The 206,681-nt window shown below is 50.9% G+C and overlaps 2 protein-coding genes and 1 long non-coding RNA gene across 7 annotated transcripts; all 3 read left to right on the top strand.

Moving 5' to 3' along the window:
- Positions 1-10,589: 10,589 nt before the first annotated feature.
- RNF4 (ring finger protein 4) lies at positions 10,590-33,972 on the top strand. Its single transcript, XM_070791914.1, has 8 exons — positions 10,590-14,135; positions 14,427-14,572; positions 17,830-17,944; positions 21,989-22,068; positions 30,241-30,250; positions 30,480-30,627; positions 31,180-31,228; positions 31,802-33,972. Exons 2-8 carry the CDS (start codon positions 14,564-14,566, stop codon positions 31,949-31,951), a joined length of 561 nt encoding a protein of 186 aa, XP_070648015.1. The 5' UTR covers positions 10,590-14,135; positions 14,427-14,563; the 3' UTR covers positions 31,952-33,972.
- Positions 33,973-54,720: 20,748 nt separating this feature from the next.
- Positions 54,721-206,300, top strand: FAM193A (family with sequence similarity 193 member A). 5 transcript variants are annotated; one of them, XM_070791906.1, is made up of 21 exons: positions 54,721-55,164; positions 121,331-121,576; positions 144,477-144,619; positions 144,841-145,008; positions 148,548-148,782; positions 152,427-152,551; positions 155,867-156,014; positions 163,029-163,106; positions 164,466-164,578; positions 164,650-164,892; positions 166,936-167,089; positions 167,218-167,397; positions 173,217-173,468; positions 182,494-182,692; positions 183,599-183,871; positions 185,204-185,483; positions 186,016-186,199; positions 187,239-187,469; positions 189,359-190,208; positions 197,024-197,105; positions 205,726-206,300. In XM_070791906.1, the coding sequence occupies exons 1-21, from the start codon at positions 54,925-54,927 to the stop codon at positions 205,817-205,819; spliced, it is 4,518 nt and encodes a 1,505-aa protein (XP_070648007.1). In that variant the 5' UTR covers positions 54,721-54,924; the 3' UTR covers positions 205,820-206,300. The 5 variants fall into 5 exon arrangements, with proteins under 5 accessions (XP_070648007.1, XP_070648006.1, XP_070648010.1 ...); XM_070791905.1 differs by having other exon boundaries at positions 144,474-144,619; XM_070791909.1 differs by lacking the exon at positions 54,721-55,164 and having other exon boundaries at positions 121,334-121,576.
- On the top strand, positions 156,106-161,176 carry LOC139183698 (uncharacterized). Its single transcript, XR_011567317.1, has 2 exons — positions 156,106-158,485; positions 161,018-161,176. It is a non-coding gene; the product is annotated as an uncharacterized lncRNA (long non-coding RNA).
- Positions 206,301-206,681: the final 381 nt, after the last annotated feature.

Genomic DNA, 206,681 nt, shown 5'->3' with positions numbered 1-206,681 from the left:
CAGGCAGGGCTCGACTTCGCGGGAGGCGCGGGCGGCAAGGCAGCGCCGGGCGGGTTCGGGGGGTTCTTGTGGCCTCGCGCGGCCTGAGGAGGCCTTGGCGCCGCGTCCCGAGGAACCGCCGGGGCGCGGCCGACCCCTCTGGGGCCCCGACCCACGGCCGAGAGCCTCTCCCCGGGCCCCGAGCGGGGCCCGCACGAGCCTGGCGCGGGCGCGGAAGTGGGGAGGCCTCGCCGCGGGTGTCGGTCGCCCCGGGCGTGCCGCAGCCTGGGCGCCTCCGTTTTAGCGTCGCCGGGGAAACTGAGGCGGCGGGGCGGGGAGGGGCGCGTCCAAGGTCACCGGGAAGGCCGGGAGGTGCGCCGCTCGCGGGCCGGCGCGGGCGTGCGGGGGGGGCCGGGCGAGGGTTTCGTCCCCGCCGAAGCCGCCGCCTTTGTGTGCTCGGGCCGCCGCGGGCTGGCGAGTCGGCCGGGCGGAGCCACCTCCAGGCTGGGCCGGGGCTGGCACGCTCGAGGCGGGGGGGTGGGCAGAGCTCAGCGGGTCTCAGGCTCCGCGCGCTGGCCGGACGCGTAGCCGCCGAAGCCTGCGGCCCAGCCCGCAGCGGGCATCTGGAGACGGATACCTGAAGCCCAGGACTCGGCGCAGGCCGTTTTCCACGTCTTGACCCGTCGAGGGGAAAGGGGAGAGTTCAGAGCCTTGGTAGGCGTTTTCGGGGGGTGTTGGCTTTTGTGTAACTCCAGCCCCTGCCCGTCGACTGTCACGGCCATACCTTCCTCCTCCTGCGCCACTTTTCTTGGAACCAGACCTGGGGTCTCCAGCTCTGTGGTCCTGCACTCTGTGCTCCAGTTTAGGCTGCCTTAGTGGCCGGGAAGGCTGAAGCGGTCTGCCCAAGGTCACAGCCTGGGTTCCCTGACTGCAGAACTAGACCTTTGAACTCAGTGACCAGGAGCCTGGGGGCCCGCTGGTTATGAAAGAAGAGTTGAAGGGAATCGCTTGGCTTTGTTTTCCTGGTGGTTTCCCCTGTGAGTTTGAGAACATTCAAATAATGCTGCCATCTGTATGGCCTGAACTTGAGCTTCCACCTTGGACTCAAATCTTGCCTTAGTGCAGTGTTTGTAAACCTTTTACAGTCATGAGTCCCCTCCATCGCCAGCCTTTTTTACACATTGTTTTCCTAATTGCTCTCACCCAACAATTGTTCTCTTCCCAATGTTAATGCTGCCTTGCTAGTGTATGCTCTTTTTATGAGCTATATGCATGTTTATGCTTTGTAAAGAAAAAGAACGGGCTTCCCTCTCCCCTTTAAGAATTTATACATTAATATTTTAAGTCATCATATTTTGAGGTCTTCTGTGTGCCAAGCTTTTGCTTGGACAAAAACAGACGTGGTACAGGCCCTGGTGGAGCTGAGGAGCCAGAGTGGAGAGAATGAGGGGTATTCCCCAAGGTTGAAACATAAGATGGGGCTGGAGAGGTATCAGGAACTAGAATACAGAAGGTCTGTGGTGTGCCTCCACAGTGAGGAATTCAGTATTTATCTGAAGGCCAAGTGGGAAATCACTAAATTGAGTTCTAAGGAGGGAACTTAACAGGGTTAGATTTGCATTTTAGAAAAATCACTGTTCTATGTATGAGAAGGATGGTCAGGACCAGTTAGGAAGAGAGAGGGGTAGCTTGGGCCAGGGCAGTGAGTGACTAGGAACTTCCCAGGCGGTGCAAGTGATCGAGAATCCATCTGCCAGTGCTAGAGACACAACACACAAGGGTTCAATTCTTAGGTCGGGAAGATGCCCTGGAGAAGGAAATGGAATCCCACTTCACTATTCTTGCCTGGAACATTCCATGGATGGAGGAACCTGGCGGGCTATAGTCTGTGGGGTTGCAAAGAGTCAGACACGGCTGAGCGTGCGCACACACAGGGACTAGTCACTGAACTTGGTGATTGCCAGTCATGGAAGTTCTTTAGTGACTTTTTACTTAAAAGCTTTCAGCAGAGTTTGTGTCTGGGAGTTTATACCCTTGCCAATTTCTGGGAAAGACTTCGGGTGCTACTCGATGAAAATACGTGCACAAGTTGGTTTGTTTGTATGTGTTGTGTGTTCCTGTGTATATGTTAGTTAAGTCGCTCAGTCGTGTCCGACTGCGGCCTCATGAACTGTAGCCTACCAGACTTCTCAGTCCATGGAATTTTCCAGGCAAGAGTACTGGAGTGGGTTGCCATTTCCTTCTCCAGGGGATCTTCCCAACCCAGGGATCAAACCCGGGTCTCCTGCACTGCAGGCAGACGCTTTACCGTCTGAGCCACCAGCCAAGGGCGTGTATGTGTTACCCATGTCTTATTTTGGAATGATTATATACATTTTTCACTATCCCCGAATTAGGGATTTTTGAGGGATAAGGTGGCTCATGTAGAATATTACAAGGTTGACTCTGTTATTGAGTGAGATATGAATCATATGTGCTCTTCTGACTTATCTTTCCTAAATAGCTTGTTTCTTAGAAGAATTTTGGGAATTTTTAGAGCAAGGCATTTTGAGATTTCCTCTCTAAGGAGGACGGCCCAGAGCACAGATTCCGCCTCACCCCAGGGTTATAGGTCAAGTGTGAGTAAATGTGGGGCTAAGATAGGGTACCGGATAGTTTTCTTTGGAAGGGTTTTGTTTTGTTTTTCTCCCCCAGGCATAAGTAAGTCTTGAATTGAATACCTCATTTAGAAGAGAAGGAAAGGCTTGGAAACGTTTCAGAATGAGTATTATCAGTAACCTGTTTGTGCAGAAGAGAAGTTGTGACCATCAGGCTTTCCTGTGCTCCAGAAACCACATGGTCTCCAGACACGCCCAGTGGGCGCCTTAATGGCAGAACGTGCCTCCAGATCGCTGAGGAGACTGGCTTGCTGTGTAGATCTTCTTGACATACACAAATTTAAAATGAGTATCTCCTGAATGGCCTTATTACCTGTTAATGCCATTTTGTTTGGGAATTATAATTTTTTTCTTTTTGGTATTTGTTGACTACACCAGATCTTAGTTGTGGCCCGAGGGATCTTCAGTCTTCCTTGCTGCATGTGAACTCTTTTAGTCGGGGCATGTGGGATCTAATTCCCTGATCAAGGATAGAATCCGGGTCCCCTGCATTGGGAGCTCAGAAACTTAGCCACTGGACCTCAGTGAAGTCCTTGGAGTCATAATTTCTAGTTGTAGGAGTGTGACTCAGATGTCTCTAAGGGTTACTCTAGGTTTGTGATGCAACAATCATGTCTACTAAATTTAGGCGTCTCTACCACTTAAAAATCCATCCTTCCCAGTAGTTTTGCTTAGCTCCATCTTAGGTATCCTGAAGCACAGGAGGGACAGAGTTACTACCCAAGGTCATGCAATTAGTAAGCAGACCTAGCACCAGAAGCTCAGATCCCAATGTCTGTGTTCCTTTTGCTGGACTTTGTTAGTGTTTATTGTTATATTTCTTTTTCAAGGACGGTTCACCCAGAAAGGGTCTAATTATAAATATTCTCGAGAAACTTAATTTTCAGTAATTGCATTGTACTCTTGAGTCTAGTTTCTGTTCCTGAGCGACCCCCTCCCCCAAGAAAGTGGTCTCAGTACCTGGGCATTTTCCTGTCTGCTGCACCTCACTTCTCATTTTAACCAAACCGTTGCCGAATTCTGCTGCTTGCTATAGCAGACCAATATAAAGTTTGCTTCTTTTCTGAACACCTTCTTGATATTTTTAAATTCTTAACTAATATTTAAAAACTTGAGGTTGTGGCCCCTTTTTTTCAAGTTGAAAATGCTTCAGATAGAGATGTTCTGTCCTGTTCTCCCGTGATGATTTTCCGGTTTTAAATGTCCCTCTGTTTCCTGGTGGTGATTGTATTTTTATTTGCAGTGTAATGAGGCTCCACTTTCCCCATCTTTTTCCCACCTCAGGACACTGTGCCACCCTGAAGAATCTGCCATCTTTTTCAAGTATCTCATGAGGTTGGTAATTTAATTTTAATGGAAAATAATTGTTTAGCTACCATGTTTGTGCCAAGTGCTGTTCAAAGAAGAGGGCATACCCTGATGGGTTTTGACATAGAGTTACGTTTAGCAGATGGAGTGCAACAGAAAAAACGGAGGACGAGGAGTGACAGAAAGGCAGTAGCATTCCTTTGAGGTGGACCTAGAAGAATGAGCAGTTCTCCACAGTGGGATGGGGTAGGAGACCCCTGAGGCGGGGTAACAGCATGTATCGAATCACCGTGCTGCGGCTGGCGTCCATGGCACCTGAAGGGAGGCACGGTCAGTTCTCTGTTGGTTTGTTTTAAATACATGCGTCCAAGTGTAGTTGATTTTATCAATTCTGCTCTCAACAGTTGTTTGGAAGCAAGGATTAATTCCAGCAGGATTGATATTTTACGAAACAGGTTGACTATAATGTGGCTGTTGAGTTGAGTGTGCATAATTTCATCTACAGATAACAGTAGGTAAACACGGAAAATTGAACTCAGCTGAACCAAGCCACAAAGACCATCTCCACCTCAGACACCTATCAGCTGTGTCAGTTCACTGCGTGTCTACACTGCCGCTGTGGGTAGGTTCTTACCGTGTATGTGTGTGCAGTTGTCCAAGTTTTGGAGTGTTGTACCCCTAATTCCACTTGTACCCAAAAACTCTATGCACTTTTTGTATTGTATGGCGATTTTTAGGAAGACCTGTGTCTGTCACTGCAAGTGAGGCCAGACCACTTAATGGTTGGCTTTACACATGAAGGCAATGGGTGCAGTCTTCTGGGAACATTTGTGATGTCCTTGGGTCCCTTGGAGTCTGGCAGATGTTTTTGAGCTCCCATTTAAAGTTTTGACTTCCTCTGGCCCACTGAACGTTCTTCCTCCTGCTTTGCTGTTTTGTCCTTAGAACGGTCCCAATATTTCCCTTGTAATAGGTGCTTGCTGTCCTGGGAGCCAAGGACCATTGACTACTTCCGAGGAAGAGAGTTGGAGAGGATCTGGATTCCACCACCAAGACGAATGTCTTTAGAGAGTTGGGTTTGGCTTGCCACTTGGTGATGGCATGTATGCACCCGTTAGCCAGCCCACTTGTGTATCTGCTTGAATAGAAGGCCATTGGCTGAGGGCCCCTGAGGCAGAGCTATTTGAGACCAGCTCCCCTCTTATGGCTTTCCTGGTGACTCAGACGGTAAAGCGTCTGCCTGCGATGTGGGAGACCTGGGTTTGATCCCTGGGTCAGGAAGATCCCCTTGAGAAGAAAATGGCTACCCACTCCAGTATTCTTGCCTGGAAAATCCCATGGACAGAGGAGCCTGGCAGGCTACAGTCCATGGGGTTGCAAAGAGTCAGACACAACTGAGAGACTTTCTTTCTTTCTTGTTTCTTTCCCCTCTCATGCAAATGAAGGCATTCTCTCTGGGGGGCGCTACTGGGTAGCTGTCTGTTGTGGGTAAAGGTCAAAGAGCCACATTTATAAGCTGCTGACTCCCCCCTGCCACCACCACAGTCTGCACCTTGGCCATCCTGGTTTAGTCCACACACGTACCCCACCCCCAGCCCCTCCCAGGTTCCTGGTTCAGCAGAAGCAGCAGAGAGTCCTAGCTTTGTGCTTCGGTGCTGTCGGCACAGGCCTAGCATGCCTGCTTCCTGGGAGTTTTAGAGTGTCTTTTTGGCCTCTGGTATGTTTTCAGCCTCTGGAGGAAATGGATCCTGAGGTTTCCTTCATTATATTTCTCTTGCTCCTGACCCCCTGAAATACCCTAGTTTGTATTGGTATCACCAGCCCTCCCCCCGCTGCACCGTCCCCGCACCCCCCCCAGCCCAGGCCATGGTGACTGAAAAAAAATGAGAGTTAGGAGGGTCGGGTGGAGCAGCCACCGAGCTGAGCTTCTGTGTGTCCCAGAGAAGCCGCCTTGGTCCCAGGACCAAGCAGGGAACTTCCTCCTTCCAAGATGAATTGGTTGAACTTGGTGTCTGTTGATATCCCTCCCACTTGTGAAAACCATCCAAACCTATTACCGGTGCAACCTCGGGAGATAATGGCTGTGGAGAATTGAGGTGCCCCTCCCTGCCAGGCTCCAGGGCTTTCACTGACAAAGGGTCAGCCTAATGTTTGGGGGAATTTGTCTCAACCCTGCATGTGAAGCTGTGGAGAAATTCCTGAGAAGAGCTTCATCTAGAAGAGGGTGAGCCAGCACTCTGGTGATATTAGAGTCATAGGTATGTCTTGGAGGTCCCAGAGCTTGGAGGAGACTGAGGGTCCCCCCAGAGGTGCATTCCTTACAGATGTTTCTCAGCTGTACCCACTGCAGAGCATTTCTGAATACTTGATTAAATCCTATTAAAAGTATCCAGGAGAGAAAATAAGTTTATTTTTTAATTCTTGTGTTGTGGTAAAATATACATAATGTAAAATAGACCATCTGAACCACTTTCAGGTGTTCAGTGGCATTAAGTAAATCCAGCTTGTTGTGCCGCCCTCACCATCTGTCTCCAGAACCTTTTGCATCCTCCCAGGCAGGAACTCTATTCATTAAAGTAAAACTCCTTGTCCCCCACCACCCCCAGCCTCTGCAATTTCCATTCTGCTTTCTGTCTTTGGATCTGACGTCTTGGGACCTCATGTTGTGTCTTATTTCACTGAGCATAGTATCTTCAGGGTTCTTTTTCTTAAGGCTGAATAATACTCTTTTTACTTTATTTTTCTTTTTTTAACTCATTTTCAGAAAACTGAAGTTCATACTTAATTCTGGGCACTTGAACCTCAAGGCTGAATTGTAAACAAAAGTAGAATATCTCTATACCCAAAGAGTTGTTCTTTTTCTCTAGTAGAAGCAAAAAACAATCCTCATTGGGTCCTTTGGAGAAAAGGGGAGAATTTCCTTGAGTGACGAATCCCTGAGCAGGAATGCAGTCCCCTGGCACCCCCTCAGGCCTCTGAGGCTGACTGGCTTGGTCAGGGTCGCACGGTGAGTGCGCAGCAGGCCCAGTTGTCTGTCTCCAGGCACTGTCAACGGCACCCCACACCAGTGCTCTTGCCTGGAAAATCCCATGGACGGAGGAGCCTGGTGGGCTGCAGTCCACAGGGTTGCTAAGAGTCGGACACGACTGAGCGACTTCACTTTCACTTCTCACTTTCATGCGTGGGAGAAGGAAATGGCAACCCACTCCAGTGTTCTTGCTTGGAGAATCCCAGGGTCGGGGGAGCCTGGTGGGCTGCCATCTATGGGGTCAACACAAGAGTCGGACACGACTGAAGTGACTTAGCATAGGCACCGTCAGATGCTCTCTGTCTCTGCCAGGTCTAGTCCCTGTGGCTCCTGGGGGAGATCAGTGGGTGGGCTTCTGGGCCTCCTTTAGGGATCAGTAACTGGGAGGGGGCCGCCCCACACTGCGTGCTGGCTCTCCAGCTTCCTGTCCGCCTGGGCAGGGGTGATCAGCCATGTCCTGCCAAGTCTCTTCTGGAAGTGAATTGAGCTTGCTGAGAGCGGAAACGTTTGTTCCAGTTCCTTCTGGGGTTGAAAGTTTAGTCTGCTCTCATCTCATAGCAGTCACACTTGTAAGAAAAGCTGTGATTACTAGCTTTTCTGATGTAATATCTATTTATTACTTAATTTATTGATTGTCTTTCCACTTAAGAGTGTATGCTCCGTGAGTGTCCGTTTTGTTCACCATTGTATTTCCAATCCCTGAAGCAGTGCCTGATTCAGAGTAAGCCCATGTACAGAATTGTTGAATTACTCAGCTGGTAGGGTTCCGTCCAGAGTGCTGGAACCTACTGGGCACTTTGATTCAGTGTCACAGCTGCAGGGTAGGGGTTATTTTTCCCCCATGGAAGATGGTAAAACTGAGGCATGGAGGTCAAGTGTGTGTGCAGAGCTCTGGGGCTCATTTGGCCAGTCTCACGATTGCTGTCCATACAGTGCACCCTCCTTTGTATAAGCAGGAGGCTCTTAATATTTCTTAAGTTCTGAGGCCTGGTCATTGATGCTACGGTGCCAGCAGTGTTCATTTAAGAAGCTTTGGCGGGGACTCACCTGCCCTCCCATGGTTAGGACTCCGTGCTCTCACTGCGGAGTGCCCGGCTTTGGTCCCTGACGGGGAACTAAGATCTCACAAGCTGTAAGGTGTGACCAAAAAGAAATTTTAAAAACACGTGACCTAGACTGTCGGTACTAGCCAGGGCCTCGGTGCCTGATCAGTTGCTGATAAATCGGCCTTGCCTTGATGAGACTCTTTAGGTTGAGGCTTTTCTCTGCTTTTACCATGCTGGCATTGAGTCAGACTCACTCTGCTCCTGTCTCAGAAAAGCTTCTTGAGTTGACAGAGATCTGCTCTGTAACTGCCACACAGAGGGCGTGCATGACCCGACGTGGCTGCCTCTCATCTCCTGGTCGGACACACACAAGTAGCCACCTGAGCGCCCAGATGGCAGCAGCCTCACCTGCCCTGGTGGCTGAGGGTGCTGTGGGCCGCCGTGGGCCTGGGCTGGACAGAGCTCCTCACCCAGACAGCTCCCTAGACTCCTGCAGCTCCCTTGTTTGCTGGCGCACCCCTTCCCCGCCCCTTTTCTGCTGATCCCTCCTTTCTTGGCTTGTGGGACCATAAGGCCACAGAACCCAGCTGCAGTCAACACTGCCCAGCAGTTTCTAGCCGTGATGCATGTAGACATTCGCATGTAGTCAAACGCACAGAGGCGTCACATGTGATTGTGTGCCACCCCACCTAACGTTGGGGGGTCGTCTTTCGTGTCCATAGTAGCCTCCTGGGAAAAAATCAACTTCTGGCAATAACGCCGTGATTGAGTAGACCGTTAAACCTGTGAGAAGGCTGAACTCCCCGCTGCCATCCAGTCGGGTGGCCTCACTTCTCTGCACGCTTGCCACTGTCTCCAAGCCACACAGCTCACTTCTGCCTGGATTACTCCACGCCTCCACACGGGTCTGCGTGCTGAGCCGTCCAAGCGCTCGCGGGCCTCCTCGTGCAGGTGGTGCCGTCTCTGTATGAAGCCCTGCCTGCCCCGGGAGGCGTGTGGGCGGCTCCCGCCCAGCACACGGCCCGTCCTGGGCAGACCCTCTCCTCCCCTTGGATGGCCCTGCCCACCGGTGTGTGTGTTGAATAGCTGCGTCACTTGGGGCCTCATCTTCAGTGTCACTACCTCCAGGCAGCCCAGTTTGGCCCTCCGTACCAGCTTGGGCCTCCAGTTGCTTGGTTATCAGTGCTCAGCTCCCTGTGGCCAGCTTTCTGTCCTCATTCTAGGTCTTCTGTTTACTGTTGTCTTCTCCTTGAAATGCCAGCTTTTGTCTAACTGATATCCAAGTTCTCCAAGCTTGCTTTCTGCCTTTTGATTCTCTCTTCAGGGTTTCCACCCCCCACCTGACTTCCCAGATTGTAACACAGATTCTAAAACCTCTCCCTCCACCCTAGTTCTCCTGAGATTTTCAGCTGCCTTTGGACCTTTCTCCTTGGATACCCACGTGCAGCGTTTCTAAAATTAAGGTGTCTGCCTTGTTTATCCCTTCCCTAGCCCAGTTCCGTGGCGTCCCTCCCATGGAATACCCAGATAGATGATCTCGCGAGAGCTGGTCTTCCCTCACCTTCCTGTCAGAGTGTTAAGGGGTCCTGGCATCTGGCCTTGACCATTCCCAGTGCCACCCTCTACTCCTGGTCTTTTCTTAGTGGCAGGGACATTAACCACCCTCTCTCACTTCTGAGCCACTCGCCGCTTCTGTAAACAGGAACATCTCCTTTGGGCAAAGGACTAGCTAGGTGCAGAGTGGACAGAGTCCTGACCTCTGGCACTTCTTCAGGTGAGGCATGCTGAGGAACTGCACGGTTTGCCTTGGAAACCACGGGGTGGCTGGTGGGGGTGTTGCTGAGATGGAGTACTGGCATGTTGGAAGGAGTTCCTGGACACTAAGTTTGAGAAACCTGGAAAACACCAGTGTTCCATATTGTTTCTAGAATTAATACATCTGATTCTGGCTTGTATTTGTGCTTTTAAGACTCGGTGTTCTGGTGTCAAACTGCCCTGGTTCAAATCCAGACTTGGTGTTTACTAGGAGTGGACTGTGGGCAAGTTACTTCAGCCCTGATCATCCGTAGCTCCCTTGTATGTGAAATGGTCACCATAATAGTGTCTGCCTCCTTGTTGGGCTAGAGGAGGATTATACAAGATGGTGTGTGGAAAGCGCTGTAGTGTCTTGCACACAAAAGTGACCTCTAAGTTTGAGCTGTTGTTGGTTTTACTGTTCTAGTGGCTTCTATTAGTGCATGACCCAGAACGCTTTGTAGTTGGTGAGGGCCATCTTTCCCACAACCTCTGGCCTCTCTGTCCACCTAGCGCACTTCCATGTCCGCAAACTGGTCTGCTGGGGAGGCCCCCCGACCCTGGTCTTCCCACCTCCATTCTCTGGTGAAATCCAGCCCCTTGGCAGATTTCCGTGAGGCTGGCCTTCCAACCTTTTATGTCCTCTGACCGCTGACCTTTATTATCCCCTGAGGGAGAACCAGGCGGGGGGTGCAGCAGAGCCTGGGGCTGCAGGTGGGCGGCGGGGAGCAGGGAGGGTGTGCACGCGGAGGAGCGCGGAGCCCTCTGGCGCAGCTGCTGGACGCGCCTGGAGCAACAGTGTTTGAAAACCTAAAGCTTAAAACAAGTAGGAGGCAAGAGGCTTTGGAGTAACCAAGGTCTGTACGTTAAATTATTTCCTTGTGCTCAGCAGACAGATCACTGTCAGTGACATTTGTATCAGATTCTTCTCAATTCTGAGAGAGATTGCTGGAATCGGTGAGTTCTGGGTTAGGATCCAGGAAGCCCGGTGGCTCTGGAACCACGTGTGATCTGGTCTTGTGAGTCCCTAGGGGCCGTGGGGGTGCCGCCGCCTCCCGTGCCCACCAGGTGGACTGTCTTCATGTCTGCTTAAGGAGGCTCTCGTGCCAGTCTTAGTGAGGGCACCCCTGGGCTGGCCTGAGGGTGTCAGGCGAGGTCATGCAGTAGGCCAGCTGCGAGCCTCCCTGGAGAGAGTGAGGCAGCGGAGAGACTGGCTAAGGCACCCGTGGCCCCGGGGCAGGCTCGAGGGAGGGCGGTGTGTATGCGTATGGCTGATGCTGACGTACGACAGAATCCAACACAGCACTGTAAAGCAGCTACCTGCTGATGAAAAAAAAATAAACTACTCGGTGTCCGAGTGGATAATGTGGTCAGGGGCGCACCCGGATGCAGACTGCCAGGTGCTGGAGAAAGGCTCGGCTGGCTGGACACTCCCTCGGTGGGGCTGCTCCTGGAGAACCTCTGGCCTCTCCCTGTCCTCTTGGTTTCCCTTGCATGGGGCTTATATGCCCCAATTATTGCAACACCTGAGCTGTCTGCTGGCACCCACCCCAGACAGGAGCTTGTGGCTGGATGTATTCACTGCTGTATTCCCAGGGCAGGAGCCATGCATGGGGAGGTGTGCAGCCCGTGGGTACGTGTTGAAGCTGGGTCGGGTGCAGCGGTCCACAGCCTCTTAGGGCTGGGCGGAGGGCTGGGGTTGCGCAATGGGCGGTGTAAGGCTGTGCTGGCAGAACAGGTCCGTGAGCCTTTGAAGTGCCGGTACCGGTCCAAGTGCTCTCTGTATTAGCTCCTGTAATCCTCACACACCATTGAGGTCGGTGCTGTCTTGTTTTCAGTTCAGTTCAGTCGCTCAGTCGTGTCCAACTCTTTGCGACCCCATGAATCGCAGCACGCCAGGCCTCCCTGTCCATCACCAACTCTTGGAGTTCACTCAAACTCAGGTCCATCGAGTCAGTGATGCCATCCAACCATCTCATCCTCTGTCATCCCCTTCTCCTCCTGCCCCCAATCCCTCCCAGCATCAGAGTCTTTTCCAGTGAGTCAGCTCTTCCCATGAGGTGGCCAAAGTACTGGAGTTTCAGCTTCAGCATTATTCCCTCCAAAGAAATCCCAGGGCTGATCTCCTTCAGAATGGACTGGTTGGATCTCCTTGCGGTCCAAGGGACTCTCAAAGAATGTTCTCCAACACCACAGTTCAAAAGCATCAATTCTTCGTGCTCAGCCTTCTTCACAGTCCAACTCTCACATCCATACATGACCACAAGAAAAACCATAGCCTTGACTAGACGGACCTTTGTTGGCAAAGTAATGTCTCTGCTTTTGAATATGCTGTCTAGGTTGGTCATAACTTTTCTTCCAAGGAGTAAGTGTCTTTTAATTTCATGGCTGTAGTCACCATCTGCAGTGATTTTGGAGCCCCCCAAAATAAAGTCTGACACTGTTTCCCATCTATTTCCCATGAAGTGATGGGACCAAATGCCATGATCTTCGTTTTCTGAATGTTGAGCTTTAAGCCAACTTTTTCACTTAATAAGGCCTGGGCTTCCCTGATGGCTTAGCAGTAAAGAACTCACCTACTGATGCAGGAGACATGGGTTTGATCCCTGGTTTGGGAAGATCCCCTGGAGAATGAAATGGCAATGCTCTCCAGTATTCTTGCCTGGAGAATCCCATGGATGTAGGAGCCTGGCGGGCTGCAGTCCACGGGGTGTCAGAGTCGGACACGACTGAGCGACTAAACAACAGATAAGGCACAGAGGCGTTCAGAGTCTCGCCCAAGGCCACGAGTAGGGTTTGGAGCTGTGACCCCCGTCCCTGCTGTCTGGCCTTGGAGGCGTGCTCTAACTGAAAGGCCAGCTGGCCTCCACAGGCCAGGCTTAGGGGTCGGGACTTGATGGGGACCCAGGGGAAGGCTGTGGGGTCAGCTGCTGCTCAGAGCCGTGTTGGCAGCAGGGCAGGAGGGTTCCAGGCTGGGGAGGCTGCGTGGAGGAGGCGGCAGCACCGGGGACGGGAAGGGCGGTTGGCAGAGGCCCCGTGTTCTTGTCTCTCACACGTGTATGACCAGTCCTCTCCAGCTCCCAGGCGGTGTCCTAGACAGGCCTTCCTGTTGCGTGGCCTGCAGTGGCCCCATCAGCCGTGCCTCGGGACTTGTGAGCCCCATCCTAGACTTACTGAATCCAAATGTAGTTTAACAAACCCTCCAGGTAAGTGAGCCTGGTGCGGGCTCCACTTTGAGAACGCCTGTCCTTGTGCAGACCCCTGACATCCCGGACGGGCCGACCCAGAACCACAGTCTCCCCTGCTCTCCTCCGGTCCCTCGGCCTTGCCCTGTGCTCGGGCCTCTCCCACTAGAAGCCCGTCTGCACCACTGCACCCTGACTCCTGCCTGCACATTTTGGCTTCTCCTTCACTGCTTTCGCCACTGTGTTCCTGAAGTCAGATCTGCAGGGTTAGTCCCCACCTTCGGCCTGAGCGAGCCACGGGCTTCCCGTTCCCCAGGAGCCTCCGCACCTGCTGTGCTCTCTGCCCTTCCCGGAGCCTGCCTGGCTTCCCAACCCACAATTTCTTGGTTCTTCGCCCATCTACTGCCAGTGGCAGAGTCTCAGCTGGGCATGCAGGGTGGGTCAGGATCGGTGGCCCTTGTCGCTCCCCCTGAATTACGGGCATCTGCAGCAGGCCCCAGTTCCCAGTCTTGGGGAGAGGCGGAGGCTCTTTGCTTTCTGGGGTTGTGCAGTCACATGGAGCAGTTCTGATTCTCATCTTGCCAGAAGCTGCACAGGACTCTGCAGGGGTTTCTTGTCTTTGTGTGTGTGTCTGGTGGCTGGGGGGCGGGTCCCTTTGTTTATTGATCTCCTCTTGATTACTCTAGAGAGGATTCAAGTTGGGAGGGGGCTTCAGCGTCACCCACCCTCCCTGTTGGCAGGAGCCTCAGCGTGTGGAATGAGGCAGGGTCACTGCATCCAAGGAAGCTGTGAACCAGAGGCCGTGAGCCCAGGGTCCCCAGCCTCTCGCAGTCAGAGTCATGGGGCAACAGCTGCTTTCCCAAGCTTGAGTGAGGCAAGCCGCGTCCTCACAGATTGTGCAAGAGGGTTCAGGATTTCTCCTTTCGTAACAGAAACCTGGGCTTTGTCCCCTCTGCCTACTCCCCCAGTGGGTCACAGGTCATCACCATTCGGCTGCCTGGAACGGCCTAACTAGAGTAGGTCACTCAGTGACCAGCAGCTGGCTGGCACCCTCCCGTTTGCATTTTGTCTCCTGGCACAGCCTGGGGGAGGTGGGCACCACTTCGACAAGGCCAGAGCCCGTCTTAGCCCCACGGGGGTGAGTCTAGACAGGCAGGGAGCGGACCGTGGGCCAAAGAGCACCTGTGTGTGTTCAGCAGCCAGGAGGGCAAGAGGTGGCATAATGGTCCTGCTTGCAGGCTGGGGGATTGCGTTGTCCTGTATCCTACAAGGGTGTGTGTCTCCCACGGAGGGTGTGGATTAGGACATGATTGCATAAAGTGCTCGGCAAAGTGCGCAGCTGACAAAAGGACCAGCAGACGATTGAGCTGAGCTCTCTTATTGATGAAACAGGTGCAGCATTTGTCAACTGGATACCTTTATTTTCCAGGGCTTGGAGATTCCGGAAATCTGCTGGCGTGCAGGTCCCTGCGCTAGTCAGAAGATGAGCAGCCAGCAGGCATGAGAGGCTGAGGCAGGCCCGGTCTAGACTGTGGGTTTCTCTGTAGGTTGGCGCCAAGGAGCACCATGAGCACGGTGAGTTCTACAAGTTCGTGGATTCTATTTTAAGACTAAACAACTACTTCATTCCTTGCGTACCTAAATTATGAGAGCGCCATAGAGCTGCTTCTGAGTGACCCTCATTCTTGAAAGAGTGTATATGGGGCCTTGTGGTGGTGTCGTCAACCTGCTTTCCTTTGGTCAGAGTTCCCAGTGTTTTGGTTGGTGCCCTAAAGAGAGAAAGCTGAGAAGAATGGCTGAGGGTTTGAAATTTTACGCCTCCAGAGCAGCTGCTGGCATCCTGGAAATATTAGGGCTCTGGTTTGTTTAATTATTTACAGCCCAGTTCTCCGTTTTTCTTTCTGTTCCTTTTCCCTGTGTAGTCCTTGGTCTGAGGCCAGCACTGGTAGTGATAATAACCCTTGGTGAGTTTTCTCACGCTCGGTGGCCAGAGTTGGTAAGTCATTGTAACTGGTGTTTTAGACAGCAGAGGCAGCTCTGGTTTGTTGTAACCCAAATGTCACCGGGAGCCCCTTGAGTCCAGAGGTTGCCTGACGGTCCCCCTCACCGCTTTACTGCCTACTAACGATGCTGCGCATGTGATCTAAACTCAGAACAGCTGTTCTCTGAAACAGCATTCCCAGCCGGTGGACCAGCTGTGACACTCACCCTCTCTCCAGGTTCTAGAAGTGTTGGGGTGGCGGCGGGGAGGATAAGGCTGGCCAGTCCGCTCCCAGGGTGAAGAGCGGTAGAAATGCTATAGATGTTGTTCTGGTCCACCCCCCTCCCCTTGGTCCATCCCTTCTGACCGCTGCAGTCCCCACTGTGTTCCAGGCCCCTGGACCTGCCCTTTAAAGGCCAGGTGACCTCCCACCTCAGTCCCTTATCTGCAGGGAAGCCTCCTAAGCCTGGGCACCTCCCCTCGGAAGCCGCACTCTGAACAGACAGAGCGGTGTGGCCTCCTGTGAGAGGCTGGTTAAACTCTCCTCAGGGCAGTGTGAATAAGGTGTGGCAGTGATCAGGTGGTAAGTTTTAACACCAGGCTGCGGCCCTCTGGGGGCTCTGCTGGTAAACGGCTGGAGAGCATGACGAAAACAATGGGCGGGGCGGGGGCAGAGCCTTCCTCAGATTCTAGGCTGTCTGAGCCTGGCCTCTAGGGCATGCGGATGGAAGAGAAGTGTAGGGGCTTCCTGTGGGGAAGGGGGAGGAGGACGGGGGTGCGAGGTGGTCAGCAGGAGGGCTTGAGGATGGCCTCATGGTGGAGCTGCCAGTCGAGGAGGTCCCTCAAAGCTGTGCAAGAGCTGGTCCAGCGAAGAGGGCAGGGCTGGGGGGCCCCGGCGGGGGCAGCTGAAAGGGGAGAGGGCTGCTGTTCGCTTGTGGTGAGGGTTAGCAGGACACATCGCTGTGGTGGCCGGGCCGGGGTTTTTAGGGCTCCGCACTCAGACTGTGGCCAGGACCCATGACTGCTGCTTCCTCCCTCAGAGAATCTGCACAGTAGGGACGTGAAGGGCTCTGTTCAGCAGTGTCTGCTGAGAAAGACGTGGTCCTTTTCCAAGGAAGGAAGCTATCAGGACAACTTCAAAGAGAGTGGGGCAGAGCCCTAGGTAATCTGGTAGCTGCTGGGGAAACTTGGAAACCCCCGGTGGTAGCCTCACCTCTGGCCTGAGGGATGGAGTGGCTCCCTGCTGCGGAGTTCAGCGCAGCTGCTGCCACTGGCCTCCAGGCCCCCCTGGGCTGGGAGGCGGCTCCTCGGGCGGCCATGAAATGAGAGCGGCGGTTAGAACACGGAGAGAAGCCGGCTTCTCCGCTGCCAGTGAGGACTGGGCTGGGTGAGGGGTACTCCTCAGTCTTGAGTAGATCCCAAGGATGCTTCCCTGTCCCGCCAGCGTGTCCAAGGTGAGGATGCCTGGCCAGGCACGACAGTGCAGTGATGGTGTCTTCGGCCAGTGCTCAGCACCGCATATGCCTCGTCCTTAGGAGAGCTCTGTGAGGCTGCCAGTGGCGAGGAAGTTCAGGCTCACCAGGTGGTGACTGCCCCATGTTGCCCATTGTGAGCAGAGTGGGCCCAGTGCCACTGAGGGCAGGGCAGGGAGGAGCGCGGAAACGGAGCCAGGGTTGCGTGGGGCCGCACAGGGCGTGGTAATAAAGCTGCATGGCAGGTGGAGGCCCCGTCTCTTGAGAAAGATGCAGGGGACAGGCCAGCTGTGCTGGAGCGCGTTGGCACCCGGCGCGAGGGCACAGAAGCCTGACTTGGGGTCTGAGGTGCAGACATGCTGATTAATGGTTCTGACCTTCCAGAAGGCGTGTCTCTCTGGAAGCCCCTGGGAACTGAAACTGATTCTTGCAGGACCTACTGCATAGCGTAAAGAACTCTGCTCAGTGCTTTGCAGTGGTCTGTCTGGGAAAAGAGTCTTAAAGAAAAGGGTATATGTATAAGTGATTCACTTTGCTCACTGTAAGTCAACCATCTGCTAAGTCACTTCAGTCGTGTCTGACTGTGCGACTCCATAGACGGGAGCCCACCAGGCTCCCCTGTCCCTGGGATTCTCCAGGCAATAACACTGGAGTGGGTTGCCATTTCCTTCTCCAATGCATGAAAGTGAAAAGTGAAAGTGAAGTCACTCAGTCGTGTCTGACCCTCAGCGACCCCATGGACTGCAGCCTTCCAGGCTCCTCCATCCATGGGATTTTCCAGGCAAGACTAAGTCAACCATACTCCAGTAAAAACTTTTTTAAAGTTCTCATCGCAAGAAAAAATAAATAAAAACTTTGGTTCTTGGAGCCGTGGGGAGTGGTTATTAGGGTGTAAACTACAACTTGATAGTATTCTAAGAATTTAGAGGCCAGAACCCTTTCCCAAAAAGAGACCTGCTTTTCACGGGAATAGGGACTTGGGAAACTGGAAGTCTTGGGCTGAAAGACAGAAGGTGCTCAGTGGGGTCAGATACAAACCCAAGGGAAATGGGCTGTAACTTTTGGTTGAAAGAAGGGATTTCTGGTCTAATTCCAGCCTGGACCAGAGGCCTCCATAGAGTTGTATGTCACATACTTTTGACGGACTAACAGTCTGTGTAAAAGAAGTTCTACTTGATAGAATTTGTATTCACCATATATTTTGGATGATTTCTCGCTAAGCAGTCAGTGTTCTAGAATCTCGAGTTTTGAAAGGACCCCAGCCTCAGGGCTGTTCATTGTGGTCTTTTTCTCAATGAGTTGACCTTTTTTATTTTTCTAGCTGAAATCTTACTGGTCAGAAGCTATGTAACTGTTTCTTTTTCCCTGGAAACCCTCAGAGAAAGCGTCGTGGTGGGACAGTAAATTCTCGACAAGCCCAGAAGCGAACTCGGGAAACCACCTCCCCACCTGAGATGGCCTTGGAGGCAGAACCTATAGAGCTCGTGGAAAGCGGTAAGATTGCCAGCGACCCTGAGCATCAGTGGGGAGCCACCGGCCTGGTGCAGGCCACACAACCTGTGGGCCTCAGTTTCCTCATCTGAAACAGGGCATAATGGGGGGGGGGGCGGTGTATGAGGATTAAGGCATGGTGCTTGCAGATAATGGCGTGTGTGTGTATGAGGATAATGTTGTGTGTGTATTCATATGAGGATAGTGGCTTATGTGTGTATGAGGCTAATGGCATTTAGGTATGTGTGTATGAGGATAATTGTGTGTGTGTGCCTGCAGACGATGGTGTGTGTGTGTGTGAGGATAATTGAGTGTGTGTTCAGTTCAGTTGCTCAGTCATGTCTGACTTTTGCGACACCATGAACTGCAGCATGCCAGGCCTCCCTGGCATCACCAACTCCCAGAGTCCACCCAAATTTATGTCCATTGAGTCGGTGATGTCATCCAACCATCTCATCCTCTGTCGTCCCCTTCTCCTCCTGCCCTCAATCTTTCCAGCATCAGGGTTTTTTCCAATGAGTCAGTTCTTCACATCAGGTGGCCAGAGTATTAGAGTTTCAGCTTCAGCATCAGTCCTTCCAGTGAACACCCAGGACTGATCTCCTTTAGGATGGACTGGTTGGATCTCCTTGCAGTGCAAGAGACTATCAAGAGTCTTCTCCAACACCACTGTTCAAAAGCATCAATTCTTCAGTGCTCAGCCGCCTTCGCAGTCCAACTCTCACATCCATACATGACCACTGGAAAACCATAGCCTTGACTAGATGGACCTTTGTTGGCAAAGTAATATCTCTGCTTTTCAATATGCTGTCTAGGTTGATCATAGCTCTTCTTCCAAGGAGCAAGCGTCTTTTAATTTCATGGCTGCAATCACCATCTGCAGTGATTTTGGAGCCCAGAAAAATTCCACTGTTACCCCATCTATTTGCCATGAAGTGATGGGACCAGATGCCATGATCTTCGTTTTCTGAATGTTGAGCTTTAAGCCAACTTTTTCACTCTCCTCTTTCACTTTCATCAAGAGGCTCTTTAGTTCTTCACTTTTTGCCATAAGGGTGGTGTCATCTGCATATCTGAGGTTATTGATATTTCTCCTGGCAATCTTGATTCCAGCTTGTGCTTCCTCCAGCCCAGCATTTCTCACGATATGCTCTGCATATAAGTTAAATAAGCAGTGTGACAATATACAGCTTTGACGTACTCCTTTTGCTACTTGGAACCAGTCTGTTGTTCCATGTCCAGTTGTAACTGTTGCTTCCTGACCTGCATACAGGTTTCTCAAGAGGCAGGTCTGGTGGTCTGGTATTCCCATCTCTTTCAGAATTTTCCACAGTTTATTGTGATCCACACAGTCAAAGGCTTTGGCATAGTCAGTAAAGCAGAAGTAGATGTTTTTCTGGAACTCTCTTGCTTTTTCAATGGTCCAGTGAATGTTGGCAATTTGGTCTCTGGTTCCTCTGCCTTTTCTAAAATCAGCTTGAACATATGGGAGTTCACGGTGCATGTATTGCTGAAGCCTGGCTTGGAGAATTTTAAGCATCACTTTACTAGTGTATGAGATGAGCGCAATTGTGCAGTAGTTTGAGCATTCTTTGGCATTGCCTTTCTTTGGGATTGGAATGAAAACTGACCTTTTTTCAGTCCTGTGGCCACTGAGTTTTCCAAATTTGCTGGTATATTGGGTGCAGCACTTTAACAGCATCGTCTTTCAGGATTTGAAATAGTTCAAGTGGGATTCCATCACCTCGACTAGCTTTGTTCATAGTGATGCTTCCTAAGGCCCTCTTGACTTCACATTCCAGGATGTCTGGCTCAAGGTGAGTGATCACACCATCGTGATTATCTGGGTCTTGAAGATCTTTTTTGTACAGTTCTGTGTGTTCTTATGTATGAGGATAATGGCGTGTATAGGAGGATAATGGCATGTGTGTGTGCGTGGATAATGTTGTGTGTTTAAGAGAATAATGGCTTGTGTGTGTATGAGCATCATGGCGTGTGTGTGTGAGGATAATATGTGTGTGCATGGATGATGGTGTGTGTGCATGTGGATAATGAGTGGCGTGTGTGTCTGTATGAGGATAATGGCCTGTTTGTATGTGAGGATCATGCATGTGTGTGTGTGTGTATGAGGATAATGGCGTATGTGCGCACACAGATAAATGGTGTGTATGTGTGAGGATAATGGCGTGTGTGCAGATCATGGCATGTGTGAACACCTGAATAATGAATGGAGCTGTGTGTGTGTGTATCATGGCATGTGTGCGTGCGAGGATCATGGCATGTGTGCGTGTGAGGATCGTGGCATGCGTGCGTGCGTGGATCATGGCGTGTGTATAAGCAGTAGCTCTGTGTAGAGCTGTTCTAGCCCTGGAATGAGTAGGTGACTTGAAACACTTAGAACTGTGCTTGGCAGATAGCACTATACAAGGTTCAGCGTAGTCACTGTATTTATGAGACCTACAGTCTCAGACTCACCATTCACAACTCAAAGCTGAAGTGAGCCAGAGCTGCCCCCTGGGCCTAACCAGCCATCCAAGGAGGCTACGCATCCTTGGGTCCACCTTTTCTCTTTGAAATTGTGTCTCACCTTAAACTTGGCCTCAGGAAGTACTCAGGTTTCTTCTCTCCTTCATTAAGACAAACAATTGCCCCAGAAGGCAGACCTGTGTACAGACCTTCCTGGGTTGGCGGGCATTTGGTGCGGGCAGAGGCAGATTGGCTCTTTCCCCTCTGCTGGCCTGCTCAGGGGAGTGGCAGATGGCCCGTGTCATCCCTCCGCTCTGCATACAGTAGGTTGCTTTTATAATTATGAGGCATGAGAACTGAGACTTGGAGAGAAGCGGCTTGCCTGAGGTCATGTCGTGGCCCTTCAGGGAGTAAGGCCCTCCACCTTGCCTCTGGTCTCTGACCTCACTTCTGACAGACTCATGCAGCCTTGGGCGCGCCCCTTCCCCCGCGCCCCTAGCACGTGCAGGAGTCTGCTCCCGTGGAACACTTGAGTCCGTGTGTGCCTCTCAAGGGCTCAGGGGCTCCAGCCTGCCTGTGGCCCACTGCTCTCCACGTGGCGTTTTCCGTCCTCGGTGAGCCTCACACCCACGTGCAGGACTCCATGCACACGCTGCCCGTTGGCATGTATTTTATTGTAAGAACCCAAAATTGTGTTCACCAGAAAGAGAAGCAGTTCTGTAAGTTAGGATAGATCCATTATGGACTGTTCTTTAAAAGAAATAAAATCATTTTGTATAAATTACGTTGGAATCTTTGATATATGGTTTTTATTCCTGTGAACTTTCTAATCCAGGAAAACAAAAATTTGAATATGGTAAATTATTACAAGTCACTTTCCCCAAATATTGACCATTATTTTTAGAAGTTCTTCCTGCTTCCTTTTTAATGTTACGAATAATGGAAGCAAAGGTGGTTGTGAGCCTTGTTTCCGTTTGTAGCAATGGAGGCTGTGCACTGCCCGACCTCAGCGCTGTGGCCCACGTGTCCCGTGCGTGGATAGACGTGCAGTGTGCTTTCGGGCTCACAGCAAGTGGCAGGACAGGCTCAACCTCTCCTGGCAAGTTGGGGTTTTGGGGGACCAGTGAGTAAACCGTTGTGGCCCAACCAAGTTGGGAAGTGCTGGCGGGCTAAATGGAGAGCAGAATGTAACTGAGGACGAGTACAGCCTGTGCGGTGCCGAGTATAGCCTGACCTGAGATTGGGGGAGTGGAGCTTTCAGACAGACCCGCCGCAAAGCCCGAGGCCAGTGTGCTTGGTCGCTCCCCGGCTGTGCACCCCCACCCACAGCAGGTGACCGCTGCCTCTCTGCTGTCAATGAGTGGGGGTGGGCTGTGAAGCCACGGGGAGGGGTGGGGTGCTGGGTAAAACCGCACAGTGTTGTTCAGAGCAGAACTCGAGGAGTGCTCACTGCTTGCCCCTTTACTACTGTACTTCAGGGATGTTTGGTATAAGCCGTGTTCTGTTAGTTGTCATATTAATGAAACTGGGCAATATGCCTTTACTTTCCCTCCAAAGCTTTTAAAATGCTTTATTTTGAAGCTGGAGACGAAATAGTGGACCTCACCTGTGAATCTTTAGAGCCTGTGGTCGTCGACCTGACTCACAATGACTCCGTTGTGGTAAGTGGGGGAGCCTGAGCATTGGCGCTCTCGGTGGTGAGCCCCTGGCTGGCACATCCAAAGGCCTTGGTCACAGGTTATGGCACTCAAGGTGGAAAATGTTTGAGGAAAATCATGTATTGTAACTTTATTGCTTTAATTAATCATTAGTGAGTCTCCTTTGCATAGTTGTGGAGAACTCTAAGGCTCCGTCTCTCTTTAGTCCCTGATTCCACCCTTAACAACAGCTGCGTGACCTGGGGAAAGTTACTTAGCCTCCTTGGCTTGTCCATAAAATGAGGATAATGCCATCCGTGTCAGTAGGGTACTGTGAGGATTAGAAGAATCCTTTATTTGAGTGCCTGGCACCCAGCACGGTGCCCAGTAAACATGAGTTTCCACCTTCTTGGCTGGTGGGAATGGGGACATTCGCTGAGCACTGCCAGGGGTGGGTCTCGAGGCCTGGAAGCTGCTGCTATGGAGCAGGCAGGCCCCCCACACTGCCCGCTGGTGCCCGATGGTGCCATGGCTCCCAGAGGGTGGAGCCTGGGAGCTGCTGCCCCACCACCCCCGCCCTGGGGTACCGCCTGCCCCTGCGTGGCCTCCAGGAAGGAGACCTGCTCGGGGATGGGGAAGCCAGTCCCACAGCCCAGCTCCACCAAGCAGGGTGCCGCCTCGGGTTGGGCTGGGAGTCTGCTCAGCCTGCCTGCTTCCTGAGGGTGTGCTTGTGTCTCAGGATGCTGCTGATAGAGGGCACAGGTGTGCAGAGCGGAGGGGGACCCGTGTGAGGGGGGCGGTGGGGGGCAGTGCTGCTGAGGACTGGTTTGCTGGGGCCAGCGGAGGTTGCTGGGAGCTGAGTCTCCCCTCGGCCTAGGAGCCCATGGCCTTGGGGCTCTCCTGGCTGTGCTTAGAACCTCAGGGTTACACCGAGAAGCTTCGAGCCTTCAAAAGAAGCAAGTGTGTGAGGACAGGGAACTGACCTGACAAGTGAAGAGGTTTAGACTCTGGGCCCATTCTGAAACTGCTGGGCTGTCCGGCTGTGTGTCCGTCCGTCGCATCTGTTCCCCTGCCACAAAGGCCGGGCAGCTGCTCCTGCTGAGCCTGTCAGCTGTCCCAGCGGATTACGTGTGAGTGCTCGGGGACACCGCTTCTGAGTGAGAGACAGTCACTTCCCTGGAGATGAGTCTCGGTGCCTCAGCTATCGGCGGTCCCCGCTGGGCCTGTGAGTGTTTTCTAAAGCGCATACATCCAGCTTTGCTGCTGTTCCTGGCGAGCTCCCTGAGGTTCTGAGAAGACAGCTGAGCCTGGCACCTGGGCTGAAGCTTGCAGCTCAGTTGCTGATTAACACTTCACAGTGCCGCCAGTCCTTGTTGGCCCAGCACTTGGTGTCCACCTGTGGTGTGCCAGGCCCTGGGGAGATGGCCAGGATTCTGCCCTCATGGGGACGCCAATGGCTGCTACTGAGTGACAAGCCAGCGTCGTCACATCCCCTTTTACGCCCTGGTTTTGTTTTGATGGTTCATCTGCCTTCCTTGCGTGGGCTGCTTTTCTGAGCTCTCTAGCCTCCTGCTGTGTCCCTGACTGTGGAGAGTCACTGGGAGACTCTGGGACAGGAATGCTGGCACTGGGGGCTGTCCTGGGAGCAGGTGGAGAGCCTGGCCGGGCGGGTAGGTGGATGGGAGCCAAGCTTGAGAAGCAGGGGTCCCGGGTTCTGGTGGAGGAGTCCCCTTCCTGTGGCCTCAGTGTTCCCAGACATAGAATAATTGGGATTTGGTAGCATCCCTTTTAGTCTAATCGTTCTTCATTTTTTATTGATAATTATTTTAACAAATCCAAATGCCACTTGTAAAATTTACAGTGTGAAGTATACCCAGACTGAAATTTTCACGAAATATCCACTTGGAATACCTAGTAATGTTACTAACTCAAGATGAGGGGCCTCTATTAGAGGGGTTACAAGTTTAGGGTTACATCAGACGCCGTGTTCAGGAGAGTGAAACGATTGTGTTGTTTCCTAGATTGGGGTAATCTTAACAGCCGCCCGGAATCCAGGGGGTAGGCTAAGTGTGCCACTTGGACCCCATCTGGGAGTACCTCGGCATCTGTACACCCCAGGGCCACGGTAGAACTTTGGTTAGCCCTCTGAAGACTGAAGGAGAAGCTGTGCGGACTCTGTCCGGGTGCGTGCCCTCAGCAGGCGCTGGGCAGTGACCCCCCATCTTCCAGAGAGGCCGTCCCCACCCAGGCTCCTGCCACGGCACTTGTAGCCCGTCTGGTATTGCATGGAGTCTCCCGCGTGCTTTCAGGGTGTTTCTCCCCGTTCCTGTTGGGGTCAGATACCTTTACGTGCTTGGTGGCTCGTTGTCCTCTTTGGTGTGTTGCCTGTTGGGATCTTTTTTTTTTAAACTGAATCATTGCTCATTTTTCCTTGTGACTGCCTGCCTTGTCTCATTTCTTTTAATAACTTCTAAATACAAGCCTGCCATTAGTTGTGTATTGAATCTTCTATTCAGACGCTTTTCTTTTTCTCTTTTTGATTTATATACAAAGGATCTTAATTTTGATATAGTTGAATTTATCAATTTTGTTGATGAAAATCCTGTACCATAAAAATTTGTTCCTATATTTGAAAAGTATTACTGTTTCACGTTTCACATTTAGGTCTATAATCCATTTGAATTGAGTTTTGTGTATGGTTTGAGATAAGATGGATGGTTGGATGGCATCACCAACTCAATGGGTGTGAGTTTGAGCAAGCTCCGGGAAATGGTGAAGGACAGGGAAGCCTGGCGTGCTGCTCGCCGTGGGGTCGCAAAGAGTTGGACACGACTAAGCAACTGAACACCAAGATTAGATACTTCACAGTAAAGTTTATACCCTGGAGTGATTTTGCATGTCTTGTTAGGAGATTTATTCCTAGGTATGTACTATTTTAGGATGCTATAAATGGTATTTCAAATTTTCATTTCTTTTTAATTTTGATTTGTTAATATAAAGAAATGCAATTGATTTTTCTCTTTTTAGTCTAACAATTCTTAATCTGTAAATCTTTTGAATTTTTGTGTAAATAAGTTTTGGTTCTTGGGGTTTTTTTTTTTTTTCTTGGCCTTAACACACTGGCTAAAAAATTCATTATTGGCTGAGTAAAAATGTGACAGTCATGGGCATTCTTGTTTCATTCAAAATCTGAGAGAGTCCTTTCAGTTCTACCATTAAATAAGGCCTCTGCTGTAAGGTTTTGGGGTTTGTCGATACCCTTACCAGAGTGGAGAAGTTTCTCTTTTTCATGTTTGGCTATAAGTTTCATCCTGAAATCAGTGTTGAAATTTAAGTCTAATCTAGTGATGGTTTTTTTCCCCTTTCATATGTTGAAGACATTGGTTTCTAGTGTTAAACTACTTAAGCTTTGTGGTTGTAACATAATTTTTTTTTTCTATGTGGCTACACTCAGTTTGCTAATATCTTATATGTAATCTTTGCCTCGTTTTTTGTGAGTAAGATTGGTGGTTGGTAATTTTTCTTTACAAAGTTTTGGCATCAGAGTTTTGGTATCTTTATAAAGTGATTTGGGCACCTTTTTTTCTATTCTCCAGAAGGTTTTGTAAGATTGGGGCTGCTACTCCCTTGGGTAGTTGGTAGAACTCTACACATAAAGTGCTTCGGCTCAGTCGCTCAGTCACGCCCAGCGCTTTACGACCCCGTGGACTGCAGCACGGCAGGCCTCCCTGTCCTTCACCAACTCCCGGAGCTTCTTCAACTACGTCCATCGAGTTGGTGATGCCATCGACCATCTCATCCTCTGTCGTCCCCTTCTCCAAATCCCGCCTTCAATCTAAAAGACCCAGCATCAGAGTCTATTCCTGTGAGTCAGTTCTTCACATCAGCTGGCCAAAGTATTGGAGTTTCAGCTTCAGCATCAGTCCTTCCAATGAATTTTCAGGACTGATCTCCTTTAGGATGGACTGGTTGGATCTCTTTGCAGTCCAAGGGACTCTCAAGAGTCTTCTCCAATGCCACAGTTCAAAAGCATCAATTCTTTGGTGCTCACTCAGCTTTCTTCACAGTCCAATTCTCACATCCATACATGACCACTGGAAAAACCATAGCTTTGACTAGATGGACCTTTGTCAGCAAAGTAATGTCTCTGCTTTTTAATATGCTGTCTAGGTTTGTCATAGCTTTTCTTCTAAGGAGTAAGCGTCTTTTAATTTCATGGCAGCAGTCACCATCTTGCAGTGATTTTGGAGTCCAAAAAAATAAAGTCTGTCAATGTTTGCCATGAAGTGATGGGACCGGATGCCATGATCTTAGTTTTCTGAATGTTGAACTTTAAGCCAGCTTTTTCACTCTCCTCTTTCACTTTCATCAAGAAGCTCTTTAGTTCCTCTTCACTTTCTGCCATAAGGGTGGTGTCATCTGTGTATCTGAGGTTATTGATATTTCTCCCAGCAATCTTGATTCCAGCTTGTGCTTCATCCAGCCTGGCATTTCGCATGATGCACTCTGCATATAAGTTGAATAAGCGCTGTGACAGTATACAGCCTTGACGTACTCCTTTCCCAATTTGGAACCAGTCTATTGTTCCATGCCAGTTCTAACTGTTGCTTCTTGACCTGCATACAGATTTCTCAGGAGGCAGGTAAGGTGGTCTGATATTCCCATCTCTTTCAGAATTTTCCACAGTTTATTGTGATCTACACAGTCAAAGGCTTTGGCGTGATCAATAAAGCAGAAGTAGAGTTTTAGCAGCAGCAGAGTTTTAGTAGGTTTGGATAATTATTGGGGCTTTTCTGGTGGCTGAGACGGTAAAGACTCTGCCTGCAATGCAGGAGGTCCAGTTTTGATTCCTGAGTCAGGAAGATCCCCTGGAGGAGGGCATGGCACCCCTCTCCAGTATCCTAGCCTGGAAAATCCATGGACAGAGGAACCTGGTGGGCTATAGTCCATGTGGTTGAAAAGAGTCGGATATGACTGAGCAACTACATGTTCATGCTTTGGTAATTATCGGGCTTCCCTGGTGGCTCAGATGGTAGAGAATCTGCCTGTTATGGGTTCAATCCCTGGGTCAGGAAGATTCCCCTGGAGAAGGAAATGGCAACCCACTCCAGTGTTCTTTTCTGAAGAATCCCATTGACAGGGGGAGCCTGTTGGGATATGGTTCATGGGGTCACAAAGAGTTGGACACAACTGAGCAGCTTTCACTTTTCACTTCACTTTGTTAATTATACGTTGTAGGAATTTGTTGATTTTATCCAAAATTTTCACTTTTATTGGCATAAATTTGTAATGTCTTCAGTTCTGTGGAATCTGTAGTGTAGTGATGTCTCATTTCTGATACTGGCTATTTGTGTTTTCTGTTTTTTTTAGATTAGTATCACCAGAGTTTTATTTGATCTTTCAAAGAACCAACTTCTAGCTTTGTGTATCCTTTTTCTTATAAGTTTGTTTTCATTCATTGATTTTTCCTTTGAGTTATTTTGCTAATTTTAATCATATTTTTTCTAATATATGAATTAAAGATTATATTATCTTTAGCTGTATCCTACAAATTATGTTATTGTCCATCAGCTAGGAGGTGACTCAAGGTCACAGGAAGGGCGTGGAGCTGGGAGGCTGGGCTGTGTGGGTCCTTTTTGTCCTTTGGGCAAGAAGTCTTATCTCCGAGCTCTTCTTCCATTGAACGTGGAGACACAGTCATCACCAGTGAAGGGAGCTCTCTGGCCACCGTGTATCATTTGTTCTTCAGTCACTGAGTCTTGTCTGACTCTGTGGCCCCATGGACTGCAGCACACCAGGCTGCTCTGTCCTCCACTGTCTCTCTGAGTTTGCTCAAACTCAGGTCCATTGAGTCGCTGATGCCATCCAACCTCCATCTTCTATCGTCCTCTTCTCCTCTTGCCCTCAATCTTTCCCAGCATGAGGGTCTTTTCCAATGAGTCAGCTCTTTGCATTAAGTGGCCAAAGTATTGGAGCTTCAGCATCAGTCCTTCCAATGAATATTCAGGACTGTTTTCCTTTAGGATGGACTGGTTTGATCTTGCAGTCCAAGAGAGTTTTAAGAGTCTTCTCCAACACCACAGTTCAAAAGCATCATATTCTTTGGCGCTCAGCCTTCTTTATGGTTCAACTCTCACATCCATACATGACTACTGGAAAAACCATGGCTTTGATTATACAGACCTTTGTTGGCAAAGTGATATCTCTGCTTTCCAGATGGTTTTTGGTTTACTTTGCTCAGATCCATCAAAGAAAGTACTATTTATGGCAGCTGTAGGCTTAGAGATATATTTCTTAAATTACAAGACTTGGAAGTTGAAACGCCTCCTTGATCCAGGGCTGCAGGATGTTGTGTTACTCGGCAAGAAGACAGCATTCGTCTCGTTGTCCATCTCCATCAGAGGTTTTGGGTGATCAGGTACATTGTCAGAGAGAGGGGATGTTCTGCACGGAATCTTTTCTGAGCAGCATGAGTCAGCAGTCTAAGGTACTCAGTAAACGGTGTTGTAAGCAGATGCGCTGTCACTCAGGCTTTGTTCCATCCATGCAGCACAGGCAGAGGGGCTTGATTTAGCACCACTCTTAGGGGTGCAGAGTTTTTGGAATGGTGAGTGAGCATTGACTTCAGTCAGCTATTTAAGCCTCTAACGAGGGAGTCAGTCTGAGCTTTGAAGCCAGGCATTGACTTCTCTAGCCACGAAGGTCCTGGATGGCGTCTCCTTCTACAGGAGGCTTTGTCTGCACTGAAAACCTGCTGTTTAGTGTAGCCACCCACGTTAGTGATCTTGGCTGCTCTTTCGGGTAACTTGTTGCAGCTTCTACATCAGCACTTGGGGCTTTGCCTTTGCACCCTGATGTGCCAGAGACGGCATCTTTCCTTTGACCTTGGGAACCAACCCCTGCCAGCTTCACACTTTGTGCAGCTTCCTTGCCCCTCTAAGTTCTCACAGAATTGAAGAGAGTTGGGGCCTTGCTCTGGCTTGGGCTTTGGTTTATGGAAATACTGTGGCTGGTTGGATCTTCCATCCAGGCCACTCTGACTTTCTCCGCAGAAGCAGTGAGCCTGTTCACTTTCTTATCATTGTGCGTTCACTGGAGGAGCACGTCTAGTTGCCCTGAGGAACTTTTCCTTTGCATTCACAAGCTAGCTAACTGGTGCAGGAGGCCTAGCTTTTGGCCTGTCCTAACCTTCGAAGTGCCTTCCTCACTAAGCTTTGTCATTTCTAGGGTGGGATGTAAAGTGAGATATGCAGCTCTTCCTTGCACTTGGACACTGTGAGGCCGCTGTGAGGTGACTGATTGGCCTAATTTCAGTCTTGTTGTGTCTAGGGTGTAGGGAGGCTCAAGAAGAGGGAGGGATTCATGGAATAGTTGGTCTGTGGAACAGTCAGAACACGTATTTATCACTTAAGCTCATCATCTTATATTGGTGAGGCTCGTGGTGCCCCAAAACAATTAGGGTAGTTGCATCAGAAATCACTGATCAGATAGAGCCATAATGAATATGACAACAATGAAAAAGTTTGAAATATTGTGAGAATTACTAGACGGTGACAGAGACACAAAGTGAGCAAATGCTGTTGGGAACAACAGGAGTGGCAGGGCAGCCGGGGACATCAGCGTGTAAGAACTGCAGTGTGTGCGAAGCGTGGCGAGACCGCTGGGCCTGGAGCCCGGCCCTGCACTGGTAGGTCCTCCCTGCCAGTCTCTGCCCGCCTCCAGCACAGGGCTGGGTTGGTCTCAGTGCATGGCATGTGCTGTTCTCAGGGTCCCTGCCTGACCTCCTCCGGTTGGTAAGGCATGAACCCTGCAAAGCCTTCTCCCAGTAAAGCCCCATCTCTGGCAGTAGCCTGTGGGGTGTGAGGATAGGCGGGGTGGGTGGTGGGCTGTGGTCCCCTGGTGCCCTTGGCATCGTGTAGTCTCGCCTGGTCCTCGCAGTGGTGTGGCGCTGTGGGCACTGGAGCCTCTGTTTCAGAAGAGGCCATGGGCAGCTCCGGGAGGGTGAGTGACGTGCCAGCTCCCGGGACTCCTCAGCACCAGGCGCCAGGCTCGGCCACTTGAGGCCTGGCTGCTCCCTGAGGACCCCACGTGGGACCCAAGTGTGTCAGCCTGATTGTTGAAGAGTTTTAAAGAGTACAGAATATCATACGTCAAGTTAACTGTGTCTTTCTCTTTTGTTTTTCTCCTGTTTCCAAGATTGTTGAAGGTGAGTGGTCTCCCTCCTTCCTTGGGTTTGGGCGAGGGCAGCGCTGCAGGCCCGCCTGCTCTGTGGGCAGGAACACCCCCTGAGGCAGCTCTGCCTGCTGCGGGGACTCACCCCTGGCCTGCTTGCAGCAGGGTTGGGGGCTCCTCCTGGGAAGACGGCTGGGAAGGCAGCTGGTCCCGAAAGGGATGGGGCTGAGAGGCCCTTCCCTGAACGAGGACTCGCACCTTAGAGAGGAGGCGGCCGAGGAGGAACGGCCGGCGGCTGCGCCAGGACCACGCGGATAGCTGTGTGGTGAGCAGTGATGAGGAGGAGCTGGCCCGGGACAAGGACGTGTACGTGACCACCCACTCCCCCAGGAGCGCAGCCACAGGCTTCAGGTACCAGGGGCCTTGCTGGGGGCAGGCCGTCTGCCAGGAAGCCTCTGCACACATGGGTGCTTGTCCCCGGAATGAGGATCCCTTCTTCCTCCAGTTTCCAGTGAAGAGGTTGGGCGGAGGCAGGGTGTTACAAATACTGGGCCCTCAGCAAATGCTTCAACCCCTGGGCTCAGGAAGGGCTTACTGAAGCATCTGGGTAGCAGGCGGATCCCAGGCTGGGCTCCGCTGTTACCCCTGTGACTGACCAGGTGCACCAGGCACCGCCAGGTCGTGTGTGAGCAGCTGGGGGTGAGGAAGGGGCTGCTCGGCCAGCCCCTGCCCCAGACACGGAGACTGCAAGGGGGACTCCCATTGTCTGCACTCTTGCCCTCTCTGCCCCCTTTCTCTGAGGACCCCTGCACCATGGGACTGCCAGCCTCCCAAGTGCCTGGGCTGTGGCAGGGCCGCAGGAGGCTGTTGTGAGGAAGGGGCATGGGCGGCTTAGATGGAGCCACGTAGCGTTAGAAGCTGACCGTCCAGCTTGCTTTCCTGATGTGAGCTCTGTGCTTCTAGGCCCTCGGGCACCGTCAGCTGCCCCATCTGCATGGACGGGTACTCGGAGGTAAGCAGGCTCGGCTGCGTCTCCCCTGGTCCTGGTCTCTGGCTGCTCCAGGCAGGGAGTGAGATGAATGCTTCCGTGGGTGGGCTCTGACACCTGTCTTGCAGGCATGCCGGGGCCGGCACGTGGCTTGGCGCACGTCTGTGAGGGGAGGGCGTGCTGTCTCTCTGGGCCGCACAGTCGTGAACTCTGGCTCCTTCGTTCCCTGCACTGCCCTGTGCAAGAGCCAGTCCTGCGCGTCCCGCCCGGCCTCAGAGGAGCTGCTAGTGCTTTCCGTGGCCCTGGGCCCTCTGGCTCTGCCCCACTGAGTGCCTGGGGTTCCTTGAGCCCCAGGGCTTCAACTTGGGCTCTCGCTGCCCGAGATTGGCTCCTGCCTGTTCCTCAGCTTCAGAGACACCGCCCATACGCCTGAACCTCAGAGGAGCATCCTCAGTACTCCAGACCCCCTCCCTGCTTCCCTGCTGCAGCCCTCGGCCCTTCCCTGCTCATTCGTCATCTTAGGAACAGGCGGGAGTGGACGCTGGGGCTCCGGCTGCTCCGGTACAAGATGTGACGTGAAGGCTGTTTGTTTTCCAGATTGTGCAGAACGGGCGTCTCATTGTTTCTACAGAATGTGGCCACATCTTCTGTAGCCAGTGCCTCCGTGATTCCCTGAAGAATGCTAACACTTGCCCGACTTGCAGGAAAAAGATGAGCCACAAACGCTACCACCCCATTTACATATGAAGTGCTGAGTGTCGCTCGGGAGAGACGAGGGCCGCACAGAGCCTGGCTGGGCTCTCTGTGCAGCCTTACGCGGCTCATCTGCCTCCAGTGTCTTGAGCTCAGAAAGACTATTTCAGAACCCACGTCCGCCATGTACACTGCTCTCTCGTTTCCAGCCCCATCTTAGACCCTCTTGTTGCCTCTAGTTGGACGCCGTGGAGCTGGAGCCAGGCCCCTCCCAGCTGGTCGACATCTCCTGGGTAGTCTGGTTCCAGGGTAGGAGAGAGGGAGTCAGGCACATTGGAGATAAGAGTCATGGTCCTAGCCTCTTTCAGAAGCTGCACGTTTGCCAAGAAGTTTTCCCTGTTTGGAGAGTTTGCCCCACCTTCCTCCTGGCGGTGTCCTGGAGCACCAGCCCTGGTCAGAGAGCACGCAGGTCCGCCCAGCTCTCCTGGGCACGCTACCTCGTCCCAGGCGTCTGCCCACCGCAGTGACAAGCCACACAGGGTCCATCCAGTCTGAGGATCCCAGATGCAAGCGTGGCCCCGGAAAGACCAACCACTGGACTTGTTTTCCATCTCCTGTGATTCAGAGGCCACCCATGATTCCGCCTACATCGATGTCAGAGGTTCCTGCAGATCACCAAGGCCTCGGCAGGGCAATCCCTAGTTTTCTAAGAACGAAATGTGCAATAAAGCCCGTTCTTTGCCTCCTTTTCAGCAGCCCAGGAGATGTAGCGCTCTCAGTGTCCCTGGGAGGCCTCGTGCCGCCTGCGGAGCAGTGCCTGTGTCGCCCCGTCCTGCTCACCACCTGTTCTCAGGAACTGGACCCGCGCCTGAGCTCACTGGCGCAGCAGTCACGGTGGGGCAGGCACATGGTCGGGTGTCCTCTTCTCTGATAAAATCATCCTGTGTTTACCATAGGCCCTCTGGTCCTCAGTTCCCACTGCCTAACGTCTACTCAAGCATAGACCCGGGCGGCGGTGGCAGTAATTGTGGCCTTATCAGCTGCCCACGTCCATCCTGTTGCCCAAGTCACAGCCACCTGTGATTCAAAGCTCGGCTCTCCAGATTCAAGCTGGGTACCATCACCCCTGCAACTGACATTTATTTCAGAAGCTGCTCTTCTGGTCTTCAGGCCTTGATCCTTTGGGCTTCGATTGCTCCTTAGATTTTGGTGGCGAAGTACTGTGGCCCCTCCTCCCCAGGGGCCCAGATAACACCCTTCTGCTCAACTCCAGGTGTGAGAGCCTCTAGTCCTCAAGGAGGTGGCATGGTGGCCCAGGGGTGGCTCCTGGGAGAGACCTGCAGAGCCTGCCTCCTCCACCTCCACACCCTCCTTCCTCAGAGGGCTTCAAGCCAAACCCACAGCCTTCCGTGTGAAACAGCTTCAAGGTGGAAGGGGGCCTCCTCTGGCGTTGCTAGCAATAACTGACCTTCAGTTTTTCCTTCTGGAGGAGCAGGGACTCAGCACAGAATTCACTTTAAACAGGGCCGAAGGAGTGTCCCTTCTCTGTGAAAGGAAAATTCATGCTTCATTCTGACTTGATAACTGTTTGGCTCACTTCCAGTTGGTTTGATAAAAGTACTATTTTCTCCTTACAGTCGAGGAAGGCAGGACATCAGTTCTCGTCACCGTGACGGGCACTGTCTGCCCTTTGAGTAGACATAGGTGTCCCCATGAAGTTCCTTCTGGGCTTCATGGAACACTCCTTTTTTTTTTTTTTTTTTTTAATGTTCTAACAATACCCAGACTTCAGGAGCCAGGACAACCGTACAGCCAAAATCTCTTATGCTTTATGCTTAAGGACAGATGGTTGATCATAAAAGTTGTGTTCCTTCATATTAAACTGGGGGAAAATGTTTAGTTTCTCCTATTCAGAAATTGCAAAATAGGAAAAGATATGGAAAAACCCCTTTCCCTCCCTCAGTGTACATAGTTCAGATCTTTCTTTGTTCCGTTTATAAACTTTATCCATGTTCGTCAGTCTGTTTTTGACTTCTCTGCTAGTGTTACAGGTGAAAATAAATCATTAACTTGAACCAGGTACTTTTTTCGTGTGTTCATTTACTCATCGGGATCCATTTCACCTCTCACCCTGCACCCTTGACCAAGGTACTTGATTGCTGTCTGCCTCCAGCTTTGTGTATCTTGGGGCACACGTGTGGGAAGGTGGCTTGGTCATGTACCAACTTAGAAGCCAGCAGGTAAGAGGGTTACTCTTGGGCAGGGCTGCGAGTCCAGGCCCTGGAAATCCCTAATAAAGCAGAATTTTAACTTCAGCCCCTAAGAAGTGAGGTTGACTGCGGGCTGTCTGGTCCGTCTTGCCAGGGTCAGCTCAGCTCTGAGCAGTGTGGACTTAGTGCACCACCCACCACACACGGCTTGTCCTCCATGTGGGAAAGGGGCCCAGGAGGGCATGGCGTGCCTGTTAGTGCTTTGGGAAAGATGAAGCGGATGGGCCTGAGGTCTCCAGAGAGGAAGTGATGGCAGAGCCGGCCTTCTGTGCCTTTTCTCCATTCCTGTCTGGTGGTCCCGAGATGGAGCAGGCTCACGTGCTGGAGGCCTGGGGCTCAGGGGCACATGACTGGTGAACTTCAGAGGCCTGCCTTTCACAGGAGACCACCAGAGAAAAACTCAGTCGCATAGTCTAGGTAGGGTGAAGAGGAACAGCTCCTGAGTGCAGAGCTCAGGCCCAGCGCCCTCCTGAGGTACCGGCCTCCCAAGACCTGGGGCTGTGACTGACCCTACACTTCCTGGGTGGCCACGGCAACCCAGCAGTGGTCCTGAAGCCAGGATCCAGGAGGCCTCTGTCCTCGTCAGGCCCCAGACGGAGATGAGCGTCTCGTGAGAGGGTTAACAGCAGCGGGGCCCGCAAAGCTGGCTACTGAAGGGGCTTGTTTCTAGGTTTCTTACTTTTGAAACTCAAGTTGTGTTTTAACTACATTTTTCTGTTGTTAGCACATAGTGGTTTTTGTATATTGTGTAAGCATCCTTGCCAAAGCTTTATTCTGTTAAGACTCTGGGTACTATTGAATCCTCTACATTCACAGCCATATCATCTTCGGTTTGGTTCAGTTCAGTTCAGTCACTCAGTCGTGTCCGACTCTTTGCGACCCCATGAATCACAGCACGCCAGGCCTCCCTGTCCATCACCAACTGCCGGAGTTCACTGAGACTCACGTCCATCGAGTCAGAGATGCCATCCAGCCATCTCCTCCTCTGTCGTCCCCTTCTCCTCCTGCCCCCAATCCCTCCCAGCAATGAGTCAGCTCTTCGTGTCAGGTGGCCAAAGTATTGGAGTTTCAGCTTCAGCATCAGTTCCTCCAAAGAACACCCAGGACTGATCTTGAGAATGGACTGGTTGGATCTCCTTGCAGTCCAAGGGACTTCAGGAGTCTTCAACACCACAGTTCAAAAGCATCAATTCTTCGGCGCTCAGCTTTCTTCACAGTCCAACTTGACTTGTTCTAATTCTTGGAACATTCTTTTTCTTGCTGGACTTGTAAGATAATTAGCAGGAAAAGGAAGATTCCTTTTCTAACCATGAGGTAAGAGTTTGTCTTTCTGTTTTATTTTGTCCACAATGGACGTATGTCCTTACTGATTCTTTCTCTCTGCTGGGGTATACGACTTTTCCCCCTTGAGATCAGTTAATACCGTGTTTCACATTGATTTTTCTTTTAGTGTATACCAGCTTTGCGTTTCTTTGGTAAATCCACTTTGTTCATGATTTATTGACTTACATGTTTCTTTGTTTTGCCACTATTTGGTTTTGTTCAGTTGCTCAGTCCTGTCTGACTCCTTGCGACCCCACGGACTGCAGCACGCCGGGCCTCCCTGTCCATCACCAACTCCGGGAGCTTGCTCAAACTCATGTCCATTGAGTCAGTGATGCCATCCAACCACCTCATCCTTTGTCCCCTTTTCCTCCTGCCTTCAACCTTTGTCAGCATCAGGGTCTTTTCCAATGAGTCAGTTCTTTGCATCAAGTGGCCAGAGTATTGGAGCTTCAGCTTCAGCATCAGTCCTTCTAATGAATATTCAGGACTGATTTCCTTTAGAATGGACCAGTATAATCTTGCAGTCCAAGGGACTCTCAAGAGTCTTCTCCAACACCACTGTTCAAAAGCATCAATTCTTCAATGCTCAGCCTTCTTTATGGTTCAATTCTCTCATCCCACATCCATACATGACTACTGGAAAAACCATAGCCTTGACTAAATGGACCTCTGTTCGCAATGTGATGTCTCTGCTTTTTAATAAGCTATCTAGGTTGGTCATAGCTTTTCTTTGAAGGAGCAAGCGTCTTTTAATTTCATGGCTGCAGTCACCATCTGTAGTGATTTTGGAGCCCAAGAAAATAAAGTCTCACTGTTTCCATTGTTTCCTCATCTATTTGCCATGAAGTGATGGGACTGGATTCCGTGATCTTTGTTTTCTGAATGTTGAGCTTTAAGCCAACTTTTTCACTCCTCTTTCACTTTCATCAAAAGGCTCTTTAGTCCTTCACTTTCTGCCATGAGGGTGGTGTCATCTGCATATCTGAAGTTTTTGATATTTGTCCCAGCAATCTTGATTCCAGCTTGTGCTTCATCCAGCCTGGCATTTTGCATGATGTATTCTGCATATAAGTTAAATAAGCAGGGTGACAATATACAGTCTTGACATACTCCTTTCCCAATTTGGAAGCAGTCTGTTGTTCCATGTCCAGTTCTAACTTGCTTTTTGACTTGCATACAGATTCCGCAGGAGGCAGGTAAGGTGGTCTGGTATTCCTATCTCTTTGAGAATTTTCCACAACTTGTTGTGATCCACTTAGTCAAAAGGCTTTAGTGTAGTCAGTGAAGCAGAAAGAAAGTGTAGCTGCTCAGTTGTGTCTGACTCTTTGCAACCCTATGGACTATGGCCTGCCAGGCTCCATCCATGGGATTTTCCAGGCAAGAATACTGCAGTGGGTTGCCATTTCCTTCTCCAGGGGATCTTCTGGACCTAGGAATCAAATTCAGGTCTTCTGCATTGCAGGCAGACTCTACTGGCTTCCCTGGTGGCTCAGCTGGTAAAGAATCTGCCTGCAGTTTGTGAGACCTGGGTTTGATCCCTGGGTTGGGAAGATCCCCTGGAGAAGGGCATGGCAACCTCCTCCAGTATTCCGGCCTGGAGAATCCCATGGACTGTGTGGTCCGTGGGGTCACAAAGAGTCAGACACGACTGAGTGACTTTCACATCACTTCAGAAGCAGAAGTAGATGTTTTTCTGGGAATTCTCTTGCTTTTTCTATGATACAAATGTTTGGTTTAGGGTTTTTAAAAATACATGTCACAAGTTACATTGACCTATCAAAGATTTAAAAATGCAGATTTCTTTTCTTTCTACATGTGCTGTTTCTTAACTGTGGCATGCGGGCTCTCGTTCCCTAACCAGCTATTAAACCTGCATTGGGAGCATGGAGTCTTAACCACTGGACCACGAGTGAAGACCCGATTTTTTTTTTTAATGTTTCAGAATTATTCATATTTAAAATCAGTTACAGGTTTCTACGAATTGTGTATTTCATCTTTTTGTAAGATTTTGGTATAAAGTTCAAAATATTCTCTTGTAAGCTAATCAGTGTATGCAGCACCTTTTTGTCATTAATACTAATTTATGCTTTCCGTTTATTTTTATTACGTTTTCTTAGAGAGTTGTCAGTTTCACATCTGTGTTAATCCCAGTACCCACAGTTTTTGTGGATCTAACCTGAGGCCTTTTGTTCCTGCTGGCTCTAATAGTGACATCCTTCTCTATGTTTTGTGAGCTTTTTTCTCCCTTAGATTGAACCCATTTAACTTGGTGTCCTGTCAGAAAATTCTTTGAGTTCTGGATTGAAGGTGGATTCTTCCAGAAAGTATTAATCCTTGCTTTTTTTTTTTTTTTTTTTTTTAACCCCTTTTTATTTTTGTATTGAAGGATAATTGCTTTACAGAATTTTGTTGTTTTCTGTCAAACCTCAACATGAATCAGCCATAGGTGTGTGTGTGTGTATGTATGTGTGTGTATATATATATTTATATCCCCTTCCCTTTGAACCTCCCTCCCTGTTTTTAAGCCTTGCTTTTCTGAAATGTTTAAGGTTGTTAAACTCAAGGCTGCTGTGTTTCTTTGCCTTTTAAACTGTGAAATACGGACTTCCTAGGTGGCACTAGTGGTCAAAAAAAAACAGCCTGCCAATGCAGAACTCATAAGAGACGCGGGTTTGATTGCTGGGTCTGGAAGATCCCCTGGAGAAAGCCATGGCAACCCACTCCAGTATTCTTTCCTGGAGAATCCGTGGACAGTGGACTGGCAGGCTACAGTCCATGGGGTTGCACAGAGTTGGACACGACTGAAACAACTGAGCATGCACTGTGAGATAGAGAATGCAGAAAGCATACCTTGGGCTTCCCTGGTAGTCCAGTGGTTAAGAATCCGCCTGCCAATGGAGGGGACCCAGGTTCAGTCACTGGTTGGGGAAGATTCCACATGCTGGGGAGCAGCAAAGCCCGTGGGCCTCAACTCTGAGCCTGCTCTCCACGAGAGAAACCACTGCAATGAGAAGCCCCGCACTGCAGCCAGAGACGGCTGTTTGCCACAACTAGAGAAAGTCCACACACAGCAACGAAGACGCAGTGCAGCCAAAATTAAATTTTAAAAGTTTCAAAAGCATATTTCATGGAATTACTTCAAAAGTACAGTTTAGTGAATTACCATAAAGCAAATGTTCATGAAACAACCAACTTCAACAAGAAACTATTAATCAACACCTTAAGAAGCCCCTTCCTGTCCTCTCTCCCAGTCAGTTTTTGTAATGTGGAGTTTCAAGCCAGCCTTTTCACTTTTTCACCCTCATCAAGAGACTCTTCAGTTCCTCTTTGATTTCTGCCGTTAGAGTGGTATCATAGGCATATCTGAGGTTGTTGATATTTCTCCCAGCGATCTTGATTTCAGATTGTGATTCATCCAGTTTGGCATTTTGCATGACGTACTCTGCGTATGTTGTAAATAAACAGAGTGACAATATGCAGCCTTGACATACTCCTTTCCCAATTTTGAACCAGTTCTTTGTTCCATGTTTGGTTCTAACTGTTGCTTTTTTATCTGCTCAGAGGGATATTCATAGCTATAAATTTCTACATTGCAAGATCAATAATCTAATTGGATGCCTTAAGGAACTAGAAGAAGAACAAGCTAAACGTAAAGCTAGCAGATGGAAAGCAATAGAAGAGAATGAAGCAGAGATAGGATATTGAGACTAGAAAACAATAGAGGAAAGAACAGACACTAAAAGTTGGGCAAGGCCCTGCCCACCGGAGCAAGAGCCAGTTTTTCCCACAGCCAGTCCCTCCCATCAGGAAGCCTCTAAAAGCCTCTTAGCCTCATCTGTCAGAGGGCAGACAGAAGAAACAAGAAGCACAATCCCACAGTGACTAAAACAAAAACCATTTTACAGAACATTAATCAAGATGAAAAGAAAGTTATGTCCCAGATGAAGGCACAAGATAAAATCCCAGGAAAACAACTAAATGAGGTGGAGACAGGCAATGTTCTGGAAAACGAATTCAGAATAATGATAGTGAGGACGATCCAGGATCTTGGGAAAACTGGAGAAGATGCAAGAAATGTTTACCAAAGACCTAGAAGAGCTGAAGAACAAACAACCAGAGATGAATAATACACTGGAAGGAATCAATAGAATAACTGAGGTATAAGAACTGATAAATGACCTGGAGGACAGAATGGTGGAAATCACGGCCACAGAACAGAGTATAGAAAAAAGAACGAAAAGAAAATGAAGACAGCCTGAGAGACCTCTGAGGCAACAGTGAACACACCAACATGTGCATCACAGGGGTCCCAGGAGCAGAAGAAAGAGATCCGGAGAAGTTATCTGAAGAGATAATTGCTGAAAACTTCCCAAACACGGGAAAGGAAATAATCAACCAAGTCCAGGAAGCACAGAGTCCCAGGCAAGATAAACCCAAGGAGGAACACACCAACACATAGTAATCAAAAGTGAGGAAAGGGAAGAACCTAAAGCCAAGAATACTCTACCAGCAAGACTCCTTCCAATTTGATGGAGAAATCAAAAGCTTTCCAGAGAAGCAAAAGGTAAGAGAATTCAGCACCACCAAACCAACTTTACAACAAATGGCTAAAAGAACTTTTCTAGGCAGGAAGCACGTGAGAAGGAATAGACCTACAGAAAATAACCCCCAAACAATTGAGAAAACGGTAATAGGATCATACATATTGATAATTACCTTAAATGCAAATGGATTAAAGGCACCAACCAAAAGACAGACTGGCCATGTGGATGAAAGCATGTGCGTGTATGCACTTCCACTTCCCACACCACTCTGCCTGACCCCCCAAATTGTGTGCAGCTATTTTATATTGTTAGGTTAATCTTGTTCCCATTATGGCTTGCGGTTGTAATTATCTTTTATTTTTTGTCTGGCTATTGATTATGAAAACTGATAAACATCTTTACATCTTTTACTCTTGTGATTATGTAACTATTACTCAATACCATTGTATCATGATTGGTCAACAGAAAATAACAGAATTCAGTATCACGGAAACTACCATTTAATAGGAAAACTTGTAACCACTTTTTAAAATCCCGATGGGTATCAGAATTGTCTTGCAGTTTTAGGAAAATACAAATGCTCAAGTATTGCTTTTTTCTCCAGAGCTCCAGATGTTTCTAATGAGCTGCTGCTGCTGCTGCATCTCTTTAATCATGTCTGACTCTGTGCGACCCCATAGACAGCAGCCCACCAGGCTTCCTGTCCCTGGGATTCTCCAGGCAAGAACACTGGAGCAGTCATGTTTAAAGCAACTGGACTATATGATGATCTTTGACCTAGTTTCACTTTTTCATAGTCAGTGCTCCCATTTCATTTAGTTTATGTTTTCTAATTTCTCCATCTCTTTTTTTTGATGTTTTTTCTCAAGTCTTTATCAAGTGTAGTAGAAAAGCTTTTGTATACATCTATAAAAATAGTATGTATAATATATATGTTTTAGAAAACTTACCATTTTTTGCCTAACTAAAAAATTTATGACATTTTGATTCCACTTGTTTGACTTAGTATAAATAGAATCCTAGATTTCTAGTTAAGAAAAATAGATATGCAACAAAACTTTTACTATATTATACAGGGAACTATAGTCAATTATCTTGTAATAACCTGTAATATATTTTCTATTACCTGAAAAATAATGTGTGTATATGTACAAGTGAATCACCTTTCTGTGCACCTGAAGCGTTAAGTCAACTATACTTCAATAAAATATATGTTAGGCAAAAATAATAATACAAGTGAAAAAACCTTCAGCTAGGTTGATGCAAAAGTAATTGCAGTTTTGCATTGTTGGACTTTGCTGTTTGATATTGGAATACATTCTTAAATGTGGTTATGTCATACATCATTTTAATGCACGTTTGTCGCTTTATGTTTTTTTGCTAATGACATCACTTTTTATTTTATATTTTATATTTATCTTAGACTAGGAAATGATATTAGACAAAAAGCAAATTCGAGTGATTTTCTTCTTCAAGTTCAAAGCAGCGGAGACAATTTGTGACATCAACAGTGCACTTGGCCTTGGGACTGCTAACAAACCTGCAGTGCAGCGGTGTTTCAGGTTTTGCAAAGAAGAGCCTTAAAGACACGGCACGTGGTTGTCGGCCATCAGAAGTTGACAATGAACTATCGAGAGGATTATGGAAGCTGATCCTCTTACAACTACATGAGAAGTTGCCAAAGAACTCAACACCAACCACTGTATGGTGATTGGGCATTTGAAGCAAATTGGAAGGTGAAAAAGCTTGGTAAGTGGGTGCCTCATGAGGTACCGAAAATAAAAATCATCGTTTTGAAGTGTTGTCTTCTCTTATTCTGCACAATAACGATGAACCATTTCTTGATTGGATTGTGACGTGAGATGAAAAGAAGTGGAGTGTATATGACAACCGCCGATGACCAGCTCAGTGGTTTGACCGAGAAGCAGCTCCAAAGCACGCTCTCTGAAGCCAAACTTGCACCCAAAAAAGGTGATCAGTATTTGGTGGTCTGCTGCCCGACTGATCCACTACAGCTTTCTGAATCCTGGCAAAACCATTACATCTGAGAGGTACAGATGTAATGTACCTCAGCAAGTAATGCAATCTCGGCAAATCTATGAGATGCACCGAAACTGCAACACTTGTAGCCAGCAGTGATCAACAGAAGGGCCCAGTTCTCCTCCACAACAGTGCCCGACTGCACGCCACATCACCACTGCTTCAGACATTGAACGAAGTGGGCCATGAGGTTCCGTCGCATCCGCCGTATTCGCCTGATCTTTGTCCCACGTACTACCACCACTTCCAGCGCCTTGGCAACTTCCTGCGCTGAAAACGCTTTCACAGCCAGCAGGAGGCAGAAGGTGCTTTCCGAGAGTTCTCTGAATCCCAAAGCGTGGGCTTTTATGCTACAGGGATAAACACACTGATTTCTTGTCGGCAAAAATATGTGGATTGTAATGGTGCCTATTTATGATGATTTAAAATTCATGGTCTGAAACCACAGTTAATTTTTCACCAACCTATAGATTGACTTAAGAGCAAGAGAGAAGACTCAAACTGCTTAAAACAATGAAAGAGAGGATACTACTGAACTTTACAGTAATACAGAGGATTATAAGACTATGAACACCTTCATGCCAACAAATTGGATAATGTTGATGAGATGGGCAAACTCCTAGGAACACAAAGTGACATGTAGAGTTTCCTAAATAATACACAATACGTACAATTACAGTATGAATTTAGCAAAGTTGTGGGATACAAATTCACAAATCAATTGTATTTCTATACCCTATCAGTTAATAATCTGAAAGGGAAATCAAGTTTCCCAAAGCATCAAAAAAGAATAAAACACTTAATAAATTTAACCAAGTAGGTATAAAATTTGTACACTGAGACTTTACTATAACAACACCACAGAACATTGCTGAAAGAAACATTTAAATAAAGAGACATTGCATGCTGGTGGGTTGCAAGACAGTATTGTTAAGTTGGCAGTACTGCCCAAAACAATAGAATACAGAATCAGTGCAATCCTTACCAAACCCAATGGCAGTCTTTATAGAAATCTATGGTATTTTAAAGGACTGAGGACAGATAAAATAATCTTGAAATAGAAAAATTTGGAAGACTCACTTCCCAATTTGAAAACATTATAAAAGTACACGAATCAAAACCATGTGGTGCTGGCTTTGGGACAGACATAGAGACCAACGGAGTGAGGGTGAGCCCAGAAAGAAATCCGCATTTCAATGGCCAAGTGATTTTCATAAGGGCTTCAAGATCATGCAGTGGAGGAGAAAGGTCTCTCTGATAAATGGTGCTTGGAAAGTTGTATATTCTCATGCATAAGAATTGGAGTAGGAAATGGCCACTCACTCCAGTGTTCTTGCCTGGAAAGTTCCATGAACAGAGGAGCCTGGTGGGCTACAGTCCATGGGATTGCAAAGAGTTGGACATGACTGAAGGACTGAACATGTGCAAACAATGAAATTGGGTCTTTAAACCATAAGTAAAAATTAATTTAAAAATGGATCAAATACCTAGATTGAAGAACTAAAACTATAAAAACTCTTAGAAAACATAAATGCAAATATTCATGAGTTTGGATTTGGCAAAGCTTTCTCATATATAACATCAAAAAGAAGCAACTAAAGGAAAAATAAATTAGATTTCATTAAAATTTAAAACTTTTGTGCATCAAAGGATACTATTAGGAGATTGAAAAGACAACCCACAGAACAAGAGGAAATATTGGGAATTCATCTATCTGATTGGGGTCAAATAATCAGAATATATAAAGTGTTCCTACAACTCAATAAGAACAAAAAAATCAGCCTAATTCAAAAATTGGTAAAGGACTAAAATAGATATTTCTCCAAAGAAGACATACGAATAACCAATAAGCCCATGAGCTCAACATCATTAGTCATGAGTAAAATGTTCATCAAAACTACAGATACCACTTCACACCCATTACAGGGCTATTTTCAAAAATACAGAAAACAAGTGTGGTGAGGATATGCAGAATTGCAACCCTCGTGCATAGCTGCTAGAAATATAAAGTTATAAAGCTGATCAAGAAAACAGTTTCCTGGGTCCTGAAAAAGTTACATATAGAATTACTGTATGATACAAAATTTTCACTTCTAGATTAATACCCAAAAGAATTGAAAACAGACTAAGGTATTTGTATATCAGTGTTCACAGCAACATTATTCACAGCCAAAAGGTAGAAAGAACCCAAATGTCCATCCACATATGAATGGATAAAGTGTGGTATATCCACGCAATGGAATAGTATTCAGCTTGAAGAAAGAATGAAATTCGGATGCAGACTTTCAACATGGACTAATGATAACATCATGCTAAATGAAATAAGTTACACGTAAAACTACTACGATCCCACTTACATGATGTACTTAGAATAGACAAATTCATAGATACAGAAAGTAGAGTAGAGGTTAACATGGCCTTGGGATATTCACTGGGTACAGTTTATGTTTGAGATGGTGAAACATTCTGGAAAAGGATAATGGTGATGGCTGTACAGCATTGTTCAGTTCAGTCACTCAGTCATCTCGGACTATTTGTGACCCCAGGAACCGCAGCACGCCAGGCCTCCCTGTCCATCACCAACTCCCGGAGTCCACCCAAACCCATGTCCATTGAGTTGGTGATGCCATCCAACCATCTCATCCTCTGTCGTCCCCTTCTCCTCCTGCCCTCAATCTTTCCCAGCATCAGGGTATTTTCCAATGAGTCAGCTCTTATTAGGTGGCCAAAGTATTGGAGTCTCAGCTTCAACATCAGTCCTACCCAGGACTGATCTCCTTTAGGATGGACTGGTTGGATCTCCTTGCAGTCCAAGGGACTCTCAAGAGTCTTCACCAACACCACAGTTCAAAAGCATCAATTCTTCGGTGCCCAGAAGGCAATGGCACCCCACTCCAGTACTCTTGCCTGGAAAATCCCATGGATGGAGGAGCCTCGTAGGCTGCAGTCCATGGGGTCACTGAGGGTCGGACATGACTGAGCGACTTCACTTTCACTTTTCACTTTCATGCATTGGAGAAGGAAATGGTAACCCACTCCAGTGTTCTTGCCTGGAGAATCCCAGGGACGGGGGAGCCTGGTGGGCTGCCGTCTATGGGGTCGCACAGAGTCGGACACGACTGGAGCGACTCAGCAGCAGCAGCAGCAGCTTTCTTTACAGTCCAACTCTCACGTCCATACATGACCACTGGAAAAACAATAGCCTTGACTAGATGGACCTTTGTTGGCAAAGTAATGTCTCTGCTTTTCAATATGCTGTCTAGGTTGGTCATAACTTTCCTTCCAAGGAGTAAGCGTCTTTTAATTTCATGGCTGCAGTCACCATCTGCGGTGATTTTGGAGTCCGGGAATATACAGTCAGCCACTGCTTCCACTGTTTCCCCATCTATTTGCCATGAAGTGATGGGACCAGATGCCATGATCTTCGTTTTCTGAATGTTGAGCTTTAAGCCAACTTTTTCACTCTCCTCTTTCACTTTCATCAAGAGGCTTTTTAGTTCTTCACTTTCTGCCATAACGGTGGTGTCGTCCGCATATCTGAGGTTATTGATATTTCTCTCAGCAATCTTGATTCTAGCTTCTGCTTCGTCCAGCCCAGCATTTCTCATGATGTACTCTGCATATAAATTAAATGAGCCAGGTGACAATATACAGCCTTTACGTACTCCTTTTCCTACTTGGAACCAGTCTGTTGTTCCATGTCCAGTTCTAACTGTTGCTTCCTGACCTGCATACAGGTTTCTCAGGAGGCAGGTCAGGTGGTCTTGTATTCCCATCTCTTCCAGAATTTTCCATAGTTTGTTGTGATCCACACAGTCAAAGGCTTTGTCATAGTCAATAAAGCAGAAGTAGATGTTTTTCTGGAACTCTCTTGCTTTTTTGATGATCCAGCAGATGGCAATTTGATCTCTTGTTCCTCTGCCTTTTCTAAAACCAGCTTGAATATCTGGAAGTTCACGGTGCACGTATTGCTGAAGCCTGACTTGGAGAATTTTAAGCATCACTTTACTAGCGTGTGAGATGAGTGCAATTGTGCAGTAGTTTGAGCATTCTTTGGCATTGCCTTTCTTTGGAATGAAAACTGACCTTTTCCAGTCCTGTGGCCACTGCTGAGTTTTCCAAATTTGCTGGCATATTGAGTGCAGCACTTTCACAGCATCATCTTTCAGGATTTGAAATAGCTCGACTGGAATTCCATCACCTCCACTAGCTTTGTTTGTAGTGATGCTTCCTAAGGCCCACTTGACTTCACATTCCAGGATTTCTGGCTCTAGGTGAGTGATCACACCATCATGTGTACAGCATTGTAAATGTAGGTAATGCCACAGAGTCACACACTTGAAAAGGGTTCAGTTCAATCGCTCAGTCATGTCCAACTCTTTGCGACCCATGGACTGCAGCACCCCAGGCTTCCCTGGCCATCACCAACTCCCAGAACTTGCTCAAAGTCATGTCCATCAAGTTGGTGATGCCAACCAACCATCTCATCTTCTGTTGTCCTCTTCTCATCCTGCCTTCAATCTTTCGCAGCATTGGGGTCTTTTCCAATGAGTCAGTTCTTTTCATCAGGTGGCCAAAGGATTGGAGTTTCAGCTTCAACATCAGCCCTTCCAGTGAATATTCAGAACTGATTTCCTTTATGATAGACTGGTTGGATCTCCTTGCAGTCCAAGACTCACAAGAGTCTTCAGCACTACAGTTCAAAAGCATCAATTCTTCAGCACTTAGCTTTCTTTATGGTCCAACTCTCACATCCATACACGACTATTGGAAAAACCATAGCTTTGACTGGACCGAACCTTTGTTGGCAAAGTAATGTCTCTGCTTTTTAAAGTGCTGTCTAGGTTGGTCATTGATTTTCTTCCCAGGAGCAAACGTCTTTTAATTCCATGGCTGCAGTCACCATCTGCAGTGATTTTGGAGCCCAGAAAAATAAAGTCAGTCACTGTTTCCACTGTTTCCCCATCTATTTGCCATGAAGTGATGGGACCAGATGCCATGATCTTAGTTTTCTGAATGTTGAGTTTTAAGCCAACTTTTTCACTCTCCTCTTTCACTTTCATCAAGAGGCTCTTTAGCTCTTCTTTGCTTTCTGCCATAAGTGTAATGTCATCTGTGTTTCTACTGTTACTGGTATTTCTCCCAGCAATCTTGATTCCAGCTTGTGCTTCATCCAGCCCGCATTTCACATGATGTGCTCTGCATGTAAGTTAAATTAAGCAGGGTGACAGTATGCAGCCTTGACATACTCCTTTCCCCATTTGGAACAAATCTGTTGTTCCAAGTCCACTTCTAACTGTTGCTTCTTGACCTGCATACAGATTTCTCAGAAGGCAGGTAAGGTGGTCTGGTATTACTTTCTCTTTAAGAATTTTCCAGAGTTTGCTGTGATTCACACAGTCAAAGCCTTTGGCGTAGTCAATAAAGCAGATGGTTTTTTGAACTCTCTTGCTTTTTTGATGATCCAATGGATGATGGCAATTTTATTTCTGGTTCTTCTGCCTTTTTAAATCCAGCTTGAACATCTGGAAGTTCATGGTTCACGATGGAGGAGAGATACTTCACAGCCTCAGGCCATAAGTGAGAAATAGACCTACTGGTATTTTAGGATTTGTTACTATGTCTGCTTACCTGAAAAATATAGTTTGAATGTCCACAGTTTAAAAAAAAATTTTTATTGGGGGTATAGCTGACTAGGGGTGACAGAGATGAGATGGTTGGATGGTGTCACCAGTTCAAGGGACATGAGTTTGAGCAAACTCGGGGAGAGAGTAAAGGACAGGGAAGCCTGGCATGCTAGAGTCCATGGGATCTTAGAAAGTTGGACGTGACAGCAACTGAACAACAACACAGCCAATTAATAAACAATGATAGTTTCAGGTGAGCAGCAGAAGAGTCTGAGCCATCCATGCATCTATTTTCTCCCAAACTCCCCCTCATTCAGGCTGGCAGATAACATTGAGCAAAATGTCATGTGCTGTACAGTAGATCCTTGTTGGCTGTCTGCTTTAATTAGAACAGTGTGTACATGTCCATCCCAAACTCCCTAAGTATCGCTCACCCCATCCTCCCCCACCCCTGTAACTATGGGCTTGTTCTCTTGAAGCCAGGTCTGTGTTTTGTGAGTAAGCTCACTGGGATGTCATACGATACCTCTCCTTCTCTGTCTGACTTACTTCACTCAGTACGACGCTCTTGAGGTCCATCCGTGTTGCTGCGAATGGCATCATTTCACTGTTTTTGATGGCTGAGTAATATCCCATCGTATACGTGTAGCACATCTTCTGTAGTCTTTCCCCTGTAGATGGACATTTAGGTTGCTTCCATGCCTTGGCTATTGTGAACAGTGCTGCAGTGAACATTGGGTTCACGCGTCGATTCGGGCCGTGTTTCTCTCTGGATATATGCCCAGTAGTGGGATTGCAGGGTCATATGGTAGCTCTATTTTTAGTTTTTTAAGGAACGTCCACACTGTTCTCCATAGTGGCTGGCCCGATGTACATTCCCCCCAACAGTGTATGTAGGAGGGTTCCCTCTTCTCCACACCCTGTCCAGCACTTATTGTCAGTGGATTTTTGATGATGCCATTCTGGCTGGTGTGCGGTGACATCACGTTGTGGTTTTGATTTGTGTTTCCCTGATAATTAGCGATGTTGAACATCTTTCCATGTGCTTATTGGCCATCTGTAAGTCTGCTTTGGAGAAATGTCTAATTAGGTCTTCTCTTCATTTTTTGAGTGGGTTGTTTTGATGCTGTTAATCGTCATGAGCTGTTTGTAAATTTTGGAGACTATCCCTATTGGTCACATCATTTGGAAATATCGTCTCCCAATATGTATGTCCACAATTGTTTTTTGTCTCCATACATGATTGACAGTTTGGCTGGCTATACAATTCTACTTAAATGTGATTTTTTTTTCAGAATTTTGAAGGCCCTGCATCAGTTTAGCATTGAATGTTACTAATTAAGAGGTTTAGTGAGGTTCTTTTTTCCTATCTTTTTTTAGATGAAGTTGATTTTCCTTCTCAATGTTTTTAAGTTCTTTTTTTTTAAATCTCTGGTTTACTACAGTTAACCATCTTCCTTGGTGGGCTCTTTCAATGTGAACCTTCACGTTGGTGGTGTACTGAGGAGCATAGCTGTCTTCCAGTCTGTATGTTCAAGTCTTCATTTCTGGTAAATTACTATTATTTTTTAAAAGTACTTGTTCGGGCGCACCTGTCTGTTGCAGCAAGTTGGATGTTTAGTTGCGGCGTGCAGGATCTAGTTCCCTGACCAGGGGTCAAAACTGGGCCCCTACATTGGGAATGCAGAGTCTGAGTCACTGGCCCACCAGAGAAGTCCCACACTCTTTCTTTGAAAAGCTATTTCCCTCCATTGTTCCCCCTCAAGTTGTTTTCACTCTGGCTGTGTTTATTGGGTCTTCACTGCAGGTGTGAGGGCTTTCTCTATTTGCAGTGCAGACTCTAGCGAGCAGGCGAGCTCAGGAACTGCAGCCGGGGGTGGGGTGGGGCTCAGCTGCCCTGCAGCATGTAGGATCCAGTTCCCCGACCAAGACTTGAACCATGTTCCCTGAATTGGAAAGTGGGTCCTTAACCACTGGAGCAGAAGAGAAGTCCTCCCCCAGAATTCTTAGGAGAAAGTTGTTAAGACTCCTGGAGTGAGATTTCAAGTCATTTCTAATCTTCTGTGTCTTTTTGTTCTACTTCCTGTATAATTTCCTTACCTTTATCTTGTAGCCCTTCTATTGAATTTCTTTTACAATTTTGGCTATAATTTAAATTTTCAAGACTCTTTTCTTAAACATCTCTGAGGCTATTAGCAGTTTTTTTTTTTTAATTTTATTTTTAAACTTTACATAATTGTATTAGTTTTGCCAAATATCAAAATGAATCCGCCACAGGTATACATGTGTTCCCCATCCTGAACCCTCCTCCCTCCTCCCTCCCCATACCATCCCTCTGGGTCTTCCCAGTGCACTAGTCCCAAGCATCCAGTATCGTGCATCGAACCTGGACTGGCATCTCGTTACATACATGATATTTTACATGTTTCAATGCCATTCTCCCAAATCTTCCCACCCTCTCCGTCTCCCATAGAGTCCATAAGACTGTTCTATACATCAGTGTCTCTTTTGCTGTCTCGTACACTGGGTTATTGTTACCATCTTTCTAAATTCCATATATATGTGTTATTATACTGTATTGGTGTTTTTCCTTCTGGCTTACATCACTCTGTGTAATAGGCTCCAGTTTCATCCACCTCATTAGAAGTTTTTGAAAACATTTTTTGATTCCCTCCATTAACAGTTTCTTTGCCTGCCCACCCTGCCCACACATTTTTTCACATTCACACTTGAGCCATTTCTTAAATGACTGGTGATCCTTCACTGTTCCTTCATGTTTACAAGCAATGTGATTAAAAGCTGATTAGAAGCTCCATGTCGGCAGAGCTTATGACTGGTGGCTTCAATTCTGGGTGATCCTCAAGAACTGCCTGATTCTTTGGGATCGCCAAACGTTAACATGCCCATGGCTGCTCTTACATTGTGTAGCTTCTGCAGAGCATTTCCTGTGCTCTGCCTAGGGTGGGAGCTCACTGCGACTAGTTCTACTTGGGGCAAGGAAATGGCTTGAGCAGGGTGCTCAGCTTCTCTTTCTGCAGACTTAACAAAGCCACAAATTAGAAAAGGCTTTCGAGGTAATGATTCATTATTGTGTAATGCTCCCGAATTATGAATTGTGAGAATGAACTCATCTAACTTTTCTTACAAAATCGTCTTGTGCTATTAGTACATACTCATATCTTCATTAATAGTACACATGAAAATAATAAAACTTGACTTTTACAAAAATATCCAACATATGCCATCTTTTCCTGCAAGTGGTTCTAAGAGATTTCCAAATCAGGAGGGTGTGTTGAGTGGCCATGTCCATGCCTGAAGCCTCTCCACGGTCACTGTCCATGTGTCCCTGTGACCACTTGTGCTCCTGCCAGACCAAGCTGCTTCTACTTTTAAGAGTATACAAAGACCCTCCTGACCCTATGTCCTGAATTCTCCCTTGTGACGGTTATTTCAGGTCAGCATGAGTGGGTCCTAGGACGCCCAGATATTTGGTTAAACATAATTCTGGAGGTGTCTGTTGAGAGTGATTGGGGATGAGATTAACACCTGCATTGGTCGACTGAGTAAAGCAGATTGTCCTCCTCAGTGTGGGTGGGCCTCATCCATTCTGAAGATCAGCCCTGGGATTTCTTTGGAAGGAATGATGCTAAAGCTGAAACTCCAGTACTTTGGCCACCTCATGCGAAGAGTTGACTCATTGGAAAAGACTCTGATGCTGGGAGGGATTGGGGGCAGGAGGAGAAGGGGATGGCAGAGGATGAGATGGCTGGATGGCATCACTGACTCGATGGACGTCTCAGTGAACTCTGGGAGTTGGTGATGGACAGGGAGGCCTGGCATGCTGCGATTCATGGGGTGGCAAAGAGTCGGACACGACTGAGCGACTGATCTGATCTGATAGAAGAAAAAGACAGCCCCTGTTGCCTGAGCGCCTCTGAACTGGATCATTTGTTTTTTTCCTACCTTTTGGATCACACTGAAACATCAGCTCTTCCTGGGTCTCACACCTGGTTGGCTTTCAGACTAGAATACCTCCATTGGCCCTCCTGGCCCTCAGGCTTTTGGACTTGGACTGTACCATTGGCTCTCCAGTTTGCTGACGGAAGGTCTCAGGACTTGTCAGCCTCCATCATCTTATGAGCCAATTCCTTACAATAAATCTATCTGTTTTGTATTGGTTCTGTTTCTCTGGAAAACACTCACTAACCCATCTCTCAAGGGGTGAAAACTTATTCTTAAGGGAAGAAAGAAATCTTAGATATTACAATGGTTTGTGGCCCTCCCAAAGTTCAATTCTACCACACAAAATTTTGTTCCTTAGTATTATCTCCTTAATATCTTAATTTTTCCTTAGGAGTAGATAATGGAAAATGAAAGCTGAGAACCACTTCTTTATGCCTTTTGTTTGTAAATTCTATTTGCCAGGAGCACCCTCTCCATCTGCTGGGTGCCCTTCAGGGGTGTCCCAGCCTCTAATCTTGCTCCCCTGACATCCATTCTCAATATAATAGCCAGAGTTTTCTCAAAAACATGCATCCAACATGACAGTCCTTGCTCACAACCCTCCATGACTCTCAGTTCCATTTAGAATAAAACCTGACCTTGATTTTGTTAGGTCCCAGGGAATGCTGGGCTTTCCCCTGCTTGAGTCTTGACGGCTGAAAGACCTTTGCTCTGACAGTTACTAGCTCTGGTCCAGCTCTCCTCCTCAGAGAGGCTTCTGTCCCCAGGCACCAGAGAACTCTTGATTGTATCACCCTGTGCTCTGCTGTACCTGAGCCACATCTGAGCTGGAACCTGGGCCTTGCCTCTATCTGGGTGACTTTGGGCAAACCCCGCACCATCTGTGAACTTTTGTTTCTCATCCACAGTAGCAGGCTAATGGTGCCTATCCGGAGAAAGGTTGTACTGATTGCATGAGAGCATGCAGCAGCAGAGTGGCTGGTGCGAAACTGCTTGACAAATGGCCATTATTATGTCACTCATTCATCCAGCAAATACTAGATTGACGTGTGTCCAGTCCTTGCCTGGCAGGAGCTAAGGTTCAGAGATGCAGGAGGCAGACATTCCTATACCCGTCCTAGGCTTCTCTGGGGATACTGGTGAACACCAAGAATCCCAGTCCAGTGCGACGTGCTCTGAGCAAAAGCACAGGGTCTGTGGGAGTGGGGAGCCTGACCCAGGCTTGTGGGGAGAGTGAGTGGGGAGCCTGACCCAGGCTTGTGGGGAGAGTGAAAGTCCCTCGATCGTGTCCAACTCTTTGCGACCCCATATACAGTCCATGGGAATTCTCCAGGCCAGAGTACTGGAGTGGGCAGCCTTTCCCTTCTCCAGCAGATCTTCCTGACCCAGGAATTGAGCCGGGGTCTCCTGAATTGCTGGCGGATTCTTTGCCAACTGAGCTATCAGGGAAGCTGTGGGGAGGGGGGCAGCCCCAAACATTGCCCATCCAGTGGAGTGCTAAGACAAACATCCCCAGCCTGTCCAACTCTACCTTCAGCAGCAAGACCATTCAAGACCCACCAAGAGGAGTGAGGGGTCTTATTCTGCCTACATAATTGATCATATTAGCTCATTCTGGTGGTGGCACTAATCGGTCAGAGGATTAAAAGGCCGCGGGTGCAGCTGGGGTAAGAGGGAAGGTGAGGCGGTGGGTCCTGACAGCAGAGATGAAGGTTGTGGGGCCCAGGAAGAAATGCAAATGAAGGCCCTTGTACCATACACTCTAGCGCCAAGGTCCTCTGCATCTCGGCCCTGTAACCAGCCATGGAGCCAAGTAAGGTAAAACCCGTCTCTTGTGTCTCGGTGTTTGTGAAGGGTGGAGCCCTCCTGAACACGGGGCCCGACGAGGGATCTCTGTGGTACGGGGCTGAGGGCAGACTTGTACCTGGGGCTTCCCGATGACGGGCAAGCGGCCCAGGTAGGAGGGTCCCGGCGGAGTGGCCCCACTGCAGGGCCGGGGAGGGCCTGACGGGGTTCGTGGCCTGTTCGGCGGGTGCATCCGAGGTCGTGAGGAGCGGCTGGACCGCCCTGCGACAGCGCAGGGTCGCAAGGTACCGGGTCCCCGGGCGGTGGCTGCAAAGGGGCAGCAGGAAGACGACGAGGTGGGAAGGGCGCCTCCAGCCCAGCGATTCTAAGCGAGCGGCCAGGTCTGAAGGCTCGCGGCGGCCCCATCGCCCGGGGCGGGAGGCCCCTGACCAGCCGGCAGCCAGACCCAGCGCTCTCCGTCCGGAAACGCGCGCCCAGCCCCCGAGACGGGTCCTTCGACTCCCACTGAGTCACCTGGACTCAGGCGAGGGCCCCGGCCCAAGGTCACAGGGCCAACGGTGGAGGAAGCGGATTCGAATCGGGCCAAGGTCACAGAGCCGTTCCCGGCGGGTCAGAACGCGGGCTCGCCTACCCGACGCCATCCCGGGGGCCGAACCCGGCTGCGGACCGGCGGCGGGGGCGTGGGCGCGGGGGCGTCTGGGAGCCTGTCAAAGAGGCGGAACTCTCCTCACCGCTGGCTCGTAGTTCGCTCACCCGGCCCCGCGCTGGGCCGGGACCCTCCGCTCGACTACAAGTCCCAGAAGGCCGCGCGGCGCGGGCGGGGAGGGGGCCGCGCGGCTCGGGCCCGGGGTGACGTCACCTCCGCATCTCGCTCCCCTTGCCGCAGCCCCTCGCGGCGTCCCGGCGCTTGAGCGCGCGCGGCCTGACGGGAATCGTAGTCCTCACACCGGGCGGCCCGAGCGGCGGGTGCGGGAGCGCGGACTCCAGCTCCCGGCGTGCCCCACGTGCCGGAGGCGTGTTAACGGCGGGCAGGGAGGGCGCGGCCGGAGGGGGAGCGGAGCTCGAGAGGGCGGAGTGAGGCGGGGGGGGGGCGGTGAGGGGGGGGAGGAGAGCGCCCACACCCCTCCCCCTCCCCGCCGCTCCTTCCCCCTCCCCCGACGTAAACTGGGATCCCTTTCCCCTTGTGTCCGCCATATTGGACTCTAACTCTGGTCAGCGGCGGCGCCGGGCCCGGTGGACTCGCCGTCGCTCCCGCCCAGCCGCCGCCCCGCAGCTGCCGCCCGCCCGCCCGCCCGGAGGCGACCCCGGGCAGCGCCCTGCCCCCCCCGCCCCCCGCCCGCGGCCGGCCAGAGCGTGTCCCGCCGCCGCCTCAGCCTCCCCGCCTTCCCCGCCCTCCGCCGCCGCCCGCGGCCCCGCGCCCACTCCGCGCCCTCCCCGCCTGCCCGCCCGCCATGAGCCCGGCCGACGCCAAGCGCGGGGCCAAGCGCCGGAAGAACAAGCGGGGCGGCGGCGGCGGCGGCGGCTCGGGCGGGGGCAACGGCGGCGCGGGCGGCGGCAAGGCCGGCCCGGCGGCGGCGCTGCGCGGCTCCCAGGCCGCGGGCCTGGCGGCCCCGGGCGGCGCGGCGGCGGCCAACGGGCCCCTCGGCGCGGGCGCGGGCGCGGGCGGCGCCGCCCCCGGAGGCTACTTTGAGGTAAGCGGCGGGGGGGCGGGGGCGGTAACGGTGCGGGGCCGGGGCCGGGCGGCTCGCGCGCTGACAGCCTCCCGCGGGGCCGGCGCGGGGGACCGCGGCCCCGGGCTGTGGGAGGCGCCCGGGGCCCGGCCGCCGCCAGGTGCCGCATCTCCCGGGAGCGCGCGGCGCCCACCTGCGCGGCGCTGTCACGGGCCGGGCCGGGGCCGCCTCGGCCCGCGGCGGGCCCGTCCTTGAGGTTTACTCGGGTGCGATTCCGGAGCCGCTGGGCGTCAGGTGGACGCGAGCGAGGCTCGCCGCGCGTGCCCACCTCCTTCCTCCGCGCCCGGCGCACGGTCATCGCCGAGCGCCGCCTCCAAGTTTTCTTGTGCTCCTCCGAAACGGTCATTTGAAAAAAGAGACTGGCAGTCCTCGCAAGTGGCGGCCCTGGCGCTTCACCCCCTGCTCTTTGGAAGTGTTTATAGAGGTAATGAGTGGTATGGTTACTCAGGTATATATTTGAATCGTCATTTTTTTTTTTTTCTTTCTTTCTTCTGTCTTTGAAGACAGCAGCACACACCGCCGCTGCTAGCTGTGGATGGCTGCCACTTTTATTTCGCTCTTGGTCACAACACTTTGCAAGACCCAGGACTGGTACGCGGGTGTGCAGTTGGCAGTCATTTCCACTCGTTCAGTCGGCTGCTGAAAGATAATGGATTTTTTTTTTTTTCCAGGAGTTTGTGTTGTTAGGACTGTTTTAAGTTGCTTTGAAGACATTTGCAGCAGTGAAAACAACCGAAAGCCTCGTAAGGAGTATTTATTTGTGTGCCCGCTTCTGAGACAGAAATTGTTTTATGCGGGATTGTAAATGTTGTGTTGGAACGATAGGTAGTGAGAACAGATAAGAAATCATTGCACGTGGCATGGTTCTCTGGTCCTGATATTATTATCTGAATACATGGTAATGTGTGTGGGCTTTAGTTGTAGCTTATAGGGTTTTGGGTGTTCTCTGCAGTTGTTGGAACTTTCTTTATATTGTCCGCTTTGTTTTGGGTCACAGCCCTGCATTTCACAGTCTTAAGAGCTTGCCATCTTCCAGTACACTGGAGAGCGAAACTGGTGTCCTTCTTAGGATACAGGATGAGGCTTATGCATTTCATGGATGGAGTGCAAATTAAGGGCCGTGTTTGCTGCTTCTGGGGAGGGGAGGCAGGGAGGTCTGCTTTAGTAAATTCTTTGCAAAAATGTTGATAATATTGGCTGCAGCTGGATGTAAAATACATCCATTTTTATTGATTTAATAAAAACAAATTGGCACAATAAAAATTCTTACAGTAGCCTTTCACACCATTATTCTAGGTTTTAATAATTCTCACTTATTTTGCATTATTTAGCTAAAATAACCGTTTAGTTATTATTCGAATGACACTTTTCAAACTTGAATAACTGTCTGCCTAGTATTAATTATCTTGACAGGACTTTTTTTTTTTCTGTTAAATTTATGAGTTCAGAGTTTGGACCGTGTCCCACTATAAGAACTGAATACCTTGAGACTTAATACTGCTCTGCACATACCCTGCACTCACACATGTACACACACACTCACACTGCAGGGTTTACAAAACGATACTCTGATACTTTCTGGTATCTTCAGTTTCGCTCAGTTTCATTAACAATAATGATGGTTGTAATGCACGGATTATTATGTACTGTTAAGTTGTGACCTGCACCTTTGAAAACATTCTTTTCTACTATACTTTGAAGTTTTCAAGCTATGTCTTTAGTTTTAAAAGTACTTCACAAGTGTTTTATTAATAACGTATCAAAGATACTGTTTATGGTAACAGGTGACACCAGTCACAAAAATTCTTTGTGTAATTCTGGAACCTCTGAATTGTTTCCCCTCAGATGGTGAGCTTTTGGGGACACCTCATCTGGGGCAGAAGAGGCACCCCAAACAGTGTTGGTCAACGAGTAACGGTAAATGGGTGCTGGCCCTGCGTTTCCCAGGCAGGCTTACGGTTCTCGGGGCGCCTCGTTTCCATCTCTGGGTTTGCCAGGGCAGAAGGTGCCTGAGAGGAGTGAGAGTAGGCGGGCTGTCTGGATTCTCAGGAGGGGTCTTTGCTCCCCTGTCAGCGTGCTGCGTGGGCCCCACGCGTGGACCCAGGACCACGGCCGTCGGAGGCGGCCTTGAGGCAGAGAGGCCGCTTCCATGTGCAGTTGGCTTCTACGGGGAAATGAGGACTGTGGGATGAATAGGAAACAGCTTAGCTTCTAGAGTCTTCGGCCCATAGCACAGCTCTGTACACAAAATACGCAAAGCCGGGGGACACAGACTTGCTAGGCTCTGTGCCCTGAGGCATAGCCTCACACTGCCCGGCTTTGTAGGCTCCTGGCTTCTCATGTTGTTGGGAGAATTAAACGGTTGGAGGCTGGCAAGTGGGCACACAGGGTTGTGTGTGAACCGGACCCTTGCTGTCAGGAAGCCGGCCTGGCTGGCTCTGCAGGCGCCCTGCTGCAGGACGCCATCGATGAAGCTTTCTCACTCGTGACATGAGGATGTAAAGATGATGACAGACATCTTGGCCCGTCCTGTTCTAACAGCCACGTGTGCTGGTCTGCTCTAACGTGATGATAAAGAGTTAGCCCTGCGTGAAAAGTTGGTAGGTGAAGGATATTATGAAAATATCTTGCTGTTTTGCATCCCTATTTTAAAATATAATTTTCATAACATTCATGATGCATTAAGTGAAGAGAGAAGCTTACAAAATAAAAAAGTGTGTGTGGGAATGTCCAGTGGTGAGGACTCCACACTGCTGAGGACACGGTCTCAATCCCTGGTCAGGGAGCTGAATCCCACAAGCCACACAGCGTGGCTGAAGAAGCAAAACGTTGAAGAGAACAGTGTTTGTAGTAAGGATCCAGTTTTGTAAAGTATCTGTGTGTATATATGTATCTGCATAGGAGAGTATGCAGATTTTTGTATTGTGGAAATCTAGCCATGAAATTAGCTGTTGGGGTATCAATTTACATAACATGTACACGTATGGAGGGCTCAGATGGGCATTTAGGACTCTTTTGTAATGCTGTTAGAGGTTTATGACAGGAAGCTGTTTGGGGTACAGATCAAGGTACATTTTCAAACAGTGATACTACAGTTTGAAAATGAGAGAACATGGTGCATAGGGAGCATTTGTGTTGATAATAATGTAAATCCTTTTTTGTTGCTAAAAAAGTGGCAAGAAGAATTTATTAATGTTTCAGTTTTGTTTAGTCGCTCAGTCATGTCTGACTCTTTGTGACTCCATGGACTGCAGCATGCCAGGCTTCTTCACCAACTCACGGGGTTTACTCAAACTCATGTCCATTGAGTTGGTGATGCCATCCAGCCATCTCATCCTCTGTCCTCCTCCTGCCTTCGATCTTTCCCAGAATCAGGGTCTTTTCCAATGAGTTAGTTCTTCGAATTAGGTGGCCAAAGGATTGGAGGTTCAGCTTCAGCATCAGTCCTTCTAGTGAATATTCAGGACTGATCTCCTTCAGAATGGACTGGTTGGATCTCCTTGTAGTCCAAGGGAGTCTCAAGAGTCTTCTCCAACACCACAGTTCAAAAGCATCAATTCTTTGGCTCTCAGCTTTCTTCATAGTCCAACTCTCAGATCCATACATGACCACTGGAAAAACCATAGCCTTGACTAGACGGACCTCTGTCGGTGAGGTTAACATCTCTGCTTTTCAATATGCTGTCTAAGTTGGTCGTAACTTTCCTTTCAAGGAGAAGGTGTCTTTTAATTTCATGGCTGTAGTCACCATCTGCAGTGATTTGGAAACCCGAGAAATTAATAATTGAAATGTTAATGTTTAAGGGCCATCATACAGTATATCCTCCTAGAGAAGGACATGGCAACCCACTCCAGTATTCTTGCCTGGAGAATCCTATGGACAGAAGAGCCTGGCGAGCCCCAGTCCGTGGCATCGCAGAGGCCTGGACATGACTGCAACTAAGACACAACCCGCGCAGTGTGTCGCCCGGTCAGACGGTGCCATGGTGGACCTTGGGGCACGCTGGGGTCTGTAGCGCCTTCCCCGTGCCGCAGGAAGAGTTGCCACGATGCGATGATGCTCACTCATCACTCTCGGGTTCATGTTTTTTTGGAGGGGTGCTGGGCTGGTCTTCATTGCTTTCTGTAATTGCAGTGAGCAGGGTGCTCTCTAGTTGAAGGCCATGGGCTTCTCACTGCGGAGGCCTCGTTGTTGAGCACTGGCTCTGGGGCGCGGGGGCGCCAGTAGCTGCAGCTCCCAGGCGCTGGACACAGGCTCGGGCGTTGTGGCGCTATGGATTCTTACTCCGAGCCGCGTGGGGTCTTCTTGGGTCAGGGATCAAACCTGTACTACCTGCATTGGCAGCCGGATTCTTCACCAGTGAGTCACCAGGGAAGGCCCTGGTTTGCATTTGCTTCAGTGACCTGAGGAAGTAGGTCCGGTAAAGATCTAGAACCTTGTGTGATTCAGAAAGGTTTGCAGTGGGTAAAGCCACAGGGAGTGTCTCTGTGTGCAGTATTCTTTGTGTGTGTGCACACCCATGGGACCAGTATTTGGACATAGGCAACATGGATAAAAAGTATTCCCAGTACCCTAGAATGTGCCCATGTTCCCCTCCTCGTCATCCCCACTGTTCTTGCGTGTGTTGCCTGTGTCTGATTTTCGCATTACAGTGCTCTGCGGTAGGCAGGGCTCTCCGGCTCAACAGTGTATTTGAGTCCATTCCTGTTGTTGATGCAGCAGCTCACCATTCCTTTTCATGGCATGCAGTTTCCATTGTGCGACTGTCCCGAAACTTAACCATTCTAATATTGACGGACATTGGGCTCATTTTATTTCATGACTGATACAAATCCGGCTGGTATGCACATTCCTGTACATGTCTTTTGGTGGATAGAGGACTCCTTTTGGTCGAGTGTAAACCCAAAGTGGAATTGCTCAGTATACATCTGGCTTGACTTTAAAGATACCGTTAGAATTTTTCCAAGTGGTTTTATTATGTGCTAATTTAAAAAATTAACATGTAATTATATCTATCTATTTATCTATCTATATATTGTCAGTACAGCTCAGTCGCTCAGTCGTGTCCGACTCTTTGTGACCCCATGGACTGCAGCACGCCAGGCCTCCCTGTCCATCACCAACTCCCAGAGCTTGCTCAAACTCATGTCCATCAAATCGGTGATGCCATCCAACCATCTCATCCTCTGTCGTCCCCTTCTCCTCCAGCCTTCAATCTTTCCCAGCATCAGGTCTTTTCTAGTGAGTCAGTTCTTCGCATCAGGTGGACAAAGTATTGGGGTTTCAGCTTCAGCATCAGTCCTTCCAATGAATATCAGGACTGATTTCCTTTAGGATGGACTGGTTGGATCTCCTTGCAGTCCAAGGGACTCGGAAGGGTCTTCTCTAGCACCACAGTTCAACAGCATTAACTCTTCGGTGCTCAGCTTTGTTTATGGTGACTATTGGAAAAACCATAGCTTTGACTAGAGGAACCTTTGTCAGCAAAGTAATGTCTCTGCTTTTTAACAGGCTGTCTAGCTTGATCATAGCTTTTTTCCAAGGAGCAAACGTCTTTTAATTTCATGGCTGCAGTCACCATCTGCAGTGATTTTGGAGTCCAAGAAAATAAAGTCTGTCATTGTTTCCATTGTTTGCCCAGCTATTTGCCATGAAATGATGGGACCAGTTGCCAATATCTTAGTTTTCCGAATGTTGAGTTTTAAGCCAACTTTTTCACTCTCTTCTTCCAGTTGCATCAAGAGGCTCTTGAGTTCTTCTTCACCTTCTGCCATAAGGGTGGTGTCATCTGTGTATCTGAGGTTACTGGTATTTCTCCCGGCAATCTTGATTCCAGCTTGTGCTTCATCCAGCCCGGCATTTCTCAAGATGTACTCTGCATCTAAGTTAAATAAGTAGGGTGACAATATGCAGTCTTGATATACTTTCCCGATTTGGAACCAGTCTGTTGTTCCACGTCCAGTTGTAACTGATGCTTTTTTGACCTGCATACAGATTTCTCAAGAGGCAGGTAAGGTGGTCTGGTATTCCCATCTCTTGAAGAATTTTCCACAGTTTGTTGTGATCCACAGAGTCAAAGACTTTGTCGTAATCAATAGAGCAGAAATAGATGTTTTTCTGGAATTCTCTTGCTTTTTTCTATGATTCAACGGATGTTGGCAGTTTGGTTCCTCTGCCTTTTCTAAAATCCAACTTTAACATCTGGAAGTTCTCGGTTCATGTACTGTTGAAGCCTAGCTTGGAGGATTTTGAGCATTACTTTGCTAGCGTGTGAAATGAGTGCAGTTGTGTGGTAGTTTGAACATTCTTTGGCGTTGCCCTTCATCGGGATTGGAACAAAAATTGACCTTTTCCAGGCCACTGCTGAGTTTTCCAAATTTGCTGACACATTGATTGCAGCACTTTCACAAGCCTCATCTTTTAGGATTTGAAATAGCCCAAATGGAATTCCATCACCTCCACTAGTTTGTTTGTAGTGATGCTTCCGAAGGCCCACTTGACTTCACATTCCAGGATGTGTGGCTGTAGGTGAGTGATCTTTTTTTTATAGTTCTGCTGTGTATTGCTGTCATCTCTTAATATCTTCTGCTTCTGTTAGGTCTATACCATTTCTGTCCTTTATTGTGCCCTTCTTTGCATGAAATGTTCCCTTGGTATCTCTAATTTTCTTAAAGAGATCTCTAGTCTTTCCCATTCTATTGTTTTCCTCTATTTCTTTGCATTGATCACTGAGGAAGGCTTTCTTACCTCTTTTCTATTCTTTGGAACTTTGCATTCAAATGGGGATATCTTTCCTTTTCTCCCTTGCCTTTTGCTTCTCTTCTTTTCTCAGCTATTTGTAAGGCCTCCTCAAGCAACCATTTTGCCTTTTTTCATTTGTTTTTCTTGGGGATGGTCTTGATCACTGCCTCCTGTACAATGTTACGAACCTCCGTCCATAGTTATTCAGGCACTCTCTATCATCTAATCCCTTGAATCTATTTCTCACTTCCACTGTATAATCCTAAGGGGTTTGTTTTAGGTCGTACCTGAATGGTCTGGTGATTTTCCCTACTTTCTTCAATTTAAGTCTGAATCAGGCAATAAGGAGTTCATGGTCTGAGCCACAGTCAGCTTCCAGTCTTGTTTTTGCTGACTGTATAGATCTTCTCCATCTTCAGCTGCAAAGAATATAATCAGTCTGATTTCGGTATTGACCATCTGGTGACGTCCATGTGTAGAGTCTTTTCTTGTGTTGTTGGAAGAGGGTGTTGCCATGACCAGTGTGTTCTCTCGGCAAAACTCTGTTAGCCTTTGCCCTGCTTCGTTTTGTACTCCAAGGCCAAACTTGCCTGTTACTCTAGGTATCTCTTGACTTCTGCTTTTGCATTCCAGTCCCTTATAATGAAAAGAACATGTTTTTTGGGTGTTAGTTCTAGAAGATCTTGTAGGTCTTCATAGAACCATTCAACTTCAGCTTCTTCGGTATTAATAGTTGGGGCATAGACGTGGATTACTGTGATATTGAATGGTTTGCCTTGGAAACGAACAGAGATCATTCTGTCGTTTTTGAGATTACACCCAAGTACTGCATTTTGGACTCTTGTTGGCTATGAGGGCTACTCCATTTCTTCTAAGGGATTCTTGCCTGCAGTAGTAGATACAGTGGTCATCTGAGTTAAATTCGCCCATTCAAGTCTATTGTAGTTCACTGATTCCTAAAATGTTGACGTTCACTCTTGCCATTTTCTGTTTGACTTTCCAATTTGCCTTGATTCATGGACGTAACATTCCAGGTTACTATGCGTTATTGCTATATCTGTCTATATAGGTAGATAGATGTGTGTGCGCGTGTGATGGTTTAGTCACTAAGTCGTGTCCGACTCTTGAGATCCCGTGGACTTTAGGCCACCAGGCTCCTCTGTCCATGGAATTTTCCAGGCAAGAATACTGGAGTGGGTTGACATTGCCTTCTCCAGGGGATCTTCCCCACCCAAGGATCAAACCAGGGTCTCCTGCATTGCAACTGGTCTCTTGGATTGTAGGCAGATTCTTTTTACCGACTGAGCCGCCAGGGAAGCCTGTATATGTGTGTGTGTGTTCGTTTATATACGTGTGTATATATACACACACACACACATATATATACATTCATATGTATACACATGCAGTGTGGCTTGCGGGATCTCAGTTCCCCGAACAGAGACTGGACCTGGGCCGTGGCAGTGAAAGCTTGGCATCCTGACCGCTGAGCCGCCAGGGAGCCCTGCCCGCGGCATGTGCAGCTTCGTGTGTCTCCGTCAGTGTGCGGAGCAGCGCCGTTGCCCAGACAGGCTCCCTGCAGCTGCTCCTGTGCAGTCGCTCTCCTCCCTGCCCCACTCTGGACAGTCATGACTTTGTTACTATGGCTTTGTCTTCTTGGGAAGTCATATAGATGGGATCATACGGTCTGTAACGTTTTGAGGCTGGTTCCTTTCACTCGGCGTAGTCACTTTGAGTTTCATCCCGATTTGTGCAGGTTTCAGCAGCTTGTTCCCGCCCACTGCCGGGTGGTCTTCTGTTGTGTGGGTGGATTGCCGTGACCATCTTCTCTTGGTGCACACTGGGGTCCTTTCAGTTTTTGTTGGTAATGAATAGAGCTGCTGTAAAACATTTGTGTACAAGTTTTCATATGAAAGTAAATTTTCATTTCTCTAGGGTGAATACCAAGGAATGAGAGCAGGGTCAGTGGTAACGTTGTAAGAAACTGCCAAACTGTTTTCTGAGCAGCTGTTCTGTTTTAACTTCCTGCGAGCAGAGGTGAGAGTTCAGGTGCTCTGCGTCCATGCCAGTTCTCGATACTGTTAGATGTTATTTTGTGCTGAGTTGCTTCGGTCGTGTCCGACTGTGCGACCCCGTGGACTGTAGCCCACCAGGCTCCTCTGTCCTGGGGATTCTCCAGGCAAGAACACTGGAGTGGGTGCCGTGCCCTCCTCAGATGTTACTTTAACCATTAATGAATAGGTGTGTGGTGGTGTTGTGATTTAGTGTGCATTTCCCTAGTGACTGTTACTGAACGCTTCATTGATTTGCCATTCTTGTATCCTCTTGGATGGAGTGTTTAAGACTTTGCTTTTTTTTTTACTTGTTTTATTTTCTTTCTTTTGACTTTTGAGAATTCTTGATAATTCTTGTTATGAATCTTAGGTCAGATTTGTGATTTGCAAAAACAGTTTCAGGCTGTACCTAGTCTTTAAATTCCATCAACTTTTTGTTTTTTTGCAAAGAAAAATTAAATTTTGATGAAGTTCAACTTTCCAGATTTTTTTTTATAAATCATACTTTTTGGTATCATGTCAAAGAACTATTTGATAAAATCTCATAAAGATTTTTTTCTGTATTTTCTTCTAAAAATGCCCTAGTTTTACGTTTAGATTTGTGATTCATTTTGAGTTGATCGCATATCAGGTATAATTTTGGGCAGGATGGATGTCATGTTCGTCCCAAACCCATTTGTTCTACCCTTTCTCCATTGAATTGACTTTTCACTTGGGTCAGAAATCAGTTGGGCTCGTTGGTGTGGGTTGTTTCTGGGTTGTATTCTGTCCAGTGATCTCTGCGTCGGTCTCAGTGCTTGTGCCACACTGTCTCACTTACTGTGGATCTTATACATTAGTAAGATGATTCCTCCAGCTTAAAATTGTTTTTGCTGTTTGGTCATTTCACTTTTCCATACATTTTAGAATCAGTTTGTCTGTGTCTACGAATAATTCTACTTGGGCCTTGATTAGAGTAGCATTAAATCTATAGTCAGTTTGGTGGAGAATTGACATGTATACTGTACTGAATCCTCCAGTCTGTGAACATGGTGTGTGTGGTTCTGTTACATTTATTTGGTCATCTTTGATTTTTTAAAAATTGACATAGCATTGACATACAGCACATCTTTGATTTTTTTCTCCAGTATTTTATACTATAGTATCCAGCATACATATCCTTTACATGTTTTGTTAGATTCATAAAGTATTCCATTTTTTTCAACTTCTGTAAATGGTGTTTTGAAGAATTTCTGTTTCTATTCGTTGCTAGTATATAAAAGTTATTAATTTTTGTGTATTCAACTTTTATCTGTTGATCTTGCTAAAATCATGTATTCTGGGAATTTTTGGGGGGATTTACACTTTAAAAAATATTTGCTGCATTGGGTCTTCATTGTGGAATGTGGGACAGTCGATCTTTAATTGTGGGGCCCCTGTGATGGGAGCATGGGGTCTTAGCCACTGGACTGCCAGGCAGGTCCCTTGCTGCATCTGCTTTTATAAGGTATGTGTGAATAGTTTTCTTAGGTTTCCCTTGCCTGGCTTTGGTGTCAGTGTGACGCTGGCCTCATAAAGCAATTTAAGAATTGTCCCTTCTCTGTTAGTAGCTTGCACTTTTTAGAGGAGAGCTGGTCCATCTCATCTTAACTGTTGAGTTTCTGTGTGAATTGTCTCTGGTTTGTGAGGATTCTGTGTTCTCTCTTTGATTCCTGATACTGTTTATTTGTCTTCTCTCTTTTCTGCCAGTCTTTCTATAGGGTTTTCAAGTTTTTAATCTTTTTAAAGAACCAGCTTTTAGTTTTATTGTTTTTTCTCTTGTCTTTGTTTTTATTTCATTAATTTAAAAAAATTTTTTTGAAAAATTTATTTCTTACTCTTTGTCTTATTTCTTGCTTTGAGTTTGTTTTGATTTTTCTTTTTCTAATTCCTTAAAGTAGAGGCTTGGATTATTGATTTGAGACTATTCTTCTTTCTTAAAAATACGTATTTTCAAGATAACGCATTTCCTAATATACATACTTGTGTGCATGCTGTATACTCTGTCTAAGCTGTAATTTAGCTTCATCCCACAAATTTTGGTGTTGTACTTGAATTTTCATTCAGTTTAAAATATTTTCTAATTTCCCTTGAATCTTCTTCTTTGATATTATTTAAAAGTCTGTTGTTTAGGGGCTTCCTTGGTGGTCTGGTGGTAGAGAGCCTGCCTTCCAGCGCTGGGCACGGGGGCTCTCCCTGGCGAGGAAACTGAGGTCACGCACGCCTGCAGCTGGTCTGGAGCTGCACCACGGCGAGGAGCCTGCACATCGCAGCGAAGGCCTGCATGTGCCTGAGACCTGCCGCACCCACGTAATTAGGTAAAAAGGTTGTCGTTCAATTTATCATGTTACTGACTTGTAGTCTAATTCTAGTATGGTCAGAGAACAGCTTTTATGATTTTAATTCTTTGAAAAATTTTAAGGTTTTAATGGTCTGTGTTGGTGAATATTGCTTATGTACTTTAAAGCATGTAAATTCTGCTGTTGTTGAGTGGAGTGTTTGCTTGAATGTCAAGTTAAATTATTTTAATTCTATAGTTTAAAAGAGCTTTTATTGGGAGATGGCTGATTTACAACATCGTGTTTCAGGTGTATAGCAGAGTGAGTGGGTAGTTCACTAATTCCGTATTCTTGACGGCTTTTTGGTTACTAGTTCTGTCAGTCACTGAGAGCGGAGAGTTGGAGCCTCTGGCTGAAATTGTGGGTTTCTTGGTTTCTCCTCACAGCTGAGTTTTGTGTTGTGACTTCAAAGCGCTGTTGTTCGTGCATATGCGTTTTTCATTGTCATGTCTTTTGGTGACTTGATCCTCTTTTTTCACTTAGGTTATGTCCGTCTTATCCCTGGCAGTTTTCTTGGCTCTGAGGCCTTCTTCATCTGATGCTACAGAACCACTTTAGCCTGTTTTAATTGGTGTTCGTGTGATACAGCTTTTTCTGTTATTCTGCTGTTAACTACCTGTGCTCCTTTACTCAGTGGGTTTCTTACAGACGGCTGCTTGATGATTTCCGCCAGTCATGCCCATTCCCATTTTCATCTCACTGGTGTTCCGTCCGCTTGGAACGCTCTTCCTAGCGCGAGGCCTTTTTCCTGGGGAGGTACTGAGGCCTGTTTGGCGGCACTGTAGCGTGCTTCTCTGCATTCTATGACGCGCATTCTATGACGCGCTCTTTTTTGACTCCTTCGGCCTTCTGAATACGCATGGGGCACAAGGTGACTTTATTTTAGAGACCATATAATCAGAATGAGCTGAAATAGAGTAATTTGTATCTCGAGGGCTGCAAGACATTTTTTTAACTGTACGATCAATGTTCTAGATTGTTGTTGCTCCCCCAGCTGTGTGTGACTCTTGGTGACCATGGACTGTGGCACTCCACGCCTCCCTGTCCCTCACCATCTCCCAGTTTGCCCAAGTTCATGTCCATTGCATCAGTAGTGCCATCCAGCCATCTCATCTTCTGATGCCCTCTCCTCCCCTCAGTCTTTCTCAGCATCAGGGACTTTGCCAATGGGTCGGCTGTTCGCATCAGGTGACCAAAATATTGGAGTTTCAGCTTCAGCATCAGTCCTTCCAATGAGTATTCCAGGTTGATTTCCTTTAAGACTGACTTGTTTGATCTCCTTGCTGTACACGGGACTCTCGAGTCTCCCCAGCACCACAGATTGAAGGCATCAATTCTTTGGCGCTCTGCCTTCTTTAACAGTCCGGCTCCCTGGTTTCTAGATTATTTTAGAGTAATTCCAGTAATGTTTGTGGCATTTAATTATCACGTCTCCTGTGGAAATGAACTTTTTCTCATTCACAGAACACAAAGAACATTTTTCTCTCAAATTAACTACATTATTAGTTACACGTTGAAACTTAATAAGAAGTTAGTAGATTTAACATTTCATGACCCAGGAATTTTATTTTTTCATAAACTTTTCATTTTGGAATAATTTTAGACTTACAGAAAAGTTGCAAAGTTAGTATATAGAGTTCTCATACTCCCTTCAGCCAACTTTTCCTAATGTTGACATCTTCCTTAACCTTGGTGTATTTGTCAGAACTAAAACATTACAAATGGTACAGTATTATTAACTGCAGACTGTCTGGGTTTCACTAAGTTTTCTGCAGATACCCTATTTGTGTTCTTGGATTGATTCCGGGACATCTCATTGCATTTAGTGACCCCCGGTTTTTTCTCTAGAAGTGCGTGGCAGTCACTGCACTGTGGTGAATAGCCTGGCAGGGGAGCCGCTGTTTCCCAGTTCCTGCTGAGAGCCTGGCTCCCTCTGTGGAGGCTCCTAAAGGCGGGTGTCAGTGCTGGTGCGTCCCGGCTGACGGTCGGGACAGCCTGGAGAAGGCGGTTAGCAGCCCTCTGCCAGAGCTGTTTGGCTGCCTTGGTAAGGAGATCCCGTAAGTGGATTCTTGACGCTCCTTGTAATATTGTTGTTGGTGTCTGGTTTTAAAAACATGAAAAGCAACATCACTCACTAAGTGGCTTAAATTGTAACTACAGTCAGTATTATTATTTTTTGAGTGTACCACATGGCTTGCGGGATCTCAGTTTCCCAGTCAGGGAATAAACCTGGGCCACCTCAGTGAAAGTGCCAAACCCTAACCACTGGACCACCAGGGACTCCCCAGTGCTCTCTGTTCCTGTAAAAGAACGGTAGGGCAGTTGTATCTCACTTTCAAAGAGAGAAAACAGGAAGGTGGGCTCTCCCAGCTAGTCGTTCCCGCTGCGTGTCTCTCTGCATACGTGTGCTGACTGTCCTCCGTGTGTGTGCACGTTTACTGGTGCCCTTGCTGCTCCGGTTGGAGTGCTGGCACGGGCAAGTCAGGACTTACAGAGCCTCAGAGCTGAGCGGGACGGCGACAGAACACACATCTGTTGCCCGACAGTGCTTGCTGCCTGAGGAAACCGAGGCCCGGAGAGTCGAGCTGGAAGATTCCTGTGATGGTCCCAGTGAGGGTCCCTGCTTGCAGCCTTCAGCTCCTGGTGGCGCTGGTCACTGACCAGTAACTGCCCAAGAGACAGAGTCCTCCTGTTACTGTGGTCTTGCTTGTCTCACCCCAGGCTGCACAGCGTCTCCTTCCCCACGCCCGGCTTCGCCCCCGCCCTTCACCTTCTCTGCACGTAAATGCCGCTGGCCTGAGCAGCTGGAGCTTTCGCCCGTCCTTGCTGACACCTTTCCTTGTTCTCCCTCCCGTGCGTTGCCTACCAGACTCTGGCAGAACTGCAGGTTCCCATCCGTCTTGCTCTCAGCCAGCTTCCTTCCGCCTGCTGCCACCCCGTGTCTGGCACCGGAGCAGCCATGGTGCTCTGCTCGCGTGGTGCGGCCTGCACAGCGGGAGTGGGCTGTGCCCTGTGGTGCTGCGTCTTTTTTTTTAAAATACTCACTTGGGTGTGTTAGCTCTTAGCTGTGGCACGTGGGATCTTGTGTCGTTGAGGCCTGGGGGATCTTCAGTTGCAACGTGTGGGAGCTAGTTCCCGGACCAGGGGTGGCACCACGTGCCCTGCACTGACAGGTGGCTTCTTACCCTGAGGCCCGCCGGGGACCCCTGTTGGGGCTGCCTCTGCCCAGCGCTGTCCTTGCTGCTTTGCTCGCTCACTGCTCTGTCTCTCCAGGGGGCCACGTCCTGTCCATGTGGCAGGTGCTGCCTTCAGCAGCCTGGGCTGTGAAGTCCTCAGTTTGGCCACAGCCCTGGGTTAGAACGGATCACAGGCCCCGGTTTACTGGGCTGTTCTCTCTAAAGTGAGCTCCGAGGCTTATCCAGCACGTGGTACATGCGGAGAAAACTTTCCTCTGAAACCCAGCCAGGTCACGTGAGCTCCTGCAATTCCGCCCTCTTCCCCTTTTTCCTGAAGTGTGCTGCTCTTGTCTTCTAATTTGGAAGGAAACATTGTCTTTGTTGTTTTTCCACAGTTAATCCTATACTCCAGAGGTTCTAACTGTCGATTGGAGCAAGTCTGTTAACCCCGGAAGCTCGCGGCAGTGTGTGTGAGCATGGCCTGGCTCTCTCATCGTCCCTCCTTTCCTGTCTTGAACCCTTCCTCCTCTGTTGGGCTGTGTTCGTTAGCAGTGAGCTTTTGCTGCTGCTGCTGCTAAGTCACTTCAGTCGTGTCCGACTCTGTTTGACCCCATAGATGGCAGCCCACCAGGCTCCCCCGTCCCTGGGATTCTCCAGGCAAGAACACTGGAGTGGGTCGCCATTTCCTTCTCCCATGCATGAAAGTGAAAAGTGAAAGTGAAGTCGCTCAGTCGTGTCCGACCCTCAGCGACCCCATGGACTGCAGCCCACCAGGCTCCTCCGTCCATGGGATTTTCCAGGCAAGAGTACTGGAGTGGGGTGCCATTGCCTTCTCCGAGTGAGCTTTTGCGCTTACCGTTTTTTCCTTCCCTCTCAGTCTGTCTCTCGCCCTTCACTAGCCACTCAGCCACATCTCTGTCGGACCTTTCCCACCTAGCTGCCGCCAGATCCCTTGGAACGCTGGTGAGCGCTGCTGCGTCTCCTCCTTCACCCTCAACTCCTGCTTCCCCCTTACGTGCCTCTCTCACCTGCCTCTTTAATCAGCCTTCCCCGAGACCACCGTGACCTTCTCACCAACTCCTGTGGCTGTCTTTGAGTCCTGGTATCTTTTGAGTCTGTTGCATCTGACCGTGACTGCATGCGCCTTTCTGGAACACTGCTTCGCCGTTCTCCGTGGCGCTGTCCTGCTCCCTCTCCCCTGCGCTTGAGCATTCACCTCGATGCCGGGAGTCTATGTTCAGCTCTTCCTCTCAGGTTCAGATTTACGCTTGGTGCTTTTACCATGTGTTGGTAGAGGTTTCTGATCTTAGTTACAAACTTGGAGGGTTGATAAAAGTCTAACATTGTGCCTCCTACTCACTAGAATGGTGGTGGAGGCCTGTTTTCCCCTCATCTGTTCCAAGTGAACTCAGCTGGCCCGTGTTTAGACTTTGAAGTAGGGCTTAGGTATTACTGGTTTGTTTGCTAGAAAACTTAGCAAGAGGTGCTTTTGTCTGAAGATCTCAGGCTGGCTCTGTGTGGTTGTCCGCTGGACATGTCTGTCAGGTGAGAAAGTTGTGCTTGATACTAATCTTGAAGGTCTTTCCAACGTTGTATCATAAACTGAGTGTGATTGCCACTCCTTAGTCACACACTTAGACTGCCCGTCACCCAGGGGAGGGGCCTCAGGCGTGTGGAATATGCAGAGGCCCACGTGGAGTAGGTGAGGTGCTCCCTGGGGCCGCACGAAGAGCAGGTTGGTCCGTATTTTCAGGTAAGACATCGCATTTCATAGACGCTTAGTGTGGATCGAGGCTGACAACCGCACTGATCCTCGGAATCAGGAGTCTCATGATTCCTGCGGTACCCTGAGGCAAGAGAGGATGCTTGTGAGCTTAGCACAGTGTTGATGCCTATGGCAGTTAATGAGTGCTCATTAAGTAAGTTCATTACTTTGACTGCTAGTTTTAATTAAACTGGGCCTCGCAAAACAGGTAGTCTTAAAAGGAACCCTGGATTGGAGAGAATGCCAGTAATGAGAGCACAGGAAACAGTAAGGAAATGGATGGCAGAGCCGCCACCACTGCCTCCTGTGTCAGCTCTTTGTTAGCCGTATAGTAAGGCTGAGAGCAGACAAGTGACGCAGAGATTATTTCAAGTGTGAAGTTTTATCCAGATTTACTAACGACGTGTCCAGAGCGGCTGTCGTGTCTTGAGATGTTGGACAAGGACAGCAGAGAGCCTCACGGTCACAGTGTCCACAGGCTAAGCACACGGAGGAGAAGCAGCACCAACTGTTGTGCAGCCATGTTTAGAGTCGTAACAGTGCTCCATCTAGTACCCTGCACAATTTCATTAAGCTTAAGCGTGGACTACTTTTATTTTTATTGGAATATAGTTGTTATACAGTTCAGTTCAGTCGCTCAATTGTGTCAGACTCTTTGTGACCCCATGGACTGCAGTACGCCAGGCCTCCCTGTCCATCAACAACTCCCAGAGCTTGCTCAAACTCATGTCCATTGAGTCGGTGATGCCATTCAGCCATCTCAACCTGTTGTCCCCTTCTCCTCCTGCCCTCAGTCTTTCCCAGCATCAGGGTCTTTTCCAATGAGTCAGTTCTTTGCATCAGGTGGCCAAAGTATTGGAGTTTCAGCTTCTGCCTCAGTCCTTCCAGTGAATATCCAGAACTGATTTCCTTTAGGATGGACTGGTTGGATGTCTTTGCAGTCCAAGGGACTCTGAAGGGTCTTCTCCAGCACCACAGCTCAAAAGTTCTTCGGTGCTCAGCTTTCTTTATGGTCTAACTCTGACATCCATACATGACTCCTGGAAAAACCATAGCCTTGACTACACGGACCTTTGTCAGCAAAGTAATGTCTCTGCTTTTTAATATGTTGTCTAGGTTTGTCATAGCTTTTTTTCCAAGGAACAAGTGTCTTAATTTCATGGCTGCAGTCACCATCTGCAGTGATTTTGGAGCCCAAGAAAATAAAGTCTGTTATTGTTTCCATTGTTTCCCCATCTGTTTGCCTTGAAGTGATGGGACCAGATGCCATGATCTTTGTTTTCTGAATGTTGAGTTTTAAGCCAGCTTTTCCACTCTATTCTTTCACTTTCAACAAGAGGCTCTTTAGTTCCTCTTCACTTTCTGCCATAAGGGTGGTGTCATCTGTGTATCTGAGGTTATTGACCTTTCTCCCAGCAATCTTGATTCCAGCTTGTGCTTCATCCAGCCCGGCATGTCTCAAGATGTACTCTGCATATAAATTAAATAAGCAGGGTGACAGTATGCAGCCTTGACGTACTCCTTTCCTGATTTGGAACCAGTCTGTTTTTCCATGTCCATTTCTAACTGTTGCTTCTTGACCTGCTTACATATTTCTCAGGAGGTAGGTGAGGTGGTCTGGTATTCCCATCTCTTTCAGAATTTTCCACAGTTTGTTGTGATCTGCACAGTCAAAGGCTTTGGTGTAGTCAGTAAAGCAGAAGTAGATGTTTTTCTGGAACCCTCTTGCTTTTTCTATGATCCAGTGGATGTTGGCAATTTAATTTCTGGTTCCTGTGCCTTTCCTAAATCCAACTTTAACATCTACAAGTTCTCAGTTCATGTACTATTGAAGCCTGGCTTGGAGAATTTTGAGCATTACTTTACTAGCATGTGAAATGAGTGCAGTTGTGTGGTAGGTTGAACATTCTTTGGCATTGCCTTTCTTTGGGATTGGAATGAAAACTGACCTTTTCCAGTCCTGTGGCCACTGCTGAGTTTTCCAAATTTGCTGGCATATTGAGTGCAGCACTTTTTTTTTTTTTTTAATTTTATTTTATTTTTAAACTTCACAAATTGTATTAGTTTTGCCAAATATCAAAATGAATCTGCCACAGGTATACACATGTTCCCCATCCTGAACCCTCCTCCCTCCCCATACCATCCCTCTGGGTCGTCGCAGTGCACTAGCCCCAAGCATCCAGTATCGTGCATCGAACCTGGACTGGCGACTCGTTTCATACATGATATTATACATGTTTCAATGCCATTCTCCCAAATCTTCCCGCCCTCTCCCTCTCCCACAGAGTCCATAAGACTGATCTATACATCAGTGTCTCTTTTGCTGTCTCCTACACAGGGTTATTGTTAGCATCTTTCTAAATTCCATATATATGCGTTAGTATACTGTATTGGTGTTTTTCTTTCTGGCTTACTTCACTCTGTATAATAGGCTCCAGTTTCATCCACCTCATTAGAACTGATTCAAATGTATTCTTTTTAATGGCTGAGTAATACTCCATTGTGTATATGTACCATAGCTTTCTTATCCATTCATCTGCTGATGGACATCTAGGTTACTTCCATGTCCTGGCTATTATAAACAGTGCTGCGATGAACATTGGGGTACACATGTCTCTTTCCCTTCTGATTTCCTCAGTGTGTATGCCCAGCAGTGGGCTTGCCGGATCATAAGAGTGCAGCACTTTCACGGCATCATCTTTCAGGATTTGGAATAGCTCAACTGGAATTCCATCACCTCCACTAGCTTTGTTTGTAGTCATGCTTTCTAAGGCCCCTTAACTTCACATTCCAGGATGTCTGGCTCTAGGTCAGTGATCACACCATCGTGATTATCTGTGTCGTGAAGATCTTTTTTGTACAGTTCTTCTGTGTATTCTTGCCATCTCTTCTTAATATCTTCTGCTTCTGTTAGGTCCATACCATTTCTGTCCTTTATCGAGCCCATCTTTGCCTGAAATGTTCCTTTGGTATCTCTGATTTTCTTGAAGAGATCCCTAGTCTTTCCCATTCTGTTGTTTTCCTCTATTTCTTTGCATTGATGGCTGAAGAAGGCTTTTTTATCTCTTCTTGCTATTCTTTGGAACTCTGCATTCGGATGTTTATATCTTTCCTTTTCTCGTTTGCTTTTCGCTTCTCTTCTTTTCACAGCTATTTGTAAGGCCTCCCCAGACAGCCATTTTGCTTTTTTGCATTTCCTTTCCATGGGCATGGTCTTGATCCCTGTCTCCTGTACAATGTCACGAACCTCATTCCATAGTTCATCAGGCACTCTATCTATCAGACCTAGGCCCTTAAATCTATTTCTCACTTCCACTGTATAATCATAAGGGATTTGATTTAGGTCATACCTGAATGGTCTAGTGGTTTTCCCTACTTTCTTTAATTTTAAGTCTGAATTTGGCAATAAGGAGTTCATGGTCTGAGCTACAGTCAGCTCCTGGTCTTGTTTTTGCTGACTGTATAGAGCTTCTCCATCTTTGGCTGCAAAGAATATAATCAATCTGATTTTGGTGTTGACCATCTGGTGATGTCCATGTATAGAGTCTTCTCTTGTGTTGTTGGAAGAGGATGTTTGCTATGAGCAGTGCATTTTCTTGGCAAAACTCCATTAGTCTTTGCCCTGCTTCATTCCGTATTCCAAGGCCAAATTTTCCTGTTCCTCCAGGTGTTTCTTGACTTCCTACTTTTGCATTCCAGTCCCCTATACTGAAAAGGACATCTTTTTTGGGTGTTGGTTCTAAAAGGTCTTGTAGGTCTTCATAGAACCGTTCAACTTCAGCTTCTTCAGTGTTACTGGTTGGGGAATAAACTTGGATTACTGTGGTATTGAATGGTTTGTCTTGGAAATGAACAGAGATCATTCTGTCGTTTTTGAGATTGCACCCAAGTACTGCATTTCGGACTCTTGTTGACCATGATGGCCGCTCCATTTCTTCTGAGGGATTCCTTATTTGACAGAACGTGATCCACTGGAGAAGGGAATGGCAAACTAGTATTCTTGCCTTGAGAACCCCATGAACAGTATGAAAAGGCAAAATGATAGGATACTGAAAGAGAAACTCCCCAGGTCAGTAGGTGCCCAATATGCTACTGGAGATCAGTGGAGAAATAACTCCAGAAAGAATGAAGGGATGGAGCCAAAGCAAAAAGAATACCCAGCTGTGGATGTGACTGGTGATAGAAGCAAGGTCCGATGCTGTAAAGAGCAGTATTGCTAGGACCCTGGAACGCCAGGCCCGTCTTTGTTGGTGCAGGGTGTATGCCTCAGCCCTGTCTCCTGATTGCCCCCTTCCGCACCTCACGGCTGTGTGCCTGTTCTGTACGTCTCCACCTTGGTTGGTGTGTAGTCGCCAGGGCGTTTCTGGCTCTTTGCGGGCCCTTGGACTGTGTAGCCCGCCGGGCTCCTCTGTCGGTGGGATTTCCCAGGCAAGAACACTGGAGTGAGTTGCCATTCCCTTCTCCAGGGGATCTTCCCGACCTGGGGGTCAAACTCGGGTTTCCTGTTTGACCGGCAGATTCTTTACCAGCTGAGCCATTGTGTCTTTCCCTGCCCTGCAAACAGGAAGGATGAACTTGTTTTGAGGAAACTTAACATTTCTATATGGTTCAGCTGCAGAAGCAACTTCAGCTAATTTGTACAGACAGAGATTTAGTATGGAGAATCAGAAATGTACAACGTTTTGGAAGGGGTTGGGGAAACAGGGTGTGTAAGCTGGGCTTCCAAGAATGATTTCCAGAGCAGAAGTACTGCGCCCAGCCATGGGTCCGCTCAGGCCAGCTCACAGCATCTGCCGTCTCTAAATAGGTTTCAGCTAATGCTTTTTGGTAGATTCAGGTGGACTGCTTTTCTGTGCGTGAACTGTTGAGTAACCTAGAGCATGTGTATTCTGAAACAGTTTCTTTGGTAAATAGGGGTTTGTGGGAAAACTAGATATACCAGTGATGGAGCAGCCAATGTAATTAAAAAAAAAAAATCTTGGATGCAATAGGATTGTAGAGGAACAGCACATGTGAGTTATTCCCCACGCGACGCACAGTGAGGTTCTCAAAGCAGCGATCTGAAGCCAGAAGCACAGAAGGCATCAGCCTGAGACCTTTACAGAGTAGTGAATCTTCACAGTGTTTTCGGTGAGAGGGGAGTAACTATGAAAATACTTGGCAAGACACAGGTTTGCTGGTTGGCTTGTGGCAGAACTGAGAGCATTGCCTGTTCTGAGCTGAATTGCTTTGTTTTATGTAAGGATGAATGGTCTAAGTTTGCTGACCTTTTCTATAATAAGTGGCTGTCAGTAGAAAACTAAATAGAAAATTCAGTATTTTTGAGAAAATAAATACTTAGTCTGCCCCCTCAAGGTAAAGGTGACATTTTAACAATAAGTAGAAAATTGCTTTTTGAAAGAAACTCTTGCTGTAGAGAGCATTTTGGAAATGGTTGTTTAGAGTTGTCTTGAAAATTTGTTTTTGTTCTGCTTAGATACTGTGAATGTCTTTTTAGTGCACACTCACACTTAGAAATGAAACTTTTAGCCTGTGTAAAAGCTTCCTGTTGTAATGCTTGCTTTTGAACCTATTTTTTAAAAATAAAAGAATGTTACATTTTCTGATTCTGTATAACTGCAAAGACCTTTGATGAGGAAGATGAAATTTGGCTAGCTCAATTTCAACAAAAATCCTTGTGTAATTGATAGGATTGAAAGTCGATTAGCATGATTTAATAAATGTAGCCGGCGGTGTATTTCTTCTTTTTAGAGCTCTGTGTCTATAAAGTAGAGGGACCATCTTCAGTGAAGCCTGGCAGTGAAGCCAGTTTTCTAAGTAATTAAGCTCATAGTGCTCCAGCAGTCTGGCTTCACATGGCACCCCACTCAAGTCTTTTGCCTGGAAAATCCAGTGAACAGAGGAGCCTGGCGGGCTGCAGTCCATGGGGCTGCACAGAGTCAGAGCCGGCCTGGCGACTAAAACAATGATAATACCCTGTTCTCTTTGGAATCCTAAAAAAAACGGATACCAAGACTTAGAAAACTGATGAAGCGCATTCTATCACACTGGTTCCCTTACATTTTTTCTCGCGAGTTTCTGTGATATAAAATGTTTTGGGTGTTAATGAAAAAGACAGGTTTGCAAAAGCACAGTTCTGTGTTTACGTCCCTGCGCGCGCGCGTTCTGGGAGTTTCCCGCGCGTGCGTCCGCCGTCGAGCCCTCCCCTGCCCCGCTCGCCTGCCCTGCCCTCCGGGGCGGACTCCCGCCGAGGCGCGCGTGCTGGGCGCCGCGCGGCCGCCTCCTGCCCGTCACCTGGTGCTGCCTCACGCCCCGCAGTTTGGTCCTGGCTTCCCGCTTCTGCTCTCCAGGGAAGCTCTTCTTCCACTGCCTCTGTTCTCCCGCCCCCAACCCCTTCCTTCCAGTTCTGCCTCCTGAGAATCCGTCTGTCCTGCTTCCTTCTCCATCCGCCTCTCCTGGTCTTCTCTCAGCCACGGCCGTGAGCTCCATGTCGCTTGACACTTTTGCGTGTTCCTGCACATTTATTGTCTTTTACTAGATTGGAGGTTTATTGAATTCAGAAAAATTTTCGGGGCATCGTAACCTTGTCTTAGCCCAATAAATATTTGCTGAATGGATCAAATGAAATGTGGAATTAGGAATTTTTTAAAGTTACTTGAAAATTTCAGTATCACTTTTGAACTGTGGAAATTTTCCACGATGTGAATGTAGAGCGTCTAGCCAGTTTAGTTCAGATGTTCAATCCTGCTAAACCGCAGGATACAGGAAAGCATTCCAGGCCAGCGCGTCCTGCGGTAAGGAGTGTGTGTGACTGCCAGCCACTACGTGACTACAGGATAAGGGGCGGAAACAAGAGTGCTGTCATCAGGGGGTGGTATTATTTGGAAACAATTAGACCTTAGGAGATAATGCCCTGAATATGTTTTATGTGTACAAGTCCATTCCAGGTTTAGTTAATTTTGATTCTGGAACATAGACAGACCTTCAGATCATCCTCTTCGCTTCCCTGAGGTGTGGAGACTCATGTTGTGAATTAAGTCTTTGGCTTGTTCTGGAAGTTAAATACAATTTTTTTCAATGCTGTCCTAATTATTTATGAAAAGCTCATGGGCTTACTCATCCAGACTCTGGTAAAGAGCCAGCTGGTCAGAAATCCACGTGTGGGCTTGAGAAATTGCAGTGGAAATTCTCTTGCTAAGACTGAGGGAACATAACTTTCTAAAAACTAGATTTTATTTAGCAATAAAACAAAGAGGTCCAAAGGTAGTTTATTCAGTTACATTTAAAATAGTTGTGCAAGTGTGCGGCTGGAGACAGCGGCGACAGTGAGCACCGCTCCCGGAGCCGCGGGCTACTCCCAACAGGACAGGGGCGCGTCCAGGCCGCGCACTGCCACCCCAGGCGCTCAGCTCACACGCAGAGGGAATGTGGGAGGCACCCGGGCGTGTCCCACTCTTTGCCACCCCATGAACTGTATAGTGCATGGAATTCTCCAGACCAGAATACTGGAATGGGTAGCTGTTTCTTTCTCCAGGGGATCTTCCGAACCCAGGTCTCCCGCATTGCAGCAGGTTCTTTACCAGCTAAGCCACCATCATGTGAGATGCCAGGCTGGGTGACTCACAGTTCAGTTCACTTCAGTCGCTCAGTCGTGTCCGACTCTTTTCCACCCCATGGACTGCAGCACCCCAGGGTTCCTTGCCCATCACCAACTCCCAGAGTTTACCCAAACTTATGTCCATTGAGTCGGTGATGCCATCCAACCATCTCATCCTCTGTCGTCCCCTTCTCCTCTTGCCCCCACTCCCTTCCAGCATCACGGTCTTTTCAAATGAGTCAGCTGTTCACATCAGGTGGCCAAAGTATTTCAGTTTCAGCTTCAACATCGATCCTTCCGATGAACACCCAGGACTGATCTCCTTTAGGATGGACTGGTTGGATCTCCTTGTAGTCCAAGGGACTCTCAAGAGTCTTCTCCAAAACCACAGTTCAAAAGCATCAATTCTTTGGCGCTCAGCATTCTTTATAGTCCAACTCTAATATACGACTAGTGGAAAAACCATAGCTTTGACTAGACAGACCTTTGTTGGCAAAGTAACGTCTCTGCTTTTAAATGTGCTGTCTAGGTTGGTCATAACTTTTTTTCCAAGGAGTAAGCATCTTTTAATTTCATGGCTGCAGTCACCATCCACAGTGATTTTGGAGCCCCCAAAAATGAAGTCAGCCACTGTTTCCCCATCTATTTGCCATGAAGTGATGGGACTGGATGCCGTGATCTTTGTTTTCTGAATGTTGAGCTTTAAGCCAACTTTTTCACTCTCCTCTTTTTCTTTCATCAAGAGGCTCTTTAGTTCCTCTTCACTTTCTGCCATGAGAGTGGTGTCATCTGTGTATCTGAGGTTATTGATATTTCTCCCGGAAATCTTGATTCCAGCTTGTGCTTCCTCCAGCCCAGCATTTCTCATGATGTACTCTGCATAGAAGTTAAATAAGCAAGGTAACAATATACAGCCTTGACGTACTCCTTTTCCTATCTGGAACCAGTCTGTTGTTCCATGTCCAGTTGTAACTGTTGCTTTCTGACCTGCATACAGATTTCTCAAGAGGCAGATCAGGTGGTCTGGTATTCCCATCTCTTTCAGAATTTTCCACAGTTTATTGTGATCCACGAAGGGAACATTTCATGCAAAGATGGGCTCGATAAGGGACAGAAATGGTATGGACCTAACAGAAGCAGAAGATATTAAGAAGAGGTGACAGGAATACACAGAAGAACTGTATAAAAAAGATCTTCACAACACAGATAATCACGATGGTGTGATCACTCATCTAGAGCCAGATATCGTGGAATGTGAAGTCAAGTTGGCCTCAGAAAGCATCACTATGAACAGAGCTAGTAGAGATGATGGAATTCCAGTTGAGCTATTTCAAATCCTGAAAGATGATGCTGTGAAAGTGCTGCACTCAATATGCCAGCAAATTTGGAAAACTCAGCAGTGGCCACTGGACTGGAAAAGGTCAGTTTTCATTCCAATCCCAAAGAAAGGCAATGCCAAAGAATGCTCAGACTACCGCACAATTGCACTCATCTCACACGCTAGTAAAGTAATGCTCAAAATTCTCCAAGCCAGGCTTCAGCAATATGTGAACCGTGAACTTCCAGATGTTCAAGCTGGTTTTAGAAAAGGCAGAGGAACCAGAGACCAAATTGCCAACATCTGCTGGATTATCGCAAAAGCAAGAGAGTTCCAGAAAAACTTGTATTTCTGCTTTATTGACTATGCCAAAGCCTTTGACTGTGTGGATCACAATAAACTGTGGGAAATTCTGAAAGAGATAGAAATACCAGACCACTTGACCTGCCGCTTGAGAAACCTGTATGCAGGTCAGGAAGCAACAGTTAGAACTGGACATGGAACAACAGACTGAGTACGTCAAGGCTGTATATTGTCACCCTGCTTATTTAACTTCTATGCAGAGTACATCCTGAGAAACGCTGGGCTGGAAGAAGCACAAGCTGGAATTAAGGTTGCTTGGAGAAATATCAATCACCTCGGATATGCAGATGACACCAGCCTTATGGCAGAAAGTGAAGAGGAACTAAAGAGCCTCTTGATGAAGGTGAAAGAGGAGAGTGAAAAAAATTGGCTTAAAACTCAGCATTCAGAAAACGAAGATCATGGCATCTGGTCCCATCACTTCGTGGCAAATAGATGATGTAAAAAGGGGGAACCATGACAGATTTCATTTTGGGGGGCTCCAAAATCACTATTACATGGCTTGGTGGTTTCTTAACATTCTGGCAGAGAGAATCATTTTTGGGCTTCCCTGATAGCTCAGTTGGTAAAGAATCCGCCTGCAATGCAGGAGACCCTGGTTTGTTTGATTCCTGGGTTGGGAAGATCCACTGGAGAAGGGATACACTACCCACCCCAGTATTCTTGGGCTTCCCTATGGCTCAGCTGGTAAAGAATCCGCCTGTTATGTGGAAGAGCTGGGTTCAATCCCTGGGTTGGGAATATCCCCTGGAGAAGGGAAGTCTACCCACTTCAGTATTCTGGTCTGGAAAATTCCCGGACTGTATAGTCCACGAGGTCGCAAAGAGTCCCCATGACTGAGTGACTTTCACTCACTCAAAATCACTGTGGACAGTGACTGCAGCCATGAAATTAAAAGACACTTGCTCCTTGAAGGAAAAGCTATGACAAACCTAGACGCGTATTAAAAAGCAGAGATATTAACTTTGCCAACAAAGGTCCATCTAGTCAAAGGTATGGTTTTTCCAGTAGTCATGTATGGATGTGAGAGTTGGGCCATAAAGAAAGCTGAGCACCACAGAATTGATGCTTTTCAACTGTGATGCTGAAGAAGACTCTTGAGAGTCCCTTGGACTGCAAGGAAATCAAACCAGTCCATCCTGAAGGAAATCAGTCCTGAATGTTCATTGGAAGGACTGATGCTGAAGCTGAAACTCCAATACTTTGGCCACCTGATGTGAAGAACCAACTCATTGGAAAAGACCCTGATGCTGGGGAAGATTGAAGGCGAAAGGAGAAGGGGACGACAGAGGATGAGATGGTTGGATGGCATCACCGACTCAATGGACATGAGTTTGAGCAAGCTCTGAGAGTTGGTGATGGACAGGGAGGCCTGGCGTGCTGCAGTCCATGGGGTCACAAAGAGTCGGACACAACCAAACGACTGAACTGAACTGAAGCTGTTTATATATTTTGGAAATCAATCCCTTTTCGGTCACATCATTTGCAAATATTTCCTCCCATTCTGTAGGTTGCCTTTTCATTTTTTATGTGGTTTTCTTCGCTGTGTGAAAGCTTTTACGTTTACTTAGGTTCTGTTTATTTCCTTTTGTTTTTCTTCCCATTGCTCTAGGAGATAATTGCTGCAGTGTATGTCAGAGTGTTATGCCTACGTTTTCCTCTAGGAGTTTTGTATATCTTACAGTTAGGTCTTTAATCCATTTTAAATTTGTTTTTGTGTATGGTGTGGGAATGTTCTAATTCCATTCTTTTTCCTGTAGCTCTTCACTTTCCCAGCAGCATTTAGTGAAGAGACTGTCTTTTCTGCGTGGTTCTTTGCCTCCTTTGCCATGCATCAGGTCATCACAGGTGCCCGGGTTTATCTCCTGACTTTCTGTCCTCCTCCTGTGATCTATATTTCTGTCTTTGTGCCAGTACCATACTGTTGTGATTACTGTAGCTTTGTAGAATGAAGTAAGGGAGTTTGATTCCTTCTGCTCTATTTTTTCTTTCTCAGGATTGCTTTGGCTACTGGGGTCTTTTGTGTTTCCATAAAAATACAAGTTTAAAGATTTTTTGTTCCAGTTCTGTGAAGAGTGCCACTTGTAATTTGATTTGTGCTCACCTGCCCATCGTGTCTTGACTCTTTCAACCCCGTGGGATGTTGCCCGCCAGGCTCCTCTGTCCATGGAGTTTTGCAGGCAAGAATACTGGAGGTGGTTGCCATTTCCTACTCTAGGCGATCTTCCCAACCCAGGGATCAAACCCATGTCTCTTGTGTCTCCTGCATTGGTAGGCAGGTTCTTTACCACTGTGCCATCTGGGAAGCCCTGGTAATTTGATAGGAATTGCTTGAATCTGTAGACTGCCTTGGGTAGTATTATAATTTTGACAATATTGATTTTTCCAATCCAAGAACACAGTATATCTTTACATCTGTTTATGTCATCTTCATAGTTTTCAGAGTACAGGTCTTTTGCCTCCTTAGATTTATTTCTAGGCATTTTATTCATTTATGATTAAAAATAAAGTTTTTAGAAAGTGTATATAAAGGGAACCTACCTCAACATAATAAAGGCCACATATGACAAATTCACAGCTCACGTCATACTCAGTGGTAAAAAGCTGAGAGCATTTCCTTTAAGATCAAGAACAAGACGAGGATCTCCACTCTTGCCACTTTTATTCAACGTACCTTTGGAAGTCCCGGCTGCAGCAATCAGAGAAGATTCTTCTAAAAGAATTAAAAGGAATCCACACTGGAGAAGAAGTGAAACTGATGCTGTTGGCAGGTGACGTGATGCTGTATACGGAAGACTCTCAACTCACCAGAAGACTGCTGGAGCTCATTGATGAATTCAGTAAAGTCACGGGATACAAAGTTAAAAGAGATCTGTTGCATTTCTATACTCTGATGACAGAAAGAAATTAAGGAAACAGTTGCATTTATCATTTCATCAAAAGAGCATCCTAAAATACCTAGGAATAAACCTTCCTAACAAGGCAGACCCGTACTCTGAAGTCTAAAAGACGCTGATTAAGGCAGTCAAAATGGTGTGATCACTGACCTAGAGCCAGACATCCTGGAATGTGAAGTCCATTGGGCCTTAGCAAGCATCACTACGAACAAAGCTAGTGGAGGTGACGGAATTCCAGGTGAGCTACTTCAAATCCTGAAAGATGATGCTGTGAAAGTGCTGCACTCAATATGCCAGCAAATTTGGAAAACTCAGCAGTGGCCACAGGACTGGAAAAGGTCAGTTTTCATTCCAATCCCAAAGAAAGGCAGTGCCAAAGAATGCTCAAACTACCGCACAATTGCACTCATCTCACATGCTAGTAAAGTAATGCTCAAAATTCTCCAAGCCAGGCTTCAGCAGTACGTGAACCGTGAACTTCCTGACGTTCAAGCTGGTTTTAGAAAAGGCAGAGGAACCAGAGATCAAATTGCCAACATCCGCTGGATCATGGAAAAAGCAAGAGAGTTCCAGAAAAGCATCTATTTCTGCTTTATTGACTATGCCAAAGCCTTTGACTGTGTGGATCACAATAAACTGGAAAATTCTGAAAGAGATGGAAATACCAGACCACCTGATCTGCCTCTTGAGAAATCTGTATGCAGGTCAGGAAGCAACAGTTAGAACTGGACATGGAACAACAGACTGGTTCCAAATAGGAAAAGGAGTATGTCAAGGCTGTATATTGTCACCCTGCTTATTTAACTTCTATGCAGAGTACATCATGAGAAACGCTGGGCTGGAAGAAGCACAAGCTGGAATCAAGATTGCCAGGAGAAATACCAATCACCTCAGATATGCAGATGACACCAGCCTTATGGCAGAAAGTGAAGAGGAACTAAAGAGCCTCTTGATGAAAGAGAAAGAGGAGAGTGAAAAAGTTGGCTTAAAGCTCAACATTCAGAAAACGAAGATCGTGGCATCTGGTCCCACCACTTCACGGGAAATAGATGTGGAAACAGTGTCAGACTTTCTTTTTCTGGGCTCCAAAATCACTGCAGATGGTGACTGCAGCCATGAAATTAAAAGACGCTTACTCCTTGGAAGGAAAGTTATGACCAACCTGGACAGCATATTCAAAAGCAGAGACATTACTTTGCCAACAAAGGTCTGTCTAGTCAAGGCTATGGTTTTTCCTGTGGTCATGTATGGATGTGAGAGTTGGACTGTGAAGAAGGCTGAGCGCCGACGAATTGATACTTTTGAACTGTGGTGTTGGAGAAGACTCTTGAGAGTCCCTTGGACTGCAAGGAGGTCCAACCAGTCCATTCTGAAGGAGATCAGCCCTGGGATTTCTTTGGAAGGAATGATGCTAAAGCTGAAACTCCAGTACTTTGGCCACCTCATTCGAAGAGCTGACTCATTGGAAAAGACTCTGATGCTGGGAGGGATTGGGGGGCAGGAGGAGAAGGGGACGGCAGAGGATGAGATGGCTGGATGGCATCACTGACTCGATGGACTTGAGTCTGAGTGAACTACAGGAGTTGGTGATGGACAGGGAGGCCTGGCGTGCTGCGATTCATGGGGTCGCAGAGTTGGACACGACTGAGCGACTAAACTGAACTAAAGGCAGTCAAAGATGACACAGATTTCTGGATAGTCACAGGGCTCGTATGTTCGACCCTAAAGTTTTAGGGCCGGCGCACTGTCGTGACTTGCCTTGACGTCGTTCAGGGGCTCCTTAGAGTGGAGCCGCACCCCGGGGGCTCAGCTGGTGGAGGACCCGCCTGCAGTGCGGGAGACCTGGGTTCCATCCCTGGGCGGAGTTGGCCTTGGAGCCCGCCCCGTGAGGCCCGCGGGCGGGGTGGAGCTCCTCTTTTCCTGAGTCGCTGGCCTGCCTGCTCCCGAGCTCTGCTGCGGTTGAGGTTGCATGAAACAAGGTCCTCCTCTCAGCTCAGCGTAAGGCCTGCCACGCAGGCACCTGCTCCGGGCCTGGAGGTGCTCCTTGCCACGGGCGGCCTCCCTGAGCCCCTCCTCAGGGGCCCATCCCCCTCATTCCACCTGCCGTGATCACAGCTCCTCCTCCTCGCCTTTGATGAATGCTGGCTGCTTGTGGTTTAGTTTCCCGTTTCCCGTGTCTCTGAAGTGGACCAGATCGTACTTTTTGCTTGTCTTCACTGTGGCCCAGCTGTGCTGTGAAGGGCTTCCAGTTCCCCCGTGGGTTTGTTATCCTTCTGAGGCATGGAGGAGAGGGTGGGGCCAGGGGTGCAAGGCAGGGGGGCCGTGGGGACACGTCCGCTAATGAGGGCCACCTTGCAGGCAAGCTCAGAGGTGAGCATCTGTCAGGATAGTGCAGTGGAGTTCAGTTACGTGTAAGAAATTCATGTGTGCAGTAGGAGTTTGGATTTAGTGGTTTCGAGGCAGAAAACCTAGTTTTATGTAAAGATTCTTGGCAGAGGAGAGTTTTTAGGGATGTGTGTCAAGTAAAATCCTAGAGCAGAACTGGGTATTTACCATTTTCTAAAATTGTTGTCAGGACATCAAAACAGGTCATGAAGACGGAGTGTCAATAAGAGTTAAGCTGAAAGCAACATTCCCAGCCTTTTTTCTAATAGCTTTTCCCCTGAGTGAGGTCCTGAGTGGTCCCTCCTGGAAGCCAGATTGCCTGGGGCTGTGGCCGTTAGCACTGGCTGGGCTGGGGTCCTGGGCGTTTTTCCAGCCTTGTCAGGAGTTTGCTGTGGGACCCAGAGAGGCTCTTGTGCTCCTCTGATTTGCAAAATGAGCAGGTTATGGATTGGGTCTCAGGCTGCCTGTGGATGAGAACTGTCTGTCCTGAGGCTGGAAAGGAGGGAAGCCTTCTGTCTGGCCCAGCCTCCTCCCTAAAGTGTGCTGGAGCAAGGGGCCTTCGGGGACGGGGATGGGGATGGGGATATACTGGGCGGGGCCTGCAGGCCTGGGCCAGAGGGTTTTGCTCTTTTGGTTAAGAGCACCTGGGACCCCTTGGCGGCTTTGAAAAGCGGAGATCTCTCTGGCCACAGTGAGGATCATGGTTTGCTGGGTGACGGCGGATACGAAGGCGCCTCAGTGACGCAGGTGAGCACTGACCGTGGGGATGGAGAGTGGGCAGAGTGCACGTGGGGGCTCACAGCGAGCTCTCAGAAGTCTGACTTTGCAGGCGATTTCCCTGCGCCAGGAAATGCTGCGGGAAGGCTAGAGTCGGGGGCGGTCTGCATTCCCTGCCTGCATCTGTGTGTTTACTACTGACTGTCTTGCTCCTGCCTGCAGCTTCCTGTGGAGATGGCACGTTGCCGTTCGTACGTCACCAGCGTCCCTCCGTCCTGCCGGTGTCTGCTGGGTGCCTGCTTGTCCGGTCTGTTCTGGACAGAGGGTCTGGTGTGCCTCTCTGACAATGTCAGTTTTTATCTTGTTAAGACTGGAGCGTGCGGGAGTTTTGAACAGAGGAGTGATAGGCAGTGACTTAGGTTCTAAAGGGCTTCCCCGGTGGCTCAGTTGGTAAAGAATCCGCCTGCAGTGTGGGAGACCCCGGTTCTATTGCTGGGTCGGGAAGACCTGCTGGAGAAGGGGTAGGCTGCCCACTCCAGTATTCTTGGGCAGCCCTTGTGGCTCAGCTGGTAGAGAATCTGTTTGCAATGCAGCAGACCTGGGTTCGATCCCTGGGTTGGGAAGATCCCCTGGAGAAGGGAAGGCTACCCACTCCAGTATTCTGGCCTGGAGAATTCCATGGACTGTATAGTCCATGGGGTCGAAGAGAGTCACACATGACTGAGCAGCTTTCACTTTAATTCTGAAAGAGTGATTCCACATGTGTCCTGGATGGAAGGGGCAGAGGCTGAAGCAGGAAGGCCAGTTGGTGGCCTGGTGTCAGGCCCGGGTGGGCAGTTGATGGGCGTGTCGTGTACCTCCTTGAGTTTGCTTATGGACTCGGGGTGGGCGAGGGGTGTGGAGAACGGGCTGTGGGCATCTTATCAGGCTCCAGATGTTCCTCATGTAGGGCGGGACTGTCCCTCTGCCCAGCTGCCATTTTCTTCGCAGCGGACGCTGCCAGAGGCTCTGGCTGACCGTTGCCACAGAGGCCCAGGCACGTGAATTAGGGTTTGGACACGTTGAGCTCAAAGTGCCTTGAGACATCCAAGGGGAGGTGCAGGTTAGACGGTTGTAGCACAGACACCTGAGCCCCTGAACCAGCTTCTGGGAGAGTGTGGGGGTGTAGCGAGGGACTGTGTAGCCTGAGCCGAGGCTGAGACCAGGCCTCAGGGTTTGCTGACATTCGGAATCTGCAGCCTCCTTCCTAGTGTTGGCGCTTACATCTGAACTGCCTGATGAATTCGAACAGAGGAGTTCTAAATGCTGCGTGCATGGCATTGTTTATTATATGAGTAAATTCATTTTGCACTCATTTAAAAACAAACATTAAAATTGCAGCAGCATTATTTCATCATTTAAATCTGGCTATTGAACACTTACTTGGGTAGGAACAAGGCCTTTTGCCCTATTGGAAGCATTGAAAAGCTCAACTAAATTTTTAAAAATACATGGGAAATAGAAGGACTCGTGGGTTCATGGCCCACCTGTGGGAAAGGAGGCTTCGTGACCCACTCACTCCATCTGTGGCATGGCATCTTGCTCAGGCCCTGGCTGACCCATGAGGGGAGCGGGGAGCAAGGAGGGTGCACGGCCGTGGGGGTCAGAGCTGCAGTGCCAGCTGGGTCCTGAGTGAGCCGAGTCGGGGTCGACACCCAGCAAAGGAACAGAATCTGCCCAGTGGATCCCAGGGCCAGACTTGCCAGGGGTGTCAGGAGCTTGGACTGTAAGTTGGCATGGTGTAAAGAACGCAAGTTTACTCATTGAGCAGACGTTTGTTGAGGCTTTTTGATGTGTTAGGTACAGTCCCTAGGTACTGGGGTTGTAACATCAGAGGAACGTACATAAATCTTGTGTGTTGCTGGGGACGGTCAGGTTTGAAGGAAGTGTCATGTGGAGTGGTTTCTACTTTCAGGAAGCTTTTTCCCCCTACCCAGCTGCTCAGCTTGCAGGATCTTGGTTCCCTCAGCAGGGATTGAACCCAGGCTCTCAGTAATGAAAGTGGAACTCCCAGTAGGCTCAAAATTTAGGTGAGTTGGGACAGCAGTGTGTAGAAGGAGCAGCAGTCCAGGTTGTATTAGAAGGCAGATCAGAAGTTAGTTTATATGATCTCTTGGCATTAATTGGCAGTGTATCCAGTAATTACTGAGTGGCTCTGCCGCAAACCCGATTATTAATGTATACTAACCTTAGCTGGCAATTAGGGACTTCTCTTGTGGCCCAGTGGTTAAGACTCCTGCTTCCACTGCAGGGGGCGAGGGTTCAGTCCCTGGCTGGGGAATTAAGATCCTGCGTGCCAGCAGCACTGCCCAAAACAGAACCCAGCAACGACAAGAGAGCGCCAGCCGGCCCTTGCACAGCATCCACGCAGCGCTGCTCTGTGCTGGGCGTGCTCCGCCGTGTGGCTGCGTGCGGCCTGTCCTCAGTACAGACCGCAGTGGGGCCGCCGTCACCCCCGTTCCATGTCGGGAATCGGGCTCGGACAGGTCTGTGCAGGGCCAGCTGTGCAGCTCAGAGAGGGGTGACCCAGACAGCACCCGGGCTCTGGGGGCCGCCTCTGTGCCTGCTGGGGACGGGAATGGCTGCCCCCTCCAGTATCTGGCCTGGACAATTCCGTGGACTCTACAGCCCATGGGGTTGCAAAGAGTCGTACACGCCGAGCGACTCGGACTCTCTGTGCCTGTACCTGCACAGCACTGGGGAGGTAGGGTGTGGGCACCTAGCACGGGGTGGCGCTGTTCTCAGACCAGTCTTTGTAGTTTGGAGGGTAAATTCCATGCACACACACAATGCTTTTTTGATGTGATCACTTGAGTTTTTTTAGATGTCTTTGTATTAGGTTTGATCTCAAAGTTACATTACCTAAGGTTTTCAGTTGATGAAGACTAAAATACCTCAAAATTTTGAGAGTATTATGGAGTCTATGTAATATTTATTACAGATGTTCATTATTTTGGTTGTAACTAATTGGGCTTCCCTGGTAGCTCAGACGGTAAAGCGTCTGTCTACAATGCGGGAGACCCGGGTTTGATCCCTGGTTTGGGAAGATCCTCTGGAGAAGCAAATGGCAACCCACTCCAGTATTCATGCCTGGAAAGTCCCATGGATCAAGGAGCCTGGTGGGCTACAGTCCATGGGGTGGCAAAGAGTCGGACACAACTGTTGGTATTATTCTATTCTTAATTTTACGAAGGCGTGGATTTGAATGGAGAAAGCCTTGAAGTTGCTAGGTTTTCCTGGAAGTCACTTAGCTGGGGACTGCCCATCCCCCTGCACTCATTTCATTTAAACTTTTTTTGTGTGGTTTTTCTGCCCTATGAACAGTGATTATCTTATGAGATTAATATAGTAAAGTCAAACAGTGCAGTGTGTGGTTAAAGGCAGAGTTTATTTTAATCGTATGTATTTCTTAAAGGTCTGATGAGGTCATGTAAATGTTATTTCTCATAGCAGGTGTTCTTTTTTGAAAGAATTGCTTATTATTTACTCATTTTTGGCTGCACTGGGTCTTCAGTGCTGTGCATGGGCTTTCTGTAGCTGTGGCGAGCAGGGGCTACTCGCTGGCTGTGACACGTGGGCGTGTCATCTTGGTGGCTTTTCCTCCTGAGGTGCGCAGGCTTCAGTAGGTGTGGCGAGGGCTCAGGAGCTGTGGCTCCCGGGCCCCGGAGTGCGAGGGCTCAGGAGCTGTGGCTCCTGGGCCCCGGAGTGCGAGGGCTCAGGAGCTGTGGCACAAGACTTAGTTGCTCTGCGGCACGTGGGATCTTCCCGGATCAGGGATGGAACCCACGTCTCCTGCGTTGGCAGGCGGACTCTTTACTACTGAGCCACCCGGGAGGTCCTAGGTCTGGAACTTTTAAAGGAGGTAATTCTCTGCCAGTGTTTTCAGTTTCTTCATGGTCATTGGTTTAGGTTTGATGTTTCTACCTGAATCAATTTTAATCATTCACTTAATTAAAATTAAAAAATGTTTATTCCTCTTATCGTTCTGTAAAATAAACTGGCCTGACACGCTGGCACACAGTCCTGGACTTGGTATGTAGTTACTGTGCGCTCTTTGTTTTTTTAATATTGTCTTATTTTAAGATATTTTCAGTAATCTCCCGTTATATTTGCCCTTTTAAAAAATTATTCTTCATTTATTTTTCTCATTTTCTCATGAGTTTGTTTTTTGTTTTCTTTGTTTGGCTGCATTGTGCTTACGTGGTCTTGGTTCTCCGACCAGGCACTGAACCCATGCGCTTGGAAGCCCGAGTGCAGAGTTCTAACTAATGGACCACAGGGAATTATTCTTTTTTTAATTTGTAAATTTTATTGAAATAATGTTGATTTACAATGGTGTTAGTTTCAGGTGTAAAAATTACTTTTTAAATTGTGGTAAAATATATAACATACATTTGCTATTTTAACCATTTTTAGCATAGAATTCAGTGAGGTCTACAAAGTTTTAAGTAACCAGGGAAGCCCCTTAAGTACTCTTTATTGTTTAACAATTCTCTTTTATATATCATTAAACTTTTCATATTTTAAAGTAACCTGGTCCTGTTTTCTTTGGGGCCTTTCTGAATTGATTTATAATTTTGAGGCAGTTTTTTTTCCCTTCAAAATAATATTCGTTGTTAAAGCTGTGAACTTAATTTTAAGTACAGCTTTGGCCAGACACCATCTCTGTTTGGTTGTTGTTCTAAATCTGTTCACCAAATACCATTCAGTGCATATCATTTGCTGGTCACTGTAGTTGTTAGGGGACTCTAATGATGGTCTCTGTACGCTAGTGTTAATTATTGATGGGACTGCAATTTTGAATTTATTACTTCTTCGTTACAATATTTATATGAGAGAGCTTTGAGTATTGAAGTGAATTGGATTTTGAAGTATATGGTTTCAACTTTAATAAATTTTATATTTCTTTTTTTTTTTTTTTAAGTGAATATGTCCTGTAGAACCTGTGCTTTTGATTGGTTTGTGTTTCTGGAGCTTAACAAAAGAAGGGTGTGGTGGAATTTAAATCTTGACGTAAACCCAGCAATTGAGCGTTATTTAAATTTGTCGTTTATGTTTTTGTTTACCTAATCTGTTACAGACTGCTAGGTACCCTGTATGACCTCTGGTAAATTCTGTTAGATTTTATTTGGAAACACTAATGCTTTTTGCGTTATGTATTGTAATTTTCTAATTTTAATATTGCTACCCATGTATTTATTTTATTTGTATCTACCTGCTTGATTTTTGCCCGTTTAAAATATTTGTCATTTTATGATAATAAGCAGCTGCCATTTGACTTAATGATTACTCTGTTAGTCTCTATTCACTTTACTTGTAGTCTGTCATTTGGCTCTGTGGCCACCCTCTGAGGGGATATTTTTTATAAATCCAGTGGGTAGCCTTCCACCTCTGCTGTACTTTATTTTGAGTGTATATTTTCTAAGCAGCTATAGGGTTCAGTGTTGTTTTTAAAAATAGTGTTTTTTTTTAACACCTTATAGGATGTCTGTTTCTCAGAAGAAAAAAGAGTTATGCGAGGGTTGAGTGACTTCTCCAAGTTCTGTAGCTTGTCAGGAGATGGGCTTGGAATTCAGATCTAGGCGTTCTGGCTTCAGAGTCCCAGGCTCCGCTTATGGAAACCCTGTGCGCAGCTTTCCTTGTCCCATTCCCACCGCTGCCCCGCCTGTGTGCTGGCGCCTTTGGTGGCGAACCGCACTGATGGAAGGCATTCTGTTGATCTGCCCCCGCTGACTTATTCCATTGTGTCCTCGTGTGTCTTTCAGCATATTTTATTTGGAAGCATGTTTATGGATAAAAACAAAATCATAGCCAACTAGATTTTGTCTGGGGAGGGAATATGGTTCTGGCGTAATGTTTTATTTTTTCTTCATTCTTTTTCAGGACATAAATTCAGATGGTTGGAAAAAGTGTATCAGTGTTAATGTTACTATTCTTGGAAGACCTGTCAACATTTTAGAAGGAAGCTTAGGTCCACCACCGTATCTAGTCACTGGTTTTTGTTTCATTTTTTTTAAGCTAGACTATTTGGAGAAAGATCTTTGTTTGCTTTGCGCAGAGGTGAAAATTATGTATTCTACATCGCACGCGTGCGTGCTCAGTTGCGTCCGACTCTTTGTGACCTCTTAGGATGCTGCCTGCCAGGCTCCTCTGTCCATGTAACTTTCCAAGCAAGAATATTGGAGTGAGATGCCATTTCCTTCTCCATCGTTTTTGTTTTTTTAACTTGTTGGCTTCAAAGGCATTAGGAGTCCAGCTGGTCAGGTGAGCTTCCGATGTTCTGCAAATGAGTCACTAGTGCAAGCATTCGACGCCTGAGTGCTCAGACTCCTCACCTGTCGGAGCCTGAGTTGTGGAGGCGGGAAGGAAGCACTTTCTGGATTGGTCACTAGGTGTGGGCGAGATGCTCCTCTCGTTTGGACCCTTCTTTGCCGGACGTTAGGAGGCACGGCAGTGTCTGTTGGTCATCTGTGCGGCGTATGTAAAGCTAGGGTTTGTGGGGCAGCTCTTTAGCCGCGGAGCCTCCTGTCTGGTGCGGTGAGTCCTCCGGAGGCTGTGCAGCATGCTCTAGAGCCAGTGCTGCCAAGGGATCGCTTGTGGGGCAGATGGGCAGCTCCACTGGCCACGGGCCCCTCACCTCACCTTTACCCTAAAATGAGCTCCTTGGTCTATTTTGTATCCTAACAGTGGATAAGACACTCAGGGTCCCCAGGTGGTGACGCTGGGGAGCAGCCACACTGGATTAGGCTGGGTCCAGTGAGGAGACAAAACCATGTACTAGTCATTTAAACCAGAGAGACTTAGTGTATTAAGGAGTTACTAAGTTGTGATAGGAGGAGAACTGTAAACAGGAAGGAGAGCTCTATACTCTAGGGCTCAGGGCTGTTACCCAGAGGACACTCTGGAAAGGGACCACTTGCCAGGGCTGGAGTTCACACCACGATGGAGCACATACGCTTGCAGCTGGAGTGCCTGGGCGAGCTGGCTCACGGTTCCCGGGCAGGCAGGAGCAGTCTGGGGCCCAGGCGAGCTGGGGCTGCAGAGGCAGTCAGGGTCCCTGTGTGGGTGTGAGTCCTGGGGTGTGTGCTGTCTGTGTGGGGAGGGCCACGGGGAGTGCCCCTCCGGGCTTTGAGTGAGCAGGCTGAGTGGAGAGGGGCACAGAGAGAGTCAGGTTGCCCTGCCGCAGCCGGCTGTTGGTCCCGTCGTCCCTCGTGCATGCACTCCTGCCCTCGTGGGTGTCCCTGGCCAGCCAGCCCTGTGGGACCTGGTGTGGGGGCAGGGGCCGAGGAGAGGGCGCAGGAAGTGGTAGCCAAGGCCAGGGTACCATCCGGCGCGCTGGGGCTCCCAGCTGCGTTGCTGCTTCCCAGGTCCGGAGCTGGAGAAAATACGTGCTGTCGGATGCTGGAGAAGCTCTGCCCTGCAGACAGATCCCGGACAGGAAACCAGGTCTGCCTTGGTGCGCCTTCCGTCCTTGCGCGGATGTGTCAGTGTGTCCTTGCTGCCACAGCTCTTTGGTGAGAGCTTGCTGCGAGGTGGTGAAAGAGGCCAGGGGTCACGCGCAGGGCAGGTCGTCTTGTCCCCCGCTTCTGCAGTGGGTGTCACCATGGAGCGCTCACAGGACACAGACCTCCTTGCACTCCGTGCCCACCAGCCGCACACGCCTTCTCTAGATCTCTTTGCTACTGACCAGCCCTCCCTGTTCTCTCCAGACCCCTGACCGCCCCTGCCAGGGAGCCGGTGTGGATGCGCACCTCTGACCCAGGGTGCGGCCGAGTGCGCTTCCTGAAGGTCGGCTCCCTGGAGGGAGTCCCCTCGCGCAGAGCCCTGGGGACCACTGAGCGCCGGGGCGGGCTGCAGCCATCCCGGGCTGAGCCGGCGCGTCATCGCGGCTATCTGTCCACAGACGCCAGCTCTTTTCCTTAGTTACTGATCGTAAGGAACTTGCCATGAGGCTGTAGGTACAGTTTCTGAAGGCGCAGCAGTGCAGTGTATGTGTGGGGTCAGGGTCCTCTCACACGAGTTGCCCCCTGGGAAGCTCGGGTGCCTCCTGGGTCGGGCGGTTGGCCCTTTCCTGCGTGCCGCTTCACTTTGAAAACCACTGGGTGTGATCGTGCTCAGCCCAGCAAGACTAGAGAGTCTCCTCCTCGCTCACTCAGTGGGCCTTGCCTGCCCTAGGAGTGCTGTCATGGGAGGTGTTAGTGGGAGGACTGGGATTGAGACAAAGCCTCTGGAGTCTGCAGTCAGTTCACTGGGCGGGAGGCGGAGGCAAGTGCCCCCAGTGGGAAAGTCGCGTGAGAAACGCTGTGCCAACAGAATAACGTGTTACTCATCATGAGCCTGGGAGAGAGCCAGAGCAGAATGAGTCAGGTTTTAAATGGAGGATGATGCGGGACTCATACTGAAAGATGAGGGCCATTCTCCAGGTGGGCCATGAGAGGAGGTTTCCCTCCCAGATCCTCCCAGGAGGTCGGGTCGCAGAGAGGCGCTAATTGCAGCGCTGTGAGTACACAGCCTGCGTTCAGGCTGCCTGGACCTGAGTCCTCTTCTGTGATGTCAGCTGAGGTTACTTAGTGGTTCTGTTCACAGTGGCTCATCGCAGTTACGGGAGGAAGTGAGCTGTGCGTCTAGCACAGTGCCGGGCACCATGTCAGCTGTGAGGCCGGACACGTCATCTCCCCTCCTGACGTTCATGACCTTGAAACAGGCCACTCCCTGCCGTTTTCCCAGGGGCCAGAGCGCAGAGCTGGGCTTGGAGCCGTGTCCGGCACCCAGCAGGTCCCCAGTAAATGCTGCCTGTGTGCATGGAGGAGCTCAGGGGCTCTCTTCCGACAGTGAGGTGTGTTTCTGGAGATGTGTTTTGTTTGCACTTGGCGGGAACCACCAGGTGAGAGCGGAACGGACGCTCCTGATGGCGTGATTGCTTGGCAGCGGCTTGGGCGCCGGTGTGCGTGCTCCTCAGCAGGCCGTGGCCCAGGCAGGCCGGGGCGGGGGTGTCGTGCTCAGTCGTGGGACCCCAGCCCCTTACCACATGCTTCCAGAAGAGCCAGCTTCTCCGGGGCTGGAGGGGCAGGGGCGGCAGTTTCCTCTCTCTTAGAGAGGCATAAACACAGTGAATGGTTTTAAAGGCTAATCGTACCAACTCCCAAAACAGTGACTGAAAGTGTGTGTGTCTTGAGGGAATGATACAGCGCCTGGGTGGAGTGCTCATGGTGAGTGTTTCCCTTGGCTGTGCTGGATAGCTTGTGGAACCTCAGTTCCTTGACCAGGGATTGAACCCTGGCCCCTGGCAGTGACAGCACAGAGTCCTAACTGCTAGACCACCAGCGAGTTCCTGGTTCACAGTGATTGTAACAGCTTCCGTCTGACAGGCTTTGGTCAGATGACAGTGAGCCCCGCCGCGAGGGCCAGGTCTTTGCGCTCCGTGTGACTCGGGCTCGCTCGCGGGGGCCCCTCACTCGGTGCCAGGGAGGGGCTCTGGGCACCTCGGTCCTCACGCAGGCCTGCGAGGCAGGGGTTGAAGCTGAGGAGGCTGAGGCAGGAGGTGAAGCCCAAGGTGCTGCGCTAGCAGACGAAACTGGGCAGTGTGGCCTTGGAGCGGCATTCTTAAGCAGCCTTGCTATCGTTAGTAGACTTTTTCTTTCTTTACTTTGAAAAATAAACTTTATCGAGGTATAATTTGCATACGGTAAGAGGCACGCACTTTAAGGATACAATTCTATGAATGTTGGCAAGTGGCCACCACCCCAGTCAAGGTTTTGCAGATGTCCGTCGTCAGAGCTCCTCACGCGCCTTCGCCAGCCCCTCCGCTCTCCCCTGTCCAGGGCGGCCGGCGGGCGTCCTGGATGGGACGTGATTGTTACGTTCACACTTCCTTTTCTTTTTCCTCTGCTTCTGCCCCGTTAGGGTTTAATTTAGCATGTTTTGTAATTCCATTGTGTCTCTTCTATTGACGTATTATTAGGTTAGTGAAAAAGTAATTGTGGTTTTGGACTGTGAATTTTAAATCATTATAACTAGACTCATAAACATTTATTAATCAAAATAGGAACCACTACAATCAACACATTTTTGCCAATGAAAAAGTTTGTTTATTCCTGTAGTCTAAAAATCTATGCTTCAGGATTCAACAAACTCTTGGAAAGCATTTTTTGCCTCCTGATGGTTTTGGGAGCATTTTCCCTGCAAAAAAGTTGTCCACGTGCTTAAAGAATGGTAGTTGGTTGTCGAGAGGTCAGGTGAATGTGGTGGATGAGGCCAAACTTTGTAGTTCAACTTTCGAAGCGTCGGTCGTGTGATGCGCGGTCGGGCGTTGTTGCGGAGGAGAGTTGGGCCCATTCTGATCAGTGCCGGCTGCAGGTGTTGCGTTGGGTGCATCTCATCGACTTGCCGAGTGTACCTCTCAGATGTAATGGTTTTGCCAGGGTTCAGAAAGCTGTAGTGGGTCAGACGGGCAGCAGACCACCAGATGGCGGTCGTGACCTTTGCGGTGCGAGTTTGGCCTGTGCTTTGGAGCTTCTTCTTGGTCCAGCCACTGAGCTGGGCATAGCCGGCTGTCACATACAGACCACTTGTCGTCATAGTCACAGGCCGATCAAGAAATAGTTCATTGTTGTCGAATAGAATAGGCTTCCCTCATAACCCAGTCAATGAAGAATCTGTCTGCAATACAAGAGACCCCAGTTTGATTCCTGGGTTGGGAAAATCCCTTGGAGAGGAAAATGGCAACCCATTCTAGTATTCTTGCCTGGAGAACCCCATGGACAGAGGATAGAATAAGACAAGACCACACGTCATTGGAAGGACTGATGCCGAAGCTGAAGCTCCGATACTGTGGCCACCTGATGAGAAGAGCTGACTCACTGGAAAAGACCCTGATGCTGGGGAAGATTAAAGGTGGGAGGAGAAGGGGACGACAGAGGATGAGATGGCTGGATGGCATCATTGACTCAATGGACATGGGTTTGGGTGGACTCCAGGAGTTGGTGATGGACAGGGAAGCCTGGTGGGATGCAGTCCATGGGGTTGCAGGAAGTCGAACACGACTGAGCGACTGAACTGAACTGAGCACTTCAAAATGATGATTTTTTTTTTTTCCCCGTCAGCTCATGAAGCACCCACTGATCAAGCTTTTTCAGCTTTCTAGTTTGGTTCAGATGCTGAATGACTGCAGAACGGTCGAGGTTGCGTTCTTTGCACCTTCTTGTATGTTTGTAATTGGATCAGCTTCAGCGGTCCTCTCGGTTGATCATAGTCAACCTCTGATGGCCAGCTCCTGAGCCCCTCGTCTTTAAGGCTCCAAGATTGCCGGGAGAAATATCAATAACCTCAGATATGCAGATGACACTACCCTTATGGCAGAAAGTGACGAGGAACTAAAATGCCTCTTGATGAAAGTGAAAGTGGAGAGTGAAAAAGTTGGCTTAAAGCTCAACATTCAGAAAACGAAGATCGTGGCATCCAGTCCCACCACTTCATGGGAAATAGATGGGGAAACAGTGGAAACAGTGTCAGACTTTCTTTTTCTGGGCTCCAAAATCACTGCAGATGGTGACTGCAGCCATGAAATTAAAAGATGCTTACTCCTTGGAAGGAAAGTTATGACCAACCTACATAGCATATTCAAAAGCAGAGACGTTACTTTGCCAACAAAGGTCCGTCTAGTCAAGGCTATGGTTTTTCCTGTGGTCATGTATGGATGTGAGAGTTGGACTGTGAAGAAGGCTGAGCGCCGAAGAATTGATGCTTTTGAACTGTGGTGTTGGAGAAGACTCTTGAGAGTCCCTCGGACTGCAAGGAGATCCAACCAGTCCATTCTGAAGGAGATCAGCCCTGGGTGTTCTTTGGAAGGAATGATGCTAAAGCTGAAACTCCAGTACTTTGGCCACCTCGTGGGAAGAGTTGACTCATTGGAAAAGACTCTGATGCTGGGAGGGATTGGGGGCAGGAGGAGAAGGGAACGACAGAGGATGAGATGGCTGGATGGCATCACTGACTCGATGGACGTGAGTCTGAGTGAACTCCGGGAGTTGGTGATGGACAGGGAGGCCTGGCGTGCTGCGATTCACGGGGTCGCAAAGAGTTGGACACGATTGAGCGACTGATCTGATCTGATCCTTTGCAAAATTTCTTGAACCACCGCTGCACTATGTGCTCATAAGCAGTTCCTGGGCCAGACGCGCTGTTGATATTGTGAGTTGTCTCTGTTGTTTTACAACCCCTTTTGAACTTGTGTAAGAAAATCACTCGAATTTGCTTTTTGTCTAGTCATCATTTCCCTAGTCTAAAATATAAAATAAACAGCAAGTAATAAGTCATTAGCAAAAAACATAAAGCGAGAAATGCACATTAAAGTGATGTGTAACAGTGCTTGCTTCAGCAGCACGTGCACTAAAATGATATATAACATCTGTTCAGGTGCTCAGTCGTGTCCGACTCTTCAAGACCCCATGGACCGCAGCACGCCAGGCCTCCCTGTCCATCCATCGAGTCGGTGATGCCATCCAACCATCTCATCCTCTCTTGTCCTCTTCTCCTCCTGCCTTCAGTCTTTCCCAGCATCAGGGTCTTTTCAAATGAGTCAGCTCTTCACATCAGGTGGCCAAAGGATTGGAGTTTCAGCATCAGTCCTTCCAGTGAACACTCCAGAGTGATCTCCTTTAGAATGGACTGGGTTGGATCTCCTTGCTGTCCAAGGGACTCTCAAGAGTCTTACTGTTATATATAACATAACAAATATTTATTTAAGAATATATTCCAGTATCAGACAACGAATTTGAACAGTGTAAAACTGCAATGGCTTTTGCACCAAACTTTTACAGTATGGCTGTCTTAGCATTCACAAGGCACGTTTTAAGTCAGTGCAGAGTCTCCCTTCCGACGGTGCGCAGTTGCTCAGAGTGGATGGTGGGGGGACCTTAACGCGGCGTATTCCCAGGTCCACTTTGTTCTGCTGATGTTGTTCGTTTTACTTTTACAAACGCTGTAAACACAGAACACACTGCTACTGTTGCTTTTGAAAGTCAGTTGCACTTCAGTGCAGTTTTTTAAAGGGGGAACACTGTCTTTACTTTACTTTGCTTATATTCCATTCTCAGGACTCTCCATTTCTTTGAGTAGGTCCGAGTTGCCGCCTTAAGCTGTGTTCTTTGTGCTCAGAATGTGTTAATATTTCCTGTAGTCTCCTGGCAGTGCGTTTCTCCCGTGTTTCTTTCTGAGGAAGTCTTTATTTCTCCTTTACTTCTTTTCAGGATATCTTTGCTAGGTATAGAATTTTTGGGTAACAGGTTTAAATTTGTTTGTTTTTGGCTTACATGGATTTTCACAAGAGGCCAATTCTGATTCTTATCTTTGTTAAACTGTGTGTAGTGCTTAACCTTTTATCCCCGGCTGCCTTTAAGGTTTTCACTTTTAGTTTTAAGCAGTTGGGAAGCGACAGGACCAGGGCTTTTACTGTTTATTGTTTTGTTTGTTTATCCTGTTTGATGTTTTTTCTGTGCTGCTTGGATTTGAGGTTTGGTGTCTGTCATTAATTTTGGAAATTTCTCAACCACTGTTTCTTCTGCTCTTTGTTCCCCTCCTCTGGTTACCAGTTTGTTAGAATGTTTTGTGTGTGAGAATGTTTTATATTGTCTCACTTAGTGGATATTCTGTCCAGGCTCCCATTGCCACTCATTTTTCTCTTTGTGTTTCAGTTGGGGTGATTTCCGTTGACCTGTCTTCAGCTTCACTGAAGAGAAATGTTTTTGTTTTTCTGCTGAAATTACTCATCTGATTTTCCATGCTGTTTGTCTTTTCTTTTATAGTTGTTAATATAGTAATCGTAGTAGCTTTAAATTCCCTGTCAGATCGTCCCAAAACCTGCTTCATATCTGAGTCTTGTTGTTTTGCCATGCTGGGTGGCAAAAACAGGATCTCAGTGCCCTGAGCAGGGGTCGAACCCACGCCTCCTGCAGTTTGAATATTGAATCTTAACCACTGGACTTCTGGGGAAGTCCCTCTGAGTCTTGTTTTGATGGTTGCTTTGTCTTTTGGGAATGTGGTGTTTTTGTTTTTGTTTTTTAATGCTTTTTGTCTACCTTACATATGTTTTTCGGAACCACACATGTTGTATAGGACGGTCGTTTGTATGCCTGGAAACGGGTGCAGGTAGGCTTTCGCACCGTGGCCTGAGTCCCTTTTGTCAGGAGCCGGGCCCTGTTCAGAACTTGCTGCAGCTGTGCTTGTTGCCAGAGCTCCACGGCCTTCAGGTTTCTGCTGTGATGGCTTGTGTTGCGTGTGAGGGCTGGTTTCCAGAGCTGTGCCTCTGCGCTGCGATCTTCCTGCTCCGCCCTGCTTCACCGGGTGTCTCTGCACCCCTTGCTCCTCTCTGCTCCTCTCCCAGCAGCATTCCACTTTGGCTGTTACTTGAAGCTTTTCCTAAGTTGCTTTGTTTTTTTGGCCACACCATGTGGCTGGTGGAATCTTAGCTCCCCAAGCAGGGATTGAACCCACACCCTCAGCAGTGGAAGTGCAGAGTCGTAACCACTGGGCTGCAGAGATCCCCCTACTTGAAGCGTTCTGACTTGGTGTGAGCAGGAGAGGTGTGGTGCTGTCTCCTCGTCCCGAAAGGCTGAGTCTTTTGTGTGTGTTGACCCTGAGTCTTGGGGTGCAGTCCTCTGAGCTCTCCTGCCCCGTCCTTGGCTGTAGTTGGGGGCTCCCTGTGTAATCTTGCCCTTTTTCCAGGAGCACTCCCCCAACCCCCTTTTCCTTCCTCCTGTTGCAGTGAGTGTTCAGCAGAGCCTTTCCCTGGGCAGTGTGGACAGGGAAGGCCTTTTCTCCACAGTGGACGTGGAGAAGGATCAGGGTGGAATTCCTTGCCTCTCAGACTTGGCTGCCACTCCCCTCCCCAGTGCTGCCCCATCCCCAGTGCTTCTTAGGGCTCTTGCAGATCTTTCCAGAGTCCACTCAGTGAGTCTCCTAGGGACGCAGCAAAGGGGCACAGGTCCCCCAGCTTCTGTGGCCCGAAACGGCATCCTGCCCGCCGGCACTCAGCCCTGCCCAGCATCGGCTGTCCTCCGTGAACCCTTCTCACCAGTGCGGGCACGTCGGCCTCAGGTGGGTGTGTGTGGTCTGTTCTCTTGCAGGCAGTTAGATTTGGGGCCAGTTTGCTCTGTTACATCAGTTTCCTCATGGGCTCCCCAAAAGTCATGGCTTGGGGTTAGTTTGGTTGGGTTTACTGTGCAGGAGGGAGCAGTGCTCCTCCCAGCCACCTCCATCTGGGAGCCGAAGCCAGGAGGAACCATGTCAACAGTGATTTCAGTTTCATGAAGTCCAGCTTGTCAAGTGTGGTTAGTGCTCTTGGGGTCCTCCCAAATGTCTCTACCCCAAGGTTGACATCTTGTCTAAGTAGAAAAATCTTCTAATATTCTGTCTTCTCTGAGGCTGGACAGCCTTCCTCTCTGTTCTCTTACTAAAGTGCCGTGATGTCAGCTTTCATGTGTACGTCTGTTACCCGTTTCAGTTTGGGTTTGTTTTTCCAAGGTTTTATGTGTGGTGTGTGGTGCGGTTGGAGGCGCATGTGTGCGTGCCTGCTCAGTTGCTTTAGTCGTGTCTGACTCTGCGACCCCATGGACTGTAGCCCGCCAGGCTCCTCTGTCATGGGATTCTCCAGGTAAGAACACTGGAGTGGGTTGCCATGCGATCTTCCCGACTTAGGGATCGAACCCGCATTTCTTATGTCTCCTGCATTGACAGGCAGGCTCTTTACCACTAGCGCCACCTGAGAAGCCCAAGGTTGGAGGTTACCCCCCACAATATGGATATCCAGCTGTGTTATTGAGAAGCCTCTCCTTTCCCCTTGGGATTACCTTGTTCCTTTGTCAGACATGTTTTCTCAAAACTTCTTATTGTTAAACTTCGTAGACATGCATACAATAAGTATACGTATTTTGCACGTGTCCTTATTCGCTAAGTCGTATCCGATTCTTTTGTGACCCCGTGGACTGTAGCATGCCGGAGTTTTCCCTGTCCTTGAGATTTCCAGGTAAAAGTACTGAAGTGGTTGCCATTTGCTTCAAGGGGATGACCCTGACCCCGGGATTGAACCCGCGTCTCCTACTTCAGCGGCGGATTCTTCACCACGGCACCACCTGGGGCGCGGGCGATAACGTCCAGCTTTGCAGATCCCCCTGGTGTGGTCCCTGTACCAGCACTCTCCCAATGGAGAAACAGGACATTTCAAGGACTCCAGAAGCGCGCGAAGGCTACGTCTTGGTTACCGTTCCCTTTCTCTCCTTCCGTGGGTAACCGCTAAGTGCACGGTCCTAAGCGCTCCAGCTCTGTCTGTCGTTGGAACTTCACGTACTTGGGACTTGGCAGCATACAGTTGTTGGTGTGTAGCTCCTTCTACTCAGTATTTCTAAGGTTTGTTTAGAACTTTGCTACAGTTTGTCTAGCTCCAAACTGGACTAAAATTTTGCATTTTGACAGGAATTTCGCACAAATCATGTTGTATTCTTTGCAGCACATCATCTTAGGAGTTTGACATTGGTTTGTTCCATGACAGGTATTGGTAACGCTTCACACGTGGTTAAGGTGGTGTCTGACCGGCATCTTCACTGTAAAGTTACTGATGTTTTGTGTTAAGTAATATGTCTTCTGTAGAGAAATACTTTATCATAAATATCCCGACTCTCATCCAGCTTTCTCCCTCTTAATTTAGCATCCAGCAGTACTTCTTGGTTGAATCCATTAATTCAGTGGTAGCAAAATGGTGATCTTCTACTTCCTCCATCCCTTCTGTATTTATTGACATTCTGCAGCAAGCTAGAACTTTCTTTTCTTCCTTGTTGTGTGTATACTCCTTCTGTAATTATGGACCTATGGTTTCCTGTTTGGTTTTTGGTGTGGTTTCCTGTTTTATACAGTATATCACGTTGAGCAGTGGGAACCCCTTCCAGCTGGCCGCTGAACCCTTTCATTTTTTGAGTCCTTCCATACTTTACTATACCAGACATTCGTTCTCACCTTGAGTTTTCTCTTCCGCAGTCCTGAAATCAGCCATCCATCCAAGGAGCCCTGGTTTAGTGGACAGTAGTATTTACAAGTGAAAATGCGGATCTGCTGAAACAGGAGTTCACACTGAATCTTCAGATCCAGTCCAACATTTGGAGTTTATCATTAGCCTTCCTCCTCTCTCTCTCTCTGTGTCTCTTCTGTAGTGCAAACCTGGCTACGTTGTCTTCACCATGTTCACTTTGCTCGGTCCTGCTGTGTGTGCGGGTCTCCACGCGCCAGCCGCACTCCCGGCTCTGGAACGCCTCCGGCAGACTGCGCTCCCTCCCAGCACCACGGTGCCCACCGGCCACGACCACCAGCACTTCCACGGCCGTGAGGGCCATGCTTGAGTTCTTTTTCGGAGGTTATCATTCAGTGGTATCTAAAATTTTTTAAAAAATCAACCTTTATAAACTTAATTCTTCTTATTTATCTTTACATCCTCTTGGATTTTGTGTGTGTACAATCATATCATCTACAAATACTGGCACTTCGTTCCCCCTTTTCTAATCATTGGTCCTTTTACTTTTTTTTCTTACTATACTGGCTGGGTTCTCTGCTGAGTAGAAATGATGGTGGTCAGTACCTTCATCTCATTCGTGATCCGAGGAGGAAAACTTTGACTGTTTGATCTTTATGTTTAGTGGTAATAGGGTTCTTTTTCCAAGATGGCCTTTCTCAGTCTAGGTTACCGTATGTTCCTCGTATACTACGAGCGCTTTTACTAATGAATGGATATTCAATGTGATTAAAAGCTTTTTCTGCAGCTTTTTGACCTTCCCCGATGGCTCAGTGGGTAAAGAATCTGCCTGCAATGCAGGAGACACGGACGTGGATTCAATGCCTGGGTCGGGAAGTACCCTTGGAGGAGGAAATGGCAGCCCACTCCAGTATTCTTGCTTGAAAAATCCCATGGACAGAGGAGCCTGGGGGGCTACAGCCAGTGGGGTCGCACAGAGTGGGACACGACTGACTGTGATGAGGAAACGTGCACGCCCTGCATCTGTTTTAATTACATGGCACTCGTCTCTCACTCTTCACTGTGATGAGTGATTAGAAAATCAGCTCAGCATTAAACCAACTTTGCTTTCCTGGTAAACCCATCTGGTCATGGGAATATCCTTTTTTCTGTGTTACTGGATTGGGTTTGCTGATAAATTCAATTAAGACTTTCATCTGTTTTCATGAGTGAGAGTAAATTGGGTTTTCCTTTCTCTCTGTCACATTTTCGTGTACTGATTATGGTTAATTTTTAGTATGTACTCTTTTTTGTTATCTGCACTAGTTTGTCTAAAATCAGATATGTTTTTCTTATTAAATTTTTGGAATAAACCATCTTGGCTTGGAGTTACACATGTTTGAGTTTACTTCATAATTATAGTATTGCTCCAGTTTCTATTTGTCTATTTTGAAAAGTTGTATTTTCTAGAAATTGTTTGAGCTTTTCATCAAACTCTCATCTGAAGTTTGACCTAAAGATGTTGCTAATATTCCTTATTACTTTAAGTGATTGCTTGATCTGTAATGAGGTCTTTTTCATTTTTGACGTTGGTTTTTTGTACTTTCTCCCTTAATGAGTCTTTCCAGTATTTGTCCATTTTATGGGTCTTTTCAAAGAAGTGGCTTTTGGCTTTGCTAATAATCTCTAATCTGCGAGTGTCTGGTGCCCTTTTAGACCCGGCCTCTCTGGGACAGGCCTTCACCCAAGAGGCCTTCTCGCCCAGGAAGTGGCCCCCACACACCCTCCACTGGTCTGGAGCCAGCCGGCCTGGGTGTGAGTCCTTGCTCTGATACAAACTTGTTCAAGTCCGTACAGTACACGCCTCAGTCTCCTCTTTAATGAAACGAGGACGACAGTCACACTGACACAGTACACGCCTCAGTCTCCTCTTTAATGAAACGAGGACGACAGTCACACTGACACAGTACACGCCTCAGTCTCCTCTTTAATGAAACGAGGACGACAGTCACACTGACACAGTACACGCCTCAGTCTCCTCTTTAATGAAACGAGGACGACAGTCACACTGACACAGTACACGCCTCAGTCTCCTCTTTAATGAAGCGAGGACGACAGTCACACTGACACAGTACACGCCTCAGTCTCCTCTTTAATGAAGCGAGGACGACAGTCACACTGACACAGTACACGCCTCAGTCTCCTCTTTAATGAAACGAGGACGACAGTCACACTGACACAGTACACGCCTCAGTCTCCTCTTTAATGAAGCGAGGACGACAGTCACACTGACACAGTACACGCCTCAGTCTCCTCTTTAATGAAACGAGGACGACAGTCACACTGACACAGTACACGCCTCAGTCTCCTCTTTAATGAAGCGAGGACGACAGTCACACTGACACAGTACACGCCTCAGTCTCCTCTTTAATGAAACGAGGACGACAGTCACACTGACACAGTACACGCCTCAGTCTCCTCTTTAATGAAACGAGGACGACAGTCACACTGACACAGTACACGCCTCAGTCTCCTCTTTAATGAAGCGAGGACGACAGTCACACTGACACAGTACACGCCTCAGTCTCCTCTTTAATGAAACGAGGACGACAGTCACACTGACACAGTACACGCCTCAGTCTCCTCTTTAATGAAACGAGGACGACAGTCACACTGACACAGTACACGCCTCAGTCTCCTCTTTAATGAAGCGAGGACGACAGTCACACTGACACAGTACACGCCTCAGTCTCCTCTTTAATGAAACGAGGACGACAGTCACACTGACACAGTACACGCCTCAGTCTCCTCTTTAATGAAACGAGGACGACAGTCACACTGACACAGTACACGCCTCAGTCTCCTCTTTAATGAAGCGAGGACGACAGTCACACTGACACAGTACACGCCTCAGTCTCCTCTTTAATGAAACGAGGACGACAGTCACACTGACACAGTACACGCCTCAGTCTCCTCTTTAATGAAGCGAGGACGACAGTCACACTGACACAGTACACGCCTCAGTCTCCTCTTTAATGAAGCGAGGACGACAGTCACACTGACACAGTACACGCCTCAGTCTCCTCTTTAATGAAGCGAGGACGACAGTCACACTGACACAGTACACGCCTCAGTCTCCTCTTTAATGAAGCGAGGACGACAGTCACACTGACACAGTACACGCCTCAGTCTCCTCTTTAATGAAGCGAGGACGACAGTCACACTGACACAGTACACGCCTCAGTCTCCTCTTTAATGAAGCGAGGACGACAGTCACACTGACACAGTACACGCCTCAGTCTCCTCTTTAATGAAGCGAGGACGACAGTCACACTGACACAGTACACGCCTCAGTCTCCTCTTTAATGAAGCGAGGACGACAGTCACACTGACACAGTACACGCCTCAGTCTCCTCTTTAATGAAGCGAGGACGACAGTCACACTGACACAGTACACGCCTCAGTCTCCTCTTTAATGAAGCGAGGACGACAGTCACACTGACACAGTACACGCCTCAGTCTCCTCTTTAATGAAGCGAGGACGACAGTCACACTGACACAGTACACGCCTCAGTCTCCTCTTTAATGAAGCGAGGACGACAGTCACACTGACACAGTACACGCCTCAGTCTCCTCTTTAATGAAACGAGGACGACAGTCACACTGACACAGTACACGCCTCAGTCTCCTCTTTAATGAAGCGAGGACGACAGTCACACTGACACAGTACACGCCTCAGTCTCCTCTTTAATGAAGCGAGGACGACAGTCACACTGACACAGTACACGCCTCAGTCTCCTCTTTAATGAAACGAGGACGACAGTCACACTGACACAGTACACGCCTCAGTCTCCTCTTTAATGAAGCGAGGACGACAGTCACACTGACACAGTACACGCCTCAGTCTCCTCTTTAATGAAACGAGGACGACAGTCACACTGACACAGTACACGCCTCAGTCTCCTCTTTAATGAAGCGAGGACGACAGTCACACTGACACAGTACACGCCTCAGTCTCCTCTTTAATGAAACGAGGACGACAGTCACACTGACACAGTACACGCCTCAGTCTCCTCTTTAATGAAACGAGGACGACAGTCACACTGACACAGTACACGCCTCAGTCTCCTCTTTAATGAAGCGAGGACGACAGTCACACTGACACAGTACACGCCTCAGTCTCCTCTTTAATGAAACGAGGACGACAGTCACACTGACACAGTACACGCCTCAGTCTCCTCTTTAATGAAGCGAGGACGACAGTCACACTGACACAGTACACGCCTCAGTCTCCTCTTTAATGAAGCGAGGACGACAGTCACACTGACACAGTACACGCCTCAGTCTCCTCTTTAATGAAGCGAGGACGACAGTCACACTGACACAGTACACGCCTCAGTCTCCTCTTTAATGAAGCGAGGACGACAGTCACACTGACACAGTACACGCCTCAGTCTCCTCTTTAATGAAGCGAGGACGACAGTCACACTGACACAGTACACGCCTCAGTCTCCTCTTTAATGAAGCGAGGACGACAGTCACACTGACACAGTACACGCCTCAGTCTCCTCTTTAATGAAGCGAGGACGACAGTCACACTGACACAGTACACGCCTCAGTCTCCTCTTTAATGAAGCGAGGACGACAGTCACACTGACACAGTACACGCCTCAGTCTCCTCTTTAATGAAGCGAGGACGACAGTCACACTGACACAGTACACGCCTCAGTCTCCTCTTTAATGAAGCGAGGACGACAGTCACACTGACACAGTACACGCCTCAGTCTCCTCTTTAATGAAGCGAGGACGACAGTCACACTGACACAGTACACGCCTCAGTCTCCTCTTTAATGAAACGAGGACGACAGTCACACTGACACAGTACACGCCTCAGTCTCCTCTTTAATGAAGCGAGGACGACAGTCACACTGACACAGTACACGCCTCAGTCTCCTCTTTAATGAAGCGAGGACGACAGTCACACTGACACAGTACACGCCTCAGTCTCCTCTTTAATGAAGCGAGGACGACAGTCACACTGACACAGTACACGCCTCAGTCTCCTCTTTAATGAAGCGAGGACGACAGTCACACTGACACAGTACACGCCTCAGTCTCCTCTTTAATGAAGCGAGGACGACAGTCACACTGACACAGTACACGCCTCAGTCTCCTCTTTAATGAAGCGAGGACGACAGTCACACTGACACAGTACACGCCTCAGTCTCCTCTTTAATGAAACGAGGACGACAGTCACACTGACACAGTACACGCCTCAGTCTCCTCTTTAATGAAGCGAGGACGACAGTCACACTGACACAGTACACGCCTCAGTCTCCTCTTTAATGAAGCGAGGACGACAGTCACACTGACACAGTACACGCCTCAGTCTCCTCTTTAATGAAGCGAGGACGACAGTCACACTGACACAGTACACGCCTCAGTCTCCTCTTTAATGAAGCGAGGACGACAGTCACACTGACACAGTACACGCCTCAGTCTCCTCTTTAATGAAGCGAGGACGACAGTCACACTGACACAGTACACGCCTCAGTCTCCTCTTTAATGAAGCGAGGACGACAGTCACACTGACACAGTACACGCCTCAGTCTCCTCTTTAATGAAGCGAGGACGACAGTCACACTGACACAGTACACGCCTCAGTCTCCTCTTTAATGAAGCGAGGACGACAGTCACACTGACACAGTACACGCCTCAGTCTCCTCTTTAATGAAACGAGGACGACAGTCACACTGACACAGTACACGCCTCAGTCTCCTCTTTAATGAAACGAGGACGACAGTCACACTGACACAGTACACGCCTCAGTCTCCTCTTTAATGAAGCGAGGACGACAGTCACACTGACACAGTACACGCCTCAGTCTCCTCTTTAATGAAGCGAGGACGACAGTCACACTGACACAGTACACGCCTCAGTCTCCTCTTTAATGAAGCGAGGACGACAGTCACACTGACACAGTACACGCCTCAGTCTCCTCTTTAATGAAACGAGGACGACAGTCACACTGACACAGTACACGCCTCAGTCTCCTCTTTAATGAAACGAGGACGACAGTCACACTGACACAGTACACGCCTCAGTCTCCTCTTTAATGAAACGAGGACGACAGTCACACTGACACAGTACACGCCTCAGTCTCCTCTTTAATGAAGCGAGGACGACAGTCACACTGACACAGTACACGCCTCAGTCTCCTCTTTAATGAAGCGAGGACGACAGTCACACTGACACAGTACACGCCTCAGTCTCCTCTTTAATGAAACGAGGACGACAGTCACACTGACACAGTACACGCCTCAGTCTCCTCTTTAATGAAGCGAGGACGACAGTCACACTGACACAGTACACGCCTCAGTCTCCTCTAATGAAGCGAGGACGACAGTCACACTGACAGTGTAGCGGTGCTGGAACGATTGGAAGCTGCTGTGTGTGTTTAGGGAATTCGCCTGTTGCATCCATGTTGCAGATACTTTCTCTCAGTTCATTTCAGTTGCTCAGTCCTGTCTGACTCTTTGCGACCCCATGGACTGCAAGATGTCAGGCTTCCCTGTCCATCACCAACTCCTGGAGCCTACTCACTCATGTCCATTGTGTCAGTGATGCCATCCAACCATCTCATCCTCTGCCGTCCCCTTCTCCTCCTGCCTCCAATCTTTCCCAGCGTCAGTCTTTTCCAGTGAGTCAGCTCTTCGCATCAGGTGGCCAAAGTATTGGAGCTTCAGCATCGGTCCTTCCAATGAATATTCAGGACTGAATTCCTTTAGGATTGACTGGTTGGATTTCCTTGCAGTCCAAGGGACTCAAAAGAGTTTTCTCCAACACCACAGTTCAAAAGCATCAATTCTTCAGCGCTCAGCTTTCTTTATAGCCCAACTCTCACATCCATACATGACTACTGGAAAAACCATAGCTTTGACTAGACGGACCTTTGTCAGCAAAGTAATGTCTCTGCTTTTTAATATGCTGTCTAGGTTTGTCATAGCTTTTTTTCCAAGCAGCAAGCTTCTTTCAATTTCATGGCTGCAGTCACGATCTGCAGTGATTTTGGAGCCCAAGAAAATAAAGTCTGTCACTGTTTCCACTGTTTCCCCATCTACTTGCCATGAAGTGATGGGACCAGATGCCATGATCTTTGTTTTCTGAATGTTGAGTTTTAAGCCAGCTTTTTCACTCTCCTCTTTCACTTTCATCAAGAGGCTCTTTAGTTCCTCTTTGCTTTCTGCCATAAGGGTGGTGTCATCTGCATATCTGAGGTTATTGGTATTTCTCCCAGCAATGTTGATTCCAGCTTGTGCTTTATCCAGCCCAGCATTTCTCATGATGTACTCTGCATATAAGTTAAATAAGCAGGGTGACAATATACAGCCTTGACGTACTCTTTTCCCAATTTGTAACCAATGTGTTGTTCCATGTCCAGTTGTAACTGTTGGTTCTTGACCTGCATATAGAATTCTCAGAAGGCAGATCAGGTGGTCTGGTATTCCCATCTCTTTAAGAATTTTCCACAATTTATCGTGATCCACACAGTCAAAGGTTTGGCGTAGTCAATAAAGGAGAAGCAGATGTTTTTCTGGAACTCTTTTGCTTTTTTAATGAACTATCAGATGTTGGCTATCTTATCTCTGGATCCTCTGCCTTTTCTAAATCCAGCTTGAACATCTGAAAGTTCACGGTTCACATACTGTTGAAGCCTAGCTTGGAGAATTTTGAGCATTACTTTGCTAGTGTGTGAGATGAGTGCAATTGTGTGGTAGTTTGAACATTCTTTGGCATTGCTTTTCTTTGGGATTGGGATGAAAACTGACCTTTTCCAGTTCTGTGGCCACTGATGAGTTTTCCAAATTTGCTGGCATATTGAGTGCAGCACTTCCACAGCATCATCTTTCAGGATTTGAAGTAGCTCAATTGGAATTCCATCACCTCCACTAGCGTTGTTTGTAGTGATGCTTCCTAAGGCCCACTTGACCTCACATTCCAGGATGTCTGGCTCTGGGTGAGTGAGCACACCGTCGTGATGATCTGGGTCGTGAAGCTCTGTTTTGTCCAGTTGTGCTGTCAATTGTTGTCACCTCTTTTTTAATATCTTCTGCTTCCGGTAGGTCCATACCATTTCTGTCCTTTATTGAGCCCATCTTTTCATGAAATGTTCCCTTGGTATCTCTCATTTTCTTGAAGAGATCTCTAGTCTTTCCCATTGTGTTGTTTTCCTCAATTTCTTTGCACTGATCGCTGAGAAAGGCTTTCTTATGTCTCCTTGCTATTCTTTGGAACTCTGCATTCAAATGGGTATATCTTTCCTTTTCTCCTTTGCCTTTAGTTTCTCTTTTTTTCTCAGCTATTTGTAAGGCCTCCTCAGACAACCATTTTGCCTTTTTGCATTTGTTTTTCATGGGGATGGTCTTGATCACTGCCTCCTGTACAATGTCACGAACATCCGTCCATAGTTCTTCAGGCACTCTATCAGATCTAATGCCTTGAATCTATTTGTCACTTCCACTGTATAATCCTAAGGGATTTGATTTAGGTCATACCTGAATGGTCTAGTGGTTTTCCCTACTTTCTTCAGTTTCAGTCTGTACTTGGCAATAAGGAGCTCATGATCTAAACCACAGTCAGCTCCTGGTCTTGTTTTTGCTGACTGTATACAGCTTCTCCATCTTTGGCTGCAAAGATATAAAATCTGGTGATGTCCCTGTGTAGAGTTGTCTCTCATGTTGGAAGGTGTTTGCCATGACCAGTGGGTTATCTTGGCAAAACTCTGTTAGCCTTTGCCCTGCTTCTTCTTGTACTCCAAGGCCAAACTTGCCTGTTTGCGTTCCAGTCCCCTATAATGAAAAGGACATCTTTTTTGGGTGTTAGTTTTCTAAGGTCTTGTAGATCTTCATAGAATCATTCAACCTCAGCTTCTTTGGCATTAGTGGTTGGGGCATAGACTTGGATTACTGTAATATTGAATGGTTTGCCTTGGAAGCAAGCAGATAATTCTGCGTTTTTGAGGTTGCATCCAAGTACTGCATTTTGGACTCTTGTTGACTACGATGGCTACTCCACTTCTTCTAAGGGATTCCTGCCCACAGTAGTAGATATAATGGTCATCTGAGTTAAATTCACCCATTCCAGTCCATCTTAGTTCGCTGATTCCTAAGATGTCGATGTTCACTCCTGCCATCTCGTTTGACCACTTCCAATTTGCCTTGATTCATGGATCTAACATTCCAGGTTCCTATGCAGTGTTGCTCTTTACAGCATCAGACTTTACTTCCATCACCAGTCTCATCCACAACTGGGTGTTGTTTTTGCTTTGCCTGCATCCCTTCATTCTTTCTGGAGTTATTTCTCCACTGATCTCCAGTAGCATATTGGGCACCTACTGACCTGGGGAGTTCCTCTTTCAGTGTCGTATCTTTTTGCCTTTTCATACTGTTCATGGGGTTCTCAAGGCAAGAATGCTAAAGTGGTTTGCCATTCCCTTCTCCAGTGGACCATGTTTTGTCAGAACTCTCCACCGTGACCCGTCCATCTTGGGTGTCCCCACATGGCACGGCTCATAGTTTCATTGAATTAGACAAGGTTAGGTCCACAGCCTCAGGGTTTGGAGTCGGTTCTCAGAAAAAACCAAGAGGGTGAGCACACGAGGCGGCTGGGTGAGGACAGAGTGTCAGGCAGGAGGCGGCGAGTTCCTGCGTCTCATGCTCTCGGCGGCAGTGTGGGCCCGCAGGGTCGGTGGGGCCTTAGTGACCGTGATGTGTGCCGGTCAGCTCGGGTCACCTGGCCACGTGGGGCCCTACAGCCCCTGATGTGCTTTATGTGTGAACACATCCTCATACTGAAGACCTAGTATGAAGAAAGAATGTAAAATATCTCACTCTATATTGGTTACCTTTGACGTGAGAATATTGTGCATATATTGAGTTCAGTGAGTCGATTCCAGTGTGTTGGCTCTCTGCATCAGGTGGCCAAAATATTGGAACTTCAGCATCGTTTCAGGGTTAATTTCCTTTAGGATTGTGTGGTTTGATCTCCTTGCAGTCCACAGGACTCTCAAGGGCCTTCTCCAGTACCATGACTCCTTGGAAAAGACCCAGCATTAGTCGGGAAGGATTGAAGGCCAAAGGAGAAGAGAGTGGCAGAGGATGAAATGGTTAGATAGCACCACCACCCGAATGGATGTGAATTGGAGAAAGCTCTGGAAGATTGTGGAGGACAGAGTAGCCTGGCATGCTGCAGTCCATCAAGTTGCAGAGAGTCGCACATGACTTGGCAACTGAACAGCAACATTGAGTTAAATAAAATCGTACTCGAGTTCACCTGTCTTTTGTGCGGGAGGTGTTTAATAGGCTTTTTCTTAGAGCAGTTTCAGTTTCACAGAAAAGTTGAGCAGGAGGTGCAGCAGGTTCCCATGCATCCTCACTCACGCACAGCCGCCACAGCGTCAGCATCCCCACCGTGGTCTGTGAGAGCCGTGAACTCAGCTGACACGCCGTTGCCCAAGTCCGTGATTCGGTCCGGGCCCCTCTGGCTGCTGGGCATTCTGTGGGTCGGGCAGACGTCGAACGGCCTGGGTGCCCCGTTGAGTATCACACTGATTAAGAGACCCTTCGTGTCCTACCCGTGCCTGCCCTTTCCCCCGTCCCCGACAGCCGCTCATCTTTCACTGTCTGCATAGTTTTCCAGAATGTCATGTAGGGCTCACACAGTCTATAGCCTTTCCAGATTGGCTCCTTTCATTTAATAATATATGTTTCATTTAAATAATACATATTTAAGGTTGCTGCTGTTCATGGGGTCGCAAAGAGTCGGACATGACTGAGCAACTGAACTGAACTGAAGGTTCCTCCATGTCTTTTCATGGCTTGATATGTCATTTCTCTTTAGCACTGAATAATAATCTGTTGTCTGGCGGTACCACAGTTTGTTTATCCATTCACCTTCTGAAGGAGATTTGATTGCTTCCAAGTTCTGGCAACTGTGAGTAGAACTGTTAGAAACATCTGTGTGCAGATGTTCGTGTGGATGTCAGTTTTCATTTGGGTGAATTCTGAGGAGCGCGGTTGCCCGGTCGTAGGGCGAGAGGATTTTTAATTCTGGGAGAAGCCGCCAGACTGCCCTCCGAAGCGGCTGCCCCGTGTGCCTGCGCACAGCAGCGCCGAGCCCCTGCCGCTCCACAGCCGTGCCAGCACGTGCCGTCGGTGCCCCTGGTTTGGCTGCTGTGCTGGGTGGGTTCGCTCCTTGTTTTTACCTGTGTTTTCGGTTTTAACTTATTACAGGGTTCATGTTTGCATCTTGCATTACATTTCTCTTAGAGTTGGCGTGGACAGCTCGGAAGGCGTTGCTGAGAAGGAAGGGAAAGAGATTGGCAGTTAGTACCTGGAGGCGAAAGTGAGGTTAAGAGGAGAGTGTTTTGTCTCTTCAGCCTGGGAGGAGTAATAGCATGTTTGTATCCTAATGGAGATGATGCAGGAAAGAAGGAAAAATGGATGGCCTAATAAAGAAAGGGGCTGGTCAGTGGGAGAGGCCTCAGGCAGATGGCAGGGCCCGGTGCCTGCCCGAGGGTGAGGCGGCCCGTGAGGTGAGTGCGCCCTGCAGGCTGGGGGTGGGGTGGGGGGGCGTGCAGGCCCCGGGGTGGGGGCAGGGGGGTAAGCAAGCCCGAGGGCATCCTGCAGGCCCAGGGCTGGGGGGAGAGAGGGGGTGAGCGTGCCCGAGGGCGCCATGCAGGCCAACGGCGGAAACCCTGCCACCTGGTTCAGAGGTGGTTGGTGCCTTCACGCCCCGTCAGCAGCATGCCACACGCACCTTCCTTCCCTCCCTCAGCGTTGTTCCTTCTCGTCTTTAGTAATTGTTTCAGTTGCCCTTGTTGACAGACCTGCTGCTGCTGAGTCGCTCCAGTCGTGTCCGACGCTGTGCGACCCCATAGACGGAAGCCCACCAGGCTCCCCCGTCCCTGGGATTCTCCAGGCCAGAACACTGGAGTGGGTTGCCATTTCCTCCTCCAATGCATGAAAGTGAGAAGTGAAAGTGAAGTCGCTCAATCGTGTCCGACCCTCAGCGACCCCATGGACTGCAGCCTACCAGGCTCCTCCGTCCATGGGATTTTCCAGGCAAGAGCACTGGAGTGGGGTGCCATTGCCTTCTCCGGTTGAGAGACCAGAGGGGAGCAAAGGCTTTGGCGGTCCCTGCGTGCCTGGCCAGGGCCTCCGAAGCAGACACTAGTCTGTGTGGGGCCCTGAGCCTGGCCCCCTGCTGCTGCCGCCCACGTGCGCGCCCTCCGTGCTCCCTGTGTGGGCCTGTGCTCCGCCTGCCTCGAGCTGGGGGTCTGTGTCTCCTCTCCCCTCGCTATCCAGCTCCTGGGCAAACACGCCTCCCTGTCCCCTAGCACTCTAAACCATCCCACGCAGTGCCTATGCCCAGGGCCCTGACTCCTGTCCCCGCCTTGTGAAGTTTTCCGACCGTAACAATTTTAGTAACAACCCTGGAGACTGACTCAGTGTCATCAACTCTGTTATGGGAGGTAAGGGGTCCTGCAGAAAGCAGGCACTGCCTGTGGGGATCAGTCTTGTGTGGTAGGTCCCTGGCTAGCCTCTGCTGTGGTTCTCCGTGACACAGCTGCCCCCCTGTGGCCAAGGACATGGTGGTGGTGATGGGAGTGCAGGTGAAGGGGCTGGCACTGCCTCTCTGCTCAGGGGCAGGGCCCTGTTTGATGGCTTGGGCTCACCAGCTATGTGAGTGGCTACTTTTGGAATTACTTCAGGTCACTCAATTTTCAAATGTGACTGACCCATTTAGGGACTGACTAAAAGCCTATCTGGGAGAAGGCAATGGCACCCCACTCTAGTACTCTTGCCTGGAAAATACCATGGATGGAGGAGCCTGGAAGGCTGCTGTTCATGGGGTCGCTGAGGGTGGGATACAACTGAGCGACTTCACTTTCACTTCTCACTTTCACACATTGGAGAAGGAAATGGCAACCCACTCCAGTGTTCTTGCCTGGAGAATCCCAGGGACGGGGGAGCCTGCTGGGCTGGCGTCTATGGGGTCGCACTGAGTCGGACACTACTGAAGCGACTTAGCAGCAGCAAAAGCCTTTCTGAGTCTCTGTTCTATTTATGTGATTTTTCTCTCCCTTCTGGTGATTTCTGAATATTGCTCTGAAGGCTGTTAATGTTAATGTCCTTTACAAGATGACTGGTTCCCGTGATTTTCGGTACCTTCAGATTTGTAAAGGGATGCCGACTGCAGTCTGAGAAGTTAGAGGCACTCTGACAGCAGTTTTTCATTTCCCGTTGTAGAGTATTGCTGCTCAGTCACTCAGTCGTGTCCAGCTCTTCACGACCCCGTGGACTGCAGCACGCCAGGCCTCTCTGTCCTTCAGTATCTCCAGGAATTTGCTCAAACTCAAGTCCGTCGAGTCTGTGATGCCTCCAAGCATCTCATCCTCTGATGTCCCCTTCACCTCCCAGCGTCAGTCTTTCCCAGCATCAGGGTCTTTTCCAATAAGTCAGTTCTTCACATCTGAGGATTGACTAGTTTGATCTCCTTTCAGTCCAAGGGACTCTCAAGAGTTGTCTTTAGTAACCACAATTCAAAAGCATCAATTCTTTGGTGCTCAGCTTTCTGTATGGTTCAACTTTCACATCCATACATGACTGCTGGGAAAACCATAACTTTGACTAGACAGACCTTTATTGACAAAATAATGTCTCTACTTTTTAATATGCTGTCTAGGTTTTTCATAGCTTTTCTTCCAAGGAGCAAGCGTGTTTTAATTTTGTGGTTGCATATTTTGAACTGAATGAGAATGAAAACACAGCATATCAAAATTTGTAAAATATAGCCCAAAGCAGTGCTTGACAGGGACACGTGCAGCATCAACCATCGCAAGAGGTAGGGTTCAGTGTCCTGTGCTTCCACGCTAAGAAAACAGAAAGTCAAAGAGCCAGTTATACCCAAAGATACTCAAAGTAATGAAATAATAACATGAAAGCAAAATGCAGTAAAACAAAAAAATTTTTAATAGGGAAAAATCCATGAAACCAAAAGCTAACTGTCTTAACAATAAAATTGGTTAACCTTAAGGCAGGCCATACATTTGAATAGATACTGTATAAGCGTGTGAAAAGATATTTAATGCATTATTAAGAAAACCACACTGAGCCAGCGCTACACATTCACTATGGTGGTCACAGTTGAAACCTCGTTAATGAGGATGTCGGGTACCTGGAAGTCCTTATCAGTGCTCTTTGGGAGAAGTTTGGCAATTTGGTTTTTTTTTTTTCTTTTTTTCTGGTCAAGCTACATGGTGTATGGCATCTTGGTTCCCTGACCAGGGCTCCTGTGCCCCGTGCAGTGGAAGCACAGAGCCCTAACCACTGGACTGCCGGGAAGTTCCGGGAGTTTCTTAAAAGTTAGATACCTCAATTATTCTATTCCTTGGTATTTATGCAAGAGAAGGAAAAACATGTGTTCCCAGCAAGATGTATATATGAGTGTTCATAGCAAGTACTGTTTGTGAAGCTGACACCGGGAGACAGGCTGCCTGTGCCCAGACAGCAGAATGGTAAGCGAGTTGTGACTTATCTCCAAGGGCCACTGCTCAGGAGTGAAAGGAGCAGTCTCGTGAGCCACACAAGGGATCATCTCCAAGTGATGGTACTGTGAGAGAGGCCCGACAAGAGGAGATGCTGTGTGATGCCGCTCGTTGCAGACGAGTGCAGGAGTTGCCCCGTGAATCTGTGGAGTGAGAACTCTGCGCGGTGGCCTGGGGCGGGGCGGGAGAACGAGGCAGTGAGGAGACAGGGCAGGGCGCGCTCGCTGCCCGAGGACCGGCTGCCGTGCTGAGCGGAGTCTCCGGGCGTCGGGACACGTCTGCACTCCGCCGTCACCTTGTCTGGCTTTACAGGCCATGTGCCCAAGGGATTGCGCCCTCTCTCCCGGGTGTCTAGCTCCACATTGTCTGGGTGGGTAACGCGCCACCGTTAAGTCTTGCTCTTCACCTCTGCAGCCTGTCCTCCGCTGCCAGGGGCCCCCTGCCCGGGTAGGCAAGCCCCCAAAGTCTGACCGTTCTGCTCCCCTGCGCTCACCTCACATGTGATGACCACCCCAGAGTTTGTTGTTCGCACGCCAGGGTTTCTCTGTAAGGAGAAACCTGGGTCACACACTCCTCTTATGAGCTGCCTCCTCACAGGGCCCCCAGGCTGGCTGAGCGTCCTCGGCCCCAAGCCTCCCCTCCAGCCTGCGCCCTGCGCCGGAAGGACCCGTGTCCACAGCTGCCCCCCATGCCGGCGCCCCTCTGCCAGCTCTTCCCGCGGCTGCTTCTGTCTGCGTTGCCTTAGCCCTCGGGTCTCACTTAGCTCTGCTCTCATTAAAGCCACGCTGTCTTCCTCGTCTGCTCTGCACCCTTGGCAACTTCGTGTCTGCACCCTGGCGGAGAGGCAGCCTAGCGTGGTGGGCCGTTGGGGTTCTGTCGGTGTCCGCTGGTCTGACGTTGTTCTCGGGCCAGCAGGACCCGGGCATCTGGCCCGTGCATGGTCTGTGTCAGGCCCCTGTGCCCGAGCCGGCCCCACTGAGGCTGCTCCACGCGCAGTCCAGCCTCTCTCCGTCCCGGGGGCTCTGCCTTTGCAGCAGTTTCACCCTGGCCTCTTCGCCCCTTCCCTTCTCTCATCTCTTCTCCTCGCACGTCCTGTCTCCATGTCCAGATGAGAGTGAGGCCGGGCCCCGCGGCTCCCTGCCCCCTTCTCTGTCCGCACCCCAAGGCCTCTGGCCACAGCCCCCCACTTGAGACGTCTCCTCAAGGAGGCCCTCAATGGCTGCAGTGACGAAGGGCATCATCCTCAACCGCAGACACTTTTTCTGGCTGTCTCTGCTCAGTCGCCGCTGTCTCACGTTCTGACTTGAGAGCACAGATGTTTTACCTTGTCCCTGCGTTTGGCGAGAATTGCTCTCACTCCCGGCGGGGATCTTGATTTACTCACCGTGTGTCTCCTTGCTGGGGCTAGTGTCTTGCTCGCAGGAAGCCCTGCGGGGATGGACCCTGAGCTGGGTGCTCTCAATTCACTTCTGCCTCTTAACATTCTGGTTCTGCTGGGGACCTTTGTCACCAGAAAGGCAGTCTGCAGAGGTCTGAGGCCTGGGGCTGTTCCTCCAGCAATGGGCTTGGGACCTGTTGGGACAGAGAAGGGCAGCTGCTCCCGGGGGCAGCCGTGCCCAGCCTTTCAAGTGAGCGCCCTCAGACATGCAGGGGGCTGCTGAGCTGGGTTGGTGAAACCCAGGGCGCACCTGTGGGTGTGACAGCTGTAAGCAGGTTTGATCGCTGGTTTTCGTAGGTAAGAACAGACGTTACGCTTCTGTGTCTTAACGGTGCTGTCCCATCCTTGTAATCACTCATGTTTTCATTCATCCCGTCCGCCCCCTTGTTTGAGCACCAACACCTGGCCCCTCCAGGCCTTGCTGGCAGCCTTTGGGAGCGCTCTGGCCGTGGTGGCGGCAGTCACGTCAGTGCAGGGTCAGGCCAGCCAGTGGCGGTGCACGCCCCAGTGAGGATGGCAGGGGCAGCGCCGGGGCTGAGTACAGAGCCGGGCTGCCGGCTGGGCGGAGTGGGGGAGCAGGTGGGCAGTACTCCAGCCAGAACGGCCCCAGCAGGGTCCTGGTTTGCCTGCCTGCTTGCCGGGCGCACAGCGCGAGCACTGTGCTCGGGAACCTTGACCTGTGAGGCTGCGTCGGGAAGGCTGTGCCTGGCCTCCCTGCTCGCCTGCGGCCAGGTGCACCTCTCTCGAGCCACTCTAGGATTTGCAGGGTGGTTCCGCTAAGCTGCACGTGATGCCTCTGGGCTCATGCCGATTTGGACTAAAATCTTGGCTGCTACTTGCTCACCTGGTGACTTTAGGCCTGTTGTAAACCTGGGCGCCTGTGTGTTTTTAAGACTAATTTTATTTTTCTGATAACGAGGTTGATACTAGAAAGGATCTGGAGTCGTGATCTTTCCTCTTCCTCCTGCCTACCCTCACCCTTCGGTTTAGGACCTGTTTGAAAAGTGGAGGTAGATAGTGAGACACGCTTGGAGGGAGGCCGGTCTTGAATGTTTTTATGTGTGGCTGCTGTCAGCCTCCTAGATGTTTATCTTGACTCGAGCTTGGACAGCCCGCCTCAGAGGTGGCTTGGCTCTGTAGGTGCACTCGAGCCGGATTGCCGCCCCAGCCTTGAGCCCTGAGTGCAGACACCTCTAGGCCCGGGGCTTCGACCTCTGTTGCTGTTTGTGGCTGCACTGAGCAGCCTGTGGGATCTTAGGTCCTCAACCCAAGCCCTCGGCAGTGAAAGCAAGGGGGCCTAACCACTAGACCTTCAGGGAGTTCCCTGAACTTGGCTGATGGTTAAAAGAAAAAAGAAAATGCCCTGGTGCTTCCTCAGTCTGAATCAAGGCTGACGCTTCCTAGCACGTGGGGGGAACACAGAAGGCTAACTAAGTGAAGGGGTGAGGACAGATTTCTGCCTCCTCCTTAGATGTTCTTTATGGTATCGCTCTTTTATTGGAGGTATGTATTATGAGTTTCTAGAATGCTCGGCACAGTTTTATTCAGCAAATCCCTGTTTGATGTTTCTCAGTGTGAACATACACGTGCATTAAAGTGTGAGAACTGTAAAGTTTGAATGGTCCTGGCTTTGTGGCTCATGTTTTGAAAAAACTTTTTTTTTCTGTTTTCTGTTCCAGACTCCTTTTAATTTTGGCATGAATCATAGAACACCGCCCTACCCCGCTGGGGATTACTGTCTTCTGTGCAGAAGCGAGAGGAAAGACTCTTCGTTCTTAGAGAGTGGAGTGAAGACCGCAAGCAAGCTGGCCCTGTCTATGGCGCCCAAGGGCAACAGCGTGCTGCACCTGCCGCTCTGGGTGTGCCCCGACTGCCGGCGCGCCGTGGAGAAGGACGCGCGCCACGGCGGCCCCGAGCAGCCGGCGGTGAGTGCCTGCGGGGCTGCCCGCACCGGCGCTTCCCGCGCTGCCCGCCAGCCGGGCCTGCCCTCCCCCCCCAGTCAGCAGGCCAGCTCCATCAGCGAGCTCGGGCGGCCCTCAGGGCGGGTTTCGGTGTTTTACTTCTGGTCACAGGATTTCTTTGGCGGTACAATCTGTTGAAAAACTAGGCGGCTTTGTGTGCGCTCAGTTCTAGACGATTCCATGTGCCGGTAGCTTGCCTAAACTTCTCTCCCAGATGCAGTTCTCAGGTCAGGCTCCCCGCCCCACTCTGCCCCCTCCCTTTCCATGCCTCAGCTCAGTGAAGCCTTCTTGAGAACATCAGCATCTTCAGCCCGGACAGCGTCTTCATGGGCCCTGGTTCTGAAAGGGCTTTGGTTTTTCTTCTTTAATCAGTTCGTGGCTGTGCCGGGTCTTGGCGGCTGCCCTTGGGCTCCCTCCGACGTGAAGCGCAGGGAGGCTGCGGGCTGCGGGCTCCCCCTGCGGTTCTTCTCGTCTCAGAGCACAAGCTCGCAGGCACACGGGCTCTGGAGTGCGGGCTCAGTAGCGGTGGTCCTTGGGCTTAGTTGCCCTGCGGCTTGTGGGATCTTCCCAGACCAGGGATTAAACCCGTGTCCCCTGCACTGGCAGGCAGAGCCTGAGACGCTGGACCACCATGAGTCCCGAAAGGGCTTTCAGACCGGGCCTTTGGCTTCTGGAGGGAGTTGCCTTGCAGCCATGTGAGGCCCCATGATCTCGGGCTTGTCTTGCCTTCGATTCCTGCCTGCTGGCTGTTCCTGACCTGTGGTCTCTGTGCTCCTGCCTCTGCATGCGGCCGTGACAGCCCCCCGCACTTTCTGCTTCCTGACCCGAGGCTGCTGTCCACTGGAGCCCCCACTCAGGCCCGCTGCCACGTGGCAGAAGCCTCCTCCCTGCCCTCCGCTGAGCTGTGGCTTCTGTTTTAGGGTTTCCCGGAAGGCAGCACCAGCTCACGTGCCGGCTTCTGGAGTAGAGCTGTAACAGCTGCAGCTCAGAATCCCGTCGTTTATCAAAACAGAAATTGGCTTCGCACTGGTGTGACTCCTGCCCAGCCCTCTTTCCTGCCTGCACTTCTCTTTAGCACTTCCTTCTAATACACTGTGTATGTTACTTACTCACTTCGTCTTTCCCTTCACTGGAATATGCTCTCCAAGAGGGCAGCTCTTTTTGTGTATTTTCTTACCAAACCAGGCTCAGCCAGTCAGTCCAGTTGCTGAGCCGTGTCCCAGGGGCCGCGCCAGGCCTCCCTGTCCATCACCAGCCCTGCCCTCCGGACATTTGGTGCCACAGTGAGTGAGTGAGTGAATCACAGTGAGTGAGTGAATCACAGTGAGTGAGTGAGTGAAGAGGTGAACGGAGAGAGAGCAAGGGACTAAAAGGACGGCACAGGTGGTCTCTCGTTTTCTCACCTGCAGATCTTTGTGCTTCTGTTGTTTTACTTTTGTTTCCTTTCTTGTCCACTTAAAGTATTTGGTCTTTTTTCAGTTTTTTTTGTTGTTGTTCAGTCAGTCGTGTCCTACTGTTTGCGACCCCATGGGCTACAGAACATCAGGCTTCCCTGTCCATCACCATCTCCTGGAGCTTGCACAAACTCATGTCCATTGAGTTGGTGATGCCATCCAGCCATCTCGTCCTCCGTCAATCTGTCTCTTCCTGCCCTCAGTCTTTCCCAGCACCAGAGTCTTTGCTAACAAGTCATCCCTTTGCATCAGGTGGCCAAAGTATTAGAGCTTCAGCTTCAGTATTAGTCCTTCCAATGAATATTCAGGACTGATTTCCTTGAGGATGGACTGGTTGGATCTCCTTGCAGTCCAAGGGCCAAGTCCAAGTCCTCCAGCACCACAGTTCAAAGCATCAGTTCTTCGGCACTCAGCCTTCTTCACCTTCTAACTCTCACATCCATACACAAGCACTGGAGAAACCATGGCTTGACCGCACGGACCTCTGTCAGCAAAGCGACGTCTCTGCTTTTCACTGTGCTGTCGAGGTTGGCCCTCAGTTGCTTATGGAGGCCTCTTCACGTTCCTGGTACTTGTTTGTTCTTTGTTCGCTTCCAGCAGGCATTCTTGAGTCTTCCCCCAGCTCGTGCATTCTCTTTGCTTCTTAAACTTTCCTGTCTTTGGCTCCTGTTTCCAGTCCAGCTCCTCTGCAGTGCCCTGACTGCTTTGGGGGAATAGTTGCTATGTCCGTCCTGGTTTGGAGGCAAGTGCAAATGCCTGTCATGGCCCATAATCAGTCTTTCCAGGATGAGAGTCTCGTTTCGTGACTCTCATTTTGCCTGGACGATGCATCCAGAAATGAGGCTTCTCTTCTCATCGAAAAAGTGGTCCCAGGGACCACAGAGGTGTAATGCTAACCAGTGTTTGCAGATTTAAACCTTCCATTGCTTTTGTGTGGTTGGCTTCTTTGTTCATGCTGCTTAAAACCGCTGAACTTTTTTTTCCCAATGAGATGTAATTTACGTCTAGTAAAATTCACCCATTTAAAGTGTGTGTATAGTGCCCTGAGTTCTGACAGACTTGCACAGTGTATCAGCCCTTTGCCTTGGTTAAGACACAGCCCCGGACGTCCCCTCGCTGCCTTGCTGGTGGCCCTTCCCCTCCCCGCCCGGGCAGCCCTGGTGCGGCTTCTGTCCCCGTGGCTTTGCCGTCTCCAGAGTGTTGCGTGTGTCTCTGCTGCTGTAATGCTCGGAGCGTGGTGCACCGGTAGCGTGTTCCTTGTTTTCACTGCATGAGCCGTAGAGATGGGCTGCAGTTTGGGGTCTGTTTACCGTTGGCGTGTGCTTCCGTCATTTCCAGACTCGGACTGCGCTGAGTCGGGCGGTTGTGAGCGTCTTTGTGCAGGTCTTTCTGCAGACAGCCTTTGTACGCGTCACCGGCCCGGTTTGCTCACGTCTGGTTGAGAACTTGGCATCGGCCTGTGAAGGGAGTCACCTCATTGAGGCTCGTGGAAGGCGTGTTGTCTCGTCTGTCTTTTGGAGCCTCGTAAAGTGAGTTGAGATGGGTTGCTGTTCTGGTCTTCTCTGGAGAGTTTAGTGTTGGTGTGTGTGTGGTGTTGGTGATGTGCGTGTAGCGGTGCTGGGGTGTGTGTAGTGGTGGCGGTGGGGTGTGTATATAGTGGCGATGTGTGAGTGTGGGTGCGGTGGTGTGTGTAGTGGTGGTGCCACGTGTGGTGCTGCGTGTGCGTGTACAGTGGTGATGTGTGCACTGCACACGTCGTATACCACTATATATCGGTGGTGGGGGGGTGTGTATAGTGTGTATAATGCTGCTGCTGCTGCTAAGTCGCTTCAGTCGTGTCCGACTCTGTGCGACCCCACAGACAGCAGCCCACCAGGCTCCACTGTCCTTGGGGTTCTCCAGGCAAGAACACTGGAGTGGGTTGCCATTTCCTTCTCCAAAGCATGAAAGTGAAAAGTGAAAGTGAAGTTGCTCAGTCCTGCCCGACTCTTCGTGACCTCATGGACTGCAGCCCATCAGGCTGCGCCGTCCCTGGGGTTCCCCAGGCGAGAGCCCTGGAGTGGGTGCTGTCGCCTTCTCCCGTATAATGCTGATGCGTATACTGCACACGTCACGCACCGCTGTGTATCGGTGGTGGTGGTGGTGTGTGCAGTGTCAGTGGGGTGTGTGTGTGGTGGTGATGTGTGTGGTGGTCCTTCTCCTGTGGGGGCAGTGCCAGCCCGTGCCTGCAGAGGTGGTGGGCGAGCTTGGCCCTGGAGCTGGCACAGACCTGCATCTCTGGCGCTGCCCCTGTGCTGGTGTGGGCCGGGCTGGGGGCTCTCCCCATGCCCAGGGGCCTCCTCCATGGCCCCTGCTCCTTCCCCTGCCCTATGTCTGGGGCCAGATGCGCTTGCCTGGTGACCCTGCCCTGCGACGGGGCATCTGAGGGTCTGGGCTGGGGCCCGTGTCCGGTCCCTGGCCTCAGGCCCCAGGGGAGCACGCCCAGCCCCAGCAGGGAAGGCCTACACTTGCTTGGGGAGAAGGCTGTCCACCCTCGGCCTCGGGCACTCACTGCGAGTGGAGCTGCCCCTCTGACCCTCTGTGCTGCCCCCTCAGCTGGCGCCCCTGGGCCTGGCACTGTCAGGTAGGCCCAGGCCATGGGTGTGGGGGCCATGCCAGTGTCCCCGTGGTCAGGGACGTGCTTAGCGAGGCCCACGGGCCCAGTGCTGAAAGTGCTCTGTCTCCAGAGATCATGCCGGCCTCCCCGCTGCATGCCTGCCCACCCTGCAGGCCTCGCTCAGAGCCTGGCACCGAGACCGTGTCCTGAGCGGACACCGAGAAACCTCGATTTCAGACGTCTGCCTGGATCCCGGCTCTCCGGTCGCAGGCCTGAGCGTGTCTGTCCCGGGGGTCTCTGCCCTCCCCAGCTCTCCCCCGGCCCCAGCCCCTCCTCCTGGGCTGCTTCCCGCTGCCCACCGGCCCGCTGGGTCCCCTGGCCCCTCCGCCTGGGCTTGCTCCCTGCTGCCCGCCCTAGCCCGCTGGGTCCTGCCTGGAGTGCCCCCGTGGCCGCCCCACTGTGCCCGGGACTGCCCAGGCCCCGCTGGCGCTCCACGGTCTCCCTGCGGCCGAGGAGCCCGCCTCCCGGGTGCGGCCCCCGAGGCCCCAGTGGTTCTCGTCCTCTCCTCCTCCGGCCCAGGCCCCGCCTGCCTGTCCGCCTCCAGCCTTGCCCCCTGCCCAGCCCCAGGTCACGGCCTCCTGCCTTCTCTACAGCGGTGCAGGGCTGGGGGTGCATTCTGAACTTGTGCTTCAGTTTCTTGAACAGATAAGACGTTTTCCATTTGTTTTCAAGTCGTGTGTGTGTTTAGTCACTCAGTCATGCCTGACTCTCTGTGACTCCATGGACTGTAGCCCGCCAGGCTCCTCTGTCCATGGGATTCTCCAGGCAAGAACACTGAGGTGGGTTACCATTTCCTTCTCTGGGGGATCTTGCCCACCCAGGGATCGAACCCGGGTCTCCTGCATTGCAGGTGGATTCTTTACCACTGAGCCAGCAGGAAAGCCCCTTTTCAGGTCAGCTGTGGTAAATTATATTCTTGTCGGTTTGTGTTCGGGGTCTGTTTTAGTTGCTACCATGCCTGTAGATACAGCTTTTTATTCCTCGTATTTGTGCTTTTTCTTTTCTTTTTTTAGCCAGTCTTGCTAGAAGTCTGTCAGTTGCGTCTCCAAAGAGGGACTTGAGAGTCTTTACAAACCTCAGTCCTTCCACTCTGCTCCATCTGTAACTGCTGTTATGTGTGCGGGGGCGTGTCTGAGTGCCAGCCGCTCCCTTCCCCTCCACGCTCCCAGCGTCCTCTCCACTGCTGGCAGGTGCGCTCCGCTCTGCTCCTGCCCAGGTGCCCTGCTCTGCTCAGGGTGTGCGAGGTGGTGATGGCAGGCACCACCAGGTCCCGAGTTACGGACGCCATCGGTCGTGGACCTGGTTCCCCTGGTTCCTTGTTCTCAGGAGCAGGGCGCAGATGCCATGGTGAGGTGGGGCGCACGACAGTGTGGGGACTCCCCGTCTTCCGGGCCTCTTCCGAGGGCCGGCGAGCTGGAGCTGGGTACCAGCTGCCTTAGGGGAGCAGCTCTCTTGTGCTCATCTCACCCGAAGACCAGGGGGCACCTGCCCGCTCTGCCTGCCCGGGCCTGCACAGGAGGATGGGGACGGCATGCACGCACGGGTGGCCCGGCCTGCACACCAGTGGCCCTGCCGAGGCGCCCGCAGAGCTGGCGGGTCTCTCTAGGTGGTTGCTCTCCTGCCTTTCTGCGTGGGGTTCTTCCCCATCAGTGTTTACGATTCTGCCGTCACGTGTGCTGGAAACCTGATTACTGCTCTGTATTTTGAATTGCTAGCAGTATTGGCTCAGTTTTAGGTGTTATCCAATCGAGGTTATTTCTGTTTTCAACATTGAATTGTTTTTAGAAGTATTTGTAAATATCCAAACCTATCTCTTGGATTACTTGTAATCATACTGATTTTTAATTTAATGCTGTTACTGTTGAACCTCGTGGCTTGTCTTGCAGTGATTCCTTGTCAATCAGATATACTAATATGTGGTGGTGGTGGTTGTTTGGTCGCCCATCCATGCCCGACTCTTTGCCACCCCCAAAGACTGCAGCATGCCAGGCCTCGCTGTCCCTCCCATCTCCCGAAGTTTGCCCTAGTTCATGTCTGTTGCATCGTTGATGCTATCCAGCCTTCTCATCCCTTCATACCCTCTTCTCCTGCCCTCGGTCTTTCCCAGCATTAGGGGCTTTTCCAGTGAATTGGCTGTTCACATCAGATGACCAAAATACCGGAGCTTTAGCATCAGTCCAACGAGGATTCAGGGTTGATTTCCCTTAAGATTGACTGGTTTGATCTCCTTGCTGTCCAGGGGACTTTCAGGAGTCTTCTCCAGCACCACAGTTCAAAGACATCAATTCTTTGACGTTCTGCCTTCTTCACGGTCCAGCTCTCACAACCGTACGTGACCACTGGGAAGACCATAAGCTTGACTGGACCGACTTTTGCCAGCAGGGTAATGTCTGCTTGTCAGCACGCTGTCTGGGTGTCAGAGCATTCCTGCCAGGAAGCAGTCATCTTCTGGTTTCCTGGCTGCAGTCACTCTCCACAGTGATTTTAGAGCCCAAGAAGAGGAAATCTGTCACTACTTCCACTGTTTCCCCTTCTATTTGCCATGAAACAACGGGGCCGGATGCCATGATCGTAGTTTCTTTAATATTTAGTTTTAAGCCGGCTCTTTCACTCTCCTCTGTCACCCTCATCAAGAGGCTCTTTAGTTCCTCTTCACTTTCTCCATTAGAGTGGTATCTTCCACATCTCTGAGGTTGTTGATGTTTCTCCCGCCTGCCTTGATTCCAGCTTGTAACTCATCCACCCCGGCATTTCTCATGATGTGCTCAGCGTACAGGTTAAACAGAGTGACAGCAGACAGCCCTGTCATACTGCTTTTTCAGTCTTGAGCCAATCAGTTGTTCCATTCAGGGTTCTAACTGTTGCTTCTTGACCCACATACAAGTTTCTCGGGAGACAGGTAAGATGTCTGGTATTCCCATCTCTCTAAGAGCCTTCCACACATTGTTTTGATCCACACAATCAAAGGCTTTAGCATAGTCAATGAAACAGAGGTAGATTTTTTCTGGAATTCCTTGCTTTCTCTATGATCCAGGGAATGTTGGCAATTTGATCTCTGGTTCCTCTTCCCTTTCTAAAACCAGGTCGGACATATGGAAGTTCTTGGTTTGCATAATGCTGAAGCCTAGCACGCAAAATTTGAAGCATGACCATACTAGCATGGGAGATGAGTGCGACTGTCCGATGGTTGGCACAGTCTTTAGTACTACCCTTCTTGGGAATTGGGATGAGGATTGACCTTTTCCAGTCCTGTGGCCACTGCTGGGTCTTCCAGATTTGCTTACATATTGAATGCAACACCTTGATGGCATCATCCTTTTCAGGTTTTGAATAACTCTACTGGAATTATTAGCTCTAACTCTGGAATTAAGTCTACCTCCACTAGCTTTATTACCAGCAGTGCTTCCTAAGGCCCGCTTGACTTCGCTCTCCAGAATGCCTGGCTCTGGCTGGCTGACCACACAACCATAGTAACCCGGTTCATTAGCATCTTTTTTGTACAGTTCTGTGTATTCTCTCCATCTCTTGCTGACCTCCCCGGCGTCTGCTAGCTCTCTGCCATTTCTGTCCTTTATTGTGCCCACCCTTGGCCAAATGCCCCCTTTCCCTTTTTCCTGCGGAACCTCTGTCTTTCTGCTTTTGTTGCTTTCTTCCAGTTTCCTGCGGTGCTTGCTGAAGAAGGCCTTCTCGGCTCTCCGTGCTGCTCTTTGGAGCTCTGCGCTCAGTGGTGTGCGCCTTCCCCTTCTCCCTGGCTTTCCCCTCCTCTCCTTCTTTCAGCTGTTTGCAGGGCCTCCTCAGAGACCCACGGTGCCTCTGGCTCTTCCTTCTCTCTGGGGTGGCTTTGTGCGCTTGCCTTCCTGTACAGTGTACAGACCTCCACCGTAGTTCTTCAGGAACACTGTTAACAGGATCCAGTCCCTTGGATCTATCACTGCCCCGCCGCATGTTCACAGGGATTTGATTTCAGTCGTGCCTGGCCGGTCTAGTGGTTTTCCCTGCTCTGTTTAGTTTTAGTCTGAGTTTTGCTATGAGCAGCTGATGATCTGAGCCACAGTCAGCTCCAGGTCTTGTTTTTGCTGACTGTATACAGCTTCTCCATCTTTGGCTACAAAGAACGTAATCAGTTTGATTCCGGTATTGACCATTTGGTGATGTCCATGTGTAAAGTCGTCTCTTGTGTGATTGAAAAAAGGCATTTGCTGTGACCAGTGTGTCCCTTGGCAGAATCGGTTAGCCTTTGCCCTGCTTTATTTTGTTGTCCAAGGCCAAACTTGCCAGTTACTTCAGGTATCTCTTGACTTGCTACTTTTGCATTCCAGTCCCCAGTGATGAATAGAATCTTTTTTTGCTGTTAGTTCTAGGAGGTCTTCTGGGTCTTCATAGAACTGTTCAACTTCAGCTTCTTTGGCATCAGTGGTAGGGGCATCAGTTCAGTCGCTCAGTCATGTCTGACTCTTTGCGACCCCTTGGACTGCAGCACACCATGCTTCCCTGTCATCACCAACTCCCGGAGCTTGCCCGAACTCATGTCCAAGTTGGTGACTCCATCCAAACATCTCATCCTCTGTCTTCCCCTTCTCCTCCTGCCCTCAGTCTTTTCCAGCCTCGGGGTCTTTTCCAGTGAGTCAGCCACAGTATGAAAGGCTGGGGGCATAGACCTGAATTACATGTTGAATAGCTCGCCTTGAAAATGAACTGAGATCATTCTGTCATTTTTGAGGTTGCACCCAAGCACTGCATTTTGGACTCTTGCTGACTTTGAGGGCTTCTCCATTCCTTCTATGGGATTCTTGCCACAGTAGTAGACACAGCAGTCGTCTGAGTTAAATGTGCCCATTCCCGTCCATTTTGGACCCCTAAGATGTGGATGTTTATTCTCACCATGTCCTGCTTGACCACGTCCGACAGACCGTGATTCGTGGGCCCAGCGTTGCAGGTCCCTGTGCAGTGCTCTTTGCAGCGTCGGATTTTCCTCTCATCACCGGCACCTCCACAGCTGAGCGTCCTTTCCGCTTTGGCCTAGCTTACTCTTTCTGGGGCTGTTAGTGGTTCTCCTCCGCTCTCCCCAGCAGCGTATTGGACGCCTTCTGACCCGGGGGACTTGCCTTCCAGTGTCACATCCTTTGTCCTTTTATGCAGTCCGTGAGGCTCTCGTGGCGAGTGTGCTAGGGCAGCTTGCCGTTCCGTCCTCCGTGGGTCACGCTTTGTCAGAACTCTGCACTGTGAGCCATCGCCTCAGTCTCATAGTACGTGGCTAGGTTTTCTCAGTGTTCCGTGTGTGCCTGAGGACGCCTTCTCGGCATTCAGGTAGAGGGCCTGCCCGTGCGCTCCGCCCTCGTTGGGCATGCTCTGTGCTCTGTGTGCTCAGTCTCTCCGTTTCTGAGTCAGGTCAGTTAGAGTGGCCTGCTGTGCGCGTGTGTCCTTTTTTCTCAGGTTTTTCCAGCTTTGCTCTCTAGGTTTTAGGGCTCTGCTGGATGGACACAGGCTGTTGATTAAACCCCAGTCGTTGCTCATTGCCTTGGCGACCTCTTAAAGCCTCAGGGCCTTGTGTTCACTTTTCGGGCACACGTGTGCTCTCCTCCCTTCCTCCCCTTCCCACAGCCTCGTGTTTTCAGCTGCTCCGTGCTGTGTCTTGTAAGTGGTCTTGTGCAGTCAGCATAGAAGTGCATCTCATTTGGTCTCTTGAGAAGCGATTTTGTACTTTTTATTGAGATAAAGTTGATACACAGTAAGTTTTCAGGTGTACAGCAGTGATTCACAATTTTTAAAGGTTATGCTCCATTTATAGTCAGTAAGGCTGAGCGCTGAAGAATTGATGCTTTTGAAGTGTGGTGCTGGAGAAGACTCTTGAGAGTTCTCTTGGACAGCAAGGAGATCCAAGCACTCCATCCTAAAGGAAATCAACCCTGATATTCATTGGAAGGACTGATGCTGAAGCTGAAGCTCCAGTACTTTGGCCACCTGATACGAAGAGCTGACTCATTGGAAAAGATTCTGATGCTGGGAAAGATTGAAGGCAGGAGGAGAAGGGAGTAGCAGAGGATGAGATGGTTAGATAGTTTCCCCGACTCAATAGATATGAGTTTGAGCAAACTGGGAGATAGTGGAGGACAGAAAGGCTTGGTGTGCTGCAGTCCACGGGGTCCCAAAGAGTCAGACACAACTTAGTGACTGAACAATAGTTGGTATAAAGCATTGACTCTGTTCGCCTGTCCTGTGCAGTATGTCCTTACGTATTTGTTGCTTATCTAATTTGTACACAGTAGTTTGTATCCTTTAACCCCAGCCCCCGCCCTGCCCTCCCGCCTTCCTTTGCCTGTTGATAACCACGGGCTCGCTGTCTGTGAGTCTGCTTCTCTGCTCCACTATACTCACTAGTTTGCTTCATTTTTTAGAGTCCACATACATAAGTCACGTTGTACAGTATTTGTCTTTCTCTGACTTGTTTCACTTAGCATAATGCCCTTCAAGTCCATCCGTGTGGCTGTAAATGTAAATTTCTCTTTTTCTGGTGGCTGAGCAGACTCTATACATAGACATCACCAGATGGTCAACACCAAAATCAGATTGATTATATTCTTTGCAGCCAAAGATGGAGAAGCTCTATACAGTCAGCAAAAACAAGACCAGGAGCTGACTTTCGCTCAAATCACGAACTCCTTATTGCCAAATTCAGACTTAAATTGAACAAAGTAGGGAAAACCACTAGACCATTCAGGTATGACCTAAATCAGATCCCTTATGATTATACAGTGGAAGTGAGAAATAGATTTAAGGGCCTAGATCTGATAGCTAGAGTGCCTGATGAACTATGGACTGAGGTTCGTGACATTGTACAGGAGACAGGGATCAAGCCCATCCCCATGGAAAAGAAATGCAAAAAAGCAAAATGGCTGTCTGGGGAGGCCTTACAAATAGCTGTGAAAAGAAGAGAAGCGAAAAGCAAAGAAGAAAAGGAAAGGTATAAGCATCTGAATGCAGAGTTCCAAAGAATAGCAAGAAGAGATAAGAAAGCCTTCCTCAGCAATCAATGCAAAGAAATAGAGGAAAACAACAGAATGGGAAAGACTAGAGATCTCTTTAAGAAAATTAGAGATACCAAGGGAACATTTCATGCAAAGATGGGCTCAATAAAGGACAGAAATGGTATGGACCTAACAGAAGCAGAAGATGTTAAGGAGAGATGGCAAGAATACACAGAAGAACTGTACAAAAAAGATCTTCATGACACAGATAATCACGATGGTGTGATCACTGACCTAGAGCCAGACATCCTGGAATGTGAAGTCAAGTGGGCCTTAGCAAGCATCACTATGAACAAAGCTAGTGGAGGTGATGGAATTCCAGTTGAGCTACTTCAAATCCTGAAAGATGATGCTGTGAAAGTGCTGCACTCAATATGCCAGCAAATTTGGAAAACTCAGCAGTGGCCACACGACTGGAAAAGGTCAGTTTTCATTCCAATCCCAAAGAAAGGCAATGCCAAAGAATGCTCAAACTACCGCACAACTGCACTCATCTCACACGCTAGTAAAGTAATGCTCAAAATTCTTCAAGCCAGGCTTCAGCAATATGTAAACCGTGAACTTCCTGATGTTCAAGCTGGATTTAGAAAAGGCAGAGGAACCAGAGATCAAATTGCCAACATCTGCTGGATCATGGAAAAAGCAAGAGAGTTCCAGAAAAGCATCTATTTCTGCTTTATTGACTATGCCGAAGCCTTTGACTGTGTGGATCACAATAAACTGTGGAAAATTCTGAAAGAGATGGGAATACCAGACCACCTGATCTGCCTCTTGAGAAATCTGTATGCAGGTCAGGAAGCAACAGTTACAACTGGACATGGAACAAAAGACTGGTTCCAGATAGGAAAAGGAGTACGTCAATGCTGTATATTGTCACCCTACTTATTTAACTTCTATGCAGAGTACATCATGAGAAACGCTGGGCTGGAAGAAGCACAAGCTGGAATCAAGATTGCCGGGAGAAATATCAATCACCTCAGATATGCAGATGACACCACCCTTATGGCAGAAAGTGAAGAGGAACTAAAGAGCCTCTTGATGAAAGAGAAAGAGGAGAGTGAAAAAGTTGGCTTAAAGCTCAACATTCAGAAAACGAAGATCATGGCATCTGGTCCCACCACTTCATGGGAAATAGATGGGGAAACAGTGGAAACAGTGTCAGACTTTATTTTTTTGGGCTCCAAAATCACTGCAGATGGTGACTGCAGCCATGAAATTAAAAGACGCTTACTCCTTGGAAGAAAAGTTATGACCAACCTAGATAGCATGTTCAAAAGCAGAGACATTACTTTGCCAACAAAGGCCCGTCTAGTCAAGGCTATGGTTTTTCCTGTGGTCATGTGTGGATGTGAGAGTTGGACTGTGAAGAAGGCTGAGTGCCGAAGAATTGATGCTTTTGAACTGTGGTGTTGGAGAAGACTCTTGAGAGTCCCTTGGACTGCAAAGAGATCCAACCAGTCCATTCTAAAGGAGATCAGCCCTGGGATTTCTTTGGAAGGAATGATGCTGAAGCTGAAACTCCAGTACTTTGGCCACCTCGTGGGAAGAGTTGACTCATTGGAAAAGACTCTGATGCTGGGAGGGATTGGGGGCAGGAGGAGAAGGGGACGACAGAGGATGCGATGGCTGGATGGCATCACCGACTCTATGGACGTGAGTCTGAGTGAACTCCGGGAGTTGGTGATGGACAGGGAAGCCTGGCGTGCTGCGATTCATGGGGTCGCAAAGAATCAGACACGACTGAGCTACTGAACTGAAGTGAGCAGTGTTCTTTTGTGCACACGTCTGTGTATACACTACCTCTGTCCGGTCATCCGTCGATGGATGTCTAGGCGGTTTCCGCGTCCCGGCTACTGTAAACAGTGCTGCTGTGAACACTGGCGTGCGTGTATCTTTTCAAATTAGTGTCTTCGTTTTCTTGAGATATCTACCCAGAAGTGGAGTTGCCAGGTTGTATGTAGCTCTGCCAGTCGTTTGCTGAGGAAGCTCCTCGTGCCTCACGGGGACTGTGCCCGCTGGCCTTCCCACCAGCCGTGCACAAGGCTTCTCTCTCCTCCACATCCTCACCAGCCGTGGTTGTCCGTGGTCTTTTTCATGACAGACGTTCTGACAGGTGAGAGGTGTTAATCTCATTGTGGTTTTGATGTGCACTTGAGAAGCTATTTCTTTTTAAAAAAAAAATGTTTATTTCTTTGGTTGAGCCGAGTCTTAGTTGAGGCATGCTGGATCTCTCAGTTGCAGCCTGTGGGATCTTCTAGTTCCCTGATCAGGGATCAAACCCAGGCCCTCTACATTGGGAGCACACAGCCTTAGCTGCAGGACCGCCAGGGAAGTCCTGGGCAGCTGTTTCTTAATGGCGGAATGAATCCCTGTCACCTGCAGTGACTGCCCATCTCTTTGGGTTGATTTCTGCTGCAGCGAGGCCCCCAGTCAGGCTTTGCCCTTCGTCCGCTTCCCTCCCCCTCCCCCAACCACCCCTCCTGCTCCTCTTCCTCAGTTGCACGCCCTCACCTCCGTCCCTCTGCAGAGTTGCCCTGTTCTGGAGTTCTGAACTTTACAGACAGGTGTCAGGCAGTGCGCAGCACTTTGCGTCTGCTCCCTCTGGTTCAGCGTCATGTTTGGGATCCGTAGACGCCTTTGTGTCTCATTTTCATCTCGCTGCATTGCTGTTGCTGTTCAGGTGCTCAGTGTCCTGCTCTCAGTGACCGCATGGATGGCAGCACCCCAGGCTTCCCTGTCCTTCACCCTCTGCCAGAGCTCACTCAGACTCATGGACATTGAGTCAGTGATGTCATCCAACCAACTCATCCTCTGTCGTCCCCTTCTCCTCCCGCCTTCAGTCTTTCCCAGTATCAGGGTCTATTCCAGTGAGTCAGTTCTTCACATCAGGTGGCCAAAGCATTGGAGCTCGGCTTCAGCATCAGTCCTTCCAATGAATATTCAGGACTGATTTCCTTAAGGATGGACTGGTTGGATCTCCTTGCACTTCAAAGGACTCTCAAGAGTCTTCTCCAGCACCACAGTTCAAAAGCATCAGTTCTTTGGCGCTCAGCCTTCTTTACGGTTCAGCTCTCACGTCCGTACTTGACCACTGGGAAAACCATAGCTTTGATTATATGGACCTTTCTCATTTAAGTAATGTCTGTGTTTTTTAATGCACTGTCTCGACTTGTCATAGCTTTTCTTCCGAGGAGCAAGTGTCTTTTAATTAATTTCATGGCTGCAGTCACCGTCTACGGTAATTTTGGAGCTCAAGAAAATAAAGTCTGTCAGTATTTCATTTTTTCCCCATCTGTTTGCCATGAAGTGATAGGACTGGATGCCATCATCTTAGTTTTCTGAATGTTGTTTTAAGCCAGCTTTTTCACTCTCCTCTTTCACCTACATCAAGAGGCTCTTTAGTTCCTATACACTTTTGGCCATAAGGGTGGTGTCATCTGCATTATCTGAGGTTATTGTTATTTCTCCCAGCAATCTTGATTCCAGCTTGTGCTTCATCCAGCCTGGCATTTCTCATGATGTACTCTGCACATAAATTAAAAATAAGCAGGGTGACAATATACAGCCTTGATGTACTCCCTTCCCAATTTGAAACCAGTCCATTGTTCCATGCCTGATTCTAACTGTCGCTTCTTGACCTGCGTACAGATTTCTCAGGAGGTAATGTAAGATGGTCTGTATTCCCACCTCTTTAAGAATTTTCCAGAGTTTGTTGTGATCCACACAGTCAAAGGTTTTAGTGTAGTCAACGAAGCAGAAGTAGATGTTTTTCTGGAATTTTCTTGTTTTTCTATGAATCCAACTTGTACAGCTGGAAGTGTTTGATTCTGGGAGGTTTTTGTTGAAGCCTAGATTGGAGGATATTGAGCATGACCTTGCTAGCTCGTGAAATGAGTGCGACTGTGCGGTCGTTTGAGCGCTCTGTGGCTTTGCCCCTCTTTGGGCCGTGTGAGTTTTCCAGTCTTGTGGCCACTGCTGGGTTTTCCACATTTTCCAAAATTGCTCGCACATTGAGTGCAGCACTTTCACAGCAGCATCTTTCAGGATTTGAAATAGCTCAGCTGGAACTCCATCACCTCCACTAGTTTTGTTCATAGCGATGCTTCCTAAGGCCACTTGATTTGCAATCCAGTATATCTGGCTCTGGGTGAGTGATCACATCATCATGGTTATCTGGGTCATTAAAACTTTTTTGTATAGTTCTTCTGTGTATTCTTGCCACCTCTTCTTAATCTCTTCTGCTTGTTCGGTCCATACTGTTTCTGTTCTTTGTTGTGCCCATTTCTGCATGAAATATTCCCCTGGTATCTCTGATTTTCTTGAAGGGATCTCTGGTTTTTCCCATTCTGTTGTTTTCCTCTATTTCTTTGCATTAATCGATGAGGAAGACTTTCTTATCTCTCCTTGCTATTCTTTGGAACTCTGCATTCAGGGGAATATTTCTTTCCTTTTCTCCTTTGCCTTTCACTTCTCTTCTTTTCACAGCTATTTGTAAGGCCTCTTCAGACAACCGTTTTGCCTTTTTGCATTTCTTTTTCTTGGGGATGGTCTTGCTCCCTGTCTCCTGTGCAGTGTTACAGGCCTCCGTCCATAGTTCTGCAGCCGCTCTTATGAGAGCTAATCCCTTGTATCTATTTGTCACTTTCACTGTATAATCATAAGGGATTTGATTTAGGTCATACTTGAATGGTTAGTGCTTTTCCCTACTTTCTTCAGTTTAAATTTGAATTTTGCAATAAGGAGTTCGTGATGTGAGCCACAGTCAGCTCCCGGTTTTGTTTTTGCTGACTGTGTAGGGCTTCTCCATCTTTGACTGCAAAGAATATAATCAGTCTGATTTCGGTGTTGACCGTCTGGTGATGTCCACGTGTGGAGTTGTCTCTTGTGTTGTTGGAAGAGGGTGTTTGCTATGACCTGTGCGTTCTCTTGGCAAAACTCTATTAGCCTTTGCCCTGCTTCATTTTGTACTTCAAGGCCGGACTTGCCTGTTACTCCAGGTATCTCTTAACTTCCTACTTTTGCATTCCAGTCCCCTATGATGAAAAGGACATCTTTTTTTGGTGTCAGTTCTCAGAGGTCTTGTAGGTCTTCATAGAACTGTTCAGGTTCTTTAGCATTAGTGATTGGGGCATAGACTTGGATTACTGTGATATTGAATGGTTTGCCTTGGAAACGAATCAAGAACATTCTGTCATTTTTGAGATTGCACCCAAGTACTGCATTTCGGACTCTTGTTGACTGTGAGGGCTACTCCATTTCTTCTAAGGGAATCTTGCCCACAGTAATAGATAAGATGCTCATTTGAATTAAATTCACCCATTCCAGTCCATTTTAGTTCACTGATTCCTAAGATGTCTACGTTCACTCTTGCCATCTCTTGTTAGACCACTTCCAATTTGCCTTGATTCGTGGACCTAACATTCCTGGTTCCTATGCAACTTCCATCACCAGTCTCATCCACAACTGGCTGTTGTCTTTGCTTTGGCTCCGTCTCTTCATTCTTCTGGAGCTGTTTCTCCACTGATCTCCAGTAGCATGTTGGGCACCTACCAAACTGGGGAGTTCATCTTTCAGTGTCCTGTCTTTTTGCCTTTTCACACTGTTCATGGGGCTCTCAAGGCAAGAATACTGACGTGGTTTGCCATTCCCTCCTCCAGTGGACCACATTTTGTCAGAACTGTCCACCGTGACCTGTCCATCTCGGGTCGCCCTACACAGCATGGCTCATAGTTTCACTGAGTTCGGCGCTGCTGTGGGCTGTGTGGCCAGCTGGGGTGGTTATATACTGTCCGTCCGTGTGAGTTCATGCTGCCTTGTGTCTATTTTCCAGCTGTTGCTGTGTTGCTGATGCTCCTGGAGCACAGGTTTACACATCCTGATCTACGTGAATGTAGCAAAGGAATTGCTGAGTCATTGGGTCAGCTCAGCTGGTAAAGAATCCGCCTGCGATGCAGGAAGCCCAGTTCGATTCCTGGGTTGGGAAGATCTCCTGGAGAAGGGATAGGTTACCCACTCCAGTGTTCTTGGGCTTCCCTGGTGGCTCAGATGGTAAAGACTCTGCCTGCAATGCAGGAGACCTGGGTTCGATCCCTGGGTTGGGAAGATCCCCTGGAGGAGGGCATGGCAACCCACTCCAGTATTCTTGCCTGGAGAATCCCCACAGAGGAGCCTGGTGGGCTACAATCCTGGGGTCGCAGAGAGTTGGACACAACTGAGTGACTAAGCACAGCACAGGGTTAAGATTGAAAGCATTTTTTTTTTGATGAAAACTATTTCCAAAACAAAAATAATAGAGTAGCGCTCTTCTCAGATCTTCACATTTGGGTAATAGACGACAGCTGGAATCTCTATCTGCTGTGTGTTAGGTGGTTTGGTTGAAGTTGTATGTGATCACTTTTTCAGATAACTGTGGGTTTTCTCTGGTGCCACACCAACTGTGACAGGTATCAGTTTCTCTTGGTTAGCTGCGGCACTCCGAGTGAATCTCCTGCCCACACGTGAGTGAGCAGCACCGCACGCTGGTCGTTTGTACAGTAATAGGTTACCCAGGAAGGGAGAGCTTCCAGACAGGGACGCCTTTCAACATCCAGCTTTGTTTTTTTTTTTTCATAAGTCGCATCTGTTACTGTCACCACTGATATCTTCAGAAAGGTGTCCACATGTGGATGTGCTTTCAAGCCCTCAGTCATGGACACATGTTTTGCAAACTTCTGATTTTTGCTGGAAAGCTCCAGTTTTGGGACTGGCTACGAGTAGCATCAGCTGTTTTCCTTGAAGAGGCAGGCTTATTTTGTTCATTTTTGAGAAGATGTCTGACAGCGTCCAGGTCTGAATGTGCACAGATGGGTCTGCCGGGCCCTCTGTCCGGGCAGGTTGCTGTTTCCGGGACAAGGGGGCTCACTTGGTGTCCAGCTGTGGTCTTTGGCGCATCGCAGAAGTGCTCCATGCAGACTTGCTGTTTTGCTACATTGAATATTCACAAGCCGTGCTTAAGGGTTGAGGTTTAACACAGTTACTGCCTTGGCAGCATCACGGACGCTTGTAAGTGGTGCTGACCCTTCAGCTAAGTGCGTGGTGATGACGAGCGCCGCGGCTCCCGAGCCCGCTGTGCTTCTGGTTCTGTGGTGACCGTGGGTCTGTGACACGTGTGTGCAGAGAGAACGGTGTCTTGCCTTGTGCTCGTCAGATCTGCCTTGGTCACTCTTGGTTCTTTCCGTTTCTGTGTAATTGAAAATTACCTTGTCATTCCCACACACGCACACGCAGACAACCGCCAGCACACAGACATGCACGCAGAAGCAGCGTGTTGAGTCTGACTGGGGTGCACCGAGTTGGGAGGAGGAGAATTAACTTCTTTCTAGTGTTAAGTTTTCTGATCCCATAAGTATGGACTCTTTCGCTGCTTATAAATATTCCATGTTTTTCTGTATTATGCCTTTGCAGCTTTAAAAAAAATTTACTCAGTTACTTGACTTTTATTTATTCTATTTCAATGATTTTTTTTTTTTTTTTTTTTTTGCAGCTTTCTTCCTTTAACTTCGTTGGTATAGATGTAACTGACATCTCTTTTTAACCTGTTAACTGGACATTGCTAGACCCTCCCCACCCATCTGACTGTAGGTCAGACAGATCTTTTGACTTCTGTCGAGTGGAGTCCCCGGGTTTATTTTGAAGATTTGTAATTTCAGGGGCTTCCCTGGTGGCTCAGTGGTAAAGCATCTGCCTTCAAGTGCCGGAGAGACAGGTTCAGTCCCTCATTTGGGAAGATCCCACATGCCATGGAGCTGCTGAGCCTGTGTCCAGAGCCCGGGAGCCTCGGTTACTGAAGCCCGCGCGCCCTGGAGCCTGTGCTCCGCAACCAGAGAAGCCCCTGCTGTGAGAATCCCACCCCGTAGCAGAGACCTTGGCCAGGCCTGTGCTAGCAGAGCCGTGGGGGCAGAGGCCAGGCTGAACTCTGAGCAATAACCGAGTGGCGGGGAAGCTGAGCCGTCAGGGCTAGGGGCTGGTGACTGAGAGCCTGCCTGCCTGTGCAGGGGGCACGGGTTCGATCCTGGGACACGGTCTGGGGATGTCACAGATGCCGCAGAGCGCCTAAGCCCATGCACCACAGCTGCTGAGCCTGTGCTCCCAACAAGAGAAGCCCCCGAAATGGGAAGCCCGTGTACCGCAAAGAAAGTAACCTCTCTCACCAAACTAGAGAAGACCCAGCGTAGCCAGAAATCACTCAGCTTTAAAAAGGCGTGAGGGGCTGATGCTTCAGGCGCGTCACTGTGTGGGGAGGAGAGGGCGGACCCGGGAGGGACGGTGAGGCTGAGGGGGCCTCGGAAGGGACGTGAAGTAGCAAAGGGGAGAGCTGGGAGTCGGTCAGGGTTTGCCTTTCATTTACATCCTTTTTGTTGCTAAGTCATATTTGATCTGTGTGTGACCGTGTGTACAGTATACATCTTGTGAGGGATAGTAAGCCCCGGTCAGCACTGGAAGTCAGGCCACCGTGCACCTCCCTGCCCATCTTTTTTTCCCTCCCCTTCTGACAGAGCCATGGTCCTCTCATATTTATCATTCCCTTATTTTCTTAAACCCTTTTAAAGATGCCTGCATGTGTGTAATAAGTATTCTCATAAGTTATCTTTCCCGTTTTGATCCGTGTGAAGTGCTGTGCGTGTGCTGCCTCCGTTCACACGCGCCCTCGTGCTGTCTGGGTGGCTGCCGTTTCCCTTTGCGCTGATGTAATTAATTCACTCTTCACAAACCACAGTTCACACATAATTTAGTGTGTTATGTATTGTGATTTATTCATCAGTAATTTTGTTGAACTGTGGACAAAAGACAGTCTTCAGTACATGGTTCTGGGACAATTGGATGTTCACACGAGAAAGAATGAAACGTGGCCCATGTCTTACAGCACTCAGAAACATCAGCTCAGAATGGGTCACAGACTGCAGCGGAAGATCCGAAAGTTTGAAACTCCTAGGAAATAAACCTCCTTGATGTGGTCTCAGAAGTGAGTTTTTGGATTTGACATCTAAAGCAGAAGCAGCAAAATAAAAAGTAAACAGCTGGGGCCACATAAAGAGCTTCTGCATAGCAAAAGACCATCAAGAAACTGAAAAAGTCTGCAGAATGGAATAACAAACCACATATCTGATAAGGGGTAATACCCAAAATATATCGAGGACTCTGTACAACTCAGCAAGAAACCAAACGACGCAGGTGAAAAACACACACGGGGGCCTTTCCTGCTGATCCAGCGGTTCAGAGCCTCCCGGTCACGGGTCGTATTTTCCTGCCTTGTGACTCTGTTGCTGGTTGTGGACATTGTGCATCTTATGTGGTTGAAGTTCTGGGTCTTTTAAACTGCGTGGGACTTGGGCAGAGCAGAGTGACTGAAGGTAGCCTGTCTGAGAGGCACACGGTGAGGGGGCGCGTTTGTGGTTCACCACGTGGTCTCTGCGCTCCGCTCCTCCCTTGTCAGCGGGAGGTGTTCCTTCCCGGGATCCTGGCTGAGCCTGCCCCCGGGTGCCCGGCAGCGTCTCTGGTGCTCGTGTGCAGTGGCTGGCAGGTCAGAAAGGGTCCCGCCCTCACGGGACAGATCTTGTCGTGGGGAAGACAGGTAGCAGTTTGTCAGGACCCGGATCAGGACCGGCAGCACGCCGCTGGTGTGGACAGGCCCACTTGAACGTGAGGAGTGAGGAGCCAGCGACAGGAGCCCAATGCGCAGACCCGAGAGGGTGCCGCCTGGTGCACAGGGGCAGCCCTGCGGGTGGGCGGCGGCTCCAAGGGCACACCTGGAGCGGGGGCCGCGGGGGGCTGCGGCTGGCAGGCTCGCCGGGCCCAGGAGGGGGCCACGGCAGAGGAGCCCTGGTCACAGGGCGGAGAGCGCCAGGTTTGGAGCGGAGAGCTGGTTCAACACCTGTCCTGTCCCCCGAGTAGGCATCTTTGCTGAAGAGTGGCTGATGGGATTCTTCTGTCACCGCCGTCACAGGCTCGGTGGGTCACACTCTGTGTGCAGGGACCGGCGCAGTCATGTAGAAGCAGACCTTTGTCCGAGAACCCTGAAGGCTGGGAGGACTGCAGAGTGTTTGCAAGTGCTGATGGCAGCGGGGGCTCTCTATGGGATCCGCATGACCTCACTCGTGTCTTAAACACCGCCTGCCGCGGCTCGGAGGACGGGTCCCCGGTGTGTGAGCTCGTGGCACCGCAGCGTCACGGCCCGGGGGCCGGCGGTGGCTCCAGCCGGGCGGGCCCCGCAGTGGTCGTGGGTGTGTGCGCGAGCACGGCTGCCACCCCCAGCACAGCCGCCCACCCACCGCATCTGCCTGCCCGTCCCTGCCTGTCAGACCATCACCCCTCCGGGCGTCTTCAGAGCGGGATTGTCTTGTCTTCAGGTATTCGGGTTCTGTCCACAAAAGATCCCGCTTGTCTCATCTGGCTCAGGGCTTCGGGTCGGGGTGGGGGGCAGGGCCGCCTTTCCCGTGTCCTTGTTGCCCCCGCTGCCTCTGTTGCTCGCGGTCTCGCTGTGGCTCTCTGGGGCCCCGACACCCTCGTGGGCCCGCAGCAGAGGCTCTTGCCCGTAGGAGGTTGTGGTTTTCCTGGACTGAGCTGGGATCTGGCACTGGCCTGCCTGCTGGGGACTGTGACGCCCCGTCCCCACTCTGCCTCCAGAGTCATCCCAGGGTCTCGCACACAGTAGGAGCTTTCTCGGGGATTCCTTCGTGACTGCAAGCCCTGCTTCAGCTCGGGGGTGGCTCCCTGCTCCCACCCCCATGCATGGAGGATTTTCTTGCTCTGGGTCTGCCCGGCTCTGCCGCCAGCGGGGCTTGTCTGGAGACTCCACTCTGCCCGCGGGGGCAGGGGCGGGACAACGCAGTACTCTGGTTCACAGCCTCTCCTGTGGGGTCCCTGCTCGCGGCTGGGGTGCTGGGTGGAGCTAGCCGCTGGCCAGCCGGCCCTGGGGGAGAGCACGCGTGCACCTTCCTGCCACATGTGGGGGCCCACAGCCCTCAGACCAGAGTCCAGGCCCCATCCCGGAGGGACAGAGTGGCAGCTGCGTGGGCCCCAGGACCGGGTTCTGAGGCAGAAGGAGGTGGGGGTGGGGGTCTGTGTGCAGGGCCCGGGGCTGTGGTCTCCGTGCTGGCCAGGCTGGGGGTCCAGGTCTGAGCCTGCTTCCCGCTTGGTTCCATGGGACAGACTCAGAGAGTGGCCGCCGGGGGTCCGCTGAGCACCGTCTCAAGTGACGGGGGTGGGGGGTGTCACTTGGGGGCGGTGTCCCCCGGGGTGGTGGTGGCAGTCAGGGTGCTGGAGTGGAACTGCTCTCTTTTTTCTTTTTTAGTAGAAGGATAATAGCTTTACAATATTGTGTTGGTTTCTGCCCTGCATCAACTTGACTCAGCCGTCGGTATACATATGCCCCTGGCTCTTGATTCCCCTCCCACCTGTCTCCCCATCCGACCCCTTTCGGTCGTCAGAGAGCCCTGGTTTGGGAACTGCTCTTTTTAAAAGACTGTCCTCGCGTGGTTATGATGTGACTTTCAGAAGGTTAAAAAAGTAATTCGTCCCCGGCGAAATTCTCGAATGTCAAGAGAGAGTTTCCTACACATTGTCAGTTGAAACGTTTTCTTTTTAACGTGAAGGTTTTACATTTTTTCTAAAAGGTGTTTTCCTGAACAGTTAGTGGCTAATTGGGCCACGACATTTAACGTGACGCGTCTGTTCCGCTCTCTCTGAAGCAGGGTCAAGACTTCCTTCTCCACACCCCACTCAGCTCGCAGACGGAGGCTGGCAGTGGTGGGCGGCTCGCCCTGGGCGCTCAGCCGATGCCCGTGGCCGCCCCCGCGGACCCCGCGTGCGCCTGCGAGGCCTGCAGCGAGCGCAGGTACCACCCAGGCTCCCCTGCTCTCCCGCCCTGAGGACTGCTGGGAGGGCAGGGGCTCCCCGGATCAACGAGAGGTCTGGGTCCGGGGCCCCACACACATGGGGGCTAGGGGGGCTGCCGCCGCTGGAAGATGGGGAGGAGAGTGGGCCGGGGGCACGGGGGTGTCCCGGGCCGGTCGGCCCCTCGGCCCCCTGACTCTGCTCCGGTGCCTGTGTCCCTAGGGAGATGTCAGCGGAGGCGGAGCGGGAGCCCCAGCAGCTGCAGAACTACTGGTCGGAGGTGCGCTACACGGTCCGCTGCATCTACCGGCAGGCGGGCACCCCGCTCGCAGACGACCAGGACCAGTCCCTGGTGCCCGACAGGGCGGGGGTGAAGGAGCTGGTGGACAGGTACGCCTCGCCCGGGCCCGGCCCCCCAGCCTCTGGTGCTCAGCGGGCCCCTCGGGGGGCGGCCTCAGGCATGCGGCGGTGGCACACGGGCCGGTCAAGGCTCCGGTTCCGATCCTGCTGGACTCTGGTTACCTGTGGGTGAAGGTGAACGGACGTGTTCCCGTCGTTCCCTAGCATTGAGATCGGCAGTAGCGCTCCGTTTGGGCACTGGCTGGCCCCAGGGCGGTGGGGAGGGTTTCTCGGGCCCTGCTGCTTTGTTGCCTCATGGAGGAGAGGCGGTCACGCCCCTGAGGAGGTGAGGGACTCTGGGCTCCGTGGGGTCAGGCGGTGCCTGGGGAGCCAGCTGCTGGCCTGCTCATATGGGTGTGTGTCGCTGGGAGGGGCTCGGGGTGTGGCTGGGGCCTTGTGCACATCGGCAGTACAGGATTTGTTCTTACGCGGTTTGTACACTTTGGGTGAGGTGAAATGAAAGTCGCTCAGTCGTGTCTGACTCTTTGCGCCCCCATGGACCGTACAGTCTGTGGAATTCTCCAGGCCAGAATCCTGGAGTGGGTAGCCGTTCCCTTCTCCATGGGATCTTCCCCACCCAAGGATTGAACCCAGGTCTGCTGCATTGCAGGCGGATTCTTTACCAGCTGAGCCACCGGGGAAGCCCTGACTCAGCTGCTAAAGAATCCGCCTGCCAGGGCAGGAGACACAGGTTTGATGTCTGGGTGAGGAAGGTCCCCTGGAGGAGTAAATGGCAACCACTCAAGTATTCTGGCCTGGGAAGTTCTTGCCATGGACAGAGGAGCCTGGTGAGCTACCGGCCATGGGGTCACCAAGAGTCAGAGCTGACCTGTTACAGCGACTGAGCCGCCACCACCACCATAGCTCCTGCCATCTTTTTTCTCTCTTTAGGGGTGTTCCAAATAAAAGCTGTGAGTTAAGTGATTCTCATTTTGGTCTTTTTCTCCTGGTTTGCTCGCAGTCTCTGAGGCTCTGTAACCTCCTGCTCGCTGTGTATTCCGGAGGCAGGATGGGTGACTGGCCGTGGGCAGTGGCAACTAGTTAGTGATTTGTTGCACCTGAGATGGCTCTAGGCGGTATATGCCTTATCTAGCAGTTGGGTTTCCTGGTGAATATTAGGAAAATATGTATAACCTGATTGTCAGACCCATAACCTCACAGCTGTGGGTGCTTAGGAAGAGGCCGAAGTAAAGCAGAGACAGCTGAAGCGCTCGGCGGATAATAGTGCGGGCGGGCATTGTGGCGGAAGCTGTGGTGGTGCCCTGCACGCGGCTGAGGTCTGGGAGGCGGCAGCGCCCTGGTGAGGGGCCGTGCTGTGGAGTTGCAGGGATTCCAGCCCCTGACTGAGGTCTGTGTGTCTCATGCTTTCACATGTGTTGTATGTACTGTGTTTTTTGTGCTCTTCACGTCTAGAGGACACTTTTTTTGTTGTTTCAAACGCCAGCACAGACGCCAGGAAGGGTATGTGCGGGGCCCATTTCTGGGGCTCGTGCAGCTGGCGGTGACTCCCGTGGCCCTCGGCATCCAGCACTCCACCCTGGCCCCCCAGTCTGTGCTCACACCCCACCAGCGCACTCCAGCCACACCCGTTCTCATGCTGCCGCCACAGATGGTGCTGGTTTCTGCTTTTCGCTCTGTCTGGAGTGTTTTCCTCACTCAGATTTCTTTTCTCCCTTCCATCCTTCCCGTTGGGCTTCCCTGGAGGCTCAAGAGTAAAGAATCTGCCTGCCACTGCAGAAAACGAGGGTTTGTCCCTGGGTGGGGAAGAGCCCCTGGAGAAGGAAACAGCAACCCACTCCAGTATTCGTGCCTGGAGAATCCCACCGGTAGAGGAGCCTGGTGGGCCGCAGTCCATCAGGTTGCAGAGAGTCAGACACGACTGAGCGACTTCACAACAGCAGCAGCCCTTCGCATTAGACTTGAGAGCCACTGTCTCAGACCACTGGACCTGACCCCAGGGGCCTCCCCCCGCCTTGCCCTCCCCTCTTTTGTGTTGTGTTACCCCGCTCCCTGGAGTCGCGCTGTGCCTGGAGCCCTGCCGCCGGGACCAGTGTTTGTCGGACGTGCGGCTGGGAGAGCTTCCACAGAGTGTCCGTCCTCCTGCCTCAGTCAGGACTTTTACAAAGTCTGCCAGAGGAGCACGTGGTCATGGTTAAACATGTAAGGTACAGAAATGGAGAAAGAGACGACGCACAGCGTGTGTCCAGTCCCCAGGCACAGGGCACCACAGAGGAGGCACTCGGCCCCAGTAAGGCCTGCTGCCCCCGTGTCGTCTGAGACTTCTGTGACCCTCCTTAAGAGATGAAGTGCGTTGTTTCAGAGAGCAGCCTCTATACTGGTAATTAAAATTATACTTGTTATCCTACATTTAAAAACGAACACGTCGATCTGAATTGAACTAACCACAGTGGGAATTGCTCAGTTCTTCTTGTTCTCTGGCCATGGTTTTAATAAGGCTACAGGGTTCTGTTTTTATTTGGCTCTTGTCTTTTACAGCCGAGGTGGTTTGGTATGATGAGTTAAAAATGAAATGTGCTCAGTCGCTCATTCGTCTCCGACTGTTTGCAACCCCGTGCACTGTAGCCCGTCAGGCTCCTCTGTCCATGGAGTTTTCCAGGCAGGAATCCTGAAGTGGGTCGCCACTCCCTTCTCCACGAGATCTCCCCGACATAGGGATCAACCCTGCATCTCTTGTGTGTCCTGCATCGTAGGCAGAGTTTTTACCCACTGAGCTGCCTGGAAGCACAAGTGAAATAGGTGACAGCTTCTCTCTCTCTTGCCCAGCGTGGTGCCCAGCGGGGAGAGGGGCCGTGGTCCGAGTCCAGGAGCCGTATTGCTCTTGGGTTTGCTCTCGTGTGCCGAGCTCCCGTGGTGCTCCTGGTGGCGGGCGGTACACGGAGCCCGTGCCTGCTGCTCCGGTGTCATCGGTTTCCATCTGGAGGCTCCTCAGAAGTGCACAGTGAAAGCCAGGGGGCTCTTTAACCACAGTCCTGCCAGTCACTGTAGAACAAGTTTGTAAAAGCTGACAGTCTCCATGTTAGAAAGGAAATTCGTGAAACGGATACTTGCTGTTGTGGCCTGATTGGGGGCATGTCCTGATTTGTTGTCTCTGATCTTCAGCTGACACGTTTTATCTCATCACTTAGTTTTTTGGTGGGATAATTTGTCTCTTAAGATTTCTCTGGTGGTGAGAACAGTACCAGCCCATTTGGACTGTAGACTGAGTCACTAGGAAGGAGGACGAGCCAGCCTCCTGCCCAGGCAGCTCCTCTGGGGTTGTTGCTCCTCACCCGGCAGCACAGACGTGTTCAAAGACAGCGCTTGGGTCTCCTGGCATCCCAGCCCGGCTCCCCTGCGCACGCTCTGCCCCCTGCTGGCTGGCTGCGTGAGCGACCCCGGCCCCGCCCCCATCTGACAGGGCTCTCAGCGGGCGCCAGTCTTCCTGTCTGCGCAATGAGCTCGGGGCGCCCCGCCCGTCGGGGGTGACTGTGAGCAGGCCCTGCAGGTGAGTGTGCCTCTCTCCCATGCAGGCTCTGTGAGCGGGACCCCTACCAGCTGTACCAGCGGCTGGAGCAGCAGGCGCGGGAGTACGTGCTGGAGATGAAGGTCCGGCTCCTGCGGCAGCTGTCAGCCGCATCCAGAGTGAAGCCGCCGTCCGGCCTGCAGGGCCCGCCGCAGGCGCACCAGTTCATCTCCCTCCTCCTGGAGGAGTACGGCGCCCTGTGCCAGGCCGCACGCACCATCAGCAGCTTCCTCGGCACGCTGGTGAGGCGCCACGTCTGCGGGGGGCCACAGCCCGTCAAGCTGTCCCCTGCTCGGGCGAAGTGCGGGGTGTGGGGGCTGCTTCCCCTCCTTGGGCAGGGGGCGGGGGCTGCTCCCCTCTTTCCCGTCCCTCAGGACTTGGCTGCTGCACAGAAGCAGGAGCACCGTGTGGGGACGTTGGGGCCCAGGGAACAGCGTGGGCACAGCGTGAGGGGGAGGAAACGGTTCGCGATGACGGGGGCATGTCTCTGCGGGGCCGGAGTGCTGTGCTGCGCGCATGGAGGCCGTGCTGGGGTGGGGCAGGGCGTGGGGGCTGCCCAGCGCTGGACTGAGGAGGGGTTCGTGCTCAGGTGGGATGCCGGCCCCCGTGGGCGTCTTCCAGTCCTGGTGAAAGGGACACACAGACCTGCTCTCCCTGGGCCTCTGACCGCCTCAGAGAGGCTGTGGCCGTAGGGGCTGCAGGAGGAGGTGGTGGAGACGCACCTCCTGGGACCTGGCCTCGACGGCCTCGGCGCACCTGCCGGCTGGAAGGAGAAACAGGCCCTCTTTGCTTCCTTGGTTTACTAACAGTCTGTGGAGGTGGTCCTCATCGCTCACATTTTGTTATTAAATGAAGCTGCTTTCTTCGTGGTAAAACAGTGTCTTGAAACAAATACAGTCAGTTTCAAAACTGGTGGTTCTGAAGACTTGAGCGTAAGGGTCTCTGTGTGACTCTGAAGTCGGCAGGCCTCGGTAGAAACAAGCCAGTCCTGCAGGTGGGTTCCGGGTCCAGGGCCGCCTCGAGCCTCGCTCCAGTAGAGCCTGCCGCTCCTGTGCGGGGGAGCCCCGAGGACCGCGCTGCCGTGCGCGGAGCGGACGCCTCGGCGTCTGGCTGGACGGAGCACGCGCGCTTGCTTGTGTCTGCCTCTGTGCTCAGCTTGTCAGGCTGTTTCGGTTGAAGTTTTCAAGAAAATGGGGCCTCACACGGCTATTTACTTGGGAAGGGGAGGAATATTTTCGTAGACTTCTCAGTCCATCGTGGGTATTCTTTGAGGCAGTCTACCAGAGCCCGAGTACTTCTTGGCGGTTGGCTGCAAGGTGGGCCTGAAACTGTCACCCGAGCGAAGGGACTCTGCTCCGTCACCGTCTGTTGGGGTCGCTCAGCCTTCAGGTGGTTTTTGAGCATCCGACCTTGATCATTTGGGAATCCCTGGTTCACTGAGTGGGTTGCGCAGAGCTGCCTGATGGTCTTCAGTGTCCAGTTCAGCAGCGCTGTCCTCAGTGTGGACCAGCCCCGCCGCTGTCACTGTTGACCTCTTCAGAAGGGCCCCTACACGCGGAGGAGCTTCCAGGCCCAGTGCTAAGTGTCCGTTTGCCGGAGTTGTGAGTTTTGCTTGAAAGCTTGGGTTTTGTGGTTGGCCGCAAGAGGGTCCTCCTCTGCGAGTCCCCTGGCCTGCTCCCCCTCTGCTCGCCACCCCGCCTCTGCAGGGCAGCACCCTCTGCAAGCCCAGAGCTGCAGAGCACGTGCACCGCGGCAGGAGGTCAAGGGCATCTGCACATGTAACTTTCTGGGAAGCGTCCTTGTGCCTCCGTTTGTCCAGGAGATGCCTCCCCAGCTGTAACAGGCGGGAACCCTGAGTCTCCCTTCTCAAGGACAGCAGGATCTTGACCAGCCTGCTGTTTCTCAAGTTCTGTTAGGACGTGACCGCACACGCTTGCCCTCCTTCCCAGCCCCACCGTCTGCGGGAAGTGACAGGCGGGAGTGTTGGGGTGGAGGGGCCAGGGCCAGGTCGGCCGGGAGCTCTCCTGGGGCCTCTGGGTGCAGCCACACTGAGTCTCTGCTGCCGCCCCCCTCCCCCCGCCCCCCGCGTAGTCGCTGCAGCAGCTGTGACCGCACACCCCCGCAGGCCCTGCCTCCCAGGCCCTGGCAGGCTGCCCGGCATGTGAATGGGGCACCGCGGCCCCAAGGTCAGGGTTACTGTGTGGGCTGTGGGGCGTGCTGCTCACTGGTGTGCGTTGCTGTCCCAGGTTGATCTGAGATTGTGAAACGAGTATGGGGTCTGCTGTTTCTCTCACACGCCTCGTCTGGAAGCATAATTTCAGATCTGAAAAAATACCAGTGTCTTCCTACAGCAGTCCTCGCCTTTGGTCACCTCTAGCTGATGTGCCCAACCCAGAGCTCTGGTCCTGTTCCTGCCAGCATAACTCGGGGCTGCGCTCAGACCAGCGGGCAGGGACCATCCCCTCTTCACGAAAACATGCAGCAGCCAGGCTCGCCCGTGGCTCCGGGACCCTCCCGGGACCCTCGCTCCTCCTCCTGCCACCTTCGCTCTGTGCTCTCTGTCGCAGGGACGGGTCGCAACCTGGGCGCGGGCCTCTGCCCTGCCCCCTGGGAGCTTGGAAGCTGCGGCCCGCTGCGTTGTCTCTGTCCAAGCTGGCGCGGTGCCTGTGCGGAGGGGTCCCTGAGGAGTGTGTGTGTGCTGTCCCCACGCCATCTGTGGCTCTGTACTCAGGACGAGCACGTCTTCACACAGCGTGCCTGATTCAGGCTCAGGCCCGGCCTCAGCCCCGCCCAGCTTTCTGGTGTGGGAACGGCTCTGAGAGGCACTGCACGAGAGACTGGCGTGAAGCGCTTTGGTAAAACACACAGTGAGAGCCGACAGTGGAAACGCAGACAGAGGTGAGGGTCCGAGGGCCCCTGCCGAGGCTCCGTGCGGCTCCAGAGCGCTCACAAAGCGTGTAGCCCATCTGTGTGCGCGTGCGGAGCAGGCCTTCGTGCCTGCAGCATCGTTCTGCAGGTGTGTGTGGGTTCAGGAACGGGCGCGGTTCCCCTTCGCTTGCTGTCTCAGCCCCTCCGTCCCCTGCTGGTGAGGGCACAGGACACTGGGGTGTCCGCAGGGAGATCGTGTCCCGACGTCCCCCAGTGTCAGCCCTTCTGCTCGGCTACGCTAAACAGTGAGCGGGAGCAGACTCGTCGGTGGGTGGCATGAGGCGCGGCTCTGGCGGGGACGGGGGTGCTGTGCTCCTGAAGTCTGGGGGGCTGTCGGTCGCTCAGAGGAGGCCGTCTTCCCATGTGCGAGCTGACGCACCGTAGGGAGCCTGCATGTGGCCAACATGCGAGTTCACGAACGTGTGGTTGCAGTCAGAGCACGTGAACGGAGCCCTGGGCCCCTGTTCTCTCTAGAGGTCACTCGCTCTGATGGCCGGAAGGGTGTTGAGTGTGTAAAGCGGTTGTGGAAAGTAACGGATGAGGTGGCCACGTTCATCAGGGAGAGGAGGAGCTGACCTCCCCACGAGGTTGCCAGCATGGAGTTCTCGGTCTGTCAGACTCAACTCAGGCTCTTCTCTGGACAGGCTCTGGATCGTCCCTGGGCGCCACAGGGTGGGTACGCAGTGAAGTCGTTTGCGAGGGCTCTCAGTCGGCTCGAAGGCCCCGTGGTGAGAGATGCCATTGGCTGTGCACTGAACTCTCTCCTGCGCCCTCAGCCGTGTGTGTCTTGCTGAGTCAGTCAGGAGGAGGCTGCAGGCCCAGGGACTCGCCGCCCTCGGAGCGCGGTGTTCTGGCCTGCATAGAGGGACGTGGTTTGTGGGAGGTCAGGGAGAGCGTGCTCTGCCAGTTTTCCAGTCTTTAATTCAGCGTGTCTTCTCGTATCTGTCTCATTAACTAGGAAAATGAGCACCTGAAGAAGTTCCAGGTGACGTGGGAGCTGCACAACAAGCACCTCTTTGAAGACCTGGTCTTCTCCGAGCCGCTTCTCCAGAGCAACCTGCCAGCCCTGGTGTCGCAGATCAGGTAGTCGGTCTCCCCCGCGTGCGTCCTGCCCCTGGGGCGCAGCAGCTGTGCGCCTGGACACCTCTGCCACGGCAGTTCTGCCAGGAAAGTGCAGGGCTTAGGGGAGAATGCCGCTTGGGGAGAAAGCTCACAACCCGATGAGTAATACAGTTAAACTTAGAATAACAAACCCAGGATTGATGCGACTAAGAGTTAACGTCACAGATTTCTCCTGATAAAGGAAAGCTGCGGTACAAGGTGCTTTACTTGACGAGACGCGGGTTCTGCTCGGTGGCCGTGGGGTGGTCCCCTCTGTGGCACTTGGGTGGGGAGGGAGGTGGGCTGATGGGGCCGGGGGCGCAGGAGGGGGCCGGGTCGCCTGTCCGGTCTCTCAGACGCGCCCCCCGCCTCCGGGCTCGGGGCTTCCTGCTGGAGCATGTCTCCGGAGCTCCATAAGGCGTGCCGAGCATGGAGTCCTGTACCGTGCTCGGGATCCCTCACTCTGGTGATGGGGAGGAGAGAAGCCCCTGTCTTTATTCCTCACTATTCGTGTGCATTTCCATACATAGTCTTCCCTGCTTTTTGATTTGCTTTTTTTTTTTTTTAATAGAAATGATCTCATAAGTTAACTCATTTAAAGAAACTGACTTAACTCAGGAAAGTCCTGTGTCTCGGTGGTTTGGTTTGGTTTTTTAATTTATTCATTTATTTCTGGCCGCACTGGGTCTTCCTGCCACTCGGGCTTTTCTCCGGCCGCGGTGAGCGGGGGCAGCTCTTTGCTGCGGCACGCAGGCTTCCCGTTGAGGGGGCGTCTCGTTGCTGAGCACAGGCCCAGGAGTGGTGGTGCGGGCTTAGTTGCTCTGCGGCATGTGGGATCTTCCTGGACTCGGCACCAAGCCCGTGTCCCTTGCATCGGCAGGTGGACTCTTGACCGTTCTGCCGTCAGGGAAGTCCTTGTGCCTATGTTTTTTAAGAGCTTTATTGAGGTCTAATTCACAAACCATATTAATTCTCTTAAAGTGTGTGATTCAGCAGCTGTAATTACATTTTTAATAATGATTGGATGACCACCACCAATATTTCCAAAACTTCCCTGTTGCCCCAGATAGACTCTGTCACCATTACATGCTGACCTCCATTCCTTTTGAGGTGCTCTAGTCTGCAGGCCCCACCCTGCCCACCTCCCCTTGCAGTCAGCCTGTCGAGGAGCTGGCACCACGGGTCCTGCAGGGCCGCCGGGCCAGGTGATGCAGCGTGCACGCCCTGGGGGCCCAGCTGGCCCGTCTGTGTGGCCGCAGTTGGCGATGGAGCGGCCGCCCTACCAGACTCTGCTGTCCCTCGGGGGGCCAGGAACCTGCTGCAGCTGCTTAGCTTGTGGTGGTTTCCGGAGCTGTGGCTTGACTTGGTCTTTATTTTTAATACATATTAATTGTTAAGGGAATATTTAATTGGGCTTGTAAATAAGTAAACTTACCCACAGTGATTTTATGTCATTTTCTGTCTCACTTCCCACCACATACTGTTTCACGTAGATACTGTTCATCGTAGATACCACCACCCGTTACGTGGGGTGGTTGTGTTTGCAGAGTGACTGTTGAGAGAATGGCCTGTGTGCTGGACCGATGATGCTGTCTGACCCTGAGCACACTTCCTGCCATCGGGGGGCTTCCTGTTCTGTCTGCACTCCAGCCTGTGCCTTCCGGTCATGCTCTGAGTGCCACCCGCGCCCTCAGAAGTCCAGGACCACCCCTGCCCCCACCCACAGCTGCTTTGCCCTCCCCTGGCTCTGAGCAGGTCTGCAGCGGAGCACAGGAGGAGCGCCTCGGGCCTCGGGCAGTGCAGGGGAGGCAGGGCAGCCCCACGTGGGAGGCGGGTCTGTGATGACGGGGCTGTAGAGGCCCAGGAGGACCACGTCACTGCCTCACGGGCTGCCACGCACTCCCCTGGGTGCCCATGTGCTCTACGGAGCCCAGAGCCGCCTTGGCGAGGCCTGGGGGTCAGGGCGCTGAAGAGCGATGTGTCCTGGGGCCAGGCGCAGCCTTAGGAGGGCAGTCCTGGGGTGTGAGCCCTGGCGTCGCAGGGCCGCCGTGGTTCCAGCGGGCTCCCGGCCTGCCCTTTGCTGCACAGCTTGTCAGGGACGTGGGTTTCTGTGTCTCCCTCCAATGCGCGGGACCCATGCAGACACTGCAGCACACAGGACCCTGTCCACGCGGTGTGCGTCTCCACACAGTGGACACCAGCGGGGAGAGGGCGCTGTCTGCACCCGTGGAACCCTGCTCGTTTTTCAGTCACGTTGTTTGTTTTAATTACAAAATCATTAGGTTGCCATTGCAATCTGGAATTCAGAAATAAAGTTCTGAAAACAGGAAGTCATGATGAAAAGTAGTACCGTAAAAAATTTGGTGTTGCTTCCAGGCTTTTTTCCAGCGTCCACGCCTCACTCCGCCCCAGCACACACACGCATTTTGAACATGGCATAGCCCTAGCTCTGCTTCACGTGGGAGCATTTCCATTTCGGACGCGTGTGTGAGTGCGTGTATGTGCGTTTGGGCGTAAGCAGGTCGGTATCTCTCAGAGTCTGGGAAGCCCCGTGTGGTGTAGGGCTCTGACCCCAGTGGGCAGCTTCCAGTTCTTCTGTGTAAATAGCACTGATATTAACCCTGCACACCAGCCTGTGCTCCTGAGCAGTTATAAGTGTTGGTTTGGATTTAGAAATTCCTTGTTAGGAGGTCTTTATTACCGTTATTTTGGCTCAGACGTTGACATGTTCAGAGATTAGGAAAACGAATGGTTTCTGAAGACAGCCTGCCTCATAAGACGAGCTGCCCCCTCCCCGCGCTCCCAAGTGCCTCCTTCTTCAGAAATCCAGCTGTTTACCTGCTATCTGTCTTTTGTTTTCTGTTAATTCTCTCATTTGTCGTCTTACCATCTTTCTTAACGAGGTATGGTAGAGAATAAATGAAACTGTAATTGTACTTTTTTGAATTGAATTTCCTGTTGTACTTAATGTGAAAGCCTGGCCCAGAGTTTATATTTCTTATTAAATGTTGTGTTTTCTCTGGATCAGTGTATCTGAACAGGCAGGAATCCTTTTCCAGCCCACTTGTTGTGAATGCATCTCTGGGCCTTAGTCTTTTTAGAGCAGCGTCCCTCACCACTCATTTTTTTATCAGATCTGTTCCTTGTCTGAGCTGCTTCTTTCGGCCAGACTCGGCTCTGGGCGCTTGGCCTATATCTTGCATGTGCTGGGCAGCAGGCTTGGGGCAGTGCAGTGGGGGCCCCCGCCGCCTCGGGAGGGAAGGTGCTAGCAGGGCGGTCACAGGCCTCTGTCCGCAGGCTGGGGACCACGACGCACGACGGCTGCTGCGAGGACACGTACAGCGCACTGCTGCAGCGGTTCCAGCGCTCCGAGGAGGAGCTGCGCGCCGTGGCCGCCGAGTGGCTGCAGTGCCAGAAGAGGATTGACGCCTACGTGGACGAGCAGGTGGGTGCCCGCGAGGGGCGTGCCGGGGGGCGTGCCTGTGGACGCTGGGGGTTGGGGGGCCCAAGGCGGGGGCATGCCCGGGGCGGGGCAAGAGGGGCGCCCAGGCTCCGTGCGGCCTGCGGGGCCTCTGGGAGCCGCTTCGGCCCTCGGGAACTGACACTTGCCGTCCGGAGCCTGGGGGCGCACGCCCGAGGGACCCACAGCGCCCCTCGTCCACCCACGCTGCCGCATCTGAATGGGAGCACAGGCCTGGGGCACGCCGGCGGGTCCAGCGTGGGGAGGCAGGGTACAGGTCCCTGTGCCCCAGCCTGTCTGGCAGCACGAGCCGGCTGCCTGCCTCACCTGGGCGGTGGGAGCGGGGAGGTGCTCGACACGGAGCTTTCCTGAGGGCACGGGGTGAGGGCTGAGGGAAGCCGTGACGGAGCTCAGGGCGCACCTCTGAGGCCATGGGGAGACGCGCCTTTGGTTCTGGCTGAAGATGTGCGCTGGGCTAGTGTCTGTCTCCAAACACAACCGTGAATGCCGCCCGGCCTCTGCTGTGGTCCTTGGTCTCAGAGCTGCTGCCTGAGCCAGATGAGGGGTTGAGACACAGGAAGGGTCGGACACGTTCCCGGGTCGCCATTTGTTCCAGCCTCTCCATGTTTCGTGGAGTCCCAGGAGTCTTGCGGCCTCAGGGACCGTCCTATTCACAGGGGCTGTCTCGTTCAGGACGTGGGAAAGTTCTCCTCCCTGTCCTCCCCCATGTGGTCGGGCTGTCCGCCCACCAGTGCTGCTGGCAACCTTCTGGATCGGCGCTGCTGAGCCGAGCTTGGCTGGGGCGGCTTGTTCTGTGCGGCCGTACCTGACCTCTTCGCAGCCCGTGCGCCCCTGGCGTGTGGCCTCGGGAGTTGCTCTGTGCTTGTGACGCGCTGCCCACTGTCCTGTGCTTCCCGCAGAGGGCAGTGGTGGTTTGGGGTTTTCTTCATATGACACTTGTTCTCCAGCTGTGCTTGTCGCTGATTCCTGACCCCTCAGCTTCAGCCCCTATGGGCGGGGCTGGCCCACGTTGCCTGGCTGAGGTGCATTTGGCAGATGCTGCTGCCCTCCCACTGCCCTCCCTAGGCAGCCTTCATCCGGACCTCCAGCAGCTGAGTCAGGCCAAGGGGACGAGCACAGCCCACCCCATGCACGCTCGCCACCTGCTCTGAGGAGCCTGCTCTCTGGGCTAGGGGAGCGTGGGGTGTGGGGACCCACCATGCCTCCCAGCACAGGGCTGCGAGCGAGTGCGGGGCTCAGCTATCTGAGGCCAGGTTCCCCGCCTCAGGTGGGGCCCCTCTTCAGGGTGCTCTGGACTCCAGAGCTGCATTTGGACAGTCTGAAACCCCACAAGCCCCGTGGGTGTTCCCTGAGAACCTTCTGGGTCCATGTGGACGTAGGCTGCTGCGAGGACAGCAGCACACTGTCCGTCCGACGGCGCCCCGGCTCTGTGCGCTGTGATCCTGGCCAGTGGTGCTGGCGCTCTCCCTCGGCTTGCCTCTTGGTCCTGTGAGAATCTGCAGTCGTGACAGACCTGTAGGCAGAAACGCTGCTCCCTGGCGAATCCACCGGAGGGCTGGCCAGGAGCTGAAAGACTGGCGGCAGAAGTTCACAGGCTGTCACTGAGAAGCCTGTACTGAGGACAGTTGTAGTCAGACTCCTGGAGTCCGGATGTGAGGGCTGCGGGGTCTCCAGGGCAACTCCGACCAGGCCGGACCCCTGCAGGAGATGCAGGGCAGCCTGAGGACCCTGCGAGCCAACAGGGTGCATGACCTAGACAAAGTGGACAAACTCAGAAACACAGGACCAGCGAGACCTAAATCATGAGCAAGTGGAGAAACTCAGTAAACCTATAACTAGTGAGGATATTGGGTCAGTAATCAAAAATCTCCCAACAAAGAAAATTTCAGGACCCAGCAGCTTCACAGGTAAATTCTAGGAAACGTTTAAGAATTAATACCCACCCTTCTTAGAGTTTTCCAGAAAACTAAAAGGGAAGAAACACTTCCTAACTCATGCTGATGCCAAAGACACTACAAGAAAACTACAGACCAAAACTATAGTTCTGCAACTAGTGTCGATGCAGAACCCTCAACAGGACACGCTAGTTCTGTAATGAGCATCGATGCAGAATCCTCAACAGGACACGCTAGTTCTGCAACGAGCGTCGATGCAGAACCCTCAACAGGACACGCTAGTTCTGCAACGAGTGTCGATGCAGAACCCTCAACAGGACTCGCTAGTTCTGCAACGAGTGTCGATGCAGAATCCTCAACAGGACTCGCTAGTTCTGTAATGAGCATCGATGCAGAATCCTCAACAGGACTCGCTAGTTCTGTAATGAGCATCGATGCAGAATCCTCAACAGGACTCGCTAGTTCTGTAATGAGCATCGATGCAGAATCCTCAACAGGACACGCACAAGCAGGATTCAGCATGTTTAAAGGTCTATATGGGTATGTCTTCCTTTTTCTCCTTTGCTTTTCGCTTCTCTTCTTTTCACAGCTATTTGTAAGGCCTCCTCAGACAGCCGTTTTGCTTTTTTGCATTTCTTTTTCTTGGGGATGGTCTTGATCCCTGTCTCCTGTACAATGTCAGGAACCTCCATTCATAGTCCATCAGGCACTGTATCTATGAGATCTAGTCCCTTAAATCTGTTTCCCATTTCCAGTGAATAATCATAATGGATTTGATTTAGGTCATACCTGAATGGTCTAGTGGTTTTCCCTACTTTCTTTAAGTCTGAATTTGGCAAGAAGGAGTTCATGATCTGAGCCACATTCAGCTCCTGGTCTTGTTTTTGCTGACTGTATAGAGCTTCTCCATCTTTGGCTGCAAAAAATATAATCAAGCTGATTTTGTTGTTGACCGTCTGGTGATGTCCATGTGTAGAGTCTTCTCTCGTGTTGTTGGAAGAGGGTGTTTGCTATGACCAAATGACTGTCTGGGGAGGCCTTACAAATAGCTGAGAAAAGAAGAGAAGCGAAAAACAAAGGAGAAAAGGAAAGATACAAGCGTCTGAATGTGGAGTTCCAAAGAAGAGCAAGGACAGATAAGAAAGCCTTTCTCAGTCATCGGTGCAAAAAATAGAGGAAAACAATAGAATGGGAAAGACTAGAGATCTCTTCAAGAAAATTAGAGATACCAAGGGAATATTTCATACAAAGATGAGCTCGATAAAGAAGAGAAATATTATGGACCTAACAGAAGCAGAAGATACTAAGAGGAAGTGGCAAGAATACACAGGAAAACTGTACAAAAAAGATCTTCACAACCCAGATAATCAGGATGGTGTGATCACTCACCTAGAGCCAGACATTCTGGAATGCGAAGCCAGTGGGCCTTAGGAAGCATCACTACAAACACAGCTAGTGGAGGTGATGGAATTCCAGCTGAGCTATTTCAAATCCTAGATGATGATGCTGTGAAAGTGCTGCACTCAATATGCCAGCCAATTTGGAAAACTCAGCAGTGGCCACACGACTGGAAAAGGTTAGTTTCTATTCCAATCCCAAAGAAAGGCAATGCCAAAGAATGTTCAAACTACTGCACGATTGCGCTCATCTCACACGCTAGCAAAGTAATGCTCAAAATTCTCCAAGCCAGGCTTCAACAGGACGTGAATCGTGAACTTCCATATGTTCAAGCTGGTTTTAGACAAGGTAGAGGAACCAGAGATCAAATTGCCAACATCCCCTGGATCATCGAAAAAGCAAGAGAGTTCCAGAAAACCATCTTATTTCTGCTTTATTGATTATGCCAAAGCCTTTGACTGTGTGGATCACAATAAACTGTGGAAAATTCTGAAAGAGATGGGAATACCAGACCACCTGACCTGCCTCTTGAGAAACCTTTATGCAGGTTAGGAAGCAACAGTTTGAACTGGACATGGAACAACAGACTAGTTCCAAATAGATGCCATCCAGCCATCTCATCCTCTGTCGTCCCCTTCTCCTCCCGCCTTCAGTCTTTCTCAGCATCAGGGTCTTTTCAAATGAGTCAGCTCTTTGCATCAGGTGGCCAAAGTATTGGAGTTTGAGCTTTAGCATCAGTCCTTCCAAAGAACACCCAGGACTGATTTCCTTTAGGACGGACTGCTTGGTTTTCCTTGCAGTCCAAAGGACTCTCTAGAGTCTTCTCCAACACCACAGTTCAAAAGCATCAATTCTTCGGTGCTCAGCCTTCCTTATGGTCCAACTCTCACATCCAGACATGACTACTGGAAAAACCATCGCTGTGACTAGACGGACCTTTGTCGGCAAAATAATGTCTCTGCTTTTTAATATGCTGTCTAGGTTGGTCATAGGTTTTCTTCCAAGGAGCAAGTGTTTTTTAATTTCATAGTTTCACTCACTGTCCACAGTGATTTTGGAGCCCCCCACAAAAATGAAATCTGTCACTGTTTGCACTTTTACCCCGTTTATTTGCTATGAAATGATGGAACCGGATGCCATTGTCTTCATTTTTTGAATGCTGAGTTTTAAGCCAGCATTTTCACTCTCCTCTTTCACCTTCATCAAGAGGTTCTTTAGTTCCGCTTTGCTTTCTGCCATTAAAGTGATGTCATCTGCATATCTGAGGTTATTGATGTTTCTCCAAGCAATCTTGATTCCAGCTTGTGCTTCATCCAACCGAGCATTTCGCGTGATGTACTCTGCATATAAGTTAAATAAGTAGGGTGACAATATACAGCTTTGACATGCTCCTTTCCCAGTTTTGAACCATTCAGCTGTTCCATGTCCAGTTCTAGTGTTGAATTACATTAGGCTTCCTAATTTTGAGATATTACATTCCTGGAATTAAGCCCTACTAGAGTATATATTATTGTTTATCCATTATTAGGTATTCTGTTGAGGATCTTTATTACTACATCTGTATTCTGAGGTGTTACTGAGTTTTCATCTTTCAGGTCCTGTTTGTTTTGTATAAAGGTTATGCTAATCTCATAGAATGAATGGAAAAGCTTTCCTTTTTTTTTTTTTTTCCAGTTTTCAGGAATAGTTCAACTTTCCTGTTCCATGAAGGAAAAGGATAGACTAATAGATCCCGACCTAAAGCTCTGGGACCTGGTTCATTGTTGCAGGAGGAGGAAGAGGGACTCAATATTTTTTACTGCCTTTTCAATAAACACTGTGTTTATGAGCCTGTTTGGGGATTTCTGCTTCTTAAGTGAGTTTTACAAACTGATATTTGCCTGGGAAATTATCCACATCCTTCAGATACAGGGGTGGGTGTAAGCTGTGCTCAGGGACACTTGACAGCAGTGGGGACTTGACGGCTGCAGGACGGTCCGTTCCCTCCCTCTGGCTTCAGGCTGCAGAGAGAGCACTGAGGGGGCCGGGCAGGAGGCCAGGCAGGCGGCAGGCAGTGCTCCCGGCGCCCCAGCTCTGCCCACGGCCTCCCCCCAGCTCTGCCCACGGCCTTCCTGCACAAGCTGTGCCCGTGGCCTCCCGCCAGCTCTGCCCATGCCTCCCCCTAGCTGTGCCCATGACCTCCCCACAGCTCTGCCCATGGCCTCCCCACAGCTCTGCCCACAGCCTCCCCCCAGCTCTGCCCGTGGCCTCCCCCGAGCTGTGCCCATGGCCTCCCCCCAGCTCTGCCCATCCCTCCCCCCAGCTATGCCCCCGGCCTCCCCCCAGCTGTGCCTGTGGCCTCCCCCCAGCTCTGCCCATCCCTCCCCCCAGCTGTGCCCCCGGCTTCCCCACATCTCTGCCCACAGCCTCCCCCCAGCTGTGCCCGTGGCCTCCCTCCAGCTCTGCCCATCCCTCCCCCCAACTGTGCCCCCGGCCTTCCCCCAGCTGTGCCCGTGGCCTCCCCCCAGCCCTGCCCATGCCTCCCCCCAGCCCTGCCCACGCCCTACACGCCCGCCACCCCAGCTGCCGGAAGTCTGTATCGTTTGGAACGTCAGTGCATCGACTCGACTTCTGAAGCACAACGTGCAGAGCCGCCTGTGCAGCTCTTCTTTCGTTGAGAGGCATCCCGTGCTCGCGTGTCCTCCTGTTGCAGAAAAGCCCCTTCCTGTGTGTCCGTGTCCGTGCTCACTCCCGCCGTGTCTGTGGTTCATTTCTTCCCTTGTTCAGCCTGGCAGGAAGTTCAGAGAACCAACTTTTGGGTTTACTGATCACATTTACTTCTGGCTTTTTCCAGTAATTTCAGCTTTTGCCTTTACTTCCTTACTAGTTGAAGTTTTGTATTAAGTTATGCTTGTTTCATTTGGAGGGTGTATTGGTCGTTTTTGTCTGACTTGAAGATGTGATCGGCTGTTTAGTAGGCAGTTGGGCAGCTGCCCTGTGTTGGCTGGAGGGGAGCCCCTGTGGGTGGTGCTTCCTTCCTTGTAGGACATGCCCCCCTCCGAGTATTCCAATCATTTGGAAGATATGTATCCCATTCCTTCCTTTCAGCGGTCGTGCTTCAGCTTTTAATAATTTGTAAGAATACGTCTATATGATTATCACTTAGTCATTTCATAGTCTCCTCCTTCACGTACGTCAGTGCCTTGAGCCCGTTCCTAATTCCTGTTCCCCCAGTTTCTTACTTGTTGTGGTCAAGTCTGCCTCCTCAGACCGGGCCGCCCTTGCAGTTTGCGAGTCTGCGGTGCCGCTGTGCCAGCCGCGCTCACTCTTGTGGTGGTCACCGCCATCCGGCTCCGGGACGTGCTCGTCTTGGGCTGAGGCTCATGGCCAGACAGCAGCCCTGGCGCCCACCCTGGCACTCAGCGAGTGGGGAGCGTCTCCCCCCGTGTTGGCGGGCCCATCTCTGGTCTCTCAGTTTCTCTTTGGTGTGATTCATCTGATTTCCGTGCACGACAACTGTGGAGACTTTGAGTGAGTCAGTGTGAGCGCCGAGGCGGAGAGTCCGGTGACCTTTCTGTAGTTGGAGCTTCTCCTGTCTCCACACGCGGTCTCTCGCATCATTAAAAGTCTCCCCTCGAAAGTGTCCTGGTGGCTCTTGCTGGTACTCAGACTTTCTGTCTTTGCATCCCCCGTGCATTCCACGTAGATGACAATGAAGACCAAGCAGCGCATGCTGACGGAGGACTGGGAGCTCTTTAAGCAGAGGCGGTTCATCGAAGAGCAGGTGCGTGTGGGTGGGAGGGCGTTGTCGGAGTGAAGCTATTCGCTGCAGAGCAAAGGGCTGCGGAGCCCACCTTGCACGTCTTGCTCAGCAGACCTGTTTGCAGGCTGGTTCTCCTTTCCGCTTCCTCGTCTCTGTACTCCTCCAGGGACACAGTGTTTATGGAGTGGTTCTCCCGGTCCACAGCCTCCCCGTGTCCCCATGGGCTCCTCCTGGGTGGGTGCTGCGTCTCCGGATTCCCTTCCAGGGGCGACGCACAGTGAGGCCCCAGGGCCAGGCCGGGTCCAATCCTCGTGTGCCAGGACTGTGCTGTCTCGCGGCTGCTGCCCGCCCGGCTCGCCCCTTCCTGCCGCAGGCTCTCCCCGCCCTGCCCGCCACCTTGGCGGCACTCCCCAGCCCGGCATGCTGGTCTTGGGGCCATTACTTCACCAGGAGACTTGCCCGCTCGGCCCGGTGCCTGCGCCGGTGTCTGCTGGCTGCTCTCGCAGTGAGAGCCCTTGGCCTCCGCTCCCCTCCCGCCCGTGGTCCCTTCTGGGCAGCGCGGGTAGACAGGGCACCTGTGCTCTGCACTCAGCGCGTGGCCTGCGTCAGACGGGCGCCACCCATGCCTGTTCCCAAGCTGGCCCGTGGGCCCCTTTTCTGAAACACAGAGGCATGCCTGCCCCGGCGGGAGGTGAGGCGCTGCCTCCTCGGTGGCCCCCAGGCCCACTGCTTCTCCAGGCACGGCTGGTGCGCTCTGCAGCGGCCTTGCTCCCCCTGCCGGCACCACGTGTGCTGCCTGGCCAGCTGCCATCCTGCCCCGTGTGGACAGTGTCTGCGTAGCCTGGGGGCTCAGGGCGGCGCTCAGCGCTCCTGCTGGCCTGGGCTCCCCGTGCCCGGACAGCGGCGTCCACGCTGCCTCCTGCACCGTGCTCAGGCCTGGCGCACCCCGGCGGCCTCCCCACCTCTCCGGCAGGGCTGCTGAGCTCCTGTACCTCGTGGTTTCCCCTGAAGTTTGGTTTCTCGCTTCTTTCTTCGTCCAGAATCTAAGCTCCTGGGGGCAGTGATTATCTCCTGGGGGCTGCGAGTCCCCAGCCCACCGGAGGGCCAGGGCAAGGGCTGGGTGTCCCCCATGAGGGCGTCACAGGGTGTGTGCTGCTGAGGCGCCTGGTGGACTCAGCCCCCTGACCTCTGTCCAGGCCTCTCCCTGCCTGCGCCACACACTGCTCGTCTGCCCCCCTTCCCAGCCCTGGCCCTCCTGAGGAAGCTGCGGGCAGCAGGTCTCTGAGTGGGACGTGCACAGCATCAGAATCACCGAAAAATACAGCCATGTCATGATGAAGGTCTTGCAAAATTAACCTGTTGGCTCATGATTTCCTCCAGTTCACGAAAAAGAAAGCCGTCGCTGGCGAGAACAGCTTCACGGACACCATGCGGCACGTGCTGTCGTCGCGGCTGAGCGTGCCCGACTGCCCCAACTGCAACTACCGGCGGAGGTGAGCGCGCGCAGGACCCCGGGCACTGCCCGGCCTGCTGGCCCCGCGCTGACCCCCTCACCCCCCCGCAGGTGTGCTTGTGACGACTGCAGCCTCTCCCACATCCTCACCTGCGGCATCATGGACCCCCCAGTCACGGGCGACATCCACATTCACCAGCTGCCCCTTCCGGTGGACGCGGCTCCCGACTGCCTGTCTGAGATACGGCCGCCCGGTGTGTCGTCAGCCAGCTCAGGGTCGGCGTCCAGCTCTCCCATCACCGTTCAGCAACATCCCAGACTCATCCTCACAGACAATGGCTCTGCACCAACGTTGTAAGTCATGACTTTGTCGTGAGGATTCTCATGACAACTCATCCGATTCCAAGATGCAGACCCAATGACGTCTGCAGAAGTATGGGCAGCGTTAAGGGTGCTTTTCAGGAAGAAGGACCCTTCATTTTTTAAAATCGCTTTTAACACATGGATGCAGTAAGCCCAAGCATGGACGCTATTTCGTGAGCTGCCGGATGCAGTGAGGCAGGCGCGCATCGGTCTGCGGGGAGCATCTCCCATGCTGGCCTGGCCTGCACCCATCCTCCTCATCCTCAGCTGGCGTCCACGCTTGCTCCGTGTCCTGCTGGGAGCTCAGATGGTCACTTTAGCAAGCGACTGAGGGGTTCTGTCCGTGTTCCCACATCAACCACAAGACGTTTTGTGCGAGCAAGGGGTCACCAGTTCACAGGGTGGAAATCAAGCCCCATCCGACTCCTGGATGGGCCGTTCCCTTGGTGGGTGTTTATTTAAGAGATTAAACATATTCTCTGCGTGTCGTGGCGCCCGTGTGGGTCAGGAGCCCGGGGGAGGGACGGTCGCCCCGACTTTGCTTCCCGTGTTCCTCGGGATTCTCGCCTCCCGACCTGGATTTCGTGCGGTGGCCCCGAGGCTCTCCTTTGGAGTCCCTCAGTTCTCCGTGTGGCTTTGATCTCGGACGCTGAGCTCTGCGGCTGCTCTCACTGAGCCCTGTGCTCCCTCGGAGCCTGTGCAGGGCAGAGGGCCGTCACAGCCAGGCGTGAGCTGGCTCAGGACGAAGCGGCTGCAGCCAAGCACCAGTCGTCAGGGCAGAGCCCAGGCTGGCAGAGTGCCGCCTGCTCCCGGGTCTTAGTGGCTGACGCCAGCCCTGGGCACGCACGCTGCGGGCGGGGCGGAGCCAGGACCACGCGAGGCACTGCGGGCACCTGGCCGCCCGCACCGTGGGGTCTGTGTCTTCCCACAGACACGGCCATCCCAGACCCTCCTGGCTCTGGGCCACGCATGTCCTTTTCCTGCTGCTGCTCCGAGCGTGAGATGGACGTGCGGCATTTCCGTGGCGGGGCTGCAGGGCTGCCTGGACGCCTGAGTCTGGAGTCGCCAGGCCGCAGGCAGCGCGTGGGTCTGTTACTTCACTCGGCCCCCCCCGGGGTGGTATGGGTGCCACGCAGGGCAGTGTCTGTGTCCGCAGGTTGTGGGGGCACCGGAGCCGGGCGTTCCCAGCAGCTGGCCTGCCCGTACTTGCTGTAGCAGCTCCAGGTGACCACGCACGATGCTCCTTGGACTCAGTTCTCCCAGAAGTGGGATGAAGCTGAGTCTGGCTGTTCTGGACCATCTGCCCTGAAGCCCAAAGGGCTCCAGTTTTTAGGCTTTCTCCTTCCGGACGGTTGAGGCTCACGGTGGATGCGGAGGCATGATGGTGTAGGCCCACGGGGCGTCGCTTACCGTCAGGCCTTGAGCCACGTACCCCGAGCTGGGCGCTTCGTGCCATCTCTTCTCAGGCACCAGAAAGCCTTACGTTTGAAGTGGTCTTCACAGCCTTGAAGGCACATTACTCTGTTTTTGTAGATATTCCATTTGCCTATCACTTGGATGTCTTGTTAAAGCTGCTAACTATGAGTTTGGAACGGACTTGCCTACAGCTGGCCTTGTCACATAAGTGCTTTTATTGTTTTGTTCAGCTGGCTATCTCTGAAATTTTGGTGGTTATAAAAACAAACACTGAAGACCTAAGGTTGGTTTCTGTACCCCTTTAATTATAATAAAAAATAGCATTTGTTTGAAAATGACAGAGAGAGAGAACAGTTGTACACCAGGGCGCTTCAAGTTGATCTATTGAAATTTTGTGGTTTCCTTAATGTTTCTCCGTTCGGAGTTTTGTTTTCCGTTCTTCTGGGCAGAACGAGTGGTCTTCGGGCATTTTCCTCCTGGTCCAGGTTACCGGGAGCCCCTGAGACGCATGCGTGGGGCCCAGTGTCACGCTCCTGTGCGTGAGCGTGGCTCTCCTGGGTGGGCAGTGCATGGTCCTTAGCGGCCACGGCCCCGCGGTGACGTCTCTGCGCGTCTCAGTTGCAGTGACGATGAAGACGTTGCCCCGCTGTCGGCCAAGTTTGCTGACATCTACCCCCTGAGTAACTACGAGGACGCCGAGGTGGTAGCCAGCATGAACGGCGTCCATGGCGAGCTGAACGGCGGCGGGGAGAACCTGGCCCTGAAGGACGAGGTACATGCCCAGCCTCCGCATCACGACGATGAGTCACCCCAGATGGTGTCCTGGGTTTGAGCGTTCTGTGTTATTCTGGTTTAAAAAGCATAAGTTACAAGTGACTATCTTTGTGACTGTCTTTAAAGTCCCCTCAGGTAAGCAGTACCAGCAGCAGTTCCTCGGAAGCTGACGACGAGGAGGCAGACGGCGAGAGTAGTGGGGAACCCCCGGGAGCCCCGAAGGAGGACACGGCTCTGGGGAGCGGGAGCCCCAGGAAAGAGGAAAGTAAAGTGGACAGTCCACCCCCGTCTTACCCAGCTCAGCAGGTACGGCTTTATTTCCTTGAACTTGGTTTTGCCCAGGCTGTCTTCTCTGTGTCTGGTTTCTCTCGACATGAGTGCTACTGAACACAAAAGTACGTTCCTGTGAAAAGCTTGTGAAGGTCAGACTGGTGAGAACCGAGACCGCTCTGCCAGACGGTCATCTTTTCTCTTAGAGACTCTGGTTTTATGATGGATGCTCAGGCAGCTCCTAAAGGAAGAGCACGTGAGGGCCAAGGCCCATTAAACCATTGTAGTAGGTGGTGCGGTCTACGGGGGAGGGGACACTGGAAGGGGTGCCCCGGGCCCTCTGCCCCCACTTCCTCCCCTCGCCCTGGTCCAGGACCTGCTCACCCCAGCCCCCGGTCCCCCCAGCCCCTGCTCACCCCCAAGCCCGTGATCACCCCAAGCCCTTCCTTACCCCCAGCCCCCGGTCCCCCCCAGCGACTGCTCACCCCAGGCCCTGTGCACCCCCAGCCCCTCCTCACCCCCAGCCCCCGTCCCGCACAGTGCTTGCACACCCCAGCCCCTCCTCACCCCCAGCCCCCAGCCCCCATCCCCCACAGTGCTTGCTCACCCCAGCCCCTGTGCACCCCCAGCCCCTGCTCACCCCACCCCCTACTCACCCCCAGCCCCTGTGCGCCCCCAGCCCCTGTGCACCCCCAGCCCCTGCTCACCGCAGCCCCTGCACACCCCCAGCCCCCGGTCCTCCCCAGCACCTGCTTACCCCAGCCCCTGTGCACCCCCAGCCCCTGCTCACCCCACCCCCTACTCACCCCCAGCCCCTGTGCGCCCCCAGCCCCTGTGCACCCCCAGCCCCTGCTCACCCCAGCCCCTGCACACCCCCAGCCCCCGGTCCCCCCCAGCGCCTGCTCACCCCCAGCCTGTGATCACCGTTGATTTATGCAGGTACGCACATTCTTCTCTACTGACGAGAAAGGCCTACCCTGACACACTGCCCTTTCCCCGCCCGGCGGCGTGTCCTGCCAGCTTGGTGGAGCTCGCTCCCTCACGCTCTGCTGCTGCCCTCTGTGTCCTGCTGTGGAGACAGGTCCTGGTTGTGCTGTGCTTTGTTTTCAGTCTGCTGGTGGATACTTGTGTTTGCCTCCCTTTACTTTCCCATCGTAAACTCTCCAGTGAGTGGCCTCACGTGTCTGACGTTTCACACGTAGGCGGTTTTGTCCCCAGGAGGGTCACCAGCAGCGGCTTTCCCCAGTCCGAGCGTGGTGGTCTCCCCTGCTGTCACAGGGGAGAGCTTTGAAGTCTTGCCAGTCTAATAGGTGAGAAATGGTAGCTCTGTGAGGTTTCCGTTTTTATTTCACTTTTTATGGGCAAAGTTAAGCTTTCTGTCATAGATATTTAAGGGCTGTGTGGGCTGTTTCCTTTTCTATCTAGTGTTTGGGTTTAAGAGTTCTTTAAACAAGTCCTTTATCAAGTATGTGATCCACAAATATTTTCTTTTGGTCTGTGATACGTCTTATTAGTTTTTTTTTTTTCAGTGTTTTTGAAAAGCAAAAGTTACTGATTTTGATGCATTCCAGTTTATCAGCTTTTTCTTTTATGAATCATGCTTTTGATGGCATATCCAAAAAACTTTTACCTAATACAAAACTATTTTGCTGTGAAAGGTTTGTAATTTTAGCTCTTGCTCAGGTCTGTGGTCCACTCAGCTCAGTTTTGCTAGTGGTCTACAGCGAGGGTCGTTTGATACCCAGCTGGCACAGCGCCTGTGTCAGAAAGACCACCGTCCCCGCTGCATCGCAGGGGTCGCTGGTTGCAAACCAGCTGGTGGCTGAGGGCCCACGGCCATGCCCGGCGTCCTGCCCTGTGGCCTCCGCACCCAGAAACCTGTGCTCTGCTCGACTGTCGCTGGATTGTAAGTTTGGAAATCAGGCAGGACCTGCCTTTCTCTTTTTGGGCCTCTTTCAAAATTGCTGAAGCTGTTCAGAGTCCTTTGCATTTCCATATGTGTTTTTTCCAGGTGGGAAAGTGAAAGTGGTTCAGTTTGTCCGACTCTTTGCGACCTCATGGACTATACAGTCCAGAATACTGGAGTGGGTAGCTGTTCCCTCTCCGGGGGATCTTCCCAGCCCAGGGATGGAACCCAGGTCTCCTGCATTGCAGGCAGATTCTTTACCAGCCGAGCCACTAGGGAACCCTGGGTTGGACTGTTAAGTTTTTTAGAATTAATTTTTATTAGAGTATAGTTGTTTTGTAATGTTGTGTTCGCTTCACATACATTTTATTTTACTGTTTTTGGGTAGGGGCCACACCTCATGGCTTATAGGATCTTAGTTCCTGACCAGGTATTGAGCCTGGGCCATGGCAGTGAAAGTGCTGAGTCCTCACCACTGGACCGCCGGGACTCCCCCATGTGCATTCAGGGACCACTGGTTACCTTCTGCAAAACACCTGTGGAGTTTAATGGAGGTTGCATTGAATTCTTGAGTATTTGATAGAGTTCATCACCAAAACCCTCTGGACCTGATCTTCTGTTTGTGGGATGATGAGAATCAATTTTGGGAAAACAGACTTATGAACATTGCACATGCTATTTCTTTCCATTTGTTTAGGTCGTCTTTAATTTCTTCCTGTAATTTTTAAAAATTTCTAGTCTGTGTTTCTTAAGTTTATTAAGATTTTAGATGTTTTTTGATTGTATAGTAAAGGTATTTTCTAATTTTGGTTTCTTTCTCTTTCTTTAACATTCATTCTTTGGCTGAGCTGGGTTTAGGGCGGCACATGGGGTCTCCCATCCTCCTTGCGGCGTGAGGACTCTTGGTTGCGGCATGTGAGATCCAGTGCCCTGACCAGGGTTGGAACTCGGGGGCCCCTGCATCGGGAGCACCAGGGAAGTCCCTGGTTTCGATTTACAGTTGATTGTTGGTAATACACAGAAATACAGTCAGTTCTTATGTATTGATTTGCAGTTGATTGTTGGTAATACATGGAAATACAGTCAGTTCTTATGTATTGATTTACAATTGATTGTTGGTAATACACAGAAATACAGTCAGTTCTTATGTATTGATTTTGAATTCTGCAGCTTTGCTAATAAACTTATTTGTCCTAGAGTGGTTGAGGTTTTGTGGGTTTGTTTTGGGGTTTTTTTGGTAGATTACTTTTGGGTTTTATACATACAAAATCGTGTTGTCTGTGAGTGAACAAGTTTTCCTTCTTCCTTTACAGCCCGGATTCTTTTAATTTCCTACTCTTGCTTTATTGAGCTAGCTAGAACCTCTAGTACAGCATTGAATCGAAGTGGTGCAAGCAGACACCTTTGCCTGTTCCCAGGCGTGGGGGGACAGCGTTGAATCTTTAACCAGTAAAATACGATGGTAGCTGTCGGTTTTCCTTAGACGTCCTTTGTCAGCTAAGGAAGCTATGTCCTACTCCTTGGTTTGGTTTTTTTTTTTTTTTGAGAATTTTATCGTGAACATTCATTGGGTTTAAGATGCCTGTTCTGCATCTCTTGAGATGTCCCTGTGGCTTTCATCCTTTGTTCTGTTACCAAGTTGTATCTCATCAAGGAATTTTGAACCAATCTTGTGTTCCTGGGATAAATCCCACCTGGTCATGACCTATAGTCTTTTTTTTTAATACATGTTCTTGCCTGGCTTGCTAATGTCTTGTTAGGATTTCTGTATCTATGTTAATGAAGGATATTGGTCTGTTGACTATGATGTCTTTGAAACTCAGCATTAAAAAAACTTAAGATCATAGCATCCAGTCCCATCGCTTCATGGCAAATAGAAGGGGAAAAAGTGAAAGCAGTGACAGATTTTTATTTTCCTGGGCTCCAAAATCACTGCAGATGGTGACTGCAGCCATGAAATTAAAAGATGCAAAGAGTCAGACACGACTTAGCTACGGAACAACAGCAGCAGCAGCAGTGATGTCTTTGCCTCAGAGACTGAGCTGAGGAGTGTGTGTTCCACCTGTATTTTCTGAAGGAATTCGTCTGAGATTGATATTCCTTAAATATTTGATGGAATTCACCAGTGAAATCCCGTGGACCTGATCTTTTTAATTAAAATTTCGTTTACTTGATACAGGTCTGTTCAGATTTTTTATTTCTTCTTGGATTGAGTTTAATGATTTGTGTCTTTTTAGGAATTTATCCATTTCATCTAAGTTGTCTAATTTGATGTCTCATGGTTGTTTATTATCTCTTTTTAGTTTTGTGGAGTCTGTAGCAATGTTAATTCCTGATTTGGGTAATTTTATTTACTACTTTTTAACTCCCTCAGTCACTCTGGCTATATTTTTGTAAATCAGTTTTTTTTTTTTTTTTTTTCTATTTTTCTCTTTTTTGTTTCATTGATTTCTGTTCTGATCTCCATTATTTTTTTTATATATTCTTGGGGTTAATTTTTTCTATTCCTAGCTTCTTAAATCTAAGGCTGAGATTACTGATTTTAGAGCTTCCAAATTTATTAAGACTTGTTTTATGGCCTAACATGTGATCTAACCTAGATGTGCACTTGAAAATTGTGTTCTGCCCCTCTTAGGTGAAATGTCCTGTAAATGAAACCGGTCAAATTGATAGCGTTATTCAAGTCTTCTGTATCCTAACTGATTTTTTATCTAATTCTAAAAATTACTGAGAGAGACATATTGAGGTCTTCTGTTATAACTTTTGGATTATCTATTTCCTTTTTCAAATCTGCCAGTTTTTGATTCATGCGTTTTGGGACAGTGTTGTGGAATGTGTATCCATGTAATTATTGTTCTGCCTCCCTAATATATTGGCCCTTTTGTCACTGTGAAGTGTCTCCCTGCTGTTATTTCTTGCCTTAGACTATTCTCTCTAATATTAATATAGCCATTCCAGCTGTCTTCAGGTTGCTATGTGTATGTTTTATAAATTTTTGTCCTTTTAATTTTAGCTCCTTTGTGTCTTTTTCTTCCAGCCTTTGAGCTGGATCTTATGTGTGTATCCTGCCCCTCGGTCCCCGCCTCTTGTTGGGAGCGCCCCATTCACGTCTAACACAGCTGCTGGCAGTGCTCCCGTCTGCGCTGTGCCGGTCGTTTCTGCGCCTCGTGTTCTTCTACCTCTGTCTCTACTTCCTTTTTTCATATCAAACAGAATTTTAGTGTACCAGTTTTAATTCTGCTATTGATTCTTGAATTATGTTATTTTTGTTTTGTTTTTCAGTTAGTTTTTAAAGGGTGTGGGGAGTTGGGGATAGGAAGATCCCTGGGCAGGAAAGCTAGACCCCTTCTGTTCTTAAGTAGAAGTTCTAGCAGGTTTGCATGAATAAACGCTTCTCAATATGTTTTTTTCGTTTGGTTGATTTCCAGAGCCTCAAAACGATTGCCTTTGACAATTGTGTTCAGTTTTGCACTTGTTTTGAGGGAGAAGAGTCACCGACTGCTTCATTCCACCTTAGCCGGAAGTCCCGTCTCTGGTGCACTTTGAAGAGCCTCTGTGTAGCCATCCGTTAAGCAGTGTGCGCCCAGCGGAGCATGGCACCAGTGGTCTCCTTGTCCTTGGTCCCAGCTCCCTCTCTCCACTCTGCCATCTTGCAGTCTCCGCGGCCCTGCTCACACAGGCGCGGGATGCAGACGGGTGAGGCTGCCGCCCCGGCAGGCACCCAGCCGGGGTGAGGTGCGCACGCCTTGTCTCTCCAGGCCTCTTCAGTCCCAGTCCTGGGGGCCCTCGTTCAGCTCGCAAGGAGGGACCCGTCTACCCGGGGTGTCAGGACGGGCCCGCTGCCTTTGTATTTGCTGTGTGGCTGACTCGCATTCAATCCATATCGTTCTTTGTTTCCCTAAATACTCAGTACTCACTTACTAAATACTTTTTTTTTCTTTCCCTTTAGGCAGAACAAGCTCCAAACACTTGTGAATGTCATGTTTGTAAACAAGAGGCGTCTGGATTAACGCCTTCAGCAATGGCCGCTGGCGCCCTGCCTCCCGGCCACCAGTTTCTGAGCCCCGAGAAGCCTGCGCACCCTGCGCTGCACCTGTACCCCCACATCCACGGCCACGTGCCCTTGCACGCCGTCCCACACCTGCCTCGCCCTCTCATCCACCCCACCTTGTACACAGCGCCCCCCTTCACACACAGTAAGGTGAGTGGGCAGACAGGGCCGGGGCGCTCACGCGCCACTCAGACCTCTAGAGCGTGTTTAAACAGACAGACCCGTAAAGTGACGGCTGTGTGGGGCAGCAGCCACGCTCATGGGAGGGTCTGCGAACGTTTCCTTTTACTGTAATACTGTGACCTCCTGGAGTTTTGAACCTTTACATTTGTAAAAACAGTCGTGGACGTCATAGTTCGTTCCTTGGGAATTGACCAGGATGTGAAGAGGTTTTCATGTGGTACTGGCGTAATGGGTTGAGCTGGGGACCACAGGGCCTCTGCCCACCCAGAGACCAGCCCAGTTCTCCAGCTTTTCGGGGCCTGGCGGTGGCGGGTAACACAGCTTGAACGTAACGTGAGTCCTCTAACACTGGCCAGGCTCCGCAGGGTCTTAAATGACAGTCCTCTTAAAGGACTGTTATGTAGAAAGGCACAAGCTTGAAGGAGGGGGCCCTGGGCACCATGCAGCGGAGGCTCGCCGGCAGGTGAGTGGGGGGCCGGGGGCAGCCAGGCGGGCCTGGCAAGATGGGTGACGGCTGGGAAGGGCGGCACGCGCTGCCTCCCGTCAGAGCCTGAGGCGCGTGCTGCGCCCTAGACGTCGCAGTGCAATCGTTAGGTTTGTCTCGTTCTTCGTACCTTAGATAGCTTTGCCTCACTAGCTGTTTTGAACTTACTTTTATTGATTCGGGTCATAAATTTTAATTTTTCATCAGTTATTCTGGCTAATGTTATTAGCTCTAATCAGTCAAAAATAGAACTCTCCCCAGACTCTACTCATAGACAGTGATTCTCTAGTGTTCGAAAGGGAGCATGTGGCGTGAGAGGGACTTCCTCAGGCCGCACATCACCCCTCACTGGGGTTTGCTGTTTGTCTGCTGGGGAGGGTGCCGGGTGATAATTGTTGGTTTATTAGAGAGCATCCTCAGTTTGTTATGTTCTGTGATAATAAGTGCTTGGTAACCACTCAAATTTAGGCTTAAATTTTATTAGGTTGACTGTTGCTTCCCCGATAGCTCAGTTAGTAAAGAATCCGCCTGCAATGCAGGAGACGCCAGTTCAGTGCCTGGATCGGGAAGATCCCCTCGAGAGGGGATAGGCTACCCACTCCAGTACTCTTGGGCATCCCTCATGGCTCAGCTGGTAAAGAATCCACCTGCAGTGTGGGAGACCTGGGTTCAGTCCCTGGGTTGGAAAGATCCCCTGGCAAAGGGAAAGGCTACCCACACCAGTATTCTGGCCTGGAGAATTCCATGGACTCTATAGTTCATGGGGTCGCGAAGAGTCAGACACGACTGAGCGGCTTTCTCTCTCTGACTCATTGCTCAGTTCAAACACTTAATGACACCTTTGTTAATCGGGTCGTTCTAAGTAGCATATTCATGTTTACATTCAAGGCCAGGCTATTTGGACGGTCCTCCCAATCCTTCACCCTTTTCCTCAGGTGAGCATATGAGTTTGGAAGCTGTTTGCTCCTTGTTCTTACCTAAATAGAGCTCCATTTCCTAGTCCTAGGGAACCACCTGGAGAAGAGGGTGTAGAATGTTCTCTCATATGTTCATGCTGGTAGAAATTATTCAAGAATTAATTCCTAAAAATCTTCAAGTGAAGTAGTGAAATTTATTATTCCCACTCTAGTTAAAACTGAGTTTTCCCCTGGATCTTGGCCTTTTCTCAGGGTGTTACCAGCAGTGTATAGAAGGATAAAGGAGGGGAAGCATCATCTGGGTCGCAGTCTGTCTCTGTTACCACTGAACTGTAATCCAATAGGTGGATGAGAAAGATTCATGGGTTGAAGAAACTGCAGAGGAGCAGCTGTGAGGCTGTGTTTTAGCCACTTACTGTTAGTGCCAAGATTATTCACTGACGCAATTAAAATATACACTAGCTGGGTGCCATTTTTATTTGGAAAAACGAGATGCATTTGACAGCATACTTGGTTTGTACCTGGTATAAAAATGTTTCTCTGCATAGTCTCACGTCGTCACTTACCAGGTTTTGCAAAGTTGCTGTGTGTTCTTTGAGTTAGTCTGACTTAGTTGAGTGCTGTGGCGGCATCTGTACCTAAATGCACAGAGCGTGCCCAGCCCTACAGGAGCTGCTGGAGGAGGACCGAGCTGTAGTGGAAGGACATGGTTGTCCTCAGCTCCGTCAGAGCAGGTTTCTCAGCGAGATGCCTGCCCCACGCAGGCGGGGGCGGCCCCGAGTGTGGGCAGCCGTGCCCGCTGAGGCTCTGCTGACCCAGTTCTCTTCCTCCGGCATCAGGGCTTTTAGGAATTTCTGCTCTGGTTAGCTGTCGCCTTTAAGACTGTGTCACTCTAGTTGTGATCTTTAATTCATACTTTTGCCATTGTGGATAAATAGTACCTAAAACGCTTGGAATGGGTACTGTTAACATTTTACTTTCTTGAGATTAGAAAGACTTGAAAACTATTTCCATTTTCAGAAGTTTTCATTACCACTGATATGTTTGTAATTTGTATGTTGAGTAATGTTACTTAAAAATTAAAAGTACTTGCAGGAGGTAAATACAGTGATGAAATACTGAAGAAAAAAATTAAAACTAAGTGACAGGAAATTTAGTTTCCAAATATTTGGGCGTTCTCTAGCTGTCTCTCTGTTGCTGGTTTCTACTTCAGCTCCGTTCTATCTGAGCGCGCACTGTTTCTGGTCTTTCGGGGTTGCCTTGTGGCCCAGGGTGTGGTCCGTCTTGGCAGATGCTCCGTGTTCCTCAGGACAGATGGTCTGCCGTTCTGTGTGCGGCGGGCAGCGGCTGGCTGGCGGTGTGGGGTCCAGGTGTGTTCTTGCTGGCCCCTGCTGCCCCTGTGCCCTTGCTGCGGAGGGCGGTGGAGGTCTGCAGCTCATGGCGGACCTGCCTGCTCTGCGGCAGGCCTGGCAGGCTTGGCCTCACGCAGTTTGGTGCTCTTCTGTTAGATGCTTGTGTGCTGGGGGTTCTCATGTGTCCTTGGAGGGTTGCCCTTCAGTCACTAGGGAAGGCTCCTCGCTCTGAGGTCTGGTCTGCCCGCTGAGGCTGCCTGGGTGATTTGTCACTGCTGCCCGCAGCAGGTGTCTTGTCGACAGGCATCGTTGGATCCTGGGGCTTTGGGGGCTGGGGGAAGCTCTTGTTCTTTAATATATTCTGATGATCTCGGCATTTTCATTGGTGTATTTATTCCGTTCACTTTGATTTTTTTTTAATGTGTTTGGATGAATACCCATGTTTGTAACTATTTTCTATTTGTTGCCAGAGGCTTCCTTTTCTGCTTTCTGTACTCTCACTTGAGCGTTTTCTGATTCATTTTATTTCCTCTTAGCGTATCAATCACACCTCTTTTTCCGTTTTCACGGTTGTGTTAGAAAGCACCTTCTGACTGAGCTAGGGCCACTTCCAGCGCTGCTCCTCCCCTGTGTGCAGTTGAGCTGCTTGTAACAGATTGTTCCCAGTTCCTGCTTCTGGTCCCTTGTGACTTGCAGGCATCATTTTCATTTATCCAGTATTAATCACCCGGTACATTGTTGCTATTATTACTGCAAAGTTTTTTTTTTTAAGATCAATTAAGAGAAAGATAAGAGATTTTATTTTCCTGATGTTTATTCCTTTTCCATTGCTCTCTCTTCCTCTATGTAGATCCAAGTTTCTGACCTATATTATGTTCCTTCTTCCTGAAGAAAATCTTCTAACATTTCTTGCAGGGCAGGTCTGCTGGACGTGCATTCCCTCAGTGTTTCTTTGTCTGAGGAAGTCTTTATTTCTCCTTCACTTTTGAAGGATAATTTCGCTGGATACAGAATTCTAGGTTGGTGGTTTTTCTATTTTTTCCTTTGAGCACTTAGAACCTGGTTAACCCCACTGTCTTCCTGCCTGTGCCGTTTAAGTGAGATGTCTTCTGTGACTGTGTCCCTTGCTCTGTAGGACAGGGTTTCTGCCCCTCAGCCCACCCCTAGGCTGCTACCAGGATTCTGGCTTTGGTTTCCTGCAGCTGGGATGTGCTGCACCCGGATGGGGTCTCGTGAAGGTCTTGCTGGTGCCCTCTGAGCCTCCTGGCCTGCTCTGGTGCCGGTCGAGAGTTGGGACGTCCTTGGCTGCCACTCCTCCAGGCCTCCTTCCTGTCTGCTCTGCTCCTGCAGACTCCAGCCCACGCGGAGCGTCTTCTGAGAGGGCCCCAAGCTCTTGGACAGTCTGTTCTCTGTTTTTGTCATTGTTGGTGCTATTTTTTGGAGGATTTTGTTTGTTTAAATTCTTATTTCTCTTCGCATCTCAGTTTGCAAAGTTTCTCTTGTCGTATCTTGAGGCTCGTGGATTCGCTTCTTGGCTGTGTTCAGTCTGCCGAGTCTTGGTTTTTCTTTCCACGTTTTTTATTTCTAGCATTTCTTTTTGACTCTTTCTTAGAATCTCTCTGCTCACAGTACCAATTTGTTCTTGAGTGCTGCCCGCGTTTCCTGTCAGAACCCGCACAGGAGAAGTTTCCGGCTGCCTGCCTGCCTCATGGTCTCCCTGTCCCTGCTCTGCTGTCTCTTCCTGAACCTCTGACCAGACCTTCTCATCCTGCTTTTCATACCTGTGGTCCCTCCCAGCCTGATCGTCTTCTGTTCCGAGAACTCCTTTCTGGATCACTCTTCCAGTTTGGTGGTTTTCCTGTTGTGTCTAACCTACTCCTTGAGTTTTTAACCCTACTTGTAATTCCTATTTCTAAGCTTTATTTTTCAAAAGCGTTAGAACCTCTCCACGTTCTCTTGTTCCTCGATCACCTGTTCTCTCATCTCTCCTTTCTGTGAGTGCGTCACACATAGTGACTCTGTTTGGATGCAGCTGTGAGGCTCTAACCCTTTTTATCGTGAGGTCATGCATGCTCAGCAGACCCTGAATGGGGGTGCTTCCTTGGGAGGGGACCCCACTTGCTGGCGTGGAGGTGCTGCTGGTGCGCTGGCCCCCGGACCCTCCAGCTCCCCTTGTCTCTGGCTCTGCTTCCTCCCGTGGGACAGCAGGGCTGTCCGCTCGTCTCTGTCACCGTGGTGCACACGCCCGCAGGGCGCCCGTCCCTTCTGCACCTCCGCTGGGGTCGGTGTTTCTTGCTGTGTTCTTACCAGTTCCTGTGAACGGTTTCCCTTGCTTTCTCTGTAGCTCAGCACCTGGTTACAGAGGTGTCCTGTGCCGTTTGTCTGGGATCTGGGACATGTCTCCCCTCAACGGACAAAACCCAAGGAGAGCGGGGGAGGACTCACCACCTGAGAGAGAAGAGCCCGCGGCCACGGCGCCTGCTCCTCCCCTGCCGCTGGCCTGGGGCTGTGCTCGAGGCCCCCAGCTTTAAGTGCTGTGTCCTTCCTGTCTGGAAGATGTGTCAAGAAGCAGTTGCCCCATTAGGACGGGGCTGGAGCGCAGGTGGAGCGCTGTCTCGGGCTCTCCACAGGAGCACAGGGGTGACCTGCAAACGGTCGGTGAGTTCAGTGCATTGAGGGAGCCTGGTGACGGGGCTCCCACACGGCTGTGGGCGTGCACACCCCTCACCCCCTCACTGGGTTCCTTGTGTGCAGCCACTGCGGACGTGGCTCGCAGAGTTACACGTGGAAAGAAGTATACATTCAGTTGGAGTTTGAGGAAGGAAAAGACTGCATGGGGAAGAGGGACATGAATTGATTGCCATTTGCAGGTCATGATGGGACCTGAAACCTGTATTTATTTGAGTTCACTTCTTCTGAGCTGAGAAACAGCAGAAAGAAGGTGGTACTCTCTGGCAGGAGCACCGAGGGGCCTCTCAGGAGAAGCCCAGCGGGGAGTGACTGTCTCCCCTGCTTGCTGGGCACCCAGCGGCCCTTGTGTTCAGGCACTGGGTGTTGGCAGCAGCTGCTGCCCGCTGCTCCCCAGGCACCGGGCTCCATGCAGGGCAGGCTGGGTCTCACAGCTCTGCATAAATTCAGAAGTGTGCTTGGCTGAAGTCATCAGTTAGTGTGTCTGGGCTTCCAGTTAGAGCAGAATTGTGCTTCCCTGTGAATCAGTTTTGTCTCAAAGTAAAGAACGCATCAGAACTTCTGTGAATTACAGCCATGTGGATTTGTATAAAGATTAAACTCAGTGCTGTAATATAATAGCGTTATCACACGTGCTTTAAATCGTTCATGTTTTTATGGTGGTGCCCCCAGAGGGTCTAGGTGACAGGTGCCCCCTCTCCCTGGGCGTGGGCGGGCCTCCTGTGCGGATGCCTTCACCCAGGTGCAGCTTGGTAGCTGCGGACCCCTGTGCCCCTTGGCCTCCACCACTGGACCTCCTGTTTTGCATAGATGGCCTTCTGAACCAGACATACAGCGTCACTAGCTTATGTCTCCAGTGTAACAGCTCCGTGGTTACAGTCCTTACTCCACTCAGCATTTGTTGAACAGCAGGCTGTGCCAGGCCCTGTGCTGCGTGCTAGATAAAGGAAAACAGTACCCCAAGCCCTTGCTTTCAGAAATCTCATCGTCTAAAGAGAAGACAAAAACCTGATCAAATTTGAAAACTCAAAACGCCATGGCGTACCTTGATAGAAATTGTAGACGCAGTGTAGACAAATGGCCCTGAGGGGAGACCCCGGCCCCAGAGCCTGTGGGTGGGCCTGCAGAGAGGTGACGCGGGGCAGAGCACTGATGGCTGAGCAGAAACCAGAGAGGCGTGGGTGGCATATGGTCCAGGCCTTGAGCGGACGCTCTCGGGGAGGCGGCGGCGCTCGCTGTCCCCGGGCTCTCGAGGGGCTTGCCAGCGTGCAGCGTGAGTCTGCGTCCTGAGCCGGCCGGCCCGACCACGGGCACAGGCTGGCTGTCCCACCTGCCGGGGCGGGTCTGCGCGCCCCGGGGCCTCCAGCGCTGAGGCCTCCCATCTGACCGGGCCTCGTGCCCGTCCCTGCTCCGTGGAGACTGCCACCTGCTGAGGGCCTCCTTGTCCTTGCCCTTTGCCCCCGAGACTTCCTGCCAGGTCAGCAGGTCAGGCTCCGCCGAGGTGCTGGGGGTCTGGTCTGCCCTACTTCCTCCGCTGTCAAGTCCCGAATCTGCTCCTGCCTCACCCTCCACCTTCGTCTGCCCGAGCCCATTGAGGGTCGGTGGTGTGCTAAGCTGCTCAGCTGCCCGAGTGGAAGGACCCCGGCCCCGGCCCCTGAGAGGGCAGCAGCACCTTGAACTGGGCTGGGGGGGGCTGGCTTGTGTCTTGGGAGACCCCCCCCTTAGCGCTCAGGAAACACTTGCTTCGGGCCAGGCGACACTGAATACTCCGTGCACAGTCTGGTTTAACGCTTACCACGTCCCCTGGAGGGGGGTGTTTCCAAATTACAGATGAGAAAACTAAAGCTCAAAAAGATTGAGTAATCTGCCTGAGGTCACACAGCTAGGAGAGGGCAAGCTGGCCCATGAACCCCTTAGCCCGTGCAGCCCAGAGGCTGGGACGGGAGGAGAGTTCAGCCCAGCTCCGTCCCTGACGCGGCGCCCCCAGGAGCGGGGCCACAGACCCTCCCTTCCTCCCTGCCCGCTAGTGCTCTGCCTCGGCCCCCACCCCACACCCCACCCCACACCCCACACCCCCATACTAACAGCCCCGGGGCACCCTTGTCCTGCTCTTCCGCTCCTCTCCCAGAGCGCCGCAGGCCCACTTCTGCACCCTGCTGACCAGACCGCCTCACCCCGCTGCCTCAAGCCCTCTGCGCCCCCCAGCCCCCCGGGATAGAAGGCACACGGGCGTGTCTCTCTGTGGCCCCTCAGCCCGTCGGGTTCTCCCTTGTGCTTGGACGCCGGCCAGCCCTGTGCTCTGGCCTTTCCCTTCCCCACTCTGCCCGGCCTGGCCCTTGGGGTTCTGCTCCTGGGGGTCCTCCCCAGTGCTCCCTTTCCCCGCCACTGCGGAGCTGAGCACACTCACTGCTCACATCCATGTCCCAGGGGGTATTCCCATGCACACCCGGGGGGGGCCGGGGTGGATGGCGTGTGCTGGTGTAAGCGAGACGCGGGGCGGCAGGTCCAGGCTCCAGGGGCCCCGCCCCCAGACACCTTCCATGATTGGAGGCAAGGCAGTTGCGCCACCAGTAGGTTGGAAGTGAGTCTTGAGTGCTGACGGGGAGAATCCTGGACTCGTGGGCTCGCTGGGGCGGGCCACTGCAGCCTGGGTGCTATGAGGTGAGAGGAGGGCAGTGACGGCCTCTCCAGGGCGTGGCAGCTCGGCTGTGGCGGGAGGCTCACCCCAGGCCAGCAGGGTCGTGAGCTGCAGTTAGGACGTTCTTAGGAGTAGACACCGTGAGCCACACTGTGGGCCGAGCAGCAGCTTGAAGTCTGGGGACCAAGGGAAGGCCGTGTGTCCAGAGGCCAGGTGAGCGGAAGCACAGGGCAGGCCACACCACGCGCGGGACTTGGTGCTACGTTGGGCTGGGGAGCCACCGGCCCAGCCTGAGCGCGGAGCGCCACGCTCACTCTCAAGTTCCACGAGCCCGCTCCAGCCGCGCCGAGGGAGGGGCGTCGGGCAGGGGCACGGCTGTGGGCTGGGGCCGCCCAGGTGTGCAGGGGGCAGCTGACGGCCAATCAGCCCAGAAACGTGGGCAGGGCTCTCCTTCCACACCTGGGAGGGTGGGCTCAGCTCAGTGTCGAACCCATCTGTCCCCACACTTCTGCACTCTGCCCAGGTGTGAGGGAAAGGGCCAGAGCTGACCTCTTATCAGTGGCTCCACAGGGACTTTTGACTGATGATTTGTAAAACGTCAGATGAGAGTGGGCCATCGGAGCAGACCTCGTGCGGATGGCTTCGTCTAAAGCGTGACTCAGGAGCGGCCCCTGGGCTGCCTCCGTGTGTGCGGTCAGCCCCTGAGCACCAGCTGCTCTTCCAGTCTGCGTCCACTGCCCGTCACACGCGGCCCCGGGTGTGATCAGGTGCGCCTTCCGTGAGGTGTGTTCCCCGCACGCCTGTTTACGGCACGCGTGCCCCCCAGGTTTCAATGATGACTTGTTTGTAGTTTAAATCCTTACGTAAACAGAATATTAATTTTGATATGTGATTAGAACATTTTTTTTTGTAGGCTTTACCACCAGCACCTGTTCAGAATCACACAAATAAACATCAGGTATTCAGTGCATCTCTTCAAGACCATATTTACCCGAGCTGCTTTGGGAGCACTCCAGAGTGGACTAGTTCTAAGTTTATAAGTCTTTGGGGATCAGAAGTGATGAATGATAAGAACTGGAACCCTGGCACTTACTTGCCAGATACAATTTCTGGTAAGGAACTCGTTAAACCTTCGTTGGAGTTTACAGAGACCTGAGCTGAGCCGATGCCACCTGTTGCCACAGCTCCCCAGCAGGTCCCAGGCCGCTCCTTCCCCTGGCTTCCGCTGAGGGCGGCAGGCCCCCACCCCGTCAGGCTGCTGGTCAAGTCCCGCTGCACCGACAGAGCCGTGCAGGCACTGGGCTTGGCAGCTGGGAGCCTGTGGCCTCAGACATTGGGTCTCCCTGCCCCCGGGCTGCGGAGCGTCTGGGCTCCGGGGCGCGGTGGTCAGCTTTGGTTCCCTAGCAGTGGTGACCACCAGAGCTCGGCCCAGGCAGCGGGGTGCTGTGGCTTCCGTTCCTTCCTTTCCCCCTGCTCTGCCCCTACATGGGCCCTGTCCCTGCTAACAAGCACTTCCCCATGGCCACCTCAGCTGCTGAGGCTCCGGTGCCTTCCTGGCGGGACAGGGCGCAGATGAGGGCTGCCCGTCTGCCTCGTCTCTGTCGTCCATGTGAGGACGGCCCTGGGGGCCCCAGCCCAAGCCCTGCATGTGCTCGAACAGCAAGCTAGGCTTGATGTCTGGTCTGTGCTTGGAAAGGGTTTCTAGCTGTGTGACCTTGGGCAAGTTACTTAGCCTCTCTGGCCTCAGTTTCTTCATCTTTAGGTTAGACATTAGAGTGCTAAGCTCAGAAAGTGGTGTTAGACATTGAATAACTTTGGGAAAGCACCCAGCATAGGAATCGGCACATAGTAGGTGCTCAGTCAGTGTTTCTTAGATACAGAGCAGCTGGCGAGCGTCGTCGCCGTGGACTGCTAATCCTGCAGCCCCCAGTGTTCGTAGTTCAGTCAGTAGCTGCTCTTTAGATTTGACCTAAGCCTGTGTCTTTTGGAAGCATTAATTTTCCCATTCTTCTCTGAAGGGAGTGACTTATTAGGGCCAACACTCTCAGAAGCAAGACCTGAAGCTCCTCCGCCTCCATCTGGCAGTGAAACGGCTGCAGTTTCCGATAATAAAGAGAAAAAGGGTGCTGCGAAAAAGAAGTGTTTGTATAATTTCCAAGACGCTTTCATGGAAGCAAACAAGGTTGTGATGGCCACGTCGTCAGCCACGTCCTCCGTGTCCTGCACGGCCACCACGGTGCAGTCCAGCAGCAGCCAGTTCCGCGTGTCGTCCAGGAGGCCGCCTTCCCTAGGTAAGGCCGCCGCTGGCCGGGCCCTGCTTCCCTAGGGGGCCCCGGGCTTGGCTGTTGCCCAGCGCCTCAGTGACTGCCTCCTCCTCGGCGTGCCCAGAGGCATCAGTGTAAGTGACACCCACAGGTGCCCGGGCCCAGGGAGCGTGTCCTCTGGCCGTGACGAGAATGTTGCTGTCACGCTGACCCCTGGGGCTCTGCCACGCTGCGTGCCGCCTTGGCGCTCTCCGCACCGTGTGCTGTGAGAGGAAGAGGGCACTGCTTTCAGAACACGGAGAGAGGGATTTTCAGTCGCCTTGAAGCAGGAGCCTTGTGCGGAGCGAGCCGACGGGGTACCAGCCTGCCCGAGGTGTTGCCCCACCGCTGTGCGGGCCCCTGGTGCGGAGGTGGTGTCGCCGCCGCCCTGATCTGAGCCCAGGGCAGAGCGGGCTTGAAGGCGACGTCAGAGGCACATGGGAACAGGACCAGAGAGGCCTCGTGAGTCAGAGTTAGGGCTGTGTGGGCATCGAGAGGAGTAAAGGAGGGGATGGCAGCACCCAGCCAACATCTCAGGTCCTTCGGGGTTCTCAGGAAAGGGAGCTGGGGGTCGGGGGCTCTTAGGGTCAAAGCTCACTGCTGCCTCGGATACACAACCCATGCGAGCAGAGGCCGCTCCGCGCGCAGCCAGAGACAGTGCCAGGGAGGCGTCCTCACGGGTTTCAGACGTGGGGTCTCTGTTTGGAGATGGCAGCAGTCCCACTGTCTGGGCGCCGTGCTCATGGGTTGGCTCCGCCGGCTCCTGCACGCAGACTGAGGTCGCCAGGCTGCCGGGAACTGGTGCCTTAGGTGCCCCTTGGGGTCAGTGGGAGGACCCTGCACCACCTTCACAGGACTCATGCCCCCAGCGTTTCTGAGTCCAAAATTGTGGACAGCTGGCCTCAGCTCAGGAGAGGTCAGAGTTGCGGAAGGAAGAAAGGAAGTTTAAAAGACCCTGGGCTGGGGGAGAAGCCGCCAGAGGCTGTGGGTGAGGCCTGGGTGGGCTGTGCCTGCGACGGTCCTCCCGGGGGCGCTGCATCCGCAGCCGGGCTGCCGTGCTGGCTTCCCTGCCGAGACGCGTGTTCTCAGGAGCCCGGGCCACACGCCCAGGGCTGAGCAGCTGCCACCCCCACGTCAAGCCACGGGCAGGTGTGTGTGGGAGAAAGTAAACGTAGCAAAGCAGTGGTGAGTCTCAGATCCAGACGAAGGGCAAGTTTTCTATAGAGTGGAACATTTTCGGACCAAAAGTTGGTTTTCAAAAAAAAGCAGCTGGCAGTGAGAGAAAGGCCGCAGGCAGTGACTCCAGCATCTCTGTCGCAGGTGACGTCTTTCACGGCATCAACAAGGAAGACCACAGGCACGGGGTGCCGGCGGCCCCCAGGAGCAGCCCCACGGGCCTGGCCCCGCTGCCCGCCCTCGCCCCCGCCGCCCTCTCAGCAGCCTCCGCGCCTCACCTGGCCAACATCGCAGCTGTGTCCTTCCCCAAAACAGCCGCCTCCCCTGGCTTTGTGGAGTCGCTCAAGAGCTTCTGTCCTGCTCCCGTGGCCCCCCCGCCCCCCACCACCGATGGCTCTGTCAGCGCGCCCCCCAGCGTCTGCAGGTGAGCCCCGCCTGGCGGGGAGGCTGGGGCAGTGCTCCCTGACCCCCCAGGACGTGAGGGCAGGCGCCTTGGGCGTTTGGTACATGAGGCTTCCCAGGTAGAACTGGTGGTAAAGAACCTGCCTGCCAGTGCAGCAGACCTGGGTTCCATCCCCGTGTCGGGAGGATCCCCAGGAGGAGGGCATGGCAACCCACTCCAGTATTCTGGCCTGGAGAAGCCCATGGACAGAGGAGCCTGGTGGGCTGCAGTCCATGGGGTTAGGGAGAGTCGGACACGACCAAGTGACTTGGCATGCACGCAGGAGCACAGAATAATACGAGATGCTCGACAGGTTTAATGAAAGACTGTTTTCGTTCCCTTTGAACTTGCCACCCTCCCCCCCCCGCCGCCCCCGACACACACACCTCCAGGAGGAAGCGGGGGTGAGGGGGAGGGACGCGTGTGGACCTGACGAGCCCCGCCAGGTGTGCCCCTCACGCCACGCCGCCTGCGGGGCAGGCCGCTGGCTGACGGGCCCTGCGCGGTTTTGCAGCGACCCTGATTGCGAAGGGCATCGCTGCGAGAACGGCGTGTACGACCCGCAGCAGGATGACGGGGACGAGAGCGCAGACGAGGACAGCTGCTCCGAACACAGCTCCAGCACCTCCACCTCCACCAACCAGAAGGAGGGCAAGTACTGCGACTGCTGCTACTGCGAGTTCTTCGGGCACGGCGGGGTGAGTGCCCGCGCCCGCGCCACCCAGGCGCCTCGGGAGCGCCGGGGCTGCAGGGGCCCCGCTGCGGCCAGCTCAGGGTTGCGCGACGGGCGTTTGCAAACTGCGCATTCCAATGAGAATGGTAAAACACACAAACCACTCTGCGAGAATAATACACCAGGTTGAGTTCAAGGGATGGTTATGTGTGTGTGAAGCTTTATTTGCAGCACAGTTAGTGATACAGTCAGGATCCTGTCTGAAATAGCAGTTCCACTTCCGGGTTGTACTCGTCCCACAGAGATAATGAAAGATACTTGCCCAGAGTTAGTTATGAGTATTTTATCTCTGTACTTTGCATTTGATTGTGGTGTTTAGAATGGCTGATGAAGTCAGACCTACTGCCGACCCAGGCGTGGGCACTGTTGAGTGTGCACACGTGGACGGCAGCCCCGCGGGGCTCTGTGTCACACATGTGCTGGGCTCGACGGCGCGGCCCGGTGAGACGTGCACACCGCGCTGTGTCCGGGGCGGCCTGTCCCTCAGGGGCAGGTGTCGGGCGCGCTGTCGGGGCGGGCAGTGGAGGAGCAGAGAGCGGGAGCCGTCTGTCGTCTTCTCCGGACGCACTTGGGTTTAGTAGTCGGTGAGAAACCTTTTCACCACTGGAAAGGAACCCTGCCAGTGGATGTGGAAAGAGAGTATAAACCCATTTATTGCTGTGAAAAGATAGTTAAGCTCCGTTACATCACAGGTGCATCAGCTGGTATGGATAATGGTTTCTTTTTAGTTTGGAAATAACCGTTGGGTGCATAGTTGCACGTCCTCCGCCAGGTTTTCCCTGAACCTATGGAGCTCGACAGGTCAATGCCAGGATACTGCCTTTGGGTAATTGGTGATGAAAGGCTTCTCTTTTTCTTGCCATTTGTTTCTTTTATTTGTTTTTCCTGACATACATGGGGTACTTGAGTAATAAGAAAAAATTCTTTTTTAACACTGTGCTCTGAAATCTGTCATATTTACAGTCATTAAAACTTGAGTTTAGTCATGTTTTCATTTGTCTTAGCCTCCAGCCGCACCCACAAGTAGAAATTACGCGGAAATGAGGGAAAAGCTCCGTTTACGGCTGACCAAGAGGAAGGAAGAGCAGCCTAAGAAAGCGGACCAGCTCTCAGAACGGGAGAGTGTGGTCGACCATCGCAGGGTGGAGGACTTGCTGCAGTTCATAAACAGCTCGGAGACCAAGCCCGTGAGCAGTACGCGGGCCGCCAAGCGCGCTCGGCACAAGCAGAGGAAGGTAAACGGCGGGGCAGGCCTGGGGCCGCGCGGGCCCCCACGTTGCTCCCGGAGCCCCGGGGGCCTCCACCAGCCTGAACGGGAACCCCGCGTCCCCCGCCGAGCCATGGTCTCACCAGCCCCAGGTCCTTGTGCGACAGCAGGCCCGCCCCTCTGTCTGTTGACGGCACGTCTTGCCCAGGAAAGTTGAGACAGGAGCCCTTGGTTGTTGAGGGCAAGGGGGCACTGTGGGCTGATGGAGACGGCGCATAAGGGGTCGTCTTTGCTCTGCGCTGGCACACCAGCGCCGTGCGTGAAGGGAGTGGCCCTTCCTGTAGTTGCCCCGCCTGCCCACTTCTCTCGAGGGCCTTCCCGGTGCCCGGCTCCCCGAGCCCCTCAGCAGGTGGATAGGCTGTGCTCGTTGGGGGCTCGTCAGGCTGCAGACTCTGACCGTGGGCTGAGTTGCTTTGGGAGGAGCTGACGCCCCTGTGAGGGATGAGGAGACCTGCCCACCCCGGGTTGGGCCACTTGTGTGGTGTTTGCTTCCATTTTCGCTCGCAGCGACTCGGAGGCGGTCGTGATTGCACGGTGTGGGTTTGCTGCTGGCGGCGTACCTCCCAGTCCTGAGACAGGCCTGGGTTGACCCCAGGTCTGTTGAGGGCCTTGGAGGGACGGGCCTGCTCCTGCCGCAAACCTGGTGTGGGAGGCATGTCCTCTGCCCTGCGGCGCTGCGGTGTCAGGGTCCCAGGGATCCACTTTCTGCTGGGTTCCCTGAAGCCTCCGCTCAGGCAGGTGCTGTCTGGGCTGGCCCCGCCCCCGTCCTCTGTCCCTGCCGGCGGCCTGACTCCAGATGCGGCTGCAGGCCCTCCAGGCTCGGCGCAGGCTGCCCCCCGCACCCACTCACCTGTGCGCTGTCCACCCAGCTCCTTGGTTTTCAGGATGACCGGGGTCGGGCACGCTGTGGCTGCCTCGTTGCGGGGGCACGTGGTGCCCGTGGGGCCACTTGGGGGCGCTGTCGGTGCCGCCTCCAGAACGCCGCCTCCCTGACAGAGGGAGCAAGGGTTTTGAATGATCTTTACTTGAGATTTTTTTGAAAATCTGTCATTGAATTTTCAGCCTAATTTTATATTTAAGTTTTGTAGAAAGACGGGTGGTCTGTTATAAACATTGCCTTCTGAGATACTGTGAGGCATGCTGAAGTTTGGAAGAACCTTTGCATTTTCCCAGCACAGGCCTCCCTGGAGCCCGTGATGGAGGAGCTGTTCTCTATTCTCTTACTGGGCGTTCGTTTGCTAGACAGCAGGGATCTTTTTCACTTATGCTCACTTATGCTCACTTATGCTTGGAATGTGTGTCACTAATAACACAGAGTCTTCACCTGAGATGAAAATTAATTTCCTGCCAGTTGGACGGCAGAGATAAGCATTGTCTGTCGCGTCACGTTGAATATTTTAGAAAGTCATTTGCTCTATCACACTAGTGAACACAGGTTGGAAATGTTACCTGCTAGGGTGGGAAAAAGAATTTCTAGTTCCTTAGCACACATTTTCTTGTGTGTCCTTGTGACCCGCACAGGTGTGTCAGCAGGGGCTTCGCTGGATGGGCTTGGCAGCACCTGCGAGGCGCCCTGTCAGTCCTGTGCTGGCAGCTGCATCCTCTGCCCGCTCCTGGATGCCGAGCCCATGGGGGCAGGGGCGCACAGCCGCTCTCACCTTGGCCTCTGCTCCCTGACCCCCGACCCCCCGGCAGCTCAGCCTGTGGGGGCTTGTTCCCCGTCCCCCCTGCGTGATGTGGGTGTGCTCTGAGTTTTGGGCCTGTTACAGGCCCTTTCAGAGTTCATCGTCTTACGTGGTTCACCTTCTCAGGCCCCGGGTTTCTCTGTGTCTCACGCTGCCTTCCCTTCCATCGTAGCTGGAGGAGAAGGCGCGCCTGGAGGCGGAGGCGCGGGCCCGGGGTCACCTGCATCTGCGCGAGGAGCAGCGGCGGCGGGCCGACGACGAGCGGCTGACGGAGGAGCTGCAGCGGCTGCAGGAGCTCCAGACCCTGCGGGCCGTGAAGAAGAAGAAAAAGGAGCGGCTCGGGAAGGACTGCCCCAAGTTGGACATGCTCGCCAGCAGCTTCCAGGCAGCCGCAGAGTCGGCGCCTGGCACCGAGACCATCCACAACGGCTCTCTGGAGCCAACCGAAGACCCCGAGACCTCATCCCCCTGCCCTTCCAGACATGCAGACCACGCGGGCCCGGGGCCGGGGGCCGACCCCTCCAGACACGCGGACCCCACCGAGCCTGTGGACGCCAGGGAGGCCAAGCGGCTCCTGCCCAAGGGGATCAGCGGGGAGCAGCCGGAGCCGCTGTCCTTCCTGCTGGACATGGTGCATCACCACAAAGGGGGCGCCGGCCCACAGAAGCCGCGGCCGGGCAGCAAGGCCGCCGGCGAGCCCGCCAGGAAGCCCGGGGAGTCCCCCGGGGCCCCAGAGGGCCCGGCCAGGCCCCGGCCACAGGCTGAGCCCAAGGCCAGAGTGCTGGAGCTGCCGCCCCTGGTGGGCCACCGGAGGGAGGAGACGAAGGCTAACAGCAACAACAGCAACAGGAAGCAGCTGAACCACGTCCGCGAAGAGAAGCCGGGCCCAGGCCCCGCGGAGCCCCCCGTGCCCAGCGAGCCCCTGCAGAGCGGCAGGCCGGCGACCGCGGAGTCCCCGCAGCCCAAGGGCCGGGGCAGGAAGAGCAAGAAGAAGAAGGGGGAGCGTGCCAGCAGCTCCATCGGTGAGTGCGGGGTCCCCCACCATCGCCCCCAGCCGTGCAGCCCATGGGCACGTGCTGGCTTCTGCCTCGGGGCCGCTCTGCCAGCACAGGGCCACGTGGGCACCGTTGCCACGTCTGGTTGTCGTGAGGTAGCCTCCCAGCCCCCCAGCTGCGGGAAGAGCGCGAGGACCCCACACACCCCCAGGTCAGCGGTCACACCGGCTCCATCCTCCTGGCCTCCTGACTGTGTTTCTGCACCAGGGGAGGGTTGTTTGCCGTTCTCCCTTTATATGTCCCTGTGTGTGTTTCCTTCAGTGAGGGCCCTCGTTTCTGGACCACGGGACAGTGGTTAGAGGCAGGGAACCGACGCCGCACAGGCCATCCTCTGCCTCGGAGACCGGAGCCTCATTCCTGTTGCTCTGTTTGTCCCGTAGCGTCCTTTGAGGGAAAGCTCGTTTCTCCTGGTGTGGGGCCCTCCCGGGGGCCCCTGTCAGTTCCTCTCTTTCTCAAACCTCGCCTTTCTAAGGAGTGCGGCCCATCCATGTTCAGAATGAATTCCTTTTTAGAGTCATTTCAGTTGGGTGCCGTTCCCTTACAGCGAGGCTCAGGTTGTGCATTGTTGGCAGCAGTGCTGTGTCTGCGGGCGCAGCACAGTCAGAAGGGCACCGTGCCCGCCTGGCGGTGACCCTGGTCCTCCCTGGGGACCACGCCTCCCCGCCTTTGCTCAGGCCGTGTGTCGGGGGCAGACGAGCCCCGTGTGGGGCATCAGGCACTGGCCCGCTAGTTTGAATGTCCATGGCCAGCAGCCCTCGCTCGCCCAGACAGGTCGTTCAGGTGCTGTTTGTTTCTTTCTTTCTTCTGCATTTCTTACGCGGCGTGCTGCAGGAAGGGCCGTTCTTCTCCCCTGGGTGTTTTCTGCCTTTTCTTCCGTGTTTTTGTGGCGACTGTCGCAGGAGTCCTCACCTGGTGCTGTCGGTGGCACCCCTTTCCTAGCAGTCTTTCGATGCCCCAGATTCAGTCTGGGGGCCCCTGGAGGAGGACCCCCTGCGCCCCGTCGCGCTGTGTGCTCCCATATGCCCTGCTCAGACATCCGGCTCGGCGTTCCTCTCTCTTCCAGCTCTGAGACCCACCCAGGGGGCTGCTGGCGTGTTGCTGGCAGGACTGAGGAGGGCACATGTCCGCCACACAGAGCCCTCTGTGTTGCGCTTACTGCGGCCGCTGCGGCCGCCCGCGCCGGCGCTGCACCCCCTGCAGCCCCTTCCGTTTGCACAGGGTGTTTCCCTGCTCTGGGCCTGGGGGTCCGTGCGAGGTGGGCTCGGAGCTGCCCGCACGTGCAGTGGGCCCCAGATGGTGTGCTGCCTTTGAGGAGTGCTGGCTCGGGCGCCGTCCAGGCAGGGCGTGGGCTCATGCCCGCCCTCCCGAGAGCGTCCTGTCATCGGGTCCCGGACGTGGCCCATCTGTTAGGGGTTCTCGTGTGCCTTTTCTCTGACTGCAGCGAGGTCCTGTTTTTAAGGGCTCTTTCTACATCTTTTCGTGCATTTTCTGCTCATCTTTTTCTCATCTTTCAGCTGGGTTGTGGTCTTTTCCTCCCTTGTTTAAGAGTTCTGTGTGATGGGGGTGTTCGTCTGGGGCCACGCTGCCTGCTGCAGGCGCTTCGCAGGGTTCTCGTGGACGCTGGCTCTGGCTGTGTGTGCCTGCTCTAGCCTTGTGCAGGTTTCCCTGGTCACCTCAGTGGTCAGCTCACTGCTCTCTCGTGGTCTCGGGACTTCGAACATTTACTCGGTGTGACTGTTCGCACTAGCACTGAGGTGGCAGAGGAGTGCCCCGTGTTTTTCTAGTAACGCGATGGTTTCACTTTTTTCGATAGTCTCCCAGATAGGTTTATTTGGAGTTTATTCTCGTGTGTCGTGTGATGCATGAATCCAGTTTCGCCCTCACCTGGATGCACCAACAGCAGCTCCTGGAGAGCTGCTCTGCGGGGCCGGGCGCTGCCACGGGCCTCTCTGGGCTTCCGCCTCTTCCCCCTGCTTGTCCGCGTGCCCTGGGCATGCTGGGTGAGCTGCTGCAACTGCTTCTCTCTCCTCAGAGTCTTTTCAGTGTTTTCTTGGCTGTTCTTTCGGGTTTGTATTCCCATAGGAACTTTGGTGTAAATGTGCCTAACTCCCTTGGAAAAAACCCTCGCTTGTATCTTTATCGGTACTGCGTTAAATTTATAAATTAATTTAGGGAGAATTGATTTAATGATGACATTTGTCCTTACCAAGAACACGGGGAGTTTTTCCATGTGTTCAAATCCACTTATCTCTTTTTGGAATGTTTTAAGTTTTCTGTAATAGGTTTTTCACGTTTCTTATTGAGCTTATTTCTAAGTATTTAATCTTCCTTGCTTTTAATTTGAATGAGCTGTCCTCTGCCATCTTATGTTCTAACTTTGGACCATCCGGTGCGGTAGCCAGGCATGTGTCACCCCTGAGCACTGAGATGCTCCACGTGCAAGCTGAGGGGATTGTGAGCGTGAACTTAAACACCATTAAAACCCAACATGAAAAAGCGTAAGATGCCCCTATGTAATTGTCACATTGATTACCTACTGAAGTGAGCGTTTGCGTACGTTTAGTTAAATACGTATTACTGCAGCGAATTTTACTCGTTTCTTTATCCTTTTTTTAACGTGGCCCCGGGAGACTCGCGCTGTGTCTGTGGCCCGCGCTCCTCCGCCTGGTCTTTGGGTTCATGTATGAAAACCGCTGCCTTCTGCTCCTTAGCTTTCCGCCTTCCACCCTCGTGAGTTCCCTCAGTCTTGTTGGTTCTCTCAGGTTTTCTGTCGTCCGTTTGCAAATAGAGAAAACTTTACTTCTGCTTTTCCAGTTCTTATGCCTCATTTTCTCTTACGTAATCGCATCATTCATGAACTTAAGGGAGACATCTGGTGTCTCTATGTTAAGATTTTGGCTTTAAGGTTCATATAGTTCATCGCGTTAAGAAAATACCCAGTAATTCCTACTGTAAAAAAATATTTTATCAAGAGTGAGCTGATTTTTGTCAGAGGTTTTCTAGCATCTGTATAGATTAAACATTTTTCTTCTTAGACCTGTTGCACTTCATAATGATTAGGAAGGTTTTTTTTCATTGTCAGTATTCTTGAGAAATTCACCCTCCACTGGGACTGCTCAGGCTTTAGTGGTTTGAGAGGAACCTCGCGTGCAGCCCCCTGGGCTTGGTGCCTTTTTTGTGGGGTAGTTTCCTGATAACATTCTCTCTGCCCTCTGTGGTAATTGGTTTGTTAAGGTATTTCTGTCTTTTATGAGATTAATTTTTGTAAACTGTGTTTCTGTGCTAAATTATCAGTTCAGCTACTTTTCCAGCCTCGTTCCGCAGACGCCTGCAGAGCACGTGCCTTTTGCTCTGTCTTGTTTGCTGTTAGCTGTGCTGGGTCTGTGCTGCGGCACCGGGCTTGCCCCGAGGCATGCGGGATCTTAGTTCCCCGACCAGGGTTTGAACCTGCGTCCCCTGCATTGGAAGGTGGATTCTTTACCAGTGGACCACCATGGATGTCCCCAAAGTACATTCTTTTTAACAAATTTATTTTAATGGTGGTTTTCTTCTCGTCATTTCCTATATTGTATGTTTGTGCTTCCTTTCTCCGTACTGTGTTTGACTCTAAAATAGTTTATCCATATAATGTTTCTTTAAAGGCTCTTGATTTGGTAATTAGGTCTGTTTTATTCTTTCCTCTGCTGCCTTAGTTTCCATTTTTATCTTTTTTTCCTGTGCTCTTTTTTGTTTCACTTCATTGTTCTTTACAACTTTTCCACTTGGAATTGAGTTCATTTCTTTTCAGTCTTTCAATGTTATTGATCAAAGTAACACTTTGAATTTTTCTCTGAAAAATTTTTCTCTGAACTTTCCCTTTAAGTATATCTCATAATATCAGATAATGTTTCCACTTGGTTTCTTTTTTAGAAATTCAGGAATTTCCATGTGGTTTTCCCCCCTTTCACCGGGTAGTTTAATAGGTGGCTTTTAGATTTCCAGATGGGAGAGCCTCTCTTATATTAATAATTTCTAGGTTTTGGACTCTGTGATTCGAGAGTATTGTTTATATTTCTGCTTTTAATTACTGGTAATTTTAAATTACTGGTATTATCTTTGTGACTAGTTTTTGTGATTGCTCTGTGTGCATTTGAGATAAAAGTATATTTTCTCTGTTTTCATGGTACAAAACTATATCTAAATACATGTTTATATCCATGATATATTTTGAATTATGTTCGAGTCTTCCATGCCTTTCTTGGCTTTTGCCCTCTTAATCCGTATTCTGTTATTATCGAGGTTTTCTTTCCCTGTGTTCTGTTTTACAAAGGCGGTTTCTGTGTTACTCGGTGCGGCTTTATTATTAAAGCTCTCCTTTTCGTCGTGCTCCTTGCGCTTGGCCTGACTTCCCCTTTGTCCCTCTGCTTCTGTTTGCCTGGCGGGCACCTCTGTCATGCTCCCTTCGTTTCTGGCCTTCCTGAGTCGCTTGGTTTTAGGTCATTCCCTTATATACAGCTTCGACGCCTGAGTCCTACTGTGTGAGCCGTATTGACAGTCTTATGTGCCGCGGGTGAGGTGAGCCCCTTTCCGTGTGCTGCTAGGACAGCCCTGACGTGACTGTGTGATTATTAGACCTGTTCCCTGTGTGTGTCCTCTCTCTGGGTGCCGTGTTCGCTTCGCTGCTTCTTCCCCTAAATGTCGCTGTTTCAGAACACCTGGGGCGCTGTGCCCCGCCCCGCCCCGCAGGCCCCGCCCCGCCCCGCCGGCCCCGCCCCGCAGGCCCCACCCCCGCCCCGCAGGCCCCGCCCCGCCCCTGGTGGGCCGTGGCCCTGCTTCCTGCCGGGGGCAGCCGCACACCGAGCGCCTTCGCTCCGCTCCCCACTTTGCCGTCCCTTCTCGCCCCACTCTTCAGCTGCGCTGTGTCTGCTTTGTCGTCAGAGCATGTGGTGCTCGTAGGTCTGCACGTGAGTGAGCACGCAGGCACCCGCCTCCTGTAGAGATTGTGGGCGCGTGTCCTCCCATCAGGGCCGGGGCGAGTCCTCCAAGCTCCAGAGAAGCGTGCGGTTTCCATGGTCTGCACGTGAGCAGCCAGCCAGGCCTGGACTGTCTTAAGTCAACTTTCTCTCCACTCTGGTTAATACAGTTTATTTGTGCAAAAAATGTATGTCCGATACTGAACCTGGCTATAGTTTCATCCTACTTTTTCCTTACACCACGATTTTTGACCCTGGTTGTCAGATCTGATCAGAAGAGTATCAGAAATCACTTTATAGAGGCAGCGTCCCCAGCAGATGCGCCTCTTGCTGTGTTTCTTTTCTGTGGTTGAAGCTGCTCTTCTTCTGGAACTATCATATTTGTGGAACAGCTTGCGATTGGGCTTTCCAAGTTGTCATTTTCTTGACTCCTGTAAACCCTCCTGGCTCAGTACATCTCTCCTCGTGTGCAGTGTCCCTGAGCAGGGGGGCCCCCTGGCGGTGCTGGCGGGAGGTGTGTGCCGGAGGCCTGGAGAGCGAGCGGTCTCTGCATGGGAGGAGCAAGCCTGTGTGGATGGGAGGATGGGGTGGGGGGATGCAGCACAAAGCAGCAGCAAGGATGGGGCACAGGCATCCCTGGCTATTGACGAGGAGCGTGCCCAGCCTGCTGACCAGGGGCGTGAGCATGAGGAGCGGAAGTGGAGGGGTTCGCCTGTGGCCGAGTGGGATGGCTGCACGGAGGAGGTAGCTCTGTGCACGTGCGGCCCAGCAGAGGTCGGGGTGGGGTGTTGCTGTTGGTGTCCAGCTGTGGGTGAAGCCAGCGGGACAGGGCTTCAGGGAAGGACTGGGCAGTGAGGTCTGTGTGGGGGGTTGTTGTCCTGCTGGTCCTGGGGGCGGCGTTGCTGTGGCGGGTGGGTGTGACGGCCCCCGCCTGCCGCTGGGACTCTTCAGAACTGTGGGCAGCAGGTGTGCAGCTAGGCCACGGCTCCACTACTGTAACTGTTACAAGGTGTACTCCGTTACCCTCCTGTGCAAATGCCCAGTGAGAGGAAGAAAGAGAGTCTTTATGGAAGATTCCCAAAGTTGTCCCATGCTAACGTGGGGACAGGGTGGAGAGCAGCCTTTCACAGAGCGGCAGCGGTGGTCTGCACGCTCCTTGGATGGAGCCTGCTGGTGCGCAGGGCACCACGCACCCCCCGCCCCAGCCCCCCCAGTGTGTAAGTGTGCGCGGATCACGCCTCTGGCACCTGAGCTCAGGCAGGAAGCGCACCGCATCCTGCAGGCCCCGGACGGGGGGCAAAGCAGAGGAGAGAGTTAAGGACCCCAGCGGTGCCGAGGCTGCCTGCTGTAACCTGTCTCCAAGGAGGGCTCCTCACCTGCAGACTGAAAGACAGCCTTGCTGTTTGGTTGGGACAGCGTAAGGCTGATGATAAAGTCTCTGGAGGGTCGTCAAATGAGCCGAAGGCCCGGGAGGGCCGGGTTCCTCCAGAGGCTGGATCCAGGGCCCAGACGTGCCTTGCGTCTCCTGGCAGCCCTGCCCCTGCCCCTCCAGCGGGGACCCGGAACCAGGAGTGTGGCCTCTCGAGGGCTCTCCCCAGGCCACAGCCCCTGCGCCGCCTCTGCAGGGCCTTCACTCCACACGAGTCAGCTCATCCCACGGTCGGGTGTTGCCAGCCACCCGAGTGGTGTCCGCCCACCGCTGGCCCTTTGCAAAATCTTATCCTGGAAAAGGTTGTTAGTTTTTGAAGTAGTTGAAGTAAAACCAAGTGCTTTGTTCCGTTCTGGTAAGATGGCCTGCTATTTAGTTGACTTACCTCTTTCATTTTGCAGATGATGTCTTTCTGCCTAAAGATATCGACCTAGACAGTGTGGACATGGATGAGACAGAGAGGGAAGTGGAGTATTTCAAAAGGTAAGTGTTAGGCCTGGTGTCTGAGGCAACAGGGGCTCCGTGGCACCATGCATGCCCCGCCCAGAGCACTGCCGTCAGTCAGGGGCAGAGGTCGTGTCAGCGGCCCGCAGCCTGGCCACCGTGCCGTGTCACACCCGCGCACGAGCACTAGCCTCCGCGCCCTCGCGGTCACCGCCCCATTCCCCGTGTGTGTGGAGCACGCGCACGCGCCTCCGCGCCCTCGCGGTCACCGCCCCCTTCCCCGTGTGTGTGGAGGTGGGTTTACGGCGTCACAGTGCATCTCACAGCGGTCCTCGCCCGCAGCGTCCCCAGGGCCCGCGCCTCTGTCCTCACAGGCCTTCCCACTGACCTCTATCTGTGCTGGTGTTGGGACAGGGATAGGGATGCTCTTAAGGTGAAAAGTAACATTTTGGATAATATATTCCATTTTTCTGGTATTCACATGTTTAATAATGTTTGTCATAATTTCAGTAATATTTTGTCTATTTGAGCTACGGCAAGAAATTTTTTTCTTTAAAGTGCTTTGTTCTTTATTTAGCAGTACTTTAATTATTTTTTTCAGAAAACACACACATACACTCAAAAAAGAAGCAGTTTCCAATGTCATTAATTCATATTTGAGATATGAAATTCTAAGTGTTTCTGAAAACTATGTTTATTGTATAATGTGCGTGCGTGTGTTTTAACTCGTAGGAGATGATAAAGCATTTGCTAAAGTTAAGCATTTCACAGTAAAAACTCAACTAGGATAGAAGGGCACATCCTTAACATGATATAGGGTATCCATAAAATACAGTGAATGTTATACTTAATGGTGAAACATTAAAAGCTATTCTTTGAGATTAATAATGTTAATAAGGATGCCTCTTATCACAACTTTTATTTCTAAAGACATAAAAAGAAACAAAGGGATAAGGATTCAGATGAAGACGTGGAATTGTCATTCTCAGATGATAAGAACGTGTTTGTACAAAGTCCAAAGGAAGGTACAGCTAAATTATTGAATTCCTCCACAGTTTGCCCTGAAGCTGGGTTCTGGAGGGCAGGGAATGGAATAATAGGGCATTTCTTGGATGTTGGTGACACTTCGGAGGAAAGTTTCCCCTAGGTGGACCTGCAGGGTTCATGCAGCTTATACTCACAGATGACTTACTATAACAAAGATTGTCAAGCACCCAGGACTTAGGACAAACAATAAAAATCTAGAAGTGAAAAACAGAATTGGTAAAATCAAGGTCTCAATAGACAGGTGATGGATTCGACCTGCTGAAGAGGGAGGGAGTGAGCTGGAAGGCACGCTGGAACGCACTGAGAGGCAAGGAAACCAGCAAACGTGGCAAAGGGCCCGGAGACGAGGGGCTCAGTCTAATGCACGCCTGACCGAAGCCCCTCCGAGAGGAGGTGGAGAGGCCACGGAAAAGCAGGATTTAAAGAGACGACGAGTTGCAGAACTAATGAGAAATACGAATCTACAGAATCAGAAACACAGCATATACCAATAGGATAAACAAACAGAAATCCACTCCTCCACGTGGCATTTGAAATCAGACCATGGAGCGCTACTTAGTGTTCAGAAAAGATCGTCTATAATTATGAATCCCACAAACTTCTTCTTTCCCGTAATAAAGAAAAGCTGCAGGAGCATGCTGCAAAGAGACCTGTTTAAAAGGAAACTGTAAAATTATACTTTAAAAAAAAGAAATTGGGAATTCCTTGGCAGTCCAATAGTTAGAACTCTGCTTGCACTGCAGGGGGCATAGTTCCATGCCCGTCAGGGAACTAAGATCTTGCGAGCCATATGGCATGGCACCAAAAAAAAAGGAAATTGAGCTCAGGAAATTAGTCTGATATACACAGGAAGGGATGAAAAAACTTCCTGGTAAATCTTGGTAAACGTCTAATTGACATTATACTTGAAGGAACCCCAGTACTGAGCATCAGCAACTTGTCTGCTCAGTGTGATGTGATCAGAGCTGAGTATCCTCAACCCCTTTTTTATTGTTAGGGTAGTTACCATTCAGACTGAACCTGAATGGGCTGGACACAATTCTAACAGCAAACGTTAAAATAATACAAATAAAATGTATAAACTGGTAATCAGTAGGAGGAATTAAAAATCAAAACTCGAAAAACAAGTGCAGAGAAAGTACAATAGACAGATTTTTAAAAGATGATAGAAGTCCAGTTGTCTCAATAGCCATTATAGGCAGTAAGCAGAAAGAATATAGTTTGTCAGACTGTGTTAAATTTTTTTAATGTATATACACATAAATATGTATATATGCTATATACAAGAAAATAACCTGAACTGTAATGGAGAGGGACAGGGCTCCCCTGGGGGCTCGGTGGTGGAGAACCTGCCTGCCAGCGCGGGAGACACGTGCTCGCTGCAGTCTGGGGAGGTCCCCCCACAGCTGCCTGAGCCCGGGCTCCCCGACAGGAGACGCTGCCACGAGGAGCAGCACCGCTCACTGCAGCCAGAGAACAGCCACGAAGCGCCGGCGTGGCCAAAAGTAAGTCAAACCGTTTCCTTAGAAGAGCGAGGCGGAAATACAGATAAAGACAGCTGTTCCAGATGTGTTATTCTCAGATGGAATGTATTTTAACAGAAGGGATAATTGATGTTTGCTGCCTAATGATAAAATGTTCCATTTGTTAGGAAGAAATAGGAATTTTAAACCTATGTATTTAATAAAACAACTTCAAGTTACAAAAAGCAATTTGGGCTTTACAGAGAATTAGACACAATAAATGGGCAAAATAAAGGACAGAAACAGTAGGGACCTCACAGAAGCAGAAGATACTAAGAAGAGGAGCGAGAACACACAGGAGAGCTGTACAAAAAAGATCTTCACGACCCAGATACCATGATGGTGTGATCACACACCTGGAGCCAGACATCCTGGAATGTGAAGTCAAGTGGGCCTTAGGAAGCATCACTATGAACAAAGCTAGTGGAGGTGATGGAATTCAAGCTGAGCTATTTCAAGTCCTAAAAGATGATGCTCTGAAAGTGCTGCACTCAATATGCCAGCCAATTTGGGAAACTCAGCAGTGGCCACAGGACTGGAAAAGGTCAGTTTTCATTCCAATCCCAAAGAAAGGCAATGCCAAAGAATGCTCAAACTACTGCACAATTGCACTCATCTCACACGCTAGTAAAGTAATGCTCAAAATTCTCCAAGCCAGGCTTCAATAGGACGTGAACAGTGAACTTCCAGATGTTCAAGCTGGATTTAGAAAAGGCAGAGGAACCAGAGATCAAATTGCCAACATCTGTTGGATCATCGAGAAAGCAAGAAAGTTCCAGAAAAACATCTACCTCTGCTTTATTGACTATGCCAAAGCCTTTGACTGTGTGGATCACAACAACTGTGGAAAAGTCTGAAAGAGATGCGAATCCCAGACCACCTGACCTGCCTCCTGAGAAGTCTGTATGCAGGTTGTGAAGCAGCACTTAGAACTGGACACGGAACAACAGACTGGTTCCAAATAGGAAAGGAATCTGTCAAGGCTGCTGTATCTTGTCACCCTGCTCATTTAACTTGTATGCAGAGTACATCATGAGAAATGCTGGACTGGATGAAGCACAGGCTAGAATCAGGATTGCCGGGGGGAAATGTCAGTAACCTCAGATACGCAGATAACACCACACTTACGGCAGAAAGCGAAGAACTAAAGAGCCTCTTGATGAAAGTGAAAGAGAGTGAAAAAATTGGCTTAAAACTCAACATTCAGAAAACTAAGATCATGGCATCACATGGCAAATAGATGGAAAAACAGTGGAAACAGTGAGAAACTATTTTGGGGGGTCCAAAATCACTGCAGATGGTGACTGCAGCCATGAAATTAAAAGGCACTTGCTCCTTGGAAGAAAAGTTATGAGCAACCTAGACAGCATATTAAAAAGCAGAGACATTACTTTGCTGACAAATGTCCATCTAGTCAAACCTATGGTTTTTCCAGTGGTCATGTATGGATGTGAGAGTTGGACTATAATGAAAGCTGAGCACTGAAGCATTGATGCTTTTGAACTGTGGTGTTGGAGAAGACTCTTGAGAGTCCCTTGGACTGCAAGGAGATCCAACCAGTCCATCCTAAAGGAAATCAGTCCTGAATATTCATTGGAAAGACTGATGCTGAAGCTGAAGCTCCAATACTTAGGCCACCTGATGAGCTGACTCATTTGAAAAGACCCTGGGAAAGATTGAGGGCGGGAGGAGAAGGGGACGACAGAGGATGACATGGCTGGATGGCATCACCGACTCGATGGACGTGAGTTTGAGTGAACTCTGGGAGTTGGTGATGGACAGGGAGGCCTGGCGTGCTGCAGTCCGTGGGGTCACAAAAAGTCAGACGCGATGGAATATGAACCAGCCGTAAAAATGATGGAATAATGCATCTGCAGCGACATGGGCGGACCTGGAGGTCATCACAGTAAACGAAGTAAGTAAGAGAAAGGCGAGTGTCACGCGGCATCCGTCGTGTAGAGTCTAAAGTACGACTCAAGTGCACCGATCTGTGAGACAGGAAGAGAGTCACGGGCCTAGAGACAAACCGGTGTCGCCGTGGGGGAGGAAGGTGGGGAGGGTGGCGTGGGGGTTCCGGATCAGGAGATGCAGACTCGTCCGCGGAGAAAGGGTGAGCAGGCTCCTCCATGCAGAACTGGTGAACAACAAGGTCCTCCCGCAGAGCACAGGGAGCTGTATGCAGTGTCCTGTCATCAACCGTATGGAAAAGAAGATGGAAAGGTACACAGGCGTGACTGAGTCACTTCAGTGCACAGCAGAGTAACAAACACCGTGAATCAGCTGTACTTCAGGAAAACTAAAGGAAAGGTTCGCTCTTGAGAGCACTTCCACTGAAGCCTTAAATGCTGGAGTTGGGTAGTAAAACCTGAAAATCAGTGAGTTACGGATTTCATTTGAGAAATTAGAAAAGCCACAATAGAGTAAAGGTGGAACAAAGAGATAATTTACGTAAGAGAAATAATGAAACAGGAACCAGGGAGCGGCACGGCCAAGATCTGATTCTTTGACATTAAACAACGGGGTCTTAGGCCCCGACCCCCAGGGAGTCCCCCACTTCACGTTAGGGAAGAGATGCAACGTGGGTACCAAAACCTGCTAAAACCAATACCAGAGAAAATGCGCAATTGCAGATTTGTTTCTCTCATGAATGTTAGACGTGAAAATCATCAAGAAAATACATTTCAAGTAACAACAGTATGTTTTTAAAAAGCGGCATGTGACCAAACTGGCTTATTCCGGGATTGAATTACTATTAGGAAGTGTTTTTTGCTACATTCATATATGAAAGAAGAGGCATGCAATCATTTCAGTGGGTTCAGACAATACCTTTGCTAAGATCTTAGCACCCATTTATAATTAAAAAAAGAAAAAACAGTAAGCAGTGGAAGAAAGTATCTATAGCCTGGAAAAAGGGATCCACCAGCAGAGAGAGGGACATAGGCGGAGCGTCTTCCAAAGTGGGAGGAGTGCGGAGCACGTGTGGAGCAGAGCCTGTCGTCAGCGAGGCTGCTCAGCCCTGCACACGGGTCCCGAGGGACAGAGGGACAGGAGTGGAGACCAGGGGCCCAAGACCTGCAGGGAGGAAGCAGGCTTTCACTTACAGCGAGCTGATCGTCTGGGAAGTTCAGGGCACGCAGCACAGTGTAGCAAGAGCCGGCTGTAGGATAAGTGCACCCAAGTTAGTTATTTTTCTCTCCACATTGGTAATACAGAAACAGAGTTTGAATAAAGACAGCAGTCATCACAGCGCCAAAGTCTGTGCCATGTCCGCGAATCGGGAGCCGTGGGGGCCACAGAGGGGCGTGGAAGACCCAGGTCTCAGAGGCTCCATGTGCGCACTTGCAGGAGGGTTGGCACCTTAAGTCTTTCGGCTTCCCAAGGTCATCTGTAGATTTAAAACCCAGGAAGGGTTCTGTGGAATTCAACGCAGTGTTACTGGAGCATGTGGGGACGGACCTGCGATACAGCCCGGGGAGGACTGACGACACAGCAGGAGAAAGGGACGGAGCTGAGCCGTGTGCACCGTGAACACTGCTTACACGCTGCACGTCAGACAAGGCCCAGCGCGCGAGAGGGCACACGGTGATGCCACTCACGGGGACTTGGAATCAGGCAGACTGAAGTACAGCGTTCAGTGCCTGCTGCTCAGCCCAGCAGCTCCTCTCCAGGGGTCTCCCCAAAAGCTCCCGGGAGAAGAGAGTGGATGCTCGCACCGAGACTTGTTCCTTGACGTCCTGCAAGTCTTACTTATAGCCCCAACCTGCCAGTGACCCCGAGGTCCACACAGACGAGCAGATAGACAGGCGACGTTCCCTCCACCCAGGGGCTGCTGTGGGCCACGTGGGTGCTACGCGGAGGCCAGACCCAGGGTGGGCGCCGAGGCCCCACTGGAGTGAGGTCCAGGGAATGGGGGCGGCGTGGGGAGACAGACGGCAGGTGGCTGGCCTGGGGCCGGGGCGGCCAGGAGACTTGGGGCGCCGTGGACGTGCCCTGCGTCCTGCGCGATGGGATCATTTCCCAGACACTGCCTGCACTTTGTTGTAGGTCAGTTATACCTCGGCGAAGTCTGTTTTTAGAAATGAAGTGTCTTGTTCAGGGATGTATACACAGGTGTTAGGACTGTAAAGAAAGGCACAGGGGTGATCAGCGTAAAAAGCCAGGTCAGTGATTCCTTCCGAGGTGAGGAGGGCAGGGCCTGAGGTGGGCTCGGGGCGGGAGCATCTGGTGCTGGCAGGGGCCCTGGCCTGGCTGCTAACCCATGGTATTCACTCTGTATTTATTCTTTATATCATGTGCCGGGCTTAGTTGCTCAGTTGTGTCCGACTCTGTGTGACCCCATGGACTGTAGCCCGCCAGGCTCCTCTCTCTGTCCATGGGATTCTCCAGGCCAGAACACTGGAGTAGCCATTTCCTTCTCCAGGGGATCTTCCCAACTCAGAGATTGAACTCAGGTCACCCGCATTGCAGGCAGATTCTTCACTATCTGAGTCACCAGGGAAGCCCTTCTTAGACACACCAACCATAAAATAAAAGATTGATAAGTTAAGCTACACTAAAATCAACAACTTGCTTTTTAATAGAAAAAGTGAGAAAACAGTATTGCAGCGAGCATGTCACAGGATTCACGTCAAGATGTGTAAGCGTTGCAGCATGTTACGGAAAGACAGACAGACCTCTTGACAGGTGGGCAGACGAAGCAGTCGATGTCCCAGAAAGCTTGTGACGGATTCCCTGTGGAGGCCTCAGCCAGCTGGTGCTGGGAGTGGCCGGGGCCCCGCCGCAGGCAAGAAGCGGAGCATCAGGTGCCCCCCAGGAAAAGAGCTTGGCGGATCCACTGAGCTTGTGATGGCCAATCCTGTGCCCCTGGGATCCCGTGCCCAGCCCCGCCATGTCCGCGCCGGGAGTGCCCTCCAGGGTCCTGTCCGCTTGGTGTGGTACAGCCTCGCGGCAGGACCGCACGCCCACGGTGGCGAAGGACGCAGCCGAGTGGAGAGGTGGCGTGCGCCTCTGCGTGTGCGGGTCAGCCCCAGCCCCTGCGGATGCCTGCGAGGTCCTGACCCTGCAGAGAACCATGAGGGCCTGTGGTGACCAGGCCAGGCTGGCTGCGTCCGGGGCTGAGCCCCGCGCCCGGGGTTGGCCGTGCGGGGTGCCCAGGCTTTTACGTGACAGTCAGCCGCACGTGGGTGTCGCACACACGAGGGCTTGTCTGCGTGGCAGCGTGGAATACACCTGAGGGCAGTGTTGTCGGGGAAGGAGGTGGCCCCGCTGCTGCCGGCGCCCCTGAACCTTGCTCAGGTTCAGGCCCGGAGCCGCTGAGCGCCCTGGCTGCGTGCGAAGGAGGCGGCAGAGGTGGAAGCTTCCGGAAGCTCTAAAAGTCAGCCTCACTGGACTTGGGGTTTGGGTGCTGGGAGATGGTGCACCCCTTCGCCGGGGGGCAGGCAGCCGGAGGCATCCCCTCCCTGGACAAGAGTCCTCTGGGCCACGGCTCCAAAATCAACCCTGGATGAGGTGGGAACGCTGCTCCTGCTGGACGAGGGACAGCTATACCATTTTCTGGTTTAATTCAAATTCCTGCTACATGAGGGAGGGAAGGGTGAGGATTTCAGAAATGATGCAAAAGCTTTTGAAAGAAAACATCCTTTCCCTCATTGAGTGCAGAACTTGGCAGTCACTGCCGGGGAACCAGCTGCAGAGCAGACAGGCCTGGAGGCACCGGCCTGGGGGCCTGGGGCATTGGGCTGCACTGAGCTGCCCCGAGGGTGGCGGGGGGCAGTGTTGTGTGTCCCGGTGGTGCAGTCGTGTTTCACGTCACACCCTTGTGACTCGTGGGTAAGGGAGGGCAGGGTGCCGGCCGTGGCAGAGCGGGGCCAGGCCCTTTCCCTGCGGATTGAGAGGAAAAGACACAGAACCGCAGGGGTGTCCGGGGCGCTGGCCCGTGTCCCGAGGGGCACCGTCTTCCCCAGCGGCCGTGGCGTCAGGTTCCTGCTGAGAGCTGGGGTAGGGGGGGTTGCTGGGGTCTCAGCTCCGGCCAGGCTGTGCCACCCCCCCCAACCCCCCACCCCATGACTGTGCGGCCTCTTGTTTTCCAGGTTCTGTTTGGATTCTGCCAGGCAGACCCGACAGAGACTGTCCATCAACTGGTCCAACTTCAGCTTGAAAAAAGCCACCTTTGCTGCCCACTGAACGAGGATGCTGGAGAGGGCGGCGCGGCGGCCGGCCCGGCCCCTCGACGAGAGCCTGCTGCTCGGCCGCGCTGTGAGCTCGTGTGCGTGTTGTCTGTGCGTGAGCCGGACGAGCCGTCCCCGCGCGGCCGGCCCTCTGCGTCTCGCCCCGTCCCGCCACCTGCCCCCGGGGGGCTCCGCCCAGCTCCGCCCGCGTCCACCGATGGCCCGGGCGGGCGGGCCCGCCGTCCTCCACAGTCCACTGTCCAGAGTGTCCACGTCGCGCGTCCGTGTCTGACCCCCGACTTGTAGCCAGCTTGTGTAAGACCCCGCAGAACGAGACCGTTCCGAGCAAACACCCACCAGTACTCACACCATGAAGTCTGTAGAGTGTACAACTGTATTAACACGGAGCCTGCCTGGCTACTTTTTTAACATATTGTTAAGTAATATTAAAATCATGTCTTTCTTTTTGAAAGATGGAATACATTAGTACAGCAGGAGACCTGGTCTGCTTGCTTTGTGCCGGGGTCGGGGGTCAGGGGTGAGTGGGCGTCGCCCGCGCGTCTCAGCCCTGGTATCCTCCCCGCCCTCCATCCCGCGGGGCCCGGGGCTTCCACGCACCGCCGGGCCGCACCGCCGGGCCGGGCCGGGCACTCCAGGGCGTGGGGGTCGCTGGAGGAGGGCGGGGGCGCTGCAGGGCCTGGGGGCGGGGCTCTGGCCGCGACGCGGAAGCTGGAAACGTCTCCTGGGGCGCCTGTGAGCAGCGCTGGCCCCAGCTCCCCGCACCCCCTGCAACACTAGCTCCCGCTGCTCGCGGGCCCCGGGTGACACGGCTTCCACGCGCGTCCCTGAGGGAGGGGACGCGGTGAGAACACGCCTCT

Source organism: Bos indicus, chromosome 6, assembly GCF_029378745.1.
Source record: "Bos indicus isolate NIAB-ARS_2022 breed Sahiwal x Tharparkar chromosome 6, NIAB-ARS_B.indTharparkar_mat_pri_1.0, whole genome shotgun sequence".
In the NCBI taxonomy this organism is placed as follows: Eukaryota; Metazoa; Chordata; class Mammalia; order Artiodactyla; family Bovidae; genus Bos; species Bos indicus.
Note: the sequence above shows the minus strand (reverse complement) of the source record. Positions and strands in the feature narration are given on the sequence as shown.

Excerpts from the sequence above, each read along its gene's own strand:
- RNF4 (XM_070791914.1), top strand. Across the intron at positions 17,945-21,988 it reads TATAGAGCTCGTGGAAAGCG|CTGGAGACGAAATAGTGGAC; the intron begins GTAAGATTGCCA and ends TTTATTTTGAAG. Across the intron at positions 31,229-31,801 it reads GCATGGACGGGTACTCGGAG|ATTGTGCAGAACGGGCGTCT; the intron begins GTAAGCAGGCTC and ends TTTGTTTTCCAG.
- FAM193A (XM_070791905.1), top strand. The coding sequence starts at position 54,925 with ATGAGCCCGGCCGACGCCAAGCGCGGGGCCAAGCGCCGGAAGAACAAG. Across the intron at positions 148,783-152,426 it reads GCAGCTTCCTCGGCACGCTG|GAAAATGAGCACCTGAAGAA; the intron begins GTGAGGCGCCAC and ends CTCATTAACTAG. Across the intron at positions 182,693-183,598 it reads CTTGCCAGATACAATTTCTG|GGAGTGACTTATTAGGGCCA; the intron begins GTAAGGAACTCG and ends TCTTCTCTGAAG.